Source organism: Tiliqua scincoides, chromosome 3, assembly GCF_035046505.1.
Source record: "Tiliqua scincoides isolate rTilSci1 chromosome 3, rTilSci1.hap2, whole genome shotgun sequence".
Taxonomy (NCBI): Eukaryota; Metazoa; Chordata; class Lepidosauria; order Squamata; family Scincidae; genus Tiliqua; species Tiliqua scincoides.
Window position 1 is genome coordinate 62472741 of NC_089823.1, and position 288358 is coordinate 62761098.

The following is a 288358-nucleotide window of genomic DNA, read 5'->3' on the forward strand; positions in this document are numbered from 1 at the left end:
ACACTAGAATGGAAAGCGTCCTGTGCATACCAAAACTTTCTTCTGCTGCAGCTGTAGCCTGCAGCTGTGTCCCTGAGCTCCTATACACTCCTTCATGGTAAGCAGATTCACAAGTCAAGGAGCTTCTGTAGCAGGCCAGTTTCCTCCCAGATTTGACAGTGTCATGCATGCATTCCTTGGTCCAACATATATAGGTTGTCAGTAGTTGCAGCTACATGCTTGTCCCCACATCTCATGCAGGCAATAAGTCTGAGTAGACAGGCAAATGTAAGATCCCAGGAAATTTCTTGCCCTCCTCCTTTGGCTCCTGGGCCCCCTTTTTGACCCTGGGCCTGGGTACAAATTACCTCCTTTACCCCCTCTTGTAGGCCCTGGCCTAGGGGCACCATGAACTGGGAATGTTTGGGAACCCTCAGCCCTAGAAAATTTCTCTTTAGCCCTGCACAATGCTATAACAAGGGAAATTAGCACCCAGGGCAAAGAAAAATGAGTGTCTTCCCCCTCCCATAATAGGTCAAATTAAATCACCTTTAAAATGTGATGCCATCTCTTCTTTTCATTTAAAATGGCACACATTTCTTTTTAATTTACAGCCCAATCCTATCCACACTTTCCTGGGAGTAAGCCCCATTGACTCTAATAGGACTTACTTCTGAGTCCTTCTTACTCCGCTAAAGCGGAAGTGGAGCGCAATCACTCAGCATTTACTTTCACTGCTGCCCCGTAAGGGGGCAGAGGCCAGGGCTCACAGGCTGGGGTGTCACAATGCCCCAGTTTGAAAAGCCCTGTCCTACTTGTTCATGCGATTTTAAATATTTAACATTCATCTTGTTGGTGAATTTTTACTGCTGAATTTTTTCAGTAATTAAACAGTGATTATTCTTCTATTTGACTAATGCAATCTAAATTATATGGGGTTCTTTCTCTCTTTAAGCCCTAGCTACTTTATTTAAGAAATTCTTTTCTCACTTTTCTTCTAATGGGCTTGGGTGGGTTACACAACTCCATCCTCACAACAACCCTGGGAGGTCTGTTAGACTGAGATAGTGACTGGCCCAAAGTTATCCAGTGAGCTTTGTGACTGAGCAGGTATAACTGGTGTACCTGAACCTGGTGTAACTTGGGCTGCGGTTAATGTAGACATAATTCTTGCTTGGACTTAATTCTTTAGGTTTAGGTCAGCTGATGCATTCAACTGATGCTCTCTTAAAAAATCTTGTAGCACCTTATAAACTAACTTGGGTTGCAATTCGATACAAACCTACCTGGGAGTAAATCCTCTTGAACAAAATAGGACTTACTTCTCAGTAGACATGCCTAGGATTAGGCTGTCATTTCATCAGCAGCTTTCACACAGTCCACTTCAACCAGATGCAAAATCTTTCAATACTCATAAGAAAATATGAGGAAGGAAGGTAGTATTACTTGATCTAAAATGGTTTCTAAGGTTTTGTCTATGCTGTTGTTAATAAATGAGTTTAACAGACCAACTTTCTTACATACTTGTACAATACTAACATTGCTCTGTAGAATATGCTCATCTTTCATAACACTGCTATGTACTATCATAATAGGCATTGTTGTTTGTAGCAGAACCCAACTGATTGAGAAGACTGTAAGCCCACACAGCTAACACCCCAAGCTTATGCAGGTTTCCTCAAAAGTAAGTTGTGCTGCATTCAACAAGGCTTGCAAAAGAGCAAATGTGTGTAGAACTGCAGTCTGACTGCCCAATCCTATGCCTGTCTACTCAGAAGTAAGCCCTATTATACTCAATGAGCTTACTCCCAGGAAAGTGTGGATAGGATTACAGCCTGAATCTGCTAATTTTTCTAAGACTGCAATCCTGGACATTTATTTATGTATTTAGGAGTTTTTTATCCTGCCTTTTGGCTTCCAAAGTTGCCCCTTCCCCAAGGTGGCTGACATCAAAACTCTACAAAGTCAATGACAAAATCAGAAATTCTTTTTCTTCCTCTCCTCCTCAAGCAGATGGAGTCTCTTGGCCACTGTGAATGGCACAGGTGAGGCTTTCCAAAGAGGCAACCATAGGTGGCACTGGTGACATTGGTTCTTTGCTTTCAGGCCAGTCTGCCTCACAAGACTGTATCCCATGACCACTATGAGGGTGGGCAGGGCATAGACTAAGCTTCCAAAGAGGCAGCAACAGGTGGACACAGCAGTGATACCTTTTTGCTTCCACTCAGTGGGACATTTTCACATAAACGTACACATCTTGCACTTCGCAAGGAATCCCATAATTTGCCTACATTCTAAAAAAATTTCCAATCTTGCATATCTGTGGATTGTTCATTGGACTGGTGTAAAAACAGTAGCCGGATCCTAAATGAGTTCCTTTGGAATTGCCCCATAGAGTTCCATGTGACTTGTTCCCACATGGGTGTGTACAGAGCTGCAGTATTAGCTAAATCAGTAACTTTTTAACATCTGTATGTATCAGAGACTTCTCTGCTACACTTTTGTCCCTTCAACTCCAGTAGTAGTGTCCTCCTCTCCAATGCCTAATTTTCTTTGTGCATGAAATGGCTAGAAGATGTATGTAACAGTATTGTACTGTGGATGACATGTATCTTAAAATCTGTACTAATTATGAGGCTACAATCCTGTCCACAGGTACCTGGAAGTAACCCCCACTGATATCTATCTATCATCTATCTACTGCATTTGTATACTGCCATTCCTCCTAGGAACTCAGGGTAATGTATATGGTTCTTCGTTTTGCCTTGCCATGTCATGGTTCCTTCCTTGTTTTGTCCTCACACCTACCCTGTGAGGTAGGTTAGGCCATCTCAAAGTCACATAGAATGCTTCACAGCTGAACAGGGATTTGAATCTGGATAATGAGATTTGCTTTTAAGTAGAGATGCATAGGATTGGGCTCTAAGGGCCAAATCCTATCCAACTTTCCAGCACTGATAAGCCGTGCACTGCATGCTGTGGGGAGGGGGAGTCACAGAGGCCTCCTCAAGATAAGGGAACATTTGTTCCTTAAGGCTGCATTGCAGCTGCATCTGCACTGGAAAGTTGGATAGGATTGGGCCCTAACACTCCTATTGCTAGCTTTCTGGCCCTTTAAGCAGTTTGGAAACTTTTGAAGCTCTTGTTCTTAGAATGCTTATAATCTTTATACTGAGTCTGAAACCCACAGAAACATAAGTACATGGTCACTGTAGCAATGAACGTATGCATACAGCCATTATTAATAATGTATTTTCCAGAGTACTGTATGTTATTAAAGAAGTCAATTGATAAACCTGAGCATCAGTATCTAATAAACCAGGTTGAAAATTATTTTAGAACTTCATTTTTCATTCTTCCTTTAATAGTTAAATGCTTGTATAGTTCATTATTTAAGTGGGGGTATGGGTGTAAAAGGCATAAAAAATATTCACAGAACTAGAAAGGATTTCATGGGTTATCAAGTTCACTCCTTGCCAGAAACATGATTTTTTGAAATAATTGCCAGATCCTTTGGGACAGAGAACCATCTATTTGCTGTGTAAATTGTTTTGACAGCTTTTTGCTGGAAAGTGATATATAAGTATTCTAAACAATATTAATGAATTCCACTGAACTGTATTTGATAAAGGACTATTCACACTTATTTCCACTTATGCACGAGTAGAAAGCTTACTGGAAATCAGACTAAAGAGGTTTTCCAGTTTATTACATTTATAACTCAGCTTCCCCCCCCCCCCCCCAATCACATTGGTCAAGGCCATACACATGGCATTCCCAGGAAGTCTCCCAATCAGCCACTGATCAAATCTAGGCTTGTTTAGCTTCAGCAAGATAGTTGCACTAAGGCTGCAATTGTATGCACGCTTTCCCTGAATGAACACAATGGAACTTCAAGTAAATATGTATAGGGTACTAACCATGGAATCCTCAGACCATACTCCAGTTCAGGGGTGGGCAAACTTTCAACTTTATCGCTCCTGGACCTTTAACAGTTGGGTAGAAGAGGGAATTTCAGCACATGCAGCTTGTCATCTCAGAGACCACAAGCAGCACCTGCTGAAATTCCCTTTTACTACACAATTGCTAAAGGTCCAGGAGCCCTAAAGTTGAAAGGTTGGCCACTCCTGAGCTAAACTAATCCATCTAAATTCTTGTCTAGTCTTCTATTAAATATCTCCAACAATGAAGATTCCACCAGATTTTCAGGTGAATTGTTTCTGTGCTCCACTTCTGTTAAAGTTTAAAAAACCCCTCTTCATTTTCAGACGTATAGCCCAATCCTATCCATACTTTCCTGGGAGTAAGCCCCATTGACTCTAATGGGACTTACTTTTGAGTAGGCATGCATAGGATTGGGCTGTAAGGCTACAATCCTACATAGGTAGGGCTGTAAGGCTACAATCCTATCCATGCTTACCTAGAATTAAGCCTCATTGACTATAATTGGTTGGACATGGCGGGAGGAGTCAGTCTCTCTGAGCTTTGTCCTCCAGGTTTCCAGGTGTTGCAGCAGCCAAGATTGCAGGGACGGGGAGGGGGAGTTGCAATGGTCTATCGTGAGTCCATCTCCCTTACCAGGTGCCCTGTCCAGCAGTCTGCTGGGTTTGAGTGCCTGCATGTTGTGTTGAGAGGGCCAGACAGGATTGGGATTCTGTTGGTGTACCGCCCGCCCTGCTGCCCAACAGTCTCCCTGCCTGAGCTGACTGGGGTGATCTCGGGGGTGGCATTGGAGGCCCCCGGCCTATTAGTGCTGGGGGACTTCAATGTGCATGCCGAGACCCCTGTGTCAGGTGCAGCTCAGGATTTCATGGCCGCCATGACAACCATGGGCCTGTCCCAGAAGATCTTGGCCCCAACACATATTGCAGGACACGTGCTGGACCTGGTGTTTACAGCTGGGCATGGGGGCAGTGATCTGGACATAGAGGAGATCAAGATCACTCCGTTGTCATGGACAGATCACTTCCTGGTAAGGTATAGGCTTGTTGCGACTTCCTACCTCCGCAGAGGCGGGGGACTGTTTTCTATGGTCCACCCCCGGAGGCTAATAGATTCTGAAGGTTTCCTGAGGGCTCTGGGGGATTTCCCCACTGCCAAGACTGGCGTCTCATCTGAGGCCCTGGTTGACCTCTGGAATGGGGAAATGACCAGGGCAGTGGATGAGATTGCTCCGGAGCAACCTCTGCCATGTCGCAGACTCGGAGCGGCTCCCTGGTTCACTGAGGAGCTGCGAATGATGAAGCGGCAGGGCAGGCATCTAGAGTGACGGTGGCAGAAAACTTGGGATGAATCGGATCGGACACGGAGTAGAGCCCATTACAGAGCCTATTCCGTGGCGGTGGTAGCAGCGAAGAGATCGTTCTTCTCTGCTACCATTGCGTCTGCTGACAACCGTCCGGCAGAGCTGTTCCGTGTGGTGTGGGGCCTCCTCGATCAGGCCCCCCCAGTAGACCAGGAGGAATACACGATCAGCCGCTGTGACGTGTTTGCGCAACATTTTGCAGATAAAATCGATCGTATTCGTCACAACTTGGATGCCACATTGACAGTGTCTGACGATGTCCCCTTGGCAACTGCTTGTCCTGTGTTGTGGGATTCTTTTCAGCTTGTACAGCCTGAGGATGTGGACAGACTCCTTTGGAGTGTGAGGCCATCTGCCTGCCTGCTCGACCCTTGGTTGATAAGAGCTGCCCGGGGTGGGCTGGTTGAGTGGACAGGGAGGGTGGTCAACTCTTCCTTGATGGAGGGGACGTTACCACTTGCTTTGAAACGGGCAGTGGTTCGCCCCCTCCTGAAGAAGCCCTCCCTGGATTCCACTGTGTTGGATAACTACCGGCCAAGTCTCCAACATCCCATTTCTGGGCAAGATAATTGAGCGGGTGGTGGCGTCCCAACTCCAGAGGGTCTTGGATGAAGCGGATTATCTGGATCCTTTTCAATCTGGCTTCAGGCCAGGCTTTGGGACGGAAACCGCCTTGGTCGCCTTGGTGGATGACCTACGCCGGGGACTGGACAGGGGGAGTGCGTCCCTGTTGGTCCTGCTGGACCTCTCAGCGGCTTTCGATACCATCGACCATGGTATCCTTCTGGGCCGATTGGCCGAGTTGGGAGCTGGAGGCACTGTTTTGCGGTGGTTCTGCTCCTACTTGGAGGGTCGGTCCCAGATGGTGGTGCTGGGGGATGCCTGTTCGACACCCTGGCCCTTGAGGTGCAGGGTGCCACAGGGCTCAATTCTGTCCCCCATGCTATTTAACATCTACATGAAACCGCTAGGAGAGGTCATCCGGGGCTTTGGAGTGGGGTGCCATCAATATGCCGATGACACCCAGCTCTATCTCTCCTTTTCTCCAGACTCCAGGGTGGCGGTTGAGGGCCTGGAGCGCTGTCTGGAGGCAGTGAGGATCTGGATGGGGGCTAACAAGCTGAAATTAAATCCGGATAAGACAGAGGCTCTCCTGGTTCGGAAATCCTCGATGCAGGTGCTGGACTATCGGCTTGCGCTGAATGGGGTTGCACTCCCTCTGAAGGAGCAGGTCCGCAGCTTGGGGGTCCACCTGGACTCGCAGCTGCTCCTGGATTCCCAGGTGGCGGCTGTGGCTAGGGGGGCCTTCGCTCAGCTTCGGCTGGTGCGCCAGCTGCGGCCGTACTTGGATCATGCTGACCTGGCCACGGTGATCCATGCCTCGGTGACATCGAGATTAGATTACTGTAACGCGCTCTATGTGGGGCTGCCCTTGAAGACGGTTCGGAAACTGCAACTAGTGCAGAATGTGGCGGCCAGTGTGGTTACTGGAGGTAGGCGGTTTGACTCTGTCAGTTCGCTTCTCCAGCGGCTGCATTGGCTGCCCATTCGTTTCCAGGCCCAATTCAAGGTGCTGGTATTGACCTTTAAAGCCCTATATTGCTCTGGGCCAGGGTATCTTAGAGATCGCCTACTCCCATACAATCCGGCTCGTCCTCTTAGGTCATCAGAGAAGGCCTTTTTACAAGTGCCGCCGCCTAGGGAGGTACGTGGGGCGGCTGCAAGAAATAGGGCCTTCTCAGTAGTGGCACCAATGCTATGGAACTGCCTTCCCCTTGACTTAAGAATGGCTCCCTCTCTTGAGACCTTTCGGCAAGGCCTGAAGACCCTTCTGTTTAAACAAGCCTTCTGAGTTCTCGGCCTTTTAACATCTTTTTAACATCTTTTAATATTTTTTACAGGCCTGATTCTTTTATGACTTGCTGCTGCTCTATGCTCTTTTTAGCTATTTTTACTCTGACTGCTGTTTTTTTTAAATGATGTGTTAATATGTTTTTATTTGTTTTTTAAATTATGTTTTTAATATGTTGTAAGCCGCCTTGAGTCCCTTCGGGGAGAAAGGCGGGGTAAAAATAAAGTTATTATTATTATTATTATTATTAATGGGACTTCTGAGTAGACAAGCATAGGATTGGGCTCTCAAACTTCTACAGTTTGAGGCTATCCTTGCCATGTCCTGTCCATGGCTGACAAAGAACACCTCATGTTCTTCAAAGCAAGCATTCAGGACCAGTTAGATCATGTGTCCATAAGACACATGAGAGATGTACAAAAAGGTGTGTACTCCAAGAATATGAGATAAAGAGCTTTAAAATCCCTTGAGCATTGACAATAAATAAAATCTAAAACAGTAAGTAGAAGAAGGAATTCTAAGTCAGATCTGTGTGAGGTATTTGTGTGGGATCATGTGGAATAGATCCAAATTTATCTATATCATTAATGTAATGTCAAAATTAAAAATCAAGGACAGATAATTCCATCTGGAGGAAGAGGCACCAGCTGAAATTAATTTTGAATTAATGTGCCATCTCTAGTGGTTCCTCCTAGTATCAGTCATGAGATGGTGGTGGAATAGCTGAAAGCCAGTTTCTGCCTTGACAGTCGTTGACTGGACGATTCCAGAGTTTTGCAGTGTGTTCCTTCCAATTATCCTCTTGCAGCCCAATCCTAAATCGGTCTACTCAAAAGTCAGTCCCATTGTGTTCAAGGGGGATTGCTTCCGGGAAAGGGTGCATGGGATTGTAGCCCTAAGCAGGTCTGAAACCTCATTTGAGAAATTATCACTGCATTATTACATGCAGGCAGTTCTGTGGACATCTCTCTTTGAGAGCCAGGCGAGTGCATGCATGGGGACAGGCAAGAGGCACCCTCAGAGCCCAATGCTGTGCAGGTCTACTCAGAAGTAAGTCCCCTAGTCAATCTGGGACTTACTCGCAGGAAAGTGCGGATCGGATGATTGCAGCCTGTCATTCCCAGCTTGTCCATTGCAGTGGGAGGCACTGATAGACGGCGTGGTCGCCCTGTGCATCCAGGGGCGGCTGCATGCATGCTTCTGCCCCGTGGTTTCTGGGTGGGGGGTGGGCTTCTGCCCCCGTGGTTGCCTGGGGCGGTGTGGAGATCACCACCTGCCACCCACCCAGTGCGGTCCAACTGCGAAAGGAGACGTGCTCATATGCACTGTTAGGTTGCGATCATGGAGTTGGGCAGGGCTGGAGCTTGCGGGCCTCCCCGTAACCTTGCAGCAGCAGCAGGCAGCCTGGAAAGATGATGAGCAAGGCTGCTCCCGTGTCTCCTGCAACCCAGTCGAGAGAGAGGAGCGCGCGCACAGAACCCGCTCCGAACAGCGCTAGCTACTAATGACAGCGAGAGCGGCGCGTGCCTCGGAATTTATAATATCCCACGACTGCGCGGGGGGAGAGCAAAGAGAATGCAGCAGCCATCCCCATGGTGACGAAGCCCCGCCTTCTTCTCGCCGTTCCGCTGGCCTCTCTTCCCTCCCCCTCCCTCCCATCAGGCGCGGATTCCCGCCTGGCATGGGCGGGGCTGTGGCTGTGGCGGCGTGATTGACAGTTGCCATAGTAACGGGCTCTTCCAGCCGCCATTTTGTCAGTTGGACTTTTTCAAAAAAATAATTCCCCTTCCCGCCCGAATCGTTCACTTCACGTAGATTCTTCTCCCTGGGGGTGTTCGGAGGGGTAGGGTGGAGCCCCCCTTCCACGGCGGGTGCGGGGGCGGGTGCGCGCGCAGAGCGGAGCGGAGCTCCAGAGAAGCCGGCTCTGTGGCGGCGCTCGGGAGGGGGAGGAGAGCGGGGGGCCGGCTGACTGGCTGGCTGGCAGGGAGGGGGCGCGAGCGAGCGAGGAGTTCCCGGGGGCTCGCTCAGCGCTGCGCTCCCCTCTCGCCCGCGCCGCTCTGCCTGGCCTGGGCTCCAGCAGCCTCCGCCGAAGCTCAGCCGCCGCCGCGCGCTCTGCCCAGGCCGCCGCCGCCGCCGCCGCTGCGCAGGTTTGGAACGCGCGCCATTTTGTGAGCGATAGAGAATCTGCCCGGCCGGGAATCGCGCGGATCCGCCCGCCGGGCCGGGCCAGGCTGCTCCTCCCGCAGGAGGGAGTCGGCGGGCAGGCGCGTTGTGGCTCGGCGCCGGAGCCCGGGCCCGCTCCGGCCTCCCCCGCGCGGGAGCCTGTGCGGCGGCGAAGCCGGTGAGGAGACTGCGGAGAGAGGGACGCTGCTCGGCTGGGCCGCTGGCTGAGGCGGGGAATGAGCTAAACCCACCGGCCGCCACCTCCCCTCCTGCATCCCAAGAAAGGAGGCCTCGGACAGGGCGCCTGCAGCCCCCGGGCGGGCCACCGCCCCGCACGCTGGTAAGTGTAGGGCCTCTGGCAGGGGCCGCCGGCTCCGCCGTGCAGGGAGAGGGAGCGAGAGGGCTGCTGCCATCTTGAAGAGGGAGCCTGGGCCGCCCGGGCGGCGAGCAGCAGCAGGCGCAGGCGCCCGCCCGTGCAGGCGAGCGGCAGGCAGGCAGGCAGGCAGGCGGGCGCCGGCTCCTTCCCTCCCCGTGACTCCCGGCTAGGCCCGGCAGGCGTGGAGAGGAGGGCTCTGCTCTGCGCTGCGAGGCCGAGGCCTGGGAGAGCCCCTTCCCGCCCGGCCCGGGGTCTCGGGCCCGGCACTGCCTGGAAGAAGTTGGGCTGCAGCCCTCCGGGCAGGTGGGCAGAGAAAGTCGAGGCTGAGCTCGCACCTGTTGGAGGAGGAGTGAGCGGTGCGAGAGGCTCCTCCGGGGTGGAAGAGCTCGAGTCGGCTCCCTGTCACTCTCCGCTGCAGCCTCCGGGCGATTCCACTCCGTTGTCCAAGAAACAGCAGCACAAAATGCGCCCGACCCACACTGTGCATATTGCTGTCAAGGGGGGGGGGAATGGGAGCGCTGTTAATAGGTCCCAAGAGCGACCTCACTGGCATCATTTGATCCAGCTTGACTCATAGCCCCATCCTATGCATGTCTACTCAGCAGTAAGTCCCATTAGAGTCAATGGGGTTTCCTCCCAGGAAAGTGTGGCTAGGACTGGAGCCTGGCAGCCCAACCCTATGCATGTCTACTCAGAAGTCAGTCCCATTAGAGTCAATGGGGCTTCCTCCCAGGAAAATGTGGAGAGGATTGGGCTGTCAGTCCCCAACTGCTTTTACTCAAAAGCAGGCTGAGTAAACCCCCACCCAGTGAGTTTGCTGAACCAAAGTATCAGTCTGATCCCATCGTTCCACATACAGCCCAATTCTATGCATGCCTACTCAGAAGTAAGTCCCATGATAGTCAATGGGGCTTACTCCCAGGTCAGTGTGGATAAGATTGTAACCTTAGTTGGGACTACTGAGTGAGAGAGAACTGACATAGGCCTTACCAGAAAGTCTGGTACCTTGACACCTGGTATTGGTGTATCTGCTTCCAGCATTAACCTGTCATAGGAAATGTTATTTTGGCACAGCAATCCATTTGCCATCAAATATAACTTAGTATGGGGTAAATTAAATGTTGAGGTTGGGTGTACTGTCCTGCTATGCAAGTCCATAAAGAAACCTGATGTGTGGTATTTGTAGGTAAGGGTAGTTCATATTCAAGAAATTTTGAGCTGTGCTTATAGAAAAATGTTGGCTGTGTTGTATGTAGTAGTTTTATGTTCCAAAAATGTTAAGTGCATTGCAGTATCCTGAATTCAGACAATGTTATGATTGTACTTCCAGTCTCTTTCTGAAAGTCCTATGTAAGTGACAAACTGCATTGATAACTACATTCTTTAGAACTATTACTTGAAGTATCAGTGTTATCACTCTGGAGAATGCACAGTCTTACAGTTTATACTTTTGTATGCATATTTAATAGGCATACAAATTTCAGAAATTTGTCATAGAAATTTCAGGCCATTACAACATAATTTACAAGTGCAGTTGAATTTTCATTTGCATTTAAAGTTTTTATTTAGTTTGCTAAAGCTTGGAAAGGATGAGAAAAAGTTAATGTACTGTAAAAAGCTTCTGTACTGGGATCTGAAATTAACAAATTGGGCTTTAGTCCCATGAACATTTACTTACCTGTGAGTAAGTCTCATTGAATGTGGTGGGACTTCTTAGTAAAAGCCTTCTATAGGTTTGTGCTGCTAGTTTGTGAAACTTAGGCTGCAATGCTAAACACACTTACTTGGAAGTAAACTCCATTGAACAAAATGGGATTTACTTCTGAGTAAACATGTGTAGGATTGGTCTGCTCAACAGTATTCTTTTGGAGTCTTACCCAGCAGAATAGAAATCTCTTCTGATCAGATATGCTTTAATATTGTTTCCCGAATCATGAAATTACTGAACCAAAGTTGGGTTGTCTTAGAAGAGAAGTGAGTGAACTGAAGGCAGTTCACAGGCAGTTTTGTCTTAGTTGATTTTCCTCTGTGTAGAACAAGACAATGAGATGAAAGTTAGGCAGTAGAATGACATGGTGATGCCTTAACTTAGACTGCCATCACCTTCAAACAAAACTTAATTACAGTGTAATGTGAAGCATACTTACTGAGAAGTCCCTCTGAATTTTGCAGGACTTCCTCCCTAGTAACAGTCCTTAGCCTCATTGAACAAGGTGAGATTTACTTCTGAGTAAGTAATGCATAGGATTTAATTTTTATGTGTAAAATGTGCAATTTTTCTAACTTTTGTATAGCAAGTATACAAATGAGGAATTCAAGTCTATGGTTGGCTCTTACAAAGTGATATTTGTAGCCCAGTCATATACATGTTGACTCAAAGGTAAATCTTGCTATGTTTAGTGGGGATTACTTCCCAAGTAAGAGTGTTCAGGATTGCAGTGTATAGTGCAGATTACTTATGATGAAGACTAAACATCCTTGACTTATTTCTTAATAATTATTGTTATATGTTCCACAAATAAAGTTTGAAACATTTCATAAATGGGTGGTTTATCAAATTTTTTATGTAGTAGTTTGATGTATGCTGACTATAGTTAAAAATGTGCATAAATACTTATCTATATATGTGGGTAATTTTGTGATTGAGACAGATAAATCTTGAGTGTTTTTTAATTTTAACATATAATGTCAAATTGTGTTACTATATATATGGCAGTGAAAAAGTTGGTTAGTTATACAGATATTTTAGTTTTGGACAAGAATTTTGATGTAGATTTATTTATTTGCTTTTGTATTAAACTTTCTGAAAACAGGTGGATTTCATGTGTTATATAAAATGATCCATACTACAGTTTGCTCACAAGTATGAAATAGTGCAGAATTATCACTACTGATGTCATTGTCAGTATTGTCTTTGACCTCAGAAGACTTAGGATGTCACTGAAAGCAGCTGGTGAACACACATTCCTCTTGGAGGTTTGAAAGGTTCTAATTTTGTAGCATTAAAGCTGATGGTGATAGGTGTAACATGAATAGATGTGCCGACCACAATGTCTTTAAGTGCATCTTTTGAGTAGTTCAGGAAAAAAAAGTTAGTTGAAGAAAGTACTGGTTACAAATATTAGCTGTAAATTGAGACCTTAACTTTTTATAATAAACTTTGGACACTATAATATAATCTGTGCTGATAGGAATCCTGAAAGATAAATCAACTTTACTGTATGGTTCATTTTACTTTCAGATCCAGTGGTACGGGATGTAACTTTCAAACCTAATAGGAATGAGTTTTTTACAACATTTGGTTAAAATCCTAAAGTCAATGACAGTACTTGACTTTGATTGTACAAATTCTGTACTTTATCATTGAACTTTGTAATTAGAAGTCCTAAAGACTTACTGGCCTTAATTCATTTTATAAATACTGTACATTCAACTAACTACTTTTCAATTAACCAGTAAAACAGTTGCAGAGCTTCAGTATCATGTGCCTGGGTTGAAAAAGGTACTTATAGCACAATCCTATGCATTATACTACTTCTTATTCAGAAATAATTCCCATTGTGTTCAGTGGGGTTTACTTCTGGGAAAGTGTATAGGATGGCAGCCTTAAATACAGTCTGTAATTTAAACTTAAAAGATCCTGGCAATTCACTCCTGATAATGTGGTGCTGAGTTTATGGCTTTGATTCTGTGCAAACTTAATCGAGACTGTACTCCATTGAACTTGGTGAGAGTTACTTCTGAATAAACATGTGTAGGATCACCTTCATCAAAAGGACTGTGTTGTACTGTTATGCAATTAATAATTAATTTACAGAATTTTAGTGCAGTAGGATGTGGTGATGTCTGTTGCCTTATGATTTTAAAGGGAGATCTTACACATTTGTCTAAAACTATGCACAACTATAATACAGGGAGGCCCTGTATCTGTGGATCCTATATCTACAGATTTATGTATTCACGGTTTGGGCGCGTGACCTCCTGGCATGTGTACCCTGTTGAGGCGAGGGGAGTCTGTTCCCTTGGCCTCTAGAGGGTCCTTTGAGTCCAGCAGAGGCTGCATACATCCATCTGCGGCCTCTGCCAGGCTCAGGCTGAGCCCTAGAAGGGAAAAAAAAAAAAACTTCTGGTTTTACAAAAAAGTGGAAGTGCCATTTTTTCATTCAAGGGCTAAGTCTGGGTCCGGTAGAGGCTGACTATAGATGTCCACAGCCTCTGCTGGGCTCAGAGGGCCCTCCAGAGGCTAGAGGAGCAGAGCTCCCCTTGCCTCTGGAGGGTGGGGGTATGTTCGACAGTATCTGCGGTTTCAGTCAACTGCGAGGGGGTTCTTGAACAGAACCCCTGCAGGTATCGGGGCACACCTGTATGCTATATTATAATACGTATAATAATATAATAATAATGACAGCTTAATGAAACTTTCAGGTTCAGATACATTATTTCACCTGTTGTGTAGGGAGAGTTGTTGACTTTATATTCTGCTGGTTAGGATGCTGGTAAATATCTGTTTGGCCTTTGTGAGAAACATGATGCTGGATTATATGGACAAGAAGAAGTACTTCTTTCCTCTGTTCATTATTTAATCTGTGGATTTTACTACTTCAGGTTGTGGTGATGGCTGCTAGTTTAGATGGCTTTAAAAAGGGCTTAGAGCAGTTCTTGGAGTTCAAGTATCTCTTCTCATCTTGATGGCTGTCTGTTACTTGAGGCTCAGAGGCAGTATGTCTCTGGATACTAGTTGCAAGGGAGCAATGGTGGGAGAAGACAGAAAATTATCGGTAATGTTTGTACATACTTACCAGACAGTTAGTGATACATTCCCTTGAGTTTCTTCCATGGCTCCTTCACAATCAACTGTTTTTAAAAAATCCTTACCTCAGGTCCTTACCAAGCTACTACTCTTTCTTTTCCCTCTGACTCCCTTGTAAACTGTTTCTCTTTTTGAATGTTGATTCTCAGTTTCAATCTGGTTAGACTGGGAAAACGGTTAAAGAATTATGAATGTTAAGTTGTTAATTGTTGCGAGTGGTAAGTGACATAAGGCAGTCATTCATACTTCCTTAGTTCTTGTCTAAATATAATTGAGTTATGATCAGCTATATTTTGTATAACTTGTATTACAGCATCTGTTAGCTACACAAAAAGCTAGATTTTATGTTTAACTGGTAAATGTAACCAACTTTGTGTTGAAGTGTCTCTTCAGATGCTTTTTAAAAAAAACATGTGCTACATTCTATTAGCATATTGGCTCTTCATTGGTTTATGTGACCTCTCACTGGGTGTTGAATATCCTAACTTGCAACTGACTAGATTAGTGATTTTCAATCTTTTTCACTGAGAAGATGCTAAAATTGTCAAGGCACACCATCAGTTATTTGACAATTGACAAGGCACACTGCACTGCCAGCATGGGGCTTACCTCCCTCAATGGCCCTTCTAATAAATAACCCCCCAACTCCTGCCGCACACCTGTGGACCATTTGCAGTGATGGCACACTTGTTGAAAATCGCTGTTCTTAACAACTTAACACTAGGGGCATCTCATGCTCCCTGAAGCGTCAGTTCCACTCAGTAGAAGTGGAGGGGGACCTGAATCTTTGTAAGGTTGGGTGATTTTTAGTTGGCTGGTTAGGCAAAGTGTCTGATAGGGGAGGGAACTATTTTATTGACTGCAGCTATAAGCTGGGAGCAGTTCTCGAAAAGCAATCCATGCAAGTATGGTGAGAGAAACAAGTATTGTGCCTGGTGGGGCCAGTGAACCTGGGAAGGCTTCCAAAGCTAAGATGCAAAGGAGGAACAGGCATGGACAGACTAAGGTGTCAAGTGTGAGCATAGTTGCTGTAAAGTACAGGCAAATATATTATTCCCACTGAGACTGCAAACTTGTCTCCGGGTTGTACCACTTCATATTTAATCAGAGCATCCATGGTCGAATGTTTCTCTATAAACCTTTGCATCTATACCCTCTGCATCTTTGCACATAGTGCAGTAGAAGAGAAGGAGGAAAAGGAGAAGAAGGCTGAGTTGGTCCTTCTGTTTGGCAACCAGTCTCTTGTGTGAAGGTTTTGATTTTTTTATTGTATGGAGGAGTTCTCAATTATGTGAGCTTCTTGTGAGCTGAAGTAGTACAGTTTTAACACCCCAATGAGAAAAAATGAAAAAGTCTGACAACTTGAAGAAGTTTATATGGGAACAGGAAGGCCAGTGAACACTCACAGAGGGTAGCAGTAAAGTAGGGTGAAGAGCTAGTAAAGCTGCTTGAGTTCAGGGAGCCTGTAGTCCACCACAACAATCCAGCTGTACAAGAAGTAGGACTCTAGCATAGCTCACAGAAGGTCTTTGGCTTGCACCTGCTCATAACTGACATAATGTCAGATATGTTTTATACACACTAGTTGTTGGTGATTAAAATTTACTTCTGTACATTTTTTTTTCCAGGGGCATTACATCTTGTTTTAAATTTTATATTCCACTTCAGCATCTTGGGTTGCTCTCACCTCCATTCTTGCATTATGAGTTGCAATTGTATGCATACTAATTTGAGTACCAGTTTCATTGCACTTGAGACTAAGTTCTTGGTGAGTATTAGTAGGATTAGGATTAGTATGTTGTACAAGTTGTTAAGTAAAATGTTGTAGGTACAAGTTCTGTTGGTTGCAGTGACTCCCCAAAAGATGATGAAAGTTAACAATTCCAAATTAATGTTTTGGGTCAGTGACTTCCATGACTTGAGTCAACCTGAGTCATCAAAAACAGCTGCTTAGTGCAACTCAAGTTGAATGCCCATCCCTGTTTCCTAGGCCATCCACACTGGCTTCAGGAAGTCAGGCAGATCAAGGGCAAAGATACTATCCCCGTGGTCAACAATGCCCCTGAGGTTGAGTATTGTCAGCGGATCACTAACCACTAACTGCTAATCAGAGATGGATGAGTGTTATCCAACAAGTAGGGAAATATGTATTTTAAGACATTGACAAAATTCAGCTGGGATTGTCAATACATTCTGGTAATTGTATTTATATAAGTTATATTGAGCATTTGAGTGAAACTTTATATGTAAGGAATGGTTGGATAAAGTTGGAGTGCTCTGATTCTGTATTCTGGTTATGTTTCTGTTTATTTTCCATGCTTGAATAGACGGTGCAGGGAAATATAGCAGTTCACCGTGCAGATTTGGCAGAAACCTGGTTTGCGCAAAGAATTTTGTTTTAAACAGAATTGCAACATTATTTACAAGGAAAACTGGATAATGTAGTATGACTATGAAACTGCAACAGTAGAAGCCTTGTATGTATTAGTAAACTGCCACAGTTGTTGCATACTTCCCACCCAGGCTCCTCAGCATCATCAGGTCTTTCCATGAGGAAAGTATGCAGCATAGCAAGGAAAGATTGGTTACTTTTGTTGTACATATCTACTATGGTAACATAAAGGACATTATTTAATATGAAAAAGAAAAATGGAATTGTGGCACAAACCAGATTATTCTATAAGGTGATTTGTTTGGCTGTGTCTTTCATATATTTCCCCATCTATCTGAAGTATTTTGAGATATTTAGTCAAGTAGAATTGGCAGTGGGAGAAACGTAAGAGAACATGGTGGGTACTGCACCCACCTGCATTAGTGTTCTTTCATTCTGTTGTTGATGGTGACTGAGAGCCCAATCCTATCCAGTTTTCCAGTGCTGGTGCAGCTGTGCCAGTGGGGCCTTCACTGCATCCTGTGCTGGGGAAGCAGTCACAGAGGCCTCCTCAAGGTATGGGAATATTCCTTCCCTTATCTCCCGGCTGCATTGAGGCTGCACCAGTGCTGGAAAGTTGCATAGGATTGGGCCCTGCGTTGGTGATGGCCAGAAGACCATGTCACTGACTTTCTCATGATCTCTGTTTATAATGCTGTTGAAGTTATTTGTAATAAGATGATATTAAAACTGAAGCAATAAAATAAAAACCAATGTTTAAAAATAGCACTAACATTTTAAAGTTAAAGCTTTGAGGCCACAAAAAGCTTGACAGAAAAGTTTTAACTAGCTGTCTAAAAATTCTAGTAGAATAGACCTAATTAATCTCAGTTGAGACAGTGCTTCATAACATTGGTGCAACTGTTGAAAAGGCCTAGCAGGAGTTAGTTGACCTAAAGCAGCAGTTTTTCTAGTGATCTTGATGCAAGATAAGGGGGGAGGGTGGGGAGCATATTCTTAGGAGCTCGTGTTCCCTAAGTCCTAAGATATTGTGGATCCAGGTGGTTTAGGGCTTTGACATTCAAAACCAGCACCTTTTAATTTATCTCAGAAATGAACTGGAGACTATTGTAGATCATATCCAGTCAGTGATGTGTGTGTCTTATGATTTATTCCAGTTTGGAGTCAGGCAGTGTAATTCTGAACCATTTGTTATTTCTGAACTGTTTCAAGGGCAGCCCTGTATACAGTGTATTACAGTAATCAAGATAAGAAATTATCTGAGCATGTAAGATAGTGGGTATGTCTTTTATCTCTTGAGAAAGGGCACAAAACATGTGCTGTGGAAATTACCTGGATGTCCAAAAAGCAATTCTGGATCTTGAAGCAGTACCAACTTGAATGTCTGTTCCATAATCAGCAGGCCTGCCCACCAGCATCTCTGCCTGGGCTGGATTAAGTTCCAGATTATTCATCCTTATCCTGTCCATTATGTTAGACATTCACTTATGGAGGGCTGTGCTACACTGTGATACAGAAGAAAAACAGAAATGAAGCACACCAGTCCAAACCCATGCAGGTCTTTATTCAGTGGCTGCATATGCATATAGAAATTTTAAAGGTATGGAAAATTTGCATGATACTTCCTGCAGGGAAGACCACCACACTTTTGGAATGGTTCCACAAGATAGGAGCCGAACCATTGCAAGCAGTTTCCCACTCATCCATGTAATCCAGAAGTATACCATGGTTGACAGCAGTAAAAACTGCAGAGACATATAGGAGAATCATAGCCCAATCCTAAGCTGCCTCGTGTGGGTCTTCTGTGATGCCAAAAATGGCTGCTGTGGTATCCTATGTGCAACCAGCAGCTGCCGCAGACTCCTCAGGAGAAGGAGAGATCCCTTGGGGAAGGGAAGTAGCTCCACAATGGGGCTACTCGATTCTGCAGAATCAAGAACCTTTCTGTTGGGCCACGAGGCCCAACACAGAACTCAGGATCTGGTCCTGCCCTCCCCAGTCACACCTCCTCCCCACCTCCCCCCGCCCCTACCTACCTCTCCACTTCCTGGTGGTTTGGCCAACCACCAAGTGGTGGAGCACTGACTTTCCACTGGCGCTAACCCAGTTCTAGCGGGTCTCCAATGAGCATCAGGCCCTTCAGAGACTTGCTAGAGCCCACACTGGCCTGATGCAATTGCTCTCAGCGTAACAGCCAACTGTTTGATCTCTCATGAGCTGTGGGATGAGGGCTCTGTCTACTGCTTGCTGTTTCACATCTGTGATGCAGCAGTGGCAGCAAAGGAAAGGCTGGCCTTGATCAAGTCCTTTTATAGGACTTGAGCTATTGCAAGATCTTCATTCATTAGCCAGGAGCCAGAGTCCCTGAGGCAGTTCGCAGCTGAACACAGTCACGCTCTGGCAACTCCTGCGACGCCGCTGGCACCAACCGTATTGGCTTCTGCCTTTCCATTGGACCATTCCAGCAACATGGCCAGGGGGGATTTGCTGCATGGGTAACACTCTATCTTCCATACCCACTTTACCCAGGCCTCGCGCACTGGAGAGGACACTCCAACTTCGCCATGCGGCGTCGGCACAACACAGGAAGCAGCAGTTTACCAGTTATAAGTCTTTGCTCGATTGGTGTACAGCGTGACGCCAGGGGCTGCTTCCGACGGTGGGAGAGATCATTGCATCTCAATGGGCAGCTGCCGCCCACCTTAAGCTGGGCAGTCCCTGGCCAGTAAGGTGCTGCCTCGCCACGATCCGTTAACCTCACGGGGTGCGTGGGGTTTAGGGTGAAAACCAACAAGTGGATCGACAACTCTGCACCAGGCAACAGAAAACAGAAAACTCCTGCCCTAAAGCCGGGCTCCTGGAACGTTAGGACAATGACACCTGGCTTCCCTGACGACCTGCAAGAAATAGACGACACCCGCATAACAGCTGTCATCGACATAGAACTGAGCAGACTGCAGATGGTCATTGTCGCCCTTCAAGAGACAAGGCTGCCAGATTCTGGATCTGTCAAGGAGAGAAATTTCTCATTTTTCTGGCAGGGAAAACCACTAAACGAAACCAGGGAACATGGTGTTGGCTTTGCAGTCAGAAATTCCCTGCTGAAGTCCATCATCCCACCTTCTGCAGGAAGTGAAAGAATTTTGTCCCTGCAGCTCCACTCATCAGCAGGACTTGTCACTCTCATCGGTGCATATGCACCGACTCTGTCATCTTCAGCAGAAGCTAAAGACAAATTCTATGATGACCTGGCCACCACTATCAAGAAAATCCCCCCAAAAGAGCCATTGTTCATCCTCGGCAATTTCAATGCTAGAGTTGGTGCTGATAACAGTTCGTGGCCCACTTGCTTAGGCCAGTTCGGCACTGGGAAGATGAACGAAAATGGCCAACGCCTGCTAGAGCTTTGCTGTAATCATGGTCTCTGCATCAGCAACACCTTCTTCAACACGAAGCCCCAACATAGAGTCTCTTGGAGACACCCAAGATCAAAGCACTGGCACCAGCTCGATCTGATTCTCACCAGACGCTCCAGCCTTCCCAGCATCAAGATCACACGCAGTTATCAGGGCGCTGCCTGCGACACTGACCACTCCCTGGTGTGCAGCAGAGTGAAACTGCTAACTGAGTGACTATAACACAAAAAAAGGAAGGAAGACCTCGCATTGACACCAGCAAGACCCGGGACCAGGGAAAAGAGGAATTTGCACGAGCGCTTGAGGAATCTCTTCCAGGCCCAGTTGATGCAGATGCATCCAACTGATGGGAACATTTCAAGAATGCCATTTACAACACCGCCTTGTCCATATTCGGCAAGAAGACCAACAAGACGGCAGACTGGTTTGAAGCCTACTCTGAGGAGTTGACAGCAGTCATTGAGGAAAAGAGGAGAGCTCTAGCAGCATACAAAGCCTGTCCCAGTGAGCACAACCTGCAGGTCCTCCGAGCTGCTTGCAGCAAAGTCCAGCAGACTGCCAGGAGATGTGCTAATGACTACTGGCTCCAACTCTGTTCCCAGATACAGATAGCAGCTGATGCAGGCAACATCAAGGGGATGTATGACTGTATCAAGCTGGCTCTAGATGCAACACAGAAGAAAATTGCCCCTCTGAAGTCTGCCACAGGCGAGGTCATCCAGGATTGGACGCAGCAGATGGGACGCTGGGTGCAGCACTACTCTGAGCTATATTCCCGAGAAAATACAGTAACCGAGGAAGCACTGAACATCGAGTGCCTGCATGTGTTGGAGGAGCTTGACAGTGAACCACCCCTAGCAGAACTTCATGTGGCCCTGGACTCCCTTGCCTCTGGCAAGGCACCTGGGAAAGTCAGCATCCCTGCTGAAGTCCTAAAGTGCTGCAAAGGGATCATCGCCACTGAGCTGCATGAAATCCTCTGCCTCTGCTGGAGAGAAGGTGGAATACTACAGGACATGAGGGATGCAAATATCGTCACGATGTACAAGAACAAAGGTGACAGGGGTGACTGCAATAACTACCGCTCCACCTCTCTCCTTAGCATTGTAGGAAAGCTGTTTGCACTGTTGCACTGAAGAGGCTCCAGGTATTTGCAGAGAGTATCTATCCAGAATCGCAGTGTGAATTCCGAGCCAGCAGGTCCACCACCGATATAGTATTCTCCCTTAGACAGCTGCAGGAGAAATGCAGGGAACAACAACAGCCAGTCTTTATAGCCTTCATAGATCTCACGAAGGCTTTCGACCTGGTCAGCAGGGACGGCCTCTTCAAGATTCTCCCCAAGATTGGATGTCCACCCAGGCTCCTCAGCATCCTCAGGTTTTTCCAGGAGGACATGAAGGGCACTGTAGTCTTTGATGGCTCCACATCAGACCCCTTTGACATCCGAAGCAGCGTGAAGAAGGGCTATGTTCTTGCGCCAACCTTGTTTGGGATTTTCTTCACTGTCCTGCTGAAGTAGGCCTTTGGAACTGCAACAGAAGGCATCTATCTCCGGACCAGATCAGATGGAAAGCTCTTCAACCTCTCCAGACTGAGAGCAAAGTCCAGAGTCCAGCTGAAATGTCTGCGTGACTTCCTCTTTGCCGATGATGCAGCTGTCACCACTCACGCTGCCAAAGATCTCCAGCAGCACATGAACTGTTTTAGCAAGGCCTGCCAAGATTTTGGACTGACAATCAGCCTGAAGAAAACACAGTTCATGGTTCAGGATGTGAACTCACCTCCCTACATTGCAATCTCTGCCCATGAGCTGGAGGTTGTCCATGACTTTGTGTACCTTGGCTCAATGATCTCCGACACTCTTTCTCTGGATACCGAGCTAAACAAGCGCATCGGTAAAGCAGCTACCACATTTTCCAGACTCACAAAGAGAGTCTGGTTCAACAAGAAGCTGACGGAACATACCAAGATCCAGGTCTACAGAGCTTGTGTCTTGAGTACACTTCTGTACTGCAGCAAGTCATGGACTCTTCACTCACAATAGGAGAAGAAGCTGAACGCTTTCCACATGCACTGCCTCCGACGCATCCTCGGGATCACCTGGCAGGACAAAGTTCCAAACAACACAGTCCTGGAATGAGCTGGAATCCCCAGCGTGTATGCACTGCTGAAACAGAGACGCCTGCGTTGGCTTGGTCATGTCGTGAGAATGGGCGATGGTCGAATCCCAAAGGATCTCCTATATGGGTAGACCACAGCTGCGCTGCAAGAATATCTGCAAGAGGGATCTGAAAGCCTTAGGAATGAACCTCAACAGATGGGAAACCTTGGCCTCTGAGCATTCTGCTTGGAGGCAGGCTGTGCAGCATGGCCTTTCCCAGTTTGAAGAGACATTTTGCTAACAGACTGAGGCAAAGAAGGAAGGCCCATAGCTAGGGAGACAGACCAGGGACACACTATACTTGCTCCCAGTGTGGAAGGGATTGTCACTCCCGAATTGGGCTTTTCAGCCACACTGGACGCTGTGCCAGAATCACCATTCAGAGCGCGATACCATAGTCTTTCTAGACTGAAGGTTGCCAACAAGTATATTCATGTATGTAAATTTATTCAAATTTGAAATGTAAATTAATTCTCCCCCCCCCCCCCGGCCCTTGTCACATTGTTAGAGAGATGATGTGGCCTTCCTGCCAAAAACTTTGGACACCCCTGTTCTAGAGTCTAGACTGAGTCTATAGTACTCAGTGGCTTTGGCTAGGAATGTATGCAGGCCTGTAATTCTCTACTGTTGTTTGATTAAGAGAAGGATTCTTTAAAAAAAATGCAATGCCTTCTCTAAAGACCGATTGTATTTCATCCTTTACACAAAAGTATGAGTTGCCAAAATGGAGTGTAATTGTCTTGAACAGGGAGATGGTTGAAGTCTGGCAAGAGAAAAACTGCTTCTGAGAACTGTGGTTTTAAATTTCAGAGTGAGGGCCAGAGTAGACATAGCTTTAATTGCTTCATTGGCCTTATCATGCTCCCCCCCCCCCCAAAAAAAAAAAAAAATAGTACATAGGAGATGATCTACACTGAGATTGTGATGTGTGAGACAGTGTGTGTGTTAATGATATCCATTTGATGGTAATGATCTGTGTAATCTAGTTATGGGGGGTGAGGCATGCATAACACGCTTTAGCTCTTCAGCCCCACTGCCAGTGCTGGGTGTTGTAAAAGTGCCATAAGGCACTTTCCTGCTGATGGGAGAGACCCAGTGTTGAGCCTCAGTGCTGGAAGGGTACCTCCATGAAGTGCTGGGCTGTGAGTATCCACACTACCCGATGGGGAGGCTTTTCACGGCCGAGAAAGGCAAAGTGGGATGGAACGGGGCAGATGGAGGGTGGGCGGGCAGGTGTATCAAACCTGGGAGGGGGTTGGGGATGGCAGAAGGGGCTGCTTGCCAGATCCTGTCCTCCCTCCAGAGCTGCAGAACTTGACATGGGTTTCCTTGGTACTGTGCCACCTCAAGGGCTGGCACAGATGCGAATAGATCCATGTGGGCTAGCCATGCATAACATGGGGTAAGGGAACCAAAGTTTCCTTACACTGAGGAGATGTCTGACATTTTCCCTGGCACCACAGGATAAAGTGGCAGCTATTTCGGCATTGTTGGGTGCTATGGAAACTTAAGATTGGGCTTTTAGAGATGGAGCAGAAAAATATGGCACTGCATTGAACCCTGGGAAAAGCAGTATATAAATCTTTTAAATAAAAGTTATGTTTTGTTTAAGCAGAGTTCCCTACTGTAAGAATCCACTAAGTCCATCCACCTGATCATGATTGAGGGAAGGTCCTTGTTGTTAGTCAGTGGGAAGGATAGGCTCTCGATTCCCCTCTTTTCCATGAAATATATGGCCTGAATGAGAGGTGATGCATTTTGATTCAGGTCTTGCAGAGAAACCTGCATATTGTTGTCACACCCCTCTGGACCTTGGAAATGAGCAAGGGAACAGGGGCTAATATAAGTCTAGGTAGCTTCCATTTGGATTTTGCTTCAATAACCCCATAATGTCAGTGCCTGATTTTGTTTAAATTTCAAGATCTGTGTTTAGTTTAGGTGCCTACTTTCAAAATATTTCAACTTTCCTAATTTTTTCCCCGTTTAATAAATTCTGTTTAATCTTAGAAAAATAAACGCAGGAGTACAGTCTTGTTTTAATCAGTCTAGAACCAAGAACTATTGTCCTTCATTCTTTTCTAGATTGCTTGTTATTAACACTGTAAAGTTTTGTATGTGTACATAGGTGCAGAGGAGTAGAGTTCAGCCAGGTCAGTTGATCTCTTGGCCACTTCTGTAGCAATTCCATACTGAGAAAATTCAGTCAATTGGACTTTCTCCAAAGTAGTTTGTAAATTTCCTCATACTGTAGTTTTCAGTTACCTATGAGTGCAAAATAGATTACATCTTTTTTAAGCATATTGTGAAGAATGACTATTTTAAAATGCAATATTGTACTAAAAATTTACTGCAGCAGCTGAATATCATGATATTGGTAACATTGCTCTAATGCAGGGGTGTCCAAAGTTTTTGGCAGGAGGGCCACATCATCTCTCTGAAACTGTGTTGGGGTCCAGGAAAAAAGAATTAATTTACATTTCAAATTTGAATAAATGTACATAAATGAATATATTAGAGATGGAACTTATATGAATGAAAGAAGGTCTTGCAATAGCACAAGACCTATAAATGCTTGCACAAAGCAAGGCTGGCCTTTCCTTGGCTCCTATTGCTACATCACAGACGTGAAACAGCAAGCAGTAGAGGGAACCCTTGTCCCACAGCTCATGCAAGAGATCAAACAGTTGTCCTCATGCTGAGAGCAGTTGCATCGGGCCAGCAAGGGCTCCATCAGGTCTTCGTAGGAGCAGAGGTCAATTGGAGACTGGGGTCTCCCTGCGGGTCAGACTGGGAGTTCCCGAGGGCTGCATGTGGCTGCATAAGAAGAAGTATGAGAACCATTACATTAGAGCAGGGGTGTCCAAACCGACACCCCTGCTCTAATGTAATGGTTCTCACACTTCTTAGCACGGGACCCATTTTTGAGAATGACAATCTCTCCAGCACCCATGGGAAATGATGTCATCAACCTTGAAATGATGTTGTGGTCGAAACCGACATCATCAAACAGGAAATGCTGTCATTGTGATGCCAGAGCTGGAAGTGATGTCATAAAGCTGGAAGTGAAATTTCTCTTTAATTCAGACAACACCACGTGGTTGAGGCACAAGTGTTGACTGTACTAAAAGGAGAATATCTCATGGCATTTTATTAGCTTTTATTAGGTTATTTCTCAGCCATTTTCCAGTAGCAAAGTGTAAGGGAAAAAGCCTATTTACAACCTTAACACAACAAAATAATATTCTGGACTATAGGGTGTCAGAGCCAATATTGTGCAAAGGTCAGCTTGGAAGATTGTCAGCATCTCAGCTTATCAGAGCCACAGAAAGCCACAATTTCATGAGCTGTAAATCCAGAACAATGAATGCAAATGCAAACAGCGTATCAGAGCCACACGAGCCAGCAGGGGCTTCCTACTGCACCAATCCCAAGTCAGGTGTACAAAACTGTGTCTTGCACACACACCAGTGAGGCTGCAAGAGAGCCCAAGGACAGGTTTCTGTCTTGCATTTCAGAGACCATTCCTTGCGTAAGATCAACAGATGCACCTTCCCATCTCTAGCTCTAAATGATTTCAAGTTGTTTCTAGGTAGAAGTAAGGCATTCCTTCTCTGCTTGTCTTGGGAAAGGAGGTGTGTAATGGTGCAAGCAAGGGGGGAAGCAGGATAAAAAATCAGAAGGTTACCCAGGGGAACTTGGGGTTGGAAAACTGGGGATTTGGCAGTAGTGAGATGGGAGAAGGAAAGAACTGGGGGAAAGAAGTAGAAAAAATTTTCCTCAAAATGCTCTCTGAGATCAGTGTAGCATTCTCACTGTCCTAAGAGGCATTTGCTGTGTTGTATGTGTTTTTTAAAGGGCAGCTGCCAGGACAACTACCATCATTGTCATCACTGCAATTCTTTCAACCCATTTTATATACCCCTGCAGATCACCAGAATGCTTAATTCACTAATCCCATTTCCCCCACCCCATTTCACACACTCCTGCAGATCATCAACTTGCTTAATTCACTCACCTCAATTCTCCCAGCCCAGTTCGCATACTTCTGCAGATCACCAACTTGCTTAATTCATTCATCCCAGTAGCAGTCCTGGAACTTCTGTAGGCTGACTTGAACCTTTCAAAATGGCAGCACCCAGGTTTGCTAGCTTCCAAGGTGGCATTGTCCACCTCATTTGCCATCTTCCAAGATGGTGGCCACCTGCCTATCGCGATTTACCAAAGATCAGGTTGCAAGCCACGGTTTGAGAAACAGCGCTTCAATGGGCATGTTGTCATAATTGAAATATAACAAACTGTCATTTCATGCTGTTTCTGACATTAGCATGAGTAGATTTTACTCATGGAGGTAATACTGGAGGTTGCTAAATGGCATCCCTATTAAAAATAGAACAAAATGAGAGTATTGCTTGAATTCTATACAGTAACTTCAGCTTCACCTTTGAGGTAAAATTAGGGCTTTTTATAAGAAGAAAGGAATAACGCAGTTTTTTGTGCTTGTCCAAACTTACCTATTGGCATTCAGAGATGCTCTGAGCATACAGCATAATGTGCGTGCTACTTACCTGTTAAAAAAAAAATGGTGAGATCCAGCTTTTTTTGTCTTTTGTTTTTCTTTGCATTGATGTGCGTATGAAATTGTTTGCTGTTTAAAAAGACTCACCTTCATTTTGCCAGCCCCCCTACCAGTGGAAGTGATTTGTATTATCACTTGGCCAGTATATCATTCAGTGTTGTAGATATGAACATATGAATCTGTGTTAAACAGAGTCAGACCATTGATCCATCTATCTTAAAAACATAAGAAGAGTCCTGCTGGATCAGACCAAAGACCCATCTAGTCCAGCTTCCTGTGTGCCACTCCTCTACACCTGGCCTGCTGAGGTAGCCTGTTTCTAAAACCAGAAGATTGCACATACCCATCATAGCTTGTAACCTCTGATAGACTTTTCTTCTAGAAATCTGTCCAATCCCATTTTGAAGGAATCAAGACCAGATGCCATTATCACATCCTGTGACAAGAATTTCCACAGATTAATTTACACACTGGGTAAAAAAAGTATTTTGTCTGTTCTAACTCCCCCGACACTCAATATTAGTGGATGCTCCCTGGTTCTGATGTTGTGTGAGAGAGAAAAGAATATCCATCTGCTCCATCCTTCCTCTGCATAGTTTTGTACATCTCAATCATGTCCCCTCAAGCACTTTTTTTCTAGACTGAAGAGCCCCAAACACTGTAACCTTTCGTCATAATTGAGTTGCCCCAGCCCAGTAATCATTTTGGTTGCTCTCTTCTGCACCTTTTCTGGCTCCATTATATCCTTTTTGAGATGTGGTGATTAAAACTGTATGCAGTGTTTCAGATGTGACCTTACCATCAATTTGTACAGTTGCATTATAATATTGGGTGCTTTATTCTTAATCCCCCTTTTAATTATCCTGAGCATAAAATTGGCTTTCACCACTGCCACACACTGGGTTGATACTTTCTTCAAGCTGTCCACTGGTACCCTAAGATCTCTCTCCTGATCTGTCACAGACAACTCAGAACCCATTAGCCTATATGTGAAGTTTTGATTTTTTTTGCCACGCTGTGCATTACTTTGCACTTACTTACATTGGATGGGCCATTTTGCTGCCCATTCTCCCAGTTTGGAGAGATCCTTCTGAAGCTCTTCACAATCCCTTCTGGTCCTTACCACCCAGAAAAGTTCATTGTCATTCGCAAACGTGACCACCTTGCTGCTTATCCCTGACTTCCAGATCATTTATGAACAAATGGAAAAGTATTAGTCACAGGACACATCCTTGGGCCACACCGCTATTCACCTCTCTATTGTGAAAATTGACAATGACACTACTCTCTGGTTCCTGGTCTTCAGCCAGTTCCTAATCTATAAGAGGACCTTCCTTCTCTAGATTCTGTCTGGCTACCATAAATATCCAGGATATCGGGCAGAGGTTTTTCCCATTGCCTATTACCTGACCCTTTACTTGGGGATTGCAGGGATTGAACCTTGAACCTTCTGCATGCAATGCATGTGCTTCCATGCTGAGTTACTACCTCCCTATCTAGATTAGGTAACAGTCCTTCTATTTTGGATGGGAACCATTCCTACTAAGAGAGTACTTTGCTTTGAACCAGTTCACTACAGAGGTACTTATGAACAGTTATTAAATTACCACATTTGCTGTTATTCACTTATTCTTAGTTGGTTGTTTGCTGAAATCTTGCTATTGAGTAATTTGTAGCCTGATCCTTGTATTTTTACTGAGGAGTGCCCTGCTTTCATTGGGGATTGCTTTCAAATAACTGTGCATAGGATTGCAGCCTTAAATGAGCTGTCCTCATGACCTACAGTTAAGATACTTTTCCTGCTACTGTTGTCTTGACTGTCATCAGGACTGAGTTCATCCTTTTTTCTTCAAGTGATATTTGATTCTGTTTTTGATGTGATGGTTTTGTTTCTGTATACTGCAATGACTATCCTATTTTCATTCTCTTGCATGTGCTGTGTGTCTGTATCTGTTGGATACAGCATTTGAAAATGAGAAATTTGGTTAAGGAAGGCAGAATTAGTTCTGTCTTTTTAGGAGGAGTGCTCACAGTCTCATCTAGTACCAGTAGGATGCTTGGAGCTACTACTGGATGCTTGGAGCTACTAATTTGTTCTAGCATAAATTGAACAAAACAAAATACTGGTGAGGAACTTTGAATTGATATAATAAGTGTTTCAGTAGTAGTTGCAGCAGAAAGTACTTGTGACATGTACCCTGTGATATATGCTGTAGAACAGTGTTTCTCAAACTGTGGGTCGGAACCCACTGAGTGGGTCGCGATCCAATTTCATGTGGGTCCCCATTCAATATTTTATTTTTAATATATTAGACTTGATGCTACCATAGCATGTGACTGCATTTGGGGAAATGTTACAGGCCTGTACTTTTAACAGACTACTATGTATATGCTTTTAACAATGATAGTAAATAGAACTTACTTCTGGGTAAGTAGGTTGGATTACAGCCTAGGATTGTTAAAAATTTCCCTGCTCAATGATGTCACTTCTGGTCATGACATCACTTCCAGTGGGTTCTGACAGGAATCTTTTTCTTAAAAGTGGGACCCAGTGCTAAGTGTGTGAGAACCACTGCTGTAGAAGACGAAACTGAAAGATTAGTTTTGACCTGAACAGTGAAAGTTGTGAAAGTGAAATGGCTTTAAGAATGCAAAAATTATTCAGGTTCTGAAGACTTCCTAGAACTTTAGCAAAATTAATAGTAGTTGGAAATCTGAAGCTTGGCCAGTGCCAAAACTAAGATTTAAAAAAATCTTAATTTGGACTTTTAAATACAAATTAGAATTGTTTTTAAATTGCTGGTGATTAGTTAGTGGGCTACTTTCTGTAAGGAGAATATGTTCTTTGTTATGTCTTTAAAGAAGACATCTATCTCAATCATATGTTACAGCCACTGAGCATCATTACAGTAACTAAGAGCATAAACCAGAAGTGCTTGTGTGATGGTGCTAAGCCGTGTTGAGCATTTTCCTCTTGGGAGTTCACCTAGAAAACCCCCTAAGTATGTATTAAATTTGTGGAAGAAAGTGGTGGTGGGGGGGTTGACATACCTATAAAGAAACAAGTATTGGATACATGTGTGTTCAGTTTCCTTATCTGATGCTACTGTTTCCGCATCCCATCTCCCCTAACCAGAGGGGGACAGTGTTTGCATGTGTCCATGTCAGGGGTGCCCAAACCCCGGCCCGGGGGCCACTTGCGGCCCTCGGGGGCTCCCAATCAGGCCCTCGGAGCCCCCAGTCTCCAATGAGTGTCTGGCCCCCCAGAGACTTGCTGGAGCCTGTGCTGGCCCAAAGCAACTGCTCTTAGTATGAGAACAACTGTTCGACTCTCGCCTGAGCTGTGGGAAGAGGGCTCCCTCCACTACTTGCTGTTTCACGTCTGTGATGCAGCAGTGGCAGCAAAGGAAAGGCCGGCCTTGCTTAGTGCAAGGCCTTTTATAGGCCTTGAGCTACTGCAAGACCTTCATTCATTCATATAAGTCCCATCTCTAATAAATTCATTTATGTAAATTTATTTAAATTTTTAATGCAAATTAATTCTTTTTTTCCCGACCCTCGACACAGTGTCAGAGAGATGATGTGGGCCTCCTGCCCAAAAGTTTGGACACTCCTGGTCCATGTGAACAAATAGTTTGCTGATATAAATGAATTGAATTGCTGATAAATGCTGCAAAATAATTCTGGTGTACTTATTGCTCCTCTGCATTGTGTCCCAAGTGTTGCATCAGGTAGAAGAGTCTAGAGTTGGCAGTATTTGTCTTTTTTTAGCTTTCAAAATTGATGAAAGAATCTTCAGTGAACTTGCCCTTTGCACTGCCTACTAATGCTGTTTTGATCTCTTAATAATAGGTTCTGGGGTCCGTAGTTAGCTTCTCTTTGTCCACTACCCTCTGTACCTTTTCCTCTGGCAAATGTAGAGTGCTACTAAAAAAAAAAGAGGGATACTTCTCATTTCTGCTGAAATATGGGGAAGTTAAGAACTATTAGGAGAGAAAAACTGACAAGTGTATAGGACTGGGAGGTGAGGTGGAGTCTTGTCTTGCTTACTTTGATGTTTGAATACAGGAAGATAATGAGAGAAATCCTTGCCATTTTTTTTTCTCCTAAGGTCAACATAATTGAGAGCCTGATAGCGACTGTTGGGAATTCTCCTCCTCAGAGAACCAGGAGTAGTTGCCCTGGCATATGGTTTTGTGCATCAGCTTGTTCTCTAAGATCTTCCTGAGAGGCTGCTCTGTATACAGTCATTGAGTGAGGCTTTACTGGCAAGCACATGGACAGTCTTCTCTTTGTTAGCCTCCTGGTTGTGGAACTCTCCATCTCAGGGAGTTCAAAACCCTCCCCTCTTTTATAAAAGTACTTATCTACCTGTTCTGCTAAGCTTTTGATTGGTGAGCTGCTGTTGAAAATATCATGTTTTGTTTGTTTTTAATCACTATTTTAAATCTGACTTTTGTTTTTAAATTGAATTTGTTAACCATCATGGAACTATTTGTGAAAGACAGGATAAAATTGAAATAAATTAACCATCATGAAACTATTTGTGAAAGATAGGATAAAATTGAAATAAATTTGTGAATTGCTAAGAATTGTGTGAAATATAAATAATGTACAGTTTCATTCTTAAAAAACAAGGAATTGTGCAAGCAGTCACTTGAAATTATGTTGAATTTCAAAAGTTAAGCAATGGTTTGTGTTATGCAATAATCTGGAACTGTGGCCAGAGGTTAATAGTAGTGTTTCATCTCCTAATTATGGAAACATTTCTACACTTTATTTTTGCGGATCAATAAAATCAGTGTGCCCTCCTTATCTGCAGGTTCAGTATTTGCCAACCTGTACTGAAGGGGTTCCAGTCATGGCCAGGAAGTCCTTTAAGGCAGTGTTTCTCAAATTGTGGGTCAGGACCCACTAGGTGGGTTGCGAGCCAGTTTCAGGTGGGCCCCCATTCATTTTAATATTTTATTTTTAATATATTAGACTTGGGCTACCATGGTATGTGACTGCATTTGGGGAAATGTTATACATCCGTACTTTTAACAAGCTACTATGTATATATATTTTTTAGCAATGATAGAAAATGGAATTTACTCCTGGGTACGTGTGGGTAGGATTGCAGCTTAGGATTTTTAAAATTTTTCCAGCTGGTGATGTCACCTCTGCTCATGACATCACTTCCAGTGGGTCCTGACAGTGTCTCATTCTAAAAAGTGGGTCCCTGTGCTAAAGAACCACTGCTTTAAGGACTTTCTAAGGACCCCACTACCTGTGGAAATTGAAATCTGTGGGATCCTGGAAACGGATCCCCTGCGGATACAGAGGGCCCACTGTATTTGTTATGTAGGTTCATAAGCAGTATAAAGTCTACAAAATTCCCGACATCTGATATGATGAATATGACATCTGACACTTTTACCTGTAAGTTTAAGTAGATGGTTCATCAAACGGTTGTAGTCAACATTCCCAATAGAAAGTGGGACTTCTCCTTTTTACTTATTTTTAGTCAATCACAGTGGACCATTCTTACCAGCAGGTCAGCACCTGTGGATTTTACTGAACATGGTTGCTGACCTGCAGTGGAGGGCCTCAGGTGGCCTCCTGGTTGTGACCAGAAGTGCCTTCCAGTCAAGTCAGACAGGTCCTCTGAGGGCTTTCCATGGATTTAATTATCCACAGAAATTGGTATCCTTGGAGGTGAGGGTCCTGGAACAGATCCCCCGCAGATACCCTGGCCCATTGTTTACACATTTCTAACTTTATATGTTTGGAATCTGTTCCTGAAAACAGCCCCCCTCCCTCGTCCTTGCCCTTATATTGAAAATCTTGGTACAGATAAAGAGAGGTGATCTTAATATAAGTAGTGTGAATAAGTGAAAATTTGCAAAGTGAAAGAATATTTTGAAGGTTATATTCCAGAGTTGGCGTTTGGTTGAAGTATTTGGTAAGCTTCTTCTTTTTGAAGCATCTTACCCTGGACTCTTAAATTGTTTTTAAGATCTCTTAAGTTCTTTGTAGATGTTCCAGCTACACTGAGCTAGTCAGCAAGTTTTCTGCCAAGATAAGTAACATTTTCACAGTCTCCAAAGACTTTCCCACAGAAACATTTTCACCAAAAGCTTTTGAGGGAAACCTAGAAGCCATAGACTAGAGCAGGACTCTCTAGACTTAGGCCAGATCTGGCACCCTGCTTTTTCCCTGACCCATGTGAACGGAGCTTACCATTCTGAGGGGAAACCTTCCTTCCCTGCTACCAATCTCCCCCAAACTGCGCTCTAGCCTGCTGCTTCCAGGTTCTGTTGGCCCAGCAGCCATTGTGCCCATATTTTTGGGCAGACATGGTGGGCTAGAGTGCAGTTTGGGGGAGAGTGGTGGCAGGGATGGACGGATCCAAAGTGGAACGGTAAGTGCTGGTTGTACTGGGATGTGTTTCCCAGCGTGCAGTGGTCTCCAGTTTGGAAACCGCTGGACTAGAGAGAGAAGGGTATGAGTAAGAATACAATGGCATTTATAGAGGAAAGAGGTAAATAGTGCATGCAGTGGTCTTTTTTTTTTTTTTTTAAACCATAATAAATTATCCTGGGTGAAGACTGAGATGACCAAGTTTGCCATTTCACCAAATGGTTAAAGGTATTAAAGTTCAGTGCAGACTGTGAAAGGCCCCACAAAGATCTCTCTAAATAGGACAAGTGAACAGACAAATGTCAGTTTAAATCTAAGGTTTAAATCTAAACACATACAGGGTAATGCACGTGAAGGGGAAAGTTTATCCAACTACTCTTATCGGAATGTGTTTTAATCTGGGGGTAACTATTCAGAAGAGAGGTCTTGAGACCATAGTAGTGAAAATGTGGGGTTTATTTTAATCCTAAAGGAAGTAGCACATGCAGAAACAACAAACAAATGTAAATGTACGTTTTCCTTTGGGGAGGGGGAATGCCAAATAGTTGGATTCTTTTTTAACTTGGAAAGGGTGACTGGTGTGATAGATATTTGTAAAACTGAGTGGTGTGGAGAAACTTAAAGAAAAAATAATTCTCTCTCCAAATACGAAGCTTGGGTTTAGTGTATTGAAACTGAAAGGTTATTGCTTTCAGTTACTGCTTCCCACAGTGTATAATTGACCTTTGGAACGCCATGCCACAAGTTTAATGATCCCGTGTATAATTTTTTTGTTTTGTAAATGTATTGATCCCAAAAGTGCAACCTCTTCCATACTATCAGAAGCTGGAAAATGACCCAGAATAGATGTCCCTGAATTGTGTCACATTCTGTGGCATCTGATTGGGAAGTAGAAGTGAAGTAGAAGCAGTGGTCTGATTTATAGAGCTTTTTCACTTCATTATGGGAGGTAAAACTTAGAGAAGTGGTTTTCAGACTTTTTAGCACTGGGACCCACTTTTTAGAGTGATGGTGGGACCCAGCAGAAGTGATGTCATTAACTTAGAAGTGATTTCTTGGCCGGAAGTGACATAATCAATTTAGGTTTCAAACCTAAGCCGCGATCAGCCAGAGGTCCCATTGCACAGTGCACTCATGCTGTTATTTTGCTCAGAATTCAAACTTTCCAGCTAGAAAGTCAAAGCAGAACATCGTCTTGGATCGTTCTCCAACCACACAGCCATCCTTCCTTCCCAGGTCCCATCTTCCCACAACTGCAGAGCAAAGGACCATGCCTCTCTTCCACCAAGAGTCTACCCTGCCCAGCTTCAGTGATGACAAAAATGACTGCCACTGCATCCAGCATGCGCCAGGCAACTGCTGCCTCCATCTCAGGAGAAGGGGACTTTTGTCCCCTTCCCTCAGGCAAGGCAGGTATCCCCACAATGGGGCTACTCGATTCTGCGGTCAGCGTAGAATGAAGAGCTGAAGGTCAGCGCAAAATGAAGAGCCTCCATGTCGGGCGGCTAGCCCGACATGGAGGGTCTGGATATGGTGGAGCGAAGCTGTACTGGTCCCACCTCCCTTCCGCTTACTCCTTTCTTCCTGCCCTCTCCTTGCTCTCCCTCTGCCTCCCCCCACCTTGGATTGCCTTCTGCTACGCCCCACCTACCTCTCTGCTGCCCAGCGGTCTGCGCAACTGCCGAGTGGCGGAGCTCCAGTGGTCCACCAGCACTAGCCCAGTGCAGGTTAGCACCAGTGTAGCACTAGTGCTAAGGCCCGCAAACGTGCCTTATGGCATGTTTGTGACAGTGCTTGCCAGTCGTGAGCCGACGTGCACTAACAGAATTGGGCCCTAAGTGTGCAAAAAGTTCTGATGAAAGGGTACTGGTGAAATTGCAGGTTGTCTCAAAAGCAAAAATGACTTTCCTCTGCTTTAGTTATTGAAAATATTTACTCTACTTCACAGTTTAAAAATGCTGAACGAAACTTTAATGAGCCATGATATTTTGCTATGCAGTTAATTTGGGAGAAGGTGTTATTTGTAAGACTTTTTTCATGTGAAAGGTGGCCAGTTTCCGAAACATAGCTGGATACCTTTCCTTCCCTCTTAGCTTACTGTCAGTACCTCTGCTGCTTATACCAAGAATATGAATTGGAGGAGAAAGTGGACAGACAGGCTGGCAGATATTTAGACACAACTATAGAGATACTAATTTGCTATATATGATGCATAAGCTTCACTTGACAAAAGTGGAGTACTGGATATTTTATCAATGGAATGAGTAATACAGGAGGACCCCCATATTTGCAGATTCACTTACCTGCAGATGTGGGAGTCCCCCCCACACCCCACCCTTCAGATAGAAAGGGAGCTGCACTCTCCTTGCCTCCAGAGGGTCTTCTGAGCCCACCAGAGGAAGTGCGCATCTGCCCATGCCCACGGCTTCAGTTGGGCTCAGAATGACTGAAAATAGTGAAAAAACACTACTTCCAGGTTTTCGTAAAAACTAGAAGTGATGTTTTTAATGCCTTTTAATAAGGCATAGGTAGACCTGGGGAAGCCCCGGAGGGCATAGAGTGTATGAGAAGGCATTAAAAACTTCATTTCCAGTTTTTACAAAAAACTGGAAGTAGTATTTTTTTTTTTGCTACTTTCAGCCTTCTGATCCATGCAGAGGCCAGGGTGGTCATGCACGGCATTCGCCGGGCTCAGAAGATACTCCAAAGATGAGGGGAACACAGCTCCCCTCACTTCTGGAGGGTGGGGGGCATCCTCCCGTACCTGCGGATACGGGGGTAAACCTGTAGTCTCTGACTGAAAACATGTATGTAACAAATACAGTTGTGCGTCACTTAATGATGGGGTTATGCTCTCCCATCCCTTTTGTTATGCGACTAGGTTGTTAAGTGAACATTTAACTCAATCCTGTTGCCTTTGTTGTATAAACAGACATTCCCTGCCAGAAATTAACTGGCTGCACAGGCTACTGGAGATGAATCACCTCTTCTTTGCATTAAGAGCCTCTTTGTTGTGTAAGCAGACACTCTGCTGCAGGCTATGGGAGACCTGACTGCCTCATTGAGCCTCTTTGTTGTGCTTTGACCACTGTCATATACTTGGTCTGTTGTTAAGCAGATGGTTGTTAAGCTACGCACCCCAGTACTTGAAATTCACACTCTAAATCTGGTGATAAGTGCAACATTATGAACCTCAATGGAGTGATACAGGAAAGGCTACAACAGCTATATTTAATTGTGGAAAAACAATATTATAATATTGGGGAAGATCTGAGGTGTCACAAGGGGATGTATATCTATATAAGTGTGTCATGTATGATGTTGCCTAGGCAACTGCTTGCTCCATTTTAATGGAAACATTTTACAGTTGGCCCTCCTTATCTGCAGGTTTGGCACTCATGGATTTCATTCACCGTGGATGCTAACCCCATACCTGGAGGGCCTCAAGGACCTCCTGGATGCACCTGGTAGGTCCTTCCCTGTGAATTCCATTAACTGCAGATATCAGTGGCTGCAAGGGGTCCAGGAACAGAACATCCGCTGTTACCGAGGGCCAACTGTAAAGTGTTCAACCTGAAGATATGGACAGGTTGCTTGGCAGTATGACACTGACTGCGTGCCAGCTGGTCCCTTGCCCATCTTACTGCTTAAGGCAGTAAGAAATAGCTTGACTGTTTGGATGGCAAAGATAATGAATGCCTCCTTTCGGAGGGCATTTGTTCAATTTGCTTTGAAGGAGGCAATTGTTAGACCATTATCGAAGAAGCTGTCTGGGTGCTGCCACCCTTGATAACAACTGGCTAGTTTCCAACATGACAATTTTGGGTAAGATGAGTGAGCAAGTAATAGAGACTCAGCCCTGGGCTTTCCGGAATGATACTGATTTATCTGATTCCCTCTGGTCTCATAGTGAAATCTACAGATCCCGAATCCGTGAATACAGACAGCCGATCTGTATATTGTGAGCTGTCTTGAGCTTGCACAAGTGTGGACATAAGTGTTATTAAAGGAATAAGCTAGACAGGGGAGTGCATTCCTATTGGTTCTGCTGGATCTCTGAGTGGTTTTTTTTGATACTATCAACCTTCTGGTGTGCTTGATAGAGATGGAATTGGGAAGCAACATTTTATAGAGGCACCTCTGGGGCAATTACAAAAGGTTGCTTTAGGGACAGATGCTTGTCCCATTGGCTCTTGCAGTTCTACAGGGTTCTGACTTGTCCTCAGTGCTTTTTAATATCTGCATAAAACAACTGGGAAAGATTTTCTGGACGGTTGGAGTTCAATTCCATCATTTTTGCTAATGATAGCTAACTTGAATTCTCTTTTTCATCTGAACCAGGGAGGACGTGGAGGTGCTGAACTAGGGTTGGGTGACAATGAAGGACTCCAGCTTTAGCAATCTGGGAGTGCTCCTGGATCTGGTTTTGCTCTTGGAGGGACAGGTGGTGGCAATTATCAGGAGCAGTTCTGCAGATGGCAGATCTAGCTACAGTAATCCACAATTTAGTTACTTTTCATTTAGACTACATGTGGATCCCACTTATCCATGGATTTGGCCTCTGGACCTCCATTGAACCAGTTTCAGTCCAACCTGAAGCCTCCAGAGGCTCTTCTGAGGCTCATGGAGGCCATGTGCAGCCTTTGCAGGCCTCAGAATAGCCTCTGGAGGTCCTTTTGGAGCCCGTGGACCTCTGGAGATCATTTGGAGCCTGTGGAGGCTGCATGTGGCCTCCATGGGTCTCAGAACGGTTTTGGACGCAACTGGAGCAAGGCTCTGGTCGCGTTTGGAGCTTGGTGGTGCCTGAAATTTGTGTGACAGTTGATGCGAAATTCTGTATCCATGAGCGTCCAGGAATGGAACCCATGCAGATAACTAGAGTCCACCTTTACTGCAGTGCATTCTGAGTGGGTTTGTCCTTGAAGATGGTTCAGAACCATGAACTAGTACAGATTTCAACAGCCAGCCAGGGTGCTTATGGGCACCTAGTGATTGGAGCACATTACACTGGTACTTTGTGGTCTGCTTTTGCTTCCAGTATGCATCCAAGCTTCTCAAGCTACTGGTTATTACCTATAAAACCTTATGTGGCTTTGTTCCAGGTTACTTGAAGGGCCATCTTATTCCGAATGAACTTTTGTGGTGTCTAAGTTCCGCTTTGCATCCCATCACCCCCAGAGGTCCATTTAGTGGGGACCTGGAACAGGGCTTTCTCAGTGGTAGCCCTCCAGCTTCAGAATTTTGTCCTCTAAAAGGCCCGATTGGGTCAAACACTATCTGTGTTTAGGTGGGCAGTGCAGTCATTTTCTGTTCAGCATGATCTTTTCTTGAGTTTTGAGTTGGTCATTTTAAAAAATCTGCTCGGGTTATTTTTTTATTTTTGTAATTTTATGTTTGTTGTTTTTTGTTGGCTTATACCAGTGTTATTCAAACTGTGCGGCGCGGCTCTTTAGGGAGGCGCCATGAACTGAAAGGGGAAGCGCGGGATGTCCTCCTGCAGCGATACAGTAACACCCCTGGGCAGAATACGAGCCCCTCTTCTGCCCGTTGTCTGTGCTTTCTTTAAAGCAGAAGAAATGGGAGTTGCTCATCTGCGAGAGTGGCTGCTGCCGCCCCGCCCTCTTCTCCCTCCACTCCGAGGCTGCCACCTTCTGTGTTCCCTACATGTTGTTTCCAAAGCTCTTCAACTCCAACCCCCATCTGGCAAGTACCGAGCATGCTCTGCTTGCAGTCCTTAACCCTTGCTGATCCTTGTCTGGTTGGTTCCTAGTTCCCAGCCTGGGATCACTTCTCATCAAAGTGAACTATCTCTTTTCAATCCCCTCCCTCTTCCACTCCCCCCTTTCAATCTCCAAACCTTCCCGCTTTCCTCCCCCTCCCCAAATAAAGCGCTTCCTATTTTACCGGTCACCAGGGGTCTTAAAGTTGTTTCCGTGCAGTTGGCAAAGGGGGAGGGGAGGAGAGAGAAGCACACACTTTACTTGGCCAGGAGCAGACAAAGGGTACTGTTTTTAAAGTGATTTATTAATCTTGTTGTTTGACTGAAGAGGAAAAGCAGTATTTTTAAAGTGATGAATCTTGCTATTTGAAAGGAATACTTATCAGCCATTAATGAAGTGATTGCCAGCCCAATCCTATCCATACTTTCCTGGAAGTAAGCCCCATTGACTCTAATGGGACTTACTTCTCAGTAGTCATGCATAGGCTTGAGCTGTGCATCTCCTAGTATAGGAGACAAATCAGCTTCCTAACCAAACCCTTATCAGCTCTGATATATTTTCATGATCTATTTTTGTTTTCCCCGCCAGCTGCTGGAAAAATTTAATTTCATTGAATTAATAAAGGGTTCAATCCTATCCAAGGAGAATGGGAGAAATGACTAGTTGGATTAGGGTCCACAGGGGTGTGTGTGTGTAATGTTGGTCAGACTGGTTGTTCACAAAGTTCATTTGATAAAACAATTATATTGGTATGCTTACAAAGTTTTTAAAAAGGACTAGACAAAATCTACCTGCTCCAGAATCCTGTCTCCAACAGTGATCAGCAGCTGATCATTTATAAAGCATGTATATTGCTGTGTATTAATAATATATTTTTAAAATCTGCATTTAATTAATGATATGATTAATTAATATTAATATAGTTAATATATAGTTAATATTTAATATTATATTATAATAAATATAATACTATATTTAATATATTCAATATAGTTAATATTTCTGGCCACTTCCTGTTTAATGATGTCACTTCCAGTCCTCAGGAACATGATGGGGAGTCATGGCCAACAGCCACGGGGTCAAGGGAGCCACTGGCCTGAAAAGTTTGAGTACCACTGGCTTATCCTGTTGATTTTATTTGTCACCTGCCTTGATAATCTCTTGAAAAGTGGCATGAAAATGTATTTTCTGCTATTTTGGTATTTATTTGAAACATGTTTTTTTTCCAGCAAGTATATCTGATTCTGATCAGAAACTAATACTTGAGGATTTCTGTGCTGCAAGGAGCTGAATAATGGGAGGCTTTGGTTCTGTTTACCCTTAATGGATGGGAATCTCAGGACTGGTCTGGAAGAAACCTCCCAAATGGTTACTGCTTGCATGAGGAGATGCATGACTTCCGCATGATCCTGTGGGACTGGAATGTCTAAACCTGGGATGTCAAACATAAGACCCGCAGACTGAGTGCAGCCCCCAGAAGCAATTTATCCACCCTGCATTTTAACTGGGTTCTCCCAGCATGATTGAGCTATCTCACATCTTGTAAATAAGAACTAGATTTGCACATTTTTCTTCTTCTGTCATTTGCAGCTAATGGGTTTCTGTGTGAGAACAAACTGCTTATTTCTGGTCACTTCCCACTTAATGATATCACATCCGGCCCTCAGCAGGCATCATGAATCCTAACTACCTTCTTTGTAGGTTCCCTTAATGGGCAGGTAGTCATGGGTTCAAAGAGATGATGGGTGAGGTCCTTGAAAACCAGACTAAGGTTCTAGGAGGGGACTTGGTAAACCAGTAGGGGATTCAGTAGGCTGCTACCTACAGAAACTTATGTACACCGGGGTGGGTGGGAAGACTGGTCCATCCTCCACAAGTGTTCCAGGATAGATCTGTCTTTTCCTTCTTTTGTTTTCCAAAGAACTTGTGATATTAGATGGAGGGGAGAAAGGCATACTGAAAGGGTATGGCGGATGAGGGGTATTGTTGCTGGATGACTGAAGTGCCCTGCTCTTGGACAAGAACCTCCTTACCTTATGGTTTGGAGGATAGTGATGCAAACAGATCCATCTCCATTGGTCCTAGGTGTTGGACAATCAGGATACTTCCAGATTCAAACTCCATTGTGATTGCTTGAGGGATTTCCTGCCAATCCAGTCTGCCATTGTATTAAATATTGTATTGATGTTCCTAGGAGTATGTTCTGCTCTGATGAACTGAAGGGGTGTCTCTGCCCAGAGGAAGTTCCTGCATGCCTCCTTGTGAAGATACATATGCCTTGGCCGAGGTGTTCATATAACATCAGGACATCTAGGTGCTCAGCCTGGGTCTGGAAGGGCTTGATCACCTTCCAGTTTCAAAGCTTGAGATAGTTGATGCTCCTTACTCCTTGGAGGTCTTCCAGAGGCCTTGGGCTGTGGAGTCTGACATGGGTTCCATCCTTGGTGACTAAGGGCGCAATCCTAACTTGCACTGGAACAGGCAAGCCAGGAGGCTTGCACTGTATCCAGTGCAGGATTGTGGGCAAGAGCGGCTTAGCCAGAAGCAAGAGGAAATATTTCCCCTTACCCCTGGGCTGCTGTAAGGGCTGCTGGCGCCTGTGGGTCTTCTCAGACTTGCGCCCACCTCCTGAGGTGGCACAAGTCCGAGGAGAGCGGAATGACTTGAAGCCACTTTGTTCTCCCCGGGAACGGGGGTTGGAATGGCATAACTGCCGGATCCCAGCTCCGCCTCCCACTTCCTTCCCCCCCCCGGGACTACCTGTCACCTCCCTACCCCCGCCCAGGAATGCCTCCCTCCCTTTTTCTCTCTGCCCCCCCCCCCACGCCTACCTTTTGTCCTTGCATTGGGTCATCCAAGCTGATGCAAGGAGCTGGGGGGAAGCTGGCGTGGAGATTTCCGTTTGTGACCCTCCCAGGCCAACCCAAGGGACCTGGGCCGGCATAGGGTGCAGTTTGGATTGCGCCATAAGGAAACCAAGATCTGCAGGGGCTAGGGCAATCAGGCAAGGTCAGTTTGGGGAAGCAAGGGAGGTCCTCCTCTTGGTATTCTTTGGATCATGTAACCAAGCCTGCTACCAAGAGGAGGAGCTTTCAACATAAAAGACTTAACTATCCTGGGACCATTGGAGAATGACTGTGACATAGACGCTGTGCTACAAATGGAGAAGCAGGCGTATTACTACCCTGCCTTGCTGGATGATAACAAGGTCAGAAGGAGGTGGGGCAGCAACTGCAAGAGAGTATTGTGGGTACCAAAAACCCAGGGGAACAATATGAAAGTTTAGATGAGAACTGAACTCTAACCAGTTCAAGGTTAGCATAGGGTGCAGCATATTTGTAATTATGCATGTACAAAACAAAGGCTTTTGTATTTTTAAATGTTACACATATGCCAAATAGTATAGTTTTATATGCTATCTGACATATGATGCATTTTCTGCTGATAAAATGGAAAAATAATTTTAGGCTTAATAATGAAAATGAATATTGCATATATTTCAGTTATTCCCAAAACTTCAATTGAAAAACAAAATACCTCCAGTTTTTTCCTATGACTTCAAAATTTCTGGTAATTATACATCTCAATGTATGTACAGGTTGAGACTAATTATTCACATGGGTTCCATTCCTCGCACTCAAAATGGATGGCAAAAAACACACTATAGCAAATCAATTTAAAAAAAAGGAAGTTTCTTTGCTCCGGTGATTTAAAAACAGCTTTGCTGACCTTTGTGATGTTAAGACAATCCAACAGTCAGTCTTTCTCAAGGTGCTTAGAAATACTTCACTCTGATCCCTCCCTTCACCAATGCAAAGTATCTTTCTTTCATGTGCTCAGGGGGAAGGGAGGGGGTGCCAGGAGGCTATTGCAGCTTAAGCAGGGTACTGGAGGTATTACAGCAGCTGCAGTTAGGATAGGATCAGGCTATAAGTATGTGAGTTTGTTTTTCTGCGTGTGAGTGGTGTATTCTGTTTTAATTGCAGGTTTTCTTTTAGTGGTTGTCTCAAGAGTTGGGTAGTATTTATACTATGTCAGCCTGCAGTCATTTTGTATTAATAGTGTTTTCAGAATAATATATTTTATTTCATGAAAGATTGCTTAAGCAAACATTAAAATTGTTGAGTAATTGTGATTGGTGGTTAAACTTTGTACAAAGGTTGTCTGTAAGTTCAGTTTTAAATTATGCACTTAATGTTGGTTCAAGCAGCCTTGTAGTTAGCCACTTGCAAAGTTTATGTAACAGTTCTTTCATGGTAATGGTCCTCTCAAGCAGGCATGTAAGCAATATGAAGATTCCCCCCCCTACATATTAAGAAGGTACACTGAGTCAAATCATTCCGTATGCATTCCCTGTTTTCCCCAAAATCAATCATGATATGTTAAAGTGAATAACAAGAACCAAAATTTTTTTTGACTGTAGTATAATGTAGTACGGTAAATTTCTGGTACATAAATGCAGAGCTGTATGGGTAGCAAAGGCAATTTTTTCGTTTGTGTGGTCCATCTCTAATACATAGTTTTATTGCACTTTCAGTACATATCAAAAAGTTATTTCAGGTATTATTTTGTTTTCTTTTCCATAAATATAGTAATAAATACCACTTGCTCTTAAGATTCTCAATATGAAAGCATAAGGGACTGTTTTGTTATAAAATAAGAAAAATTTTGATAGGTGGAAAAGCTGCTGATGCAGCCATTGCATATACTTACCATTCTTGGAAAAATTATGCATGATCTTTCTATTTTAGAATAGCAATTGATATAAGTAAGGGGTATGTCTAATAATGTGTTACTGTGTGTAAATTTTAATCTTTGTCAGAGGGTGGAGTAAAAGCCACTCTTCTGTCATTTACATGACATTTTAGTTTTGCCAACTGCTTTAATAATACTTGGCATTTATATAGCGGTTTTTGAGTGTTCAAAGCTCTTCACACACATATCTCAACCACCTTTACAAAAAAACCTGTATAGTGGATCTTTGTTTTGTTATGGTATCGATTTTGGACACACCATTTTATACTCTTCTCTCATTATCCATATCTAATCCATTCCTGGAAATGGTCCTTATAGCGAAAATCAGGTTAAGTGCAATCATTACATTAATATAATGGGAAAAATTTGAACACATTCCAAAACCATTTGAAGTTCACTCCCAAAATAACCCTAAATACTGTAAAAACTCTAAATATCGTAAGGCAGTTATTCCCAAACTGTGTGCCACAGTGCCCAAGGGCACTGCAGCAAACTCACAGGAGCACCAATGGGATGTCCCCAGCAGCCTCTTTCAGCTCTCCTGGATGCTGCCACCTTGGATCTTTTAAGATCTTGCGCGATTCTCGCATAATCCAAGATGGCAGCACCCAGGAGAGGCGGGAAGAAGAGGCCATGGTGAAAGAATGTTGTGGTGACTATGGTAAGTTTGGGAACTACTGCCATAAGGAAAAAGTTGTATGAACCAGTAAAATAGAATAAATAACACTGAAACAATGTTTTGGGAGTTCTAGTATCACTTAATGGGGTTTAGCAGTTGAAACTTTAGTTGCAAATGAGCAACTCTCTTACATTTCACCTGTTTTTCCTCTTTTTCACTTAGTTTTTTATCACCTTCTATTCTTTAGGACTCATTCACAGTAATTTGTAGAAACTCAGCACAAAACAGATACAGTGTAAAAGGGAGCATGTAATGCCTGTGTCTTGAAAATGTGGGCATGCACTACCCATCAGGCAGTGCATCTCACATGAACGATAAGTGCCCCTTCCTGAACCATGCTCTGTCCTCCGAGGGTCCTGAATTGTGCTGTCCTTAAAGCATGCATGAGCACACCTAAGAAAGGGGACTCTTTTGGAATCTCTGTCCTCCTAGGGGGGAGAAATACAAAATTTAGTACGACCACCTGGAACTCCTTTCTGGGCACGCAAGGCAAATTCATTCCCTTCTCTGTCTCCAGAGCTCAAAATGGAGGGAAGGTCTACCCACTGGGTAAAATGGGAGAAATACCTTACTTCCCCCACTTTTCCTGGCCCTTATTTAGAAATCTTGGTATGGATAAAGAGGGATAGTATTAATATGTGCTGTATGGACAATTGAAGATCCTTATAGTGAACACATTGGTAAAGAAGTAAGAGTGTATTGTGAAAATGTTGTAGCGAATAAGGCATTGTATTTTGGTAATTCACTGCAAGGGACAGAGTTGTAATGGGGGACTTCAATTATCCTCATATAGACTGGGTCAATTTGTGTTCTGGTCATGAAAAGGAGACCGGATTCCTTGACATGCTAAATGATGGTGCCTTAGAGCAGCTAGTCATGGAGCCCACCAGAGGACAGGTGACTCTGGATTTAATATTGTGCGGTACACAGGACCTGGTTAGAGATGTCAATGTTACGGAGCCGCTGGGGAACAGTGATCATGCTGTGATCCGTTTCGACGTGCATGTCGGGGGAAGAATACCGGGCAAATCTCTCACAAAAACCCTTGACTTCCGACGGGCGGACTTCCCTCAAAAGAGGAGGCTGGTTAGAAGGAGGTTGAAAGGGAAGGTAAAAAGAGTCCAATTTCTCTAGAGTGCATGGAGGCTGCTTAAAACAACAGTAATAGTGGCCCAGCAGAGGTGTATACCACAAAGAAAGAAGGGTTCCACTAAATCCAGGAGGGTGCCCACATGGCTAATGAGCCAAGTTAGAGAGGCTGTAAAGGGCAAGGAAGCTTCCTTCCGTAAATGGAAGTCTTGCCTTAATGAGGAGAATAAAAAGGAACATAAACTGTGGCAAAAGAAATGTAAGAAAGTGATATGGGAGGCCAAGCGAGACTATGAGGAACACATGGCCAGCAACATTAAGGGGAATAATAAAAGCTTCTTCAAATATGTTAGAAGCAGGAAACCCGCCAGAGAAGCGGTTGTCCCTCTGGATGGTGAGGGAGGGAAAGGGGAGATAACTTAGATATGGCAGAGAAATTAAATGAGTTCTTTGCATCTTCATGGCAGAAGACCTCGGGCAGATACCGCTGCCCAAACAGCCCCTCCTGACCGAGGAATTAAGTCAGATAGAGGTTAAAAGAGAAGATGTTTCAGACCTCATTGATAAATTAAAGATCAATAAGTCACCGGGCCCTGATGGCATCCACCCAAGAGTTATTAAGGAATTGAAAAATGAAGTTGCAGATCTCTTGCCTAAGATATGCAACTTGTCCCTCAAAACGGCCATGTTGCCAGAAGATTGAAGGATACCAAATGTCACGCCTATCTTTAAAAAGGGAAAGAGGGGGGACCCGGGAAACTATAGGCCAGTCAGCCTAACATCTATACAGGGTAAGATGGTGGAATGCCTCATCAAAGATAGAATCTCAAAACACATAGAAGAACAAGCCTTGCTGAGGGAGAATCAGCATGGCTTCTATAAGGGTAAGTCTTGCCTCACGAACCTTGTACAATTCTTTGAAAAGGTCAACAGGCATGTGGAGGCGGGAGAACCCGTAGACATTATATATCTGGACTTTCAGAAGGTGTTTGACACGGTCCCTCACCAAAGGCTACTGAAAATACTCCATACTCAGGGAATTAGAGGACAGGCCCTCTCATGGATTGAGGACTGGTTGAAGAGCAGGAAACAGAGAGAGGGTGTCAATGGGCAGTTTTTATAATGGAGAGAAGTGAAAAGCGGTGTGCCCCAAGGATCTGTCCTGGGACCGGTGCTTTTCAACCTCTTCATAAATGACCTTCTCAGACAGGGGTGAGAAGTGAGGTGGCAAAGTTTGCAGATGACACCAAACTTTTCTGAGTGGTGAAGACCAGAAGTGATTGTGAGGAGCTCCATAAGGATCTCTCCAAACTGGCAGAATGGGCAGCAAAATGGCAGATGAGCTTCAATGTCAGTAAGTGTAAAGTCATGCACATTGGGGCAAAAAATTAAAACTTCACATATAGGCTGATGGGTTCTGAGCTGTCTGTGACAGATCAGGAGAGAGATCTTGGGGTGGTCGAGGACAGGTCGATGAATGTGTTGACCCAATGTGCGGCGGCAGTAAAGAAGGCCAATTCTATGCTTGGGATCATTAGAAAAGGTATTGAGAACAAAACGGCTAATATTATAATGCCGTTGCACAAATCGATGGTAAGGCCACACCTGGAGTATTGTGTCCAGTTCTGGTCGCCGCATCTCAAAAAAGACATAGCAGAAATGGAAAAGGTGCAAAAGAGAGCGACTAAGATGATTACGGGGCTGGGGCACCTTCCTTTTGAGGAAAGGCTACGGCATTTGGGCCTCTTCAGCCTAGAAAAGAGAAGCCTGAGGGGGGACATGATTGAGACATACAAAATTATGCAGGGGATGGACAGAGTGGATAGAGAGATGCTCTTTACGCTCTCACATAACACCAGAACCAGGGGACATCCACTAAAATTGAGTGTTGGGAGAGTTAGAACAGACAAAAGAAAACATTTCTTTACTCAGAGTGTGGTTGGTCTGTGGAACTCCTTGCCACAGCATGTGGTGATGGCGTCTGGCCTGGACACCTTTAAAAGGGGATTGGACAAGTTTCTGGAGGAAAAATCCATTATGGGTTACAAGCCATGATGTGCATGTACAACCTCCTGATACAACCTCCTGGGCTATGTCAGAATACCAGATGCAAGGGAGGGCCCCAGAATGAGGTCTCTTGTTATCTGGTGTGCTCCTGGGGCATTTGGTGGGCCACAGATACAGGAAGCTGGACTAGATAGGCCTATGGCCTGATCCAGTGGGGCTGTTCTTATGTTCTTATAACCTCAGATGTGGATGTTTCTGCCACAGAACTAAGCTATTTCCCCTCTCTAAAAAGTGATTTAAAAGATGCCTACTGCACTCCCTAGGGGCCATGGTTATGTGTTTATGCGTTTCTGAAATTATAAACATACTGTATTCTTCCCTTTGTACACACAGCCAGAGTGTTAAAAAAACTGTTATTTGTTGACATCCTACCAAACATTTGAATTTGCATCTCAAATTGTCTTATCTATCACCCATGAAGTCCTGTTAGTGGCAATCGTAAGCCCACCATAGTCATTAACTTACTGTATAATGAAATTTGTTTTACTATAGTGATTGCATCATAAAATGGCTTGATTGTATGCTGAATCCATTGTAAAGCGGTGGTCCACTATATTTTTAGTCAGCATTATTATCTAACAGCCCAATCCTGAGCTGCCTGGTGCACAGGGCTGCAGTGGCGCAAAAAATGGCTGCCACTGCATCCAGCATGCCCTAGGCAGCTGCTGCTGCCGCCTCTTCAGGAGAAGGGGACTTTTTTCCCTTCTCTCAGGTAAGGTGAGTAGCCCTGCAATGGGGCTAGTTGATTCTATGACAACCCAAGTGTCAGCATAAAATTAAGAGCCTCTGTGTTGGGCGCGTGGCCTGACCGGAGGCTGAGGATCTGGTGAAACGAAGCTCCACTGTTCCTGCCCTCTCCCTCCCCCTGGCCTCCTCCCTGCCCCAGAACGCCTTTTCCCTGCCTCCCCCCACCTACCTCACTACTACCCAGTAGACCGCTGAGTGGCGGAGTTTTGGTGCTCCAGTGGTGCTAGCCCATGCTAGCGGTGAGCCATTGTGCACTGCATAGGATTGGGAACTAAGTCAGTGGTTCTCAAACATTTTAGCGCATGGACCCACTTTTTTTTAGAATGACAATCTGTCAGGTCCCACCGTAAATAATGGAATTAACCTAGAAATGATGTCATGGCCAGACGTGACATCATCAAGCAGGAAAAATTTAACACCCCATATAACAAAATCAACTTCCCAAACGTACAACAAAATCAAATCTAATCAGTTAAGTAAGTAAGTGTGCAATTTAAAGGGGATCAGGAGGGGGCGTGGGGAGGAGGCAGGAGGGAGGCATTCCAGTGCAGGGGATGGGCAGGCAGGGGGCGTTCCTGTGGGTGGGTAGGCAGGGAGCGGGAGACGCAAGCAGGACCTGACAGTTATGCTGGATCCTAGCCCCATTCCCAGACAGCCCAGGACAGTCCCGGGCTGCTTGGATTTGCACCCCCAATTGAGGTGGCGCTTATCCGAGTAGTCCCACTGAGACTGCAGTGGCTCTCCTTGGGGTAAGGGGTAAAGTTTCTCCTTGCCTCGGAGCGAGCCTCTGGCTGCCTGAAACTTGCGCTGGATACAGTGCCTGTGCCAGTGCAGGTTAGAATTGTGCTGCCTATAGATTAAAAGTTCCCAATAAATATAGGTTTAAAAATTTATTTAAAATAAAGAAGAACCCTCCTAACCCTCCCAAGCAGTTACTGATCTGTTTAGATTAACAATCTGTCAGGACCCACTGGAAGTGATGTCATTGACCTGGAATTGATGTCATGGCCAGAAATGACATCAACAAGCAAGAAAATGTTTTACAAAATCAAATATTCCTAACATCCCAAAGTCTGTAGTCCTAGCCACACTTACCCAGGAGTAAACCCCCTTGACTATCATTGTTAAAAGCATAATCATAATAGCCTGTTAAAAGTACAGATCTGTAACATTTCTCCAAATGCAGTCGCATACCATGATAGCATCAAGTTTAATATATTAAAAAATAAAATATTGAAATGAATGGGCACCCACCTGAAATTGGCTAGTGGGTCTCAACCCACAGTTTGAGAAACACTGATCTAAGTATTGCGGACTGAGAAATTATGACCTGATAAGGCCATTTGTTAGATGAGAGATTTAAACGGGGAACTTCCTTGGCTACAGCCTTGGTCTTTATACAGCTCCAGCACTCTGCAACTCTTTATACAGGTATAACCTAATTATCCACGTATTTTTCACCCACAGTTTTATCTTAATGTGATAAGAAGGGCCCTTTCAACTAAAGCAGGGGTGTCCAAACCCCGGCCCTGGGGCCATTTGTGGCCCTCGAGGACTCCCAATGCGGCCCTCAAGGAGTCCTCAGTCTCCAATGAGCCTCTGGCCCTCCGGAGATTTGTTGGAGCCCACACTGGCCCAATGCAACTGCTCTCAGCGTGATGGTCAACTGTTTGACCTCTCCCACAGAGATGATGTGGCCCTCCTGCCAAAAACTTTGGACACCCCTGAACTAAAGGAAAAAGTCTTGGTTACCAGAACCCTCGTGGACACCAAGATTCAACCTGTAGTTTGTGTTTGCAGTAGCAGCAGTCTGGTGGAGTCTGCCATTACTAGATCCATTTTGCAGATAGAGGATCTGATGCTCCAGCAGTATTAAAGCAGCTGTGAACTTGGTTACTGTGTGGTGAGACATAATTGGAGCTGTTATAAGCTTTAACATTATAATGGCTTATAACATTATAAGCTACTCTGTGTTTTTTGCTTGGGGGGGATAAAGACAGTAAAGTTAGAAAAAGAGAAAGTTGAGTTTCTAAAACTGCACAGTGATTCTGACCTATAAATTCTCAAGTTCCGGAAGAAGATTGTATGTGGGAATCCTCCTTTCAGAGAATAGCATTTATATTGTACTCAGATTCCATTTCAGGGACTGTATTCAAAGTTTTATAACTTCTAAGCATTATTCTCAATGCTTTAAGTTAAAATTAGTAATTAAACTTGGATCTATAACTCCTGATATTCATATTAATTTTTGTTTTATGAAATGATTAGAAGTGCATAGGCCAATATCCTAGGCACCATACTTTATACAAGTTGGGCTCAGCGGCACGTCAGAGCCACAGCCCCCTCTATCATCATCATCATCATCATCATCATCATCATCATCAGTAGAAGTAGAGGAAGCGGAAGAGGAGGGTGATGATGATGGGAGGTTGAGCGCCCCTTTGCTAGAGAAAGGATCTGGTGAGGCAGGATTTGACTTTTGAGAACACACCCTGGTTCTTTTTAACACACCCTGGTAACTTTTTAACTCTAAAACTTAAAATTCCTCCCTCTTAGATGTTTTTGGTTATGAAGTTGGGAACAGTCCAACTTGACAGGGAATTGGGTAAGGAAGGGGCTCTCTTTCTCCTCCCTTTGTGATTAGTTTGCTGGGGGACTGGCAGATGGGGTGAGTCATAGAAACTCATTCTGGCCACTCCTTGTGGTGACTGAGCAGGAAATATTTTGTCAGTCCATACAACTCCACCTGCTGTTCCAGGGTCAGTACATGCATGTTGTATCTGTTGCGTGGAATATTCCTCAGTGGCATGGGGGAATTGTGCATACACAGCACATGGATGTCATAGAAGAGTAATACTGTTTTCCTGTTAGTGAATTGCAGTGTGGACAAGATCAATAGCGTTGCAATGCTGAACATGGGATTTTGGTGCTCTTACGTTTGCATGTGCTTATATTGTGCGCTTAGAACTCAGAGTGTCAGTAGAACAACATCTGTAGTGATTCAGCAATTGCTACCTCCTCTGGGCAAGTTTACAAGTAGGTAAAAATGGCACTTTGCAAACATGTACTGGATTAGGATTTTGGATTTCTCTAAGAGAATTTAATTCTTTGCATGTCTAATGCTGTTTTTCACATAAATTATGTTTACACTTGAAAGAAACCTCTATATTAAAGATTTGTCTACTTGGTTCCATCCATTATTTTAAAGTCTGGCAATATTGAATATCCTTTTCCTTTGCTTAGTTTCCACGTGCTTGTAATTTCTTTCTGTCTCATATTAGAATTTAATTCTGCAAAGAGAATACACTCCCAGTGTGTGAACAAGGGTCAGTTTTGAAGAATTTTCACTTGCTGTTTATTATTTATTGCATCATCTATAATCTTCAAAGAAATGGTGTTGCTTAGCAGTGCATCTTTTTGATATGTGCCAGTAATAGAAAATGTTTTAATACAACTTATGTTTTAAATAGGCATTTATAAATTTGGTGCTCACTGTGTGTAGGTCTCCAAGCAACCACAGAGGGAAGCTTTGACAAAAAATGGAGATCTGAGTCAACTTTTTCACAATACTAATATAACATGTATGGACAAGAGGGCCAATGCTCTCTTTGTATCTCCTTGTTAACGGTGTAATACATTTTATAATAGAAACTGTAGCTTTGAAATAATCTGTTATTGTATTATAATATATACATATAATCTATAATAGTGACCATTGTAAGATGCTACATGACATTTACAAAATTGCAAACAGAAGGCCAATCCTAACCAACTTTCCAGCACTGATGCATCCACTATGCAGCTCCAGTGTAAGGGAACAAATTACCTTGAGTACACCTTGAGTGACCGGCCCCCACCACAGGATGAAACGCATGCCTCACTGGCACCTCTGCATCAGCAATGGAAAACTGGATTGTATTGGGCCCTCAGATTGGACCCCATATATCTTAGAACAAGTAACTTTGAAACTTTACTAGTGTATCATGCTTTTCTTCCTAATGTGGTCACTAATACTTGGGACTTCATGTGGAGACTCTTGTAGTAAATTTAAAACTATTCCAGTTAACAATTAAAATAGTGAATATTGTATAGCTTTCAAAAATATGGCAAGGGGGAGAGTTCAAGACCTTGATATGAGGAATTTTATTTTGAATTGAAACTTTCGAGCAGTACATTGGGTAAATCCTTGAATGGTTCTTTAAATGAAATCTGAGGAACTCTATCCATAAACTAACATAATTTAATCTGTGAATTTTTTGTGTTTTAGTTATGCCTTAGCAACTCTGGACATTTACACAGTATACAGGTATGCATCGCTTAATGAAGGGGATACGTTCTGCTAACCCTGTTGTTAAGTGATGTTGTTGTTGTGCAACCTCCTCTCCCCTTACCACCCCCAACTCCCAACCTGAAGTTAATTTTATACAATATTAAATATATTGAGACCTGCAAGGCGCAGTGCAGGCTGTTGGCTCCATGCTGAGTTTTCTTTCGTCCCCTGCCCATTCCTCCAACTGCAGCTTTGCACACAACCCTATTGCTGGCTGTGGCGCCCATTCAAAAGCATGAATGTCCAGGCATGCTTCACTCTTTCATTAGATGAAACAGTCATAAAACGGGGGAGGAGGGAGAGCAGGAGACTGGAAAGCAGAGCTTATCATGCAGCGTCCTCTGTGGGGGTTGAGGAAAAGGCAGATTTCCCTTGGAGAGTCAGCAGCATCACCTCAAGCCTGCTTGTTGCTGTGCAAGGAGAAGTTGAACAATTAGGAAACGTGGCTGCCCGCATGGCAGCCATTACTGCCACACTGATTCATTGGGGTTTGAAGTTTTTTTTCCAACGGGGGGGGGGGGGGGAGAGAAGTTGATGCCTCAGTTCCGGAAAGCGCTTCGTTGCTGCGTGTTGTCCAAAATCTTCCACTTGACAGAGCAGAGTGGCCCTAGTCAGCCAAGGAGTTGAGACCCCTTGGCTGCCTTGTCCTCCGCCAACTATAAGGCAAGGTTCTGACCTGGTGCTGCCCTCCATAATGCCCATTGTTGTTGGTGATTGGTGTGGCCCACCCTCACCCCTGGCTGGCTCAGATCATCACTGGAATCGCTAGTGATTGGCACAGCCCACTTTGGGACAGGCACGCTTGTGGATACTGCCCTAGCCTCCGGGCCAGCTTGAATCACCAACCAGGGCTGGAGAAATGGTAGGAAAACAACAGTAAAAAATAGGGGATGGCAGCGATGGAGGTGGGGGTGATGGATCACCATCGTATCCAGTGGTTCTCAAACTTTTAGCACTGGGACCACTTTTTAGAATGAGAATCAGCCAGGACCCACTGGAAATGATATCATGACTGGAATGACATAATCAAGCAGGAAAATTTTTGAAAATCCTAGGCTGCAATCCTACCCACACTTACCCAGGAATAAGACAGCATGTACTATCATTGTTAAAAGCCTATACATGGTAGCCTGTTAAAAGTGCAGGTGTGTAATATTTCCCCAAATGCAGTAACATACCATTGTAGCATCAAGTCTAACTGTAAACAAGGAGGGTAAGGAGTGCGGGAGGGCCCTGAATTCATGGATAAGTGAAACTGTGGGTAATGGATCCATGTATACAAGGAGGGGGGTACCTGTATATAGGGAATTTATTGTCCAGAAAATCCAGAAAATTGAGTGACAATCTCATTTTATGGTATTATACATATTAGAAATAAAAAGATGGTCCCTGTGACTGAGATCTTTGAAAAGCTGTTGGGAGTAGAAAGGTATTAAAGAATAGAGTCTATTTCTAATAAAGAAATATTTTCATTGTGTTGTATCTTTATATTTCTGTTCTATTCTTGGTCAATAAGCTCATGACTATTAGCGGAGGTGTGATTAAGGTTGCTTGAGATAAAATGATGACAGAGTTCAGTCATGATGACTCTTTAAGGAAAAGTCGGTTCTCATGAAGGACTGTGCCAAGTCCACATTCAGGAAACCTAGGAAATACAGAGCAGACTATGAAATAATGAGACAATTTATTTTATGACATGGCCTGTCTGAATGTATAGATGAGGTAACGTAAGTTTGATACAGGAAGCTAGAGGCTGAGAATTAATTGTTTCAAGGGAGAATTAATTGGATCATAGGTACTTGGGGCTAACTAAAGTGTTGAGGTCTATCAAGTGAAGGTAGCTGAGGCACTTCCATGCAATAGCAACTTCATATGGAGACCATAATCTTGGAAAGCCAGTCACTGCATGGATTGCCCCAATTGCACAGAGAAGAATGTGTGTTGCTGGCATGCAGGATCTCCACATGCTTGGGGAAATCTGCATGGTGGAATTCAAACGTTGAGAGACCGAGGTTTGGAGCTGTTGTACTTTTGCAGCATCTGTGTGGTGACAATAACATTTGAATTTGCCCTTAGTTCTCAGAAGATTGATAATTCAGTTGACTGTTGTACTAAGATAGCCAGTCGTTCTGAAGCATTGATGGCACAAATGCTACCTGGTTAAATACTTCTTGGGATTCAGTTTCAGGTGTCACTCTTTGACACAGTCTAATTACTTTTTTCCTTTATGTTCACAGTGTCTGCTGCTGGTCTCTCCCCTCCCCCCACAGGATGATATGAGATTTGAAAGAAGACGATGCATACAGGTAACTTGATGATGGAAAATTTTCTAAAAATAATTGTTCTTTTTCATATTACTATATACCTGCTTTTGTTAAGTCAAGCTGGTAAATAAATGCTCTCCTGTTAACCTGTGAGACATAAACCTCCAGATGATCAGGTAGGGAAAGTTGTTTAGTTTGAAGAAGATTTGGTCTTTGTTTTAAACACTGTTGATGTGCCAAAAATTATTATCATGGATTTGTGTGTGTTTGCTGATTAGTAACATTTTTGTACTTATTTTTAAGTTAGTTAAGAATCCAGAGTAGTGCAACATTGGATAGAAATGTGTTCAAGTGTCAACTTGGATTTGAAAATATCTGGAAAAGGTGATGAGAAATGATTCAACATCTTGTGAATTAACATTATTAGCTTGTGAGTTAAAATAGATTTTTTCCCCGAACATTATGGCCCAAATAATAGCTCATAGTAATGAAGGTTAATTTTTAGCCTGCTTTCTACTATAAATCTTTCCTCTTCCAGAATAGCAGTTTACTTATTTATAATGAACTGTTCAGTTAATTTTGATCAGATTTATTTTTCAGAGGTACTAAATAGTTACCAACTTTGTTTCTTAGCATGACAGTTACAGATTTGTGAATTTCAAAACCTTAATGTTCAAAGCTCCTATCTGAGGATCGCTTGATCCTTTCCAAGAACTTTCAGCATCATCACATAACTATAATCCCAAGGGTTCTGTGAGATAGTCATGACAATTAAGCACATTTCAACACAGGTTGATTATCCCTTAACTGGACATCCAAAATCCAGTCTGTTCTGAAATCCAGATACTTTTGGGACCATGATTTTTTTTTTTTAAACATAACTGTTTTTGTTTGTCTTCTGGGGCACAAGCCAGCGCTAAGTCAGCAGGACTACTTCTGCTTGTTCACATTTTTTTACATACTCAGCATAACCCAGTGAGGAGGCTGGCAGGGAGTTTTCACATGCCTGGCCATGGCATGGTGCTTTATGCGGTGCTACTCGGTACAAACGGAAGGTGGCTGCACTGTGTTCCTTGGAACACAGAACAAGCACTTGTGAACATGGAAGTGAAAACAAGGAGCACTTGTGAAGTGTTTTTTGAAGTGTGAACACATTTAGTGTCCCATTCCCTAAGACAGGGGTCTCCAAACACCGGCCCGGGGGCCAGATGCGGCCTGCAGCGAGCCTCTATCCGGCCCACGGTCAGCCTCTTGTCCCCTGAAAGCCTCTGGCCACTCAACAACATGACTAGAGCTGTGCTCTGATTGCATCTGGAGGGTGTTCTGACGGCCAGAGAGGCTGAGTGAATGAGCCCACTCATTCATTTATTCATTCATCTAAGTTCCATCTCTAATTTATTTATTTAAATTTTATATTTAAATTTTTTTCCGGCCCTCAGCACTGCGCCAGATATTTAATGTGGCCCACTGGCCAAAAAGTTTGGAGACCCCTTCCCTAAGACATCTAATTTATGCAAATATCATGAAATCCATTAAAAATCCAAACCATTTCCCGTCCCAAGCAGTCTGAATAAGGATAGCCTATATATGTAGTTGATTATATCTTTGTTTCATCATTTATTTGGCAACCTCTCTCCTCCCTATTTCCCCATAGTGTTTCTATGAAAAACTGCTACTTGTAGTTGAGAACCTTCAGGAATGGCTTGTGATGAAGCAAAGGAAGTTGCAGGAAGAAGAGGAAATTTCCCAAAGTCATATTTCATTTACAGAGCTCTGTTCATGGAACATACTTTCATCTGATTTGCAGGCTTTTCTCTTTGTAGCTTCCAATGTCCCTCTCCATTCCCTAGTGTCCTTGTTCCCAGTAACTCTTGTAACTGGGGTAACTGTAGGAATGAGGGAACAGTAATGTTTGCTTGGATGAACTTGCTTCTGCCAGCGGGGGTAGGACACAATACAGTGGGTTTTAACAACTGTTAACTATTGTAGCTATGTATCGTACAAACATTTCAGTCACCATACATTTTTTTTTCTTATTTAGTGCTCTGAGTAGTATATATTTTTATTTATTGCAAACTTTATCTTACCTTTCTACCTGTATCAGTCCAGACAACCAATATAATTTTTAAAAATCCATTTAAGAAACATTTTTAAAAGTAGAAACATTTATTTTTGTTTTAACTAAAATGCTGTTCCATAAAACTAAGTTTGTAATGAAAACGCAGGTGAAGCTTTTAAAAAATGAGTAACTATAAAATGGAAACTGAAATTGTTATGGGATTCGCCTCTAATCACAGTCTGCACCATGCACTTTTAAAAACAAAGCATGTTTGTCTTTTTCTCTGTTTTGTTTTTCTTCTCATTTTCTCTTGCTTATAAAGAGTTTAAGAATTAAAAAAATATGGCACTGGCACTGCAGGCGTGACACATTAAAGAGTAAAGTATAACACACAGGAACATGGAGACAGAGGAAACTGCCTAATAACAGAGCCATATCATTGGTCCATCTTGCTCAGTATTGTCTACATCAGTGGTTCTTAAACTTTTCGGGAGGTTGCTCCCGAGGTAAGTGTTTGCGGGGGAGGAGGTGAGGGCAGTGACGCAATTGTGTCATAGAGGATTGTGTCATAGAGGGACGTGCTTGTACTTACTCAAGGCTTCTGCAAGCAGCAGGGGCTGCGGTGAGTCCTGTGCGGTCTCCACAGGGCTCCCCAATGCTTAGAATGTTCAGAAATGATGAGAGCAAACCACTTCTGGGGATGGGGAAGTTTTACATGAGTTGGTGAGTCGCGACCCACCAGTTTGAGTACCACTGGTTTACACTGATTGACAGTAGTTCTGCAGGGTTTCTTTTCTCATTTCTATTTAGTAAATCCAGAAATTGAACCTGTGGGTTTTATGCATACAAAGCTTGTGCTCTTCCACTGAGTTGTAGCCCTGGATGTAGTTGATCCTGCAGGTAAAGGCTAGTGGTTTGCAATGTGTGACCATATTTTTGATGAGGCTTCTTAATTTGGAAGCATTTATTTTCATATTTTTATGCAGTGCTTCCTCCAAGGAGCTCATCGTCCTCCCCTCCTTTTGTCCTCACAACAACCCTGCAAGGTAGGTGAAACTTAGAGAGTGTCTGGCCCAAGGTCACCCAGGAAGCTTCATGACTGAGCAGGGATTTAAACCTGGATCTTCCAGGTCTAACGCCTGATATGACTTGCAACTTTAGTTATCTAAAAATGATTAACTTCCAAGGGCTTGCTGTTTGAAGTACATATATCCTCTTTGCCAAATAACGTAAGGTACTGAGTCTAAGCATCACCCTGATCATGACTAGTGAAAGCTTGGGAAAGGCCTATATTTTTTCTCTGAAGGCTGACTCCAAGGGGCAGCTGAATGTCAGAAGATGGTCTGTGAAGATCCACACGTTTTGATTACAGTTTCATTCACAGGAGCTGGGACCATGAATTTAACAATACCAGATGTGGAAAGGAAGAAATTTGAGGGCAAGGGATAGGAGGATTAGCAGAATAAATGTTGATATGAATGGTTGGACCAATGTATCTGTAATCCACAGAACTTTATGCTGAAACAATTTTTATATATTTATTTATTTACTTTATTTGTATCCCACCTTTCTCCCCGAAGGGACCCAAGGCAACTTACAACAATGATTAAAAAACACAAATTAAAAACATAATTTAAAAAACAAGATAAAACATATTAACTGATATCTTAAAAACAGCAATCATAAAATGTGTAAAAGAGCAAACAGCAGCAGTTTATAAAAGGACCCAAGCTTGTAACCAGGTGTTAAAAAGGTGTTAAAAGATGTTAGAAAATAATGTTTAAAAAGGCCAGGAACTCAGAAGCCTGGCCTGAAACCAGATTGAAAAGGATCCAGATAATCTGCTTCATCCAAGAGCCTCGAGTTGAGATGCCACCTTGCCCAGAAACGGGATGATGGAGACTGGCTGGTAGTTGTCTAATACAGTGGAATTCAGGGAGGGCTTATTCAGGAGGGACCAAACCACTGCCCGCTTCAAAGCAAGTGGTAGCATCCCCTCCATCAAAGAAGAGTTGACCACCCTCCCTGTCCACTCAGCCATCCTCACCCCCCCCCCCCGGGAAGCTCTTTAGCCAAGCTGGACAAGGGTCAAGCAGGCAGGCAGATGGCCTCACGCTCCAAAGGAGTCTGTCCACATCCTCAGGCTATACAAGCTGAAAAGAATCCCACAACACTGGACAAGAAGTTGCCAAGGGGACATCGCCAGACATTGTCACTGTGGCATCCAAGTTGTGACGAATATGATCGATTTTTATCTACGAAATGTCACAGCGTCTGACCGTGTGTTCTGCCTGGTCTGCTGGAGGGACATAAGAACGGCCCCACTGGATCAGGCCATAGGCCCATCTAGTCCAGCTTCTTGTATCTCACAGCGGCCCACCAAATGCCCCAGGGAGCACACCAGATAACAAGAGACCTCATCCTGGTGCCCTCCCTTGCATCTGGCATTCTGACATAACCCATTTCTACAATCAGGAGGTTGCGCATACACATCATGGCTTGTACCCCATAATGGATTTTTCCTCCAGAAACTTGTCCAATCCCCTTTTAAAGGCATCCAGGCTAGACGCCAGCACCACATCCTGTGGCAAGGAGTTCCACAGACCGACCACACGCTGAGTAAAGAAATATTTTCTTTTGTCTGTCCTAACCCGCCCAACACTCAATTTTAGTGGATGTCCCCTGGTTCTGGTATTATGTGAGAGTGTAAAGAGCATCTCCCTATCCACTCTGTCCATCCCCTGCATAATTTTGTATGTCTCAATCATGTCCCCCCTCAGGTGTCTCTTTTCTAGGCTGAAGAGGCCCAAACGCCATAGCCTTTCCTCATAAGGAAGGTGCCCCAGCCACGCAATCATCTTAGTCGCTCTCTTTTGCACCTTTTCCATTTCCACTATGTCTTTTTTGAGATGCGGCGACCAGAACTGGACACAATACTCCAGGTGTGGCCTTACCATAGATTTGTACAACAGCATTATAATACTAGCCGTTTTGTTCTCATACCCTTCCTAATGATCCCAAGCATAGAATTGGCCTTCTTTACTGCTGCCGCACATTGGGTCGACACTTTCATCGACCTGTCCACCCCCCCCCCCAAGATCTCTCTCCTGATCTGTCACTGACAGCTCAGAACCCATCAGCCTATATCTAAAGTTTTGATTTTTTGCCCCAATGTGCATGACTTTACACTTACTGACATTGAAGCGCATCTGCCATTTTGTTGCCCATTCTGCCAGTCTGGAGAGATCCTTCTGGAGCTCCTCACAATCACTTCTGGTCTTCACCACTCGGAAAAGTTTGGTGTCGTCTGCAAACTTAGCCACTTCTCTGCTCAACCCTGTCTCCAGGTCATTTATGAAGAGGTTGAAAAGCACCGGTCCCAGGACAGATCCTTGGGGCACACCGCTTTTCACCTCTCTCCATTGTGAAAATTGCCCATTGATACCCACTCTCTGCTTCCTGGTCTCCAACCAGTTCTCAATCCACGAGAGGACCTGTCCTCTAATTCCCTGACTGTGGAGTTTTTTCAGTAGCCTTTGGTGAGGGACCGTGTCAAACGCCTTCTGAAAGTCCAGATATATAATGTCCATGGGTTCTCCCACACCCACATACCTGTTGACCTTTTCAAAGAATTCTATAAGGTTCGTGAGGCAAGATGTGAGGCAAGAATTCCACCTGATGGAGGAGGCCTCATACCACAAGGAATAGTTCTGCTGGACGGTTTTCAGCAGACACATTGTAGCAGAGAAGGAAGATCTCTTCGCTGCTGTCATCGCCACAGAATAGGCTCTATAGTGAACTCTACTGTGTCTGATCAGATTCATCACAAGTTTTCTGCCACCGTTGCTCTAGACACCTACCCTGCCGCTTCATCATTCACCGTTCCTCAGTGAACCAAGCAGCCACTCTGAGTCTGCGACGTGGCAGACGTCGCTTCAGAGCAACCTCATCCACTGCCCTGGTCATTTCCCCATTCCAGAGGTCAACCAGGGCCTCAGATGAGACGCCAGTCTTGGCAGTGGGGAAATCCCCCAGAGCCCTCAGGAAACCTTCAGGATCCATTTGCCTCTGGGGGTCTTTTCCTCTGGGGCCTTTTGCCTCTGGGGGTCAATGTCACTCAAAGCTATACTCCCCCCTCATTTGTGAGGGGAGGAATGATTCCTCTTTTAGTTAAGGTTTGTAGCAAGCCAGGATTGACCATGATGTGCAAACTGGCTAATACTGGCTTGTCTTAACCACAGTTTTCAGTTATGGGTTCAGATTGTGGTGTTTCTTTGAAAGCTGTGATTAGAACAAACCAGGATCAGCTTGAAGTAGGAGAATGGCATCTGATAGTTTATTGCAACCCACAGCTACTACTTATAGGGGCATGCAACTGGGGATAGAGCCTGCTTGTCTCCTCTTCTATCAAATGAATACTTTTCTCCTTCATTACTACCTCAAAATTTTTGTCATTAATTTAAAAAAATAATCCATCCTCCTTGCAGTGTCTTCAGTGATTTAGGGAGAAGGAAATCTGCATAGTGCCAAAAGTCCTGCAGCCATGGATTTTGTAAGCAAAAGCCCCACCAGTGAAAGAGCTTGCAGATCTGCTTCTTAGTATTGAGTTTCCTTCATTCACTTTTCTTTCACTAATGTTTGGGTCACAAACTATAACTGCCTGTTGGTGCATTTTTCTGCACTGAAAATCATTCAGTAAAAATCATTGATTTTCATAGATACCAGAAAATCATTGAACTGAAAATCTTTTTGTAGACTTTCTTCTCAGATCTTGCTTTTGCTGCTTAATGTTTAGGACCTTAATTCCAAAATTAAGCCATATGAAAAACTGCTAATGTGTTGCAAGAAATAACTAAGTAATGACTCCTGTAAGCTAAAAGTATCCACCTAATAGATGAGATGTTCTGTATTTACCTCCTCTCAGTTGGAATGTATACCCAGATCAGTGAGTTACGTAGGGCTCAATCCTATCCAGCTTTCTAGTGAAGATTGAGCCATGCCAATGGGGCATGTGCTGCAACCAGTGGTAGTGGAGCAGTCATGGAGGTCTCCTCAAGGTAAGGAAATGTTTGTTTCCTTATGTTGGGGATGCATTTGTGTTGGAAAGTTGGTTTGAATTGAGTCCTCAGAAACCCAATGAGTGGGCTTTTCAAAGGGCAAGTAATCTTTATTGTAACATACTTTAAACCTTGGAGGAGGGTTAAGAGTGAAAAATGTTTTTCTGTTTAATTCAGAAAGGTACGCCTCAGTAATCAAAAGGACTAATACTGGTTTATAGAGAATTTATTTCCATATAGCACTACTGATAGAAAAGTCAATCTGATGATATTGCTCAAGCCAGATATCAAAATTAGTGAACGTGCCTCACTGTTTTGAAAGTTGCTGTCTTCCAGGGATGTGTGATTACTAGATACAGGCAAGGCAGTGCTTCAGTTCAGTTCAGTAAGACCTTTATTGGCCTAAAGCAGTGCCTCCTCTAACCCCAGAACCTCTTCAGATCCAGGCTGCCAAACTCTTGTTCTGAGAGCCAGAGAAGCCATGTGCAGCCTCTCCAGTCCTCAGAATGTCTTCTCTTAGAAGGTGTTTGGATGGCCAGAGGCTGCACATGGCCTTTCTGGCCCTCAGAATACTTCCAGATGTGACTGGAGCAGTTGTATCTGGAAGTGACGTCACTGCCAGCTCACAGGCCTCGGTAGCGGTTGTGCCTTACTGGCACAAACCATCATTGCATGTCTCTGCTGTCTTCAGTTGAAAATATGCTACTGTGAGATATTTGGAATTTATGTTCATTGAGAAGTAATATTCCCCAGAAGGAAACTAACTCCTTCTTAAGTAAAGTTTTGAATGGTGTTCGATAAATGACACTGGTGATACAATAAATTCAGCAGATGAAACCTTAATTCTGAGCATTTATAGCTAAATTCCCACAATTGTCGTGACAGTAATCTTTGTATAACTCATTTTAATATTTTATTTTGCAGTTTTACTGATATGCAATATGAAATACAGTGCAGTATGAATCTGCCAAGGCTGTAAATACCAATGTGTCTTATCCCATGGCAGATCTTCATTTCTGCTTGCTTGTGTTTAAAAAATATGCATATTTAATTAAGGGGAAGAGAAGGATAGAGGGATTTATGCATGCATGCAGATGATCTCTTGATTGACATTTCTTGGTTGCATCAGTCCTTCATGCATAAACAGCTTTACGGGATAAATTTAGATGAAGTAAGTGACACTGAATCCAATGCGAATACTTTCCTCTCAAATACATGCCATTTGTTGTTTCATTTGATTTTTTTGAGGAATCAAATGGTTAGACAATTCCTGTTTTAAATTATAAAACATGTAACAAACATTTTTTGTGAAGATAATGATTTAGTCACTTAGCTCATTTGTAGGAATATAATTTGAGGCCTCCTTCTCACAACTGGATTTTCTGTTCCCTATAATTAATATATTCCCATAGGATCAGGATAGGTTTGATTTAAATTGCTATTCAGACTGTATGTTTTTGTTTTGCTTTTAACAAAAAGTGCACTCTTTCTTGCAGTTACCTTAATACATTCTTTTCATAAGTCAGATATAGGATTCATATTTAGAAAACCAATACTATACATTTTGAAGAGTGATTTATTTTGAAAACCTTTCAGATTAGTTTTGCAATTACATCAGAAAATGAGGGATGATTGTGGTTCCCAAGCTGACTGAAACATATTTCTGAAGGCCCTGGAAGGTGAACAATCTGTAGTTAAACACTTTAATCATGAATATTTGGAGGGTATTCTTGAAGATTAGCCTCCAGCACCAGACAGATGTTTAAATTATTGTATTAAATGAAACAAATACAAATTTGAGGTGTGTATATGTGTGTGGGTAGCACCACAGTTACTCAGCAGGGGGCTGCACCTGGCCTCCCATCCTCCTCAGAAGCATCCCAGATGTGACTGGAAGGCACTTCTGGTTTAGGTCGACAAACTGGAAGTGCCTTCCAGAGGCATTCAGGAGGCAGAGCTTACTTGGCCCCTAAAGTCTCTAAAGGTCCCTTTTAAAATCCTAGGTTCCTAAAGTTCCTAAAAATTTTAAAAATGGTTTTCAGTACAATTTTTTAGACAGTTGGCAGCAATTCAGGCACAATGTTGCATTTCTCTTGGAGGTATTTCCTAGACACAATGAAGTGTTTCTGAACTTTTGACTTGAAGTTGAGGGCTTTCACTTCTTTAACTCTTTACACCAGGCACCCAACTCCAAATCTCCAACTGACCTCTCCCAGCGGTTTCATGTAGATATTAAATAACATTGGGGACAATATAGAACCCTTCAACACCCCACACTCCAAGGGCTAAGGCGCCAAACAGAACTTCTTCAGTACTGCCATCTGGGAACTGTTGGCCAAGAAGTGGAACCACTGGAAAATGGTGTCTCCAGTTCCCAAGTCGGCCAACCATCCTGAAAGGGCACCATGATTGATTGTGTTGAAAGCCGCTGAAAGATCCAGAAGGACCAGCAAGGATCCACTCCTTCCTTCCAGCCCTCAGTGTATTTCATCCACCAAAGCAACCAAGACTGTCTCTGTCCCAAAGCCCAAACTGAAAGGGATCCTGATAACTTGCTTTATCCAGAACATTCTAGAGCTGAGCTGCTACCACTTGCTTGACCACTTTGCCCAGGAATGGGAGGTCTGAGACTGGCTGATAATTATCTAACATAGTAGGATCCAGCGAGGGGTTCTTTTTAGGAAGGGGCAAACCACTACCCACTTCAATGTCATTGGCGGCACTCTCTCCCTCAGATATCACTAAAATAATCAAAGCTGCCTAAAAGCTAAAGTTAAAAGCAAGCTAAATATTGAATTTAAAGAGTTAATATGCATTGAAAAGAGTTTTTAAAAAGTGTTTTGGTTTGACCTTAACTGGCTTAGTGGTAGGGCTTTTTAAAAAATTCTTTTAAGTGACATTTTTGTTGTTCCCATAGTTTTTATGAGGTACCTATTTTGGTCCCCCCCTTTTTTTACCTGAAAGTACCCTGTAGTCCCTAAAATAAATTTCAGTATGGAGTACGAGCTCTGGGGAGGCCTTTTGAGGCACAGGGAGATCACGTGCGACCTCCCTGCTCCTTAGAATACCTCCAGCTGCAATTAGAATTCACTGACCAGTGAACAGGAAGTGTTTTCCAGTTGCATCTGGGACGTCCTCTGAGCAGGGCCTGCTTTTAGGCAGTTGGGGCAGTTTTGCCCAGTTGGGCCTGACACATGGTGGTGGCCCTGCACTGCCCTTCCACCCACTTCCAATTGGCCTGAAATTGGGTCACTTCGGAAGTAGCTCCCGCCCATCACTGCTTCCAGTTGGCCCAAAATTGGTGCCATGCAGGCGGCATCATGTGTGTCTCTTTCTTTCCCCGCCTTCAAGCTCCAAGCGCCATCTCTCCCCCGTCTTGCTCTGGAGCAGGCTGCTGAGGATGGGGTGTCAACAGGTGAGAGTCAGGGAGCGCTGCAGGCTGGGTGTGCACTGTACCCCTAAAGGTATGGAAGTATCAGATTTTTTTAATGGTCTGGCTCCATTCAAACTAAGACCTAAAAAAATTAGTAGAGGGGGCCCCCGCAAAAGTGTTTCCAATTGGGCCCTGCAGCTCCTAAGGCCTGCCCTGCCTCTGAGAACCCCCAGCCGCAGGCTTGGCATCCGTGTTATATTCAGATTCATTAATGCCAAGCCCACCGATAAGGAGGTCCCATTGTATCTTTATGTATCTTGTATGCTTGTTTCTTTATAAGCAAAACACAATATTTTAAATATTGTGAATAAAGTTTTTTAATTTTTGAAAGATTAAATAATTTTTTTAGACGTTCTAAAATCAAGTTCATTTTTAAAAAGCTGAAAATTAGATTGTCAACCAGATCAACATGAAGAACTTGACATTTTGGTTTATGTAGCCAGCCAAATCGTCTTCATCTTCTTGTTATTGTTCTTCATAATGAAAAGAAAAACAAAATGTCTTTCTTTCTTAGATCCCAAAGAATTTATCAGTTTAGAATGAGCTACTCCATAGGAAGAAAGTACACTTTCTAAGCTAGCAGAATCACCTGCTGTTAAAAGCTAGATTATCACTTTATCAGTCGCTAAATCTTAAGCTCATTGGTGTGATTTTTAAAGAATTTCATCAGCAAATATGATTTTTTTTTACTAGTTCACCCTTAACATTTTATTATAGTAGGCATTGTGGAAGGATGATTTATGGGTTCCTACATTATAGCCGAGTCCTCTTCCTTGGTGTTCCTCAATACTCAGTGACCTGGTTACTGGGCATTGGAAATATTTGCAAGAAAATGAGCTGGGGATAGTACTTGTTTTATTCATTTTTTTCCCCAGTGGCTGCAATTTTACTCTGTTGTGTATTTTTAGAATCTCACTCAACAATAAAAGTGATATTTCCCTGCACTTTGTTGAAGGCTATGGAAATAGGATTCAGGGTAGCAAGTATTCAGGTAGCCACATTTCTCTTAAGTTCTCTTAATTGAGAACTAGGCTGTGATAGTACCACCTATTTTTCATTTTCACAAACCATCATCAGATAACTTTGTGATATAGCCTTCAAAACATTCCACTACATTACTGAGTTCCATTGAGTGTCCTGGGGAGAGTCAGCTTGGTTTCTCTCTGTTTCTTCAAACCACCTGCTGCAAAACAGTTGTTACAGAAATATTTTGCAATTTCAGTATTGACCTTTATTTGTAGAGCACTGAGGTCTTTGTCTAAAAGGAGATGAAATGAGCATGGGAACCATATGTGATTAGGCAGAGATGCTGAGGTCCTTTGGATATTGGGGTTGTGGTGCAAGCCTGTTTTGAGCAGAGCCATACTTTTCTTATTGATCAGATTCACAGTTTGGTGTATTCTGTTTAGGTGGCTGTGTGGCAGGAAGTGGGTTTTTCCAGCTTAAACTATTCCAGGAGGCATAAGTTACAGAGGCCAGGTTGGTGATTACGGGAACAAAGGCTTTTCCATAGTGGCTCTCTCATTTTGTTACTTCTATAACTGCTTTTTATTTTTGGGAAATTTTGTTTCAAATGCTGCCAGTTCTCTTATCAAATTGTGTTCTTAAAAAATATAGTGTAGGAGTTAAGAGAATGAAATGAATTAAAAAATTGATAGTTCTTGTTTTATACCGTACATTTTAAGCTGTGTTTTTGTTTTATTGCTGTGAGATGCTTTGGAGGGGTTGCTTTTAAATTTAGATCCAAAAGCAGCCTAATCATTTAATAAATATTTCTAGATTTCCAAAATTGGATGCTAGATGTCATTGGAAAAAACCAGGTTTTGACTCTCACAATATTCTCTGTCCTTTAAAAAAAAAAAAAAAAGCTAAGGTTCCATGTGCAAGTGTCCTTGTCTGGAAGTGAAGCATCTTTTGGAGAAAAGTTGATAGAAAAATCAAAGTATTTGAAAATTTTATATTAAATTTCATTCACTCTGTGTCAGAGACAGTGTTTGAGTATAATTAGGGTTGACACACTATGGAATGATAGGTGTCTGGAATGTTGAGAGTTGGAAGATTCTGAGCAGCTGTATGTGAAGTCTTTAATGTATTTCTATTTTGAAACTCAGACAGCATAATAATAGTTTGTTATTTTGAAATTGTTGACTATAGTATTGCTACCAACAAGAATTACATTAGCTCTAGCAGTTTTACTTCTGATAGTGTGAAATAATGTTCAGTGTCTGCTACAGTATGGTTGGGGAGAATCTTGAAGAGGCCGTCCCTGCTGACCAGGTCGAAAGCCTTTGTGAGATCTATGAAGGCTATAAAGAGTGGCTGTCGTTGTTCCCTGCATTTCTCCTGCAGTTGTCTAAGGGAGAATACCATATCAGTGGTGGACCTGCTGGCTTGGAATCTACACTGCGATTCTGGATAGACGCTCTCTGCAAGTGCCTGGAGCCTCTTTAGTGCAACTCGGGCAAACAACTTTCCTACAACGCTAAGGAGAGAGATGCCACGGTAGTTGTTGCAGTCACCCCTGTCACCTTTGTTTTTGTACAGCGTGATGATGTTTGCATCCCTCATGTCTTGAGGTACTTCACCTTCTCTCCAGCAGAGACAGAAGATTTCATGCAGCTCAGCAGCGATGATCTCTTTGCAGCACTTTAGGACTTCAGCAGGGATGCTGTCTTTTCCAGGTGCCTTGCCAAAGGCAAGGGAGCAGGGCCACGTGAAGTTCTTCTAGGGTTGGTTCACTGTCAAGCTCCTCCAGCAAAGGAAGGCACTCAATGTTGTTCAGTGCTTCTTCGGTGACTACATTTTCTCTGGAATATAGAGTAGTGCTGCACCCAGCATTCCATCTGCTGCGCCTGATCCTGGATGACCTCGCCTGTGGCAGACTTCAGAGGGGCAATTTTCTTCTGTGTTGGACCTAGGGCCTGCTTGATACTGTCATACATCCCCTTGATGTTGCCTGTGTCAGCTGCTACCTGGAACTAGGAGCAGAGCTGAAGCCAGTAGTCGTTAGCACATCTCCTGGCAGTCTGCTGGACTTTGCTGCAAGCAGCTCGGAGGACCTGCAGGTTGCGCTCACTGGGACAGGCCTTGTGTGCTGCTTGAGCTCTCCTCTTTTCCTGAATGACTGGTGTCAACTCCTCAGAGTGGGCTTCAAACCAGTCTGCCGTCTTGTTGGTCTTCTTGCCAAATATGGACAAGGCGGTGTTGCAAACGGCATTCTTGAAATGTTCCCATCTGTTGGATGCGTTTGCATCGACAGGGCCTGAAAGAGATTCCTCAAGCGCTCGTGCAAATTCCTCCACTTTTCTCTGATCTCGGGTCTTGCTGGTATCGATGCGAGGTCTTCCTTCCTTTTTCGTGTGATACAGTCGCTTTGTTTGCAGTTTCACTCTGCTGCACACCAGGGAGTGGTCAGTGTCACAGGCAGCACTCTGATAACTGTGTGTGATCTTGATGCTGGGAAGGCTGGAGCGTCTGGTGAGAATCAGGTCAAGCTGGTGCCAGTGCTTTGATCTTGGGTGTCTCCAAGAGACTCTATGTTGGGGCTTCGTGTTGAAGAACGTATTGCTGGCTCCCAGCATCATCAGGCTCCTCAGCATCATCAGATCCTTCCACAAGGACATTAAGGGCACTGTTGTCTTCGATGGCTCCACATCAGACCCCTTTGACATCCGAAGCGGCGTGAAGCAGGGCTGTGTTCTTGCACCAACCTTGTTTGGGATTTTCTTCGCTGTCCTGTTGAAGCAGGCCTTTGGAACTGCAACAGAAGGCATCTATCTCCGGACCAGATCAGATGGAAAGCTCTTCAACCTCTCCAGACTGTGAGCAAAGTCCAAAGTCCAGCTGAAATGTCTTTGTGACTTCCTCTTTGCCGACGATGCAGCTGTCACTACCCACTCTGCCAAAGATCTCCAGCAGCTCATGGATCGTTTTAGCAAGGCCTGCCAAGATTTTGGACTGACAATCAGCCTAAAGAAAACACAGGTCATGGTTCAGGATGTGGGCTCACCTCCCTGCATTACAATCTCTGCGCATGAACTGGAGGTTGTCCATGACTTTGTGTACCTTGGCTCAACGATCTCCGACACTCTTTCTCTCGATACTGAGCTAAACAAATGCATCGGTAAAGCAGCTACCACGTTTTCCAGACTCACAAAGAGAGTCTAGTCCAACAAGAAGCTGACAGAACATACCAAGATCCAGGTCTACAGAGCTTGCGTCCTGAGTACACTTCTGTACTGCAGCGAGTCATGGACTCTCCGCTCACAACAGGAGAGGAAACTGAACGCTTTCCACATGCGCTCCCTCCGGCGCATTCTCGGCATCACCTGGCAGGACAAAGTTCCTAACAACACAGTCCTGGAACGTGCTGGAATCCCTAGCATGTATGCACTGCTGAAACAGAGACGCCTGCGTTGGCTGGGTCATGTTGTGAGAATGGATGATGGCCGGATCCCAAAGGATCTCCTCTATGGAGAACTCGTGCAAGGAAAGCGCCCTACAGGTAGACCACAGCTGCGATACAAGGACATCTGCAAGAAGGATCTGAAGGCCTTAGGGATGGACCTCAACAAGTGGGAAACCCTGGCCTCTGAGCGGTCCGCTTGGAGGCAGGCTGTGCAGCATGGCCTTTCCCAGTTTGAAGAGACACTTTGCCAGCAGTCTGAGGCAAAGAGGCAAAGAAGGAAGGCCCATAGCCAGGGAGACAGACCAGGGACAGTCTGCACTTGCTCCCAGTGTGGAAGGGATTGTCACTCCTGGATTGGCCTTTTCAGCCACACTAGACGCTGTGCCAGAACCACCTTTCAGAGCGCAATACCATAGTCTTTCGAGACTGAAGGTTGCCAATACCATACAGTATGGTTATAGTTTTTAACCTAGCAAAATACTTTTCAGTGTTTTTGCCTGTTCTATGAAACAGTGTCACCATGGAAAATGACCAGACTTCATTATTTGCCATCTTCTGCTTAGCTGAAACTTTATTTTCTAATTAATTTAATTTGACTGCTGTGGTTCTAGCAGTGCAATTGCAATGTCTATTCAGAAGTAAGCCCCATTGAATTCAATGGGGTTGACCCCTAAGTGCGTTTAGCAATACAGTCTATTTATGCTTTACTCATTATGATTGTTTTAGTGTTTCAATATTGTCATGATTTAAATTAACTGGTATGTCCCTTTGGGCAACTGTCATGGGAAAGGTGACTTATAAGTAAATTAAATGCTTCGGAAGAAAGATATGACATAGTAGTGAAACTGCTTTTATTAATTTATAGTTTTATTTGAAATGTGATAGTCTTTATTCTAAGTTACATACTAACTCAAGAGTGATTTGTTTCCAGATTTGAATATTCGACTTCGAAAGTTACTGTTTTTGAGCTGGTGTAGCTATGGATAGTACGACTTAACATACATCTCTAATTCTTCAGTGGTTCTGGGGTGACTCAGTTTTTGTAAGTGGGAATTCTTCCTCCTGACAGCAGGCAGGGTCACCTGATCTGAAGAATGTCTAGAGGAGGTGCTCCCACATCTCCAGACCAAACTTTCCTGGCTTAGCAGGCTACAAGGTCTCAGCGTGGCTCCAGCTAACCTTTACAGCAGCAATATTCCTTTTATTAATATTTTCCTTCTCACGCTTTGAATTTTTTCACCTTTTTGGAGTGGTCTGTAGCAGCTTTCATACCTTTCCTGGAGGCAAACCAAGGAAATGACAAAGAGGAATGTAATGCTGGACTTTGACTCATTTTGATTTGGCCTCTTCTGTCCAGGTTCACTGAGGTCTTGGAATTGTCTCAGGAATCTGATGGAGAGGGTACCATCAATTCAAAACCTAAAGGTGCCAAGGTTGCCTTCTCTAAAGACTGGAAAACCCAATGTGGTTTATTTTCCTGACTCTGGATATGACTTTAGAAAGCAAATAGGCTTTCCTTGTCGGGGGCAAGTTGGTTCTTAAACCAACCTCAGCTTTTTATGTGCTACCTCCTGAGTCTACCTTCGTACTGAAGACTCTCTTAGGATACCTCTGTGGTGGACTTGGGTTCCATCTTTATTTTTCTCATGGTTAGGGAGGAGTTCCCACTTGAAGTGTGTGACAGTCATATAGAGGCAGCACTCTGTTGTCCTAAGGATCTTGGTGTCTAACTCTTTTTTTCTAAGGATCTCTTTCTTCTCTTCTAGCCTTGGCTGAATGAGGCATTGTGACGTCACCTGAGGTGGCCCCCTCATCCCATGGTGCAGGATGGCCTTGAAGGGGTTACCTTGAGACAGTTACATGTCCCCGGGATTCTTGTCAAACCAGGCATGTTTCAATATTAGCTTAGTTCTGGGGCACAGACTGCATCTCCTCCCCTTCTCTTGGTGACCAGTGCTCCTCTCTCAGGCTGTCTTTCCTTCTTGGGGTCCAAGTGCTGCTGCTGGGCAGCTGGAATCTCTATGGGGGTCTTTGCCCAAGGGTCTTCCCGCGTTTTGTGGAGGCCTTCCCTGGCTCCTCTTTTCCAAGGCTTCATCCCCTCTTCCCGGGGGGCCTTGTGTTCCAGTCTCCCTCCTGCCGCTTCCTCCCTGCCTTCAGCCTCTCTTTTCTTGCCCTCCTGCCCCTTCACCTTTTCCCCATCTCTTTTTATCACTCATGGTCCTCTGTCTTTAAATTGTTTAAATTAATGTGCAATGGCATTTGGACTGGTAGAGAGAATGGAGAACTCTCTGCTCTTCTTCCTGCTTGTGCAGATGCCACTTTAGTCTGTCCTAAAAGAACAATATGTTTTTCATTCTGTTTCTCTTGGACTTGAAATCAGTTAATCGAGATAATCTTGTAAAGTATGACTTGTGGTTGGTGAAAACATGATAAAAACACATTACCCCACTTTCTGCACTTCTCATTTTTGTAAAATCGAATAAAATAAAATAAAACCCAAAATCTGCAAAAAATAAAACTGTTTTATTTGATTTTTGATTGATTGATTGATTGATTATGATTGTTTTAGTGTTTCAATATTGTCATGATTTAAATTAACTGGTATGATTTAAATTAACTGATAATAATAAAAAATTATTATTTAATGGGGAGGTGCATGGGACTGTGGCTGCATCTACTGACACCATATCACCTACCTAGTACACTTGTGAAATGATTATAATTGTAATGTCAATTTTGAATAAAAATACATAACATCACTTTTTGCACTTCTAACTTAAGAAAACACCAAATGTGAAAAAATAAAACTGTTTTCGCACACCATCAACCTTCATCTACCAGCTTTGGAGGACATCTATACATCTCACTGTCTGCAGAAGTCACATAGTATTCTGAGAGACCCCTTCCGTCTGGCTCGTAAGTTCTTTGAACTGTTGCCTTTGGGTAGATGATACAGAACTATTAGAGCACGCACCACACGATTCCTGAACAGTTTTTATCCCACAGCCATAATTATGTTGAATAAGGCGATATAGTTGTTACCATGCTCCTGGGCATTATGGTCTGTTATACTGTTTTTATATTATGATGCATGTTGTATAGAATGTGTGGGTGAGTGTGTAGAGTGTGATTGTTGGAATTGTAGTATGTATTTATGCTTATATCTCAAAGGTGCATAAATTTTGTTGTGCTGTAGCACAATGACAATAAAGTTACTACTACTACTACTACTACTACTACTACTACTACTACTACTACGACATATGATGATAGATTATTTTAAGAATGTAATTGAAAATATTTTTCTTATAGGCCATTGCCCTGACCTTAGTTGGTACTGCTAATTATATGTTGGTGCAGTGTAGTAGCCAGGAGCATGAATTGTGAACTGTACAGTGTTATAAAGTATGTACAGTGCTTTGGATACTTCCTTTGATGGAAGTGATTCACTTTTTGAAATGGATTAAAACAATTTAAGACCCATTTCTTATTTATTTTAGAGATGTTTGTTGCAACCTCTATCAAAAAAACTGCCTCAAATTATCAATTCACATCAAATTCACAATTATTGACACTACAGTTTGGTCCTTCTCATTCACAGTTTTGGCACCTATGGATTTGATCCAGTGTGGGTTGCTGACCCCTAATTGGAAGGACCTCAAGGATCTCCCTGACACGACCAATCTTTTGGTCATGTTTGGAAGGTCCTTTGAAAGCTTTCCACATCCACAGATATTGGTATCCATGGGGGGAGGGGGCCTGGGAATGAATCCCCAGTGGATATCGAGGGCCCACTGTACTGATATTTATCAACAAATACAGAAGCAGTTTGTCTTCACAGACTTTGCTGGCAGACTGAGCCAAGAGCAATAGTGTGGAGAGGAGGGTCAATGATTCTGTTGCACAATGTCCAACATGATCCTGCCTGTTCCCGATTGCATTTTTCTGGCTACTGATTGGTGTTACATCAGAGCAGCCTGAGAAAAGTAATACACATGGAAACAATAATAAACACTGCACAAGGATTATGTTGAGGATAAGAAAATGAAGTTCAATTTGAAAATTCAGATTCTACTATTTTCTCTTGATCATATGTATGTGTTACCTCTCATATCTTATGATCCCATCATTCTAACTATTCTAACTACAGTTTTTGAGAGACTGATTTTAAAATTTTAAACTGAATTAAAAAAATTATTAAATCAATTGCTTTGTATATCATATGAAAACTCCTTAAAAGGGCTTTAAAATTAGACTGCTCCCAGCTTTAGATCTCAACTGGTGTCTGATGTACCTACGAGATGTGTCCGGAAAGTAATGAGAATGAAGTTTCTACGCTTGAGAAGGGCTGTGTGAAGGGAGAAGCTGACCAAGGTCACTTGGGATGGGGTGCCAGGTATATGTTAGAACACTGATGAGTTGCTTTCCAACCCTGAGTCGAGACATTCTTTTTTGTGACACCCTGTTCAAATGCCTCATATTAGGAAAATGCAAGTGAGTTTGAAACAGTGGTACATGATAAAATTTTGTGTGAAATTGGGTTAAAGTACATCAGAAACTTTGGAAATGGTGAGGAAAGCTTATGGAGAAGCTGCACTATCATCTGCACAAGTTCTTGGTTTCTTGAGACGAAGAGTTTTTTGTGTACGCCCTGAGATCGGCTCAACCTGGATCCTTCATGACAACGTACCGAGTCACAGTGCAGAGTTTTTGTCTGAAAAACACATCACAGTGCTTCCCCATCCACCCTACAGCCCCGACTTGGCTCCTTATGACTTTTCATATTCCCAAAGATGATGATTGGTTTGAAAGGACAACATTTTGGTAGTGTGAATAATGACCAAAGAGCCACTATGCAGGCTCTAAATGCCATCCCACTTGAAGACTTCCAGGAATGTTATGAAGAATGGAAAAATCGCTGGAAGTGTTGTATACACTTACAAGGTGTATACTTCGAAGGAGACAATGTTCAGTTGTAAAATTTTTCAATAAAATAATTTTTAAAATCATTCTCATTACTTTCTGGACACACCTTGTAAGTACAGCTAGTTAAAGTATCACTAGCACATCATTTTTTGATAAAATTTTTAAAATTTATATAGCTATAAAATTTCATATAATGGTTGCTAAAATAGGTATTTTTCCATTACACCATAATGGACAAATAAGCACCCCAAATTTAATAAAAATCTAAAGAGGTCAGTCGGAAGTAATCTGATGATTTGATATGGAAGGACCCTGCCAGCTTCTGGACTCACTCAGTCCACATGCATACACGAACAATTACACATGCCCCCACCTGCATTTTCTGAGCTGCAGCGAGCAGGCACTACTGCCAACAGCCTTCGGCTGGGTTTGTGCCCTCTATCGATGCCTACCTGCCTCTTTTCCCAGTGCAAACTTTGAACCCTGCAGACTTGTAGACAACTTGTACATGAGTTGTCAATCTTGTAGATGACTTCTCTGTGAGGTAGACTAATGGGCAAGTATCTATAGTAGTGTATTCCTTGGATTGGGCCATGAAGTGGACAATGTGGTGAGATTATTTCTTCAGTGTTTAACTGCTGAGGTTCCCTCTCCCCCCCCCCCCCCGCATTGTCAGTACTTGTTGGGAAATTTGGCTAGACTTCAGAGGAAGGAGATTGTCTTTAGCCCAGCTTTATGTTACTTTGATATAAGCTGTGCAGGGAGAACAGTGGCTATTGAAAGTGAAGTCTTGTTTAGGAACCTGGTTTTCTGGATTATACTCGCTGATTTTTTTCTTTGTGTACAAAGATCTGGCTGTACTTGTTTAGAATTCTTGTTAGTAGAAGTTCGTATTCTTATTTAGAATTCTTGTTAGTAGAAGTTCGTATTCTTATAGGTATGTTATTATTATTATTAACAGTATTTATATACCGCTTTTCAACTAAAAGTTCACAAAGCGGTTTACTCACAAAGCGGTTTACTTTATGTGTGTTATGTCATATATGTTATGTATGTCTTTTTCCCCCAGTTTTTCAAAACCAAAGATAGTGCCATCGCTGTCATAGTATTTAGGCGCTAAATTTTACGGTGCTGTTATTCTTCTGTTTAATTTCCCTCTTTTTTTCCAAGCTCTGATTAAATGAGTTATTTTCCTTTAGATAAAGAATATTAAATTGTCCTTTTCATACTGATGTTTCCTTCAAGCAGACCAAAACAAATGTCTCCCCTTGAAAATAAAATTCTTGTAACATTGTGACAAACTAGCTAATGAGGTCTGTCCAAAAGCTTCACTGAGTTTATTTTGACAGGTTTCCCCCCCAAATTCTAGGTTTAGACTTGAGTGGGAATTAGAATGAGTAAGCACTCTTCAAAAAAGCCAGAAAGATGAATTGTTGTCTTTCTACAGGATTTGGATGAGATTCTAAGGCCAAGATATACCGTAGGCACTCGTCCATAAGTCGATCCCACAGACAAGTCGAGGGCAGGCTTTGAGCAAAAAAAATAAAAAATAAAAAAAAATAAAAATCATTGGATTTTATATGACCATTGGATAAGTCGGGGGTTAAACTTAGGAGGGTGTCTGAGTCTGACTAATTTTGTCTAATTTTACCCGAGCCAGATCCTGAAAAATAAGCTACCAGTAATTGTTACCTAAGAACTGTACAGTCACTAATTTATTAAAAACATAGTATTAAAAACACAGTATACATACATACATACATAGTATGTATACATACATACACATAGACTATTAAAAATAGTCTCTAATTTATTAAAAACTATGATCTATCTCATAGATCATAAGATACATTTTTATTCACTAATTTTTAAAATTGTACTTCAACAACCATTTGTAAAGACTATCAGAGTAAGGCCACAATCCCATCCACACTTTCCTGGGAGTAAGTCTCATTGACTTTAATGGGACTTACTTCTGAGTAGACAAGCCTAGTACTTGGACTCTAAGTACACTGGAAACAGCATCCCAGTAGAACCATTAATGAAATCCTCCTTTAAAGTGCCTGGTGCCTTAAGCCAAAGGCTCTATGTAGAACACACAACTGGGAGTGTGCAATGCAGTTCGCAGCAGACAGACAGGCAACAAGAAGTGACTGAGCAGGTGCAGCTGCACATAGTTGGACCTGATATACTTGGAAGTGGACCCTCTGTGGAGGAAGGGCAGTGGGGCCTCATGTGGAGTTCCTGGCAGCTACACCTCCTGCCAGCCTGCACCCAGCCGCTCCCTTCATCCTGGAGCCGGAGGAGCCAGGGCATGCGGGGCAGTCACCCAGGCAGGTGGAGGGGGCCATTTGCACCTGGGGGGGCTTAGGAGGAGGATGGGCAGCTGTGCCTCCCTCAGCCTGTACCCGGCCGGTTGCGACTGAAGCCTCGAAGGAGCCCTGGAGGGGGCAGGGCATGCGAGGGCAGCCTACCAGCGATGCTCCCTCGCCTGTCACAGCCCTCCATCTGCACTCCCTGCCACAGTCCCGCTGCCTGTGGGGGAAGGGAGCGGAGCGGGCGCGTCCTGGCTACTGCTGCTGCTCGCCGGACCAGCGGAGAGCAGGGAGCACTCAGGGAATGACCTGCGCTGCCCCGCGGCTCCGGCCAGCAGGGAGGGAGGGAGGCGCTGGGGAGCACCTGGCTGGGAGCAGCACAGGACGATCCCCGCGTGCTCCCTGCTCTCCGTTGGTCTGGTGGTGGCGGCGGCAGCCAGGACGCCCCCGCTCTGCTCCCTGCCCCTGCTGGTGGCAGGACTGTGGAGAGCTCTGAGAGGGTGTGGGGGAGCGCCAGCGGGCAGGCTGACCCCCGTGCCCTGCCTCCTCCCAGGTTCCAGGCGCAACAGGCAGGGTGGAGGCTGGGGAGAGGCGCAGCTTCCCATCCTCCTATCAAGCCCCCCCGTGCAAATGACCCCCCACTCCCTCCGCCCACTGGGTGACTGCAGAGATAAGACGAGGGGGCGAGTCTCTCGTGAGTTTGGGGCACAAATTTATTGCCGTATAGGAGTATCTACGGTAGTTTATCTCCTGCTAATGGCTGGCATCAAAAGTATACTTTGGATTTAATTCTTTTCTTTTCTTTTTTTTGCAGAATGTGTTTTTTGCCTTGTGTGTTTCAATAGTGCTATGCAAAATAGAGGATAATTTTTAGTTTTAAGATATTAAAACTTCTCTCTTTTGTTACAACACGAGTTCCCCTTTTTTGGAATTAATACAGTCATGCCACAACCATGCGTATGCCAAACTGATTTTAAATGAGTATTATGGTTGGCAACCTTCAGTTTTGAAAGACTATGGTATAAGCCTACAGCACCTGGTATTCCCAGGCGGTCTCCCATCCAAGTACTAACCAGGCCTGACCCTGCTTAGCTTCCAAGATCAGACAAGATCAGACATGTGCAGGGTAACAGTTGCTGTCTTAAAATGCAGGCCATTTTTATAGATGTATTGTAAGCTCTGTAAATCATTTTATTATCTAGGATTTATTTGCAGAGCTGTCTCGAGTGGGGTGTGGGACTTGGGACAGGGCTGGTCCAAATTAACCTGAGGTAATGGCCAAATATTGTGCTCTCCCCAGTTAAAAAAACATACATGTCAGTATGTGCAGTCTGAACTTTCCCCATTTCCCACCACTGCTGCCTCTTCCCCATGCTTGTCACTTCTTCAAAGCAGGCAGGCAGGAATCTGTTGGGAATGGAAGAATAAGTCTTCATCTACAACTAGCATCCTCCCACCCAACTTGTTTAAGCATTTGGGCAGTAGAAATGATAACACAAGAGGGAATATAAACTTGTTTCAGTTGCTCTTCTGGAGGGTAAGCAGTTGAAATAAGTTTGTAGTGGCCCCCTACTACCTCTTCCAGACCTGCTGCCATAATTGTTTGGTTGCCTCAGCAGCAGTGCTGGAGGGGAAAGGTGGGTCACTGCTGCTTCATTCCTTTTCTCTTTGGCTTTCCTTTCTCTTGGACATAAACCAGGAGATTTACCCATTGTCATTGCATTCTGAGGACAGTGTTTGTAATCATTTTAGTATTGAGAGGGTAGAAAGATGAAAGACAGCAAGAATTCAGGCAGCACTGTTTGGCAACTCTTAACGACAATCATGACTTAATACTGAAAGCAGTTGGCAGTTAAGAGACTGTTGCTAAGCAGTGTTTTTTATTTTTAATTAGCAGCCAAATCTATGTTGATTGCTAGATTACCATTTTCTAGTGGCATAAAACCATGTGTTTTTTTTTCCATGACTAACTTTCGTGTCAAAAGCATGTCATTACTCTTGTAAATTGTGGTCAGTAACTCGAAGCTTATTTCACCTATCTCAAGTCCTTGGCTCTAGACTTGGGTACTTGTTGATGCTTAATTTGTCACAGCACATTGGTTAATGACCATGAGAAATGGCTCCTTCCCCTTTATCTCCAAGCATATTGCTTGATTCACTTGCTAAATCATCTTGTGATATCTGTTCTGTAGTTATCTCAGTCTGGCTCATGTTGTTCACTGCTGCTTTTGCTTGGGATGCTCCAGGTTTATATAGATTTAAATAGTAGTGTGTTGATGGCAATGACGTGGGCAGAATTTCTTGAACTACTATTTTTTTGGCTGTGAAAATTTCACTTCTTAACATGGCATTGTTTAGTCAGTAATACAATTTAATACAATACTAGTTGAACTGAGCCGTTTCAGGATAGCACTTAGCCTTCTTTTAGGTGATGTTCCCTAAGATGGAGATGGATGTGTTGTATGTGAGAGAGTGTGTATACACAATCTGAATTTTGACAGTATAGGGAAAAAATTTGAGGAAACAGAGGAAAAGTTAACAAGGTATGAATGTGATCAAATTCAGTTCAACATTCTGAAGTACCTTTTCAAATGGACTAAGGCAGGAGTCTCCAAACCCTGACCCGGGGGTCAGATGCAGCCTATGGAGAGCCTCTATCTGGCCTGTGACCAGCCTCTGATCCCCTGAGGGCCTCAGACCCAATTGACCAAGCACAACCATAGTTGTACTTGTGGGGTGGGAGAATGGGGGTCCAGTTACATGTGTGTTTTGTATCTTGGGCTGTGTTGGTGCTTTGAGAAATCCTGGACATTTGAGCCCATTCATTCATTTAAGTTCTATATCTAATGTATTTATTTAAATTTTATGTTTAATTTTTTTTCTGGCCCTTGACACTGTGCCAGATATTTGATTTGGTCCTTTGGCTGAAAAGTTTAGAGACCCCTGGACTAAGGGTTAAACCAGCCGTTCTCAAACTCACAGGGAACTTGATAAATGCTGTAAGTGCCTGCAGGGGAGCAGGGAAGGGGGGGTGCAGGGACTGACATGTGCTTTCCAGTCCCTACAGCAGCCTCCTGGGGGTGCAGGTAGCCCTTTGCGACTCTCCGCAGGGCTCCCTATGCTTCAGAAAGTGAAAGTGGAGTGGTCACTCTCCGTGATTGCAAACCGGAAGTGGGGCGCAATCACTTCACTTTCACTTTGTAAGACTTTGGGAACCCTGCAGAATAAGCCCCATTAACTTACCTGGGAGTAAGCCCCATTGACTATAATGAGACTTACTTCTGAGTAGGCAGGCATAGGATTGGGCTCTGACAGACTGGGAATACTGCGGGCATATCTCTGTGGAGGAATCAGCTGATGAAAAAGCAGATAGCAAACTTGAGAAACTGGTCTAAAGTTTGGTGTAGCTGCCTTTGAGAGCTTGGAAAAGTGCAAGAAGTCAGCAGCCAGGATAACAACTGCATTATGAAGGGAAACATCTGGAGAAATGGAAGTTCAATGAGATTTTCTGTAAAAACCCCATTGAAAAATGGGGTTTATGTTCAGCCTGCCTATGTAAACTGCCTTGGGTCTATGAGAAAGGTGATATGGAAATCGCGTAATATCATATAGAAATTCCAAGAGGGTATTCAAGGCATAAAAGGATAGCAAAAGAGAATCAGCAACACTGCTTGTAAGAGCAGAAGAGTGTTGCATAACTGATGGTGGTGTTGAAGGTGAGAAGGTTATATCTGGAATTATAGGGGAGGGGAAGAGCAGAAAACATACGATTCTGCCATGCCTCGTCTTAAAGGCAAGACAAGGAGTTCTGTATGCAGAAGAGAGTAGAGAATCACTGAAATTTGATCACTGAGCTTTGTTCATTCTAAGAATTCCTTGTTCAGTAGAACCAAGAACTGGTTCAAAGCAAAAGTGATATTTTCATACAGTATTCAAACTTCAGGCAATTCTTTCCACATTTTTCTGTGATGCAAATTCAGTTCACGTGGGACATTAGCTGGACCCACTGAACCCCTTACTGTTGACCATGTAAGACAGAATGTGTGACTACAACATTCCTGTACGTAGAAGTTAATATTTGTAGTAATGGGCAAGCTGTCTATCTGTCAACTTGTCTGCCATTACTGATACAGGGCATTCTGTGTTATCTGTGGGGTTTCCATTCCAGGACACACACACACACACACACACACACACACACACACACACAAAAACCCGAGGATGATGAAATTCATGGGTTTTGGGGGCCCTGTAACCATCACCTGCAGAGGGTGTTCTGAGACCTGGAGCAGCTGTGCATGTCCTCCCCAGCTCTCAGAATGCCTTGTAAGGCCTTCAGGAGGCCTTAGAAGGTAACTTCTGGTTTTCGGGGGGCAAACTGGAAGTTACATTTTAGGCCCTGGAAAACCTCCCTGGGCTCAGAAGGTCTTATAAGGGCCTAAAATGTCACTTTTCCAACACTGGAAGTGACCTTCTGAGGCCTGAAGGCCTTGGAAGGCGTTCTGAGCCTCACAACACCATCCGGAGGCTACAGGTTGGACCCACTCATGGGTTTGGGAGTCGAGGCTGAACAAAACTGCAGATTTCCAATCTGCGGGCAATGCAGTCCACATGTACTTTTCTCATAAGAACCAATGTGACTGGTATAGGTTGGGGGAAAATCATTGAACACTCATGCTTATGACTGGTGACTTCATCCTGCCCAAGATGGCATAGAGCAGGGGTGCTCACACTTTTTTGACTCGAGAGCTACTTTGAAACCCAGCAAGGCCCGGAGATCTACCAGAGTTTTTTTACAGTGTTCGCGCCATCATAACATATAACATTTATGTGTACAGTGTATGTTGGTGTACCTTGAGCCCCACTGAGTATAACAGGACTTACTCCTGAGTAGACATGCCTAGGATTAGGCTGTGAGGCTGCAATCCTAACCACACTTACCTGGGAGTAAGCCCCATTGAGTACAGTGGGCCTTACACCTGAGTAGACATGCCTAGGATCGGGCTCGGGCTGCAGTCCACCCTTCCCTGGGAGCAAGCCCCACTGCCTACCAGGGCCCTGCCCAGGAGCAGCAGCTGCAGCAGGGAGCTGAGAGCGGCGGGCAGACGAGGAGGGGCCTGGGGGAGGAGGTCACAGGCAGGCAGGGCGGCCGCTCCTTACCTCCTGGAGCTCAGTGAGGAGGATCTCCCTCTCGGCCGCGTTGGACACCATTGCTGTGGGTCTGGGCTCCGCACCTGGGAGCCGCCACCGGTGGGGAGGCGGGCTGGGCCGAGGGCGCTTCTCCAAGACTCCCAGGCGGCGGGCGGGTGGGGGCGTCAACCCCCTCGCCTCATGCTCACATGGAGGAGGGGCTCGCGGATGGGCGTCATGCTCGCTCGCTCCCGTGCTGCGCCTTCCTCTCCCCCGCCGCCCTCCGCTGCGTCCCCGCCTCCTCTGTGCTGGAGCCGCTCCTAGTCGCACCCTTTGGCTGTCACCCTGTTGCGAAGGCTGCGCTGCTTTACGGCTCTGGCGGCATGTGACTGAGGGGTGTGGAGGGAGATTCCGGAGCCGTTTCCTCGCAGAGGCACTTGAAGGGGGGGTTGGCATTCCACGATCAACTCATTTTGCCTCGCGATCGACCGGTCGATCGCGATCGACATATTGAGCACCCCTGGCATAGAGGAAGGGTTGAGGAGGGAGGCTGCTACTGATGTTGGTGGCTGAAAAGCAGTAATGATAACAAAGCTACTGGTAAGTAAACTGAGAACATGGTAAGTGGCAGCTCTTTTCTTCCTTTTTTATCTTCTGCCTTTGGAGGTCCAACCTCTGGAGCCAAGACTGCAAGATCAAACTTGATCAGTGCAGTGCCAACTTGAATGGGAAGGGAAGAGAAGGGGGCAGTGGGGTCTGCTGGCACAGACCAGCAGACAGGAAAAGAGAAGGCAGAGAGATGTGAGGGAGAGAATGGAGATGGGGGGCATTTGGCTGCATGTCATGCCAAATCTTGGTGCTGTCACCGCGAATTGGGTAATCCATTCACCTGTGCAAACACACCTGTTATCACATCAAAATTGCTTAACTCTGCTTGGTTATGACTCTGCTCTAGATCAGTGGTTCCCAAACTGTTAGTGCAACCCACTAGCCCGGCTTGTACATGCCCCTTTAAGGGGCGGGAGGGGGAAGGCAGCAGTGCTATCCCTGGATTTACACTGCTGCGGGGGATGGGAGGGTTTTTAAAATTTACCTACAGCCAGTGATGGAGTCCTGGGGGTTCCAGAAGCTCCCCGCACTTTTAACATGTTAAAAATAGGGGAAAATAGGCACTTCTGGTTCTCATCATGAAACTGCAAGTGTGCATTTTTTCCCCTATTTTCAACATGTTCACAGGCAGCCCTACAGAAGGCTCCCCAGAACCTCCAGGACTCCAGTGCTGGTTGTAGGTAAGTAACGCCCCCCCCCATTCCCAGCAGCACCACGATCCTGGGGATTGTGTTGCTGCCATAGCCTCTTCCTTCAGTGGAATCTCCATGGCAGGGTCAATCCTTGACATCTGGGAAGCTCCTCCCTCTCAGGCAGGCAGGTCAAGTTACAAAGTCTTCTGGGGGGGGGGTGCGCCTCCCTCGAATCCCCAGACTGACGTTGCCTCTAGGCATGGTAGGTTGGGTTTTTTCTTGGTCAGCTTACCTGACTTTCAAAACTGTTTTTTTTTCAGGGGCTTTGGCCCCTTCTTTACTTTTAAACAAGTTGTGAGAAAAGGACTGCAGCCGTCCTGCCTGAGCTTCCCTGACTGCTGTCCTTGTTGGGGCAGAAAATGGGGTTGCTTCTCGCCCCTCAAACAACCGGACAACTGTAGGGCTCATGCTTCCCCCTGGTTTGGGGACAGCATAGGAACCTGGCTGCAGGGCGATGCTTGGCCATGCTCCCCTGACTGCCGTCCTTGTTGGGGCAGAAAATAGGGTTGCTTCTCACCCCTTAAGCAGCCAGACAACTATGACTCATGCTTCTCCCTGTTTTTGGGACAGCATAGGAGCCTGGGTGCACGGTGATTCTTGGCGGTGGATGACAGCTCAAGCCTTTTCCCGCCAAAACTGCACCACAGCAGTAGGCTGTATTTTTCCCGCCAAAACCGCACCACAGCAGTAGGCAGCTTCCATGAAGCTGTGTGGAGAAGGCAGATCTACTCTCCTGATTCCTGCTCAAACAGCGGTGCTGAGAAGAGTCTCTGTCTAGAACAGGGGTGTCCAAACCCCGGCCCTGGGGCCACTTGTGGCCCTCGAGGACTCCCAATGCGGCCCTCAAGGAGTCCTCAGTCTCCAATGAGCCTCTGGCCCTCCGGAGATTTGTTGGAGCCCACACTGGCCCAATGCAACTGCTCTCAGCGTGATGGTCAACTGTTTGACCTCTCCCGTGAGCTGTGGGATGAGGGCTCCCTCCACTGCTTGTTGTTTCATGTCTGTGATGCAGTAGCGGCAGCAAAGGAAAGGCCAGCCTTACTTTGTGCAAAGCCTTTTTATAGGCCTTGAGCTATTTCAAGACCTTCATTCATTCATATAAGTTCATCTTTAATATATTCATTTATGTAAACTTACGTACATTTATTCAAATTTTAAATGTAAATTAATTTTTTCCCCTCCCCCGGCCCCCGACACAGTGTCACAGAGATGATGTGGCCCTCCTGCCAAAAACTTTGGACACCCCTGGTCTAGAAGATAGACCAGGCTGAATGGCAAATTCAGCAGGTGTTCTCATTCCTGAACAGGAGGTTCAGGCCACTGCACTGCAACGAGCTGATGAGATTCTTTTCCAAGGGAGATGCCAAGGGGATGAACACTCTTCATCTCACTTGGCCCTGAGGTGTTCTGTATGCTTTCCTTCCTATCAGAGATCTTCCAAAGGTGTTACTAAAGATAATGCTAGATGGGGTTTCTAACCTCAAAGTCCCCTGGGTATACCAGCCTTTTCACCTTCCACTGAGGCTGAACCTGCTATCTCAGGGTCCCAGCATCCATCCTAAGATAGTGGTGCTGCAGCTAACTGCATGGAGCTTGAGCGACAAGCACTGTCCTATTAAGATATTGAGAGGTAGTTCTCAAGATCCTACTTGCTGATAGGAGGGCCATCTAGAGCAGAGGTTCTCAAACTGGGGGTTGTGACCCACCAAGTGGGTCGTGATTGAATTTCTGTTGGGTCGCGATAAGATGGCAGCCGCCATCTTGAAAAAGGGTAAAATGAAGTTGGTGGCGCCATTTTGAAAAAGGGCAGACCTGGGTGGCGCCATTTTGAAAAAGGGCAGAGTGACCCTGGCGGAGCCATTTTGAGGCAGGGCAAGTAGACCCAGGCGGAGCCATTTTGAGACAGGGCAGAAAAACCCTTGGGGAGCTATTTTAGGCTTCTAGGCACCGAGTAAACAAACACAAAGAGCGGCTTGCACATGTGCAGGGCAGGCAGCATGCTGCTTTTGTTCTGTGAGTATGCTGCTGCCTAGCCCCATTCAAAAGAGGGGAGAGGAGAGTGTGCTTGGAGATTTTCAGGTGAGTGCTGCCTCATTCTTGGGGGCATGCAGGACCTCTCTGTTTGGCTCCCTTTAACCTTAGGCAGGCAAGAGGGAGAGTGGAAAAGCGCCCTGGAGTGGGGACCATGGGTGGCAGTGGAGGAGGCTTCAGTGCCCACACTCTGCTGCCAGGACAAGCAAGTGCTCCCAATATAGCTACCCCACTGTTTGGCTCCTTTTAGCAGCTGAGAGGAGAACAGTAGGGCATCCCTATCTTTCCAGCTGTGAGGGGGATGCTTCATGGCCCCGCCCCACACTTCTCTGATGCACACCATTAAAAGTAGTAAAACAGATATGATACATCTCTCCAAGTGCCTTGGTCATCTCTTCTGCACTGAACATACGTCTGAGAAGCTAGAGGCAGGGGGTTGGACTAGATTACCTTTTAGGTCATTCCATGATTTTGGTGATCATCAGGGTTGTGTGTGAAATGGGCTGAAAGTAAGCACTGAGCATATGTCTGAGAAACTACAGACGGGGTGGACTAGATGACCTCTTATGTCCCTTCCAGTTCCATGATTTTGATTATCTTTAGGTTTGTATGTGAAATTAACTGAAAGTGAAGTCAGTGTATGTGACAGAGAAGCATTTGGAATCTTCACGGTAGTTTGTGAAATGGGGTGCATTACTGATGATGGGAATGGTGGTGGTTGTCCTGGCAGCTGAGTGATTTCAAAGCCCACAAGGCTCACTCCTTGCTTGTATCTCTGGTTCAGTCTTCAGAGAATTACAGCGCTGCCATGGTCTTTCACCAATTTTGCTTTATTGTTGCCAGCTGACAGTTCTGGCATATGTTTAAAACTTCCTACTTCTTGGTGGTGGTTTTACAGATGCAGGTTGTTAAACTTTCATATTTATTCCTGGAAGCAGTAAGATATTCAGTAGAAATGGATAATTGCTTTTTAAATATAAACACCAGACCTTTTCAGAGCACAGAATCATGTCATTAATTTTGCAAACTCAGGAGCCCTGACTTCCACATTGCCCTATGCCCGCCCAAACACTGTTTCACCTGTTAGCATCCTTGTCTCCAAAGCAAAATGACCCAGGCTAGTTCCAGGGAGTGAGTAATAAGATTTAAGAACCTTTCCTTTTGGAGAATATCACAAAGCTACATTAAATGATGTTCCCAACTTAACACAATGGGCAGTAAGAAGGGCTTACTTCTGGTATGGTACAATGGTAGTGGGGGAGGGGAGAAGAATTGGAAGAAGCTTCTGAGCTGGAATATTTTCTCTTGTTATTTACAGTTTGAGTTCCTAGGTAAGAACAGTGATGACACTTCCTGTTTGATGAAATCACTTCCGGCTCTGATATCACAATGTCACTTCCTGCCATGACATCACTTCCAGGTTGATGACCTCACTTCTGGTGGGTCCCAGACAGATTGTAATTCTCAGAAGTGGGTCCCGGGCTGAAAAGGGTGAGAACCACTGATCTAGAGGGTTTATATTCTACCCAGAGGGGGTTGGTGGACTGGTGTTTCCAAAACCAGGTCCATCCAGAGAAAATTAAGTGAGGGAGCTCTTAGAGTTCCTTTAGTCAGGTCTGGATAAGTGTCTGAGTACAACCACTCTGATAAGATAAGTCTCCACAATTTCATGTATTTTGGGGTATCCTGAGGGTTGACTCCTGTCTTCCTACTCTCATGTTAGAAAATGCATTAGCGGAGTGGCCTTGATCAACCCCCCTCCGGTGACCAGGGCCCCTTTGTGGGACTTAGGTCTAGTTCTCAAAGCATTAACACGGCCTCCCTTCAGGCCTATGGCTACTTGTCCTTTACATAAATTTTTCTCAGAAAAATGCCTTTTTTAGTGGGAATAACATCACCTAGATGAGTGTCTGAACTGACAGATTTTTCTGTAGCTGGGACTTGTGTCTGTTTCAGAAGAACAGGGTGGTTCTCCTCACCAACCCTACCCAAAGTTAATTCTGTGTTTTCCAGATCCTGTCTTTCTTCCAAACATTTCAACCTAGAGAGTGGGATTGGCCCATTTTGGATGTGTGCTGGACAGGGAGTATATCTCCAGAAACTCTACCTTCAGTCATATGAAAGCTGTTTTTGCTGCACAAGGCAAACTAACAGAGATTTAAGGTTTCTCCATCCACCATCTCCAAATGGGTAAGGGATGCAATAGTTAAGGCCTACAGGGCTCATGGAAGGGAGCCGCCTCAAGGCATAGTTGCTCATTCGCTAAGGGGTGCTGGTACCTCTAGCATTCAGGGTGTTTTTTTGGTCTTTGGAGATGGTTTGTAGAGCAACCACCTGCAGCTCCCCCCCATATGTTCATAAAGTGCTACTAGGCAGATGCAGCCTTTGCCAGGCGTGTGCTGCAGAGCATAGTTTCAGATGCTTCAGGCAGCTCCCACCCTTGAGGAGGCATGGCTTGGGTGTTTCCCAGATGTCAAGGACTGACCCTGCCATGGAGATTCCACCGGAGAAAGGGGAGATTTGAGCTTACCTGTGAATTTCTCTTCTCGGTGGTCTCCATGGCAGGGTCAGCCGGTCCAACCTCACAGCCTTGAAGCATATGAAAAAAAGACAGTAAACACAAAACAATGGGGTGGTAGAATTCACAAGTAACAAGGGGACTGAAGTACTATGGGGGGAAAAAACAGGACCAAAAAAGTCCTTTGCAATTTTTAATTATTGCTGGCTCTTAAGTTAAAAATATTAAACTAGACCAGGGGTGTCAAACAGAAGGTGAATACTTGCTGAATGTAGCCTGTGGAAGCAATTTATCTGACCTTCCCTGTTTACAATTGGGTTCTCCCAGTATGATAACTGGGCTCTCTTATGTCTTGAAAATATGAACAAGATTTGCACATTTTCTTTTCAGCCATTTGCAGCTAATGAGTTTCTGTGTGAGAACAAAATGCTTATTTCTGGCATCATCTGCTTAATGATGTCACTTCCAGCCCTGAGTAGGCACCATGAATGCTAACTTTGGTCCTATGAATGAAATAAGTGACCAGAGCTAGACATTTATTCTTGTCTGTTTTAACTGTTAAATCAACTGGTATCAACTATATAAAAACTTCCTTGGGAATTTTATATTTTTAAAATGTGGGATCATGAATGTGCAAAATACAGTAAAATGTTAAGACAGACCAAGAGAAAAGAATCAAATAACATTATTATAAATTCAGGTATTTTTTAGAAATTTATACTGCTACCAAGCATGAACCAATATGTACCTGAACAATATTATAGCAACAATTTGAAGTGGTATATTTCCTCTACAAGTACTGCCAGAACAAAGAAGAGATCTTAGAGCTGGACAAGAATAATGCAGCATTCAAAGCACCTACAACTCTTATTTTATTCAGAACTCAAGAGTCACAAAGACCCCACTGAAATTATTAAGCTAGTTGTTTAAAAACAAAAGTATCAAGCCGTGGCGTCTCCTTCCTTCACCTTGGATGGGGATCTGAGCTGGCTGAATCAAAACTGAGATGCTTCCCTCCCCCTTGTCAACGGTGACTGCAAGATCTAGGCTCAACCAGCATGCTGCCAACTCTGATGAGAAGGGAGGAGAAGGGGGTGACAGGAGGGAGGGAGAAAGAGACCAGCAAGCAGGGAAAGGGAAGGTGGAGAGACATGAGGAGGGTTGGGGTGTCCACCAAAAGTGCCCTAGGGGGACTCAAAGAGACCAACAACTGCTGGGCAGCCAACATTCATGCACTTCTGAGTCAACCACTGTTGTATATGCGGTTGGTTGTTACCTAGAAGATTGGTATGCAATGCATATCTTTAGATGCTTGTGGGTGAAGTGGAAATACACCAACAGATTGTGTTGTTGGTTGTAAGTATGGAAGTCATAGTTCATTAATTTACAGTACATAGAAGAGCGATAGACCAACAGATTAGCCCTAAAAGACTGAAGTATCTTGAAGGTGAAAATAATGAAGTAGTAAAGTACAGGGCAAAATATCCTTTCAACATTAGTTGAAAGGATATTTAATATTGCTGAAAGGTATGTCAGAAGAGTCTTAAATCAAAGTTTTTGGTTTCTATGTCAAGGAAGTAATAATAGTGACTTTATTCCACTGTGTGAGTGGGAGTATATTTAGTATCAGAATTCGTTAACTTCAGAAGTTGATATCTGGTATAAATCTGAACTGGTAGAAGAGTCTGGCAGATTGATATAACTGTATCACATTTATCTATCAAAATGAAACACCTCTGGTTTCAATGTACTAGTCTAGTGGTTCTCAAACTTTAACACTGAGACCCACTTTTTAGAATGACAGTCTGTTATGACCCACCAGAAGTGATGTCATTAACCTGGAAGTAATGTCATGGCCAGAAGTGACAATCAATTTAGACTTCAGACCTAAGTCACAATCTGCCAAAGGGCTCATTATAAAATGCACTTGTGCTATTATATGGTATAACTCGGAATTCAAACATCTCAGCTTGGAGGTCAAAGCAGAACGTAGACCCCTTCTTTAGCTTTCCCCCCCTTTCCAGTGTCCTATCTTCCCACCTATTCAGGGCAAAGCACCATGCTTCTCCTACCAGGAGTGCACCCTGCTCTGTGCACCCTGCTCAGCAGCTCTGTATCCCCTGCAGTCAGCCCAAGGGCTCTGTATGGCGTGTACTTACCCTGGACATTTGGTGGTTTGCAGAGCCTCTCTGACTGGTGGTATTCACTAGTGACCACCTATCTTGCAGCAGGACGGCCAGCATTGCTGAACCCAGCCAGGTTCACAGTTGCCAGGGCAACCGCCAACAGGAACTGTGCCAAGTGCTTGTGGTGTGGCAACCGCAGCTGCCAGAGCAGCTGGCTCAGGCACTCTGATTTCAGGGTTTCCCAGGGATGAGGGCTTCTCTTGCCCCGACAACAAACCACTTGGTCATCTGAAACACTGCAGCATTGGGTTCCTGTCAAGGACAACAGGAGTCAGGCTTTCCCAGGGAGGTATTGTATACTATGGTATCTGGGGGCTGGGTGGTGAATGGAGAAGCACCACGGATAGCCTGGAAGTGAATTTAGCTCGTGTGGCAGTTATGCTTGTGTTTTTAGTGGCGGCTGAGCTAGGTGCTGCGCAACCCACCTGAAATTGTATCACAACTCACAAAGTGGGTCCTGACCCAAAGTTTGAGAAATGCTATACTTGTCTTTACTCATAACCTTTAGTTGGCAACCTTCAGTCTCGAAAGTCTATGGTATCGCGCTCTGAAAGGTGGTTCTGGAACAGCGTCTAGTGTGGCTGAAAAGGCCGATTCGGGAGTGACATAACATAGCAGTGCAATATCCTATGTTCATCTACTTAGAAGTAAGTTCCATTGTGTTCAATGGGACTTACTCACAGGAAACAGTGTATAGAATTGCACCCTTAGCAACTCAGGTAATTGCTCCTTAATTAAAACAGGAGATGTATCAATAATTTTCATCATAAGATCTATCCTAAGTACTGAGGGCAGTAATGTAGCTTTAGGTGTTGTGATGAGAAGACCATAGTTCAGGGGTGACCAAACTTGGTTAACATTGGAGCCACATACAATAAGCTTCAGATGTTTGAGAACCATGATATTTAAGAAGCAGTTAAATTCTCACCATGAACATTAAACTTATGTTTTAATCTAGTAGACTCACAGTTTATACCCTGTAAAAAATAATAAAGCCTGAAAATATTTTATTTACCTTTTATATTAATTATGATGCAAAAAGGAGCTCAACCAACATTATTTCTGAGAGCTGCACATTATATGTCAAAGAGCCGCACCCCTGTCCACCCCTGTCATAGTCTCTTAGAAATCCAGAGGACAACCTTTACAGTCGGCAAAGAATCCTGGATACTTGCCAGAGGGAATTTTCTGATTTTACTGGGAAAGGGATTTCTTGCTATCTGGTGGTTAGGAAGCAGGGTTGTTTCAGAGCTTTGTCCTTTTTGGGGACGTCTTCTCTCATATTTTTTTCTTAGTATCCCCAAAGTGCTGCTGAAGTCAGGTTGCTGTGGGTCCTGGGGAAAGGCCCTGAATTGGGCTCACCATGATGCCCTCAACCTGCCTTCTTGGTATCGCTTTGGATGCTACCACTGTGATCAGTACTGATGGTTCAGGGGTTGGCCTGGCCTGGTAGGATACCTAATGAATGTGGGTCCTTTTCCAGTGGCCTACCTGGCCAACCTCTAATCTTACCCCTTCCCCCATGGGCTTTTTCCACGTTCCTAGTCAGGGATAGAACTGAGGAGATATGTGGGGCTAACCTATCAAGTACTTTAAGCCAAGAAGCAAAATTGATCGCTTTCTTTCCAGCTATGTGTTGATGCTTACATAGTTCTATAAGCAAAGTGGGTCCCTCTTCCCACTGCTTCCAGTTCTGGTCTAGAGAGGAACGAATTTGACAGACTGAGAGCCCAATCCTGACCACTTACTGCTGGTCCTCCGCCCACGCTGAGTGTTGCAAACATGCCTTAAGCCCTCAGCACGTATGCAGCCCTCAGCACTGGTGCTAGCTCAGCGCCAGTGGACCGCCGCTGCTCTGCGGCTACCCGAACTGCTGGGTGGTGGAGAGGTTGGTGGGGGAGGCAGGGAGGAGGTGTTCCAGGGCAGGGAGAGGGCAGGGTAGAGGCATACTGGGGAGGGAGCAGAGCAGGAGGGAGGCAGAACTGGAGGAGCTCTGCTTCTCCGCATCCAGAGCCTCCATTTCAGGCCATGGGCCTGACACAGAGGCTCTTGATTCTACAGCAGCCCAAGGGTTTCCGTAGAATTGAGTAGCCCCGTTGCGGGGCTACTTGCCTTACTCAGGGGAAGGGGACAAAAGTCTCCTTCCCCCAAGGAGCTGGCAGCAGCTGCCCTGTTGTGCACAGGATGCCGCGGCAGCCATCACGGCAGTCTTAGCACAACAGGGCAGCTCAGAATTGGGGGAGGTGGTGTTTTCCCAGGTGGTGCTTTCCCAGGGCTGCCCTCTTGACTTCTAGAAGTATGGGTTTTACAGAAACAGTAGTTGCCTCTTGCAGCATGAAAGGTATGAAGCAAAAGCAGCAAGTGGGTTTTTTTTCCTCAGGATAACTGACATAAGGTCCTGGGGCTAAGCTTTGCCACTTACCAATTTCTCAGATTCCATACCAGTATCTTTGTTTTCTGTCTTTGCTTTCATAGCCATCAATTTCAGTAGCCTCTCTCCTCAGTCCTCTTGCTGTATCATCTTGGGCAAGCAGAAGTCACATGAGTGGTCAATCACTTTTCCTCTAACCCAGGGGTAGGCAACCTTAAACACTCAAAGAGCCATTTGGACCCATTTTCCAGAGGGAAAAAACCTCAGGAGCCACAAAACCATTTTGACATCTAAAATGAAGATAACACTGCATATATAGTTTGTTTTTACCTTTATGCTCTTATAGGTCCCATTTTTATAATGTAGCCCCCTCTTGTAGCTTTTAGTTAGTTTTGTCATACATTTTTGTCCTGTGTTTTCAAATGCCTATGGTGTTTTGCCTGATCCCAAGGCCATTCTCTGCCTGGAGAATTATGCCCACTTTAAGCAAATTAGCTCCCCTTCTTTCCCCCCACAAATGACCCTGGTTCTGACCTGCAGTCCTGCTGGACCCCACCTCCAGGGTAGCTCACCTGTTCAACCTGCAGAGGTCCTCTCTCTTGCCAGCAGCCTCCCACCACTACAGCAGACCCTGGGTTGTCAGCAGGTCCTGGGCACAGCAGCCACACTTCAAACTCCAGTGTCTCCAGTAGTCCATTAGTCACAAAGTCAGTCAGAGTATCCAGGGCAGAGTCCAAGGTCAGATTCCAAAATCAGTCAGAGTATCCAAGTCAATAAGCCAAGTCACTCTCCTCTCCAACCTGCACTCCTTCTCCAACCCACACCCCCTTCCTGCCTCAGGTGCTCCTTATATCCCTGAGGGCCCTATTGCTTTCAAGTGGCTGCACCTCACCAGATCTTCCAGGATTCCAATACATATGTCGGTTATGACATCTGCTTATCTTACATGGATACTAAAGAACTCCCCCCTCCTTCCAGAGGCACCCTGCTGGAAGGAAAAAAGGACACAAACTCCAGAGGTGGGGAAGAGAAGAAGCCAGAGGTGGGGGGGGGCAGCCACAGGCCAGCTTCTGCCCTGCCTGCCTGCCTATCCTCCCACACTCAGGCTGCCTGTCCTCCCTCCCTCTCCATGCTATCCTGGGAGTAAGCCCCATTGACTACAATGGGACTTCTGAGCAGACAAGTTGGTTGGAGCTCTCAGGTTGCAGTCTTCACACTTTCCTGGGAGGAAGCCCCACTGACTGCAGCGGGGCTTACTTGTGAGTAGACCTGCATGGGAGGGGGCTGAGGTTACAGCCCTCCACACCTTCCTGGGAGTAGCCCAGGGACTACAGCAGGGCTTGCTCGTGAACAGACCTGCTGGTCGTGGGCTCCCACTCACCCGTCCTTGCACTTGGCCTTGAGCAGGCTCCAAAGCTGCAATCCCAGGCACCCTTTCCTGGGAGTAAGCCTCATCCACTGTAATGGGGCTTACAACTGAGTAGACACACACAGGAGCAGGCTCCAAGGCTGCAATCCCAGGCACCCTTTCCTGGGAGTAAGCCTCATCCACTGTAATGGGGCTTACTACTGAGAAGACACACAGGATGTCTTCTCTGCTGTGGAGGAAAAGCCTCTCCTTGCACTGAGTGGGGACCTGCTCAGGGAAAGGCAGGCTGCAAGGGTTCGAAATGGCTGAGGAGGAGAGCGTCTCAGGATTGGCTGGTGGTCAGCCAGTGAAGGGCCCTGAGCCATTCCAACAGAAAAAGCCAGGAGCCTGCTGGATGCTGATTGGCTGAGCCTGCTGGAGAGTTGGGGAAGGGAAAAAAGGGGACCTTAAGCCTGCAGAGTGGGCAAAATTGAAAAGGGAAACCAATGCGGGGGCAGGTGGGGGTGAAGGGAGAGGAAGGCAGTGAGCTCAGGGGGCGGAGGGAAGCAGCCTGCCCTCCCAACACAGGTGCCTCCTGTTACCCCCTTTGCCACTTTCACCCGGAGGAGCTGCAGCAGACGGCTGAAAGAGCCGCATGCAGCTCCAGAGCTGCGAGTTGCCGACCCCTGCTGTAACCTATACCACTCTCATTCTTTCCTATGGGAAAAGGAATTTCAATTAGTGGGTTTTTGATATACACATGATTTTCAAGGAAAGTAGCCTCCACATAAATTGAGCTGCCTGTATATTCATTTCTGGTTTCCAAATCTGGACATATAATTTAGGGTAAGATAACTCACCTGACAGTTTCTTTGACCACAGTTTATTGTAGTTTCTGCAGAGTAGACTGATTTGTCATCTGTATGTGACTGTGAATTCACGGGAAGTTTTTTCTCTTTTTCAGTGATCTTTCTAATCAAGCAACAAATTTTTCAGTTTAGGTTTGATGAGTTAGTCTAGGCTAGAGTTTAGATATTTGTTTTTATTACATCAGCTTATTAATGATTTTTTCAGTTACATCTGTCCTATGTTCAGAACATGCATGTAGGATGTTTTTGGTTGGTTTGTTTTTAATAATTTATGTTGCGTTCTCAGAGTTGGGAAAACTTGTAGAGCAACAGCAGTCATGATTAGATTACTTGGGAAAATATATTCTGACTCCAGTTTTATTTCTACTATAAAAACCAATTGTGTTTTATTGGTTTTAAAGTTATTGTTCGATCTAGATAATTAGTTGTTTGGACTCCATGGGATATAAGACTGTACCCAACAAATTGAATAATAACTAGGTCTGAGTTTTAGTGCCATCACTTATTTGAACTGCATTATTCATACATTTGCATGTGAAGATTAACAGAGTTCTAAATAACTCAAAAGATGAAGCAGCTGTTCAATGGCCAGGAAATTGCTTGAATAATCCATTCCATTCTGATTTTCTTTATAACGAAGCAGTGAGCATACTTCAATAATGGTGTATAGGAAATATGGTCAACATGGCCTATAAGGGACATGATGTTACAGAAATAAATCACCATCAGTTTCTGCTGTTAAAGTCCTGCATGCATAATAGTCTTTTCAACAAATATAAACATGACAGTAGGGAAGAAGAAATGGCATATACAGTGATACCTTGCAAGACGAATGCCTTACGCAACGAAAAACTCGCAAGATGAAAGCGTTTTTGCGATTTTTTTGGTGACTCGCAAGACAAATTTTTCTATGGCCGTGCTTCGCAAGACATTTTTTGGATTTTTTTTTGTTTTGGTTTGTTTTAAATCACGCTTCGCAAGACGAAATTTTTGCAATACAAAACGACTCGCGGAACAAATTAATTTCGTCTTGCGAGGCATCACTGTATTTGACCTCTCATGTTGGCATCCTTCAGTCTCAGAAGACTATGGTATCGCACTCTGAATGGTGGTTCTGGACAGAGTGTCCTCTACAGTGCGCGAAGCCTGGGTAAAGTAGGTATGGAGGATAGACTGTTACCCATGCAGCAAATCCCCCCTCTCCTCGTCACTGGAGTGATCCAATGGAAAGGCAGAAGCCAATACGGTTGGTTCCAGCGGCGTCGCAGGAGTTGCCAGTTTACTAAATGGCACTGTCATTGTGAGAAACATCTTCTAGTTTCCAAGAAACTGTATCCCTTGGTTTGTACCATTTAAATGGCTTTTAATCTCCTTTGACCAAGTTTAAATTTGACATCTTTTTCAAAGATTGTATGTAATATGGGCAGCCATAAAAGAATACTGTAGGAGTACATGCACTAACATGATCAGGAGTCCACAAAATATTGTTGCCATGGTGATCAAGAATTTAATTATAGTGACTAGAAATGGTGTCCAGTCTCTAGCCACTGTATTCACCCACTTTAGAACTATAATAGACATTTACTAAATTGCCTGAGCAGCTCTGCTGGTCCTGCTATGCCCTGCAGGCTTTTGACTAAATGACTGAGCAGGAGCTGGTACTGGCATATTTAAATGTCCTTTTTAACTTGCTTAGTCCTCTGCTGTCCCTTGCATCTCCACCTCAGCAAGGTCTCCTCCTAGTCCTTGCTTTTAGTTACTCTTTATCACCCACACTTCCCATGCCAGAAGGGAAAGGTTTTGTGCCAAATAACACTGTGTATCCTCCCAAGGCTGATTAAGAGATGGGGAAGGGGAGGGGAGTGGAGTGGAGCAGGGGAGGAGCTGTTAAAGGAAACAGAAATTGATACAAAAACCTGGTGGATTTCCTTTGGGCATGCAAAGGTGTTTTTTTGTTTTTTTAAAAAAAAATGGTCTTTTTAGCCCTTGTGTTGAAAACAGGTTTATGCTGGTCTATGCTCTGGCACAAATGAAGCCTAAAATCTGGATGAGTACAAAGAATGGTCTGTCTATGTTGGTAAGAAAGCTTGAGAATTGTTGTGTGACACCACATGTTAAAATTATGATGAGCTGTTCATTTGGAGTTGAGAAAAATACAGGTCTCGCTTTATGGTAGAGGAAGTCTGCTTTTTCTGGTTGTATGGTGTACTTGCCAGGGAGATGGGGCAGTGTTTCTTTTTAGAAATATGTACAGGGATTCAGGCTTGTGGAAGAACAATGTCTTCTGTTCTGTAAGCCCTTCTCCTTAATTTGGGTTGGGCAGACTCTTTGCATGTGCTTAGAGATGCTCTTTGTGTATCCTCCCTGGATGAAATAAATGAGAAATGTTTCCATGTATAAGAAAGTAGCTTTGCAACAGCAAATAATAATATATTAAAAAATAAAATACTTGTATTGTGACTGAGCATGGTTATAAAAGTTAGGAGACAAACTTTATCTGCTGGTGTACTATGTAATATAGGAAGGCAATAAGGGGGCAAGAAAACAAAAATCAATGGGAGATGAGATTGTGTCATATTGAACAGTAGAATTGTTTAATGTAGTTCAAACTTAGAAAGCAACTTTTTCAACTATATTTTCAAATGACAAAGCTATATTTAATCTACAACAGGCTTACCACAATTGTTTTACCTTATAAGGCCACCTATAGACTTTTCCATTCTCTAGATTGTTTTCTTGATAGTGTATTAAATGATCGATGTCATGTGGGTATTGCACATGATGGATTCATCCCCTTGTTTAGCTCTTACAGTAACGGCTTGGCATGTTTGTTGTACATTGATAGGGTAGATGCTTGCCATTTTTTCTTCACCAACTGTTTAAATATATCTTGTGTCTATATATCTACATGTGAGAAATGGTTTGAATTAATTTCTTAGGTCTTGTTGAGGTGTTACATGCATTGATAAAGTGTAATTTGCACTATGGACTAAGAAGACTTTGATTAGAAAGTCCAACTTTGATTAAAAGGTTCTAATATTGTAGTATGTAAAATAATACACTGTCCTTTGTTAGGGACAGTTTGATATTGTCTATTTACTTTTGAGTTTGAGTATTGTGCATTATTTGTTTATGATTTATTCTTCTCCAGACTTTCAAAAAGTTTGAGTTGTTTTGGTAGGCAAAATAACATTTGTAATTGTCAGGACCCTGCACCTTCTCCTTAGTGCAGTGGCTCCCAAACTGTGAGCTGTGACTCCCTGGGAAGCCACAGAAACCAGCCAGGGGAGCCACAAAATCCTCATGAAAACCCACCACCCTATACAATTTATAGGGCTGTAGCCCTAATGGGGAGCTGAGGCCAATGGCTCAGTAGGTTAAGGGAGTTACCAGTCAAAAATGTTTGGGAGCCACTGCCTTGGTGCAATCGTATGTAGGTTTCTTAGGAGTTAGCTCCCAGTTCAGCTGGACTTAACTTCTAAGTAAATGTGCATAGGATTGCAGCTTTAATTCCTGATCAGGAATCATTTTCTTTCCAAAATGCTGTTGCCACATGTTACCAGAATGTTCAGTTTTAACCTTCCTTACCAGCTTGGAGCTGGGGGATAGGGATATTCCCCATAACTGTGCTGCATGGCGATAACTTCATGTTCCCCTCCTCATTTCCAAGAGGAAGGAGAGGTTGAAGAGGAAGGTGAAGCTTTTCTTCTCATTCTCATCTGAGGATAATGGGGGTCTTGCAGTAGTGAAGAAAGTGTGGAACAAATGTTCAAAGGTATAAAATGCAATTCAAACAAACCAAAACCAGCTGTTTCCTGAAATGAGCCCAAAATGGATTAAGTTGCTACCTATCCACCAAATACCAGATAAAACTATATCTTAAATCGTTTTCTTGAATGGAAATAGAGTCGAGGCCAATCAAGTCTCCTGATAGGAAATTTCATAGAAGTGTAGCTGTCACGGAAAATGCTTTCCTCTGAGCCCTGAAAAACTCCTTTTAGGAGAGGGGGGAGAAGAAGACAGCCTTGTCAGTTATTCTCAAGGGATGGAGGTATAAAATTCAGGAGAAGGAAAAAATGTTTCAAGAATTCTGGGTTCAGTCTGCATAAGTCTTTTTACATCATTCCTAGATCACTTTGACTCATTCCTAAGGTGATACGGGCAAATATAGTAAGCTCACTGCTTTGAATGCCTAAAAAGAAACATGTTACTGCATTTCATATTTGTTGAAACTTCTAAATTTCTAAGGCAGTCTTGGATAGAAGGAATTACAGAAATCTATCCTATAATTTTCCAAACCGTGGATGACAGTTGCAAGGCTCTGATCCCCTTGGAAAGGGTCTCATCTGGTTCTGGATATAATTGGGGGACGGGACGGGACTGTTCTTGCTGCTGTCATTTAACCTTCCAAGTAACCAACCTGTTCTTCCAGGGAAGGATATGATCGCATTGACGTCAGGCAACTCAGTCTTTCCCAGAATGACTAACTGAAACAAAAATAATCAGTTAAGTCTTCCCTGGATTAAATAATGTAAAATCTAAGCCATATGTCCATATCCATATTACTTTGAATATAATGTAATTTATTAACTAATTGACAAGCAGCCCAATCCTGAGCTTTCCGTTGCGCTGGGCCTGCTGCAGTGCTGAAACGGCTGCTGAGGCATCCTATGCACAACAGGGCAGCCACCAGCAACTCCTTGGGGGAAGGAGACTTTCCTCCCCTTCCCTCGGGTAAGGCAAGTAGTCCTGCAGTGGGGCTACTCGATTCTGTGGCAACCCTTGGGCTGCTGTGGAATCAAGAACCTCCATGTAAGGCCCGTGGCCTGAAACAGAGGGTCTGCAACCAGAGGAACAGAGCTCTTCCGGTTCCGCCTGCACCTTCCTCCCAGCCTGCCCTCTCCTAGAACACCTCCTCCCTGTCTCCCCCCATGCTCCCACCTACCTCTTTGCTGCTTGGTGGTTCAGGGAGCTGCAGAGTGGCGGAGCAGCGGCGGTCCACTAGTGCTATGCTAGCACCTGTGCTGAGAGCTGCAGATGTGCCTTATGGCATGTTTGCAACACTCAGCGCCAGCAGAGGACCAGTGGTAAGAGCTCGGGATTGGGCTTTGAGTGAAGTTAAACCTTTGTTTTAACTCTTATATTTGCATTTGTAAGTTTGTAGAATACAGTAACTCCATACAACATTTGAGATACCAGAATGAACTCATGCATCCCATCAAAGATCCCATTGGGCATCTGACCCATCAAAAAAATCTTGGTCATTTGATCTGTCAAATAATAATAAAGTATCTTGAAAGCATTAACTTTATTAGAAAAACAGAAAAACGATACTTCAATGATCAACAGGTTTGATAGTTATACTAATTACAAAAGCAAATTGACTGTCTCTGTAAAAAAGCAGAATTTGCTTCTAGAAACTTTTCTAAATCAGAGTTCAGTCCCTCTCAAGAACTTGATAGAGGTGACAGCCAGATAACTGGCTGGGTGGTATTCAGGGGTTCTTGAAGCAAGCAAAATGGAGTCATGTACTGTACATACTCTTTTCCAGTGATGACTATTTGTGTTTCTGTTGGGGAGATGTCTGCATGTTGCTGTGCTGCTAGACTTGTCCCTGGTTGCTTGACTCCTTAATTTAAATGTTTAAAAGATAAGCTTCCATCTACACAATGGCATTCTTGACTTCATGGAATATTTGATTATGTTTAAATATTCCAATTTCAGTCAATAACAGGTGGTAAATTTACCATTAACAATTATTGCAATAATTGACTGGTCAGGTGATTGGCAGTTTCAAGAACAGTGCAATGAAATGTGACACCTGCCTTGCTGATTGAGATGTAGAGCTGAAAGTTGGGGTGTGCATTGCAGATGCAAAATTTCCAGAAATTTTGAAGCCATGTGGGTTTTTGTTGGGTTTTTCAGAAAACATTAGAATTTGGGGGAAAAATTGAAATACATGCAATAGTTATTTTCATATCAAGAATAAACTTATTTTACATGGACCAATTTCTTCCATGTGCTGCAGAAGATAGAAGAATCTGAAGCAAGCATGTAGTAAAAGAAACTGTACTGGATGAAGGCCTTGCCATGTTGCTGGAGGAATATGCTTAGCAGAGTCCTAGATTTTATCTGCTGGACCAAATTCTGTATTGTTGCAAAAGACCTTTCCAACATTATGTCTTCATTGTGTTGCATGCTTGCTAGTACAATCAAATGCAGCAACAATGCTATCGTCTCTGACATTAGGCCCTTAAATCTTGAATTGAAGAATTTTGCAGCTACATTAATTGGTTGTCAACAAACGTCTTTCTGTGTTTGAATAAAGTCTTTCCTCCTTCCTTATGTCTACATGGAGATATGCTTAGATTGTTGAACACAGTTGATTTTATATGAGGAATGTCTGACATCAGGGCTCTGTCCGATTCTGGTATAGTGATTGCTGAAGAAGTTGGCCGTAGAATCTTCAAGGAATTCTGCAGCTGCAGGGCCCAATCCTATCCAACTTTCCAAGTGCTGGTGCTACAGCAGTGCAACCCCCCCAAAAGGGAACAAACATTCCCTTAACCTGGAGGAGGCCTCTGTGATTGCACCCTTACTACAGGATGCAGTACATGCCGCATTGGCATGGCTGCACCAGCGTTGGAAAGTTGGATAGGATTTGGCCCTAACTCAGAAGATACGTTAACCAACAACAGTATTCCTCATATTTTTTACTACTTTAGAATCTTCAGTTATAAATTTCTTGAAGAGCTTTTTTGGTTAAGTTATTTTCAGATTACCACCCCATCCCATCTAATTTTATTACAAAGTTTGAATAATAGAGGTAATTCTTATGTTCCAGCAGCCCTAGAGGTACTTAGAGTTAAAATTATTCCCCAAGTTCTATATGGAGTTCCAATTTGGATGAGCGCTTGGGATTGCTCCCTGAAGCAGGTCCAGAGCATGTTTTTATGCAAAATCCTTGATATGCCGGGTTGCGTACCTTATGCAGTGCTCTGCCTTGAAGCAGGTCTATTTTGGCTGGAGTCAGTGGCCTGGTTGAGATTTCTTAAACATTGGCTTAAAATGTACTATAATTCTGGTCAGAATAACCTGCTTGTCTGTTTCTTACAAGAACTGGAGCCTTCCAGGGAGATGCTTCTTTGAAATTTAAAACTATGGGCCTTGATTTAGATCTTTTTGGCTCTCTTAAATTGGAGCAAACTTACCATCTGATTAAACGCTGATTACTAGATATTGAACAACAAGATTTACTGAGTGCTGCCAATAAGATTTGCTCACCCTTATAACCGCATCTCCCAGTTGTGGGCACATGGCTAAATACTTTTTAAAATGTCCTAATGAGTAGAACCTTCTCTCTTGCAAGAAGTAACACTATGTCCTCTTAAGTGCTATATGGTAGATTCAGAGCAATTCTTCTTTCGGCGAGAACTTGTGGTAGCTCTTTAGGTGTGGTAGAATCTTTACAACATATGATTCTATATTGTCCTCTTTACAAGGACCTCCGTTCAGCCTTTCTTGAGGGTCTTCTTGACAGGAGGTTGGGTTGGGCTGACTCGAAATAAATGCAGTTTATCCTTTCAGGGGTTAATGAAGACCTTTCTGGGAAAGTGTCATCTCTATTGAATTTAATAAGGAAAGGAAGAGGCAGTAAAATGCAAAGGAAGGTTAGGATGTTTTTTAAAAATTGTTTACTGATTTGTGTGTGTGTGTGTGTGCCTATTATGCCAATAAAAGTATGATGACAAAGTTTGAATGTCACTATTTTATTCTTCCCATTCTTTTTCCCCTTGTTGCTTTTTAAGAATTGCAGCTAAAATATGAGTAAACTTTACATATTTTATAACTTGTTTTTCACTTGTGTAGTTCTTTTCCAGTGTATCCAAATTCATGAAATCATTAAGAAACAGGTTTAGGCCATGGAAAGCACATCTTACTACAGTAATGTGTGGATATTTATTCATTATGATGCCCCATTCTACTATCATATTACTTGCATTGTCAGTCAGCAAAGGAAATACTTTACTACTCTCCATCTTTTCTAGGACTTCTCATGTTTTTTTACTACTACTCCACAGTGTGTTTATTCTCTCCTGTTTCAATATTTATGTTAAAAAAAAACTGGCTGAAGTATTATCACAAAGTTTATTTCTTCTCACCATACATTTGTCCACCCATCTATAAATACTGTTAGACACGGCACTTTGTTGATTTCTTTGTGCACAGACTGCATTACATGTTTATATTCAGACTTTGCTCAGAATAACTGTTGGGCAAATGATATGATGGTCTTAAATTTAAATACTTCTTGCCAATATGTGTTTTCAGTGATGGTTGATAATGTTCCAGAGGCCTATATTGCGAGACCTTGGTCGGTTTATTTTTCTTGATCATTATGTGTCATCTTGTCTACAAGTGTCTTTAATCCTGGGAGATTTTTTGATATAATTGGCAGAGATCAGTTTTAATCACCTGATGGTACTGATTGGACTATACTTTGTAATGCTGATGCTACTGAAGAAATAGGCCTCCTAGATCAAGGACATTTATTGTAAGCACTGACTTGATAGTTAGCCACCCAACTTTTACTTCTAAAATGTTTTTTAAAGTTTGCAGGACACTTAGTACATATAGGGATGTGTTTCATCATCCCTGGTAGCATTTGGTAATGCACATTTCATTTGATGCAACATGCACATCACAGGTTTTCCCCCCAGAAAGATTTGAAGTGTGAAAATGCTTCCATATGTTAGAAGATCGTCATACCATTTTGCTGAGGTGGAGGAGGGGGAAGGCAGTTGAATATTACCATATATTCACAGTATCATAGCAAAATAATATCAATGTAAACAATAAGAATAAAAGTAATCACATAATCTCACATGCATAAACACTACTAGAACTGATACAGATGTGGAAATTTGGAGCCTTCATCAGCCCTCCTCTTTGGAATAGCCTCTCTAAAACCGACTGTGGAACTCCTTCAGACCACCATGCTAAGGTTACAGAGTGCTTTGGTTAGAAAACACTAATGGTGGAATTAATCACATACAACATATTACAAACCTATGCCACTAGAATCCTGACAATTTTATATTGAACTAAATAAGCAGAAATTCTCACCTTTCTATGTATAATAAGTTCCCCACAGCTAGATGTAGTCCACTTCTTTCTGTGGGACTGGTTAGAACAGGGGTTTCAGACTCATTTTATACAGTGGGTGGCGCCTGGTGAGTGATGTCATTAAGCAGGAAGTGATGTCATTAAGCAGCTGATGCCTAGAAATTAGCACTTTGTTATCATGTATGATCTCATTAGTTGCAAATGACAGGAGAGAAAATATGCAAATCTTGATCATATTTTCAAGATATGAGAAAGCCCAATGATCACGTGGGCCTCTTTCAGCTATGCTGCTTCTGCTGAGGCATCACTTCACACCTCAGGTGCTGTGTGACGTGATGCTTGGCAGAAGTATTTTCAGTGTTACAATTGTTTTCAGTGTTCCCCAAATTGGAAAAACAAAAATTGTCTTAGGAGAAACCATTAAATACACCCCCCTCCCCCAAGTCTGGTTTGTTTCTAGGCCTTCACTTCATTAGTATATTCTGGTGAAATTTTGCATTTCAAGGATGAATCCCAGCTCAGTTCCTGTAGCTATGTTCAAGGGGAACAGGAAAAATAAAAAATACAGTACAATGCAGTGTCTCACTTGAAAATTGAGAGAGCATGATGAAATACATCATGTTTTCAGCATAATTTTCCATTTGAAGTTCAGTGTTTTCTCAGCTAACACACCTGTTTTCAAATGGTGTTGAGGAAGAAAAATAACTTGTAATTTTCTTTGAAGACTGAGATACTGGAATGAAAATTGGTATGCACATTCAGTGGACAACTTTAAATTTCCCATTTAAGCTAGAGTTCAACCCCTCACCTTTTTTCCCTAAAGATGGTTAGTAGAGAACACGACCTTTTAAGCACCATGTTTTACCAGTATATCCTTTATTTTTTTTTATAAAGTTATAACATTCATTAAGGAACTCTCAATGTTCATTAAGGAACTCTCAACTCTCAAAAGACATCTTGCTTAAGATAAGGGAGGCATGCACCAGGTATTTTTGTATGCATGTTCCCTTTATAATTAATAAGGAGTAATGTCTTTGGTGCTGGATAAAATGATTCAACAGAATCAAAACTATTGATGTCCTCATCCCAAGACTTATTGAACCATCACACAGATACTTGGGTTGGGGAAATGCCAGTTTAACAGTAGAGATTGGGTGAGCTCCTTGGAGATTGTCTTGGATCTAATAAAAGGTACCCAAGTTATTCTCCCCCCCCAACCTGGAAAAAACTTGAATAATTAACAGAACCATTGCAAGGATGACTTGGATAAATTTTCCCCTTTCGTTCCACCTTCTTCTTTTTCCGCTGGTGCCAGCAGAAGAAGAATGTCCCTGTGGGGAAGAGGGGAAGTTTCTTTTCCCCTCTTGCTTCCCCTCCCCCATTTCCATCGGAGTAGCAAAAGCAAAAAGGCTGCCATGCCCATTGTACCTACAGTAAATGAAGATTTTTACCTCATAATAATAATAATAATAATAATTTCTATACCGCCTTTCTTGGTCTTCAGATTTCTCCTTGGACTTTATTCAAGGCGGTTTACATAGGCAGGCAATTTTTAAATCCCTGTAGGGATTTTTACAATTTGAAAGGTTCTATCTTTCAAGAAACCACAACATTCAGATGTTTCTTTCATTGATCTGGTCGCACATTCTGGCCTCCATCCCCCCACGCTCAGAGCAGATGGAATAACTCAACTCAGCTTGTCAGCTGCTTCAAGGTCGAACGGTGCTGGTGGCCTCGAACTGGCGACCTTCGGGTGTTATCTTCAGGCAAATGGAGGCTCAACCCTCTAGACCAGGGGTGTCCAAAGTTTTTGGCAGGAGGGCCACATAATCTCTCTGACACTGTGTCGGGGGCCGGGGGAAAAAAAGAATTAATTAGCATTTGAAATTTGAATAAATTTACATAAAGGAATATATTAAAGATGAAGTTATATGAATGAATGAAGGTCTTGCAAAAGCTTAAGGCCTATAAAAGGTCTTGCACAAAGCAAGGCTGGCCTTTCCTTTGCTGCCGCTACTACATCACAGATGTGAAACAGCAAGCAGTGGAGGAAGCCCTCATCCCACAGTTCATACGAGAGGTCAAACAGTCGCCCTCATGCTGAGAGCAGTTCAGAAGAATGATTGGAGTTCAAGACATGATTGAGACATACAAAATTATGCAGGGGATGGACAGAGTGGATAGGGAGATGCTCTTTACACTCTCACATAATACCAGAACCAGGGGACATCCACTAAAATTGAGTGTTGGGCAGGTTAGGACAGACAAAAGAAAATATTTCTTTACTCAGCGCGTGGTCAGTCTGTGGAACTCCTTGCCACAGGACGTGGTGCTGGCGTCTAGCCTAGACGCCTTTAAAAGGGGATTGGACGAGTTTCTGGAGGAAAAATCCATTATGGGGTACAAGCCATGATGTGTATGCGCAACCTCCTGATTTTAGGAATGGGTTAAGTCAGAATGCCAGACGTAGGGGAGAGCACCAGGATGAGGTCTCTTGTTATCTGGTGTGCTCCCTGGGGCATTTGGTGGGCCGCTGTGAGATACAGGAAGCTGGACTAGATGGGCCTATGGCCTGATCCAGTGGGGCTGTTCTTATGTTCTTATGTTCTTATAAGAAATTCCCTTCTCTTTTGGGAGGTGGCGTGTGCTTTTCTGATCTCCAAGAACTGCTTTCTAAATCTGAGTCTGGCAAAATTCTGCAGCACCTTTAAAGTGTTTTGTTATCGAGGATCTTTTAAGCTTATTTAATGCCCATCCACTCACTGCAAGTGCTGTCTTTGTATGAAAAGTAAACATGTATAGACATAAATTACAATATCATAAAGTTACTTAAGCTTGCATAAAACTATGCTAAGCCAAACAAGAGCTTACCCACTTAGGTATCATGACATGACCACCTTCATTAGTTGAAAGGGTGCAGGAGATGTTTAAATGGACTGAAAGCAGGGATGGGCGACTCAACTCAGAATACTTGAATTTAAGTCGCCAAACATGCATTTTTGGTGACTTGAGCAGACTCGAGTCACATATGTTTTGAAACCAGCTTGGAACTCGGGAGTTTTTCTCTGGAACAAGTAGAGACACCACTCCACTTGGTGTCTCTCTCTGTATGTGCTTGCTTACTTTTTTTTTTTTTTGCCACTTCTGTGGGGTACTAAAGACCTTGAAGACAATCTGGAAGCCAATTTAATCAGCCTAAGTTTCCTTTGCATTGTGTCATGGTCCCTGCCTGATGCAACCCCCGTTCTTTAATTTAGTTATTTTATTTAATTTGTTGACACCAGCAGAGATTAGAAGCTCTGGCCCCATCACTAACCCAGAGCAGATACTGACTGCTTTACCCACTGGTCAATTCAAGGCCATAGTGTAGTACTTTCCAAACTTTTTAGCACTGGGACTCACTTTTAAAAACTACTGTTGTGACCTACTAGTGACAAAAAGAAATATAGGAAAAAATATTTTATTATTAATAGTTAATAAATAATTAATAATTGGGGAACTGTGCTGCCAAGGCTGCTAGAGACCTTACATATAGTATTTGTGTGTAGACATTTGCTAGGCTGTCCCTAGAAATGGAGTTCAAGGACTGTTCCCTCAAACCTTTACAGTCATTCTGGGATACCAAGGAAGCTCAACTGGAGAGTAAGCTATGCAACTGGAGACTTCTAGGCCAGACAAAATGCTAAAGCTGGGTTCATATGTGAACTGCAGCATGCAAATTATTAGAGAATATTGGAAAATGTGACTTAATTTGCAGCTGTGAAGATTACCTCGTACCATAGGTTAGCATTTCAGCTAATAATTTTCTTCTGCAAACTGTACAAAGGGTGCTTGCAAGGGGTTTTCTTTTTGTTTCAAAAACTTTTCGCAACTCACCAAAAATTGACTTGCAACCCACTGGTATTTTCTGACCCACAGTTTGGGAAATACTACCCTAGTGTCTACCTAAGCAGAGAGAGAGAGAGAGAGAGAGAGAGAGAGAGGCTCTCAGTGTTTCAGTGTTCCCTAACATTTTCAATTTTCCCATATCCTCCATACAAGCTAAATTTCTTGTTCCGGGTCTGTCTACCCCGGAGAGAGAGAGAGAAGCTGCCAAAAGGCAGATATTTCAACAGAAGCTATTCCTAGAGAGGCAGAAATTCAGTTACAATTTTTTTTAAAAAAGGCTTGATGTTGGGACATAATGGATTGTTGTTCCTATTTAGCAAAGCAAACCCCCTACTTTTGATCATCATCCACGCATCTCAGGCAGGACAACCTGGATATGCTTGAACCCTTCACTCCCTCCCTTGTTCCTCCCCCCCTGCTGCCCCCCACCACGACCCTAGAGAAGAGTTCTCAAAAAAGCCAGTGGTTAGAATGCTGGACCTGAATCATGAAGCGTCCCAGGTTCAAATCCTTTTCTCAGTGAATTCACCAGTAATTTATGAAGCTGCATTCAAAACGGCACAAGCTGCTTCACCTGATGCTTTTATTGAAAAGACTCAGAGTCGAGTCAGACAGAGTCCTGGAAAGGTTCTGGACAAGTCCCCACAACCACCCATTTAGATTTGAGCACAAATTGAATCAAAGGGAATGGGGACAAGGCTAGACTTGAGTCTAGCTGCAGTGGATTGGCACATCCCTGGTTGAAAGTAGTGAGAAATGAATGCTCCTCAACTCTGTTTTGAATTTGCTCAGTATTTATTTATTTTTAATAGATTAATTTATACCCTGCCTTTTTGCCCAACGGGCAAAAAAAAAGCTAATAAAAAAGCTTATTTGCAAGCTTTCTCCCAAGTTCTTGGGGGGGGGGGGGGAAGATTTGTTTTCAGAAAATAATAATTTTCTGAAATTATTCTGAAATTATTTCTGAACAAGAAATAATTGTTTCTAAACAATAAGGATAAAAACAATTATTACAGAACTGATCAATAAAATCTGGTCTAAATGTTACACTCACTACGAATGTGTTGGCAGGCATAATAATTTAACTGGATTTTAACTACAGTTGTTTCCAAAGTTGGTGATGACAGCATTACAATTGTTTGTGGTTAAGAGTAACATCTCTTAGAAGGGTTCTTTTTGGTAATAGAATCTGAATCCCCTATCATGCATCTGTGATAGATCAACCCATTTGAATTGGTCTCAGAAACAAATTGGCAGCCACTGTACCAGTCTTAAAATAGATAATATTGAGTCTCATGCATTCATCATCTCTGTCTAATCTAGATTGAATTTAAATTCATTCATCCTTGTCCAGTCCATTCCACAGGCACACATCCATATCTCTGCCGTACCTAGAGGTGGACACATGTGTGCAGATTGTGCCATGCATATATTCTTTTTTATATTTGCTCCTGGGAATTGTGGTTTTGTTTTTGCACCTTATCTATACTGACAGCTGCAGTGCTGAGACATCTGGAAATTCAACCACCCTTCTAGAGGGGTAGACAGACCCGGAACAAGAGATTTAGCTTGTATGGAGAACATGGGAAAATTGAAAATGTTAGGGAAACACTGAAAGCAATTCTGATAAAATACTTTTTTTTTTTTTGAACAATTGAAATGATTTTTAATAAGGTATTACTCAAAATGGCAGGTTATGTATGGTATGAAGATTTGTATGTAAGATAGTCTACAGAAGTAGAGTGTAATAATTACAGTGCATAACATAGACAAAAGGCAACTAAGATGTACTTCATCACTTAGAAGGTGCTGCCATCTTCATGAGAAGGGAGCATACAGTGCATTTGTTGCTTGTGGATTGCAGCTTGCCTTCTTCTGGTGACCTTTTTCTACTTTGGTGAAGAGTTTAATGCTTCTGCATCTGCCATACTTTTGACCTGACCCCAGTCAACCCTTCCACCTCTGCTTTTAAATGACTTTGACACAGACAGTCTACTACAAACTGGGAAACAGATGTTTTTATTGCCTTATTTTGTTGGGGGATAAAAAGGTCAGAAGGAGGTGGGGCATAACTATATATCTTCAGTTACACATCCATGAAGATAAAACTTTTGTACTTTTAAATGTCATATATATGCCAACAGAATATACTGTTATTCTATTTATTTCATAAAATAACTTGCATTTGATGCTACTAAATCAGTAACATAAGTTTAGGCTTGATAGGTGTGATCAGGAGGGTTGAACCCGGTGCCCTGCCTGAAGAAGCTAAGCAGGACCAGCGTGGGTTGTTGTCTTGGAAGGGAGACTGAGGAGCTGCTGATGGACCTCATGACAGCACTGAGAGAGAGTGTGGAATGTATGGAACGCGGGGGTGGCACCTAGAGACAGATAACATCTTGATGACGTTGACGATCTAGGGCGAACTGCAACTGCTGTGAATGTTTTGTCAGTGCAGAGCACAGCCAAGATGATGGCTACACTGGTACAGAAACATCTGGTGAAACAGGGTTCTCTGAGTTCCTCTCACAGAACAATACTTGGAAAAATCTCATTTGAAAAAAAGTGGTGGGTTATGATGAGCCTGCCCATGTAAACTGCCTTGAATCTGTGTAAAAGCAGAGAAAGGAGGTACAGGTGGAACCTGTTTATCCGCAGATTATACTTCACGGATCTGACTCAACGCGGGTCCCCTGGACCCGCATTGAACCAGACTTGACTCTGCCTGAGCCCTCTGAAGGGGACTGGAGCTGTGCTCCAGTCCCCTCTGGAGGGCTTTCTGAAGCCTGGAGAGGCAGCGTGCGTCCTCCCGTTGCCTCTCCAGGCTTCAGAATGACCCATAGGGGCAAAAAAAGCCACTTCCAGTTTCCTGAGGGAAACCGGAAGTGGCATTTTTTTTGCCACTCCAGGCTGTTCTGAAGCCCAGAGAGGCAGCAGGTGATGCGTGGAACATCACACATGGAAAGGAACAGAGTGCAGCTTCAGTCCTCTTCAGAGGGGTTAATGGAGTGAAGATTGCAGATTTGAGTATCCATGAAATTCTGTATTTGCGGGGGATCCAAGAACTCAGAAGAATCCCCCACAGAATCCGAGGCCCCATCTGTATATACCGTAGGTACTCGCCTTATAGTATGTAAAATTTTTGCCAAGTAATCAAGCTCCAATTATCACTTCACCTTATCTCCGGGTCAATCAGAGGGCAGAGCTTTTCAACTCTGAAAAGTTTCCTTTCTCACCCCAGAGATCATTTGTTTCTACAGCAACTGGGAAATTCCAGCCAAAGCTAACCTTTTATTCTCCTTCCTTCTGCTGCAGCCTGGTTCTGCTTTGCAAATGCTTCCAAAGCAGGTCTGTTTTTTTCAACACCAGGATGGGATCCTCCTTTCCATTTAAAGCAAAGTCCCTGGCTACAATTCAATGCCCCATTACTTAAGAATAACACCCATGGAAAGCAGTGGGTCTACTTGCAGCTGCATCTCTCTGCTGTGAATTGAATTGCACACTCCCAGTTATGTGTTATAAGTTGTATGTTATATGTAGAACTTCTGGCTTAACACACCAGACACCTTAAAGGTGGATTTGATTCCTGGTTCTCCTGCAGTGGTTCCCAACCCTTTTCACTTGCAAATCCCTTGGCAGCCTATTTCCATAAATTGTACCCTTCATATTAGCAAAATGTTCGTATAATACAAGCCCTCATCTCCACTCTGTGAAAACCCAGACTTCATGTATTCATCACATACTTTCTCTTTCCATCTGTTTGAAGAACAGAAGACTCTGCCTTTGCACTGTTTTGCACCAGAAGTGTGCTGAGAAATTCTGGGTGATTGATCACTTTCCATATTATGTTTCAGCTTTTTTACTGTGCTGGTTTTCAGTCACTGGTTCATACATGAATTGTTGACCAAAAACTAGCTATTGGTAGGGCTTTCATAGCCAACTAGCTAGCTACCTTCCTGCCTTGCTGGTCCTTGCAAGGCATTCCTATCTTGCAAGGCATTCTGAAGCATGACCTACCTTTTTCTGCCATTATTCCATTCTTTTTCAAGTACCCCTAAAAGTCCTGTTGAGTGTCTCTGGGAGTACATGAATACCAGGTTGGGAACCACTGTTTTACTGGTATGTTTTACCAGTACACTGGTATGTACACTGGTATGTTTTACAGTGCACTTACTTTGATAGTGTTTACAAAAAGGTGGTGAAGACCAGAATTTAAAAAGAATAAAAATGTATCTTTTGATATTTTACTTTGTTTTTAATAAATTAGAGACTACAGTTCTTAGGTAATGATTAGTGGTAGGTTATTTTTCAGGATCTGGCTGTGGGTAAAATCAGACAAAACTATAGTCAAACACCCTCCCCAGGTTTAACCCCTGACTTACCTGAGGGTAATAGAAAATTCCTTGATTGTTGGCTCAAAACCTGCCCTTGACTTATCTGTGGGATTGACTTGTGGGCGAGTATCCATGGTGAATATTTAAATAGATACAATACAAAAATAACTATTGCGTATAGTTCAGTTTTTCCCAAAATTCCTATTTTTTATGAAGGAAAAAAAGTACACTTTTTTCCCCATGGCTTCAAAATTTCCAGAAATTTTACATGTGTACTCACTTCACAGAAAGGACTTTAGTGCCTATGAAGCAAACTTGTTGATCTGAATATGAAATATATATGCAAGATTTTGTTTTACCTTCTGAACCATAGAAAAACTTTTGAAGAAAATGACGCTTGTTTTGTCATGTATCTGACTATTACAAGCAGGACAAATTTGCATCTTGATCCTTTAATCATGACCTTCCTCAGTATCTCGAGTTGATACTCCTAAGGAAAGGTTTCTTGACTTGTATTTTGCTCATCGCATAAAAGTAGCAGGCCTGTTTCTGGACTTCACAGTCCCCACAGAGAGAACCTTATGTGAATTATCCAAGACAAGGCAGTAAGGTAGATAAAAGGCTTTTGATCACAGGATAGCAATGGCGATGCACACATTTCAGAGTGTTGGCTTTATAAAGAATCCTGAGACTAGATGCTTTGTATATTAAATGAATAGAGGATGCTTGGATGACTTAGCAGTAAATCCTGTGCATTTCTACTCAAAAGTGAGCCCTGCTGAGTTCAATGGAACTTACATGGTAACAAGTCTGTATAGCAGGGTTTCTCAAACTGCAGGCCACGATCTGATTGTGAGTGGGTTGTGAAGCTCCAACTGAAAAGCTGAAAACAGATTAGCAAAATGCATTGAACCCTATGGAAATAGAAACTGAGCAATACCGCATGTTTATTTATTAGACTCTCACATAGACGAACAGGCCTTGCTGAGGGAGAATCAGCATGGCTTCTGTAAGGGTAAGTCTTGCCTCACGAACCTTATAGAATTCTTTGAAAAGGTCAACAGGTATGTGGATGCCGGAGAATCTGTAGACATTATATATCTGGACTTTCAGAAGGCGTTCGACACGGTCCCTCACCAAAGGCTACTAAGAAAACTCCACAGTCAGGGAATTAGAGGACAGGTCCTCTCCTGGATTGAGAACTGGTTGAAGACCAGGAAACAGAGAGTGGGTGTCAATGGGCAGTTTTCACAATGGAGAGAAGTGAAAAGCGGTGTGCCCCAAGTATGTCCTGGGACCGGTGCTTTTCAACCTCTTCATAAATGACCTGGAGACAGGGTTGAGCAGTGAGGTGGCTAAGTTTGCAGACGACACCAAACTTTTCCGAGTGGTGAAGACCAGAAGTGATTGTGAGGAGCTCCAGAAGGATCTCTCCAGACTGGCAGAATGGGCAGCAAAATGGCAGATGCGCTTCAATGTCAGTAAGTGTAAGGTCATGTACATTGGGGCAAAAAATCAAAACTTCACATATAGGGTGATGGGTTCTGAGCTGTCTGTGAGAGATCAGGAGAGAGATCATGGGGTGGTGGTGGACAGGTCGATGAAAGTGTCGACCCAATGTGCGGCAGCAGTAAAGAAGGCCAATTCTATGCTTGGAATCATTAGAAAAGGTATTGAGAACTTGTTGTTGGCAACCTTCAGTCTCAAAAGACTATGGTATCATGCTCTGAATGGTGGTTCTGGAACAGCATCCAGTGTGGCTGAAAAGGCCAATTCGGGAGTGACAATCCCTTGCACACTGGGAGCAAGTGCAGTCTGTCCCTGGTCTGTCTCCCTGGCTATGGGCCTTTCTTCTTTGCCTCTTTGCCTCAGTCTGTTGGCCAAGTGTCTCTTCAAACTGGGAAAGGCCATGCTGCACAGCCTGCCTCCAAGCGGGACGCTCAGAGGCCAGGGTTTCTCACTTGTTGAGGTCCACTCCTAAGGCCTTCAGATCCCTCTTGCAGATGTCCTTGTATCACAGCTGTGGCCTACCTGTAGGGTGCTTTCCTTGCACAAGTTCTCCATAGAGGAGATCCTTTGGGATCCGGCCATCATCCATTCTCACGACATGACCGAGCCAATGCAGGTGTCTCTGTTTCAGCAGTGCATACATGCTAGGGATTCCAGCACGTTCCAGGACTGTGTTGTTTGGAACTTTGTCCTGCCAGATGATGCCGAGAATGCGTCGGAGGCAGCACATTTGGAAAGCGTTCAGTTTCCTCTCCTGTTGTGAGTGAAGAGTCCATGACTCGCTGCAGTACAGAAGTGTACTCAGGACGCAAGCTCTGTAAACCTGGATCTTGGTATGTTCCGTCAGCTTCTTCTTGGACCAGACTCTTTGTGAGTCTGGAAAACGTGGTAGCTGCTTTACCGATGCGCTTGTTTAGCTCGGTATCGAGAGAAAGAGTGTCGGAGATCATTGAGCCAAGGTACACAAAGTCATGGACAACCTCCAGTTCATGCTCAGAGATTGTAATGCAGGGAGGTGAGTCCACATCCTGAACCATGACCTGTGTTTTCTTAAGGCTGATCGTCAGTCCAAAATCTTGGCAGGCCTTGCTAAAATGATCCATGAGCTGCTGGAGATCTTTGGTAGAGTGGGTAGTGACAGCTGCATCGTCGGCCATGAGGAAGTCACGCAGACATTTCAGCTGGATTTTGGACTTTGCTCTCAGTCTGGAGAGGTTGAAGAGCTTTCCGTCTGATCTGGTCTGGAGATAGATGCCTTCTGTTGCAGTTCCAAGGCATGCTTCAGCAGGACAGCGAAGAAAATCCCAAACAAGGTTGGTGCAAGAACACAGTCCTGCATCACTCTGCTTCGGATGTCAAAGGGGTCTGATGTGGAGCCATCGAAGACAACAGTGCCCTTCATGTCCTTGTGGAAGGATCTGATGATGCTGAGGAGCCTGGGTGGACATCTGATCTTGGGGAGAATCTTGAAGAGGCCGTCCCTGCTGACCAGGTCGAAAGCTTTCGTGAGATCTATGAAGGCTATAAAGAGTGGCTGTCATTGTTCTTTGCATTTCTCCTGCAGTTGTGTTAGGGAGAATACCATATCAGTGGTGGACCTGTTGGCTCGGAATCCGCACTCCGATTCTGGATAAACGCTCTCTGCAAGTACCTGGAGCCTCTTTAGTGCAACTCGGGCAAACAACTTTCCTAAGCTAAGGAGAGAGATTTCACGGTAGTTGTTGCAGTCACCCCTGTCGCCTTTGTTCTTGTACAGTGTGATGATGTTTGCATCCCTCATGTCTTGAGGTACTCCACCTTCTCTCCAGCAGAGACAGAGGATTTCATGCAGCTCAGTGACAATGATCTCTTTGCAGCACTTTAGGACTTCAGCAGGGATGCTGTCTTTTCCAGGTGCCTTGCCAAAGGCAAGGGAGTCCAGGGCCACGTGAAGTTCTTCTAGGGTTGGTTCACTTGGTATTGAGTTGGTATAGAGTTGGTATTGAGAACAAAATGGCTAGTATTATAATGCCATTGTACAAATCGATGGTAAGGCCACACCTGGAGTATTGTGTCCAGTTCTGGTCGCCACATCTCAAAAAAGACATAGTGGAAATGGAAAAGGTGGAAAAGAGAGCGACTAAGATGATTACTTGGCTGGGGCACCTTCCTTTTGAGGAAAGGCTATGGCGTTTGGGCCTCTTCAGCCTAGAAAAGAGGCGCCTCAGAGGGGACATGATTGAGACATACAAAATTATGCAGGGAATGGACAGAGTGGATAGAGAGATGCTCTTTACGCTCTCACATAACACCAGAACCAGGGGACATCCACTACAATTGAGTGTTGGGAGAGTTAGAACAGACAAAAGAAAATATTTCTTTACTCAGCGTTTGGTTGGTCTGTGGGACTCCTTGCCACAGGATGTGGCAATGGCGTCTGGCCTGGACGCCTTTAAAAGGGGATTGAACAAGTTTCTGGAGGAAAAATCCATTACGGGTTACAAGCCATGATGCGTATGTGCAACATCCTGATTTTAGAAATGGACTGTCAGAATGCCAGATACAAGGGAGGGCACCAGGATGCAGGTCTCTTGTCATCTGGTGTACTCCCTGGGGCATTTGGTGGGCCGCTGTGAGATACAGGAAGCTGGACTAGATGGGCCTGTGGCCTAATCCAGTGGGGCTGTTGTTATGTTCTTATGTTATTCGCAAGTAGATGAATGTGCCTTGGTCCATTGCGAAGGGCAGAACGAGAGGAATCCAGTGCCACTGGAAAGGTCCTGATCCAATGAATGCAGTCCCAAAAATACATCCCAGAAAGAACTCTCTCTCTCCAAGCTGATGAATGTATTGATTTCTATGGAAAGCAAAACTAAGCCACACGTTTGTGTTCACTCATGAGTAAGCAACGTGGAGCTCAACAAATGCTCCAAAAGGCAGCCCCCCCCATAGTAAAAAGAAAATAGAGGCTTGAGCTGGTAAGACCTTTTTTCCTTTTTAGTGTTTTAAAGCTATGTGAGTCCTGATGGTGTGTAATTTTTAAAAATGGTTTCAGTGCTAATAGGTTTGGAACCACTGCTTGATTGGAAAGAGTTGTCTTTTGCAGATTCCTCCCCCCCCCCCCCACAGTGGAATCTCATTTCCTCTCCTCATTCTGGGTTTTTAATGCTGTTTAGAGGGAAGCTTTGAATCTCAATCCAGCACAAACAAAAAACATATTGGATTTAAAATTAATTTTGTCCCAAATCACACCTAACTGACTTAAATATAAGAATTTAAATTGAACTGGGCATTGGGTAGGGCTGAAAATCTGTTTTGGTTTTTTTTTGGGGGGGGGTATTTGAGGTTTTTGCAGGTAGACTACAGAGAATTCAGTTGGTGGAACAGGGCTGGCTTCCCCATCTCATCTCCCTGTAATTATTTGTTTTACTTTATTTCTCATTATTCATTTTAATTATTTATAACCTGCCTATCTAGGAAAAATGGCACGATTTCATTGCTTTCCATGGACAATTTCAGTACTGCTGCATTCTCAGGAAAGCATTTCCTGGTTGATGATGTCACTTCCAGGTTAATGACATCACTTCCAGTGGGTCCCAAACAGATTGTCATTCTCATAAGTGGGTCCCAGTGCTAAAAGTTTGAGAACCACTGCTAGAATTACAGCTATGGTTATATTTTTCCAGACTTTTAAACAGCACAAAAAAGCTGGTTCTGGTTAGTGCTGTGGTTAGACCAGACCTGTGCAGGAGGTCTGGTCTAGAGGGTTGAGCCTCCATTTGCCTGAAGATAACATCCGAAGGTCGCCAGTTCGAGGCCACTGGCACTGTGCGACCTTGAAGCAGCTGACAAGCTGAGTCGAGCTATTCCATCTGCTCTGAGCGTGGGAGGATGGAGGCCAGAATGTGCGACCAGACCAAGAAAGAAACATCTGAATGTTGTGGTTTCTTGAAAGATAGAAACCTTCTTTCAAAATTGTAAAAATCCCTACAGGGATTTAAATAATAATAATAATAATAATAATAATAATAATAATAATAATAATAATATAATAATAATTTAAAAGTATTTTGTAAATAATTTTGGGATATGAAAAAAGCAGATTGTATCAGTCTCACACACAAATTTAAGAGTGATGCCTTTTCTTGAGACCTGGTAGAATGCTACAGAAAAGAAATTAAAACTGCTACACACATACACACAAAAATTATGCTACTTTGTTCTGTTAATTCTCAAGATATATGCTTAAAAAATGGTACATGTGCCACTTAAATTTGTCTGACATGGATAAATGTGGAAGGTAGCTGGTTGACACATTTCATGTAACTGCCTTCCCGTGGCAACAAAACTGCTGTGCTACAATTTCCTGTTGCACAAAATACTGGACAATGTTATGGTGACTGATTTTCAGTCTTCTGACTCTTTTAACACAAGAAGATTGAGTTCCAGGTACTACTGCTATAGTGCTTGCTGTTTTCTTCCTGGCTGTAAGAACTATAGGGACATAGGAAATTATCTTATACTGAGTTAGACCCTTTTGTCTATCCAGCTTGGTATCATTTTCAGTGCAGAGTTTTAGACTGGAATCTATCTTCCCTGCAGATGCTTGGGATTGAACTTGGATCTTCTGTATGCAAAGCATGTGTCCAGCCACTGAGCGATGGCCCCTCTCCCTGATGATATGATAGCACTATGGCAGCTACAGTCTCCAGTGTGCTCACCCAAACCTTAGCTGTTACAGCAGAGAAATGACAATTTGTGCTATGGTGCTCACAGATGTTACATGGAGTCTACCTTCTGTCTTGACCATAGAAATAAACCATTCACTTGTGATAACAAAGGAAAACATTAAGGAATGTTAAGGCAGGCTCAAAATGCATGTTTTTGAATTCTGAATTTTCAATTTGTTTTTCCTGTGATATTAAGATTTTCTGTAGGATGTGTAGGTATGCAAACCCAAGAATTACTGTCATGGTAAGAGGAGAAGCAGTTATAAGTAGTGGACTCTGAGGTATATGATTAGAGACAAGAGTCTGAAGGTCTTCAATGTGTGCATGCGAGCGTGCTATATTGTTACATACTGGGGTGAGAAATTTCTCTTTGAGCTAGTTTGGGAGAAGAAGCACATCTGAATTCCCTTTTTCTGCACATACTCCTTACCTACTGATTATCTTGCTTCCCTACAGTTGGCAGTGGGACAAGATAGCAACACCAAAATAAGTGGAGGTAGAACACACACCATTCCTACTGCCTTTTTTTTTTTTTTTTTTTTTTTTTTTTTTTTTGCAATTTTCTGTGCTTACAGTCTAAGGTGGAAGTTGAGTGGGCCAGGAATTTCACAATCCCCTTTCACCCCTTGTATCTGTATGCACTTTGTTGAAGGTGTGGCATGCATGTAGAAGAATGTTCGGATTAGACAAGTATGATGTCTCCTTGCCCCGATTGTCCTTTTGCTTGTTTGTTTGTTTGTTTCAGCTGGTGGGAAAAGTGGTTTGGACAGATTCTGAATCATGTATTCCTTCTTGCAGTTGTTTAAAAGCATCTTATAGACCAGTGATGGCTAACCTTTTAGAGACCGAGTGCCCAAAATGCAACCCAAAACCCACTTATTTATCACAAAGTGCCAACACAGCAATTTAACCTGAATATTGAGGTTTTCCTTTAGAAAAAAAACTCATACATTAACATCTTTTACCCACTATTATTCGTAACCCTTAATGAACTTTTCCTCTAGAAATTTGTCCAATCCCTTCTTAAAGGCATCTAGGCAAGTTGTCACTGCTTCCTGTGGCAAAGAGTTCCACAGACTAATTACATGCTGGGCAAAGAACTATTGTCAGGGAGGGGGTGACTCCAAGACCTTGCTACTGCTCATTTTCTCAAACAAGAAAATATATTTTTTTAAAAAGACCCACCCACAGAAGTGGGCTCTAAGGCTGCAATCCTAGCCACTCTTTCCTAGGATTAAGCCTCATAGACTCTAATGGGGCTTACTTCTGAGTAGATATGCACAGGAGTGGGCTCCAAGGCTGCAATCCCAGCCACTCTTTACTCAGAAGTAAGCCCCATTAGAGTGGATGAGGCTTACTCCCAGGAGACACGCACAGCAGCAGACTCCAATCCCAGGCACCCTTTCCTGGGAGTAAGCCTCATCCACTGTAATGGACTTACTTCTGAGTAGACATGCATAGGAGTGGGCTCTCAGGCTGCAATCCCAGCCATGCTTTCCTGGGAGCAAGTCCCAATGACTTTAATGAGACTGACTCCTGAGTAGACATGCATAGAAGTGGGCTCTCAGGCTGCAATCCAAGCCACACTTTCCTGGGAGCAAGCCCCAATGACTCTAATGGGACTTCCTTCTGAGTAGACATGCATGGGCTTGGGCTCTTAAACTACCAGCACACCCCCCCTTTTGACTAGGGCTGCAATCCTACCCTCACTTTCCTGGGAGTAAGCCCCACTGACTACAGTGAACTTACTTCTGAGTAGACATGCAATCCTACAGTAGGATTGGGCTCTGAGGCTGCAATCCCAGCCACGCTTTCCTTGGAACAAGCCCCAAGCAGCAGCAGCAGCTTTGCTGAGCCCGCCTGACAGGCTGGCTTCATGCGAGCCTTCCGCCTTACCCCAGACAGGGGAGGGAGGACGTGCTCCCATTGGGCTGCTGGGAGTGACTCCTCCCCGGGGGCCTGGCTCTTCCCCCTGCTGTCCGTTCCTCCCCCCCGTTGGCCTCACCCCTCCCTCCTTTGCCCCGGCTGCTGGTGCCTTCCAGGGGCAGCGAGCAGAGGCTTGCGCCTGGCAGTTGGGGGATGACTTCGAGTGCCCACCAACAACGTTCTGCATGCCCTCTGTGGCACACATGCCATAGGTTAGCCATCACTGTTATAGACCCTTGCACACAGAAGCTTTACATGTAGTCACTGCAGACTTTGCAAACTTGGTCTTCTTGATTACAAACTCAGTCTCCAATAATGAGGGCTAGAAACCTGATTTAAAACTGAAATAGAATATTCTGAGATTCTAGTTTGGTTGTTTAATGCAGTAAAAATCTTGTACCCATGTCACTCACTGAATGAGGTGTACCGTCTGGACCAGTGTTATGTAGAAATGCCCCAACTTCTGAGTTACATGGAATGTTTTGTTAAGGAGTTAAAGATGTTTGCATAGTCTGAAAACTATGCAGCATCTATTACTTGCTGTTACTGCCTGATGCTTTTTACAGGTCTTTAGGGTAGGGAGAATCATTAGACAAAAACATACATGGTGGGTTGAGTTGCAGTGGTTCAGTAACACTTTGCCCTCCCCCTCCAGAAACAGAATGCATACTACAACATGTGCAGATCCCTTTAGTTTGCAGTGTGATGTGAATGGACCTTTGCAGCCACTTTGCATGTAACAGATTTAACTTTAAAGTAGGAGTTGGTGTTTTACAAGACTTCTAAGGGCACTTTCTGAGGAGTTCTGCATCAGTTCTTTACAGATTTTGTAAAATCATGGGAAATACTGTTGATCACAGTTCTGTTTGGTGTCCATCTGTTTAGATTCACATTTGCATTTGTAGGCTGAATGCTTTTTTTTGCTTACTACACTACTTTGAGGTACAAGCTATTTTAAATATTTTATATATGAATATTTTTGCCACTTCATAGAGATGGAATAACCTAATTATTTTGAATATTTAGAACTGTAGCTTTGATTAATGTGTGAAATAAAAGTTACTTCCTGTAGTATTTTATATATTGTTGCCTCTCAGCAGTTTTGGTTTTCATGTAGCTGGGACAGGTGAGAAGGAAATACATTTTAAAGTTAGTGTGCATTGCAAGCAGTATAATAGCAGGTGTACCTTCTCAGGATGGATATTTTTCATCCTCCCCCTTTCTTTTAAATAAAAGAACAAGCTGCAGATAACTTCATTTCCCCTTTGCTCTTCTTAGACTTAGAAGTCTTCTATTCCTCTTCATCATCATTAAGAAGTATTTGGATATGCTGTGAAAGTAATTAAATGCTCTAAAATATCCAGAAGAATTTTAGCAAGGCTTTTATAATACAGCTGTATTGTGAAAAGAGAAATTTAACTTCTAATGCAGTACTTAGCTCAAAACCCTGTGTATCATTATTGCATTGCCCTGTCCTTTCTTTGCGGGTGAAATGTAGAACATTATTCTAATCCTGTGCAGTTGCGGCTTATTTTGCTTTAAACTTGAAAGTGTTAACAACAACTTGAAAATGTGACAAAGCTCAATTTCATTTCTTGTTTATTGCTTGTTTTCCTATTGGACAATAGGAAGCAGCTCTACCCTGGCAACTAAAGATAGCTATTTGCATATCCTGTTTTGATTGGCCAGCTCTCTGACTAACTCTTCCAATCATATGGTGTCGTTGTAGTGGTAGGCTATGCTAATTAGCTGCTGTTGCTGGGGTTCAGGGTGGTTTCTGTGTGCTGTTCTGCTGCATTGTGTTGCCTGGTGAGAGACGTTGATAAATGAGTATTTAATGATCTGCAGCAGTTTCCACTCACTGCAGGCAGACACAGATTTTAGAACAGAAGTGGAAATAAGGATTTAATTTCTCTTGCATATCTACAATGAAACCATAGATATTTTAAATCTTTTACGTTGGGATTTTTATGCAGGTGCAAAATATTTACCCTTAAATGTGCATTTTATAGGATTTGGTGTGTTTGTGTATGGTGCTTTCCAGGGAGAAGGTTATTCCAGTTTATCCTTGCTAGTACTTATAGATATTAGATTTAAAAAATCACTTCAGTAAGCATTATTGCATTTGGAAATTTTAAAGCAGTATTAAAATATACTGTAGTTAAAGAACAGAAGCCAGTGCTTAAGAATTCTGAATAAAGTAGCAGCAATAAATGATCTATTTGAATTGAGTTTTGACGGGTGAACTTTTAAAATATATAATTTTTTGGGTGTTCATAATGAATGCAATAGTACTATGTTTTAGGAGTAAAAGAAATGCAGGTTTCTTTCCATGCTACAAAAGTCACTCTCTGTTCTCTCTTGTCTCCTTTAACTACCACTTATAATGTACTAGCCAGCTTATGCATCACATTTTTAACGTGTCCTGTTTTCCTTTCACAGCTGTTTGTCAACAATTGCCATTCTGGTTGCCTTGTACTGTTGTCAGATGTTTGTGGAGCATATTTCTTCTTAATTTGTTGCTAAGAATGTTATAAATGTTGCCTTTTGTTCACAGTGAACTTGTAATTTGATTAAATGGGATAGAACAATCCAAAACTGGTGTTGCTGATTTCCCTTTTACATGACGACTACATACAAATTAATTTAAGAAGTAAATTGTGACAGTGCAGAACTGCCCACATTAGAAGCATTTAGTAGTACTTTTGTCATTTTAAGTGTTGACGTTGCTTGGGTTTTTGGGTGCATCACAAAAATATCAAATTGGGTATATTAATATTAATAGAAGGAAAGGAATTAAAGTTTGATTGTGTTTGTGGAAGTGCTGTTGCATAATACCACTTTATATAGGTTTTTAAAGCTCACAATTGGTTCAAGAAGATTCAGACTGAAATAATTGTGTGCTGCTAGTTGGCAGCACACACACATATATATCCACACAGTTTATGTGATAATCCAGGCTTGTAAGGGTCACTTGATTGCCTGTGGTGAATAAGAATCACCTCCAGGCAGCCATGCAGGGGCACTTTTGTCAGCTGGAAGAGTTTCTTTTTTTCTTTTTCTTTTTTTTTTGGACCCTCAAATATGTCATAAATGACTAGCATAGGCGGACTACTAATTTTTGTAAATTTACTTTCAAGGCTGTGATAACCTTCTTACTATTTTCATTTGGTGAGATCTTTTATGTGTAATGGACATCATAACGCAATGACAGAATACCAGGAATTGGGTACAACTCAGAAGAGCCTAAGCATGCTGAAGATTCTAGAATGCACACATGGGACAGTTACATTCAGATAGTCGAACCAAACCTGAACCCAGGCACTGATTCAGGTTTTTTTGGTGAACCAGTACTGAACATAAACCTAAAATCTCTTGTGAACCAGAACTGAACTCCTAAACACAAAAAGTGGTAATCAGTTCAAAACCAGCTCAATAAATAAAGAAGAGTAATTGGGTGCTTCTGAGTTCTTTGAGGGGTGGCAAGGGTTTCTCCCTGCACCAGCTTCATTTGGAGATGCTATATGTGCCAGTAAGCCTCCTCAAAAGATAGAGCAGTGGTTCTCAAACTTAACCTAGTTACTGCACCCTTAGTGTTGCAGGAATTCTTTCACATTTTCCTGTCGTAGCGGTGCCTTGCTCTGAGACGGTGAGATGGCTGCCAGCATTGCGCCCCCCCCCCCCATTAAGTGATTGTGTGTGATTTTGTGTTATCTTGGCCCAGCCGAGATGGAGGCACCAGGAGAGCTGGCACAGCATGCCTGCGAGCTCGTGTGGTGGCTCTGAGGCTCTACAACACAGGTTTGGGAGCCACAGAGATAGGGAGAAGGAGAAAGAGAAATTGGTAGCAAAGACCTAGGATTGCATGACCTCCTGGTGTTCTTGTAAAGTCTTGTCCACCCACAGCTGGTGGTGCAGAAACAAAGAATGTGGAGAATTCTTGAACTGAGACTGGAAATTTCCTGTGTTTCTTTGATACTGCAGTTCCTCTTTGCTGCTATTCTATTTCCAAGTGGTTCTGGGATAGCTCATTTGTTGCATATGGGAAGTTCCTCCTCTTGATAGCAGGCAGGATCACATGACTAAAGAACACTTAAAGAGAGGAGTTCTCTCTGATTCCCTGACTGAATTCTTATAGCAACAGGAACAAGGTAACTCCTTGCAGAACCTTCAATCATGTGACCCTGCCTGCCTTCAAGAGGAGGAGCTTACCACAGGAACTGATTGAGCTTCTCCAGAACCACTGAGAGGGGGAATTCACAGATAAGATAAATTTTCCCCATTTCATTCAAAACAGAGTAAGATCTTCTATTTTATTGCTAAGTTAGTGGAACTTTTTGGAATAAAAGATAGAGGGGTTGCAAGTGGGGGGGGGGATGTTTTGAAAGGTGCCATTTTAGTTCTTCCATTGTGTCCCAGACTTGAGTGTAGCATTCCTTCAGGACAGTACTTTGTGAAGAGTTTGAAATTGATAGCTTCAGTTGTTCCATCAAGGAGAGGACCCTTTCTACTGGCATCAACCCCCAGTAAGCCTGGCAAAGTCTTCCCACATTGGGGGGGAGGGTCCTCACTTGATGTTATTACCTGACATTGGTGTCCAACTGCAGGGGTATTCCTGCAAGTTCCACTGTGACTGGAGATAACCATTTTAATTTCTCGGACACTGCATTGCTATGAAGGGCCTAGTCGCTGTGTGTTGATAGGCCCTGCTGTCACAATGGAGTCTTGGTATCTGCTCACGGATACCATATGCTGCTCCTTGTAGGAGAAGGGTGCATAAAAACAGCAACAATATTTTCAGATTTAAATCAACTGTGGGTTTGGCTTTATTCTGCTTAAAATGCACCTAAACCAGTTCAAAACCAGAACAAAGTATCTGAACTGATTATTCAATCAGAAATGAGTCAGAGCCAAAAATTACTGATGAACCTTTAGTGGACTGAATCCAAATGTTTAATGGTTCTTGTTCTGTTGCTTTTGTATCCCACTAAAGCAGTGTTTCTCAAACTGCGGGTCGGGACCCACTAGGTGGGCCGCGAACCAATTTCAGGTGGGTCCACATTCATTTCAATATTTTTTTTAATATATCAGACTTGATGCTCCCATGGGATGCGACTATATTTGGGGAAATGTTACACTTCTGTCTTTTTAATAGGCTAAAATAATAAAATATTATTTTAATGATAGTCAATGGGGCTTTCTCCCGGGTAAGTGTGGATAGGATTGCAGCCTAGTACTGTTAATTTTTCTTCTTGACGATGTTGCTTCCAGTCATGACATCATTTCTGATGTCCTGACAGATTCTTAATCTAAAAAGTGGGTCTCTGTGCTAAATGTGTGAGAACCACTGTACTAAAGCAAACCTAAGTTCATTTGAACTGTACTTGCTCAGCTTTCTTCAGGTTCTGTAGATGCTTGAGTAGTACAGCATGATTCTGGTGCATGTGAATGTCTCTGTTCATTGCCTTTCATTAGGCAAGTTGTTCATAGGGTTGTTTATGCCTTCTGTGAATGATGTCTGGTGGTACTTGCGGGGCCCCTGGACACCTGCCACCCGTCAGTGAGACCAGGAACGTGACACAACAAAAAACGGTGGGAGGCTTGGCGAGTAGAGCTCCAAAGCATGATTTTCCACTCTCAAAAATGCCCTTCTGTCCACCCTGAGCCTCTTACTGGTGTTTGTTATGTTGCATCTGGCCTCACAACCCAGAAGTAACTGGCAATTATGTCATCACCAGTTCGGGTGGTACTTTGAATAGGTGGACCATGTGAAGCAGTACAGTGGAGGACAAACATTTGAGAAACACTGGTTTAGAGCACAATACAGAGTTTCAGTGGAGGCTTTGGGCTTCCTTGTTGCTGCCTCATTTTTGACTGTCACCAGTTAAAGCAGCATGGTTTCCTTCATTCTCCTTTTGAATAGGGAGAGTTTGTAGTTTTGCCTCCCACTTTATCTTGTGGTGTTCCCTTTATTAGCACTTCACAGTTCTGTTTTCCTACTTGGTTAATCTCATGCCCCTTCCCCCTTTTTGAAGGGGGGGGGAGTTTGCAGTTCCTTTTTGCTTTTTGTAGTTTATCCCTCTTCTTTTTCTGTGTTTTGTGTCTTCAGTCTTAAGAACATAAGAAGAGCCCCTTTGCATCAGACCAAAGGCCCATCTAGTCCAGCGTCTTATTGTTCCTGGCCTGAAGTCCTTTAGGAATTTTGAGGGGGATTAGTTTTCTATTTAGGTCCTGTTAGGGCATGCCTAAAGGAAGAGCAAAATCTTGGGTAGACATTTGGCAACCCAGACATAAGATGGCAATGACATTCTATACAACTTACAGCACAATCCTATGCATGTCTACACAAAAGTAAGTCCCATTGTGTCCAATAGGACTTCCTCTCAGGACAGTTGGTGTAGGTTTGCCGCCTTATGCCTAGGGGAATTACTCTAATGCACTATACATGGGGTTGCCCTTGAAGATAGTTTGGAAGCTGCAATTAGTTCAGAGTGCAGCAGCCGGGTAGTTACTGGAGCTAGGTAGTTTGACTCTATTGAACCACTGCTTCCATAACTGCCCTGGTTTCCCATTCATTTCCGGGCCTAATTCAAGGTGCTGGTAATGGCTAACACTGGGCTCCAGTGTTGGTCCCAATCCCAGTGTGGGTCCCAACATTGGGTATGTCTGGGTACACCCATCCTTACCCTACTGATGGCATATCTGATAGCTCCCTTGGATATGGAGGCCCCCTGTATATATTTAAATAAATATAAATTGTGTATGTTAAATAATATTAACTATATTGCAAACACTTTATGATGTGGAAATTTTTTTCAGTGCCTGTGCGTTCTGTGCCAAAGTACTCTTGCAGCCCCCTTGGTGTGAAAAGTTGGATCGACCTGATCTAGATTATTAGTTCCTAGATGAAAGTCCTACTTCAACTGTGGAAAATGCATGGACAAACTGCTGTTGTGCAAGCTTTCTGAACTGAAATGTGCAGTTCCGGAATTGCACATGCACAGCCCTTGTAACATAGTCTTGAAAAGGCCCCGTCAAGTGCTTGGGGAGTGAGGGAGATCCGCCTGCTCCACTAAACAGATTACACAGGCCAACACACATTTTGCTTCTTTAAACATTACACCAATTCCTGGGTATATTTGGGGTGTCGATTCCAAAAATGGCATCTGTTTTGCCCTATCACATCTAGTTTTGGAGATATAGTATAGCCTCTTTAGTGAATGGTTCAAGCAACTTCCTCATGAGGAAGCCTACACCATGGCTTCCTCATGAGGAAGCTGCTTGAACCATTCACTAAAGAGGCTATACTACAGGGTGACCCAAAAAAAAACAGAACCCATAAAAATTTTATTAAATCCTACAAAGGTCCAGTAATGTCCAAAATGTCTTTTCCTTGGTTGACCAAGACATATTGGGGAAGATTATTGTTCCAATATTTCATGCACAAAGTCGACTTGTATACCCGGAAAGAAAAAAGAAGAAAAATTAAAATTAACAGTTTTATTCAAAGATTTGTGGGTTCTGTTTTTTTTGGGCCACCCTGTATATCTCCAAAACTAGATGTGATAGGGCAAAACGGATGCCATTTTTGGAATCGGCACCCCAAATTCATATCAAACCACCATAAAGTTTTTCTGACTCCCAATTTTGTAGGCCTTTGTTATCAGTGGTCTTCATCTTAAGATGATTGTGGCTGTGTATCCTACTGTTCAGTGAGGGTGAAGGTCTTGCTAGGATCACTTCCATAAATTCTTTCATGGAACAGGTTTGTCAGCTGGTTATAATCATGGACTCTGAAGATTGACGTAATTTAGTTCGATTTGATGTGTCTTGTATAACTTAAAATGGAGAGTTCTTGAAAGCAGCACATTCTATAGTCTTCAGAATTGTTCAGCTATTCTGTAAGAATTGTTGGATGGAAAAATTGAAAGCATTGATGTTAACAGGGGGCAATATGAGGCATGTTAATACATGATCCCAATAGTAGTTGGTACAATATGCAGTTCATATTATGTTTTTAAGACACAGGTTGCAATCCTACCCTGCACTGGAACAGGCAAGCCAGGAGGCTTGTGCTGTATCCAGCGCAGGATAGGGGCCTAAAGCGACTCAGCCAGAGGCAAGGCACCCTTGTCCCTATGGGTCTCCTCAGACTTGCGCCACCTCTTGAGGTGGCACAAGTTCGAGGAGAGCAAAGCTGCTTCAGACTGCTCCAATCACCCCAGGAACAAGGGTGGGGATCCATAACTGCCGGATCCCAGCCCTGCCTGCTGCTCCCTCCCCAGAGCTGCCCACTGCCCGCCCTCCCCTCACCCAGGAACACCTCCCTCCTGTCTCCTCCCCACCTACCTCAGAGCCTTGCATTGGCCCAGCTGGGCCAACGCAAGGCTCAGTGCCTCTGTCTGCACAGAGACCTTGTTCCAGCCTCCGCAGGCCTGTGCACCTCTGTGTACTGACCAATTTGACTCCTGAGGAGGTGCAAACGTGCCTTATGACCTTCCTGGGACGGCATAAGGGGCTTGCACCGGTCCAAGTGAGAGGCAGGATTGCGCCCATAGAAGTTTAATTTTATAAAGGTAAGAGTTCTTAACTGTTAGGTGTTTAGAAGAATGAAGTATGCCTGTCAATGAAGAACTCCAAAACCAGAAAGCAAATGAAATAAAATCAAATGTAATGTCTTTTTTTTATAGAACTTATATTTTCAACACTTTTACCATTCTAGAATAGCCAGTATTGAAGACTAGAACTATCACAATATTTGAAACACCAGTATAGTTTCTTGAACAGCATGTCTAGTTTCAGAGGCAACATTCTGTGACTATAGTGAAGTTCAACATGGGTCCCATTTCATATCCTGACTTTGTATTTAGGCTGTCCAAATTGCATGACAAGAACAAACCATTTTCTACCATCTATATACTGTAATAAGTTTTCTTATTTTGCATAATTGTTCTTCAGTTTGCATAACCATTTTGCATAATTCTGGTTCATTCCATAATTCATGGTGGTTGGCAACCTTCAGTCTCGAAAGACTATGGTATAAGCCTACAGCACCCAGTATTCCCAGGTGGTCTCCCATCCAAGTACTGACCAGGCCTGACCCTGCTTAGCTTCCGAGATCAGACAAGATCGGGCATGTGCAGGGTAACAGTTGCTGTCATAATTCATAAATCAGAGAATTACCTATACTTCCTTTCTCTGATGGTAGTTTTGCTTAGAAAAATGTCTACAAAAACTCTTAAGTTCAGGATAGTGTGTGAAAATCAGTTCTACAAGACACCAAATATGTGTATTATGTATAGTTTTGCATAATTTATTTTGCATGTTATGTGTAAAAGTAATTTTACATGGTATGAGCTCTGCAAAGGCACTAAATGTTTCAGTTTCAGAAAAAATAAATCCTTAATGGGATGAAAGATATTTAACAGCATATGTCCAGTGGCATATGATGTAGAGGATGTTTTAATCAGGTTCTATAAACTGGAATAGTGTTATTAAAAGCAGAGCTAATCTCTCGCACCTCTGTGCTTTGCTCTCAGTATCAAACCATTCCCAGTAAATATTACAGGTGATGACAAATTGGGAATGGAATTTAATAAAAACCTGTTGAAGCCCTACAACTGTCAGTCAACATGTGGCATTTTGGGGGGAGATGGTCAGTAATGTAGATTATTCCAGTTTACTTTGGACTGTAAAATCAGTATGAAAAAATGAATATTAAAGTATTTGTATTCCTCCTTTCAGTTTGACATCTCTCATGATGGTTGTTAATTTAATAAAAGAATTTAAAACAATAATAAAAATACAGTAAGAATAGCAAATTGACTCAAATGTATTCTTGAAAACCAAGATTTTATAACTTGCTGAAATGTAAGTAGTGAAGTAAGGCGAGAATTCCATAACTTAGGTGCCACAATCAGGAAAGACTAACTGGTGTTCCCATTCCATGTACTTTGAATGGATGGTGGGGAGGGATATAATCAACTGGACTTCAGTTGTGGAATGGAGTGCATGAACATGGTCATATGTAAGGAGGCAGTATTTGAGATATCATGGGTTCCATTCATTTAGTACTTTAAACATGAAGAACAACACTTGAGTTGGACCCAAAAACAAATTGGTAACCAAGGTGAAATAATGCTGGAATATTATGATCTGAACATCATTCCCCAGACAATAGTCTGTTTCCTGGACCAGCTGAATTTTCCAACAACATTTCAAAGGCGGCCGCACACACAGCACTTTACAATAATCTAATTGGGATGTGATGAGGGCTTGAATGATTAAGTCATAAGAACATAAAAAGAGCCCTGCTTGATCAGGCCAAAGGCCCATCTAATCCAGCTTCCTGTATCTCAAGTGGCTCACCAGGTGCCTCAGGGAGCACACAAGATAGCAAAAGACTTGCATTCTGGTATCACTCTCTTCAACCTGGCCTTCTGAGGTAGCCTATTTCTAAAACCAGGAGGTTGCACAAACCCATCATGGCTTGTAACCTATGATGGGCTTCTGGAAATCTGTCCAATTCCCTTTTAAAGGCATCTAGGCCAGGTGCCATCACCTGTGTTTCATAGAGTTTCATAGACTAATTACACACAGGGTAAAGAAATATTTTCTTTTGCCTGTTCTGACTCTCCTGACACTCAATTTTATTGGATGTCCCCTGGTTCTGGTGTGTGTGAGAGAAAAGAACACACCTCTATTCACTCTATCCATCCCCTGCATAACCTTGTATATCTCAACATGCCCCCCCCTCTGGTGCCTTTTTTCTAGTCTTAAAAAGCCTCCAAACCACTATATTTTTCCCTCATAAGGGAGGTGCCCCAGCCCAATAGTCATTTTGGTCACTGTCTTCTGCACCTTTTGTAGTTCCACTATGTCCTTTTTTGAGATATTGTGTCCAGAACTGGACGCAATACTCCAGATGTGACCTTACCATCAATTTGTACAATGATGTAATAATATAGGCTCTTTTATTATCAATCCCCTTTTAAATGATCCTGAGCATGGAATTGGCATTTTTTACCTCCACTCCATACTGGGTTGTCACTTGTAGCAAGCTGTCCACCAGCACCGCAAGGTGTCTCTCCTGATCTGTCACAGACACCTCAGAACCCGTTAGCTCAGTGGTTCTCGAACTTTTTAACACTGCCAATCTGTTAAGACTCACTGGAAGTGATGTCATGGCTGGAAGTGACATCATCAAGCAGGAAAACACCACCTATATGACAAAATCAAATTAAGCAAATAAATTAAAAGCTTACCATAAGTTAAAAAATTTATTTAAAATAAAGAACCCTCCTAAGCAGTTGCTGATTTGTTTTTAAAAACAGTTCCCCAAGCATCCATATCCTATCCATAGTTCCCATGAGGGTTAGCCCCATTGACTATCATTGTTAGACATATATACATAGTAGGCCTTTAAAAGTACAGATCTGTAATATTTCTCCAAATGCGGTCACATACCACAATAGCATCAAGTCTAATATATTAACAATAAAATATTGAAATGAATGGGGACCCCCCTGAAACTGGCTCACAACTTACCTAGTGGGTCCCAACCCACAGTTTGAGAAGCACTGCATTAGCCTATATGTGAAGTTTGGTTTTTATGCCCCAATGCACATTACTTTACACTTTCTTACATTGAAATGCACCTGCCATTTTGCTGCCCATTCTCCAGTTTGGAGAGATCCTTCTGGAGTTCTTCACAATCTCTTCTGGTCTTCACTGCTCGGAAAAGTTTAGTGTTGTCCACAAACTTGACCACCGCAGTGCTTATCCCTGTTTCCAGGTCACTTATGAACATGTTGAAAAGCACAGTCCCATGACAGATTCTCAGGGCACACCTCTTTTGACCTCTTTCCATTGTGAAAATTGCCCATAGACACCTACTCTCTGTTTCCTGGTCCTCAACCAATTCTTAATCCATAAGAGGACCTGCCCTCTTACTTCCTGACTGTGGAGTTATCTCAGCAGCCTTTGAGGGACTGTGTCAAACGCCTTCTGAAAATTCAGATATATAATATCTGAAAATCCAGATAATATAATATCACCCACATGCCTGTTGACCTTTTCAAAGAATTCTAAGAGGTTTGTGACACAAAACTCACAGAAGCCAAGCTGATTCTCCCTCAGCAAGGCTTGTTTGTATGTGTTATAAGATTTTATGTTTGATGAGACTTTCCACCATCTTACCTGGAACAGAAGTTAGGCTGACCAGCCTATAGTTTCTTGAGTCCCCTCTCCTTCCTTTTTTAAAGATTGGAATGATGTTTCCAGTCCTCTGGCACCATGGAGGTTTTAAGGGACAAGTTGCATATTATAGTTAGGAGATCAGTAACTTCATTCTTCTGTTCCTTAAGAACTCTTGGATGTATGCTGTCTGGGCGCATTGACTTATTGATCTTTAATTTGTTTAGATCCAAAACATCTTCTCTTTTAACATCTTTCTGACTTAGGGGCCCAATCCTATGGGCCTTACCCCTGGTGGTATTCGTGTACTGCCAGCTCTAGGTGTCATGAACATGCTGTAAAGCGTGTTTGCAGCACCCGGGGAGCAAGAAGCTCTGGACCAGTGCCAGAAAAACGTTGCCATGGAGCAGCCAATGATGCATATTGAGTGGCGGAAAGATTTTCAGGGTGGGGGGTGGATTGGGCCCAGGAGGGGGCTGAAATGGCAGCAGCTTCTGCCTCCATAGTCTGTACTCCCTCCCTGCCTGGAAAGCCCAATATGGGCATCCTCGATTCTGTGCCCACTCAGTAGCTGGTGCAGCTCTGAATAGGCCCATTGGGGCTGCAGCCACATTACCTGGCATAAGTGAACATTTGTTTCCTTACCCGAAGGAGACACCAGCGGCTGTTCCTGCACCCATAAGATGCAGCGGCAGCCATTTCGGCACTGCTGCTCCTCTGGGCACTCTGGTAGCATAGATTGGGCTGCCCATTCCTTAGTCAGGAGGGGCTGTTCAAGCAGCAGTAACTAACATATTTGAAGAAGCTTTTATTATTCACCTTTATGTTGCTGGCCATGCATTTTTCTTTCTTGGCCTCTTATAATAATCTTTTAACACTTCTGCCAGAGTTTGTGTTCCTTTTTATTCTTCTCATTAGGGCAAGACTTCCATTTATGGAAAGAAGCTTCCTTGCCCTTTGCAGCCTCTCTAACTCTGCTTGTTAGCCATACTGGCACCCTCCTGAACTTAGTCAAATCCTTCTTTCTTTGCAGTATACACTTCTGCTGGACCTTTACTACTGTGGTTTTAAACAGTCTCCATGCACTCTTAAGAGTTTGGAATCTTTTTACCTTAACTTTCAACTTCTTTCAAGCTAGTCACCTCATTTGAGGGAAGTTTGTCCTTTGAACGTCAAGGGTTTTTGTGTCAGATTTGCTTGGCACTCCCTCCGACATGCATGGTGAAATAGACTGCAGCATGGTCACTGTTCCCCAACAACTTATTAACATTCACATCCCTAACCAGGTCCTGAGTATGGAGTCCAGTATCTCCAGAAAGAAATGCAACTGGTATACTAACTGAAGTTGCTAACAAGTGGTGTTGGTCGCAGCTGTCTACCAGAAAATTCATCAGCAATCCAGAAGCAGTACCAGACTGCACATGTGATTGTCAAGTGAAGAGTACAACCCTTTCCAAAACAGATCAAACATCTAAACATGCATCAACAAATCTACTCTTTCTTAATCGCTAGTAGCAACTGTAATAAATACAAACCTGGTGTTTGTTTTTTATAGAAGTTTGAAAGTTATTTGCACTGGCAAATGTGGTAGAAAAATGGTACCAAACATTTTAGCACGAGGACCCACTTTTTAAAATGACACTCTGTCAGGACTCACCTATTTTTACAAAATTTAAAAAAAGTTTCATCTTACCCAGCTGCTCAAGTCTCTGTATTCATCCTTCTTACTATGGTGGTGGTGGTGAGGGGGTCTGCCTTCTGGAGTATTTGTGGAGCTACATGTTCATTGGATCAGGACCATTCCTAGTGGCCTTGTGTTCCCTTTTGTCTGACCTTCCATAAGAGCTGAGGCATATTTGTGATGGTGTTCCATTTCCATAGGGCTCAATACATTTTCCTTGTCAGGGGACTTCCTTCTCAAGATATTTTTTGGGGTCCACATTGATCAGATTGGGACTTTTCTGGTGATGTTGTGTTCCTCTCAGCCTGCCCTTCTTTGTGGATTGAGACACAGTTGCCTACTGATGAGTAAACGTGTGTGCCTTTCACTTTCCATAGGGCTCAATACATTTTCCTAGTCAGCGAACAGTTTGTTAGTTTCAGTTTCACAACCCACTGGTGGGTCATGATCCACAGTTTGGGAAACACTTCTAGAATAAACAAATTTTAACAACTATTCAGAGTTACAGTAACACTGCACTGTAATCCAACTAATGAATGAATTGTGATAGATTATGGTTTATTATGGAGCAAGAATGTATTAAATATCCTACAGGGGAGGGAGCATTGTTTGAATTGGGGAATTTGTGTGATAAATTGGTCATTGGCAAATCTAGGCAGTAAGCAATGTGCCTTGGTAACTCAAAAAAGAAATGAGATAAATTATGATCTAAATTTAGTTTAGTTCTAAAACTAACCTCAGTTCCACTGTTTTGTTTGAACATTTTAAATAGCAGTTCCAGGAGTCTGACATTTTAGGATTTTTCTAGTCTTACTTGCTCCTAAGAATTACCTATTAGGATAATATAGGTCATAATTGTTTTCATATATCTCAAGTTAGATGTATGACAGGTGTGAAAACTTCCCACAGATGAATAAAGATAGTTGCATCATTCCCCAGTGTGATGAGTATTATATCCATTAATGATGATATTAATTTTAATTTTGCGAAACACTGTAGGTTAAATATGAACAATTTTCCATCATAGATAGCTTTCTGGCCTGCATCACTGAAGAACACAAGTAGATTACAGGTCAGACCTTGTGATCCACGGATTCAGCTCCATGCAGGTCCTGTGACCTGCATTGAAGTTGAATCTGTACCCTTCCAGATGCAACCAGATATGTCCTCCGTGTCTGGACGGTGTTTTGAGGCATGGTCAAAATGCTTATAGGAGTGTCTAAGACACACTTGTGATTTTAAAAAAAAAATGGAAGAGCATTTTAGAGGCCTCTGACAGGCCCTCAAAAGATGCGAGGTGCCTTGATTATCCAGGGTTTTTGGCATCTGCTGGGGTTCCAAGAATGCAACCCCCATGGATGCTGAAGTCTGACTGCACTTCTGAGTAGGAACTAAATATTGTTAGAGTAGTGTTGAGTGACCATTTACCAATGTCATTTTCTTTGTCGTGCATGTATAACACTGCATTTAATATTGCTTATGTTTAACTTTCTGCCTGGTGGTATTGGGTGAGAGTGCAGATGAAACTTGGTCTCTGGTGCTAAAATTTGAGGACTGTTTAGTCCGTGTGATCACTGTGAGAGAAAAATTTGAAGTCTTTCTGATTGTGGAATTTGACAAAAAATAACAGAGTTGTTCCAGACCGTTCGAAGAAAATTTTTTCAACCAACTATTGGGTAGTTTACTTATTATGGCTCTGAACCAGATTACTGGTAGTCCCAACTTATGTCTTGGTTCTGTTCTGGATGTTTGTCTTGATTAGAAGTCAGAACTGATGTAACTCAGAAAAGTGCTGTTGCTCCTGCAAAAGCGCAAGACCAGATGGACTTCACCTGTGTGAAAATACCAAGGTGGCCTTGCGACTAGCTCTTGCCGGCTCATTGCTGTTGCATCTACACGAAAGCACACGACTGGATGGTCTGGACTGTACCTGTGTAGAAAGCACTGATGCCGCTGTCCATAAGTTGGGAACTTCCTATATAGATATGATTCAGCTAGTATCATGCTCAGTGCTAGCACCAGTTTGCTGGGGATTCTGAAATGAAACACCGATCTGCTTCCTTCCAGTGCAGCTTGAATTAGGTGCTACCACTATTGCCAGTGGGGGATGTGGTGGCGTGGTGGGTTAAACCACTGAGCCGAAGTGCCTGTTGACTGCAAGGTTGGCAGTTTGAATCTGTGTGACAAGGTGAGCTCCCGTTGCTTGTCCCAGCTCCTGCCAACGTAGCAGTTCGAAAGCATGTAAAAATGTTAGTTTTATTAATAATAATAATAATAATGGTAATGGTAATGGTGTTCCATACGCTTAGGCGTCTAGTCATGCCAGCCAGATGACCTCGGAAACTGTCAACAGACAAACACTGGCTTTTCAGCTTAGAAATGGAGATGAGCACGGCCCCAAAAGTTGGACCTGACTAGGTTTATTGCCAGGGGGAACCTTTACCTTTACTTTCACTATTGCCAGTACTGAAAGTTCAGGGCCAGCTGGCCCTTCTGATGGGTTTGGGTCTGGCACCATTGCCCAACTCTTGTTACCACTCCTGCATATACCTAGCAAGGAGGAGTTTGGGTAGGTTATGATGTGAACTAAAAGACCAGTCAGTCTGCTGCTCGCGTAGATCTCCCTTCTAAGCTTTCAAAACATCAGCAGCATTTATTCAGTTCTACTGTCTTATGTTGTGAAAGTGCATTTTTCTTTCCACCTGTTGCCCTCCAGTGAAGACTCCATTTCTGTGTTTACTCTGTTTGAAGAGAGCAGTTATAAAGATTAGTGCTGACTCTAATCTTGCCCAAGAACTGTCATGTTCAGTGGGCATGGGATAGCATCTACTGAGTTTGCCAGCTATCTTTATTGAAGCTGCACACAGAAGGAACCACCAGGTACTGTTGCTGGATCCCTGTATGAGCCGCCTACATTGAGTTTTCACAGGTGATCCCCTGTGATTTTTCTGGCAAGAAGCTACTCGAAACTTAAATCTTAAAATTTCTTTGAGACAAGTTTTTGTTCTAATCCTGACTCAGTGGCCTACTTTTGTGGTCTGAGTTATTGCTTTGATGGCAATAACTCAGAATGAAATCTGTGGTTTAATGATTTTCAGTTAAGGGCTTCAACTTGATTGTCTCTAAATTCTTGTCTCCATAATCTGTGTCAGTTGTGGGCTCTTGAGTTTAGTCTGCTGTTAAACTAAGCATATTTATACAACTTGGTTTAGTTAATCGAAGCCAACCTGATATTCTGGAAGAGAGAGATCCAAGCCTTCCAACTCAAGAAAAAGTGTTGGTTGGAACTAAAGATTACAAAATTGGTGGATATTTTGAGCATCAAACTGGGTGAGGTGGCATAATGATTAGCATCTTAAAAACTGACCGCTCATGTGAATGAAATTTCTAGTGAATGCTTCAAATGGTTTCAACCCTTATTACTCTGATCAGAATATCACACAGGCATAACAGATCGGTGCATTTTAGCCTGCATGTGTGTACATGTTTGAAATGCCATCTGTCACATCTGACTTCTTTCGGCAGAGATTGAAATACCTGATAGAGTTTGGGAATCTGAAAGCAGAATTGCAACCAAGAGGGCGTGCAGGGGTAGAACACCAGTTAGAACTGCAGCTCTTTTCCTCTGTCCATGGTGCATTGTAATACACTTGTGTTTATGGTAGCAATATACTGTACTTATGGAGTTTGCTGGCATGTGTGTTGCCAGCAACGCACTTCAACACTCCAACTCCAACTTCAGTAGTAGCCAGCCATTATATAGCATTATTTGTATAATTTGTGCCAAAAAGAAACAAGTGCAAGTTTGCCTGTTTGAAAATAAACTTCAGCTGCACGCAATTACATTACATGTCATCATCAGTGGACCTACAATTGGGACTGCACTGTTGAGGCATATGTGAATTCATGGGTGGCTAGGGTTGAAGTTTTAGCTTTTCTGCCTTTGAATAAAATTACTAGTTGTCCATTTTAATTAAGTGTGGCACTGAGTTCACTGACCTGTAAGTTGCTTGGTGAGCTACACTAGTTGATATTCTTTTGCCTTTTAATGTTTTCAGTGCTTAAGGTTTTGCTTTTTGGTCCATAAAACTCATTAAGATTTTTTAAAATTACTTCTGTGAATGGGGAAATTTGGTCTTCTCTCTGAAATTCCCGTTCTCATTGGTTCCGTGGTTGCTCAGTCTTTACTTGTGTGAAGTTCCTCCTCTTGGCAGAAGGCAGAGTCACATGATACAAAAGGCTTCAAGGAGAAGGGCTCTCCCTTTGCTCCCTAGACATGACCAAACAACTGAAGCCCCTCTATGTGCCAGCATTAATAATTTCATTTAGGAAATCTGAAAGGATGCTACAAACAAACTGTCCCAGTAGTTCCCAAACTTTTTAGCACAGGGACCCACTTTTTAAAAATGTCACACTATTGGGATCTACCTAGCTTTATGAGACTAAAAAAAGTTTTATTTTACCAGCTGCTCATGCCTCTGTTTTTATCCTTTTTACTGTTGGTGGTGGGGGGATAGCTCTGCCCACTCCCTTGTCATGATTTTCTTGGTGGTCTGAGAATGGTATGATTGTGGGGTTCCCTGGCCCTAGTGGAAAGGCTGCTGTAGAACCTTGGTACTTTAACCCAGATATATTGGCATCTATGTTTGGAGAGCTTTGAGACTGAGCATGTTGGGCAGTCGCTTAGGAAAAAATTCAGGTGAGAAGAGGTGATTATCCTGATGGTTTGTCACCTCCTCTTCTTTCAAAACTTTGCTTTCCTTTGGGGGGAGGGAGGAGGATTCTGACCCTTTGACTGAAAGGAAATCTGGTTAGATTCAGAGCTAGCAATGCTAGGTGGCTTTGAGAAGGAGTGTGGGTCCCTTCCCTCTCATTGTGGCCATTAAACCACCAAGTGCCCTGTGGGGAAGAGAATAAGAACCCAGTGAAATAACCTCCTCCTCTATTCTTTTTATTACAATGATTTTCTTATTGATTGATTTTTCTGTAAGTCACTCTGGAAACCTTGTCAGCCAAAGAGTAGGGTACAAATATTTTAAATAAAGTCATTGCTAGTCAAAGACAAACTGAGAACTTCAAAGAAAAGATTGTTATTATTGGCTGTACCCTCCATTATAATTGCTCAAGGTGTTAGTAATAGTTCCGTGTATCCTTTTGACTAGAATACTGCTTTAGGATAGATGTAGTACATTCCAAACATGTGCTGCTTCTGGAAGAAGTTGGTTTTCCCATGTGTCTCTTGTCCTATTGATTAACAAGTGTTTTTCAGTATATTATTCATAATCAGGAGCTTTCATTAATTATGGTGAATTAACCCCTGTGTGAGCTTTGTGCATCTGTTTCACAGGGCAGTTTTCTAGATGAAATTGTGTAGGGCTTTGTAGTGTTGAATGTAATCTCACACCATTAAGTGACTGTGTTTCAAAATAACCAAGTCTTATATTAAGTGACTTAACAGGTTTTTAAACAATCTGTGTATCCTATCCCAGCTATGTATGTGCTTATAGCAAAATACTTTTTATGCAGAATGGGTATCTATTGTTGAGGAGATTACGTCTGAAGAAACCAATAGAAAGGTTTTTATTCTAAACAATCTGTCTAGTTATTGCTGTCGTTTGTGAGAGATACCAAAGTAGCTGGTCATGCTATGGAGCATTTTATTTGAATATTTAAATTACATTTTATATAGTTATTAATTTAAAATAATTCAGAGGGAAAAAACTGAGTGAAACCGAAAGCACGGTCTCTGGAAGGTAAAAATAGATGACAATTTTATCCAGATATTCTTTTACAATGATGTATTAGCTCATTGCGATGTGTGCTAATAGTGCTATATTAGGGCTGCAAGGTTTAATTGATTTATCAGTTAGATGAGGGGTTCCCAAAGTATGCATTGCAACACCTTAAGGTGTCATGGTACACTCACAGGAATGCCATAGGATGTTCCTGGTGGCCCCTCCTACCTGTTGTCCTGGCAGCTGCCATCTTGGATCTTGCAAGATCTTTCAAAACGTGGCTGCCGCCATCTTGGATATCACAAGATTTTGCGAGGTCCAAGATGAGAGGCTCTGCGGATATTGTGACCCAGTTGAGTTTAGGAACCACTGAGTTAGATTAATCAACTTAAACAACTTTTGATCAATTTTAAAAATATGACAAATAATTGAGCACTAGATGTTTTAAAAAGTTAATTATTTTTAATAGTTTAAATTTACGAAAACTTTAGATAACAGGAACCATCTTGGAAGAGGCATCCCCCTTGAGTGAGAAAGATGAATTTGTCTTCCAGGACATGCTGCATGCTGCAACATAGGTATACGTCATCCAAAAACAGAGAGAGGTTTAAGCAATTTAATGACTAATCAGTGAGTCAGTTAAAACCCACATGATTGTCTTAAGATGTCTTTAATTGGATAATAACCCTATCTGCGATAAACTGTGGTAATCATTTTTGAACTGGTTCCTACCATATGAACAAAAATAATCAGAAATATTATAATAGTTGAGTTGCATTTGCTGCTAGAGGTTTTTTGTGCATGTAAAGCTACACATATTATTGAAACACTTTGTGTTCTACAGCTTGATGGCTAAGGACTGATAGTCTGATTATGATAGAGAGGGGATAGTGTTTGCACTGTCTTATAAAGTTCACTAGAACAGCCCCTTTCCTTTGTGGTGGTATAATATACTGTTGAACAGCTGTAGCAAGGAGATTTTCCATAAGTGGACTAAAACTGGGCAGCAGTGTTCCACCAGCATAGAAATGGATGTTGCTTTGGTAATGGGAGAAGAATCTATATAGACTTGGGCCCCTAGAAGTTTTAAACTTATTCTACTCTCTGGGTCACAGCTTTGCTGATACTTTTCTAAATGAAACAATTTTATATGAGAGAGCCAAATTTTCTAGGAAATTTTAATTTCCTTTTGATGCACTTCATTTAAAGGAGTATCACACTGAAATATCATGACCATTTTACTTTTATTTGCTTAAAATTTGCATGTTTAATCAATAACATTCTTTGCTGATCATGTGGGCTAAGCCACCTTGTAATATTAATTAAATGTTAACTGCTCATTAAGACACACACGACAAAACACAACACATTTTAAAACATGGATTTCTTTTCATCTGTGTATATACATAGAAGAAAACACAGCAAGACCATTTATTTGCAGACCAAATACTCCAGATCTCCCTGAAGCAAGAGCTGCTACTGGGCAGAACAGCATTTTTCCATGAGATGAGAGGGAGGTGTTCATGGTTCATTTGCTAGCCCAAATAATGAGAAACCTGTATTGTGCGTTGAGGAGGGTTTGGATGGGGATTTGGAAGAAAAGGTATAAAATGGATAAAAAGAATTAAAAATATTTTTTATTTAAGTCCAATGTATGTTTTAAAATTCTGATTTTTAAACTGAACTAATGCAAGCATGTCGTATCCCTTCTGGAAACTGAATTTATGACCCTCTTAGGAAAGTCTGCTTTTCTTTCTGAAGAAATAAAACTATGAGGAAAACATAATAAACAATTGTCATACAGTTCAGTAGTTGATGTATTTATGACTTTGATATTGGGGGCTATGAACTGGCAAGTCAGCACACTGGCAACTGTCACACACAGGTCTATCTGAGTGACCTTTCATCTTCTGCTTTATGCCTTGTAGCTACCTGATTTCTGCAACTGGCTCAGACTTGGTACTGTGATTATAAATACATATGACTTTACCTACCAATCAAAAACATTTACCTTTCATCTCATGGAGAACCCGAATTTGTCCAGTAGCTTCTTGGTGCAAATCTTTTGGGGTTCAAAACTTCTTTAAATGCTGATTTAAATCAATCCATTTTGTGGCAGTTGTACCGCACAGTCTCTCTTTTCCCTGTTATCAGCGTGAACTCACAAAGTGCCTGTGGGGCAGGGGAAATTTAATCACTATAGAGCCTTCTGCTATGTGGCTGGACCCCATGCCCTTAGAAATTATATAGAGAGAACTGCAGAAAGGAAATGTTAATATAATAAAGAAGGATGGTAAGCTGAAAGGGGTGTGTTTGTGCATGCGTGTGCTTGTACAGGAACCTCTCGTTTTACATGTGTCTGATTCAGTCATTTTTGGAAGAACATGCTTACCAAAACGTATTTACACTCTCAAATTTTTGAAACAATATGGTCAAACTCTTGCATGTTCAGCCATGAAACTCTGTTTTCCCTATCAAGCATGTCTGGAAAACTTCCATCTCCTTTGCCTGGGGAGCCTAAAGCTAAAAAGTAACAAAAAGCCATCACAGATTATGTGAAATTAGATGGAATCCACCACCTTTAGAAAGGAGAGCCTGTACTGGATATTGGCCACGTGTTTGGTTTAAGTGGGAGCACTGTTCATACCATTCAAGACAGTGCGGAGAAGATAAAACAAAAACAAAACTGCTCAATCAGGGACATCTGCAAGTGCAAAGAAAATCTCTTATCCTTGGAGTTCTGTAATAGAACATATGGAACAGATCCCCTGAACTGTACCATTTAAATACGTGGTAAAAATATTTTTAATTTACACATTTTTGAGATAAATGTTGCTTTTCTAAAATATAACTCCTGTGTAAAATGAGAGGTGCCTATGCATACATGCATTTCAACTTGGTAGGAAACATTAGGCACATTAAAAGAAATAGCATGTCTCTGATGTTGAACATTGTGTGTACTGCAACTTTCAGATTTGTAAAATCTCAGATGGTGTTCTTTGACACACCTTTGTCCAGTTCAAGAAAATCTGTAAATGAAAACTGCCGCGTATTCATAACACATTTTTTTTCCATTTGTATATTTGAATGTAAAGGTACACAAGTGGGAAAGCTGTACTAAACTCTTATGCTGTCTTTTCTAGGAGGAGAGACTTCAGCATGCAAACCTTCATCTGTTCGGCTTGCACCGTCATTTTCATTCCATGCTGCTGGCCTTCAAATGGCTGGACAGATGTCCCATTCACATCAGCAGTACAGTGATCGTCGGCAGCAGAACATAAATGACCAACAAGTGTCTGCCTTATCATATGCTGACCAGATTCAGCAGCCTCTCACCAACCAGGTATGGGACATCTGGAAAATAAATGTGCTAGTTACTACTTCAGCATTCTAAAGCAGTTGCTCTCTTCAAATGTTAATACCTTATTGAGGTTCTAGATTCTCCTCTTCAAATGGCCATCTCCTTGCTCTGCTTCTGCATTACAAATTGACATGTGGGTGTTTGGAAACATGAGTTAGATAACAAATAATTCCAGTCTGAGGATGAGCTGGAAAGTTCGAGGTTTAAAATTTCACATAAGCCATTAACTCTTCAGAGCAGTTTGCACTTTCCATTGCTTAACCAGTTCTGTTAATTCTGCTTGGAACTGTTTCAGACCTTGACTTGGTGGGAATCCTGTTTAACCTTAACCATGGTGAATGTTATTCAACAACATAACAACTTGGGTTTAAAACTGGTAGTGACAATTCACACTCCAGAAAGGGTGGGAAGGGCAAGCAAGTGATCCTACAGCCACTGTTCCCTGTAAGCTGCACAGCTGTAATAGAAGCCCTGCACAGCTGAAAATGGTTGCTGTGCACCAACCTCCTTCCTTGGTTCTCTTAACTCCCTCCCTTGGGCTTCTGTCTTCTCCTTTTGTTATCTCCCTCCTTTGATGTGAGCCTACTGAGGGAGGGAGTTCAGGCATGTGTGCAGATCACTGATAGAAGTTATGCTTCTATCAGCTTCTGTCTCCTTTGCCTCCCTCAGTGGCATATCAAGCCACCAGAGGGGGGAAGCCAGAAGCCTCCCCACGAAGGGTGAACCCTCAGAACTGGTGCAGGGCTATTAGGTTTGCCAGTCACCTGTCCACCTCTGACAGTTAAAAATTGTGAATGCTCTGCAACGCACACGTTTTGGTTGTTTTGGGTGGTGTTATGTGACCCACCAGAAATCAGATCTCAGGCCACAGTTTCAGGAACGCTGCAGTAGAGATTTATGAAATTAGACATGGTTTGGAGGAAGCAGAAAGAACCTCAGAAATCCACAAGATAGTAATACCACCAAAAAGACATTTTCACAAGTTTAATCAGGATAAGGTCCCACTTCCAGCTTCAATCTTTGACTGAAATCTTTAGTTACACACCCTGATTTAGAGTCCAAGGCTGCAATCTGATACACGCTCTCCTGGGAGTAAGTCTCATTGAACACAGTTAGACTTCTGAGTAGACATGCATAGGATTGTGCTGGAAATCTGTGTTTTCCAAGGATCTTTTTTACCATTTTAGCAGAATACCTAGTATTCACTAGATCAGCTGTCTCCAAACTGGAGACCACTGCACAACAGAAAAGAAGTCCCCAGCGCGACCATCACTTACCGTTCTGCTGGGGAGCTATCCTTCTCCACCACAAATCTCTCCCAAAGTGAGTTCCAAATTGCTGCGCCTGCCCAGAAATCCAGGTGCAGTGGGTGCTGGGGCAACGGGACCTGGGAATGACTGGCTGGAGCTCAGTTTGGGGGAGATAGGCGGCAGGTAAGGACTGCTCCTCTGTGGAACAGTAAGTGCGATTCACACATGGGAGGGAAAAGGCAGGGTGCCATATCTGGCCTGTGGAATAGGGCCTGGAGAGCCCTTCACTAGATGGAGGATATTTTTAGTCTGTTTGTATTACACCCTCCCTCACTCACAGGTGTAGATTAAAAAATATAAGTAGTGGAGCAAAATGGTCATGAAATATTATATGACAATTCTGTGTAAATTTATTATTTTTCACATTTTTATACTGCCCTTCCTCCAAGGAGTTCAAGGTGGTGTACATGGTTCCTTCCCTCCCTTTGTCCTCACAATAACCCTTTGAGGTAGATTAGGCTGAGAGATATTGACTGACCCAAAGTCACCCAGAAAACGTCATTGCTGGGCACGGATTTGAACCTGAATGAGCACATTATCAACTCACAACAGCAAATATTGCTGCTAACAAAACCCTTCTAAATTATATTATTTTTTGTTATTAGTTTCTAAATTATCTTAACCCTGTAATGTGACAGGATTAGGTGTATGACATGACATAAAAAGGATTTTCTTGTAACAATCTATTATGTGGCATGCTTGAAGTACTAGATTTCTATATGGATTTCTCCAAATTTGAGTTCATCAGGTTGTACGACTTTCCTGTGTATCATAAGCACCTGCAAATTACAGGAGGTACTAGAAATAATAATAGTTTCTAGTGAATGCCTTCTTCATACATGGTTGAACATGATATATTGCACATATCTGTCATCTGTCTAGTCATAAAAATATTTATATCTTTAAAATGGCAGTTGCAGCGCCTTTGGCAGTTTAGATGGATTCAGTGAATGAAGAGAAGGGAAATTCTCCTTTGATTTGTTTTTGTGAACCGATTTCCAAAATCAGCTTCAGCTCTACAACCTTGAATACCATGTTTAGTCTTCACTGTACAGAAGTGCCTTTCAGGAGGGAATAATTTCAATGGTTAATCCTATACATTCTTAAGAGCAGCTACTACTCGAAGACCTTCTCTGCAATACGAAGCTTCATTACAGAGAATCAAATCAATGGCCATCTAGCCCAGGATTGTTGACACTGACTGGCAGCAACTCCTCAGGGTTTCAGATGGGAGTATTTTTCTATTCTACCCAAACATGAAATGAATGCAAGCAGGTGCTGTTCCACTGAGCTATGGTCCTTCACACAATCCCTCTTTGCACTGCTGGAATAGTCATAGGATGGAAATAAAGAGTGTTACACAGCCTATATTAGCTTGCATGATTTGTTTTCTTCCATTCTGTATCAAGACTTCTACAGCCAGGACTACTTTTGCATAGCAACATCCTCCCTCTTTTGCTTTGAAATAAATATTAAGAAGCTGATTCATTATTTTGTGACCTTTATAACAGATCCTAATAAAAGGCATTGCCCTATAGTTAGGGCAGTTAAGTGAGAAACACATAAGAGAACTGATGGATTAAAATGGTCCATCTAGTCCAGTATCTGTTACCACTGCAAAAACTATCCATCTATTCTTACCTTCTGATTCCTGTTTTTTAACCAGTTACTAGTCTAATAAAAAGTACATTCTCTTAAGCCATGACCACTAAGTTTAGTCAGGAGCTTTTGACTTTGTTAAAAACTTTTTGGGAAGTTCAGATACACTGTATTGCCATATAACTTTTGTCTACATGTTAACATCATTGAAGTTCTAAAACACTGGTAAGGCAGAACTTCACTTTGGAGAAGCAATATTGATTCTTTAGCAAGATCTGAATCTTCTAATATGTTCATTAATTTTGATTTAATAATGCTTTGTATTTACTTGTATAAATTGTCTACTATAAAACTAATTTTAGAAACAGCTTGCATTTTTCGGAACTTCCACATTTATATTGCCTGGGCCTTCAGGTATATTCATTTTTAGTTTGTCCGTTTACCAAAGGACTTAATCTTTTGGAACTTCAGTTTAAGTCTTCTAATGCCATCTATAAAAACTGGTTTAGGCATGGATATTTGTTCAATAGCTTCTACTGTGAAGACAGATGTAAAGAATTCATTCAGCTTTCCCTGCAGTATCCCTATGTTCCTTTTAGTGCTGGTTTTGCTCCATCATCTGGTAGTCTAACAGCTGCAAGTAAATTTTGTCGTTCTGTACCATTCTGGCCTAGATCAGTGTCATGTAGTAAATGACGTGCCTATTCAGAGAGCACTGAAGTTCTGGCCTGTCAACTTCTGTACAGGATGACTTGGTCCATTTTGCATGGAGAGGGGGCCAGTCATCCGAACTGCTGCTATTTTAGGTTTTACAGTGCCCTTAGAAGGGTGCTTCAGATGAACCACAACTCTTGCAATTACAGTAAAGAAAATGCCCCGAATTCTTCAGAAGGGTGGGCTAGAACTTTTTCATGTTTGGGGTACTTGGCAATTGGCAATCTGATATTACAGTTGTATGAGGAATGCAATAAGTATGATTGCTGCTGAAAAATGTTACCATGTTCCTCTGAGTGCCATTTTATTTTAAGGTGGCTTAGTAAAAACTATGTAAACTTTTCTCTTAGATTTCTTGTCCACAGTTGATAATCAGGTTGTTAAAATTGGAAGATAACTTGTTTTACAGGCTTTAGGCTCCATCTGCTGGCCAGATAATATCTTCTTGTAACCCTACACAGAATTCAGGTTCATTGCTGCTGCTCACAAGTGTAGTTTGCTCTTTGAGGAAAATTTTTTTGAGGGAGTAAAGACTTACTTACATTGAATTCAGATCACCCTGTATTTTATGCCATCACTGTCTCTTATGGCCCAGTGCATATGTGTAACATAAAGAGGAAAAGATTGTTTGAACAATAACTGGAGAATATTGCAATTTTAAGAAGTATTCTGTTTTTGATACATGAAACATGTATCCATTTCCGTCATCTTCTTGAATTGATTCAGCACACATCCAGATCCCTGGTGAACATGTTCATACATCTTTAAAAGGGGGGAAAAATTCTAGTTTCATGATTTTATGGCAGATGCTACATCCACTTTGCTGAAGCTAAGCAGGTCAGATCCTGTGCAGGTGACTGCCTTGTAACCCCATGTATGCCAACTTGAGTTCTACCATGGAAGAACGGCAGGATGAAGATGATTTTAAAAAAAATGTTATCACAGTTTTTGAGTGTCCAGAGTGTTTCTGATGTAATCCTAATAACCATCCTGTGCCATAAGTATTATTATCCCCATATGGTAGCTGAAGTTAAGAGGGAGTGCCAGCTTGTCTCCACATGTACTCTAGGATATGTGTGCCAATATGCATATACTTTCCCAGACATGCAGGTGAAGGATCTTTAATGTTGGCTTGTGGCACTCCCATGCCATATATTGACACTTAAAGGCTTAAAAGCAGAGACAGGAGTCAAGAATAACTAAAACTAGGTGTTTTGAGGAATTAATTACACTATTAGAGGTGATAAAAGTAACAGAAGCAAGCAGAGTCAATAAAACAGAATAGACTTTCAACTGAACAGGCAAAACACTGTGTTTTGAAACTGGCTACTGTTGAGAGAGGACACAACAGACTAAGTGAGGGGACCCACTGTTGCCACAAGGATGGTGGAAAGTATAAGGAAGAGAGAGGGAGAGTAGCCTATGGAGCGGGGATTGGTGAAACATGCTTCTGTAATCTTGTAGTGGGGGAGGCAGATGGCTAAGGGGAGAAAGCTTATGTATATAAAATAGCAAAGAAAGAGGTTGAAGACGTCTACTCTGCGCAAGTAAAAAACAGAAAGATACAGAAGCTCCTGTTTTCAGAGGGAGGGAGGGAGGGAGAGAGACAGACAGACAGACAGACATAAAAAGTGCAAAGTGAAGCAGATGTGTAGATCAGTGTGAGAAGGGAGAAGACAGTAGAAATAGAAATTCCCAGTAGGTTACTGTCACATAGGAGGCTGGACGAGTGGATGTGTGTTAACATTGCACATTGAGTGTCTCACATACACCAAAGTATGGAGTGAAGCAAGAATTTGAATTTCCAACCAGATCAGCTATACTTGCTCCAGATGGGCAAGTATTTAAACCAAGGATGGCCACGCCTAAGCTGTCCACTGCAACCTTCCCCTGATTTTTCATTAAGCATTCAGTGGCTTACCATACAAGAGAAGGAGAATAGCACCTGCAGCTGTCTGTCTGCCTTGGGCTTGCTGTCATTTTAATTTCCATATATCCTTGACCCTCTCATTGCATTGTGAGTGGGCATTGGTAATTTTTTTTATCAGTGCTGGGCTCAAGGAAGTTGAGCCATTGCTGCTTCCCTTCCTATTGCCTGTGGAAAATTTATCGAACAATAAGTTAAGAGGAGCAGGAGAGCAATGAAGGAGAGTTCACCTCCACGCCTGCAACCATAGCATGACAAATAAACTTTGCTCCCTTCCCTTTTCTGGGCCAGAGAAAGAGGAGAGATGTACTTTGTGCTTCTTCCTCTGACTTCTGGCTTCTTTACTGGAGCTGGGGAAAACTAATACATGCAGTTCTTAGAGGCCCACAAACATCTTGTGTCCTAGGCGTGTCCCTCCCAGCAGGTGTGTTAAAAATGATAATATTACAGGTAACACTAATAAAGTGTTTTAAATTGTTGATTCAAGCAATAAATCCTCTGTGCAACCCCTGAAGTGGTACTGTCCCATAAAAGGTTTGCTAGTACGATCTGTTGGTTGGATAAACTGGCCCACCCACATTGTTATGTGACAGTATTTAGGAATTAAGTCCCTTGTTTGATCGTATTTTTTTCACTAAACAATCTCTTCCTCATTTAAAGGCAGAATGTGAAGTATGGGCTATTTTATATGGAGTATAGTCCTTTGCAAAATCCTCTTGGGTGTAATGGAGCTGTTTAAATTACTTGATTGTTTGAATATAGGATGTGTGGATTTGAGAGAACCTCAACATAAGCATAAACGGGAGCTGGTGGGCCCTCATGGAGTGGGACTAGTAGGTGTTATGATGGCATCACTAGATGGCTTTTAAAATATTTTTTGTTGCTATCATAGGGGATATGGTGGAAGCAGAACCCAAAGAGGTTCCTGGCTACCAGCTTGCTTTCCTGAAAAAACTTTGACTCGGTGTCATTCCAGGTTTTTGTAGGGAAACCAAAATGGTGGCCAGAGCACAGCAAGAGCTCAGCTTCTTTCACCTCTGCTGTAGGGGCAGCAGAAAGTGTTCAGAAACTTTTTTGAAAGTTGCCTGCTGCTGAGAAGGAGCATAAGGAGAAAGGGGAATCCAGGGCGAGTGCCTAGGATCGTTCTGAGGTTGTTGAATGCTGACACTGACTCTGACCAGTGTTGTTAGTATTAAGGGTATAATTTTATCATTTTTAAATATTTGTCACCTTTATTTGTGCCATTTAAGGAGGGCATATAATTTGTCCTTTATATTTTGTAAATGTGTTAGTTCTCTCCTGTTTGCTTAAAGTAGTATCAAATATTGTCATTTTACAGAGGCGGATGCCCCAAACTTTTCGTGATCCAGCAACTGCTCCTTTGAGGAAACTCTCTGTGGATTTGATCAAAACATACAAACATATTAATGAGGTAAGATCTGCTAGGTTCTTCAGTTTTGTTTTCATTTACATACAGTTGATTTTGCACCACTTATGAGTGGCACTTTAAAATGTTTCGTGACTCCTAAGGATACACTTACTATCCTTTAAACTTTTAATAAAGATACAAAGTGGCAATGGGGAAAAAATTTTCTAGCTTTTATTGCCACAGACTATTGTATATGCTTATCAGAAACATATACTGTCTTCAAAGGAATACCTGCTGATTAATTTAGCATTTTGAAAAACGTAAACTGCTGCATAAGAAACATATTTATCTGGAAATTAGTTTTTGCTGGCCAACTGCAGTTGCATACAAATAAAATGCGTTGGCTTGGTCATGTTGTGAGAATGGATGATGGCTAGATCCCAAAGGATCTCCTCTATGGTGAACTCGTGCAAGGAAAGCGCCCTACAGGTAGACCACAGCTGCGATACAAGGACATCTTGCAAGAGGGATCTGAAGGCCTTAGGAGTGGACCTCAACAGGTGGGAAACCCTGGCCTCTGAGCGTCCCGCTTGGAGGCAGGCTGTGCAGCATGGCCTTTCCCAGTTTGAAGAGACACTTGGCCAACAGTCTGAGGCAAAGAGGCAAAGAAGGAAGGCCCATAGCCAGGGAGACAGACCAGGGACAGACTGCACTTGCTCCCAGTGTGGAAGGGACTGTCACTTCCGAATTGGCCTTTTCAGCCACACTAGATGCTGTTCCAGAACCACCTTTCAGAGCGCAATACCATAGTCTTTCGAGACTGAAGGTTGCCAACATGATGACATGACATGTATGAATTGTAATTGTTCATTGCTAAAGTTATTCTCTCAAATTATACTTCTCTGCAAATTGGATATCACAGCTACAAGTAAATCTTACAAGTTTCTTTGTCAAAACATACAAATTTGAACTTTTTTGTGAATTGGATAGTATTGTGTTACGTAGTTTCATTACTTTCCTACAGCAAGCATATAATATTCTACATTTTGGTCGTTGTGATTCAGGTTGGATTCATCTTATTATCGTTACCTCATTTCAGGTTTACTATGCAAAAAAGAAGCGGCGACACCAACAGGGCCAAGGAGATGATTCTAGCCACAAAAAGGAACGGAAAGTTTACAACGATGGCTATGATGATGATAACTATGACTACATAGTGAAAAATGGGGAAAAGTGGATGGATCGATATGAAATTGACTCTTTAATAGGCAAAGGTTCATTTGGGCAGGTAATGTACGCTAGCTTAAAAAATATTAAGTTGAGTTAGCAACATAATGAAGAGAAATGCCCGTTATCTAAGATTGCTATACTAGCCTCTTCACCGTTTCTATATGATCTTGACTGACAAATTGAAAACATTGTCAGAATTTGTCTCGTTTTCCCAACAATTTTTGTGTCCTAATTAAAACTATGAAGGCTCATTTGATTCGTTTTTGAAGTTGCATCTCTGAATTTTCAAAGAATAATTTTTATTTATTTTTTAGATTTGAGATCTCATACAAACATGAGATATACTTATTGTGTCTTTTTTGTCCTACAGGTTGTAAAGGCATATGACCGTGTGGAACAGGAGTGGGTGGCTATTAAAATTATAAAGAACAAGAAAGCTTTCCTAAATCAAGCCCAGATTGAAGTGCGACTTCTTGAGCTTATGAACAAACATGACACAGAAATGAAATATTATATAGGTATTAAAGCAATTATTCTTTCCAACTGGTCAAAACCCAGGTTTAGCTACCTGAGACCTTGCTGATAAAATTACCTAATTGCTCCATATTGCCTATTTATCATAATGTTGAGACATTATGTTTATAACAATGGTATTTAAATTCATGTTTTCAGTATGATGTACCCTATTGATGTTTACTAATGTACGCTTAACTGTCTGACCAAGGAAAGATAGGTTTAAGGAGCCCTTTCTATTCCTGCAATTTCCTGGACTCCAGCCATTTAGATCTATGCTTGTTATACCTAGAGGAATAGTCTATAACTATAGAATAGTTGTGATTCTTTTAAGAAGTAAAATTGATTCAAGGCTATAGCAACATCATTCAGAGTTAATGAATGATGTTAATCAACATCAACAGAAGTTAATCAACCTTTGATCCTGCATGCAGTCTGCCTGCACTTAATTAACTCTGAATGATGCAAGTGCAGGCAGACTGCATGCAGGATCCAAGGTTGATGCTAACTCTGTTGAGAACAGTAATAAATAATACAGTAGAAATTTTCTTATCCAGCACTTTAATATGGGAAAGAAAACTCGGTTAATGGCAGATATATAGGGCAATACAGTTCCTCCTTTGTTTAACTGGAGATTTCTAATAGCCATCAGGCATCATTTTTCGGTGTTTGTGGAGGTCAGCAGTAAAATTTGGGGTGTTTGTGTCATTTCATGTTTGTTTGTTTTGGATATTGTTCAGCTTGTCCTGCAACTTTGGCTAGTAATATACCATCAGCAAGCATAGGACAGAAAAGAAAAGTCTTGTCAATACCCCAGAAATTGGACCTAATTAGGTACTTTGAAGGAGGAGAAAAGATCAGATTGATCTTTTCAGATTGAACAATCTGAAGAGTGATGCAAGGTTTTGGTGTTCTTGTTGACAGTCATAAGGCACAGGGGCAGGTCTTATGAAATTTGTGTCAAGTTCTGAGACAAGCAAAGCATCTGAGAATGCTGTAATTGCACAAACCAAAAAATTTTAAATAATTTTTTAAAATTTTATTTTATGCTATGTTGACAAAAATTAAGAAGAGCATTACATAGATACATACATAATTATAGGTTACAAACTAAAAGGTGAATAGAAAAATATATGTATATTTAATACATAGCTTTTAATTGTTGACAGGCTGGCTGGCGTTCTTGCTTTTTATATGAAAATCCACGGGGTTTGTTTGTTTTTTGATTTTTTAATTATTGTAAATTGTTTTTAATGTTGTATTTTTAAAGTGTTTGTAAGCCGCCTTGTGTGCCCATTGGGCAAAAAGGCGGGGTATAAATTATTATTATTATTATTATTATTATTATTATTATTATTATTAATAATAATAATAATAATAATAATAATAATAATAATAATAATAATAATAATATACACGACAAAAGTTAATCTTCATATCGACACGCTTCATGCAGCTTATTATATCCAGGAATGGCCTCCAGATATCCTCAAATATCTTCATATGCAACTGACGCTTATATGTCATTCACTCGTATACTGATAAATGCAAAATATCATCCATCAATTGGGCATATGTAGGTGCACAAATCAAAATTGGAGCAGTTGGACAATGTATTCTATAAATGGTTTTCCTTGATGTTCTGAGGGTGGTCCAGTTTCTGGCCCAGTGTTGATCAAACAGGCCAAGGACTTCAGTGGATGGTAATGATTGAGTCCTGCATTTTTTCTGATGGTTGTTTAACACGTTTGAAGATATGACATGGTATCCAAAGACTTGATGTCTCCAGAGTCATACAATCCGTTGATCAGGGAGCTGCAGGAATATATTGTATGTTTTTAAAGACGTTGATTGGGAGGAATTGTGTAACTCTAGATAGTATTTGGAATGCTGATCAGACGGGACTGCTTTTGTGTTGCTTGTCGACTTCAACCTTTGCTGATGCACGTGGATTCAAGAGGAACAAGGACGCATCACTGTGCCTACAGGTGCAAATGTTGCTGGCATGCACAAAATCATATCGCTATTACTTTCAAAATTCGAGTGACCAAGAGCTGTCTGCCAGTGGAGTACAATGCACAGCCTAAAGTATGGATGATCAAGGAAATATTTTTATACTAGTTCCACATAACTTGTTCTTGATGCAAAAGACCATCTGAAGGAACTTAGAATGCCAGAAAACACAAAGCCTGATCAGATTTTAGATAATTGTCAAGCTCATCTTTTTGAAGCAAGGTTTGTATCTTGCCTGCTAAGCCTCTTCAGCCAATGGATTCAGGGAATTTGAAAACTAAAAGCCATCAATAAAATGGCTTTTATGAGGAAGCTGTTCAACTTCAAAGGCACAATCCAAAAGTTCCAGTCATGGTACAGCATTCAGGATGTAGTCTTGAATGTGACACATGCCTTTTCTGCTGTCAAGTCTACTACTTTAAAGGAAGTGTAGAAAAAATTGGGGGCAGAAGTGATATATGTGAAGGGGTCTTCTGATGAAAAATTTGAAGGCATTGGTGTTGGACCAAAAAATAGACCACTGCAGGAGATAATGGATGCCCTTCAAAACAGAGACTCCTCAAACCCATTCAGTACACTGAAGAATTATGAAGTTAAAAAGCAGCTTAACATCAGTCATGATGTAGATGTCTCAAATCCCCGACAGACACTGAAATTATAGAAATGGTTGTCCATTGGGAGAGAAGCAAATGAAATAGATTCTGAGGAAGATCATAGTGAAGAAACCAAAGTCTCTTGGGCTGCTGCTTTATACTGTGTGGAAACTTTGGTGAAGGTTGCTGAGTAGCAGTCATGTTATTCTGCTCAGGAAGTCATGAAGCTGCATAATATCCTCAATTTCTTTAAGAAAAAGCAACTGAATTGCAGTCTGGCAAATATCTGCAAAATGCTTCAAACAAACTTCTACAGCTTCTGCTACTGGTCAGAGCCATCTGCTGTCAGCAGTACAAGTTATTGATGACCCTGAGATGAGCAGTACTTTTCATTACAGTATTCAGTGATAAAAGGTGTTAAGAAGATTCATGTTTAGTGTTAACTTCCTTGCACATTTAATTCACTGGCAACCCTTTTTTCCTGTTAGTGCTAGGTAACAAAGCTCTTACTGTACGTAAGCATCAGCAGGCTAAAAACTTAATTGCTTCCCTGGATTAATTTCTCTCCCCCACCCACTCCCCAGCTCAAAGATGTGTATTGGTTCTTGCTTTCTTTTAATGTTTTACTGCTAGAATTAATGTTTTAATGCTTTGTTTTGATTTTTTTCTCTTTCTTAATTGTGATGCATTATACAACATACAGCAAACCTTTATTAGGCATATAGTTTTACAACTAATATCTCCAAACAGTCATGTATGAAGGTATATATTAAAAGAGAGATAGGAAATAAGAGTTAAAACACACCAGTTTGCTTGCATTGTACATTTATTATGAAACTTTGCGAGCCGCCTTCAGCATTTGTTTCAGCATGGGAAGGGAGGGAAACAAACAAACTGAGGTTCAGATGATTAAAAACAAAAAAAAGATCTGTGCAGATAAAATACCTAAAATCAATGCATGAAATCTTACGGGAATTGAGATCTTGCGCAATCTTGGCCCAACACGCCAGAAGAAGAGGCCACACAGAGAAGTTTGGGTATAGTATAAAAGCCATGAGGCTAAGTATTAGTCAGGTAGAACCATCTTCTAGAGTCAGCTTGAGAGATACAAATGGAATCACTCCAATTCGGTGCCCCCGTTCCCAGCTTGGACAGTTTATACAGAAAGAGACATTCCTGGTATTGAAAGTTACTGGGAGAATTAGCCAGATTGTACTTCATCTGTCCATCTTGCAGCATAGGACATTAAAGCCATTTCTGCCCAATGTTGCGTATACGCAACAGGAACCAAATGTTTACACCTGTGGGCCGGGCAAAAATGGGTTTCATCGTGGTTATCAAGGTGGTTTCCAAGCCAAAATGGGTTCTGAAGCTGCATTGAAATGAATTTGGATAATTTGTCTCCTACAAGAGTTCCCAGACCTGTACAGTAACCACTCACTTGAGTAGTTTGCTGAGGAAGGTTATATTTGTGACTAGTCAATAGTTGTTACACTCCTCTAGGTCTATTATTATTAACAGTATTTATATAATAATAATAATAATAATAATAATAATAATAATAAAAATAAAAATAAAAACAACTTTATTTTTATCCCGCCCTTCTCCCAAAAAGGGACCCAGGGCGGCTAACATATAAAACAGATTAAAACATAATTTCGCAAACAGATAAAAACGTATTAAAAAACACATTAGCAGAACCCATAAAAACAGTAGTCAGAAGAGTCAGAATAAAAGAGCATAAAACAGCAGTTCTTAGAGGAATCGGGCCTGTAAAAAAGCAACTAAAAGATATATAAAAGATGTTAAAAAGGCCATAACGTCAGAAGGCTTGGTTAAACAACAAGGTCTTCAGGCCTTGCCGAAAGGTCTCGAGGGAGGGAGCCATTCTCAAGTCAAGGGGAAGGGAGTTCCACAACGTTGGTGCCACTACTGAGAAGGCCCTATTTCTTGCCGCCGCCCCACGTACCTCCTTAGGCGGCGGCACTTGTAAAAAGGCCTTCTCTGATGACCTGAGAGGACGAGCCGGATTGTACGGGAGTAGGCGATCTCTAAGATAACCTGGCCCAGAGCAGTATAGGGCTTTAAAGGTCAAAACCAGCACCTTGAATTGGGCCCGGAAACGAATGGGCAGCCAATGTAGCCCCCGGAGAAGCTGTCAAACCGCCTAGCTCCAGTGACAGAGTCAAACCGCCTAGCTCCAGTGACCTGGACAGAGTCACTAGTAGGCGATCTCTAAGATAACCTGGCCCAGAGCAGTATAGGGCTTTAAAGGTCAAAACCAGCACCTTGAATTGGGCCCGGAAACGAATGGGCAGCCAATGTAGCCCCCGGAGAAGCTGTCAAACCGCCTAGCTCCAGTGACAGAGTCAAACCGCCTAGCTCCAGTGACCTAGGACAGAGTCAAACCGCCTAGCTCCAGTGACCACACAGGCTGCCGCATTCTGCACTAATTGCAGTTTCCGAACCGTCTTCAGGGGCAGCCCCACATAAAGCGCGTTACAATAATCTAACCTTGATGTCACCGTAGCATGGATCACCGTGGCCAGGTCTGCACGATCCAAGTACGGACGCAGCTGGCGCACCAGAACTAAGAGTTCACAAAGCGGTTTACAGAGAAAAATCAAATAACTAAATGGCTAGGAATGATTTCTTTCATAATCACTTTGTTTGCAGTGGTCAGGACCATTTCTTGTTGCAAAGAAGTCTTTTGGACCCAAATGGTCAGCCCCTTCTAACTAGATGTTGTAGGCTAAATGTTTTGTTTTTCATTTGCTATACATTTTTAATGGACTCAAAGCATTAAAAATTTACTTGGATTAGAATATGTAGATGAAAGCTGTGATGCATATTCTTTGGTCTCAATGTTTTTATCAATCTGTAATATCAATCTTACAGATTGAAATTGATCAATTTTATCAATCTGTAATAACAGAAATAACATTTTCTAAAGTACTAGTAGATGGTCAAGATTGTATAGCTACTTTTGTGTCTTGTACTCTGGAATGAATTGCTTTGCATTGTAAATATGGAATACAGAACCAGTTAGTGTATTAGCAAAACAGCTTCAAAACAGCACTGAGCTTGTTAAATTTGTCTTTAAATACTTATTTGATTTCAGACATCAAAATAGAGGGAAATTTTTTTCTAGAAATGGCAGCAATATAGTTCCCTTGTAATTGCTGCACTCGGTTTTACTAACTTTGAGCCTGATCTGAAGTCCATGTAAGAAGTCTCTGGATTAAATTTTGCTTGGTATTTTGAACTTATTGATAGTTTAATTGGGTAAGGAGAAAAAAACAAACCCAAAACTTCTCTCATCCATGTCCATGGTCAATATATGCTTTAAATCTCAATTGTTGATTTAAAATATTTTCACACTGCCTTCAGTTACATTGAATCAATACTCAAATTACATGGATGGAGCATTTTTGCTTTATCAGTAGATGTGAAGCAAAATGCATTGACCAAATTGACAGATAACACATCTGGATGAAACAGCACAGTGATAGTTTGCACAATAGGGAAGCAAGTTGCAGTCCCTGTTCTTCAAACGTCCAGAGTGGGTCAGATTTTTGTGAACACTTTGCTCTCTATGGGCTTGTCATTGATAGTCTCCCAAGTAGCACTGGATAATATGTATTCAACCTTGAAATGAACAGTACAGAATACACAATAAATGTAGTAAAACATACCTTTCTTTAAACCCATCTTTCCCCTTGGGTATGTACAGGTGAGTCCTGTTTATCTGCAGATTTGGCTCAACACTGGTCTCCTGGACCTGCATTGAGCCAAACTAGGCTCAGCCTGAAACTTCTGAAGGCCACTGGAGTGGAGGGCTTTCTGAAGCCTGCAGAGGCTGCCTGTGTCCACCTGTGGCCTCTGTGGGCTTCAGAATGGCCCTTATGGGCAAAAAAAGAATGAGGCCTGGGTCTTAAGCGCCTTAAAAGGCATAAAAACATCATTGGAAACTGAAAATAGCACTTTTTTGCCCATAGGGACCATTCTGAAGCCTGCAGAGGCTATGGGCAGACACGTGCAGCCTCTACAGGCTTCAGAAAGTCCTCCAGTGATGATGATCATGCAGCTCTGGTCGCCTTTGGGGAGAGTTTAAGGGGCCAAAACAACAGATGTAGTTCTGTGGTTTTCTGTATGGGGGGTGTGTGTCTGAGAATGGATCCCTTGTGGATACTGAGGCCCCACCTTTACACACAACATTTAGGTGCTACCTGTAGGGCATGTGTGCAGAAATGGCCTAAAAGCAACTTATTTTAGAAACTGACAGTTCTGTGATATATTCCAAGTACTACATGATGATTTTCATTTTTGAAACTGCACTTGTAGTTTTAATTTGTTTTCTTCTTTTTTTCCTTTTAGTGCATTTAAAGCGCCATTTTATGTTCCGAAACCATCTCTGTTTAGTTTTTGAAATGCTTTCTTACAACCTTTATGATCTATTGCGGAACACAAACTTCAGAGGGGTTTCACTGAACTTGACACGAAAATTTGCACAGCAGATGTGCACTGCACTGCTTTTTCTTGCAACTCCTGAACTTAGCATCATTCACTGTGACCTAAAACCTGAGAACATCCTGCTCTGTAACCCCAAACGAAGCGCTATCAAGATCGTTGATTTTGGCAGTTCTTGCCAACTTGGACAGAGGGTGAGTATTAAGAATTGATCCAAGGCAATTTGAAAATTAAAATCATTTTCTTATGCATACCTTGTAAATGTGGAGTACAGGTTTATTCAGTTTTAAGATTTCATGAGAATTAATCACTTATACTTTTAAAAAAATCTGCAGTTTAGAATATAGTTAAGCCTGTTGAACTCTGCTAGATCATGGCCAGTGTTTTAATACTTTCTGTTTCTAAAATGTCTAACGCTCTGAGACATCTACAGGACAGTCAAAAGATCTAATGGGCTGAATATCAGTCATCTCATTTTTCAGTGAAAACCACAATAATATAACATGTGAAGCATTAAGTTCCCAGTTGTAGCGAATCACCTTTTAAAAACTAATTCCAATACAAAAGTTCAGAACACAATAGCAAAATGTTCTTATAATTTTTACTAATTTTGTTGTACAAAACTGTATTGTAAATTAAGTTTGGCAATTTTATTCAGCTGTTATGACTACTTTTCTGAAGTTGTCTGCTGTTTTCAGTGATTAGAAAACTTTGTAACAAATATTTTATTACTTTATTACAAATGAGTTATAAGTTTATAATGCCTTTGTTTTAAAAACACAGATATACCAGTATATCCAGAGTCGTTTTTATCGCTCACCAGAGGTGCTATTGGGAATGCCTTATGATCTTGCAATTGACATGTGGTCCCTTGGTTGCATCTTAGTAGAAATGCACACTGGAGAACCCCTCTTCAGTGGAGCAAATGAGGTATGTAACACTGTAAAAGGCAGTGATGATCTAATTGACCTTTCTGTTGTCGTTAAAAAAAAAAAGTATGCTTAGCAGCATCTAAAATTACCAGCTAAAGTGATTGTGCAAGCTGACCTGCTTTTTTCACCTAGACTTTAAAAAATCCCCCTTTCCCCCTTTCTAAACAGGTGGATCAAATGAATAAAATAGTGGAAGTTTTGGGGATAGCGCCTGCTCACATTCTTGACCAAGCACCAAAAGCAAGAAAGTTCTTTGAGAAGTTGCCAGATGGCACTTGGAACTTAAAGAAGACCAAAGATGGAAAAAGGGTAAGCTAAGGCCTGTTACAAATGTTCCATTATTCTGTCAGATGTCCATGTGTTTCAACTCTCATGGGATATGCAGCCACACATTGACTCCAATCTGAGGGTTTCTTCATGGAAGAGCCATACTAGTCCATCCTCCAGCATTGCCATTCATCGACTGGCAGACTTTCAGTATCGGCATGTATTCTAGCAGCACTTGCCAGCTGAAAGGGTTAAGAGCTTGCTTCTCAGGGCTTCCCCCTTTTTGTGGCCATAAGCTTCCTGGTCCAGTCTTGCAGTTGACAGCAGGATTTGCCATGCTGTTTGCTTATTGAGCAAGTTGCACCAAGGACTAACTCAGTCACAGAACAGGAAGCCCCAGGGGCTTGCTTCTGAGCAAACGGGCATAGAATTTTGCCCCCAAACCTTGCTCTCATTCATGCCATGTCACTAAACTCATGGCTGGCCATTTACAATTACACAATTTGGACTGCCATCCTGGTGTGCTCCCTGGGGCATTCAGTGGGCCGCTGTGAGATACAGGAAGCTGGACTAGATGGGCCTATGGCCTGATCCAGTGGGGTTGTTCTTATGTACACACTTTCCTGGGAGTAAGCCCTACTGAACACAGCGGGACTCATTTTCTGAGTAGACATGCATAGGATTGTGTCAGAGGTAGCTTTCCTTAAGTGGGAGGAACAATGGGCCTCATGTGGGGTTCCCAGTAGCTGTGCCTCCCGCCCGCCTGCATCTGGCCAGTCTCCCCATCGCACTGGGAGCCAGAGGAGCCCCAAAGGAGGCAGGGTGTGCAGTGGCAGCCTGCTGACCTGGTGTTCCCCCATGCCCTCTTGGAACCCATCGCACTCACTCCCCACCACAGTCCTGCCGCCTGCAACAGCGAAGGTCTTCCTGACTGCTGCCACCCCCAGATCAACAAAGGGCAGGGGGCATGCAGGGAGTGTCATGCGCTGCCAACTCCCTGCCGGGTGCTCCCCAACATGGGGGCAGTGCACCTCCCTTCCTGCCTACCACAGCTGCAGCCGTGTGCTTGGGAGTGGGCCGTGCAAGATGCTCCCTGCCGTCCGTCGCTCCAGCAGTAGTGATGGCAGCAACCAGGATGCCCCTGCTCCACTACCTCCCCCCCACAGGTGGCGGGACTGTGGCAGGGAGTGCACACGGTGGGCTCTGAGAGGGCGCAGGGGAGCGCTAGGCTGGTAGTCTGCCCCTGCACGCCCTGCGTCTTCCAGGGCTCCTCAGGCTCCCAACAAAATGGGGGGATTGGTCAGGTACAGGCGGGCAGGAGGCACAGCTGCTAGGAACCTCACACAAGGTCCAGTGGAGATGCCACTGCCTGTCATCCTGCAGAGGGTCTACTTCTGAGTAAATAGGGTTGCAACTATGTGCAGCTGCACTTGGTCAGTGATTCTTTGTCTTTCTGCTGTGAATTGAATTTCATCTCCCAGTTATGTCATCTAAACTGTGTGTTGTGTGCCTCTGGCTTAACACACCAGGCACCTTAAGGAAGATTTGATAAATGGTTCTACTGGTATGCTGCTTACAGTGTCCAATTCTAGGCTTGCCTACTCAGAAGTAAGTCCCATTAAAGTCAGTGGTGCTTCCTCCCAGGAAAGTGTGGATAGAATTGTGGCCTTATTCTGATAATGTTTACAAAAAGGTTGTGAAGAATGCAATTTTAAAAGTTAATGAATTAAAATGTGTCTTATGATCTATGTGATAGGTCATAGTTTTTAATAAATTAGAGACTGTTTTTAATACTGTTTTTACTATGTATGTATATTGTGTTTTTAATACTTTCTATGTTTTTAATAAATTAGAGACTGTATGATTCTTAGGTAACAATTACTGGTAGGCTATTTTTCAGGATCTGGCCTTGGGTAAAATCAAACTAGTCAAACTCAGACACCCCCCTAAGTTTAACTCCCAACTTATTCGAGAGTAATAGAAAATTTTCATGATTTTTGGCTCAAAACCTGCCCTCAACTTATCCGTGAGATCAACTTATTGGCAAGTATCTACGGTATTTAATAGCGCAAAGGTGGAAAATTGGATTTCGGTGCTTTTTTCCTTATTACAAGGCATTTAAAGGTAGACCTCAGTATCAGTGGTGAGTCAAGTCAGTGGATACCAAGGTGCCACCTGTACTCACTTACTGGGAGTAAGCCCCATTGAACACAGTGAGACTGCCTAGTAGATACAGCACCCCCCTTCAGCAGGATGAAGATGGCTGCCCTTTAAAGCGCAAAGCAAGTGGAGGACAAGTACTGGCAAAGAAGAGTGCTGCTGTGAGACAATGTAGAAAGCCATCTCATCTCCCCAAAGGATTCAGAAAGTCATGGATATTGGCAGCCACATGAACTTTCCAACCATATGTTCAAAACCCATGTGAAAGATCTAGAATTCGTGGATTAAGAAGTGAAAAGAGTATGTGTCTAATTCTATGGGAAGCTAATGGATGAGGAAACCCATATAGTTTTTGCATCCAAGTTATGCAGTTATTCTTTGGGAAATGCTGATTTCCATGGGTGTTTTTGCACATCTGGGCCTAAGTATCTTGAATCTGAGCCATAAACTCAGTTATTTGTTGTTTCCATTGATTTAAATGAGAATTCTTTCCAAGTAAGATTAGACATGCATCATAAATTTATTTTTGATACTTGTGCATTTAAAATAAACATAACTATCTTTAACATTTAAAAAAAATTATATGTGCATTATTAGTCAACAATATTTTGATATGTGGTGATGTTCATTGTTTGTTACCAAACTGAGGCATGGTAGTAAGAAAACTAACTATATATTTTCAATAAGTTTATGTTTGCTTTGCCAACAGGAGTACAAACCACCTGGAACCCGTAAACTTCACAATATACTTGGAGTGGAAACAGGAGGACCAGGGGGTCGTCGTGCTGGGGAATCGGGTCATACTGTAGCAGACTACTTGAAGTTTAAAGACCTAATCCTAAGGATGCTTGATTATGACCCGAAAACCCGAATTCAACCTTATTATGCCCTGCAGCACAGTTTCTTTAAGAAAACAGCAGATGAAGGTACAAATACAAGCAACAGTGTGTCTACAAGTCCTGCTATGGAGCAGTCACAGTCTTCAGGAACCACTTCTAGCACATCTTCAAGCTCAGGTATGGTGTTACTTTTTGTTTGTTTTTATCTGAGGTCGCTAGGCTATGCACAATTTCTTGGGCATAAGCTCCACTGAATACAATAGAACAGTAGTTCTCAAACGCTTTTGCACTGGGACCCACTTTTTTAGAGGAACAACCTGTTGGAACCGACCGGAAATGATGTCATTAACCTGGAAGTTATATTATGGTCAGAAGTGACATCATCAAGCAGGAATATTTTTAACACTCCCCCATATGACAGAATCAAATCTAAGTAAAAGTTTACAATAAATATAAGTTTAAAATTGTATTTAAAATAAAGAACTCACCTAACCCTCCCAAGCAGTTGCTGATCTGTTTAAAAAACATTCCCCAAATGTCCCAGAGGCAGCAATCCTATCAACACTTACCCAGGAGTAAACCCCATTGATTATCATTTTTAAAAACATACATCATAGCCTGTTAAATGTACAGATCTGTTACATTTCCTCCAATTTCTGTCACAGACCCTGGTAGCATCAATCTAATACATCCAAAATAAAATACAGATTGGATTGACTGGGGACCCTCCTAAAATTGGCTCGCGAGCTACCTAGTGGGTCCCAACCCGCAGTTTGAGAAACACCTGCAATAGAACATGCTTCTAAGTAAACAGGCATAGGATTGCGCTATACATCTTTGTAAGAATAGTTACTGACTAGATAACGTATTTATTTTTGAAATCTTAATTCTGTTTGAAAAATGTTTCCAATTAGCTTCTTAGTTTTTCTTATTAATAGCAATCTCTTAACTTCTACCTTTTCAAAAAAACAATTTTTAGATATAGTCTTTGCTATCCTATCTTAAATGTGAAAATCCTTGTTCTTTTTTATTACTTGCATAATACCTTTTCTAATTTTGGTATGGTTATAATGTTTTGTAAAGTGTATTTTGTTATATTTTGAATAATATCCAACTTGATTGTTTCTTGGACTGGAAAGTAAGTATTTAACTATTTTTTAATTTCATTTGTGTTTGCTTACTTTTGAAAGGTGGCTCATCTGGGACAAGCAACAGTGGAAGGGCACGATCAGATCCTACTCATCAGCATCGACATAGTGGTGGACACTTCACTGCTGCTGTGCAAGCTATGGATTGTGAAACACATAGTCCACAGGTAAGGAACTTAAAAAGAACTCCTTGTTACTGTAAATCAAAGACCTGAAATGGCTGAGTGACCTGGTTCAAATATTGTGGCAAAGCTACCTGGACTGTACCTCAGACATGTCATTCTGTCCTCATCCTCTTATGCTCTACGGTTCTCTTTTCTGTTTTCGGCTGTAATGGATAATGACTTACTCATGCACGTTGCAGTCAAGGCAGTGTGAACTCTTAAGCTAATGTCCCTTATGTTGAAATCCAGCACTGTCTTTTCACTGTATAGCACTGTTAAAATTATCTCTTTGTTAAATTGTTGGCAACATTCTTCCTAAATTTTGCTACTCGGATGACAGCACAGTATCCTCTAAATATTTAGTACATCTTTCAGTACTTAATTTTTTGTCCTCATTTTAGGATTTGTTGTTTGTTTTAATGTCCAGTAAAGACTTTGACCACTTTTGCAATTTAATGTATTGTGTATCTCTGTTGACATCTAAATCATTGGCAAGACAGGTATCAGTTCCTTTCAGTGCAATTACTTGCCAAGGTTACCAGCACTCAAAACATCCTATGACACTGATCAATATAGTTCATTTGTGGCAAAGTGTATCACTTGTTGAATGTTCATGCTTAAATTACTTTTAGTAGGTTGCAGCCTAACATTTCACATGGAGACAGTCCGTGGACACACACCCTTTTATGTAAGGAGAATTGAACAGGACTTAAACAGGAGTCCTGTTTAAGAAAGAATCTCTTGCCATCACCATAGCTCTCCTTCCATGAACAGAAGGAGCTTGGTAGCTGCTGAGCCTCTTCGTGTGAGGTCAGATGCAAACCTATTTTATTTTTCTTGAAAAACTAGGAAGCTATTTTACATGCTCCAAAACATAGTCATCCCCCTATATCTGTGGATTCAGCATCCACTGTTTCAATTATCCACTGATTCGGGGTTCCCCCTGCACATCTCCTCCATGCCAGTTACAGTAACTTTGTATTTCATCCATAAAGATGGCAGTTTTTGTTTAAACCGAAGAGTTTGCTTGCTTGCTTACAATCAAGAATTCTTGCTTCAACTGAAGAATGTGACATTCAGGTACAGAGCCTGCATAGTAGGGGAAGACTAACAAATGTTAACAAGAAGCAGAACTGCTTCCTGTTAACATTAGTCTCCCACTAGCATGCAGAATCTGTGCCTGCATGTCACGTTCATCAGTTTTAAGCATGAATTCTTCTGTGTAAGCAAAATATCTGTGCTGTTATCACAACACATGAAAACCAAAGATACTATAGTGGGCATTCAATTCATGGAGGATTCAAGGTGTGTCTATTTATTGTATACAAGTGTCCACCATATCCATGTTTTCTGTATCCACACGGGGCAGGGGTAGCACGCTCGCAGATATGGGGGGATGCCTGTACTATTGTAAGTTGGTTTTTTCAGATTTAGCCTGGCATTTTTCAAAAAGCTGATTTCAGTGAATTTAGTTTGAAGTGTGTGGCATAAAATAACAGTAACCCTTTAATTACAGGTTCGACAGCAGTTTCCGCCTCCTCTTGGTTGGACAGGCACTGAAGCTCCTACGCAAGTCACTGTTGAAACTCATCCAGTTCAAGAAACTTCCTTTCATGTAACCCCTCAGCAACAGAATGCATTACACCATCACCATGGAAACCCCTCCCACCACCACCACCACCACCACCACCACCATCACCATCATCATGGACAGCAGGCCTTAGGTAGCCGGACCAGGCCAAGGGTCTACAATTCTCCAACAAACAGCTCCTCCACCCAGGATTCTATGGAGGTGGGTCATAGTCACCACTCCATGACATCCCTGTCTTCCTCAACTACTTCTTCCTCTACATCTTCCTCCTCAACTGGTAATCAAGGCAATCAAGCCTATCAGAACCGCCCAGTGGCTGCTAATACATTGGACTTTGGACAAAATGGAGCTATGGACGTCAATTTAACAGTCTACTCTAATCCCCGCCAAGAGACTGGCATAGCAGGACATCCAACATACCAATTTTCTGCTAATACAGGTCCTGCTCATTACATGACTGAAGGACACCTTGCAATGAGGCAGGGAATTGATAGAGAAGAGTCTCCCATGACAGGAGTTTGTGTTCAGCAAAGTCCTGTGGCTAGCTCGTGACTAAATTGAAACAAATTTGTTTCTTGTGTGTTTTTATAGAAGTGGTGTTTTTCCAAAAAAAAAAAAAGAAAAAAGAAAAAAAAAAGTGCAAAGCTGCTTGAATCAGAAGGAGATAGACTTATTGAACCGCTACAAGAGGGCAAAGCTGACTATTTTTTTAAACTTGAACAGATTGCAAAGGGACAGTGAAGTTTTTAGAGCCATGTCCAGACCTATCCTAGATAGCTTTGAGGTGATGTCTCACCTGGCTGCCCTTATTTTAATTACCACAACCAAGTCATAGATTTTTTTTCCCCTCATTCAAATGGGGTAAATGTTCAGATGTTGTTCTTAGTTGCAAACAGCTTTTTAAAGGCATTGCCTAGGATCATATAAATGGTTATTTTTAGTTTATTTTTAAAACTGGGGGGTGGGGTGAGTTTTAGTTTTCCAAACACATATGAGTACTGTAAGGAAGAGGGACCTTCAGATTGCAAAATATAATCTTCAGCTGCAAAAAGGGACGGTTGTAATGGCATTCATAAGGCACATTAAGCATGCTAAATGGCGGTGATCAGGACTCTCCTTATCTGAACCTACTGAGAATCAAAGCAGCAATTATAATGGGATTCTGTGTCTCTTGTATCTGAGACCACAATCAGCTAGTATTGGAATATGACTGGTCTTGTAACTAAGTTGCACTGAGAAGCAATCAACAGGTTGGTCTTGGCCAGTCCAGGGGAAGTCTAAGTGGTGGTCTTTGGGATAACCTTTGGCCTTATGGATTTGGACTCTAAGTTAGAAGAGCCTACCATTTCAGATGCAATCACTTTTGGACATGCAGATGGTCCTTAATGCTGAAAACACAGAGAATGGGTAATTCAAGAGGCCTTTCTTTTAAAATAGACTTTTGTGACCCACTTATTGTAAGGTATTGCAAGGTCACTTTGCGTGTGTCATAAAGTTGACTTCCTTATTGGTTGAAGGTCACAGGCGTAGTGGTTTGCTTTTGATGGAAATAGCTACAACTGTGTCCCTTCCTGCTTTTTACTTTTTTTTTCTTTTGCTTTTACTGGGCACGTGGTTTCTCCACCATTACTTCTGCACAAAGATGTCTTCTGTTCATCCTGAACATTTTTAAAAATGCAGAATTTTATGTGACTGCTTTTTTGCCTCACAATTATGCTGTGAATTTTACAAAAATTTATTTTCTTTTTTGATAATTTATTGTACCAAAGCTGTTTTTATAGCACATAGATGTCTGTAACCAATAATGTAGCAGTTCTGCACTTTGACACAAGGTGTAACTAGACCATTTTTAAATGTCAGTTGAAAATTATGGCTGTACTATTGCTTAAACAAAACTGGAACTGTTGTTGAATTCATAGCCAATACATTTACAGCAATCTGTGTACTGAACATGATAGATTGACATCTAATTCAAGACTATAATAACATCTGTTACATTATAAATGTGTTCAGGCTTCTGAAAGTAAAAGGGACACTAGATCCAGAAGCTATGAAATCAGCAGTTGATTCTTGTATTCCTTATTAGCATAAATGTAAACTTGAAGGTAAGACCTCGATTGCATGAACAGGTCCAAAACACTAGTATGAGTAAAGCAAAAAGGAAAAAAAAGGAAAAAAAAACTCATGTGAGACCTGAGGTTAGCAGGCTGTACAGGTGCCTAATTTTTGGGTTCTGCTGCCTTAATATAACACAGTCAGCTTGGCAGTTGCTAAATTTCTGGATCCATATAAAGATTCTTAAATTATGGATAAAAACACAGTGGATTAAATTGAGGAATAGGATAAGTGATTCTCTTTCCCAGTGTTTAACACTCTTTGCCCTTTATGTGTTAAAAAGCAGTAATCTACCTCTGCAAGTAAACCAGTTGAAAAAGGTCATTCAGTAGAAAACTGTGTACTTCATACTGGTCAGTTCCATGTGACCAACTAGGTCAGTTCTTCTGAACAAAAAGTGTTCTGTTCTTTCCTTTTTGTTTTTTGCAGTCCTTTCAGTGGAAGCAGAGAGGCTGCATCCAGTGCACATGTGGAGGAATTCTTGGGGGAATTATCAGTCTTTGTAAATCACCTTCTGTTTTTATCAAAGGATCCATACTGCTTTTGTACTGAAATTTAAACCTGTGAATTAAAGTATTTTTGAACTTTTGTAGTTCAAAAACATTTGGTGACTGAAAGGCTGTCATCTTAGAAATGGAACACTGAGTCTAGCAATATAAAAAGGAATCCAGTACTTACTGCTGTCTAGGAATATAAGGGTAAAAAATATGGGTAACTTGTTTTCCTCCTGTGCTGGTTGCCACACCTTAGCAAGCACCAAAAATTAATACTGTTTTTAAACCTACATAATGAAAAATCATAAACTCCAATGCTTCTGCATACTGTGTTATGTTACAGTCCAGTTTTGTGTGCTTTACTACACAGTTTGGTTACAGGACTTCTGTGCATTGTAAACATAAACAGCATGGAAAAGGTTAAATACCTGTGTTCAGATTGTAAGATCTAGTCCGGACTTGCTGTGTATATTGTAACGTTAAATGAAAAGACAAGCCCTTTGTATTATAGTCATGCAGTCTTATGTATGATAAACAGTTGAATAATTTGTTCTCAGACTCTTTACTGTGCTTTAAAAAATTAATTTAAGACAAAAATGTAAACATAGTAAAATCTTCCTATGCAATTAACCTATTCCAAGGCCTGGTCTGGTAGGTATGATTATAGTCAACATGTAAATATTAGGTACATTTAACATAGATTTTAAAATATTTTGGAAGTAAAGGTTGGGGGTGTTATACATTATATTGATGTTCAATAATATTTACCATTTATACAACACTTCCTAAGTGTGCAAAGTGCTTCGCATGTTTTTTTTCTTGAGGTCATCCTGTTGTAAGGATATAAGGCTGATATAAGGCAAACTATCTGATCTGGTGGACTGGCAAATTTTTTTCTAATAAGCCAAGGACCCGTACAATATTTGTGCCATTTATTATTGTATTTGCATAGGCATATGGCAATCAGATCAGGAAAACTAACATTTTTTACTTGTAGTAATTGGAATGAGAGTATGCATTCTAAGTAGAACATATTTGCGAAGAATTTCCTGTTTAAATACATTGAAATTGAAAGGCTGTGTGTCTGTGCGGATAGTATAAAATGCCTATTATTCATTTATGATCCATGAAAAAATTATTTGAACTTTTGTAGAAATATTAATTTGTACGGGAAACAATATAACATAGGAAGGGAAAAGCATCTCACTGTAGCCTGTCAAGAGATTTTAAAAAAACCTACTTTGCTCAGTTTTCACTATGCAAGCAAAAACACTTTAACACATGGGTTAAAAGCATTAGCCCATTTCTGCCCAGCCCACAAGTGTACACATTTGATCCCTGTTTTGTATAGGCTATGTTGGGCAGAAATGGCTTAATTACATTAATTTGGGATATTTTTCCCTCTTGAAACAGTTTGTGGAAGGAAACAAAAACTGATGAGTCACCGTCACTCCCACTAGCACTTCAAGGCAAAATTCAGCAATGCCAGAATAGGGTAGTGGGGTAGTGTGCCTGGAATGTTCATGTCCTCAATGAGCTGCTGTAGCCAAGCTTTAGTTTACTGCCTCCTGGACTGTCAGCTCCAATTGAACAGATTGAGTGACTCCAATCATAGTAGTAGTTGTTTCAACAAATCCTAGTGCTGAAAGACAATATCACTATCATCACTGATATGTTGGCAGCATGGAACCAGGTTGGGATTCCAGGACGTCCTGGAAATTTGCCATGGACCAGCAGCTAATGGCTTGTGAACTGGCTCAGATCTGTGGACCACCACTTTGAGTAGCACTACTGTAAGGTAAGTATTATCCCCGTACTGCATCTGAAACTGAGATGGGGTTGCTTGCATGACAGAGGTGAGATTTGAACAAGACAACTTCTGATTGGCAGGTCAGGCTCCTAGCCACAACCCTACATCAGCTCTTTAAAATTGAAGTAGGAAGTTCATAAATGTCCTTACCACCTTATCGTTGCTTGATTCTAATTGAAAGAATGGCAAATGGTATTCATTTTTTGCATTAAATCCTTTATCAGGTATTTATTTAAACACCCAATCCTAATGGCAGTACAAAATAAGACAGACCCTTTAAACAGGCTTGCAGTCTAAAAACATTATACAGCAGGGATGCTATTATGCTTCATAGCACTCATGCTAATTGAAACTCAGGTGAACATTTTTTTCAATAGCACCTTTAGTTTGAAGTAAGTGGATTCATCCCCTCAGAAGCCATCTAACACACAGGGCAGGAGATTGTCATCATTTAATAGAGCACGTAACTGCATGCAGAATCTCTGCTTCAGTTCCCAGGAACCCCAGGTAGAACTGGGAAAACCCTCGCACAGACCATGGAAATGATACCCCAGTGTTGGCAGTACTGACTTAGACCAGTGGTCTGATTTGGTAGAAGATAGCTCCGTATGTTCATATTTTATTTATTGCATTTGCATCCTCCCCTTCCTCCAAGGAGCTTAGGGCAGTATACAAGGTAATTCCAGGTTTAATTTCATTTGTAGTCCTTACTGCTGTTTTCCTACTTCCAGTAGGATGAGTTGATCTGCTGCTACCTCTGCTTGTCTTCTGTGCCTTTTTTTCAGTTCTTCACTTTTCCAACTCCCCCTGCTTTTTTCAAAATCTCCCCAAAACTCTATTCTCCACAGCTTCCTGTTGGTCTCAGCAATACCTTAAAATAGCCCATACATGGCATAGCATTGCATCATTCCTCATTCCTATCAACCTACAAGATCATATACAGTAGTCCCTGTCATACATTGGTTCTCCTAGGATTTGATCAGTTAGTTGTCACTGCACTGTCACTATTTAAAAGATTTATATCTCGCTTTTCAAAAAAAAAGCTCTGTACAATATTAAAATACATAATGTATTTTATATATATGTGTTTTTTATTATTTTATATATAGTGTAATGTTTTATGTACAGCAGAAAAACATTAATTACAAAACAAACACATTAAATACTTTACAGAAACTAAGAATACTCATGGGACACAAAGCAATGAGAAGTCTTCAGCAGTTCCAAAAACAATACAACCCAACCTAACCCTTCTCCACCCTCAAAGCCTTACAAAATAAAAATACCTTAAGTACTTGCCAAACTCCTTCAAAGATGGCATCATTCTTAATGCAAAAGAGAGGAAGTTCCACATTAAAGGTGCCACCACAGAAAAAGCCCTGCCTTTAACCACCATACCTCCCACATCTATCAAGGACAGCACATGAATTTGGGCTCTAGAAGATTTTAGAAGTTAAATCAGAATATACAAAAGAAGATGGTCCCTAAGGTATCTCTGTCCCTGGCTGTTAAAGGCTTCAAAGGTCAAAACTAGAACCTTGAATTGGGCTCAGAATTGAATGAGCAGCCAATGGAGCTGCCAGAACTATGGCCCAGCACTCAAACTGCTGAGCTCCAGTGTCCACACATGCCACAGCTTTCTACACCAACGACTACATTTTATTTTGCAACACTTGCCTACATTGTAATGTTCCTTTATATACACTGAATTTTCATGGTGAAAATCAGCTATTGGAATTTATTTAAAGTATTTGAACTCAAGACAGCTTACATAAGCCAAACTTAAACATTAAAAAAATAAGAACAACTTAACAGAGTGGGTGGAGACGTAAACTTTAATCCCCACTGCCTTGACAATAGTCTTGAACACTGATAAAGAGTGGGGCAAGCAGGCTTCCTAATGTAAAGATCCATACTCTGGGCCACATTCAAAAGCCTGTGCTTCCGATACCAGAGGGTCATGAAGGAGGTACTAAGTGAGCAAGCAGGCAAAGGCAGTATCCTGATCCCAGACTGCTTAGAACTAGAAACTAATTAGATACCTGTGTAGCTCACAGAGCGCAGGGATTATAATGCTCTTTTTGACCAAAAAAGCCACTTTCCAGGTTCAATGATAAAACTTTCTTATCTTTGCATGAATACAGTATGTGGTGATCATCAAGTATCTCCTTGAGGTGCCCTTCTAAAAAGTACATGAGTGCCTACAGAGGTAAGTAACTGCTTCGAATGCCCTTCCGAGAGATAAAGCGGGGTAGAAATTTAGTAAATAAATAAGTGCCCATCTTTTCATGTACCTAACAGAAATGTATTGGTGTCATGGATACTATGCAGTGAGTACTTACAGTTATAGCACCCAAAGGTGCTCGCGTTAGTAGTGCATTGGTTTCACTTCTGGAGTTTTGTCTTTTTCATGGCTTGGAGTTAAAAAGGAAAAGTTGGTATGACAAAGAGCATGCACACCATAGGCAATGATGACTCTAAAACACTGCCTCCAAGTCTGGAAAGCTGTCATCGGAACACAACTTCAGTAATTAACATTGGCATGCAACACCAACCATATACCTATAAATTTATCAGAGCTAGATTTTTCTTGCTATAGGTACTGCAAAATACAATAGTGCCTTTGGACCCTGGAGAACCACTGATCATTCTATAACTTTTGTTTTTACTCTGGGGTGAAAATCTTGCAGAAGGGCAATGAGGCTGGAAATTTATAGCATATACTGAATAATGTACCCTGGAAGTGAAAAGTGCTTCTGCTTGTCTAGAACAATTTGTTGTGTGTGGAAGCAAAAGTAAAGGCCAGCTCAACTTTGTTTAAAGGCTGCTACGACAAAGCCCTTAATGAACAACCATCAACCTATACAGTACCAACATCATCCAGAAAACCTCATTTTTCTATATGTGTCAATGATTATTGCAGCAAGCATGAAAAGCCTAGCTTATCCATAGCAAAGTTAAAATAGAGGGAGAAAAATATTCTGTTACCGTAATTCTCTGGTTTCTAGTCCTGTATATAATCTGGCCAGATTTTTACATTCAAATGTGTCAATGCCATGTTCTCTGGCTATGAGCAGAGGAGCATTCTGGAAGTGATGAGTCTTCATTGTTGGATGCTAGAGTTGGGAATTTGACCCTGTTGGGGGTGGGGGTGCTTTTTGCCTATTCCTGCCTGGTATAGGCTAGCGGTTGTGGCTTTATTGATATTTTAAAAATAGGGCGTTTTGTGTGGTTATTTTGTTGATTTTTAGAAATGGTTTTTAAAAAATTGTTTTTGTATGTTGGTCACAGTTTCAAGTGCCACCAGCATCAGAGAAGAAACGCTGGATAAAGAGGACTAGGAAGCTGGTTTAGGGTGCACCTCTGCTTGATCTACCAAGTCATTGATCCTTATTTAATTTTAGCCATTATCTGCCCAACGTTGCATATATGCAACAGGGATCAAATGTGTATGCCTGTGGGCTGGGAAGAAATGGGTTATTCTTCTCCCCCCTTTCATTTTCTATTGGTACTTCACCCCCCCTTTTTTTTTTAATAAGAAGGCAGCAGTGTGCTTGTCTTGTCATGGCACCAGATACTTGCTGAGGGAGACACTGCATGTTTTCACCCTCATGGGAATACCCTGTTCTGGTGTAGCTCTGGCTTCTCTTCAATGGAAAAGGAACATTGACTCAACCTGTTACAGAAGCATCATACTTCACTATGGCTGCTGCCTCTTCAAACTGGAAGTGGCTTGGATTGCAGTTAGGAAGGGGAAGAATATGTGGTAATCTTCCCATGTTTTCACACTTCCATGGCCACTACCTTGTCTTCAGCACCCATGCTCAAGTTAGGCCTGAATCTTTAGCTGGTCAGTCCTAGGATAGCCACGTGGAGGGAACCCTGGGGCTCACAAGACTAATTTCATGGGAAACATTTTAATATTGTCATCCTGAAACAGGATTAACTTCCTTCTGGAAGTCTTCAGGGTGCATCCACCCTGGGTCAACAGCCAAGCTGCCATCCATTCGGTGCCTGATTCTCTTCAGCCACCTTCCTTGTTTTCTCAGACCTAGAAGTTATTTCTACTTCTCCTGACAAGGAGGGACTCTTCATACTCCCTAGCTGTGCTACAGGCATAAAAAGACGTAGGCTGTTCCATGGAGCTCTGGACAGCTGGGGGAGGAGGAGAGAGGTAGAGCTTCTGTCTGGGAAGGTGTTTTCTTCCTTGGTTGGAGTGACATCATCTGTCTCTGATTGGAGGAGTGCCACCTCTCTGGTCACTCCATCCCACACCCTTGGAACTAGCTGAATTGTTTTGCTAAGCCCTAGCTTCTGTGAATCTGCATTCCACCACCACCACCACCACCATTTCGATGTCTGGCAAAGGCTTTATGTAATTTGCATCCCAGCTCCTGAGTGACACAGAAGAGCTGCATCAGGCCAAAAGTCCATGTAGTCCAGCTTCTTGTATCTCACAGCGCCCCACCAGATGCCTCAGGGCACAATCCTATCCAACTTTCCAGCACCAGTGCAGCTGCAGGGCAACCCCAAGGTAAAGGAATAAACATTCCCATACCTTGAGGAGGCCTCTGTGACTGTCTACCCAGCACAGGATGTAGCACGCACCCCATTAGCACAGCTCACTGGCACTGGAAAATTGGATAGGATTTGGCCCTCAGGGAGCACAAATGACAATAAGATACCTTTATCCTGTTGCCACTCCTTTGCATCTGGCATTCAGTCTCTTTCTTATGTCTTGTAACCTGTGATGGACTTTTCATCCATAAATCTTTTAAAGGCATCTGGGCCAGATGCCATCACCACATCCTGTGGCAAGGAGTTCCACAGATGAAAATAATAGAACATACAGGGCATTTATCACATTTCCCTCTGGAAATATATATTTCATTGCATTGTGCAAAGATTTGAGTTGCCAAGAGTAGATCTTTTTAACTCTCCAGAGAATTGTCAAGGCATCTCACAATGTGAGTAGAGATTCTGGTCTCATTCTCCTGAGATATCTTCTGATTCCTCTTCTAACAAAAGTGTTGCAATAGCTTTGGGAAGCTCTTGTGTCCTCTTCCTGTGCTGAACGGACTCAGATTATGGTAAATGTTTGGATTTGCAGCAGCATCACAAGGATATTGGTGCTCTTCAATCATTGCACTTTAACCAAACTCAGAATACCTGCTGTTTGTTTTTAGACAGTGTGTACACATCAGATCTTTGAAGAGGCATTCCTTTCTGTGTGAAAGTAAAAGAGGAACACCTCTTCTAAGCTGGGGCATGCAATCTGCAGTTTTTATTGTATTCATGAACATTGTTTGAAAAATGTGTTCTTCAATTAATTGGGTTGCTCTTTTAGTTTTTTGTTTTTTTTAATTTAACTGAGCCAGGTTGGAGTCCTAATTATTAATAGACAGGGAAAGATAGGAAGAATCTTAGTTCTGCCAGTCCAAAGAAGCTTTGCATTTGTTCTTCTTGAACAGCAGTCCTCCCTGCTCTCAAAAACACTTTGCAGCAGTTTGAGGTATAGCAGGAAGGCCACTTGGTCGAAGACAAGAAAAGTAAAAATTCTACTGGGCAATCACCAAGACCTTTTGGGAGTCTAAACAAAAATAAAATGTGTCTCTAGCATCGTCTGAGTGCTCATCATGGTGGCAGGTGGAATGATAGGCCTTTACTAATAACTAGGAGTATGAATGTATCTAATTCTCCTTCCTCATAAAAAGGAAGGAAGTTAGAAAAGTTACTGACAGCTGTTATGAGTACATGTCAAAATATATTCAGTTTCTGTTTGCCAGAGGAGGACTGAATCATTCTTATCACTGCAAAACCTCCGTCTTTGTTTCCATAATAAATTCACATAGAACCTCTTTTTTGTACACACTTATCAGATTTGCATACAATTAAAAAAAAACGTGGGATTACATATAGGCTACTGATTTGTATTGCTAGCCTTTCTTTTCCCCATTGCTTTTAAGACCAAATGGTTGTTGTTAGCAATTGAATGTCAATGCTCATTCTTTTTGTGTTTGTAATTGGTGATGAAGTCATTGCAGCCTGGACTTATCACTGAGTCATTTAGCATGAGAGAAGCAGAAACTCAGCAGGTTCTCCCATCAAAGGAAGCCGGGCACTGCGTCTTAGAGCTTAGCAGATGTAAATGGTGCCAGAGGACAACATTACAGCTACAATACTCAACTCACTATGGAAGATGTCCTATTAAATTCAGGACTTCTGATTGATTGTACACTGAAAAGTGGATCCTGACTAATCCAGAAAGTCTTAGTTTTCATCATTTATTCAGTAAAACAGTTTGGTCTGTAACAAATACGAAATAAAGAAATGTATGGTTATATGCTCATGCCCCATGAGCGGTGAGTACTTGCAGGTGTGCAGCAAATATTTGGATGGAGGTGGTTAATGACACTCCAGCAAGCAACATCAGATTATTTGTGGTTCCAGGGGTACCCCAAGGTTTTCCAGCTCTGAGACTGGGCCTGTCTTGGCTTCGGTTTCTAGTCTCTGTCTCTGATTTTCTCCCAGCACTCTTCCTCAAAACTTAAGGACATAGTAACATAAGAAAAGCCCTGCTGGATCAGAGCCAGGGCCCACCTAGTCCGGCTTCCTGTATCTCGCAGCGGCCCACCAGATGCCTCAGGGAGCACACACAAGACCACAAGATACTTGCATCCTGCTGCCACCTCCCTCCATCTAGTATTCTATTTACACTCACACCCTCCAGTGAAGACACCAGATTGCAATTGGGTTTAACTTGTGCTACTTTATTAAACACAGTGAGCAATTTTTAATGCATGAAACCTACTGAATATACCTTCCCTCCCTCACCAGTCTGGGGTAGGCAAAAAAACTGCAATTCATGGCCAATTTGGCTGACAGAAAAAAATTCCTACCCGGCCCTCATAATGAGCAACCAGCTAATCTCAGACTGTACATTCCAATCATGGCTCGTAACCTGTGATGCAGTTTTCCTCCAGAAATCTGTCCTGTTTTAAAGGCATCTAGGCTGGATGCCATCACCACATCCTGTGGCAAGGAGTTCCACAGACTAATTATGCGCTGGGTAAAGAAATATATTCTTTTGTCTGTCCTAACTTGCCCAACACTCAATTTTAGTGGATGTCCCCTGGTTCTGGTGTTGTGTGAGAGAGAGAAGAGCAGCCTGCTATCCATTCTATCGATCCCCTGCATAAACTTCCAGACAACAGCTCTTTTTTTGGTTCTCTTCATAGGTGGGTCATCTCACATGATCAGCATTTACCCCTCCTTTCAGGTTGAGTTTACATTGGATAATACAAAGCTTTCCATTGGAAACTCTCATTAAGGGACATTTTCTAACTAAGTGATAGTGGTTAATCTCCTATTGTTCAATTCTAGGCCAAACTTTGGCTGGCACATGTGCGCTTGTGTGTGTAACATTTACAACACTGTTGGGTACAATACATCTCCGTCAATGTTATGTTATATTTGTTGGGTTATGTATAGTGAGGAGCTGTGCCTTGATTTTATATGTTGTACTATGTTCATTTTATCGTTAATAACTAAATTAACAGTTTGACAATGCATGCTTTGAACTACACTGCAAGAGAAGCATGAATGAACACTGTATAAATCAGCATACCTTGATGGATTGCACAAATGTGCAACTAAACCCTTTTAAGGGCTAGATTAAATGTATTGTGGGAGACACATAAAGTGTCTTCTGGTGTTATCCTACTTTAATGCAGCTGTAGGGACCCCAGATTTGATCAGAGCAGAGTTAGAGGGAGAGGAACCCTTGACCTACAGGTCATTTGCAAATGGTACATAGACTCAGGCTGCAATCCTATACACTCTTACAAATCTCACTGGATTCAGTGAGACTTACTTCTGAGTAGACATACCTAAGATTGGGCTGTCAGTTACTTTTTCTTCATGGGCAGAAAAACACTTTTTCCCTATAAAAGAAAAACAGCCTAGAGGGAAGCTTGTAGTGGGCAGTTGGTCCATGAAGTTAAGCACACACTTGTCCTGCCACTGCTATAGTCAAATTCAGAGTTCTCTCCTCCCCCAGCCAAATTTAAGTACATGTAGTAGTAATGTATCCGTGATACATTGAACCCAGTAAGAATTCCTTCTGAGTTATTATGCATGGGCTTGCATCATAAGAGGAGACAGGAGAGGGTTCACCCAGGGTTTATTCATCTCTGAATAAATGACTATGCTAAACAAAACATGGTCATTATCCCTTGAATTCCCAGCTGGGTGGAATGAAGAATTCATGGCAAGCACAATGTGGTTTTGAGAGAATGAACAAGAGGCATGTCTGCTAAATGTGTGGACATTTCTGGCCCACATAAGCAAAGGTTGTGGATTTAAGATAACACCAAATCAAAACATCTCTACACTGAATACACTGAAGATAACACTGAATCAAGCAAGGATTGTGAATGTGAAGATAACACTGAATCGAACAGCTCTGGGTTTTCTTTGGTCACATAAATAAGCTCATCATGATTTTATTGTGTAAGGATTGAGACTAGTTTCCCCAAAGTACCCTGTCTGTAACAGAATCTTTTCAGATTTTGAATCTAAACTATGGGTTTAGTATAATGAGATCAGGACACTGAATGCCCCATGATTTGCTCCCCATCACGTTTTTGTGGTGATGCTTGATCCATAGCAGATTGAAGCAACCTATAGTTATCTGTGGTTAGGCCAGTTTCTAGAATGGAAAAAGATTTTAAAGAAAAATGGTTTGGTCGTGGCTAGAAACTATTGCCTTTGGGAAGTGCTAATTTGCATAGCTGCAGGAACAGTTATTTGAGAAGTGAGACTAGGAGGAGCAACATGCACAAAGCAACAATCAGTGGTGTAGCTAATGATCCTGTGGCCTGGTGCCAAGCTCAAAATGTTGCCTCAGAAATGATGTCACAACTGGAAGTGATGCCACGTCTGGGCTTTTTCAAAAGTGAAAAGGTATCTATCTGCTATCTGGGGTCAAAGAAGATTTGTAGCCCCCCCCCCCCAACAAAATCAAATTAATTAAGTAAATAAATAAAAAGTGTGCTCCTGATAGGTTCGAGACACTGTATTGGGGTGAAGAGGGATGGTTATTCTCTTGCTAAATATAAGAGGGGCACATCTTGAACAACAATCAGTCCCATAGGTCAGTTTTGAGTTAAGAAAATCCACTTTTTCTTCTATAAGGCTATTTGTGTTTTCATTTTCTGGTTAATTAGCCATAACTTTTGATAGACTACAGATATTCCAATGGGGTTTATTTCATTGCATTCTACATTAAAGTACCTTTCCAATGATATTTAACATGATGGTACTAATCATATATACCAAGATTTTCCATAATAATATATACCAAGATTTTCATAATTTTGGTCACTAGTGTAAAGCTCACCTTGTTACCCCCCCCTAAAGCTTGATGCTCAGTGCAGCTGCTACCCCTGCACACCCTTAGCTACACCACTGGCAACAATGGCGTGCATCAAGAAGAGACAGAAACTAGAGATGTGGAAGAAACTAGGTGACAACTTTGTTAATATCAACAAATAATAACTGCCATCCTTCTGAGCCTTGGTTAAACTCCTCCAAAAAACATTTTGAAGGCAACAGCCTCTTCTGATGACATAACTGCTCCTTCTGTAGGATAAGAGCCAGATCTCCGCTCTCCTCCACACACTGTCCTCACTCTTGTATATTTTTAGCCTGGTCTAAATTCCATTAAAACCAGTGGGACTTGCTCCCAAGTAAGCTATACATAAGAATTCCACTTTAGTCATTACTAGTTTTTAATAGATTGTGCCTATTTCTTGAAAGTAAGACCTATTTAAATAAACAAGTTTTACTTTCAAATAAAGTTTTAAGGACTGGATATTCCTTTTTTTAATCTATAGAGTTTAGTCAACAGAGGATCAAGTACAGGGTTAAGTATGGATTTTGCCTTTTGATTTCTTTTTCAAAGTATATTAGCTTATATTACGTATTTATTGAAACAATGTCGACTTGTGTTTTTGTTGTTACCTTGATTAAAAATGTTTAGCTTTGCATGGGTGAGGCTAAGAGGAAGTTTGCCTTCTCTTACTAATTTTAGTAATCCACTTCACAAAAATTTGAGTAATCCACATTATTTGACTGTAATTTTGCTTTGACTTTATTAAGAAATTTTGTTCTTTGCATTTCATGGGACAAATTCTAAAGTAAGAAATACTTATGTACTTCTACTTAATTTCAGTCACGGGACTGAAGCTAATAGAAAAAGATGTAATATTGCCATCTGAAGGGCAGCACAATTGTAAAAGAAAAAATTCCCATTGTTTGTGGTATGAGTACCCATGTTCTCCCATGCCCTCCAAAAATTAACCAAGAGTTTATTTATTTTACAAAGAAAGAAAGAAAGAAGGGATAATTTGTTCCCTTACCCCGTGTAGTGCCCATTCTGCTCAATGGGGCTACCTGGATCTGTGCCAGCTATTTAGTACGGGTTGCCCAGAAAGTAATGCACCACATTTTTTTTCTTCAACAATTATTTATTGAATACAATGAAACTTACACACAAGAAAGAATGATGTTTCTTCTACACTCCCTATTTTTCCACGTAATCTCCGTCCAGTTCTATGGCCTTCCTCCAGCGAGACACAAGGGCATGTATGCCCTGTCGGTACCACTCCTTGTTCTGGTCACGAAGCCATTTCTGCACTGTGCGAATCACCTCTTCGTCATCCTCAAAATGTCTTCCGTGAATGGCATCCTTTAATGGCCCAAACAAGTGGAAGTCTGAGGGAGCTAGGTCAGGGCTGTAGGGTGGATGGGGTAACACAGTCCAACCCTGTTTAGTGATTTGTTCCGAAGTCCTCAAACTTGTGTGAGGCTGAGCGTTATCATGTTGAATCAAACATTCACCTGGGTTGTTATGGCGCTGAAGTCGCTGGAAGCGCTTCTTGAGTTTGGTTAATGTCTTCACATAAGCTTCAGAATTAATGGTGCTGCCTCTTGGCATCACATCAATGAGTATGACGCCCTCACAGTCCCAAAACACAGTGATCATGACCTTACCGGCAGAAGCAGTTGCTTTGAATTTTTTCTTCTGTGGAGATTGTGGTCCACCATAAGACAGCGCGGAACCCATCGTGCACACACTTTTGAGTAATCAAGAGCACGGATGATTGCATCCACACTTCCTTTGCTGATTGACAGCTTCAGTGCCAACTGCCTAGTCGTTATGCATCGGTCCTCGTGAATGAGCACATCAGCAAGCTGTGTCTTGTCAGGTGTGACAGCCGTGGATGGCCGCCCCGAATGCTGCAAATCTTGGAGCTCTGCCGAACCGCCTTCTAATGGCCTCACCATCTGTGCCCAGCGACTAACCATACTTCTGTCGACTGCAGATTCTCCATAAACTGTACACAAACGTTTGTGAATGTTCCCAACAGTTTCTTTCTCCGCAGTGAGAAATTCAATGGTGACACGCTGCTTGTAACGTACATCACTTACAGACGCCATTTCGAAACACTGCTGCAGCTACACTATCTGTCTGAAGAAACCAAAAATTTGTGTGCACACTCCTGAAAATTCAAATAATGTATATCTAAAGTTTCGCATTCGTACCATTACTGTAGGCTGAGAAAAAAAATGTGGTGCATTACTTTCTGGGCGACCCTCGTATGTTCCAGCAATGAGTGCAGCAGACCAGAGAATTTCCGCGTGCACCACCGGACTGACAGAGATGCACTGGAGCAGGTAAGCCTGCCCATGGGATGGAACAGTGTGGGGTGGAATGGAGGAAGGGTGGGTAGAACAGGGGAGAAGAGGAGGGTGGATCAGGCCCGGGGGGAGTCTGGATCAGCAGCAGAGGCACATGCTGAATCCCAACCCCATTCCTGTGCCTGATCTACCTTCCTGGGTCAACACAGATGTGTCAGTAATAGAACTGGAGCATAGTGGCTGCTGGAGCCTATCCTGGGGCAAAGGGACAAATGACCCCTTACCTCAAGGAGACCTCCAGCTGCCAAAACGTCCCTGTGGGATGCAGCAGAAAATAAGATTTGGCATTAAAGTTTTATGGCCCAATCTTATGTCCCCCTTCTGTACCAGTGGAGCCATCCTGCCAGTGTAGCCTTTGACTGCACCAGAGCAGCCACCTCCTCTGTCTGTCCCCAAGAAGGCTCCTGGCAAATGTCATGTCAGATACACCAATGCTAAAAGGAGGAAGCAACTTAAAGATGTGTCAAGGAAATATGCACAGAGGAATTCTGTGGTGCACCATGCTGCAGTGGCCAAGTAACTATGAAATAACCCTGAAGTGCACGGAGCAGTGGTGGCCAGGTACCAGCAAGATCACCCCAGGTGCACACAGCAGCAGAGTCTTGATATGAGCAAAACAATCCTGGAAGACGAGTTTGAAGGCGAGCACATCCGTGGTAAGTCAAGGTTCACTCAGGAATGGCATATGATCTTGATGTGACTTACGAGGCAGACAGTACAATAGCTCTGGCTACTATGAGCCACAAGTGCCAATACTGCAGTGCCCTCGAGCAGTGGCGTAGCTAAGGAGGTGCAAGGGGTAGCAATTACACCAGGCAACAAGCTGAGTTTGACACTAGTGGCCAAAATTGTGAAAACCTTGGTATGTATGAATAATACCATCAGGTTACATATCATTGGAGACGTAATGCAGAATGTAGTAAAACAAACCATGCTGGGATATCTATATTCTATCAAAAGTTATGGCCAGTTAACCAGAAAATTAAAACACAACTGCCTTATGGAACAAAAAGTGGATTTTCTTAATTCAAACTGACCTATGAGACTGAGGGCACAATCCTAACCCCTTATGTCAGTGCTTTCCAGCACTGACATAAGGGCAATGCAGCTCTGAGGTAAGGGAACAAACATTCCCTTACTTTGAGGGGGCCTCCATTAGTGACACCCAACTGCAGGATGCAGCACATGCCCAACTGGCACCGCTCTGCCAGTGCTGGAAAGTACTGACCTAAGGGTTAGGATTGCGCCCTGATTGTTCTGAGAGCCAATTAGATGTTACTATGATACAGCATGGAACCAGTAAGATGTTAATATGAATCAGCTCTCATTTCCATGTATCATAATACAATTACCCTTGCTAACTGGGTAAAGAGGCACTTTTTCAAGTGGTGCTCCTCTTATATTTAGCAGGGAGAGCATAACCATTCATCTTCACCCCAGCACAGTGTCTCTAACCAATAAGGGGTACACTTTTTATTTATTTACATAATTAAATTTGATTTTGTTGTGGAGGGGGGGGCCACAAAATCTTCTTTGACCCCAGGTAACAGGTAGATATCTTAGCTATGCCACTTGCTAGGAGGATGCAGCAGAGCAAGCAGGTGGTGAGCTGCAGGTGGAAGAGACGGGTTTTCCCCCATTTTCACTTTTTAAAAAGCCCAGGTGTGTGATGTCATTTCTGGTTGTGACATCACTTCCAGGGCATCTTTTTGAGCTTGGCACTGGGCTGCATGATCATTAGCTACACCACTGCCCTCAAGTGGAAGGAGGAGGCATGTGCTGCAGTACTGGCAAGGTGCAGTTCTTGCCCTTCGAATTTTTGCCCTAGCCTCTTAACAGCCTGGTAATGGACAGTTGCCGCAGCATGTCCACTTCATTGAACCTTGTTTGGAAGAATAGTGACTGCCTCAACATGACATCATTTGGGGGGTAAGCAAGATGACTTCATCCTGACCTTCAAAGTTCAGATGTAGGTGTGTTACTTGGTAGGAAGTCTGCTGCCAGCACCTCAACAGAAAAGCCAATTCCTGCAAATCTGTTTCTTGGGTGACAACAAAAGGGAAGTGCACTTGAGGTGCAGCAACTTTCCTGACATTGAAAAGTGCTTCATTAGGGTGTTCTTTTGGAGCAAGCAAGCCCTCTTGTAATGGATGGGAGCTGCTCAAGACCACTGGGAGGACTTCCTAGTGGCCTGTGCTCAAATAATATAAGCATATAATTTGGTTCATCATATAGGAAAGCAATTCAAAAAGTGCCAGTGGATATATGTGAGTTTCTCTGAGTGAAATTTGGTCTTAAAAATATTAACTTTAATGAAATGAAGTTTCTTTAATTTTTCACCCAGCCACAGTGCAAGCCTGTGCAAGTTTACTCAGAATTAAGCCTCCTGGGGCTTACTCACAGGCAACTGTAAATAGTAAGACATGATTTCCAAGCAAGAACTTCACTTTGGTAAGCAATATGATATGTATCAAAATCAAACATTTACATCTCTTGTAGTACTGATTTTCATTTGTAGAGGGTGCCAGTGAACCTTTTAGATCTTCCATGTACATTTGAAGAATCCTGGACCTGCAAATGTTTCAGGTAGGCAGGACTTCACTTGCACAAGTTGTCACAAAATCCAGTAGAAAGATGAAAGTAGATGCATTTCTAACATGCTGAAATATCTGTAACACCGTTAACCCAGATAGCTGCAAGTCTTTGTCATTTAGGAACTGGCCAGAACCACACCACAGTGAATCACTTTTTTTTTTTTGCTCCCATTCCAAGATTTATTTAAATAATTACAGAAGATGAGATCCAGAATGGTTGTAAATGGACATGGTAGTTAGTGAATGAAATTCTGGTTCCACTAAATTCAACAGCAAATTTTCAGGGATTGTAGTTATTCTGCCTGGGATTGCCAAAATGGAAATCTGCACACATGCCAGAACCTTTGAGTGCTGAATACAGTAGGAATGTGTTCTCTATATGAGGCCTGTATAAAGCAACATAGAAATGGAAATTGCATAGCAGTGGTGCTTGATGGAGTGCACTGTGTGTACCCTGGTTGCGCTTTTGCTGATCACATGTACAATGTTTTCAGGCAGAACAACCAAAAAATTAATGAAATACAAATGCAAGTATATAGAACTTCCAATTTGAACTCTTTTCATAAATTAGCCAGTTGCACATTTATGTTTCTAAAATTTCACCCACTTGGAAGCCATACATTTCAGTGCAAACAATTTGCAAACTACTTACTTTGGTGTGGTCACCCCAATTACGTCTGTAATATTCCATCAGTGTCTGGAACATCCCAGCATGTTTTCTCAGAGCCCAACCCTATGCATGTCTACTTGGAATTAAGTAGCATTAGAGCCAATGGGGCTTACTCCAATGTAAATGCAGATAGGATTACAGCTTTAGTGTTAAATATAATAAACTGATGAAATAATGAAAAACGCTACTCAGTTGTGATCAGCTTTGAAAATCCATTGTTAATTAACAGCATTCCATTCTGATCTGATTTTCAACATTTCAGTGGAAATAATTGACACAAAATACATTGTCAAACTCCTTAAACAGTCATTGTAGAAAAATAGAAGTGTGTGGGACATTTTTAGTACAAAATTTGGCAAAGCTTCTCCAGTGAAAGCATTGGAAGCTTTGGGCTTTTTAAGCATATATTATAAAATGAGATTCCATAAACTTTACATTGAATGCTCCATTGAAAATAACAAAGACAATTCAAGAGAGGCTTTAGCTTGGTGCCCTCCTTGCAACATTACAACTTACACATGCATGTACCAGAATGATGCATTTTTTTTTAATTTTCCTGTGCTAAAGGGTAGTAAAAAGCTGAACAGGGCCTTCAAATCCACTTTTTACATGACAAGTTTTCACATTTTCTAAAATCTTAATATACCTGCCACAATTGATTATGGAAAGGTCCCCGAAATAACAAGAGCAAAAAGCTGATTAGCCCTAAAGAAAGCTTATTTGTATGGGTTTCTTTTGTTTTCTCATGCATTCTTATTCGGAGAGCAAGCTGACACAGCCGTGTTGGAGCACGCAACACTTTTTCCCTCTGTCTTTCTAGTTTGTCTTTCTTCTGAAGTTCTCTGTTACCTCTGATATATTCTAGCATACTACCATGACATTTTAGGGAGACACCTCCCTCTTCCCAACCCACAAAGCTGTAGTTGGATGGAGGGACAAAAAAACCAGATTTCCAATTAAGGAGTATTGCTCCTCATTCACTCTTGTCAGAAATATTCAAGACACACAGCCTTTGGCTTTTTCCTTCAGGTCTCAGGCTCCTCACTACATCAGTTAAAGCATGCCTGCGGTCACAGCCGTTTCCTTCATGTAAATGCTGTCGGTCTTTTCTGACATGTAAACTCCTTGTGCCCTCAAACAGGGTCAGTGCTACAGTTAAGCATCATTAGGCACCGGCTGAGGTCCACTGCCTATGCTGACCTTCTGCTGCTTCTCTTTGCTGCTACTGTATGTTAATCTGCCCTCTTTGAGAGTGTGGCAGCACAGGCCCACCTTTGAGGCTGACAGAGGGCCTGAGGGGCATCCACTGCTATTCCTTCTCCCACTTCCTGAATATGAAAAGCATCAGGGCAGTTATTCCCAAAGTGTGCGTCACTACACATGGGGCATCATGAAATGCTTGCCAGAGCATTGAGGGTTGCCTGCTGCCCTGGCAGGGAAACTGCATCACGAGTCTCCAAGCAGTGGCAGGAGGCTCAGCGCAGCCAGCAGAGCTAAAGTAAGCAAAAACTGTGAAAAGTCCTACCACCTGCCCTGACCCTCGTACTGCTCCTTGGAGGTTTGTGACAACCTCTGAACCTGGATGTGAGTGGCCAGTGACATCATCGCATGATGCATTGCCCATCACTGCCACTCACTTCCAGGTTCCAAGGGAGTAACAGCCCAAGAAACTTTGGGAACTGCTCCAATAGGGGCGTGGAGCAGACTAACACACCATTCTCTTCTCTACATTTCCTGTTCTGCTGGAGCACTGCCAAGTAAGGGGGCGGGCATTTGGCTCAGTAACATACTATGAAAGGGAGAGCAGAATATGGCCCACTGCCTTGGGTTCTGAGAGGTCTTGGGCCAGTCCTGGAATGTGGACAGTGACAAGAGCAAGGAAAGGGCAAGCAGCAACCTCTACTCAGCTAGACCTCTCCTTCTGAGTCATGGCGTGGATTCGTCCAAAGAGGAAGAGCACAAGGGATTCGCTAGTTGTTTGACAGTGGCAAGAAGAAGGAAGATTCAGTCAGGAAGGGGGGGCACTGAGGGCACTTCACTCAAGGGTCTCCCAATACAGTGGTGTCGCTAGAGGGTGCAGGGGGTGCGGGTCGCACCGGGTGATGTGCACTGGGGGGTGATGTGCTAAAATCGTGGTGGTTAGGAGTAACCCCATCATATTATATACCGTTGGATGTGGAATTTTGAGCGGAATGCAATGCAAAAAACCGGAGTGGAATATCTCTTTTCTATCAAAAGTTATGGCCAAAAAAGGATAACAAAAAATGCATGGAGCCCTATAGAAAGTGAAAGTGAGCCATATTGTACGTTTACTCACGAGTAGGCAAACTTGCCTTAGTCTGTCAGAAAGGGCAGGCTGAGAGGATTCCAACGACACTAGAATGGTCCTGTTCCAATGAATGCAGCCCCCAAAAACACCTGAGAAGGAAGTCCCTCCCTCCAAGCAGATGAATGTATTGAGCCCTATGGAAAGTAAAAAACAGCCTCATGGTCGTGTTTACTTGTGAGTAAGCAAACATGCCTTGGAAGATCAGGTGAAGGAGAGTGCAAGGCTACCAGAATGGTCCTGATCCTATGCACCTGGAGCTAAACAAGTGCTCCAGAAGGCACCCCCCCTCCACTAAAAAGGATCAAAACAGAGGCTTCAGCTGATAAGGTGAACTTCTTTGAGACTTGCAAAGCCAGGTGGATCCTGACAGTGATCTGGTTTAAACAAAAGTTCTTAAATTGAACTGTGCACTGGGTAGGGCTGAAAACCTTACTGGTTTTGGAGGGGGGTGTTATTGCAGGCAGGCTACAGAGGAAATTCACTTGGTGGAACAGGGCTGGCTTCTGCTTATTTATTTGTTTAACTTTAATTATTTATACTTATTTATTTTAATTTGCCTGATGATGTCACTTCCACCATGACATCACTTCTGGTGGGTCTTGGACAGATTATCATTCTAAAAAGAGGTCTCGGTGCTAAAAGTCTGAGAACTGCTACAATAAGGTGTTAGTAAGTTGACACCCTGGGGGTGCGCGTGATACCACTAGTGAGTAAAATCACTAAAATCACAGTTTGGAGGAATAATTTCATCATGTATTATATCAATCAATGTGTAATTTCATGCAAAATGTGTTCTATCTTTGTTCTATCAAAACATAGCCAAAAAACCAGTGGGGGCGGAGTGATGGTACATCACCACGCCCACCACCTGGGGTGTTGCCCTGCCCACTGCTTGGGGCGGTGACGCGCTGGCATCCCGCACTGGGTGACACGAACCCTAGTGATGCCACTGTCCCAATACCTAGAGCCATCATACCCTTATAGACAGGTTCCCCAATCTAGCCAGGAAGATCTGCATGTACATACAGATGCAATGGGGCTACTTATCCTATCCCCACAGAATCCAACACAGACATGTCAGATGAAGATATACACCCCCATCTAGGACTACTAGTTGCACATAGCAAAGTGCTTCTAGAACTGTACTGGGGTCAGGGAGAGCTCCATAAGCAAAAATAATCAACATGTTCAGACACCATGGCAACATACACAGGGCGTCCAATAACATATTAACTTTATGTACAATGAAACAAGCTGTATTTCACAAGTGGAAATGAATGGAAGTAGCAATTCTATCCCTTCCTGATGAAACTTGTGAACTTGGATGGTGAAGTCACTGAAACACCTCTTGGGGAACTGCCAAAGTAGTGAAAGCCATATGGAAATAACTTCCATCTGAAAATGACTGGGAAATATTTTTCCAAGTTCCCATACATATCAGAGTCACTGGTTTTGTCAGACCAGCATAACATCTTAGCCTAGGAATGAGTACCCTTTCTGGGCATTGCAAATCACAGATTAATAATCTCTCCATGAAAATTAACTGACTGGAAACTGTATTCAGTAAAAATCAGCACACAGATGTAAAATTAATGTGAAGAATCTATCACAGTGCAAAATTTCTACCTGTCCACTAGATTTATCCTGAGTTGTGTATTTTAAAACATGATTTTTTAAAAACTATTTCTATACAAAAAAATAATTTAAATTCTTTTCCATATAATTTTATTTCCAGATTAGGCAGGCATAAACACAAAATTAAGGCTGTTTCATGTTTGTTTTCATATTTGAGGGAAATGTCTCATTTTGTTTGAATGGGCATTTGCACTATGGACTTGGAACTACTGATCTTCTATGTACACACTTGGCTGTGTTCTGCCAACCTTACTCTGAATAGTAATTTACTCTGGCATTAGTTGCTACCAAATTTATTGAGATCGTTCAGGATTTTAATGGTTTCAGTGAGTAAGCCAGCTTTTCCGCAGGCACAAATAATGTAATATTGCCTTCCTTTGGGTGCTGTAATGTCCTTTACAAAAATATCTCCAAGCCTGATTCCAGGACTCATTGCCACAGCAAATAGGTTTGCACTGACACAGGCAATGTTACATCCCATTTCTTTTCCCTGATCCCATGTGTTGTGATAATGCAGCATATGAGGTCAATGCACCATTATGACATCAGCTGATGCAATGTTGTGCCATAGTGCAAAGATGTTAAACAGCTTAGAAATGATGGTGAATGTCTCACTATGGTGAGACAAAGTGGAAATGGCTAGAATGGAATTGATATTAATGCATATCGTAGGGTTGTAGACTCATCCCACATGAGATGATTCTGATGTGAAGAATTTGTCAAATGACATTTGAAGTAGCTCCTTGTGCTACATATAGGCATACTTGTGTTCTAGATAGGGCTGCACCATTTAGTGAATAAGCTGGTTAGATTTAGGGCACAATCCTAATCAGGTCTACTTAGAAGTAAGTCCTATTTTGTTCAATGGGGCTTACTCTCAAGAAACTGCAGTTAGGATTGCAGCCTCAATCAATAAAAATATGCTGATTTCCACCAAAAGTACCCTTTATTAATTGGTGTGCAGATTTTTTAAAAATTATTTTCAATATGTATTGAACAAGACACTTGCAGATGGCAAATGCTTTAAAAGAGGCATTCTCTCTGCTGTGTCAGAAAAAAAGGAAAGCATCTTTTAAAATAATGCCTGCTGTAACATATGGATATATCATCTAAAAAAAAAGTCTTCAGATTCAATTCATTAATCAATCAATTGATTAAGATTTCTTTAATAAGATGACAACTGTAGTGCTAAAGATGATTTTGTAAGCAAGATTCTAGCCTGATGACTTGGCCTGCTTACAGATTTGATCCTGGGAAAAGTATGTTCCTTGCCAATTTCAACATAATTCTTGTTTATTTCAACATAATCCTAATTTATTTAGGATTGGTGTATCAGGCTGGCTCTTGATAGATTCCTTAATGGAAGAATAATAGTAAAGAACCCTGGGGTACAGGCCTAGTGTTTTCATTAATGCCTATCTATGTGTTGGGTGAGGCCACAACTCAGTGTTACAGCCAATGCCTGGCATCTCCAGATACGACTGGGAAACATCCCTGTCTGAAGCTCTAGAGAGCCACTATTAGTCAATAATCCTGAACTAGATGGATCAATGAATAAACTCTGTAGAAAGTAGTTTCATATGTACATATGTTCACATGGACTTGAGCTGATCTTCTAATCTGATAATCTATTGATGCCTTGCCACAGAGTGTTTTCACTTCTACATGAATCCATGGATACAAAAGAGCTTTACTAAGTTTTTAAAAATGTCTACCCACTTTTCAGTAGGGAAACTTGCTTGATGGATTGGAAATCTGTAATGATCAAATCTTTGCAGGTATACATGACCTGGAATCAAAGGAAACAGGATAATGATCCAGATGTGCTTTCTGTGGTGTCTAAAATGAAGAGAAGTGTAGTGTAGGGGCGACAGGTGAAGCAGAATGCCCCATCGTAGTCCACAGCTGCCCTGCTTACTTACACCCAAGGAGGCTCTCCTTGCACTTGATTTCTCGGGTATAAGTAGATCCTCTTCAGGTGTAAGCAAGTGGAGCATTTCCATGGACTATGATAGGCAGTTCTGTCTCACCTGCCACCCCGCACTGCATGTCCCTTCTAAAATGTTGGTTCAGGCCACGCGCATGCAATGAAGAGCATTTGATCCTGCTTGATATTCCTTACCAGGGCCTGTACCTAGAACAATCGACCCATTTTTATACCACATTTACAAAAGATGGTTTGGCCTTAAATATATGCACAGGTGACAGAATGGATGGGATTTTTCACATAGACGTTGCTTCTGTCCATGGGTGGTAGTTGATCATTGGGAGAAACTGTGACACTGGAAAGCACTTAAGGCACTACTCATAAGTAAAGATGGCAGATTGAGGGCTACAAGTTGTGCTCACTGACATCACATTAAACTACAGATGTGAAAGGATGACACAGTGGTCATCCCAGGGGATGACTTTGGGGGAAGATTTAAGACATATGAAGTACCTCTTAATGATAAGGAATCTCACTGATAAATCTTCAGCTGAAATTCAGTTCTTTTTTTCCCCTCAGGAGGAACTTCAGCTGAAGGTGCCTTCTGCTGAATTATGTATAATAGTCAAAATTTTCCATGGCTTATATTGTTGTTCTGTATTTGTGTGTAATTTCTTTAACTGAATGTTTTTGAAAACCAAAGAGTTTCCCAAGGTATTGCACTTAAAGGGAAATAGACCAACACAAAATCTTTTATAGACCAATGTTATACAAAGAGTCCCTTGCCTTTGACAAGAATCTGCCACAATTAAAATTCTAACTGTACTGCCCAAATAACCACAAATGGTTTTTATCATACAATATTACAAAGGACAAGATAATTTTGTAAACAGTTTCACAGTATATCAGGATTCATGTTGCAATTTCTCTGCTCCCAACCCCCCTCCCCCAGACCTATGGCTTTTTAGAGTCAGCTAAATCATCGCTTAAGAAAAATAGTGAGGTACTCTAAATAGCTGCCAGTCTGGAACAATGAGGAAAATGGCATGCACTGTTGGGGCAGTTAAGTAAGGGTGCCAAACAAATTCCATAAACTTCCAGGATTAGAATAGAAATGCCTTCTCAGTGGTGGGTTTTCTTTTTTGCATCCTATTATTTTCTAGAATGAAACCTACTAAACTTAGGTTGATTACGCACATATGTACATTATTTAGAAGTTCCTTACTACAGTACTTTTGTACATGCTTGGTTTATTACTAAACTGAAAGAGAAAGAAATTACATAAGGCATTATGTACAGTATCTCATGGAACAGCAGATCCTTCTGCTCACCTTGGTTCTTAAAACTGCAATGCCCATTTTCTGCAGTCCTCTCATTCAGTTTAGGAAACTGTCGTGGGATACATAAAAAGTGGGAGTTAAAGAGTTAAAGCTCAGGACATGAATGAACATTACTTACAGTCACGCAATTTGTTTTTGGCCAAGGTTGACAACTTTTGCCCTTTATCAAAAAATAAATAAATCCAATGCCAAACCATACATCTGCATAAGAGAACATGGATTTCTCCAGTTGAAAAAGAAAACAATGATAGAAGATTACATTGAAAGTATAGAATATTGCAGTTTTAACCCAAATCTTTGCTTATCTTATGGGCAGGTAGGTATTTTACACCTTAAACATTCCTTCCTCTCGTCCTGTTTAAAAGGAGGTTTGTGGTTCTCTGTCCCATTGGAGGTTCTAAACTTTGGACTCATTCTCTAAGTTGGCCACATCACCGTTTCTTTCAGTTTGTTCTTCCTGGTTCTTGGCCTCTTCTTCAGTATCCAGGTCAGCACGCTGGTCTAGTTGGCTGGACACAGACCAAGTGAGGGGCAATTCTGCTCGACTGGCCATCTCTGCCAGTTCTTTGGCACTATAAGACGGTGTGTTTGTCTCATATGTTTCATGAAAGTTATTGTAATCAACTTCATAAAATCCATCTTCTAGAGTGAGTACGGGTGTGAAACGATAACCCCACAGGATCTCGCTGGCAACGTAAGAACTTCGGGCTTGGCATGTCATCCCTGTGTTGAGAAAGAGAGAGAGAAATTGAGAGAGAAATAAAGAGAACAAGTAGAAACAGTATACTATCAGTGATATTGAATAGAGTTACTGAACACACAAGATTCATAGGAAAGTTGTACTATGAAGTAAGTCAACATTTTGCTATGCCACAGTTCTATTAGCATGGACAAATGATCATCTTGTGAGGATTTAGTAGTTCAAAGTTGTGTCATCCTCCATCTTTTCTACTGTATACCGTCAACATTTTACTGTACACTGTCAACAGCCCTTTTCTGTTCAACACATAATTTACTTTTGGAAAATCACATTTGAGAATGGCTTGAGAATATTTGTAATTTAGAACTGTGTTAATTTGGTTATCTTTTTGATAGTTCTTAAGTGGATCATGTGGTATGTAATTCTTCAAATTTTCCCTATCCACCACCTACTTTCAACTTAGGATAAGAAAATGTTCTCTAGTACTCCACATTTGATTCCTATCCCAACCTGAGGTCTCATGGCAAGTAATTAGACTTTTTGTTCTGTTATTCTTGTTTTATATCACCGCCAAACTACACTGTGTTACAGAATGGTTTAAGGAATATTGATTGGGAAAAATAGTGTATCACACTTTCCTTATACTATAGGAATAGTGATGGTATGTTTATCAGTGAACAGAAAACCTAAATACTCACACTTGTACAAATTCAGAGACTACAAAGAACATCTCAAGAACATCACAAGTGAGCGGCAGCTTTTTAATTTTTTTAATTTAATTTTTTTAATTTAATTTTTAATCTTTTCAACATTAAAAATGGGATCTGTAATGGTCCCAAATCAACCATCCAGATCTCCTGGCCTTTGTACCAAGTTTCTGGGAATACTTGGATAAAGCTCTGCTCTAGCCCCCTCCCCCTTAACACTCCCTGTCCACTATCTGATGGTGCACTGGCCATTACCACTTCCACAGTACAGAGAATTCAGGGCATGGCTTAGTCAGGTGGGTCCTTGGTTGAATGTGGGCCCTCCTGGGTCCTGGACCACTCCTGAACCAAGCCTTCCAAAATAATTACCATGCAAGTAAAAATGGAGCTCAGATTGCCCTGGGAATAAAGTACTTCCTATCACATGTCTTGGCAGCTACTTTTGTGACATTGTTACAACACTGAAGACTTTTCTGCAAGGCTAATAAAAGCGATTTGCTTTTAAATTCTTTCTAACCATGTATCCAGTACCTTCATAGCAACTGCAACAGCAGGGGAACTTTTAATTCTTTAGCTATGTCTTTTCTAGGTCACAAGGAACACATCTGAATGACTATATTTCTCTGCTGCTTAATCTGTAACATCTAATTTTATCAAGTAATGGGACCTGAGCAGTGGAAGAAACAGGATGTGTGCTTGATGCCTGTAATCCTTGGAAACAGGCAGTGCAATTTTCTTCGACAAGAACAAGGCCAGGATTTTGCACTCTAACTAATACCTAATTAAGTGGGTTCATATATATTTTAGACACCAAATAAGTATGCATTTTATTGGTTTGTTTGATTCTGTCTCAGAAGTGACAAGATAAGGTGTTTGACAGGAAAATGCTTTGGGGAATTTTATATTTAACCATATCCTCAGGGGTGGATGGATAGAGGCTTCCTGTCGCAAATACTCACAGAAACTCACCCTAGGTAACATGGACAGGGAAAGGCAATTGACTGAATTGGAACAAAAAGCAGAGAATAGAAGGGTGGAAAAAAGGGTACAATTACCTGTGGATAATGACAGTACAGGTTGGCAACCTTCAGTCTTGAAAGACTATGGTATAAGCCTACAGCACCCAGTATTCCCAGGTGGTCTCCCATCCAAGTACTAACCAGGCCTGATGCTGCTTAGCTTCCAAGATCAGGCATGTGTAGGGTAACAGTTACTGCCTGATAGTCATAGAAAGACTAGGTGGAAGAAGTGAAATTTGAAACAGAATATAAAGAAAGCAGGATAGATGATACGTAATAATCTATGTTTGGATTACACTCACTCACTAGTGGGAGAATCGCAATTCAGAAACCAAGTCAGATAGATAGTTGATGTTTGGTATAAATGAACAAATGAAGCTGCCTTAGTGTGAGCCAGAGCATTGGTGCAACCAGTTCAGTACTGTCCACACGGACAAGCAGCTGATCTCCAAAGTTTTAGGTGATGGTCTTGCCCAGCCTTGTCTGAAAATGACAGAAACTGGCACCTTCTGCATGCACTACTGGGCTCCACTAGTGAGTTATGGTGCCAGCTTAACACACTCTGAAAACAAATACAGGACTGGATTGAGGGATCAATGCAGACTAAAAGCAGACCACAAGGAGATAAAAACAAAGCCTTGTTGAGGGAAAGAGGGAATGCTAACCAATGTTGAGGGAATGCTAACCAACTCAGTAACAACTAGCCAATGCTGTTTTCCAAGATGGGTAGAAAATAGAGTTGTTTCCATTTGTCATGGAGAGAGGTAGTAGCCACACATTCATTCATTTTTGCTACTATCTGATGATGAATGCAAAGATGCTTTGGGGATAGTCAATATGCAGAAAGATGCTCTGGAAAAAGTGCAGTATCTTGAGTCATACCTTGTCCAAAGTCTTTGTGTCCTAGAATCTGATAGGGTGGGGTGTGTGAAGATCACATTAACTACCTGTCTGACCTTTCTGCGACTAGTTAATAGTGATATATGGAATCCACCCTTGATCCAGCTGGTAGATCAGACCCTACTCTGAGATGCTGGGATACCAGTGGTAGCTTTCTTTGCAGTTGCTTGAATAGCAATGGGGATGAAGCAGGGAAGGGAAAATCTTACAGTTGAATTTCCTGTTTCTCTGGACATTTTCCCACTTCTGCATTCTAGACTACTCTCTCCAAGAAAGACTACTGAAAACAGTGGATTACAGGGGGCCAACCTGGCCTTTGTGGGATCTATGTTGGAATTCCTGTTTTCATTTCATCAGAGTGATTTGCAGGTTGCCCCTGAGTCACCACAGTGAAGACCTAAAAGGGTAAGTTACCAAATATAGCTCAGAAGTGTATCATTGTGCTACAGCGTGGAATTTTCACAGGCTTCACATGTTTTCTTGTTTTCCCATGCAGTGATACATCAGTGCCAATGTATTTATATTGGCAACCTTCAGTCTCGAAAGACTATGGTATCGCGCTCTGAAAGGTGGTTCTGGAACAGCGTCTAGTGTGGCTGAAAAGGCCAATCCGGGAGTGACAATCCCTTCCACACTGGGAGCAAGTGCAGTCTGTCCCTGGTCTGTCTCCCTGGCTATGGGCCTTCCTTCTTTGCCTCAGACTGCTGGCAAAGTGTCTCTTCAAACTGGGAAAGGCCATGCTGCACAGCCTGCCTCCAAGCGGACTGCTCAGAGGCCAGGGTTTCCCACTTGTTGAGGTCCATCCCTAAGGCCTTCAGATCCCTCTTGCAGATGTCCTTGTATCGCAGCTGTGGTCTACCTGTAGGGCGCTTTCCTTGCACGAGTTCTCCATAGAGGAGATCCTTTGGGATCCGGCCATCATCTATTCTCACAACATGACCCAGCCAACGCAGGCGTCTCTGTTTCAGCAGTGCATACATACTAGGGATTCCAGCACGTTCCAGGACTGTGTTGTTAGGAACTTTGTCCTGCCAGATGATGCCGAGAATGCGCTGGAGGCAGCGCATGTGGAAAGCATTCAGTTTCCTCTCCTGTTGTGAGCGGAGAGTCCATGACTCGCTGCAGTACAGAAGTGTACTCAGGACGCAAGCTCTGTAGACCTGGATCTTGGTATGTTCCGTCAGCTTCTTGTTGGACCAGACTCTCTTTGTGAGTCTGGAAAACGTGGTAGCTGCTTTACCGATGCATTTGTTTAGCTCAGTATCGAGAGAAAGAGTGTCGGAGATCGTTGAGCCAAGGTATACAAAGTCATGGACGACCTCCAGTTCATGCTCAGAGATTGTAATGCAGGGAGGTGAGTCCACATCCTGAACCATGAACTGTGTTTTCTTTAGGCTTATCGTCAGTCCAAAATCTTGGCAGGCCTTGCTAAAACGATCCATGAGCTGCTGGAGATCTTTGGCAGAGTGGGTAGTGACAGCTGCATCGTCGGCAAAGAGGAAGTCACGAAGACATTTCAGCTGGACTTTGGACTTTGCTCTCAGTCTGGAGAGGTTGAAGAGCTTTCCATCTGATCTGGTCCGGAGATAGATGCCTTCTGTTGCAGTTCCAAAGGCCTGCTTCAGCAGACAGTGAAGAAAATCCCAAACAAGGTTGGTGCAAGAACACAACCCTGCTTCACGCCGCTTCGGATGTCAAAGGGGTCTGATGTGGAGCCATCGAAGACAACAGTGCCCTTCATGTCCTTGTGGAAGGATCTGATGATGCTGAGGAGCCTGGGTGGACATCCGATCTTGGGGAGAATCTTGAAGAGGCCGTCCCTGCTGACCAGGTCGAAAGCCTTTGTGAGATCTGTGAAGGCTATAAAGAGTGGCTGTCGTTGTTCCCTGCATTTCTCCTGCAGTTGTCTAAGGGAGAATACCATATCAGTGGTGGACCTGCTGGCTCGGAATCCGCACTGTGATTCTGGATAAACGCTCTCTGCAAGTACCTGGAGCCTCTTTAGTGCAACTCGGGCAAACAACTTTCCTACAACGCTAAGGAGAGAGATGCCACGGTAGTTGTTGCAGTCACCCCTGTCACCTTTGTTCTTATACAGCGTGATGATGTTTGCATCCCTCATGTCTTGAGGTACTTCACCTTCTCTCCAGCAGAGACAGAGAATTTCATGCAGCTCAGTAGCGATGATCTCTTTGCAGCACTTTAGGACTTCAGCAGGGATGCTGTCTTTTCCAGGTGCCTTGCCAAAGGCAAGGGAGTCCAGGGCCACGTGAAGTTCTTCTAGGGTTGGTTCACTGTCAAGCTCCTCCAGCAAAGGCAGGCACTCAATGTTGTTCAGCGCTTCTTCGGTGACTACATTTTCTCTGGAATATAGCTCAGAGTAGTGCTGCACCCAGCATTCCATCTGCTGCGCCCGATCCTGGATGACCTCGCCTGTGGCAGACTTCAGAGGGGCAATTTTCTTCTGTGTTGGACCTAGGGCCTGCTTGATACCGTCATGCATCCCCTTGATGTTGCCTGTGTCAGCTGCTACCTGTATCTAGGAGCAGAGCTGAAGCCAGTAGTCGTTAGCACATCTCCTGGCAGTCTGTTGGACTTTGCTGCGAGCAGCTCGGAGGACCTGCAGGTTGTGCTCACTGGGACAGGCCTTGTGTGCTGCTTGAGCTCTCCTCTTTTCCTCAATGACTGGTGTCAACTCCTCAGAGTGGGCTTCAAACCAGTCTGCCGTCTTGTTGGTCTTCTTGCCAAATATGGACAAGGCGGTGTTGTAAACGGCATTCTTGAAATGTTCCCATCTGTTGGATGCGTTTGCATCGACCGGGCCTGGAAGAGATTCCTCAAGCGCTCGTGCAAATTCCTCCACTTTTCTCTGATCCTGGGTCTTGCTGGTATCAATGCGAGGTCTTCCTTCCTTTTTCGTGTGATACAGTCGCTTTGTTTGCAGTTTCACTCTGCTGCACACCAGGGAGTGGTCAGTGTCACAGGCAGCACTCTGATAGCTGCGTGTGATCTTGGTGCTGGGAAGGCTGGAGTGTCTGGTGAGAATCAGGTCGAGCTGGTGCCAGTGCTTTGATCTTGGGTGTCTCCAAGAGATTCTATGTTGGGGCTTCGTGTTGAAGAACGTATTGCTGACACAGAGACCATGATGACAGCAAAACTCTAGCAGGCGTTGGCCATTCTCGTTCATCTTCCCAATGCCAAACTGACCTAAGCAAGTGGGCCACGAACTGTTATCAGCACCAACTCTAGCACTGAAATCGCCAAGGATGAACAATGGCTCTTTTACGGGGATCTTCTTGATAGTGGTGGCCAGGTCATCATAGAATTTGTCTTTGGCTTCTGCTGGAGACGACAAAGTCAGTGCATAAGCACTGATGAGAGTGACAGGTCCTGCTGATGACTGAAGCTGCAGGGACAAAATTCTTTCACTTCCCACAGTAGGTGGGATGATGGACTTCAGCAGGGAATTTCTGACTGCAAAGCCAACACCATGTTCCCTGGTTTCGTTTGGTGGTTTTCCCTGCCAGAAAAATGAGAAATTTCTCTCCTTGACAGATCCAGAATCTGGAAGCTTCGTCTCTTGAAGGGCGACGATGTCCATCTGCAGTGTGTTCAGCTCCATGTCGATGACAGCTGTTTTGCGTGTGTCATCAATTTCTTGCAGGTCATCAGAGAAGCCAGGTGTCATTGTCCTAACGTTCCTGGTGCCCAGCTTTAGGGCAGGAGTTTTCTGTTTTCTGTTGCATGGTGCAGAGTTGTCGATCCGCTTGTTGGTTTTCACCCTAAACCCCACGCACCCCGTGAGGTTAACGGACCGTGGTGAGGCAGCACCTTACTGACTGGGGACTGCCCAGCTTAAGGCAGGCGGTAGCTGCCCAATGCGATGCAATGATCTCTCCCACTGTCGGAAGCAGCCCCTGGCATCACGCTCTATGCCAATCGAGCGAAGACTTATAACCGGTAAACTGCTGCTTCCTGTGTTGTGCCGACGCCGTATGGCGAAGTTGGAGTGTACTCTCCAGTGCGTGAAGCCTGGGTAAAGAAGGTATGGAGGATAGGCTGTTACCCATGCAGCAAATCCCCCCTCTCCACGTCACTGAAATGGTCCAATGGAAAGGCAGAGGCCAATACGGTTGGTTCCAGCGGCGTCGCAGGAGTTGCCAGAACATGACTGTGTTCAGCCATGAACTGCCTCAGGGACTCCGGCTCCTGATTTTGCCTCGAGGTTGACTCCTGAAGCCTTTTCCATAACTGGATATAGCCACAAGGCAGTGGAGGTTTGGGATCAGAGTTTTCCTTCTCCTAGATGAGCTGCCTTCCCCCCCTCCCACCCCGGATCCTCCGTTTCACTCACACATCACTCCCCCCAACCTCCAGGCACCCACAATGCTCCTCCCCCGCACCTTCCGCCTCACCCACACATCCCTCCCTTCAACTTTCAGGAACCCACAACGCCCCTCCACCCCGCACCCCCCGCCCCACCCACACACCACTCCCCCCAACCCCCAGGCACCCACAACGCCCCTAGTGGGTTGTGCCAACGCTACAAGTGCCAATGTAGCATCCACTGTATCCTGTGTGTGTGTGGGGGGGGGGGGGTTGGCATGTTGAGGAACATTTGTTTCCTTCCCCCAGGAAAAGTCCCTCTGCTGCCATGGGTCCATTCAGACCTGTGCTAGTGGGTTGGTGAGGGCTACTAGTGTATCAGATTTTATTATATTGTACAGTTGGCTTCTACATATCATCTGAAGCTGTACTTGAAGCAATTAAAATGTAAAAGATCACCTCAGATCAATAACTCATGACACTGCAACCTTGAGAAGCATCCACAGTTCACTGCTGCGCTGTTGTGGTTCTTTTTTATTTGTGGTTGAGGACATTGCTGGGCCTGGCTTTCATGAATCCTGTGTAGCAAAGCACTCTGTTCAACCAGACAGATGTTAATGAGGCATGATGTCGGGAAATGTAGCATAAAGCAAAGACATGCTCTTCTGTCCTAGATTGTTGAAATATATGGTGTGCTGTAAACTCTGCCATTTAGTGGAGCCAGTTAGTCAGTTCAGAGGAAATGGTGCAACTTTAAAATGAGGGAAATGAACCACAAATAGGTGTGTGCACTGAAATAATTGTACAGCAGTTAAAAAATAGGTGTTTGTGTGTCTGAAAGAAGTAATTGCATGTAGCCACAATTCTCAAAGTGGAAAGCAATTCTCCCTATTTGCAGTTTTCATGTGGAATCTTTTCAAAGTGTTCATTAATGTTCTGCTGTGTTTGAAATATTTTCCTTGTGAGAACTCTGAAGTGCTGTTTGTCAGTGTCAAGCATGGGGTGGGTAGTGTGGCCTGCCCTGGGTACCATAAGGGGGTGCCACATGCCCTCCTTCTTCTGAGAGAGGCAAGAGGCATGAACTCCTGTAGCTGCTGGCTGGCTCTTCTGGGTTCATCTGGCCACTATGCCAGGCTATGCAATGCTGCTTGGGCTCTGAGCACAGTCGTGGACACTGAGCGAGGCTGAACAGTCCAGTGTGACAGCTGGTGAAATCAGAGTCCCTCCCTGGCATGGTTTTGGAGAGCAAGAACACTTGGAAGGGGAAATTGTTACCCTAGTGCAGCCTGTGAGCAGCAAGAAGGTGAGTGTGTGGGAGAGCACATTGGCTTGCTTCTTCTGTTGCCCTAAGCTGGGCAACTTGGTTGCAGCTTGGAGAACTCCTGGCTGCACGTGCCCTTCTCCTGCATGGCAGCTGGCTCCATGGCTGGATGAACCTGGAAGAGCCAGCTTGCAGCTGAGTGCAAGAGTGCACACCTTTTACCTCCCTCAGCAAGCCAGGAAGTGTGCCAGCATGCCCTATACGCCTTCAACTGCTGGCCACCTCTTCTACACTGACCAAGATCCCATTTGCCTCCAGGCCATCCGAGATCAAGCAAGAGTTGGGCAACCCTGGCAGTGATTGGTACTCAGGAATGGCTCAAAGGGGACAGGGCTGGTCCATGGCTGTACTGGATGTCATCCCCCTCAGGATGCCTCTGATGTTTATGTGTTGTGTGAAGAGGGGGTACGCGTGACTGGTTGGGTGTGAATATACACAGAAGCACACACAATTGCTCTTGATTCTAATGGGTGAAATGACATTTCTGAGCGTTTTTCATTCCATTTTTGACAATGCTGTGGGAGTTTTGAACAAAGTGAATAATGCATTAAAAAAATAAAACAAGTAAATGCTTTTTTTAAAAAAAAGACTGCATACCTATTTAGAGCCCAAAGCAAATAAAATCATTATCAGCATGAGTTAACTTTGACGACTGTGGGAACAGAATAAACAATCTACTTCCACAAAGAAAGAACCAGGAAGTAGCAGTCAAATGCTGCAGCAATGCATGGGGGGAAAGGTACAATGAATGACTTTAAGCCATAGCAACAAAGCAAGTGTTTAAGGATGAAACAACAGTAACCATGGAATACTAGAAAGTCAGTCACCCTCTATATAACTACACATTTAAGAAATGAACAAAGTTCTCCACATTTCCTTTTTTTCAATTAATTTTTTAATTATTTTCCAAAATAAAAAAACAACAACAAATATAAACAAACACATAACAAACACAAACTCAATACACAACACAAAAACACACACACAAAAACATACTGTTGAAGGGTGCAGGCAATCATATATCAATATAATCAATCAATACCTATTTTCTAATCTTGTTCCTCTTCTAGTTTAACCTCTTAATAGCATTTATCTATCATATCATATCCTGTATAATATATCATGTATACAATATATTCATCTAAATGCCCTGTCTTATACATCTACAACTTCATTTTCAACCAAGCATAAAATGGTCTCCATTGCTCTATCTGTGTCGGTTTACGCTGTTGATACAAAATCCCTGTAAGCCTATCCATTTCCCAAAGTTCTCCACATTTCCAAGTGCTAAGTTCACTCTTTATGGCAAAGCCTGTGGAAGGTGGTTGCCAGGCAGAAAAGTAAAGCACGTTGCAGACACAATTACCAGTTTGGCAACACACCATTCCTTGCCGATATTGCATGGCTGCCAACCCTGGCAAGACAAGAAAAATCTGGTTCTGAGGCAGGGTCCAGCAATAAAGGGTGGGGGAAAGAGCATAGGGGCAGGAAAACAGGGAATTTTTTTTTTAAAATGTGTTACAGGTGGACATCAGTGGATACTGGAGTCCACCTTTACATGGCTTGTTACAAGGTATAGATCAGTGTTGGCGAACCTATGGCACGCGTGTCAGAGAGGGCACTCCGAGAGTGCCAGAGAGGGCACTTTTCTGTGGGCACGCGCGTGCGCTGAGCCAGGCAGCCTGGAGCGGGGCGCTGAAGCTGCTGTCTCCTCTCCCTTCACTCCGTTGCCCCCACCTGCCCCCCGTTTTTCCCTTCCCCAACTCTCCAGCAGGCTCAGCCAATCAGCATCCAGCAGACTCCTGGCTTTTTCTGTTAGAATGGCTCAGGGCCCTTCACTGGCTGAAGACCAGCCAATCCTGAGCTGCTCTCCAACTCAGCCATTTGAACCTTTGCAGCCCGCCTTTCCAACTGCCCACTCAGTGCCAGGAGAGGCTTTTCCTCCGCAGCACAGGCGCAGCTGGGGGTGAGCAGCACAGCCAGAGACAAATCCTGCGTGTCTACTGAGGAGTCAGTCTCATTAAAGTCATTGGGGCTTGCTCCCAGGAAAGTGTGGCTTGGGTTGCAGCCTGAGAGCCCACTCCTAGGCATGTCTACTCAGGAGTCAGTCACATTAAAGTCATTGGGGCTACTCCCAAGAATGTGAGGGAAGGATTGCAGCCTGAGGGTGCAGCGCGGACATTCCCGTGGTGGGGATGGAGAGGAGCTAGGCTGGAGGGGAGCATAGCTCACAGCGTGGCATAGCTGGAGGGGAGCAGAGCACTCGGGCCACAGCTTGGGCTTTGTGGCGCCAGCCCTGCACGTGCTGCTGGCCCTGCCTTATTGCCCGCTGGAGGCTTATCTGTAAGAACGTCACACAAAACTAATTTTTATATTATCTTAAAGGTAAACCACAGAATTGCTTCTCCAATCCTATTGGAAAAGAAGTGCATGCACAATTTCACATAGCTGTGAGCATGAAATACAGCATGATGCAGCCATCCAACCAGCCCCATTAGAGTTGATGAGACTTACTCCCAGGAAAGAGTGGCTGGGATTGCAGCCTTGTAGCCTGCTCCTGTGCATGCCTACTCAGAAGTAAGCCTCATTAGAGTCAATGAGGCTTACTCCTAGGAAAGAGTGGCTGGGATTGCAGCCTTAGAGCCCACTTCTGTGGGTGGGGCTTTAAAAGTTTTTTTTTCTTGTTTGAGAAAATGAGCAGCGGTAAGGTCTTGCAGCCACCCCTTCCCTGCCAATATTTCCTTACCCAGCATGTAATTAGTCTGTGGAACTCTTTGCCACAGGAAGCAGTGATGGCAACTTGCCTAGATGCCTTTAAGAAGGGATTGGACAAATTTCTAGAGGAAAAGTTCATTACGGGTTACAAGTAATAGTAGGTAAAAGATGTTAATGTATGAGTTGTTTTTTCTAAACTAAAACCTCAGTATTCAGGTTAAATTGCTGTGTTGGCACTTTGCGATAAATAAGTGGGTTTTGGGTTGCAGTTTGGGCAACACTTACCTCTGGCACACACTGTCGCAAACGTGCCATAAAGCACGTTTACGAGGGTTAGTGCCAGCCGAGCAGCAGAGCTGGCCCAGTGTGAGTCCACATTGGGCCAGTGCCAGTGGGAGGGCAGTAGTTGCCCAGACCACTGGGCAGTGGAGAGGTGAGTGAGGGTGTGGGGAGGAGGCGTTCTGGGGCAGGGGGAGGCAGAGTGAAGGTGGGGGAAGGCGTAGCAAGGGGAAGTAGTGGGACTGGTGGAGCTCAGCCTGACATGGGACTCTCTGATTCTGGGCTGGCTCAAGAGCCACTGCAGAATTGAGTAGCCCCATTGCGGGGCTACTTCCCATATGCAGAGGAAGGGGACAAAAGTCCCCTTTCCCCGAGGAGTTGCCATGGGCTGCCTGGTTGCGCTCAGGTTGCTGTGGTAGCCATTTTGTCACCATGGCAGCCCTGTGCTCCAGGCAGCTCAGGATTGGGCTGTAAGTCAAGGAGTCTTGTTTGAAACTCCAGGACTTTTGTTAGTAGTCACTTGGGAACATATACTAGTCTCTGGAGACTTCAGCCTAATCTTGGGGGGAGGGGCTGGCAAGCCTACTTCCCCACTCCTCCAGCTACCTGAGACATTCCCATAACTGCCCACAAACTTTCAAGCCTATCTTCACAGCCACAAGAGATAGACAATAGACTTTTTTTTGTTTTTGTCTTTCAAAAGAAAGATTGGAGGGAAACAATGGAACACCAGCAAGGGTAGCAGCAAACACTTCACCAACTAGAGCAAAGGCAAATAAAGGAAGGGGGGAGGGGTAGTATGATTTGCAAGCATTTTCTCTCTCTAAGAGAGCGAGAGAGAGAGAGACGCCACTTCAATTTGCTTTCTTCTTCAACGTAATCAGAAGATGTGTGATTACTTTATTCAGTTAATTAAGTTCCAGATATCAATTAACACAATAAATGGTGATGGCTAGAAAATCTCTTCCATTTTCATTTGTTTCATATGATTTTTCAGGTTATGAAGAAGCTGCTCTTAAATGCTTTGGAGGAAATCAAAGAGTTGATCCAGCCCATTGCAGGTCATCCACTTCCTGTGACTCCTTTTTACCATAGTACAAGCAGTTTGTGTCAACCAACCAAAATAGCTTTTGAGGGCTGAAACTGCCTCTATCATTGCTCTATCAAATGTTGGATTCTGTAGGAATTCACGTATACTGCATGGAATGGATGTCACATTGTCTTACCATTCCATTGGAGACAAGTGATTGTGGATGCTGCTTGTGATAAATGTCTGCCAGGATGTTTACTATTGTAGAAGCAGGTGCATTTGGGGCAGCTTTGCGCCTTGTAGAGATGCATCAGGCTGAGGTTCATGAGGTTCACTCTTGCAAGTGATGGAAAGCATCACCTGTTGAATTTCTAGCCCAATGTAAAACTAAAAAGAAAAGTGTGGATTCATGAAGCCTAATTTGTAAAGTGAGAATACAGGAGACTGTACAAAATCTTGGTGCAGAAATTAAGCCAACCTCTTTAACATTCAATTTCCCTTGCTTTTTGGATCATGAGGGGAAATTTAAAGCAGCTCAGCTCTCATCATGAACTGAAGGTTTTTAATATTTTAATTTTCTTGGTTTTTGGAATGGTAATTTTTTATTGTTGTAAACTGATTTTCAATTTAAAAAGTTATCTGACGCACACTTGTCTGTGTGTAGCGCTGGGGGCTAGAATGTGAAATTTTTACCTTTGTAATACTTACACATCAGATGCTCAAACAACTTCACCTGCAATATTTTGTCAAACATGTATAGGAGTGTGTTTTACTTCTTAAAACACTTTTTGTCCAAGAGTGTCAAAATTAAATACTGTAACTGGTTTTAGTATCCTGCTTCCAATGTTCAGGCGCCCCTGTAATGCTGAAGAGCAGAGTTTGATGCCTACAACAACTGATCATTATCACTGATGATTCTTCTTGTAGAAGTAATGCTGTGCATAAATAGCGTAGTGACTGGTCACAGCATCTCCCATCAGAATTGGAATTGCAAATCCCATTCCTGCTAGCATCAACCCACCACAGTTCTCATGTACCCCTCAAGCTTCTTCCCAATGCCCCTAATAATGACCAACAGGTATGTTTTAGGGAAAGAGAAGACAACATGGAGGCTTGTCTTTGTATGCAGATAGGATGGGGGAACACTGAATCCTCCAGGCCCTGTTCTACTCCTGATGACAGAAGCGCAATCAAGCTAAACTTCAGAATGGCCTCAGGACAAACATTATGTTCTGATTCTGGCAGAAAATAAACCATCCAAACTGCAGTGGGCGGGAGGAGTAGCCCTTGCCCATCACTCATTATATTTAATGCACAAGGCATAAGAATGCCATTGCCCTCTTTGTTGAAGCTAGGATTTATGTTTTTTTTTTTTTAATTCTCTGTAGAAATGGAGCACTTAATGACCCAGTTCCAGGCAGCATTGTTCTTAATGACAACACAAGCAAAACAATTTACGTAGTTCCTTTCTTCTTGCTTTTATTACAGTTGCCAAAGCAAGGCTAATTTGGGAAATGTTGATACATGGTTGGGATTCTCGACCTATGGCTGAACTTGTTCATCTTTCTTTATCCTGACATTATCCTGTCACTGCTATGTGAAAATAATAGAGCTGCAGGCTTTAATCAATTGATTGGTATGGTTAATTGATTAGAACATTGTTCTTTGATTAAGAATTCCTCCCTCTCTGTGGCATAGCTAGAGGGGGTGCAAAACACTAAGTCTTGCAGGGAACCCCACTGCCACGTGCAAGGGGCTGGCTCCTCCCCTTCAGAGCCATTCCAGGCCGTGGGAGCAAAACAGAGGCATACACTTCTGTTTTGCTCCCACCACCTAGAATGGCTTTGAAGGAGAGGGGGAGGGGTGCAGTGAGGTTCCCTGCAAGACTTAGGGAGAAATCCTAAGCAGCTTTCCAGCACTGACATAGCTGTGCCAATGTGGCAAGGGGGCCTCCTCACGGAAAAGCCATTTTTGCTACTTTACCTTGGGGCTGACTGCAGTTAGGCCAGTACTGAAAGGTGGTTAGGATTGTACCCTTAGTGCTTTGCACCCCCTCTAGCTATGCTCGGATTCCTTCAAAAAGGCAGATGCACACTTTATGAGGGGAAAGTGCTAATCTTGTTGTTTGGGGATTTTCTGTGAATATTCTACTGACAAAGGTTCCCTATTGAAATAATTATGAACATTTCACAATATCAGAGCAGTGGAATGAATGGCTAATAGGTTTTCACAAGCAGGCAGTTGGCTGAAGATTCTCTGCATGTGGCTCAGAATGCATCTCATTATGTTGGCATTAAATTTCATGGATGCTCTGCTTGCAGGACTTCAGGATTCCTCAATGACCAAAAAGTTATGACAAAATAATGACTGTTTGAATTGCCAGTTTGAGTTTGGCCCAAATAATTACTTCAAACTCTCTGAACTTCACCACAGAGATCATTCAATCTCTTCCAAGATTTAATGTGCTCCCTGGGGCATTTGGTGGGCCGCTGTGAGATACAGGAAGCTGGACTAGATGGGCCTATGGCCTGATCCAGTGGGGCTGTTCTTATGTTCTTATGTTCTTATAAAATGGGCTGATTATCATAACATGAGAATTACCTTTGTCATCTGAGGGAAGGAGAAGGGAATTTAACTGTCAGCAGTGGGTAGACAATTAACAGACTTCAGAGAGGCAGTGGGACAGTTAAGACATTGTTGCAAGAGAGTAAGTGGGAAATGATGGATGGATCAGGCAATAATAAGCATATGGTGAAACTGAACAACAAAGTATCACAAGAAGCTGAAGTGCAGTGTGCTGAGATAAAGTCAACAGAGCAACGAACATGGTTTAGTATCACCTCTGTAAGATACCCTTCTTAGGACTATGCCTAAATTTTTCCCCTGTTATCCTAGCAACCTGTTTTAAGGATTGTTCCTGGGGCTTACTGATAGTCATCATGGAATGGCAGGAATGGCAGACTTTTACATTTGAAAGGGTAGCCTGAATGGTTGGGACATGTGGAATAAATACAGTTTTACCTTCTGCACATCCTGTTAAAACTCTACCCTCTGTGACATTGTCCTTGGTGTGGAAGTTTTGGTAGATTCAAATTATGTCACAACATTGCAGATGCACCTTGGAAATAAGATGTTGAACTGGGATTCTAGGTGGATTCAGTGTGCTGATGAATTCAGTTCAACTGTATGATCTGCATCTATCACTGTATCAGCTGAACACTGCATGGGCAGTTTTACCTTCCATCTAAGTAAAATGCAATTGTCTCACAATGTAGTTTTTATTAGTGAACCATAAGCATGAACTATGTCAAATTTCAGATTTGTAGCTTAATGGAAAACAGGAGACCTGTTGATGAGTATACGGACAGATAAGTTTGGAGATAAAAAAGTGTTCAGGATGCCAATTTCATGATCATGGACTGACTCTGATGTTACTATCTGCTGGTCACACTCACTGCATGATTAATAATGAGAGTGTGCCCTCCACCCTCAGGGTTCCACTCTGTTTTGCATCCATGCCGGGTGGAAACTATCTGAACTGGCCCTACTCGTATGGTGTCAATGCTACTCCCCACATCGGTATGCAGATCCGAATGGCACACTGGGGACACACATACAAGCAAAAAATCACATTATGAGTATGGTCGGCAGACAGTATTATCGGAGTCAGCACATCTGATAATGGAATCTTGGTTTCTCTTTAATCTTTACAATGGATACTATTGAATATAACCAACCTTACCTGCTCTATGGTCCAGTTCATACCCTGCCTTCAATGCATGCTTGCTACTGTGATGTGTTTTCTCCCACATCACTGTTAGTAATGCTCATACAATAGTGCTCATGTGAATAAGGATGGCAATACTGGTATGGGCCATTAGCCCAACCCTTGTGAAGGTATGTTTGGGCTTTAGACACACCTGGATGTCTTTGCCCACAAATCGGTAGGGACAGCTGAATCCTGTTGAGACTTTTTATAGTCTTTGGAACCATTGACTGTGAAGTGTTGGTGTCATATGTGATTCCCTTTACTAAAGATTATTATGCAGCAAAAGCATTTATGCAAATCTGAGTAAACAAGTAACTTGTCCTCTGAAGGGCGTACATGTATTTGTGTGTGGGGGCGGGCAGTGGTAGAATGGTGAAGTCTTCTTCATTCCCATGTACTAATCTGTGTAACACCCACACACTGTTCCAAGTATGTGGAATTTAACAACTTGACTTGAAGATTGTTCATTTTCAGTTATCATAGAAATATAAAACAGTTTCTTCAGTTAACAGAGGAGACAGTGTCATTGACGTCGAGCCAGTTATGTGGGTGTAAGATGATTAAGGTGAATGTGATGTAGGAGGAAAAGGAATCCTATAATTTTTTTTTTAAGATTGTATTTGTAGCACAGTTAATGTTCTCTTCTAGAAAGACTGGGGTTCTTATTATAAAGATATCACCAATAATAAATCTAGGACATAATTCACTGTCACACCACAGTCTGGGAGCCTAGTTACAGCTAAGCAAAATAAAAATGGTGTCTGAAAGCTACCCAATCAGAATGAAAGTAGTTCATGCACTCAGTCAGCATTTGTTTTTCAAAAAGTGCAAATTTATGGATAGATGGCAAAGTGGCAGAGATTCCTGTGTGATGGATGATAACATATAGAAATAGCTCATATTATGTTTATTTAGATTCTACCCATCTTCCCACACATGCTAGGAAGATGAAGTAGTACAGTATATTTATAATTCACTGCAAGTAGTCATGGGAAACATTTGAAATCACAGAATGTTTAATTCTATGGGGAGGAAATGGTATGTCTAAACTTTAAAATTTTATGTTCTTCAATAGTTTTCACTTGGGAGAGCTGAATTTCAGTTAATACAAATCAATGAGATTCTATATTGTTAACATTTGGAGGTATATGCCTTAATTTTGTAGAAATGATCATTAGTGCTGGCACCCTTTGGGCAAAGTCCTCACTGCATGCCCTTTTCCGGCCCCGAGGGTTCATTGGATGCTACCGTTACCTCTGGTGTTGAGAAAGATCAACACAGGCAGGGGGCCCTTTGATAAGTGTGGGTCCTTGGCAAGTGCCCAACCTACCTGACCACTGATGGTTGCTACTGTTTGTTTGTTTTTTATGTAACCAACATTCACTTTCAGGGTATGAGTACCGCTGCTAAGGGGCAAGATGATTTTTGCTTTTCCAAAAACTCAGGGGCATTCTTAAAAAGATCCCAAACATAAAATAAGTTTTGAAAGGTCAGAAATAAAATTACAAGATTAATATAGCAATTAAACATGAAGGGCCAAACTGTAGTTAGGCAGGTGCTTGAAGTTGACATGCCCATTATATTTTTAATTAGCAGCTATAGGGATACCTGACCTGGTGTGGGACTACAGCATGGGGAGAGGGACTTAACCATTTTCCGTTGCCATGACCTTAATCTAGATAGTACCTGTAGCTGCTATGTGGCCAGGTAGGGAAATTCAATTGGCATCAGTCTGGATCAACTTGGATCAGGACAGTGAATGAGGCAAAATGGTTAAATCATTCAACCTATGCTACAACCTGCCCCCCCCAATGGTGGTTATTGAGAGTATAAAAACCAAGTGCATCAACTCCCAGTATGTGCTGAATGTAATGTATTGTTGGGCCCTATGGCTGAAGTCGAAAACAAAACATACTTTTCTGCACATAAGCCCCATTCATCAAGATGGAATATACTGTACTTCTGAGTCATCATAAATAGGTTTGCGCTCAATAGCAACAATCCTATGTATGTTCTTCTGAGAGTCAACCATACTGTCAGAATTATTTTCAAGTACATAAGTATAGGATTGTGCTGTGAATGAAAGTTATGTCGACATCTCTAAAACCTTCTCTAAAACCTGAAATGACAAACTTATTTTCTTGTCCAGTTTTGCATAATCTACATTAATTAATTTGCAATAATTTAGATAATTTGCAGTAATTCGAATTCTGGCAAATATCTGAGATTTAAATGATAAGAGAAAACACAGTAACATTTTTAATTTGTGAACACTTTAATAGACTCTTTCACACATATCATTGGGTATCCCCAAAAACTCAGAGCCAAGTTTGTATCACTATCAGCCAGAACTTGCTCTCTTGCTCTGTTGCTTAAATACCTCAGTTGTCTTTTACCAGCAATAAAATTGCTTGAAAGCAGTTGTCAAACAAAATTGGTTCTGCTCACCTTGGAGATGTGCTTGAAATAAATAGCTCAGCTTTATTTTGTGAAGGAGAAAATATTCCTATTGGCAACTTAGAATAACATCCAAGCACAATTTAATTAGGTTAGCTGAAACTTAATTCCTGACTGTCAGTAGCTATCTGTCCCAGTCTTTGTCCATCTTCAACTCAGGGAGAGAGAGAGAGAGAGAGAGAGAGAGAGAGAGAGAGACTTGGAAGTCCTGTTGAAACCACTAAACTGCTCATTTAGAATATGTAAGACCATTTTGAATTCATATTATTCCTCATAGGTAAAGGTGTTTGAAAATGGTGCTATTTACCTTACTCAGAAGTAAGCCATTGTGTTCAGTAATGCTGTAATCCTATCTAACTAACCGGAAACAAACACCTCTGCTCATAGGTTTATAAAGGTGTATTAAAGTGACCAATCTTTATACGCCCATGATCATTCATTCATTGGCATCCTTCAGTCTTGGGAGACTATGGTATCATGCCCATGATGCAGATTTCATATTCCTTAGGTATCCTCTAGGACTTGGCCTTGTAGATCCCTTTGACATTCAGGACCCTGGACAGGGCACTAGAGGAAGGCTATGGTGCATATATTGCCACCTAATGGCCCAATCCTACTAATGTTCTGCAAGCAGGGCACTCTTTATGGCCGTTGCAAATGGCTTTCTGAAAGTGAGTGGAGCTGCATGGTTCTGGAATGCCAGAGCAGCCAGATGCATGATGGTGAGACATGGAGCAGCTGCTGCCAAAGGTAGGTCGGTGGGGGAGATGGAACGAGGGCAGGAGGAGGGCAGAACAGGGTGGGAATGGAGGTGGGGAGGTGGGAAGATCAGGTCTGGGAAGGGGGCAGGTTTGGTGGCAGCAGTAGCAGCCTCTGAATCCAAATCCCCTTCTCGGACCCAATTCCACAGCCCAAGTCCATGCAGACCTGTGCCAGTGGTTTCTCTGGCACAGGTTCAAGTAGACTCCTCTGGGCCTCAGAGGCTTGCTCCTGGGGTACGGGAACATTTTTATGTTTTTATATTTCCCCACACTGTTGTAAGCCACCTTGGATCCCTTTGGAGAGAAAGTCAGGCTTGAAAGTAAGTAAGTAAAAGTAAATTGCCAGAGGATACCTCCAGAACTATCCCCTCTCTCAGGATGTGGCACAGCTGCATCAGTGGAGGGGGAAAAGGATAGGATTGGGCTGTAAGTTGCCTCCTTAAGGTAAAGACATAACATGTCCTTCAACTGTTATACTCCTATGGCACTATATGAAGTTTGCTTCATATAAACTAGAACATTTCTAAAGCTTGTTTTGTTTTTAGAAACATGGATAAATCATAGTTGATCCAGTGATGTGTGTCTTCCCTACATACACAGCTGTGAAATATGAGAAAGGAAAATTAACAGTTGTGGTTGAATATTTGTGAGTGTGTGTGTGTGTGTGTGTGTGTGTGTGTGTGTGTGTGTGTGTGTGAGAGAGAGAGAGAGAGAGAGAGAGAATGTACAAACACAAAATGTAGCCTGCAGCTTTCAAGTGTACATACATTCATGACTGCCCCTGCAGAACTACTCTCATCTACTCAGAGGCTGATTCAAATACTGTATCTGAAGGAGAAGTGGCTTGGCCTGCTTTCTGCTCCTGGCTGGTTTTATAAGATTCATTTTATGCCTTGTGTTCAAGCCAATGCTGGAAAAATGTTCCTTTATCCACTGATACATTGAGACTATAAGCCTTTTGTTTCTTTGTGCTACTCTTCATTCAAGTATTACTTCCTGGGAAAAACTTATCTACGTATACTAGAGGCCTGCACTGTAGCCAACACTATGACAATTTCCAATACACCCAGTCTTTTCATGCATTATCTAGCTAACCAAATCTCTCTTCCATATATTTATCATGTGTTCCACTTCTTCTACTTTTTCTACTTATCTTGTTCTCCCCTCACTCCAGGTTCTCTCTCTCTCTCTCTCTCTCTCTCTCGAGTCCCGCCTTCTCCATCTCTTTCACTATTTATGATGAGCAGAATATAATATGAGACTGCAAGTTAACTTCACCTGTCATGAAGTTTTATTCCTGGTGTGTTCATTATTGAATTTGGGATGGCTTATGTAGAAAGTAAGGAATTCAAGTAGTTCAAATTCTCAGAATTATAGCAGTTTATTACCAAAACTGCATGGGAAGTCACACAGACAGTTTCCCATGTGGTGCTGTGCATGTTCAAATGGCAGTGCTATTAGTGAAGGCTTTGCTTGAGATATCTTTGCTTTGAGTCACACCAGCAGTGTCTTTTCTCACACCAGCAGTGTCTTTTCTAGTGGCTGTCTGCTGGTATTCTTTTGCATCTTTTTAGATTGTGAGCCCTTTTGGGACAGGGAACCATTAGTTGTTTGATTTTTCTTTGTAAACCACTTTGTGGACTTTTAGTTGAAAAGCGGTATATAAATACTGTTAATAATAATAATAATAATAATAATAATAATAATAATAATAATAATAATAATAATAATAATAATAATAATAATATGGAATTTTTTCCTCAAAGAGTTGGAGGCAGTTTGAAACAGGGTGATGTGCAGACCCAAACTACCTTCTGCTCTTTTGTAAAAAATAGTTTGGCCTTTGGCCAAATCCCTCTTTTGAACATGCCTCATGTGGGGGCAATGCAACGCTGCTCCATGTCATGCGTATATGGCTGTTCAGGCAGAACACTCAGCTGTTGTAACTAGAGGTGTTTGAAAATGATGTTATTTACTTTACTCATAATTAAGCCCATTGTGTTCAATAAGACTTGGGCTATAATCCTGCCTTACTCACTGGAGACAAACACCTATAGTTAGAACATGCACCAGAAGGTACACATTCCAATTTGTGCCACATCTTGTTATAACCTCTCTTCCACTGTGCTCTGTTTAATTCTACCTCTTGTCAGAGATCAGAGTTATTTCACCTTCCTTTCAAATGACAGATTTGTGTTTGTCCTTTTGCTTGTATCGGTTTATACTTCTCTGAAAAAGTGACCTAAATCTTTTTGCATCAATTCACTCCAATTGTGGTGGTTGGTTTTCAGATGTACAAAGTGTCCTAATACCCCAGTACTTAAGTTAGGGGAAAGTTCTACATCTCTACATACTGTACATTGTTGTAAGACATTTCACTCCTTCCTGTTCAGTTTCAAATATTGTCACAAAAATATCTGCATTTTAAAACCTTGGATTTGGGATAGCAAATTAAGCTGTGTCCAAGCATCTTGGAAGAAGGGAGGTCTAAAAATGTAAAATGCAATGATATTTAGTCATAGGTAGCAGAGCAGTAATTCTGAAGGCTGAAGTGCAAATGCACAAAAGGATAGTCCACATGTGCTGAAGGTTCAAGATCAGGTTTGAAACATGAGGATCCTAGCCTTAAGCATTGCTAGCGCCATTAAATTTTCCACCAGGTGGTGCTAATTTATGACCATAGCACAGTGTATATATGAACAGATGAAGCTGCCATATGCCAGGTCAGACCATTGGTCCATTGAACTCAGTGATGTCTGCTACACTGATTGGCAATGGCGCTTCAGAGATTTAGACAGAGGTATTTCTCAGCCCCTCCTGGAAATTTCAGGGATTGAACCTAGAACCTTCTATATGCAAAGCGTGTGCTATATTGTTCAGTAAGGGTCACATCGGGGCAGACCATCTGTTAGGCAAAGTGAGGTGGATTGCATCAGTGGCAGATTGGGGGGGCAAGGGGGCAATGGATTTAGAGTGCCCTTCATCCCAAGTCTGTTGCATGCCTCCACCTGCCTGCAGCCTGATGTGGATGCAATCTGTACTGATACGCTTTCCACTCACTAAAAGCAAGTGGTAACTGGATCACTACCTCCTCCCTACCTTGCTCCAAGCTCAATTTTTTTTCAGACAAGAAAGTGCAGAACTTCTGGTTTGATTTGTAGGGTTAGCGTGAATGAAGGAGGTCAAACTAGAAGTTCTGCACTTTTGCAAATGAAAAAACCACACAAAGGGTGTGATAATAAGCTGCTTTTTTGGGTAACTGCATAGAGGTGGTAGACCTGAGATGGTATTGGATGGCATTCTGGGTTCTGGTTCCAACGTTCAGTGAAAAATGCAGCACGAGAAGAGGCTCAGTGTACACACAGCTCTGAATATGGTCATACATTAGCACAGCGTCAAAGGGATAATAATAAATCAGTCAACAACGGGTAATAGTTAAGAGTTGGGCCTGCTTTGTAAGGTGGTAAACTAGTTGATAACCTTATTTAGTATCTAAACAACATTCTGTGCACACAGTTTGCTACTTTTCAAACACATTTTCCACAGCTGGTGAGCATGCTTTTTATGTAACCATAAACCTTTCTACAAACATTTTTTCAAGCTTGTCTGTCAGAGACATTAATGACACTGCAAACTAATTTGGATGATCTGCTATAAAGAGGTGAACATATCCATACACTTTTTGTACAAGATTAATTTTTGGGTCCTTCCCCATAACCTTATTTGTAAATATCTTGTTTTCATTAAACAAAACTGTTTGCCCTTTGTACTATTTTTTGTTTAAGGGAGAAATGTTGGGCCTGTGATGGAACAAATGGTGGGCTGGGCACACAGGATTCGTATTGGCAGCTTTGGAGCTACAAGGAGGAGGATTTGCTTTCAAAATCAAATTAGTGGGTCGCACACAAGTCTTTCCAATTACATGACTGATAACGAAAACTCAAATGAAAATTGCCAGATTCCTAGATTGGGGCCAGTATGATTCCATGTGCTTTAGGAATGGTTAGGTTCACTTTCATTTAGGTCAGTGGTTCCCAAACTGGTGGGTTGTGACCCACCATGTAGGGAAGCACATCTCCCTTCAGCTTTAAGTTGTGGGGAAGGGGAAAGGCAGCAATGAGATCCGTCATGATTTTCGTCATGAAAACCAGAAGTGCCCAGTATTTTCTTTTTTTTAAAACACTTTTGCAGGCACTGGGAGCCCTACAGAGGGCACCTCAGAACCCCAGTACTGCAGCGCTGGCTGCAGGTAAGTAGAAAACTCCCCTCCCATTCCCTGCAGCAACGCAACCCTGGGGATCGTGTTGCTGCCTTCCCCCCTCCCCTGCAACAGCTTACAGTGCTCCCAACTCACTTGTAGGAATTTGGGAAGCACTGATTTAGGGAATTAAGCTCCACCTTCTACATACTGCACCTGAGTACTATGGTGTATACTGGGCTGCCCAGTGAGGGGGAGGAGAGGAAGAGCCTCATTGGGTGATGGTGCAGAAACTAGCAGGGATGTGTCATGTATGCAACTGTTAAGATTGCAACAGGTCTATAAAGAGTTATGGTTCAGGGTTCCTCATAATCTGAGTTACAAGCCCACTGAAACTGTTGAAAGGTAGAAGAGCAGATTATGAGCTCAGAACTTATATAATTACATCAGGCTGCTTGGCACACACTTTGGGAAACATGCACAACTAATGTTGTGAAAGGTGTGCAAGTGTGTGGCCCAGAAGCAACTTCAGGATCATCCACCATGACCCACTGTGGATGATGCAGTGGGTCACCAAGGTAAGGAATTTGGGAATCATTGTTCTAATGGTTACTTTGCTAGAGTTTCTTCAGCATCGCTCGTTAGATGGTGAGCTCTTTTGGGACAGGGAACCATTTATTTTGTTTGCTATGCTATGTTGAAAACAGCACAGAAATATTTTTAATAACAGTAATGATATAATCACTAGACTAGGGAGATGAGAATGTTGCTCCTTGTACATGGGACTGTTCTACTTCACTCTCCAATAAATCCCTTGACTGTGTACATTATTCACAATAATTAATTATGTGAAGAAACCTATGAGAATGTGAATGTGGTCCACACTGCACATTCATTTGTTCAGGTGTACACACTGAAAACTCATGCTTTATCCAGTACATTCATCCAGGAGCTGGTTGTGGTTGCATCTACCTGTTGAGTCTACACTTGATGACATTCCTGTTCTTGCCACTGTGTTAGGCCAGTGATCCTCCTTGGCACATTCTATGTTCGTGGCAATTTTACAGTACAATCATCTATGTAAAACCCAAGCCCCAAGTACTCTTATACATACAGGACGAAGCCTGACCGAACTCCAAATCTGACAATGAGGACAGAGTGTCCAGTTGTACAATTATATTTCCCTTCGTGGGCTCCATGTCTGCAACATAAATGTGTTCTATTCAATGTTCCAGTATTTTTCTATAGAACAGAAATGTCAGTAAGTAGTGCCTGAGGGGGCTGGGAAAGTGTCTTCCTTCATCAAGAGTTACCAATATTAAGACATTATCATCCCACTTGACATGACACCCTAAAACTGGAGTTGGGCTGATAACACAGGCCAACACACATTTTGCTTCCTTAAACGTTACACCAATTGCTGGGTATATTTGGGGTGCCGATTCCAAAAATGGCACCCGTTTTGCCCTATCACGTCTAGTTTTGGAGATATAGTATAGCCTCATTAGTGAATGGTTCAAGCAGCTTTCTCATGAGGAAGCCTACACCATGGCTTCCTCATGAGGAAGCTGCTTGAACCATTCACTAATGAGGCTATACTATATCTCCAAAACTAGACGTGATAGGGCAAAACGGGTGCCATTTTTGGAATCGGCACCCCAAATTCATATCTAACCAGCATAAAGTTTAGGGAAAACCTTTCTGACCCTCCATTTTGTAGGCCTGTGTAATCACTTTATGACGCAATTTGGAAATGCCAGCCTGAGTGGTATAAGTCAGGGCATACACCAGTTGAATGCTGGTTCAATGACAGCCCTGCCATCCTAACCCCAGTTCTGCCAATGAATGTGCTATGGACACTAACACAATGTTGCACTGATGTACATCTGGCGCCAATGCAGCTGTCACTGTGCTTTTGAAGGTTGCCCGCAGGCACGTATGTAGACAAGCACTTCAGAAAGGAACAAATACAGATGTAACTAAGCACAAGTAGAAAGGGATGTGCACAGCCACAGCAAACTGTACTTTCTGCATAAAAACATGTTCAAGCACTGGGTAGATAAAAGTGCATTTCATTAAAAATTCATATAGGCAGAGTACAGGATAACAATGGCAACATCCAGGCACAATCACAGTAAAAGGAGAGGGAATCACAAAGCACTGTAAAAATGTCAAGGCAAGGCATAGATGGCCTATAAAGCAAGCCACATTGCAAATGTGTATTGCTTTCAGCATGAGGGAAGGAAATAAAAACAGTAAAATACACTTGTAAATCTACAATGTGGAGATGGTAGTGATGACCCACAATGATGCTTTGGAAAGGGTTCGCTGATGGTTGTCTTGCCAATTAAAGTCCACAACAAACTAATTTATAGTACTGGAAAAACCTGAATAAAAATCAAGTTCACCACTAGATCCCCTATGCTCTATTTAAACCCTGCACACTGAACGCTCTGTCAAAGTCAAGATTTATGTGTCAATCCAGTACTGGGGTCTGATGTATTCGAAGAAAGTTAAAAAAAAATCTGGGGAATTGTATTAGGCATGAGACCACTTGCAAGCACAAACACACAGGCAACGAAATCCTAACTTGTGCTGGAACAGGCAGGTCAATGGGCCTGTATCCAGTGCAAGTTTGGGGCTGACTGAGGCTCAGCCCGAGGCAAGGGGAAACTTTTCTCCTTACCCCCAGGAGAGCCGCAGTGGCCCCAATGGGTCTACTCAGATCTGCGCCACCTGGCCAGAAGCCGCTCCACGCCACCCAGGAATGGGAACTAGGGGAGCTCCACCTCCCGCTCCCTCCCTGCCTGCCTACCCATGGGCCCACCTGCTGCCCTCCCTCCCCCACCCTGAAAAACACACCCTCCCCACCTCCTCTCTGCCCTCTGCCCGCCTCCTCAGACCCCCACTCCGACCAAGCTTGGCCTATCTTCTCTTGCTGCTGCAGAGGCTGGATTTGGCATCTGTGGGCCAGGGCACCTGTGCACTTGCCAGTGCGGCTTACTTCCACAGAGGTGGAAAATGCTTTATGGCACATTTGCGACCCTCCCAGGCCAGCACAAGGGACATGTGCCAGCCCAGGGCGCAGTTAGGATTGAGCTCACACACACGCACGCATGCACTTTATTGAGAACTTTCCTTATTTATTTAAACAATATAGTTGCACAGGGATCAATAACACCCCACAATGTAAAGTACGTAACACCTACAAGAATGTAGTGTGGGGTCTTAACCTGAGAATTTAGATGGCTCTTTCAGTAATACCATGACATTTTCTGCCATGCAATTCTGTTTGGCCATTTTCTTGCCTCTTCTGCTAGTCAGAAGCTGCAGGAAATAAAACTGGCTTTCTTCTCTTGTTCCTTTGCAGAAGGAAAAGGAAATAGTGACTCACAGCTAACAAACCAACTAGACGTCACAGTATAGCAAAGGATATCTCTTGGGTCGCCTTGGGCAGCCAGGTCATTGGGGGAATGGTGCAGTAAAAATACATCCAGTTATGATCTCTTAGTTCTACAAAAAGCACATATAAGACCAGTAGCACAAGCCTATTGGGCTTTTATAGTAGCAGATCTCACCATCTGCTGCTGTAAGTCCTGGTGCAGCACCACTAAAGCTGGTGCAAACAGCCAGAGGCTCTGTGTATGTGCCAGTAGCTCCTGGATGCCCCACTATACCAGGTATGTTGGTGGCAAGGACGGATTGTGGGTAGTTTAGGGTTTAGGGCTGGGGAGCGGGCTCAACTAGGGTTGTTCAGGGTCTTCAGGAGGATCTCAGCAACAGCAGCACACACCAAGATCCTATCTCCACATCTGGCCCTGAACCATCACTCCCCAGGAGACTTCTCAGACTTATGCCAGCAAAAGAGCTGGGACGGGTCCAAGGAGACCCACTGGAGACCAGTAGGCCTTCAGAGAGACCTACTTTGTGATTCCCTCTCCTTTTACTGTGATTGTGCCTGGATGTTGCCATTGTTATCCTGTACTCTGCCTATATGAATTTTTAATGAAATGCACTTTTATCTACCCAGTGCTTGAACATGTTTTTATGCAGAAAGTACAGTTTGCTGTGGCTGTGCACATCCCTTTCTACTTGTGCGTTGTCCAATCCATCATTATCTCTAAATGAGTACACCTTGGGAGGACTTTGGTTGTTTGGTTTTATATTTTGCTAACCAGTGCATGTATTTCTCTGACATAATCAGCAGGCTGCATGCGAATCAAACCAAACTGGTTGGGAGTGTTGTTAGCACATGTCTTCCTGTTGGCAACAGCTGGGAATCTCAGAAAATGTTCTCTCTTGCTCTGCTTTTATTATTTGGCATCAGTGTTCTCGTGCCACTAATGGCATGTGTTTAAGGAGGACAGTCAGCATCCACTTCATGGTTTTGGTTGCAAGAGAAGTCCAAGGTGTGGAGTCTGTCATGGGCTTGAGGTCATCACCACTCAGCCCACTGGACTCTGTTGTTACAGGGTGAGAAGGAACCAGAAGACCATTGAGTCCACCTCCCTTGTCCAAGAGCAGGATCATCTGGCTCCAGCCCCAAATATGTGTAGAACACTTACAGATGCATTGAAAAAGGTCATACAAAGCTTATAGCACTAGAAATATCTAAAGCTACTGAGTTGGTCTATCATGTCCAATACCATCTAGTCTGGCAGCATCTAACGTTTTGGGCAGTGCTCTTTCCCAGCATTGCTATCGAAGAACCTTCAACTAAGAAACTGAAGTGCAAATCAGGAAGTTTCTGGTTTGAATCTCACCTCTGTCGTGAGCTATAAGTTTAACTCCCCCGTTGTTGTTGGTTGGCAACCTTCAGTCTCGAAAGACTATGGTATAAGCCTACAGCACCCAGTATTCCCAGGTGGTCTCCCATCCAAGTACTAACCAGGCCTGACCCTGCTTAGCTTCCAAGATCAGACAAGATCGGGCATGTGCAGGGTAACAGTTGCTGAGAATAATAATACTTCCATACCTTGCCGGACTGTTATAAGCACAACATCAAGATAACACGTGTCAAAAAGTGCAATGCAGACGCCAAATATCCTCATTGAAGCTAGGATTGAGTATTCATGGATTTGTCTAGCTGACTGGGAAGTAACTGGCTCAAAGTGAATATTTCAGATAATATGAGACCCAAGGCCAGGCCAAGACCTCCTGACTTATGAACCAGCCTGCCAAATGCTACCCTTACACCTGATGATGTGCCAGTCTCTGCTCCTCCCACTCTCCAATGTTCTAGCTCAGAACTTTTCTCCCCTCCTCTTCCTCTTTGTCCCCCTCTTCCTTTTTCAATCCAGAGAATGGAAGGAGGAGGAGAAGCAGTGGAGGCAGGTAGGCAGACAGAGATGGGCACTCCCCCACCAACCTGCTGCTGGAGGCAACCACTTCAGTTGGCCTCATGGAAGGGCCAGCCCTGGTGATACCTTCTTTGAAAGTGGCTTAAAATCTAAAGTACGTAAGTATTGAATTGACCTAAGCAGGCAATTAAACAGAGGATGCTCTGGATGCTAAATGGAATAACACTGAGTGCTTATGCTTGTAGCAAACATTACCAGATTGCTACAACTAAGTGGGGTTAAAATAATGGCTCTTCATGGCACAGTGAACACCAGGGAGCTATAAGCACCAGCAATAACTCAGCACAGCAGTTCGTAAGGTGTGAGATAGATTTCCCTGGGAGATGCTATCAGCCTTGGAGGCTCCTTCACAGTTCTGACTCTCTCCTTCTGTGTTTCCTCAAAGGAAAATGAATCAGAGCATCAGACCATGAAGGCTGCAATTCTTGGGAAGAACCCAGTATCCTGTTATCCTCCACCTTAAGTCATTTTGCTTTGGCACTTTAAAATGTTGCATTGCCCTCTTACTTCTGCTTCCTCTTGTTTCGAAGTGCTCTGTTTGCACTCCAAATCAAATGGCAAGAAAAAGGCTGCAATCCTATAAACCTGAACTTGAAGTGAGTCCTGTTGAAGAAAATGGAACATACTTCCGAGTAAACATATGTAGGATTGTACTATAAATATTCTGTGTCATATTTTTGGAGGCATGGGCTCTGTGGGCACAATCCTAACCAGGTCTACTTAGAAGTAAGTCTTATTTGTTCAGTGGAGCTTACTCTCATGAAAGTGTGGCTAGGATTGCAGCTTGTGTCTTGCATTTCTCCTCTGATTATATTTCATCTCTTTCACAATGCAGCAGATTTTAAACATTAACATGTTTAGGATTATAGAAAATGAGCATGATAAACATTACCTGTTGCTTCCACCATTCCTTCTAGGATTACAACGATTTCTAATTCCTCTTTGGACAATTTGGCTTTGGAAATCTCCCAGAAAGGACTTTGTTGGTTTATTTCATGGCTGATGATCAGCGGTGACACCAAAAAGAGACGATCGTCCCCCGTGTAATAGCCTACGTTAATATCTGTTTGGTTGAGTGGTATAAATTCCCCCTCCTTTGTCTGTTTAGACTTGATCAACTTGGCTCGTATCGATGCCTCCACAATGTGCGAATTCCTAAGGTCCCCAACTCGGAACATTAGACATAGCTTTCCATCTCGCATGGAAATTACAGCATTGGTAGAAAATACTAGGGTTTCTGCTCTCTTCTTGGGCTGCGATATTTTCACAAACATACAGCCAACCATGAAAGCATTAACAATAGATCCTAAAACAGACTGAACTAAAAGCAGAATAATTCCTTCTGGACATTTGTCTGTGATGACTCGATAACCATATCCAATGGTGGTTTCAGTCTCTATGGAGAATAAAAAGGCTGAGACAAACCCATTGAGGTTACTGACACATGGGGTCCATTTCTTGTCCCCTATATGTTCCATATCTCCTCGGATATAAGCAATTAGCCACCAGATGAATCCAAAGAAAAGCCAGGTCACTGTGTAAACCATGACAAAAATCAAAAGGTTGAATCGCCATTTGAGGTCAACCAAGGTTGTGAAGATATCAGTCAGGTAACGATAAGTCTCTCTGACATTTCCATGGTGGACGTTGCATTTTCCATCTTTTCTGACATACCTCTGGATTTTCCTCTTGGTACATTCTTTGCTTAAGTGCTTTGGCAGATCTTCTCTGGCTTGCTTGGGCAACTTAAGTGGGTGAATTGGCACAGGGCTCTCCACGTCCTGCTCCATTGAGTCCTCCTGCAACACATTAGCTGTCATTAAAGAAAAGGAGAACATCAATGTAAGTGTGATGACTGATTAAATCAGCACATTATTAAAATCTACTATGTCAGTTTTGTGAAACAACCAACTTAATTCATGAATGATGATGAGCTGCTTCTTCCCATAGAAGGAACTGGTGCTGGCTACAATGAAGAGTTAAATTTTGTAGAACATTTTCAAATAAATGCAGCCTTTTCTATTTTCATTTTTATCAGTCAGATGTACTGCTATTACTTATAAGCCTTTGGGGAAATAGTAGTTATATAAATAAGCGAGAAGATTGGGTTTGGGGCTGAAAACTCTAAGAGCTGTGGGAAAGAGCTGCTAACAGTCATTTTATTAATTCCACGTTAATTAAAAATATACATATACTTATAATTAAAAATAAACATTTTAGTGGCTAAGCCATCACTCTGCTATGGGTATAGAATAGACAAGGCTGCAGTCCTATAGACATGTATCAGGGAGGAAGTTCCATGAAACTCAATGGGACCTACTCCTGAGCAGACGTGCAAAGAAATGCACTGCAGTACTGTAAACTAATAGTAATGTATATTATATATTCCTGATTATATTGATACTTACTAATTACACAGGCCTACAAAATTGAGGGTCAGAAAAGTTTTTTCCAAACTTTATGGTGGTTTGATATGAATTTGGGGTGCTGATTCCAAAAATGGCATCCGTTTTGCGCTATCATGTTTAGTATTGGAGATATAGTATAGCCTCTTTAGTGAATGGTTCAAGCAGCTTCCTCATGAGGAAGCCTACACCATGGCTTCCCCATGAGGAAGCTGCTTGAACCATTCACTAAAGAGGCTATGCTATTGGCACCCCAAATATACCCAGGAATTGGTGTAATGTTTAAGGAAGCAACATGTGTGTTGGCCTGTGTTACTAATGTAAAATTCACAATGCTTTACACCAGGGGTGTCCAAACCCCAGCCCTGGGGCCATTTGTAGCCCTCAAGGCCTCTCAATGCAGCCCTCAGGGAGCCCCCAGTCTCCAATGAGCCTCTGGCCCTCTGGAGACTTTTTGGAGCCCACACTGGTCCAACACAACCGCTCTCAGTGTGAGGGCAAATGTTTGACCTCTCGCATGAGATGTGGGACTAGGGCTCCCTCCACTGCTTGCTGTTTCATGTCTGTGATGCAGTAGTGGCAGCAAAGGAAAGGCCAGCCTTGCTTTGTACAAGGCTTTTTATAGGCCTCAAGCTATTGCAGGACCGTCATTCATTCAAGTTCATCTTTAATATATTCATCTATGTAAACTTATGTAAATTTATTCAAATTTTAAATGTAAATTAATTATTTTGTTCCCCAGCCCCTGACACAGTTTCAGAGAGACGATGTGGCCCTCCTGCCAAAAACTGCTTTACACAATTGTGCATTGTTAGAAACTAGTACCACTTCCAGGTATTATTTTACCAATAGGATTTGAGGATGGCATTGGAAATCTGTTTCATTGTGAACGCATCCAACATGGATAAGGAGATGACTGTTTTTTCCCTTTTTTCATAACTTGGCACTATATTGTCAATAATAAAGTGTCAGGTGAGTTGTACCAAAGGAGCCATGTGCATTCTCTTCCACGTGTATGCACTCACAGAAGTGTGCTCATCTACATAATCAGGAATTATTTTTGTTTCTCTTACTTTCCCACTCTGCTTTCCGTATGCATGCATGTGTACTCTCTGTTCCTTCATGAATACATATACAGATAGGCATTTTAATTTCTCTCTCTCTCTCTCTCTCTCTCTCTCAACCACACACACATTTCTATGTACTGCTTTGGGGCCCAATCCTATCCAACTTTCCAACACCAATGCAGCTGTGCCAAGAGGTTGCACACTGCATCCTACAGTCATGGAGTCCTCCTAAGGTAAGGGAACATATTGTGCTGCAAGCACAGACACGCAAGCTCTCAAGTCTGCACCAGCAAAATAGCTGGCGCAGACTTGAGAACTCCCATTGCAGGGCCTGGGGCTTTCCCCAGGGGAAGGAGAGACCTGGCGGTCTCCGTGATGCTGCTGGATGCAGCGGTAACCATTTTGGCTCCACTGCACCTGGCAGAGCTAGGACTGGGCTGCCCATCATTCTCTCTACAAAAAAAATTTCTCTGCATAGAAAATTAACTTGTCAGAAAGAAGGATCAGCTAGAACCCTTCTTCCTGATATCTAGCCACCCTGGGTCCCTTTGGGGAGAAGGGCGGTGTATAAATAAAGTTATTGTTATTATTATTATTAGTTTTCTGCATGCAGATTTGATAGGAAGGAGCATTGAATCGTGTCATATCTCCCTACAGTCTGAGAAGTTACAACCCAGAAACAGGCTTAGCTACCCATCTGCTGTTTGTGAAAACCTCATCACACTGTCTCAGTTACTCAGACAGAAAGCAATACAGATCCATAGTTCTGCAGCTTATTCAGACATGCGCATTATCTCCCTACTGTACGAGGGATGAGTCTGCCTTTAGCAGGCAGTGATGGAACAGAGACAAAGAGATACCAGTGGCATATCCAGCGCATTTGAGAGCTGGGGTGGATCATTTTTTAACACCCTCTCTTCCATCATGCTCAAATTTGTCTTCTTCTCTGTGCCTTCCATTCTAGTTTTCTTAAAAAGCAGCTCAAAAGAACTTAAATATTTACAGCCGAATCCTATTCTTTTCCCCCTCTCCTGCTGGTACAGTGATGCCAAAATGACTACTGCTGCATTGTCTTGGGGGGCACTTGTGAAGATCTCCTCTGGACAATAAGCTAGATTTCAACTAGTTTTCTATTGGCAGAAATTTGATACAGAGGGTAATTCAGGCATGTGACCTGCATCCACAATTTGAAGTGACGCAGCTACAAGTGGACCTTTTCTAAAGGAGTATTATTGTCCCCTCCTATTTCTAATCAAGAAATGTATCTGAAAGTGAAGGAATGCTTCTTGTTTATGTAGAGAGTCACACAGTGTTCAGTAGGGCTTACTCTCAGGAAATTGTACATAAGATTGCAGCCTTGTGGTCATATCCTGCTCTTGTGGACAGACGTTTTAAAAGATGCGCATTATTTGTTGCTGATTACCATCTGGAACATCAGGGCATGCATAACATGAGCTGGTGTTGCATCATGTAAGCCAGTGATTCTCAGCCTGTGGGTTGCGACCTGATTGTTGGTGGGTCATGAAACTGAAACTGACAAGCTGATAGCTAATAATGAAAATGTATTGAGCCCTATAAAAAGTGAAATGGAGCTCTGTGTGTGCATTTACTCATGAGTAGGCCAACATGCCTGAGTCCACTTTGAAGGGCAGACTGAGAGGAGCACATCACCACCAGAATGGTCCCAGTCTCATGAATGCAGACCCCACAAAACACTCAAGAAGGAAGTCCTCCTCCTTAACCTGTACATATGAAAGCTGTACTGAGTCCTATGGAAAGCAAAACTGAGGCATACGTGCGCATTTACTCCTGAGAAGGCAATTGTGCCTTGGCTCTTATCGAAGGCCAGGTGAAGGGGAAAACAAGACCACCAGTATGATCCCAATCTGATGAACATGGAGCTCAACATATGCCTCAGAAGGCTGCCCTCCCAACTTAGGAAAAAGAACAAAAACAGAGGCTTGAAGCAACTGGTGAAGTAAAACTGTGTTTTGTTTTTTTAAGTCTTGTGAAGCTAGGTGGGTTCCAATAGAGTGTCATTTTAAAAAATGGGTCCTGGTGCTAAAACATTTGGGAACTGCTGATGAAAGGCAGCCCAGGACCACATCAAACAGCTATAACAAGTGTCCAAGAGACACTAAAAGGTAACTTGCCTGTGTTTTTCTAACCATAACCCCCTTTCCCCATACTGATTTTACTGTGCCACATATTCTCTCTAATAGAAGAAGCGAGTGAACAAATGTATTTTAAAATAATCCTCATTGCATATTGATGCATGATCTTTCCACCTGGGTGGCCTATACATCTTAAAACATGTCTAGCACAGCTCAGCAGGCACACAAATAATTCAAAGCTTCCATGGCTTTATGAATTCTAGACAGGCAGAAAAATCTAGTTTGATTTTTGAAAGTGTCTCTGTACTTTACTTAGGATGGAGCAACCTGTAAAAAAAAGTATGGGCCCAGTTTTGAGGAAGACTGTGTCTTTGGCTCCCTATGGCTAGTTGAAGGGGCATAAATGCAGACACCATGCAGTAGGGGTAATCTTGCTGTCAGGCTCACGCAGTAAAACCCAAGTTATGTAGTCAGAATCACTCCATTTCTTTTCACCTTTGTCCCTTGCCTGTCCCAGTAGTGGCCAATCTCCAAGATTAAGGTAGCAGGAAGGTTGAAATCATAGTTGTAATGTTTTGGGCCAGTATACATGTTCAGAAAAAGCATATGGTACTGCCTTCCTATGAGGGTACTATTTTTGAAGGAAGGATCCCATTTAACAGCTTCTACGTACCCATGCCCATCAGAAGCTAGAAAGTCAGGGAGTGAGGTTCTAGCATAGTCCTTCCTGATGTACAGATGTGTCCCCTTATCCACAGGAGTTCCATTCTGAAACCCCCCCCCCCCCCGCAGATAGCTGAAACTGCAGATCCCGGCAAATGTCTGTCCCCACAGTGTGGGAGGCCCCCCCCTCCCGGAGGCAAGGAAGCATCCCTGGAGGGCTTCCCTGGGCTTCCCAATACTTTATAGGCAGTGGTTCTCAAACTTTTAGCATGGGGACTCACTTTTTAGAATGAGAATCTTTCGGGACCCACCGGAAGTGATGTCTTGACTGGAAGTGACACCATTGACTATTACTGTTAAAAGCATATACAAAGTACTCTGTTAAAAGTACAGCTCTGTAACATTTCCCCAAATGCAGCCACATACCGTGGTAGCGTCAAATCTAACATAATAAAAATAAATTATTGAAATGAACGTGGACCCACCTGAAGGTTCATGACGCACCTAGTGGGTCCTGACCCACAGTTTGAGAAACGCTGTATAAGGCATTAAAACACCACTTCCAGTTTCTCTGTGAAACTGGAAATTGCATTATTACGACTGCAGAGTTCAGTGTGAGCTCGGTAGAGGCTGGGGATGGATGCCCTTGGGCTCTGCTGAGCTCAGAAGCCCCTCCAGAGGTGAGGGGAGCAGAACTCCCCTCACCTCCAAAAGGGGTTCATATGGGGAGTGTGCATCAGGGGGCCTGGACCTGCTCTGAGAATAACTGAATCCGTGGATATGGATCTGCGAATAGTTTTGTATGTGTAGGAGGATGTATCTTTAAAAAAAATGGGGAAGCATTAAAAATGCAATCTGAGTACCAAATAAGGACAACGGGTGCCAGATCATGGGATGTGGTGCGGATACTACCACCTGCTTGCATAATAGCCTATTAGTAGATCACGAAGAAAATCAGTCAGTCTGGATGCAACCTTAAATGAGTGCTTACTACAGCGATAGCTTAAGACACTAATTGAAAATGGAAATAATGAATGGTACGTAATGAGAATTCTGTGGAAGATATTAATGCATACTTGATCATGCCTGTTATGCATATCAGTTAGTTGAACTGTAAGAAAATGCACAACCTTAAATAAAAATAAGAGGAAGAAGTAGTCCTGTACCCTTAATGGAGGATCTCCTGGTGTACTTTCATGTTATCTGTTGTTACTCCCGAAGCTGATGCAATGAGAATGATTTCTTTCTCATGCTAATCTCTGGTGCTGGAATACCTAGCAAAAGCAACCTGTCATTAGACTGTGCTTTTCCAAAGATGCAGAAAGAGGCCGTGAAGATGGAGCAGATGGTGTTCTCCACAAAATGACATTTGGCACACCTTGGTTACTTCAATATATTTACCCTCGTCTGCTGTTCATACATATGTGCCCAACTTCAGGTTCTGCAAACAACATCTGGCAAGCCATTAACGTAACAGCTGACTGTGATAAATTTCTATTAGCTGCAACTGACGGTAGCATTACACGGTTGACCTGATATTGGGCAATCAAAAGCTCCGTCTCTTCACATAGAAATTGCAGACAAGTTCCTGTTGTAGTAGCTTCAGAGTTCAATCAACAGCCTTTTGCTGTTAATGGGCGTGATCAATTGTAACGATAGTGCTGTGCTTAATTAATATTTGATCGTACATCTAAGGGTGCCGGTATTCTCCTGCCATGAGTCTTCTGCCTTTAGCAGCAGCACAACACAAAATTCAGCAAGTCTATTGCTGTTTTTGTGTGCCGTGCCAAGGTTTGCCTTGTTATTCTCTGCTTGACAGGTAGTGAAGGCAAATACATATTTGAAACGGCACAGTGTGGGAGGAAGCCATGCAATCTGGAGCAGAGACGTGGTGGGTGAGGAAGATGTTAAGTGACACCCCCCTTCTCTCTCTTCTGGGTCACCCCCTTCTGAAGCCACTTTCCTTACACAAAAGGGCCATGGGGCCACCATTTCCAATTTTTGTGTATAATCTATATTTTGGCCCTTGCCAAAAAAGCTGACAACACTATATTTTTCACATTTTAATACTGTCCTTCCTCTAAAGAGCTCAGGGTGGTATACATGGTTCCTTCTTTTGTCTTCACAACAGCCCTGTGAGGTAGGTGAGGAAGAAAGATAATGACTGGCCCAAGGTCAGTCAGGAATCTTCATGGCTGAGCACGGAATTGAGCCTGGATCTTCCAGGCCTAAGTCCAACTCCTGAACCACGACACTATCCTGGCTGTCTATCTAAGGGCGCAATCGTAGGTTGCCCTTGGGCCAGCTCAAGTCCCTTGCCGTAAAGCACGTTTGCGCCTCCTTGAGAGTCGGCTGAGCCAGCGGAGGGATGTGCACTGACCTGCAGAGGCTTAATCCAGGTAGGGAGGTTTGCATCAGCTGAGCTCGGCTGATGCAAGGGTCTAGGGTGGGTGGGGAGGAGGCGGGAGGGAGGTGTTCCAAGGCGGGGAGAGGATAAGGGAGGGTGGTCCCAGGAGTGGGAGGGCAGGGAGTGGGAGGTGGGACTGGAAACTGGCAGATATGCCAGATCCTAGCCCCCGTTTCCAAGTAGCGAATTGCGGCTGCAAGCCGCTCTGCTCTCCTTGGACTTATGGCACCTCCTGCCCTCCTGACCCATTAGGGCTGCGGTGGCTTACCTGGGGGTGAGGTGGTGAGTTTCCCCTTGCTTCTGACTTAGCCACTTCTGGGCCCAATCTTGTGCTGCATACAGTGTAGGCCTCCTGTCCTGCCTGTTCCAGCGCAAGAGAGGATTGTGCTATAATTGTCTTTGACTTCCCAAGTGCAGTGGATATAAGGAAGAACTTTTACAACTGGTAAATTGACACAGCCAAAGTTTCTTGGAGGGGGGGGGTGTCTAGGATTGAAATCAAATTAGGATTACCAATTATGAACCTATAGATTATGCCTGCAGCATTATGCTCCTTTAATAACTTCAGCGCTGCCAGAGCATGCATACATATCTGTGGCATCTCCCATCCCACTCCTACACCAACCCTCTCATCGTTCCTCCTGCTGCAAAGGCAGGCTGGAGTTCTGCTTGTTACTTGAACGAAGGGAGCAGCAAAGCAGCAGCATCCCCCTGATGGCTTTGGAACTTTTAAAAGGACAGGCTTTAACCCAGGTTTGCTACGCCAAATGCCCTGACCGCCAAATGGCCAGTCTTCATGGGAATGGGCTTTAGCTCAGTGAAAAAGTAAAATGATTGGCATGCAAAAAGTTCTAAATTCAATCCTTAGATCCTGAGAGTTAAATCCTTAGATGCTGATTGTCCAGTCTTGTCTCTTTTTCCAGCTGATTGTATTTTTATAGTGTGACTAGGTCTATTTCAAGCGCTAGGAATGGATGGTGTTCATTTCTCAGTTTGAAAGAGAGACAGAAATACAAAGTCACTGTTATAAATTAAAGGACACCCAGGGAAAAAAAAAGTATAAATGAGGATTTCTAAATGAGGGAGATAATAATGTGCTTATTCACAATGGAATGAAGTATGAAAGGAATGTTGAAGAGGTGCTCTGTAGAGGTTTTTCATTGCTTTTTTATTAGCCTTCCAGACTCCAATAATTCTGTCTGGTGAAAAAAGAATGGTAATTAATTTCTTTGCTCTATTGTAGTGCTTACTATCCCTTAAATTTTGGACAATCAAGATGGTTTCTCTTTAGTAAAGATGTTTGTAACCTCTACTAACAATTAGAACATCTTGGATCCTCTTGTCCACCTCTTAGGGTCATTTCATAAACAAATGTGTCCAGTTTGTCTGACTGCTACTTTATTCTTTGGAAAGACTCTCTACATTTCCAACAACAGCAGCATTAGATTTCTGCATGCCAGTTCCCCAATATATTTTTTTCCTGCTGCTAAAGACTTAATCTGTTCTCTGCTGCACTGCTAAATAACCCAGCAACCACCGGTAACCAGCTTTGTGCTTTAAAAGATAAGCAAAACTTTGAAAGGTTCTTAAATCTCTGTTATACATGCTGTTAATAACAGAGGAGAACAGCTTGCAGGAGAAAATGAGCAACAGCAAAGGGAATCTTAGCCAAGGTGAAAACTGGGATTCCATTTTTTTTGACAAGAACTGGCACAGGATCTCCCAGCACTTGAGGTGCTGCATCAAATGCTATCTCCTGGGGGGGGGTATGCTGGCCACTGCTGTCACCTCCTGCTCAGCAGATTAAAATGGAAGAGGGAAATGGAGCAGCAGAATTGAGAGGTGGGCTAATGTCAGAGAACATTTGGCCTTAGGGTTCCCAGTTCCAGCGAGCAGCTTTACATGCATGAAGACCTGTCCACGCAAATGCTGAATGTGTGGGAGTGGTTGGCAGGCATGATCCCACTCTCATTTCACATATTCACTGAATACCTGGTATGTACCATGTCTATTATACCCTGTCTATTCTAGAGGAGTCCTGGGCCAGCAGCTTACTGTTGAGAACGTTGCTTGTTCTGTTCCATCATTGCTTCTGTTTGGCTCCTGCAAATCTCATGATTCAAACACCAAATATCTACTATAGATACAGGGAAATAAATTGGCACAAACATTTAGAGGTAAAATCTATAATTTAACTTTCACTTTCCCCCTGTATTAATGGGCTGGGTCTCTGTAGATGGGTTTATCCCAGTGGTGTCACTAGGAGGGTACGGGTGTGTGTGGACAATACCGGGTGACATGCACGAGGGGGTGTGACACCACCAGTGACCAAAATAGCTAAAATTGCTATTTTATTGTAGGAATAATACCATCATGTTATAAACCATTCAAAGTGTAATTTACAGCAGAATACAATGAAAAAACCAGAGTGAAATATCTCCATTCTATCAAAAGTTTTGGTCAAAAAAACCAGAAAACAAAAATATAACTGTCTTACGTAACAAAAAAGTACATTTCTTTAATTCAAAATGGACCAATGAAACTCAGGGCAAAGTTCTGTGATAGCGCCCCCCACAGGCTGTTGCCACCCCCCGTGCAGAAATCTGCCCCCCCCCCACTCACCTGAGGCTCATGGAGCCTCGCGCAACCTCCACCCATGCCAGAGAAACCTCTGTGAGGTTCCCTGATGCTATAAACTGTGTTTCTGGCAAACCAGAAGCACAGTTTCCGCCCCCGTCAGGAGCTTCTGTGGGATCCTAGCAGCCGGCGCCTGGGGCTTTTGCCCCATCTCACTCTACGGTAGGCGTGCAGCTGATGAAACTGATTGTTTGAAGAGCCAATGAGATGTTATTATGACAAAGCATGGAACCAATAAGTAACTCCTCCCCTTGGGAGGGGGGAGTGGTGGTGACACAACTAGTGACCAAAAATGCTAAAATTGTAGTTTGTAGGAATAATACCATCATGTTATATATCATTTGATGTGTGATTTCATGCAGAATGCAATACAACTGCATCAAAATGAGTGTTCCATCAAAAAACCACTAGGGGCAGGGCAATGGTGCATCACCACACTCACCACCCAGGTCATTGTCCCACCCACTGCATAGGAGGAGGTCCATCATGGGGGTGACACACTTGACTCCTGTGCCGGATGACTCAAGCCCCAGTGACGCCACTGGTTTACCCTTTAAGCTGGTAAAGCGTACCTGTTTTTCCTCTGTGGTTGGGTCCTATTAGGGTGTCTGTTCAATAAAACGTGTAAGTGTTTCACTAACAGATCTATGGCTCTTGTGCTTTCCCTCAATAATTTCTGTTTTCACTGGACTGCTGAGTATTGATAGATACAACCTAAAGGGCTATACACACATTTTTTTGGGTGCATGGGCCAGTAATATGCCTGCCAGTAGTTATTTGCCAATGAATATTTGCTTGCTAACGTAAACTCTAGTGTGAATGAGGAATATTAACCATTTTAGCCGTGAAATGTTAGGCATGCTTACTCAGAAGTAAGTCCGTTTGCATTCAGTGGGGTTACTCCAAGGTGAGTATGTACAGGATTGGAGCATGAACTGCCTAATACGTTGCATAACATTGATCTACACATGTTCAAGCATTTCCTTTGAAGTTATTTTAAAACAAGACAAACACTATTCTTCTATGTAGCCTTCAGAGTTCTCCCCCCCGCCCCCAAGACCACCTGCCAGCCTTCACTAGAAGGGCAATGTTCTTAAAGCTGTATTAACAAATCTCAAACCCAAATTGAAATCAAAACACCAAGACAATTCTAGGACCATAGATATACCTTTCGCCTGTTGACTATGCCTTGATCATCAATTGGATTAGGGATTCATGGTGACACCTTCGAGATTGTGCAGGCTTGTAATGGGAGACTGTTGATACTATAAATCTGAGCTCAAGAGATGTAACTTGACACAGAAAAATTCCACTTCTTTCAAAAGTATTATCTGGCTCTCTCAGCTCTTCTCCGATATTGTTCAACCCTGCAAAAATGTTTCCTGATCGTGACTGCAGTATTAATAATCTTACAAACTGCTCATCTCCTGCCTAGTGGTGCATGGGGGAACTGAACTGCTAAATAAATGGCTTTTGCTAAGCACTTTTTTTTCCTGCAAACCTTCCTGTTTGCAGCTCCAAACAGATTGAATGTGGGCTGTGTGCTCCCAGGACTTGAGAAATCAGATATTTGATAAGAATGCAATACCTCTTTGGCTCTGGAGGGGATTTTACACTTCATCCCTAGCATGCACGTAGTGTTCACCTGCTCCTACAAAGATTGTCAAATTGCAGTGGAATCTGGATACCTGCTTTTCACTTTCATATCTCTGAGGTCACAGAGGTGGAGCTAGGAGAGCTGTGTACTTTCCTTTGATCTGTTTCCAGTACAATCCTGGATGCATCCTGGCAACTGAGGGGAGTATACCTGATGCATAAAGTGCTGAGCCACTGAACTCCAGCTCATGTGTGCTCCATTTTGAGATCTCACTTTCAAAATAGATGCCTTTTTTGTATTTCCCTGCTGTACAACCACAGGATAGGGTCTTACTCCAGGCATGTAGCAAGGCTACACATCACCCTATTCCCTGCCATTTTGTGAACTGTCAAATAAATAAATAAATCTGGAGATGCTACAATGTGCATACTGTTGTTGTTGTTGTTGTTGTTGTTGTTTTGTATTAAAAAAGGAGAGGAAAACAGCAGCATGTAACTTCCTGAAAGCAATGCTAAAATTGATGTCTCCCAACCACACTCTATGGACAGGTCATTGAAATATTGATGCAGAATAAAGACTTGCAGAAACATTGTGCAAAGGATGAAGAAACCAGGATGGTGTAGTGGTTCAGGTGTTAGTTTCGGAAAATCCAGATTCAAGTTCCTGCTCAGCCATGACACTTCCTGGGTGATCCTGGGCTAGTCATTATCTCTCAGCCTTATCTACCTCATAGGGTTGTTGTGAGGACAAAAAGGAGGGAAGGACCTATGTATACCACCCTGAGCTCCTTGGAGGAAGAGCGGTATAAAAATGTGATAAATAAGTAAAATAAGGATAAGATATGATTGTGACATGCTTTGTCTGTTCACATGGAAAGATGCTGAATAAATCCCATAAGCAGGGCTTATTTTTATGAAGTGCAAAGGTGTCAGAATAAACACTTGGAAAATCTGGAATTTTCTCCTTTCCAATGCATGCCTTTTGCATACTTAGCTGTTGGAGTGTGTGTTTTTTACAGCAATATTGATTTTTAATCGATGCTTCATGCTTTTAAATTAGGGTGATTTGCTGGAGAAACTAGAACAGCAAGATGCTTATGGTTTAGCTTTTGAAATGAAAGCGCAGTATTTTATTTTTATTGCTTGTACCGCAGTGACTCAACATACATTATTAAGGCAAACCAGTATTTAGAATAATAAATTGAATGGACAGTTTGGTGACAACTCTGATTTTAATCTTATAGAGATTAATACCTAGCGCTGACACATTGCCACAGAACCAAATGAGATTTTCACTCATTCCCAGAGAAAAATGATTAAAATGTAACACTCTGCAAATGTATTGTATGATAATGCAGCTATGATTCTGTGTATGCTGCTCAGAATCGTTCAGGAAGAACACAGTCTTCTGCCTTCTTTCCATTACTTAAACTGATATTTTCTAGTCAATAGGACTGAAAAACCAAATCAGAGTTTTTCAAAAGCAAATTGAACCAGGCAGTTTTTTAAGTATCTGTCAGGTCACACTATGGGCGCAATCCTGAGGTGCCCATGGGCTGGTGCAAGTCCTGCTTCCTCCAGAGGAAGCCAGGCCGGCACTCAGAGGTGCACAGGCCTACAGAGGCTGACACAAGCCTCCACACCGGCTTCCTTGGTGAGGATTGCATTGGCCCAGCTGGGCCGACGCAAGCCTCTGGGGGCGTGGGGAGTAGGCAGGAGGGAGGCTTTCCTGGGCAGGGGAAGGGCTGGCAGTGGGCAGCCCTGGAAGTGAGCGGGGGCAGCGGGAGGTGGGGCTGGAATCCAGCAGTTATGCTGGATCCCAACCCTCATTCCCGGGGTGTTTGGAGCGGCATGAAGCCACTCCACTCTCCTTGGACTTATGCCACCTCAGGAGGTGGCGCAAGTCCGAGGAGACCCATTGGGGCAAAGGTGCCTTACCCGGAGGTAAGGGGAAAAGTTTCCCCTTGCCTCTGGTTGAGACGCCTTGGGCCCCTATCCTGTGCTAGATACAGCACAAGCCTCTTGTCTTGCCTGTTCCAACACAGGGTAGGATTGTGCCCTATGTGTGTGAATTGCCACCTATGGCCCAGTGAGTATTTAGCCATGCAGGCACATTTGGTATCAGTGCATCTTGTCTTGATTTCTGATAAGATAAAATTTGACTCAGATGTAGGCTAGATAATATGTACTGATCCCTGCCATGTGGGCATAACAGCTTTTGGCATTTTGGCCCGGACTGGTCTACTGCTCTAGGTTACGAGCTGTTCTTTGGAAAGGACTGCAGTGGGCCCCCCCAAGTGTCCCCCTAAGTGCACATTGGGTGTTACCATTGCCACAGGCTCTGGGGGTTCAGGGATCAGCTTGGCCAGGGAGGTCCTTTGATAGGTGAGAGAGGGCCGTCAGCCAGTGTCTGGTGGGGCCTCACCTGTGTGTATGTAAATAAGACTTCAGCAGATTTATTTGGGTAATTTCTTGCTTTGCAGTTTTGCTTTTTTTACCCTTGACTAAGCCACAGAACACATTGTTGCAGCTATTCTGAGTTGCTTTGCATTAGATGAAGGGAAGCTGTTCCAAGCTCTATACCTACTGAGTGGCAGAAAGATAGAAGTTAGCTAGAACTTATGAAAATCTCAGTCTTGCTGGAGACAATGTGAGCAAGAGTCTAGCACCTCAGCTGAATTCTTGTGGAATACATCAACTTTGATCTTGGGGATTGACTGAAACACCTTTGAACAAAAGGTGTTGGCAAAGGATAAACATGCTAGTTTTTCTGTGCTATTTTGTGATAACATGCCAATGCAAGTTTTTTTGATAAAGTTACAGCACAATCCAATGCTTGTCCTGTGCCAGCGAAGAAGTGCACACTCTGCTGTTGCAGGCTGTCTTAAAAGTGCCGTAAAGCGCTTTGTAACAGTGTAGGAATTCACGGTACTGGTGGGAAGACCTGTGGTGAAAGGAACATTGCATGTTGGAGCAGGTAAGGCCTGTGCGAGGTAGCGGGTGTGCAGGGGGAGGGTGGGGAGGGGTTGTAATGGGGCAGCGAGAGGGAGGCAACGGGGTGGAATGGGAATGAAAGGGGGCAGGGTTAGCAGTGCTGGCACACACTGTATCCTATCCCCCTTCCTGGGCAAGATCTGGCAATACGGGTTGACTCAGACTTGTGCCAGAGAATTAGCAGGCACAAGTCCAAGTAGGCTCATTGTCACAGTGGGGGCTTTCCCTGGGGCAATAGAACAAATGTCCCCTTACCGTGAGGAGATCTCCATACTATGCAGTTCCCCTAAAGCAGGGGTGTCAAAATTTTTTGGCAGGAGGGCCACATCATCTCTCTTACACTGTGTCAGGGGCCAGGAAAAAAAGAATTAATTTACATTACAAATTTGAATAAATTTACATAAATGAATATATTAGAGATGGAACTTATATGAATGAATGAAGGTCTTGCAATAACTCAAGGCCGATAAAAGGCCTTACACAAAGCAAGGCCAGCCTTTCCTTTGCTGTCGCTGCTGCACCAAAGTCGTAAAACAGCAAACAACAGAGAGAACCCTTGTCCCACAGTTCGCGCAAGAGATCGAACAGTTGGTAATCATGCTGAGAGCAGTTGTGTTGGGCCAGCACAGGCTCCAGCAAGTCTCTGGAGGGCCAGAGGTTCATTGGAGACTGGGAGCTCCCCGCAGGCCGGATTGGGAGTCCTCAAGGGCCACAAGTGGCCCCAGGGCCGGGGTATGGGCATCCTTGCCCTAAAGGGTTGCAGCACAAGCCACAGTGGTGCCACTGGATTGGTGTGGGGGAATTTAGATAGAATTGGGATGGCCGTCTCATAAAGAAGAAACAAGGCTGCTCTATAAGAAAAGAAAAAAACAAACAGTGGGCCATACATATCTGTAGACTAGATTTGTGAGTTCCTTGGACAGGCGGTAAAATGAAGGAAGGATAGAAGACAGCAGTAAGATCCTAGGACGTTTTGTGAAGACAGATTTAACATAAGCATAAATTACAGTTTTTATTTAAGTAAGACGAAAGCATCTGTATACTTTCTATTATTCTGAATTACTTTAAACCAAGAGATCTCTTTCTTTTATATGTTCACAAAGAATGATTGGGTGTATCATAGGTGGATTTGGTACTCCGCAGTAACTCAGACAAGGTTGCAAAGTGGAATGTTGGGAGGAGGATTAGTAGTTCAGGAGTACAGGTGTCCCCTGTGTCTGCAGGGGATACATTCCAAGCCCCCTGTGGATACAGAAACCATAGATAAGAACAAATCCTATCTCTGCAGCCCCCTGTGCTCTCCCCTGTCCATAACCTATGTTTGTCTTCTGTGGCTCCAAGCAAGCATGTCTCTTCCTTTAATGGAATGGTATAAGCAGGCGAACTTATAGAAAGACAAGCAGGCAGGCAGCCTGAATGCTAGAGAGATGTAGCCAGAACATTAACAGAAAGCAGGAAGCAAGGCCAAAAGGGAAGGAGAAGTAGTAAGAGTCTTGTTCTCATTCAGGGGTCTGCCCATCTACACATTATTCCTGAATTCACAATGGGTAGTTCACATGACATTAGTATTCCAGGTGAACTAACTGCGCTAGCACAAAATTGAGTGGATTTAAGTATTCTTCTAGGCAGGCTTGTTCATGCAGATTAAGTTGGCAATTAATCTGGATCAGAACTTGATTTTAAAAATAATCAGGGTCATGCACCTGATTGTGAAACAAGCTTTCGGTATGAACTCAATCCTATGAACAAGAAAAAAGGTCAACCTTCTCCACAGAATCTATTCGATGCACTTGTAATTGGGAATATGCAAAACAGATGTTTTCATTCTCTAAAGCATGGATGTGGCTGGCCTTCACGTCCATACTATTTCTTATTCATTTATACCTTGCCTTTTCCCCATTACCCATCCTGGGCACAGATCAGGCTTAGTCTTGTTTAACTTTAACAGGTGTCACTCCAGGCTCTTTTCATTTTCATGAGCCACTTATTTATGTAAACATTCTGTTTACATTTTACAAGAAGCTGTCTAGGCTCGCTTGCAGCCAGCACTTCCAAGATGGCAAGCAAGCAATGCAATTAGAACATCCTGAAATTAACACCAAGCACATACAATTCAAACAACAATTTTAAAAAGCACCTAAAAATAAAAACAAAGAGCAACAACAAAACAAGAAATAGAAGACATAAAATAATCCATTGAAAGCCCAGGATAATACAGCAGCCTTCACCTGGTGCAGAAAATACAACAAAGTCAACAGTGATAGCGTGTCCCTGCAAAAGTCCATCTCCCCTCACAAATGTGAGGTCTGATCCCATCACCAATAAAGCAAAGGAAAATAAGGTGGTAAAGTAGAGTCAAATGCAGATTGTTCAAAGGCCAGGCTATGGTCTTAGAAGGAACAACAATAATATGAATGATAGAGAAGAGAAGAGAAGAGAAGAAGCAACAAATCTTCTGCAGGAGGTCTGGTCTAGAGGGGAGAGCCTCCATTTGCCTGAAGATAACATCCACAAGGTCGCCAGTTCGAGGCCACCGGCACCGTGCGACCTTGAAGCAGCTGACAAGCTGAAGCTGAGCTATTCCATCTGCTCTGAGCGTGGATGGAGGCCAGAATGTGAAACCAGATCAGAATGAAACACCTGAATGTTGTGGTTCTTGAAAGAAAGAACCTTCTTTCAATTGTAAAAATCCCTATGGGGATTTAAATAAGCCTGCCTATGTAAACCGCCTTGAATAAAGTCTTGAATAAAGACCAAGCTAGGTGCCACCTGAGACAACTAGAATGAATGAATAACTTTTGTCAATCAGTCCTGTGGATGAGCTGTTCTTCCCCTGCTCTTCGGATTTACCTGCCCTATTTTCTGCTCACCCTTTTGAAAAGCTGTGCCTAAGAACTTAAAATGTATTGTTCTCCTGGATTTTCCAAACAACATAGTGATGAGAAACAGCTGCTTCTCATGGCAATTTTATAGTTACCGTCAGTGGAGATTAACCACAAAAGCCAAATGTTTTGTCCAATACTAAAAAGAAAAAAAAATCCTCTGGACATGTTTACATACCAAGCTGCCAATAATAATGGTACTACATGAAATGTATGAGTGCTAAATATTTACTATTTACTAGCACTCGTATTTACTAGCAACTAAGATTGCACCTGGCTGGAAATCTCAGTTATGCATGTTATTCATAGAATAACATGCTTGTCACTTATCCGACACACAGAGCTTTACCCTTAATACCTATCACAGTACACTAGAGTTAAATGCTAGAGTAATAGATGTTGCAAATGGTTGAGACCCCAATCCTATTCACTTTTTCAGTGCTGGTGCAGCCATGCCAATGCTGTCTGCCAGCAGGCAAGAGCAACCACTGGGCTGGGAGCAAAATTGGGTGTCAGGCATCACAGCCTACTTTCCCCAAGGCATTCATTCCTTGATTCATCCCATGATTTCCCCCAAGGGGAAATCTACTCGGTCTAGATTGCCTGAGTGGATTTGCCTACATAGCAAGTGCATGTGAATCTTCAAAGTGTGCCACTTGGATAATTGTGTCCAAATGACTCAATCAAATTAGCTACATTTTGCTGGTATGCTTGACTATTAAAGATAAGATAAGCTGGAAATTGCATTTCTTAGTTTTGTATCATTCAGTTTTAAGCAGTGGCGTCGCTAAGGGGGTGCGAGGGGTGCGGGCCGCACCAGGTGACACGCTGGGGCGGTGACGCGCTCTGGGGGGCCGACACGCTAAAATCGCGGCTTTAGGAGCTGCTCCGTCATGCCATACACCATTGGATGCTGAATGTCCAGTGGAATGCAATGCACAACGCAGAATTGAAATAGCTCCTTTCCTTCAATAGTTATGGCCAAAACACAGGAAAGAAAAAATGAATGGATCCCTATGGAAAGTGAACCATATCGCACATTTACTTGCGAGTAGGTCCCTCCCTCCCAGCTGCAAGTCTATTGAGTCCAAAACAAAGGCACGTGGCCACGTTGACTCGCGAGTTGGCGAACTGGCCTTAGTCTGTTGGAAAGGGCAGGCTGAGAGGAATCCAAGGACATCAGAATGGTCCTAATCCAATGAATGCAGTCCCCAAAAACACCTGAGAAGGAGGTCCCTCCCTCCCATCTGCAAGTCTATTGAACCCTATGGAGTCTCACGGTTGCATTTACTCATGAGTAGGCAGATGTGCCTTGGCTGGTGATCAAGCCAGGCAAAGGGGAATGTGAGGACACCAGATTGGTCCCAATCCGATGGAGCTGGAGTGCAACAAATGCTCCAGAAGGCAGCCTCCTCCCCATAAAAAGGACAAAAAAGAGGCTTCAATTGGTAAGGGGAATGTTTTCTATTTTGCACATGCAAAGCCAGGAGGGTCTTTATCTTGATATGCCTGAAATAGAAGAACTTTAAACTGTACACTGGGAGGGCTGGAAATCTCACTGATTCTTTTGGGGGGGGGCGTTATTGAAGGCAGACTACAGAGTAAGCTCCATTGACTACTATGGGACTTACTTCTGAGTAGACATGCATAGGCTTGAGCTCACAGGCTGTAATCCTACCCACACTTTCCTGAGAGTAAGCCCCATTGACCACTATGGGACTTACTTCAGAGTAGACATGCATTGGATTGGGCTCACAGGCTGCAATCCTACCAACACTTTCCTGAGAGTAAGCCCCATTGACTACAATAGGACTTACTTCAGAGTAGATTCACTTGGTGGAACAGGACTGGCTCCCCCTTATTTAATTATTTCTTTTATTTTAATTTAATTATTTATAATTATTTATTTTAATTTGCTTGATATTGTCACTTCTGGCCGTGACATCACTTCCAATGGGTCCTGGACAGATTGTCAATCTAAAAAGTGGGCCCCAGTGCTAAAAGTTTGAGATCTGCAGCAATAAGGTGTTAGTAAGTTGACAGGGGTGTGTGTGTGTGTGTGTGTGTGTGTGTGTGTGTGTGTGTGTGTGTGTGTGTGTGTGTGTGTGTGTGTGACTCTACAAGTTTTCAAAATCACTAAAATCAGAATTTGGAAGAATAATACCATCACGTTATATATCAATCAATGTGTGATTTCATGCAGAATGCAATGAAACAAACCACATTGAAATATCTGTGTTCTATCAAAAGGTACAGCCAAAAAACTAGTGGGGGCGGGGCGATGGTACATCACCACGCCCACCACCTGGGGCGTTGCCCCACCCACTGCATGGGGTGACATGCAGGCCTCCCGCACCGGGTGATGCAAATCGTAGTGACGCTACTGGTTTTAAGTAAACCTTCACCTTAGTGATGTGTGAATGAGATCTGTCTCACATTTTGTTACATTAAAACAAAAGCTGTTAACGTGTCAAAGAAAGTGCTGTAATGCACATTTTCAAATGCTACTGTTCTAAGCGGGGCCAGCCTAAGATCTCCTGATTCCTGAGGAAGCATGCCCAATGCTGCTCCCCTTCTTGATTAAGTGCCGGCCTCTGCTCCTCCCACTCTTAAATATTATAACTCAGCACTCAATTTCCTTCCACTTTTTTCTTCCTTTCTGTCCCATATCCCTCCCATATCCGTGGGAGGAGGAGGAGAAGCAATAAAGGCAAGTAGATATTGCGTACTGCCTATTAATATGTTACCTGAGGTGACAGCTTTTATGACCTCCATTTTTATGATCTGTTATGACCTCCATTCTACAGAAAAGGAGCTGAGGTCAAGACTTTGTGACTTTCTCTCTTAGTTCTTGGTTGTATAGCATTTCAATCCAGGTCTAATCTGAACTTTTTGTCTTTGGCTAATCAATACTTCATTTAAGGGCCGTAGCCTGAAGGTCCTAATGAGTACACATTTTTGTAATAATTTACATTGTGCCTAAGATAAGGGGTCTCCAGTTGCGTTTTGACTTATGCCTTCACAAGATCTACAATCTGTATCCTACTGAGAAAAAGTCCATTAAATCACTTTATGTTAGCAATTCTTTACAAAAAGTCTATGCTATTCATCAAGTCCTCACTAAAGTTAAACCTGTATTCAAGGATCTCTTTGCACGGTCATATGTTCACTAACAAAGCAGCCAGCACAGTGTGGGAACTGTAAGGAAGTAGGCAAGTTCAGTAGCCTGCTGGTAAGAAAATATGAATATAAAACTTACTGCAGGTTTTGTAGACTGCTGGATCGTTAGGCAATTGAAATCGCCTAATCGCCTGGTAATAGAGAGATGAAGAATTGAGCTGAATAATGTAATGAACTTAGTACTTTCTTCTCTTGGAGTTGACCTCTCCCGTCGTTATTTTATATTGCTGCTTAGCAGAGTAATAATCAAAATATAAATTAATTGTTTCCTTTGTACAGTCTGCATTATTTATTTAGCTCTCTATAAAATATGCATTGTTTGAGAGACAGAGTATGTTTACTCCTAGAGACCTTCTGATTTGTTAATGAGAGCAATAGCTGGACTAGATGTTGCAGCTGCCATGGGGACCAGCATCCCTGGGTGAGTTTCCCACCCCCAGCTGCACAGTTTTGGAAAACTCAGCACATGAGTCCTGCTTCACATCTACCAAGTTTATCTGCTACAAGCTGATGTTACTACAATTCTGAGGTCTATGAACCAGTGCCAGGTAACTGGGGCTTCCATGGCACCCCCATGTACCCCTAGTTGTGGATCAGACTGTCACCAGATCTGAGGGTTTGGGGTCAGCCTGGCAAGGAGGGCCTTCTGATGGGCTTGCCCCGCCTGGCTGACCCCACCTCTGCCTCACCAGAGCCAGGTACAAATGGTGGTGGAGGGGATGGAACAAATTATTTACTGCATCCCATCAGCCATGCACTGGGAAAATCTGTGTCCGAGTTACTACAGATCAAGGATTCTAACATACAACTCTAAAAATGTTTTGCCAAGCTGTAGAAAGACCTACTCAAGGGCAACCACATAATACTCATATTTTATAAGCAAGGGATACCAAGACTGAAAGAGATATGATTAGCACAAGGGCAACCATTGCAGAGAGATTCTGCTTTTTTTCTTGCTATTGTTAAAATATCCGGAGTCATAAACACTTGCTGATCAACTGCAAATCATGCACAGATCTACAAGTAGGGCCATATTTATCTTCTGCCAGCTTTTTGTGGATTACTGTGTCTCTGCGGACAAAATGAAATCTGAACATTCTGTGACTCTGTCCTTGTATACACTTTTTGAAAGCATAATTCAAATTATTTTTCACAATTAAAAAAAAAAGTTACAGCAAAAACTTGGTTTATTTATTATTTGTCAATGATCTGTCTTGAATTGCACTGCAGAAGCCCACAATATGAAGTTCCAGTGCTTAACTAAGAATGCTAGTACCTTTCGAGTCAGGATATTTGTGGCCCCACTCTATAATCCACTGCCAATAAAATTAGCAAGTCATCGGTCCCCAGGAGGAATATAATGAGGGAAGTGAGGAAGGAAGGAAGGGTAGCAATTTGTTCAAATAAAGCCATTCTACTAATGCCTTGTGTTTCAAACCCAGTAATGCAGCATGATATATACGTTTAATTTCAAAGGATACACAGAACGGAGTCTGCAACAAAGGACAGCGATTCATTTGCCTCCCAACAGCAGGCTTCTCAGGGTTAACCCTGTGCTGTACGGAGCTTTGCAAGGGTACAGTGAAAGTCTAAGGGCTAACTTGCCAGCATATATAACAACTGTTCAATGACACCTTCAAACAAACAAACAAACAAACAAACAAACAAACAAACAAACTAACTAACTAACTAACTAACTAACTAACTAACTAACTAACTAACTAACTAACACACACACACACACACACACACACACACACACACACAACACTGAGATGAAATGATTGGGAGCAAAAAAGCAAGGGGCAGGTGGAATCAAGGCTACTGAACCCTTTATGCTACACAGAAAAGACAAAAAAACCCAAATGACAGGTCTGGTATGTCTTTAATTGAGGTTCTCAATGCATTTTAAGAAAATCCTGTTTCTAAAGGGATATCTACATTTACGGGCATAAGAAACACAAAAATTACTCCATGAAACAGAAGTGGCACCAGGGAGTCAGCCAAGTCATGCACTGATTGTGAGCATACTCCCACCAGAGGGCTCATCTCATCAGGCTGACCCTGAACCCTCAGTACTGGTGACCACAAAAACAGCCAGTGCATCTTGGGTGTGTGTACTATGGAAGGCCGGCACAAGATTTTACCCCAGGGCACTCATTAGCCTTGCACTGCCATCAAAGAAACTAAATGAAAATAAAACTCACATTTTATATCTTTAAAATATATTAATTCATTGATTATAAGATTCATAACAGAGCAAAAGGAGAGATTCTACTATCAAGAATAGACTATATACGAAATGAGAATAACTAAAACAATACAATAATAGAAACGGAGGCTATTTACTTATCTTCCTTACAGGGCTGCTCACTGGCAAGCTTCTAACAAACTGAAACACAATCATCCTTCCACATGATATAGATTTAGAAAAAATTAGCCTCCTGCAGGGATGGGAACTCGAGTTGGGTGACTCAAGTCTGAGTCGCAAAAATCAGCGTTTTTCGCTGACTTGTGTACACTGGAGTCAGCTGTGCCGATGACTCAGGAATTGGCTCAAGTCTGAGGCCACTGATTCAGCACTCAGTCCCCATGCAGGCAGACTCGAGCCTGTCTGTGTCTGGGTGTGCTTGCTTACTTTTTTTCATGGCGTGAAAGACCTTGTGGTGCCATCATTCAGACCAGGTGAGCAGCAGGGAGGTTCCAGCCAGAGTTAATGGTTGCTTTTGCATCTGAGCAGGATGCATCTGAGCAGGGAGGCAGGAGCAGGCTCTCTTGCCTGATAGGAAGGAACCAATGATCATATGATAAAAGATGGGCAGTCTGTTTTTTTTCTTTGGATGAGGGAGGGCAGGAGGAAGAGCCCAAGGGGATTCTTGCTTTGGAATTGGCTGGAGAAGCCCAGGGAAAAAGGAGGTGGGGAAGTACGTAGTAATCATGCTTTCCAAACACATGGCTGCTGTGAGGCACCCAGTGCCTCTGGGAACTAAGTGCCAGGTAAGGCACCACGAGTTTAGCATCTGGGCGAGTTCAGCAGCAGGGCGAGGAGGCCAGGGACCCAGGCACCGCCCTTCTCTTCCCTTGAGAAGAGGGCTGCTAACCAGTGTAGGGTTTATTAGGTACCCCTCAATAAAAACAACAACAAAAAGCTATGCAGTCAGCCAGCCAGCAGCAGGGTGGGGGCTATCCAGTGTTTCAGTGTCGATTCAGTTGTGCTAACTACTCTGATGTATGCCAGTGAGACTTGAACTGTATACAGGAGGCACGCCGGGCAACTGAACCACTTCCACGTGACGTGTCTCCGCAGACTTCTGAGGATCCAGTGGCAGAACAGGGTGCCAGATACAGAAGTCCTCTCCAGAGCAGGACTGCTGTCAGTTCACACCCTGCTGATGAAAGCCCAGACACGCTGGGCAGGTCATGTTGTAAGGATGCCAGAGCACCGCATCCCTAAACAGCTCTTATGTGGTGAGCTGTCTCAAGGAAAGCGATTGCATGGGGGACAAAAGAAGTGATATAAAGACATACTGAAAGCATCTCTCAAGTCCCTGAATATTGACACTACCACCTGGGAAATACTGGCACAAGACCGATCAACATGGTGTATGCTGATTCACCAAGGCTGTCAGACATCTGAAGCCAGAAGGACAACCATAGCACAAGAGAAGTTTGCACTCCATAAAGCCAGAGCTGCAAATGCTGCAACAGTGGTGCCTACACATGTCTGCCCACATGTGGCAGAACATTCTGTGCTCGTATTGGCCTTTTCAGTCACCTGCAGACACACCGTGGACAGTCCACAACCTGTTAGATGTCAAGGTCTTCTTCGAAAATGATGGACGAACATCATCATCAAAGCATTTGTCTCTTGTTATGATGCAGGCCTGCACACTCTTACATGGAAATATGTGCCACTGAATCAAAGGAACATACCTGAGCCAGGCTGCGTTCATATTGTTTAGAGACTGGCTGGGAAGTTCAACTGCAGAGAGGGGCACAGGGCTGGCTCCAGTGGCGTCGCTGGGGGGTGCAGGCCACACTGGGTGATGCGCCGGGGGGTGACGTGCTAAAATTGTGGCATTAGGAGCTGCCCCATCATGCCATACACTGTTGGATGTGGAATGTCCAGCGGAATACAATGCACAAAACGGAATCAAAATAGCTGCTTTCTTTCAAAAGTTATGGCCAAAAAACCAGAAAGAAAAAATGAATGGGTCCCTATGGAAAGTGAAAGTGAGCTGTATCGCAAGTTTACTCATGAGTAGGAGAACATGCCTTAGTCCATTGGAAAGGGCAGGCTGAGTGGAATCCAACAACACCAGAATGGTCCTGATCCAATGAATGCAGCCCCAAAAAACACCCAAGAAGGAGGTCCCTCCGAGTCTATTGAGCCCCAAATGAAGCCATGTGGCCGCGTTTCCTTGTGAGTAGGCGAACTTGCCTTAGTTCGTAGAAAAGGGTAGGCTGAGAGAACTCCAACAATGTCAGAATGGTCCTGATCCAATGAATGCAGCCCCCAAAAACACCAGAGAAGGAGGTCCCTCCCTCCCAGCTGCGAGTCTACTGAGCCCTATGGAAAGCGAAGCAGCCTCACGGTCACATTTACTTGCGAGTAGGCAGATGTGTGCCTTGGCTTGTGATCGGGCCAGGCAAAGGGGAATGTGATGACACCAGAATGGTCCCGATCTGATGGAACTGGAGCGCAACAGATGCTCCAGAAGGCAGCCTCTCCTCCCCCCCCCTCACTAAAAAGGACCAAAAAAGAGGCTTGAACTGGTAAGGGGAAAGTTTTCTATTTTGCACTTGCAAAGCCAGGAGGGTCTTTGTATTGACATGCCTGAAACAGAAGAACTTTAAACTGGGCACTGGGAGGGATGGAAATCTCACTGATTCTTTTTGGGGGGTTGTTTTTGCAGGCAGACTACAGAGTAAGCTCCATCGACCACTATGGGACTTACTTCTGAGTAGACATGCATAAGATTGGGTTCACAGGCTGCAATTCTACCCACACTTTCCTGAGAAAAGGCCCATTGACCACTATGGGACTTACTTCAGAGTAGACATGCATTGGATTGGGCTCACAGGCTGCAATCCTACCCACACTTTCTTGAGAGTAAGCTCCATTGACCACAATAGGACTTCAGAGTGGATTCACTTGGTGGAACAGGACTGGCTCCCCCTTATTTAATTATTTCTTTATTTTAATTTAATTATTTATAATTATTTATTTTAATTTGCTTGATGATGTCACTTCTGTGGTTCGCCCCCTCCTGAAGGCGGTGGTTCGCCCCCTCCTGAAGAAGCCCTCCCTGGATTCCACTGTGTTGGATAACTACCGGCCAGTCTCCAACATCCCGTTTCTGGGCAAGGTAATTGAGCGGGTGGTGGCGTCCCAACTCCAGAGGGTCTTAGATGAAGCGGATTATCTGGATCCTTTTCAATCTGGCTTCAGGCCGGGCTTTGGGACGGAAACCGCCTTGGTCGCCTTGGTGGATGACCTACGCCGGGGACTGGACAGGGGGAGTGCGTCCCTGTTGGTCCTGCTGGACCTCTCAGCGGCTTTCGATACCATCGACCATGGTATCCTTCTGGGCCGATTGGCCGAGTTGGGAGCTGGAGGCACTGTTTTGCGGTGGTTCCGCTCCTACTTGGAGGGTCGGTCCCAGATGGTGGTGCTGGGGGATGCCTGTTTGACACCCTGGCCCTTGAGATGCGGGGTGCCACAGGGCTCAATTCTGTCCCCCATGCTATTTAACATCTACATGAAACCGCTGGGAGAGGTCATCCGGGGGTTTGGAGTGGGGTGCCATCAATATGCTGATGACACCCAACTCTATCTCTCCTTTCCTCCAGACTCCAGGGTGGCGGTTGAGGACCTGGAGCGCTGTCTAGAGGCAGTGAGGATCTGGATGGGGGCTAACAAGCTGAAATTAAATCCGGATAAGACAGAGGCTCTCCTGGTTCGGAAATCCTCGATGCAGGTGCTGGACTATCGGCTTGCGCTGAATGGGGTTGCACTCCCTCTGAAGGAGCAGGTCCGCAGCTTAGGGGTCCACCTGGACTCGCAGCTGCTCCTGGATTCCCAGGTGGCGGCTGTGGCAAGGGGGGCCTTCGCTCAGCTTCGGCTGGTGCGCCAGCTGCGGCCGTACTTGGATCGTGCAGACCTGGCCACGGTGATCCATGCCTTGGTGACATCGAGATTAGATTACTGTAACGCGCTCTATGTGGGGCTGCCCTTGAAGACGGTTCGGAAACTGCAACTAGTGCAGAATGCGGCGGCCCGTGTGGTTACTGGAGGTAGGCGGTTCGACTCTGTCAGTCCGCTTCTCCAGCGGCTGCACTGGCTGCCCATTCGTTTCCGGGCCCAATTCAAGGTGCTGGTATTGACCTTTAAAGCCCTATACTGCTCTGGACCAGGGTATCTTAGAGATCGCCTGCTCCTGTACAATCCGGCTCGCCCTCTCAGGTCATCAGAGAAGGCCTTTTTACAAGTGCCGCCGCCTAGGGAGGTACGTGGGGCGGCTGCAAGAAATAGGGCCTTCTCAGTAGTGGCACCAATGCTATGGAACTCCCTTCCCCTTGACTTAAGAATGGCTCCCTCTCTTGAGACCTTTCGGCGAGGCCTGAAGACCCTTCTGTTTAAACAGGCCTTCTGAGTTCTTGGCCTTTTAACATCTTTTTAACATCTTTTAATATTTTTTACAGGCCTGATTCTTTTATGACTTGCTGCTGCTCTATGCTCTTTTTACCTATTTTTTTTTTACTCTGACTGCTGTTTTTAGTATGTGTTAATGTTTTTATTTGTTTTTAAATTGTTTTTAATATGTTGTAAGCTGCCTTGAGTCCCTTCGGGGAGAAAGGCGGGATAGAAATAAAGTTATTATTATTATTATTATTATTATTATTATTATTATTATTATTATTATTATTATTATTATTATTATTATTATTATTATTATTATTCTGGTCATCACTTCCAATGGGTCCTGGACAGATTGTCATTCTAAAAAGTGGGTCCTGGTGCTAAAAGTTTGAGAACTGCTGCAATAAGGTGTTAGTAAGTTGACACGGGGTGTGCATGTGTGAGACTCTACAAGTTTTCAAAATCACTAAAATCAGAATTTGGAGGAAAAATACCATCATGTTATATATCAATCAATGTGTAATTTCATGCAGAATGTAATGAAACAAACCACATTGAAATATCTGTGTTCTATCAAAAGGTACAGCCAAAAAACCAGTGGGGGTGGGACGATGGTACATCACCATGCCCACCTCCTGGGGCATTGCCCCACCCACTGCATGGGGTGACGTGCAGGCCTCCCGCACCAAGTGACGCGAATCCTAGTGACACCACTGGCTGGCTTGCTAATGAGCTTGGAAACCAAAAAGTAGTCACCACCTCCCCAGTTGCTCCACATTTACTAGGTGATAGCAAGAGCCGCCGCCGCTGCTTCTACTACACCGCTACTGGTTTATTTGCCTGCCTTCCTGCCCCCCCTTCCTTCTGCTGGCTGCCCCCTGCCTGCTTTGCTGGTGGAAACGAAGAGGGAAAAGTTGGTTTGGGGAGCTTGGGTGTTGCAGGGACAGTAGAGTTTATTATTTATTTATTTATTTATTTATTTTTATTAACAGTATTTAAAAGTTCACAAAGCGGTTTACAGAGAAAAATCAAATAACTAATGGCTCCCTGTCCCAAAAGGGCCCACAATCTAAAAAGATGCAGAAGAACACCAGCAGACAGCCACTAGAAAAGACACTGCTGGGGTGAGGTGGGCCAGTTACTCTCCCCCTGCTAAAAAGAGAAGCACCCACTTCAAAAAGTGCCTCTTATTAACAGTATTTATATACCGCTTTTCAACTAAAAGTTCAACTAAAAGTGCCTCTTCCTCAGTTAGCAGTTGTTACTATTTATTATTAATATTTATATGCCTCTTTTCAACGAAAAAGTTCACAACACAGTTTATTTCAAACATTCAGAGCTGGACAGAGATGTGTGAGTGGGTATCTCTCCATATCTTCCTTGTTGTCTTGCCACTGAGTGTCCTCATGACAACCACTTATGGACTGTCCTGAGCCAGTGTCAGTCTCCTACGCACTGCCTGGGAGATGGCCATTGCAAATGTGCCGTCAGGCCAGCAACTGACCCAAAGGGGCTGCCAGAGTCTGACATAGGGTAAGGAAACTGATGTTCCCCTACCCTGAGGTGTCCTCTGGTTACCTCCCTGGTCCTGTGGGATACAATGGCGGCCATTTTGGTGCGATTGTACTGTGGGACAGGTAGCCTGGTTAGGATTGGTCTGCCTATCTTTTAGAATAAACATAGAGCAACCAGATTTGCGGAGTAAAAGGCGAAATGAGTCATAACCTCATGCCTTTATCCAACAGGTGGAGCAAATCCACCCTCTCCCTACGTGATAATGTTTGGGAAAGAGCAACAATCTTGTATGTAAAGCATCTAAGAACATGTCTGTGCCTAATCAGACAATGTGAATGCTTTTAGGAGCAGGCTATTTCTGAAGGAAATCAGTGTTCCTTCTAAGCATATGAATTAGCAATCTGTTCACACGCAGCCCACTGTGGAACTGGGGCATTGCTTCCACCGCCCTCTCCCTTCCAGATACAAAATACTTAACTTTCCATTACAGGAGAGAAGGATCAATTCTAAATATCAAAACCCAGCAGGCAAGCCACCCTAGAGAACAGCTTCTCGCTCTCTGACTCTGTACGTTCTCCAGCCTAATTAAACAAACACTCCTGCAGGCTTGGACGTCAGTTGCGCCAAATTATTTTTAATGGTCTTGAGCACCTGTACAGTTGAAAGGAATCCTTTTCCTCCGATGGAGTACATTTAACTTCAAGTGCTTTTGCCGCCAGCATGGTAACATTCTGTTATCTATTCTAGATAGCAGAATACTAGCCCTTCCCTGCATCTTAGATTTGGAATGAACCAGCTGTCCGAACAGCCCAAAAGCAGTTCCTTTAATTACCAGGTCAAAGGGGCAGTGTGTATAAGACAAATGCAGTTGATTGCAAGATATATCCCATCAAATTGCACGGTAATGAACTGGAGAGGGCTGGCCTCTCAGTCATGCATCACATCCCTGTGGTACTGTGGTCTTCTCTTCTGCTTGCGACATAGCCTGTGTTTATTAAAACACTCTCCCCTCTTATATGGGCTGTGACAGCAATGTCTTGGTGCAATAAACGTTATGCAAGGGATGTCGTGTTAGATTCTTTTCTCAAGGATGGCTTCAGCCACTAAGATTCTGTGACAAGTATTTCTCTGAACGTAAGCAGCCAAGCCTAACGGCTCATGATGGACTCAGGAAGTATATTCGAACGCCCTTAAAATAATTTAGCAGCTTCTTAAAGAGACTCTATGGAAAGTTATGTACGTGGCATGGTCTTAAGAGCAAAAGTGCCTGTCTTTGGTGATCACTAACACCATGCTTCTGTCTGAGCAGCTTCTCATATATTTTTTCCCCCCTGTTACAGCAATCAAATGTTGTACAGAGTGATCTATAGCTTGGCCTCCGGAGGAGGAAAAGTATGTATAATTAAGGCTACAATCCTACATGTGCCTACTTGGGAACAAGCTCTATTGAACCCCGTGGGATTTGCTTATAAATAAAGCAGGTATTACATTGGACTGTAAATATACCTAATGGCACAATCATATGGTCACTCTGTGCCAGCAGAGCGCATGCTCCACTGGCGCAGGCTGTTGCAAAAGTGCTAGGAGATACTGGCACGGGTGGGAAGGCCTGCACCATCCCACCAGTGCAGGCCTTCATGTGTTGTGGAGCAGGTAAGCTCTGCACCAAGTAGTGAGGGTCTGGGGAAGGACAACAGAGGGTGAGGGAAGGGTGGGGGGAAGGTAGGGAGGGGTTGTAACATGACGGGGGAGAACAAGGAGGGCATGGAGAATGGGCAGATTAGGTCGCAGGCGGGGGTGGAATCAGCAGGACTGGCATACACTATTTCCTATCCCACTTCCTAGGCAAGATCTGCTGACACAGATCCACTTAGACTTGTGCCAGACATTTAGCAGGGTATAATCTGTTGCTGCAGCTAGGGCATTCCCCAGGGCAGGGGAACAGGTGTCCCCTTACCTCGAGGAGACCTCCAGACTGCAGAATTCTCCTGTGGGATACAGTGCAGGTTGCATGGGCCCCACCTGGCATGTCCAGGATGGGAGCTGGGTAAATTGCAGTGATGCGCTAGTCATGTCACCAGGCTTTTCTTCAGATGAACATTCTCTTGCTTTCGTTTTCCTAGGCTATCAAAGCTGCTGAAGTACCAAAATGTCATCATATTAAAAACATTGGCTTTGAAGTCTTTTCAAAATAAAAATAAAAAATAAAAAAATAGAAGTGATTAGAACTAGACTCACTCCTGCAAACATGACGTGAAAGATTATGTCGGCACATCCAGCTTTCATCGCCACTGCTTTTGAAATCTCTGGTCAAATAAAAAGAGTGAACACTTGGCATACTATCATTAACGAATTAAGAAACACGGTGTGCAGTTTAAATGTGGTCTATAACACCATCCATAGTGTAGGATTTTCATGAGCAATCTACAATCCAACTCAAACATTTCCTTTACATGCTCTGAGATTGCCTGGAGTTAAAGGGGCTCACGGTGGGTGGGGACTGGTGAGTCCCCTGCCAAACGTTGAGCTGTAATTGTGGGAAATCAAAAGCCCAAAGCAAGTATGATTCTGCAAGCTGTGTCAGGAAGTAAATAAAGCAATGTATAAATCCACTCTGCCTTCCTTTCCAGGGGTGATTAATTTAAAAACGGGAGAAAATGACAGCAATTTTGTGCTATGCATTAAGGATGAAAGAGCATGTTGCACAAAACAGCCCACATGGCTAATGGATCAATATGTTGCCTTACTTTAAAAAAAACCTCTTTCTCTACACTTTTCTCTCTTGGCAGACTTGTGAAAAGGTAGATTAGCACTTTCTTCTAACAGCTGTGAAGCTGCTCACCTCTAAGGTCTCTATCAGTGCAAGCCCAATCTTTCGGAGTGTGATTGATGCTGGTGGAAAACTCAGTGACTTGGGCTGATCATCCTGATCTGATAAATTGGAACTGGGTTAGTGCTGTTACACCAGGGGGAAAGGTGGGTTAATCCTCCCCCTAATATTTTTTTCAATATGAATTGCCCGCTTCTATTTGCTTGGAAAAAAATATACTGATGCTGCTTATCCCAGGAGGTATGTAACAACTGGGGGGGGGGGAGAGGAGGAAAGGGGGAAATGAAGAGGTTGAAACAGTTATGTATATATAGGTAGAGATGGGAGAAAACAGTTGTATTTTTTTTTCCACGAATCTTGGTATTTTCCAAAAGTTAGAGGTGCAGAAAGCAGTGTTAAGTGTTTTTATTTCATTATCACTATTTTCTTCCACCTCTCTATATAGGTCACAACCACAGCCTGATTTGACACTCCATTCCCCCACCCCCCAGTGGCTGCTTTTAAACTTTAAAAACTTTGGCCCTCCGCTTCTTTTACATTGCAATCCTAAGCATAATAACTGGTTGGCAACCTTCAGTCTCGAAAGACTATGGTATAAGCCTACAGCACCCGGTATTCCCAGGTGGTCTCCTATCCAAGTACTAACCAGGCCTGACCCTGCTTAGCTTCTAAGATCAGATGAGATCCGGTATGTGCAGGGTACGTGTTTTATGCCAATAAAGGTCTTACTGAACTGAACTGAACTGGGTACGTGACTCCTCCTGAAATCCATAGGACAGTACTGAATAAGCAGGTATAAGGCAGCAGTGTAAGGTTGTATCCAGACACCAATTGCCACAGTGATTTCGCTCTTGCTGCTGTAGTGGATATACTGAATGTCCCAATCCTGCTTTGAAGAGTGGCTAGCCATACATACAAAGGAGACATAACTTAGGTGAGGGGATAAACAGGCTAGAGGGGAAAAGCTGCTTTTTAACCTTTTAAAAACAAATTTGAAAACTAAAAACAAATTTGAAAACTAAATTAGTTCTAGTGTTGGGGGAGGGAACACTTGCTGTGTTCAGAGAACATCTTGAGAGGGCAGTCAGTGCTATAAAGGAGAATAGATACACACATGGAAACGACAACATATGCATTGCTTTATACTAAGTTAGACCATTAGTCAATTTAGTACAGTATTGTCTATCAGTGGCATAGCTAAGGGAGTGCAGGGGGTAGCAGTTGCACCGGGCATCAAGCTTTAGGGGGGCAACAAGCTGAGCTTGACACTAGTGACCAAAATTGTGAAAATCTTGGTATGTATGAATAATACCATCATGTTATATATCATTAGAAAGGTAATTTAATGCTGGATGCATTTAAACAAACTGCATTGGAATACCTGTATTCTATCAAAAGTCACGGCCAATTAACCAGAAAATGAAAACAAAACTGCCTTATGGAACAAAAAGTGGATTTTCATAAAACTGACCTATGAGACTGATTGTTCTGAGAGCCAATATGTTGTTATGTTATTGACATGTTGCAATGACATATTATCATGATACAGCATGAAACCAATAAATATTAATATGAGTCAGCTCTCATTTCCATGTATATCATAAAACAGTTACCCCTGCTAACTGGGAAAACAGGCACTTTATCAAGTAGTGCCCCTCTTATATTTAGAAGGGGGAGAGTAACCATCTCTCTTCATCCCAGCACAGTGTTTCAAACCAATCAGGGGCACACTTTTTATTTATTTACTTAATTAAATTTGATTTTGTCTGGCAGGGGCTACAAATCTTCTTTGACCCCAGGTAGAAGATATATGCCTTAGCTATGCCACTGACTGGGGGGAGGCAACAGAGCAAGTGGGTGGTGAGCTGCTGGGAGGAGGAAGTGGGTTCCTCCCAATTTTCACATTTTTAGAAGCCCGGGCATGATGTCACTTCTGGTTGTGACATCACTTCGGGGGCAACATTTTGAGTTTGGCACTGGGCTACATGATCATTAGCTACGCCACTGTTGTCTAAACTGACTGGCAGTGGCTTTCCAGAGTTTTAGAGAGGGATCTTTTCCAGACCTACCTGTTGATGCCAGGACTGATCCTCTCTGCACACAAAGCGGTTATGGTCCTCATATCTTTTGTCCTCATTCTCCTAAAGGTATGGCCACTGTACACCCCTGGACAGGGCTTGACCAGGATTTGAATCTGGGACCCCTTGTACTCTAAGTGAACATCATACCTGAGACCAAGCCAGAACAAAAGGCAGACCAGAATGAAGTGCACTGATACACACAATTCCCTGGCTACAAATTTGACTTCGGAAGGCCCAGGAATCCATTAGGGCTCTGTCAAAAAGATTAATTTCGAAGAAAATCTAAAGCAGTACTGCCATAAATTGGTTTACTTAGAAGAAATTCAAAGCTGGAACTGAAATGGGCAGAGAAATTTTATCTGAGAAGCTCAGCTTGTTTTCAGGAGTCCCTTCCTGTGACTAAAACGACTGATAAATCACTGCAGGGCTTTAACAAAAAAAACAGTTTTGTGATGTGGAGAACACCAGCATGCTTAGAAGGGACTGAACCAGGTTCCTCATAAATTCTGAATGAAAATCTGTGATATTGAAATAATTCAATGCTTCCTTTTCTGCAAAAGGAACATACGGATGCTCGTTTGCAGCGAAGAACACAATCTCCTTTATGACAAAATTAATTGGTCAAATGTAGAATCAGACTTACAGAACTTTCTATATGAAGAAGAAGCCAGGTATAGGGTTGGAGGAGCGTGCAAACTTTGAATTATTTGAGAGAGTCCTAGATAAGAAACTGTTCCATCCCATTGCAGAGTTACGGCCCAATCCTATCCAACTTTCCAGCTCCAGTGTAGCCACAATGCAGCCTTGTGGTAAGGGAACACAAGTAGGCCCCAGTGACTGCCCCTTCACCACAGGATGCAATGCAAACGCTACTTGCACAACTGCACCAGCACTGGAAAATTGGATAGGTTTGGGCCCTTAGTTGGGAAAAATGAAGCCTTGACACAGACCACTGGTGAAAGTGTAGGCTGCAACCAAACGTTTCCTGTTGGAGCGAGCATCACATAGGGTAGCAGAATGCTATCACCTATCCTCTTTCCTTGTTCTGTGAATCATAAATACTTGGGGTTAAGGTCTTGGTTGACCTTGGGTAATGATTCGTCAGTGGCCACCTGCCCTTTCCAACAACTGCAGATGAACAATGGAAAGCAAAGGAAATCAGGACCAAAATTTGTTGTTAACTCCAGGTGCAAAAGCTTACATAACTCAATCCTTTACACACCCTAACATGCCCTGCAATTAATATGGGTTATTCAGCAATCCTTTGCTTACCCTTTCGTGCCATGCAATTAATATGGCTTGTTCAGTTAGAAATCTCATTCTTTGGCAATTTTTTCCCCCAATGGAATAGCATGAATGGAAATAAACTGCAGTTCAAGCCAGCCAAATAGCGTTTTTCTCCTTTTCCCATTTTCTTTCCTCGAGCTAGCTCACTCTGGACCTCCCTGGCACCAAATTAGAGTTGGATACTGTGAGCTTGTCCCATCTCGTTCCTTTAGTTATCAAACGATGGGCACAGAACCATTAAATGTGAATTGGCTCTTTTTCATATGAATGACTTGCTTACACAAGGGAGGTAATGATTCATATAGTTGAGAACAAATGGAGCCTATATTAATGCCTTTTCCCTCCTCCTCTTATTCTCTGCAATAAATGAATTTAAAAAAAACACACATCATACCCCATAATTGCATTTTGAGGCATATATACACAGAAGAACCACACACACAACAGGTGCTTTATGTGTGACTCCTTCCCCTACATAAAACAAACATGTGAATCCTGCTGTTGCTGGCAAGAACAGGATGTTTGCTGCCCTCAAAGGGCAAACCTGCAGGGGGAAGCCCCCACCCCTTTTGACTGGCAAGTGCTGCTTACACACAGACAGAGGAAGTCTGCTGGAGGATGATTGGCAAGAATAGGAGGGGGAACTAGTGTGGCTTTTGCCTAATTTTTATGATCATGCTATGCCGTTGCAGTTCTGGTTGCAATGGTCGCATTCACTACTGGCCATCTTTCAATATACTGGTTTTGACCTTTAAAGTCCTAAATACCTTGGAGTCAAGGGAACCTGAAGAGTCTACCGTGTCCCCGAAGATGTTTGGGGCAGGCTCACTTGTGGCTATCACTGTTGTCTGAGGCATGTTTTGTAGGGAAGAGGGCCTTCTCAGTTGTGGCCCCCCTAGTGAATTTCTTCCTGTGTGAGGTGTGGCTGGCCCCACCCTACTAATGTTTCAGAGGAGACTGAATACTTTTTGTTCCACCAAGCCTTGCTTATTCCCTCATAAGAACATAAGAACAGCCCCACTGGATCAGGCCATAGGCCCATCTAGTCCAGCTTCCTGTATCTCACAGTGGCCCACCAAATGCCCCAGGGAGCACACCAGATAACAAGAGACCTGCATCCTGGTGCCCTCCCTTGCATCTGGTATTCTGACATAGCCCCGTTCAAAAATCAGGAGGTTGCACGTACACATCATGGCTTGTAACCCGTAATGGATTTTTCCTCCAGAAACTTGTCCAATCCCCTTTTAAAGGCATCCAGGCCAGACGCCATCACCACATCCCGTGGCAAGGAGTTCCACAAACCAACCACACGCTGAGTAAAGAAATATTTTCTTTTGTCTGTTCTAACTCTCCCAACACTCAATTTCAGTGGATGTCCCCTGGTTCTGGTGTTATGTGAGAGTGTAAAGAGCATCTCTCTATCCACTCTGTCCATCCCCTACATAATTTTGTATGTCTCAATCACATCCCCCCTCAGGCACCTCTTTTCTAGGCTGAAGAGGCCCAAACGCTGTAGCCTTTTCTCATAAGGAAGGTGCCCCAGCCCCGTAATCATCTTAGTTGCTCTCTTTTGCACCTTTTCCATTTCCCTCTGATCTGCTGTCTGCTACCCAGTGTATTTTTCAGTGCCCATTTCATTGCTTGTAGAGTGTTTTGCTGCAAACTTGCTTAAAACTTTAGTTTGATATTGTTGGATGTTTTTAATTTTATTGTGAACCGCCTTGGGTCCAATAGCAGAAAGGGAGGACATAAATTTTTTAAACAGTAATACTAATGATACTGCATGTGTAGACAAGGACTTACAGAACAACCCTACACATGCCTACAGAGAAGTAAATTCCATTGTGTCCAATAGGACTTACTTCCAGGAAAGCATATGTACGATTGCAGTGTTATAGACCAAACCCAACCAGCTTTCAGCACCAATGCAGCCACAGTGCTGCCTTGAGGTAAGGCTGTGGTTTTCAAACTCTCCAGGAGTTTGAAAAGCGCAGTAAGAGGGAGGCAGCGGGGGAGGGGGGAAGGCAGCAACATCATCCCCAGGGCTCAGGGGGACTGCAGGGACTGGGATGTATTCACCAGTCCCTGCAGCAGCCTTCCCGGGGTGCAGGAAGCTCTGCGCGAGCATCTGCAGGGCTCCTCAGCTCATCCGAAGTGAAAGTGATCGCGCTCCTGTTTTGCAGAAGTGGAGCGTGATCACTCCACTTTCACTTTCTGCATGCTGGGAGCCCTGTAGATGCTTGCGCAGGGCTCCCTGCACCCCCGACAGGCTGCTGGAGGGACTGGTGAGTACATTCCAGTTCCTGCAGCCCCCCTGAGCCTTCCCCCCTGCCCCCGCCCCTTAAGGGGGCAGAGGCCAGGCCTTCTGGCTGGGGCATCACGACACCCCAGTTTGAATACCACTGAGGTAAGGAAACCAACATTCCCTTACCTTGAGGAGGCCTCCATTGCTGCCTACCACCAAGATGCAACCATACGCATGGCTTCAGCCTGCATTGGTGCTGAAAAGTTAGGATGCGACTGCCAGATTCTGTAAATGGTGGTAGAAGAAGGAATTCGGGCCCAATCCTATCCAATATGCCAGTGCCGGTGCAGCCTTGCCAGAGGGGTGTGCACTTCACCCTGTGGTGGGGAGGCAGTCACAGAGGCCTCCTCAAGGTAAGGGAATATTTGTTCACTTATATTGGGGCTGCATTGCAGCTGCAGTGGTGCTGGAAAGTTGGATAGGATTGGGCCCTAGATCTCCCATGCACTGCCCCTGCTCTTTCTATTGTGTGCTGTAGTTATGTTTGACCTCTCTTACCATTTCTGCAGAGAGACTGATAAGAGCTGATTTATGCAATTATTTGGCTTATAAATAATAATTAGTTTATTTATAAGCTTCACTGGTAGCAGTGTGAAATTTTACATTTTCAAAGCCTTCTGATTATTATTATTATTTTTAGGTTGACACTTCTTTTTTGGTTACTTTCATAGCAGTATATCTCCACTTGTGAAGATGTTTGCTGTGGCATTCCCTGGACTGTTGATTGACAGATGTGTCCTGTTGATAGGTTTATATCAACAGGATAGGTTTATATCTATCGTCGATAGAACGAATGGGTCAGCACTTGGGTCCAACAAGCAAGAGTGCTTGCTCAGACAAGCCCTGCCATCTTAAAGATATGTCACCAGTGCAAAATGCAATTAATAGTAGATGAACCATGCAACGGTCTTATATTGAGTCAGACCACTTGTACATTTAAATCATTATTAACTGTGCTGACTGGCAGAAGCTCTCAGATGAGTGACTTTCCCAGTCCTACTTGGAGATGCCAGAGATTGACCTCACAGAATAGACTGGGAAGTGTGTGTTCCTTGCAGAGATAATCATGGCTGTAGAGACACAAACCTATTGAATTCAGGCTGTAGGACAAACTACATGTTGTGTTAAATGTGTAAATTGACACTGTTTTTACCTCAGAGTTAAATAGCAGATGCTAAGGGGATCAGGACTAGGACCATTGCATGAGAGAATGGAGTCTTGACAAAATTGCATCCTGGTGCTGCTATTGCCCTGGAACTTCTATTTCTACCAACTTTTGGCTAATAGCAGTTTTGGGGGGCATGGTTATCATTGGACAATGGTGGGACAGGAAAGAAAAAAATGCACTCTATGTGGGGCTGTCCTTGAAGATGGTCTGGAAGCTGCAGGTAGTGCAGAATGAGGCAGACTGCCTAGTCACGAGGTTGAGTCTACTATGCTGGTGATCTGGTGGCTATACTAGCTGCACATTCAGTTCAACGTGTTGGTGATGACCTTTAAAACCCTATATGGCATGGGACTGGGATATCTTTAAAACCATCTGCTTTCTCCCACATTATCTTGCACATCCCCTACAACCTTCAGGTAGGGCCCTGTTTAGGATATTGCCACCATCTGAAGCCAAGAGTATAACTTTTATTTTTTTTTTGTCCATTGTTTTTCCTGCTCCTTATCATTTTTTAATTGTTCTTATTTGATTGTGGTTTTAATGTTTTCAAATATTTTATTGTTGCATTATACACATCTTTGAGCTTCAGGAAAAGCTGAACTCTTTTAAACAAGCAAGCAAACAAACCCCCTCTCCCTGGTGCTGTGATCTTGATTCTGATCATCATCACCCCTACAATTGCTATTTAATATTAAATAATGCAGGGCCAAACTCCACACTTATAGTTTGGCCCCGAGTGATGGGGCAGCACAAGAGGCTGAACAGAAACGGATGGCAGCAAGCTGTAAATGTTTGAACTCCTGCCACGTTCTTTAAAAACTGTGCATAGAATGTCATCTGGTGGTAACATGAGACGTAGGCGAGGCTGTTCTGCCAGGAAGAGGACCATGAGGAAGAGCTGACAGGTGAGAAGATATGAGAAATTGACCTCATTTTCTTAGGAGACCAAGCAGATTTTGGGACATTTTTCAAAATGACAAAAAACTACAAGAGATTTAAATTAGAACCATGAAAACCTGAAAAGATCTGTTCATTGCTTTTAAGAGTTCATCACTTCTCAGCCTTTTCATGTTATGGCAAAACAGGTTTAAATTTACAGAGAATAAAGTTAATTGCAACATACAGGGCTGTTTTTGCATCACCGCTTCTAGAACATAGAAATCCGTTTCCTTATCTAAAAATAGTACTGAAAGAAGGGAGGCATTATACCTGAATTTACTTGTGAGAAAGGTACAGGCGGGATTATACACAATGCATGCAAGCTTGTGACCAGTGCGGGAGGGGGGCTTACTATGAGGTAGAACAATGACTTAGCATTTTTTCTTTGGATAGGAAACAGTTTCGAGTAAATGCAGAGTAATGCAGAGTGAACACAGAGTAAATGCAGACCTTTTCATGTGATTTCTGCATTTTAGTTTTATGTTTACCCGATTTACTAATAGCACAATCCTATGCATATGTACTTGGAAATAAGTTCCAAAATGTTCAGTGGGATTTATTCCAACCTAAGTATGTATAGGACTGCAACCTAAATAATGAATTGTTAGAACTTCTTTTGTATAGGTTACATCCTGTATAGACATACACTGAAGCTATATTGGCATTACTTTTCTTTTTGATATTATTTATGCAAGACAGAACAACAAAAGACTGTGGAGTCATCACAATTTCCTGCATTCCAGTATTATTAGATTAACTATTATAGTGATGGAATGTTTGTTTTGCTTTGTCCTACTGAAGGTGCTCGAGAGCTGCAAGCGTTCTTCAGTTGTTTGCATCTGCTAAACTACTGAGATTTAAAACTGAAAATATCATGCACAAGTGAAATGCTAATTCTTTACTCGCAGAACTATGCTCATCCTTTTGGATGCTGTACTAAGCTAATTAAATTACTGGACTAATAGATCTGCACTTTTGTTATGCTATCCGTACAAAACAGTATGTAGAAAAAAATGTACAGTTTGGGATTTGGTGTGCAGAACCCACAGTGTGTTTATGACAAATACATATTATTGTGAAGCCTTGCCTTCTAAAGAGATTTAAAGCTCAGTCTTCTGCAAACTGTAATGCTGGTACCCTGACTAAGGCTATGATCCTATACATACTTACCTGGGAATAATGGCCCATCATACTGGGCCTTGCCACCAGTGGAACCTATGCACTCCATAAAGCACTTTCTGGCATTGCGGTGAACAGCATGTTGCCAGGACACCGGTGTGAAGGCTGGAGGCTTCCCCGCATGCAGCTGGCTCTCCTGCTGGCCACTGGAGCAGGCAAGCCAGTAGGAATGACTGAAGAGGGCAGAGGAGCATGGAACAGGGACAGGAACGCTGTGGGAGGGGGGATCAGGCGGTAATAGCACCATCTTATCCCCTCCAGGAGCAGCCTCCCCACTCCCTTCCTCTCCTTGAACTTGTGCTAGCAAAATTGCTAGGTACTTGCCTTGCTGGGCAAGGTACTTTTTCCTTTTACTTGTTGGGTCTTGTGAGGTTCTGCTTCCCGGGACTGCACATCCCTGTCTCTGACCATCTATTCTTGGGACAGCCTTTCTTCTCTTTGTCCCAGTGCATTTGCTGCTTTGGTGGGAGGCTATTGATGGAGAGATTCTTCCAAATGGTAAGGCTTCATTGTTCAGGGGTAAGTCCAATTACGTGAGTACTCCCCATGCCTTTGCTGCCTGTCATTCATTGAGGCCACTGGTAGGGAAAGTAACCAGCCAACACAGGCAGGCCTGTGATTGGTGCTTCCATGGTTTATCACAACAATGTGAAACTTTGCTACTGAGAAGCATTTCCTTTTTCCCAGTGGCAGGCACACTCCAGAGGTAATGCAGATGAATGTACTGCTATTTTTCCTCTAAGTTGCCCTTGAGACCCTTCACTCTTAAAGACTCACTTCAAGTCCTTTCTTGATCTACTTCACCTTACCTATTTTTCTATCACCATCTAACTCTCCTCTTATCCACCCCTGCTAACTGGTCAGCTTCTGACTCCACTCTTATTCCTGTTTCGTCTTTCTCATGTAGTAGCCCATGTGCCTACTAAATAGCATCACCCTTCATAGCACCAAGCATTCAACTCTCTCTAAACAAATGTTAAATTGTAATACTACAAAAACACTAAAAAACCCCCACTAATATTAAACCAGTAATAATTTGTGATTTTATGGTACACCCTCATCCTAAATAGTGCAATCATTGAATATGGAAAGTGTAATATAGTCTCTAGGTCTGAGCCAAGATCGCCTGATGCCTGAGGAGGCATACCAAATGCTGACTCCCCTACTCGGTGATGTGCCAGCCTCTGTCCTTCACACTCCGCAGATTAGAAAAGAAAAAGGGGAACAGAGCTGAAATACAAATGAGAAAATCATGGTGGGCCAGAGCATCTCCACACTTTCTCTTCTGCTCTGTCTGCCTGTTCCTTTTCCTGTTCTAATTCAGGAAGTGGGGGAAGAGGGGTGGAGGAGGAGTGGAGGTAAGTGGATGGAAGTGGATATGCTTCCTGAAATGACCATGTCAATTGGCCTCAGAGGTTGGTCAGCCCTGATAATCTCTATGGCGAGGAGAGACAGCAAGTGGTCTTAAAAGTAAGAAGCTATTAACATTGTGATTCAGTGTGTCAAATGAGTTTCTGTTCTGCCTGAGAGACTGCGTCCTTCTCTGTATCTGACGACTTTACTCAGTCCTTTAATGTACATTCACATTTCCAAGAAAACCTATAATCTTTACAGCAAATCTTAGAATCACTCCCATAAAGTTTTACTTTTTGTCTCCAGAAAGATTTACAGAGGAAAGAAGTGTTTCATGCTGCTTTATAAGCTCTATCAAAAGTTAGCTTTCTGCATATTTTAAGGAAGATAAATCAAGCCACTGTATTATTTGCTAAAGTAGCTGTTGGATCTGACCAAACACTTCAGTTGGAATCCCATACACTTCTGTCTGTTCTATCTAGGCAGTCAATACTTCACAGCCGAAGAACAATTTACATGACACATTGCAGATGATAATGCTCCCAAATAGACAAGGACTCTATATTGATTCCCAATCATGTGAGTTCAACAAAGGTCACCCTTCTAACCACTTTCCCTGGGCTTATTGTGGAGCAAAGCTACACATGGTATTCATTAACCCAGTTCTACAGTGTGTACAGTACAAGCTTCTGTTATGATCCTGAGTTGTGGAAGAAGTTGGCAGATAACAAGTTTGTATATATTCCATAATGCTCACAATTATGATGGACACCCAATTAATGAGACGTATATTAAGATGATATCCTGTTTCATCCGATCAGGCAAGAGAGAGGCCAGTAATCATGATTGGTGCATGTTCAATCATGTTCAAACATGATTGGTGCATGATTAATTTAACCCCTTGCTCCATCTTGATGGCAAACACCCTTCCTTTCCAATTGATGCATGACAAACAGGAGCACCATGTCATCAGTTGTGCAGAGGTGGGCATGGAGACTACGTTACAGTTTCCAAGCGGCTTTGAAAATAAAACTGATTTACTCAATGGTGCCTTACAGTATAGTATTAGCTTGATGTGTTCATGGCAGAGCTAAAAACTCTGAAATATTTTCTTACTGGAAACTAGTTAGATCCACGTCCCTCAGCTTTCCCCAGTCTCCCTCTTTATTACTGCAAAACCTTACTTTCAGTCACTTGACACTGAGAAACAGCTCTCAGTCAAATAACTGACAATGACACCTTTGATCAAGTATTTGTCCAATTCAGACCTCGTAATTTCCAGCTGTACAACTTGATAACTAGAGGTGTTTGAAAATGGTGTTTTTACTTTACTCAGAAGTAAGTGCATTCTGATCTTAGGGCTTGATCCTATTGGACCTAGCACTGGCTGTACACTTGCACTGCCAGAGCTGAGTGTCACAAAAGTGCCATAAGGTGCACCAGTACTGTAAGGTACTTTTGTTCCAGTGCTAAACATTCAGCGCTGGTGCAGAGGCCAGCCACAGCTGGAGCTGGGCCTCCGCAACTTGAAGAAGCATCATGGGAGTGGCTGTTGGTGAGTTCCCCAGCCAGCCGGCGGAGAGGTTTTTTGGGGTGGGAAAGGTAGGGAGGGGGCAGAACAGGGTGAGGGGAGGGGAGGCCGGAGGGAGGATTGGACCTGGAAGGGGTCTGGGACAGCAGCAGATTCTGTCACCAAATTCTGTGCCCCCTCCCAAGCTGGAAAGTTTGGCACGGGACTCCTTGGTTCTGCGCCCACTAAATAGCAGGTCCAGATCTGAGGAGACCCATTGCTGGCCACAGAGCTCAACACATGGTAAGGAAAGGTTTGTTCCCTTATCCGGAGGAGACTCCGGTGCTTGCCCCGGCCCCACAGGATACAGCAGCAGCCATTTTGGCAGCTGTTCCTTGAGGTGGCCCCTGGACATAGGATTGGGCTGCCCAGGTGTAATTCTGTTTTACTCATTGAAAACAAACACCTCTACCAATAACAGAGAAAACTAAATTCAATGCCGAGACAGTGCTAACACAACACAAAGCAAGTGTTGCTATTTTTAAGCAGATGTAGGTTATTCTCCCTTTTTTTGTACATTGTAATGCTGCTTTGTTGAACTCTTTAGAAATAGGAGAGTAAATGCATGTACAGTCTGGACCTGGCTATTAATCTTGTTTTGGACATCAAGGAGATACCAACTTAACAAAGGATGATCACCTGTCATTTGTGACATCATCATCATGTTTATTTGGAATGAACAGAGAACTTTGTATTGCCAGGAAGCCCAAGTTTTTCCCTAAGATAGCTAAACTGTTTCTTGCCATGGGTTTACTCTAGGGCAGAATAATGCTCTTTAAATTGATTAGAGAACTGTATAACACTAATAAGCACTGTTTTAAAAGAACATTAACACCACTGAAAGTGCTATCAATGTAATGTAATGCAGTAGTTCTCAACCGTTTTCAAGGCCCTAGAGGCTGCTGCCTGATTTATAAATGCCAAGGGGTGTGGCTATAATGGTGATTGGGCAGCGGTGCTCCACACCCCAAGTAGCAGCTTGTTTAATTAACCCTTGATGCACATAATCGGCCCTGTCAATTCTGCAAACCACAAAAAATTGGGTCACAACCCACTGGTGGGTCCTGAACCCACAGTTTGAGAACCACTGATAATAATTAAAAATGATTATGAATATGATTTTTTTAAAAATCTAATGACCAGCCATCTAGCCCTGTCCTGAAACAACATAGTCTTTCCTGGCTGCTCCAGAGAAATAAGAAGCCGTGATCTTGCAGTGATGCTTTCTGTAGTCACCTGTCAGTTTGTGTTCCCTGTACACTGGGAACACTTTTTAAAAATTACTATAAAAAGCTTTAAGGGCCCAATTTATTCAGCACAGGAGCAATGGCATTAAACACCCACCACTGTGGATGTGTACTGCTGTGGGTGTTCCTGTGCATGCTGCAAGCAGGCTGGAAGTCTCTTTGGAGAAAGGGGGACATTCATCCCCTTACTTCGAGTAAAGCCCATCCTGCTCAGTGGGGCTTCTTGAGTCTGCGCCAGCTAAATTGGAACAGACTCAGGAAGCCCCATGTTGGGCTTCTGAGCCTGACATGGGGAGATGGGATTCGGTGGAGGACTCCACTTGTTCCACCCCCTCCTGGGCCAGTCTCTCCCCTGTTCCACCTTCTGTCCACCCTCCCTCTGCCCACGAACACCTCCCCCATGCCTTCCCTCCACCCTTCCCACTCCCTCATGCCTTCTTTCTGCCAGAGGCCAGGGCTCTTGCAGTGGCATTGACGGGGCAGTGCAAGAAAAGCACTGCTTACTTGTTGAGTGGTGCATGCATGTTTATGGCATGTCTGCAACACCCACTGCTTCCACTGTGGTTGCAGCACCAGTTAGGGCAGTATTGGATGGGATATCCATCATTTTAACTGCCACAATTTAAAATACCAAGCCTAGTGTGCAACTTTGGATACATTTTTGACACTGCCATCTAAGCCTATTGGTCTGTGGTTTTCCTGCCATCCCCATTTATCTTCAGACATACTCTTTGTGACTGACTGAACTCTCTATGCCAGTGTTTCTCAAACTGTGGGTCAGGACCCACTAGGTGGGTCCCCATTCATTTCAATATTTTATTTTTAATATATTAGACTTGATGCTACCATGGCATGTGACTGCATATGGGGAAATGTTATAGACCTGTACTTTTAATAAACTACTATGTATATTCTTTTAACAATGACAGTAAAGGAAACTTACTCCTGGGTAAGTGTGGGAAGGATTGCAGCCTAGGATAGTTAAAAATTTTCCTGCTGGATGATGTCACTTCTGGTCATGACATCACCTCCGGTGGGTCCCGACAGATTCTCATTCTGTCCCGGTGGGTCCTGGTGCTAAATGTGTGAGAACCACTGCTCTATACTATCTTCATAGGTATGGTACTACTCTAAAGTCCTTTCTTTCTTCCACTATCCAGACTATTTTTTACAGGAGACAGTTGCCTCAACCACTATTGTTCTACCCATCTAGTCAAAGACCCTCATTGCTGTTATTTGCCCTGGGGAAAACAAGCTCCAATTGGCACCAAATGGGATTTTTTTTTCTTAGATCAAAGAGCAGTTGGAGGGTTCAACAGGGATTGTGATGGGGAGAGAGGATGAGTCACTTTCTCCCACACCACAATCCTGTTCTGTGAGAGGCTCCAATCCAGCAGCTCTCCACTGAATAACAAACAAGCACATTAGCTCCAGTCACATGCTACAAGTACAGAATAAAGTCCGTCCCTTTATCTTTCCTTATTTTTTTGAGCCAATCCAACATCAACTGTGGAGAATTCACCCAGCACTGCATTTAATTCTTTAAGAGGCCTGCAGGGCGAGCAAGTCAGTAGAGACATAAAGTCACAGGCTTCATTTTGACATTGCCCAGTAAGCCACTTTGGAACACTTTGGATGAAAACATCATAGCGCAACCAAACTATGGTGGAAAATGAGATCCCAAAGTGAAGGGAAGTAGACTAAAGAAGAACCCATTGCAGAAACATCAGTTCCCTTAAAGAAACCAATTTGGCTTTGCTTGAAAATTCTCAGGCGTTTTGCCTTGCGATGAACCACAACGTTCCCTTCAGATTTTACCCTTTGACATTTTGGTGCCTAAAGTCCAAAACGATAGTGGTGGCAAGTCTAATATGCAGGTTTCATATGTGTGAAATGCCAAAGCAAATCCATCTCCTTCCTGTCCTCTGAACATATTATTGGATGCTTCAGATGGGTGCATAAGACCAAAACCACCCTGCGCCACAGAGGCGGAGAGATATGGGATGCATTGTTTTCTGTCGTCATCTGTGTTCCCTTTACTTCTGTTCTGGCAACCGCTGGGCGAAAGTATCCAAATAATTGTTTTGAGAATGCTGTAGCAAAAATTGATGGGTCTGGGTGGGTGAGGAGAGTTTGTATTTGGAACTGCAACTGTGATTTATACAGACAATTTTGGTGGTAGGCATGTCTATTGTTTCGTTGCCCACTCGAGAGATGTTTAGCTCTTGGCTTTGCCTCTAGCTATAAACTAGCTCGTGCAGAATAAACCAAGGGCAGCTGCAACTCCCTCTTAGGCCATGTTGCCTTTTCTAAACTGCTATCCTTCCTCATTCAAGACGGGAGAAATACTTATATAAGCATCTTTCCTTACTTCATTCCCTGGAGCAGCTCTGTTGCACGGGGCTTCTCTAAACTCCTAAATGCTAGACTTTCGCTCATCCCCCCAACCCCCTTCCTGCTGTTTGCAGTTTTCTAACATCTCTTGCTATATATAGCTAATTTGTCTAACTGAGAAGGGGGCAAAGAAACCCTCTACTTTCTGTAGGGAATACCAGCAAAGCAGCATAGATCGCCATGGAAACATGCTTCTTAATCCATCAGCATCCTGCAGTACCCAATACATAATCTGTAAGGTGAGGACGACTATTTAAAATTAACAGAACATATGTCATTCCAGAATTTTATGTCCATTTTGCAGGACTCTTAATTAGCTCTCCTTTCCAAGATCATTAAGGCACTCTTTTTTTTAATCTCTAAAGAAGCTGATATTATCCCTCATTAAAATGCATCGTTTGACTTTTTGCCTGCAAACATGTCACAAATGGGGGTTTCTATAGTAACATGGAATACTGGCTTAATTTGAAATTGTAATCTTTACACACAGATGAGGGTTTTTTGCCATCAAAATGTGGCTTTAAGAGAGAGAGAGAGAGAGAGAGAGAGATGATGATGTGACCATGATGCTAAACTTTGCCCTATTATAGTGACATGCTGACCTCCTAAAAATCTAATAAGTGATGCAGTAATTTGAGCAAAGCTCTTCTCTTCAAGTAAAAAAAAAAAATTGGGGCAAGTTTTGTATTTGCTTGTGTATCACACTGATCATTTGAAAAGCCATTTCCTTGAAATTTGGTTTGTATAAATTCTGCATATATCACCTGCTGGCACCCATCTTTCAGTTCAAATTAATAATGCCACCACTATCATTAGACTTGCCACCACTTTCCACACTTTCCTGGAAGTAAGCCCCATTGACTCTAATGGGACTTACTTCTGAGCAGGCATGCAGAGGCTTGGGCTGTAAGTCCTCACATTTCATCACCCAAAGAAAGCAAATGTAAAGAAATCACTCACTTGTGTGTGTGACCCACTTGAAATTGGCTTGCAACCCACCTAGACTCATAGTTTGAGAAACATTGATCTAGTAAGTGTTGTTAGAATTGCAGCCTAGGGCTGCAGACCTATGCACACTTGTTTGAAATTAACACATTAAGGGCACAATCCTAACCAGGTCTACTCCAAAGTCCTATTTTGTTCAATGGGGCTTACTCTCAGGAAATTGTGGTTAGGATTGCAGCCTCAGGGCGCAATCCTAATCAACTTTCCAGTACTGACATAGCTGTGCCAGTGGGACGTGTGCTGCATTTTATTGTTGGAGGGCAGTCATGGAGGCCTCCTCAAGGTAAGGGAATGTTTGTTCCCTTACTTCGGAGCTGCACTGTCCTTATGTTAGTGCTGGAAAGTGGGTTAGGATTGTGGCCTAAATTAAGTAGAACTTCTGGGGGCAAAGTCAGATGTGTCATTAGTTATTTCTTCTGTACCTTTTCTTCTTTCTTTAAACCCCCTGATCTTTTTTTGTCTTCCATCAGATGCTAGATATTTCAGCCACACCGCATTCAGTATCAGGCTCCTTGCTGACTCTGCAGTAGTTGACTGGCTCTCACCTAAGTGCATTACAGAGATGCTTATGGATGTAATGAAGCAAAGCAGTGGAGAGTGATTTGGTCAGTCAGGTGGCAGGAGAGAGAGAGATCATGCATAAGAATACAGAAAAGTAAAGCCAAATGTGAAAAGAGAACCTGATTGTTCACTCAAGCAGGATCCCTAAAGCAGAGATGCAATTAATGGCGTGTCTTTTTTGATCCTAAGTAAACATGCATAGGATTGTGCTGCATGCTTCTTCCTTTTCTTGCTAAGGTGTGTATAAATAGATATACAATGCAAGGGTGGGGAAATGTCCCTTTGCAAAATCACTCAAAACAGATCAGTACTACCAGAGTAATTCATGAACATGAGATGGAACTTGTTCCTTCAGAAACTGCTTTGTCCTCCTTTGTGATGTCACAAGTGAGTACAAGCTCATTCCAGCCATAGCAACAGTGCTTTGTAATGTCTTGTAGAGTTTTGACCAGATTCACTCATTCCCCCCCAGCGGCATTTTGCAGATGGTAATAGGAGAAAAGCAGGAACAGCATTTACAGTCTGAGAAGTTTTGGGAACAGGGCTCTATATTCCTGCCCCCTCACCTGATATAACTCCCATCACTCAACAATGGTAAGTGAGTGATTTAACTATTTTATTTCAAACATGAGTTATCCTGCCTGAATGCTTTTGCCTTCACTCGGAATGAAGATTGGCATGGGCTGCCATGCCAATGAACACTTTTCATTCTTGTTCACAGCCCCCTGATAAATCATCATGGGGGGGGGGGAACTTCTCACAGGAAATGGAAACAATGGCAAAAATCACTCCTTGTTCAGTCCTAAAGAGAAAGTAACAGCTTGAATATAACATGCTGAAAGCAAACCCAAGAGCTCCACTTGTTCAGGCAAAAGCGAACATTTCAACTGCATTACCTTCTAAGTGCCACAATGTTAGACTAGAGTTCTATGATTGCTTGCATCAGTGGAGCTGTATTAACATCTGAACAGCTTCGCTGGCTTAAGAGGTTTTAGGATGCTCTGTCTGGCAAAGAAAAAAATGGTTAGAACCTACTGCTGGGATCTCACTTGCTCATTTCAAACTTGTTGTTATCTTTACAGCAGAATGTTGCTGATGCAGATGGGAGCCTAGCTACAGTAATTGCACTGTTCTATCAAAGTTCTCCTATTATTGTAAGCTGTCCTTAATTTCATCAAGCTGTATTTCAGAATAATTTAATTCACTTCTTATCTGGCATTTTTTCCCCCTTGGCTCATACAAAAGAGAGATGAATCTTTATTAGATCTACCGCAGTCATCTTCATTTTTCCAGGATACAAAGAGGCTCCTGCTCAGGTATCATCAATCATCCTTTTGGCTTCTTTGATCCTTGTGAAGCTGGGAGCTCAGCTTTTCCCATCAGCGAAAAGAGAATGGATTATGTGACACATCCATAAAAGTAATACAGTATAACATTAACATAAAACAAGGGTTATTTAAAGTAGTGGTGGTGAATTGTCCTTGCACTGAACGAAGTGATAAACAAGGAAGCCCTATCAGGATCTTGAGTCACAAGCTAAGCTTAAATTGAGCCAGCACAACATCTGTTCCTGTAAATTAAAGTGGAAACCCTGTTCTTCTGGGTTTCATGGCGGTGTGCAAGGAGCACAGTAAGCAGGGGAACAATCTGCTTCTCGCTAGAGCAAGCTGGAAGCAAATCACTGCAGCTTGTATTGGGGGCAGTTTGGAGGAAGTGAAAGGCACCCTGAAGCTTCTGATCCCTCACAATCTGCCACTGATGTAACCTGTATTAGGTGGCCTCATGGATGAGCCAGCAATGGAAGGAAGGAAAAAGCAACCACATAACATTTCTACCCTGTTTCAGATTCTGCCTATGCAACAGCCCTGAAAGGAAAGTGGAGAGAGAGAGAGCAGGTGGGAAAATGACAGTGTAAAGCCACTGGGGGGGAAAAGTGAAAACAAATGTGAAAAAGGTCCTTTACAGCAATTACAAATGGCAACACACCATTCAGCATGGCCGGGCCACTGGCACAAGCAGTGAGCTGCCACGGCCATGTACCAGAAGCACGCCAACGACCCCTGGTGCCAGTAAGTCAGCACAAGAGGTGGAAAAGAGGCAGGGTGGTTGGGTGGAATGGGGTGGGGGGAGGAATGAGGCAGTGATGAGGACAGGGGTGGGGGGGTCAAGGCTCAGAAGAGGATAGTATCGGGAACAACAGTGCCACCAATATCCTATCCTCCCTGGCTTGTTCTGCTTTCCAGAATATACTCAGACTTGTGCCAGCAAAATAGCTAGCACAGATCCAAGTAGACCCAGTGGGGCAGAGAAGGCTTACCCCCAGGCATGGGAACAAATGTTCCCTTACCTGGAGGAGACATTCAGGATTCCCCCTCTCCTGGGTGCAGCGTGCACTCCTGTGGTGTGGGTATATCGGAAGTGGGGGATTTAGGAAGGATTGAGCAGTCCGTTAGCGGTTTGGCTCTGTCTGTCTTTTCCCTGTAAACTGGGTACCTCGGGGGCTATATGAAACCAGATAAATGAGATTCCTTATTATGGGGTCCAGTGAGTGTCTGCAAATTTCCTGCAGATTGGTTGAAAAACTAGGTCAATGGGGTTTCTCATTCGTTTGTAGAAGAATGGATTCTCCCATTGACACCCATGGATTACCAAATGGGACCAACTGGCGAATGGAATGGACAATTTTCATGGTGTCACAAATATGATTCCCCAAAAGATATCTGCAAACAAGATCTTTCCACAGGAAAAAAACAAAACACACAGACAGGAAATAATATATTTTTTTTCCAACCTACTCCTAATAATTTTCTGGGTCCTGCAGAACAAATGGCAATTATTACATCTTTAAAAACAGGAACATCTTCTAGAAGCTTCTAGAAGAATGTTCTTTTCTGTTAACCATCCCTACCTTTGGGATTGTGCTCTCAAATTGATTTGTTATTTAAAGCAGAAGACATGTAGATAGTAGTTTAGCCGCTGTTCTGTGAAATTTGCAGTGCGGGAGGAAGTCTCTTTTTCAAACATACTCTCCATGACAGTGCTTTGTCTTAAAGGGCAATTCAATTAATATGGCAGCTTGAGTGGGTGGCTTATTATTGGAAAACATAACCGAAGAACTGGAAGTAACCAAAGAACAGTAATCCTTAAAAAAAAAAAATGTCTGTGGAACACAACAATGCATACTTTGCAGGTCACCCTTTTCTCTCTTTTATCATTTTTTTGTTGCATTAAAAATATGGTTCAAACTTGAGAGAAAAACACACATAAATATGCAGACCCCAATCCTGGGTTCATTATTTTCATGTTTCATTGCTCTTATGTAAATAATTGTACGTGGCGAACAGCACTGAGGGGTGTTCGGTGTCCCTGTTCTGATGTTCATTGGGATATGGGGAGGCCAAAATTCTATAAGAAGATGTACAGGAAACCAAAATCAAGCAACCAACTATCCTGGAAGCAAAGCCATGTGTATTTATATGGCTTAAACATGCTGGTTTTGACCCATCTCCATTTAGACAGCAAACAACTGGTGTTCTCTCTCTCTCCCTTACTGCCACCCTATTAAACTTTTTGTCAATAAGCCTCTTGGTTTTATAATCATTTTTTCCCTAGGTGAAATATACTAGGCACTCCCAGCTTTTCATCCTACATCTTCTCGACATCTCTATCATTCTTTTTCGCCTCTGAAATCTAGGATACATAATTTCCATGTATTTTCTGTTGGCAAATACACACTATGTGATTAGCTTAGAGACTATTTTTATGCATATAGTTGAGACAGCAGCAGCAATTTTACGGTTTATAAGCAGGATATAATATTACTGATGTGCTTGAATGAAAATTAATATGGGCTGTGGAATTTTTTTTAAGGTTCTGATTCATAGTAGAACATAAAGAAAAATGGCATACCAGTTTAAAGTGGCAATATCTTGGAATTCCTATTTTAGCATGATATGTCACAATATGTAAGCTGCACAAGCATGGAAGGATAAAAGAAAAATTGCCTCTTTTCCTAATTAGAAACCATTTGTATTTGTTAGTTCTTTGGCTATTAGACAAATGAACAGTGAAAAAGAGAAGCTGATTTTTTTTCCCCCCATATACTGGTAGTCCCAGTTTTACACCCAAATTAACACTGATTAGTCATATCTTTCCACTTGTGAAATTTGGATCATGGCATTCGCTTCAATCTCAGTCATCTGGATTTATTAGCTTATGATGTATCTGAATGGCATCTGGTCTTGATCTGATGCTGGCAAGGGATGAAGGGAATACTCAACAATAAAGAATCAATTTCACTCTTAATATTATGTAACAGATTTCTAATTGATTTTTGCCAGCTTTAATTTTCAACCAGTGGGTCTTCTTATACCTTGCCTGTTAAATGAAATAGCCTTTTAACTCAATGAATCATAATGGTATATCTCTTACAATCCAATCCTATGCATGTATATTCAAATGTAAATCCCACTGAATTCAGTGGAATTTACTCCCTGTACGTGTACATAGGATTGCAGCCCTAATGACCATGACATCACCAACTGCATGGCTTGGAGGATTTTTTCCTCTAAGCCATGCAAATTGCAAGCTTCTCTACTGCAAAAAATTCTTCCAAATAATAACATAATAAAATAGTTTTAAAGAACTATATAAAAACTTATTATATTATTATAATATAATAATACACTCTAAAGGAGTACTCAGGGTACTTCAATTATCTTATTGTTGTTACAGCAGTCTTGTATAGCAGGTCCCCACATTGCACTGAAGCTGGTTTGCCCAGAGTCATCTAGTGACTTTGTGGCTGAGGTGGGATGTGAACCAGGGACTTCCTGACTTTCAGCTCAGCCATGAGAACCAAGTCCAAGGAGCGGAAGAAGAAGGAGGAGGAGGCTAGTAGGTAGACAGAGATGAGCGTCCCCCACCAATTTGGTGCCTGAGACAACTACTACATTTGGCCTCATGGATGGGCTGGCCCAGCTGGCAGAGCAGACATGCCTTGCTGTAGCATGAAGAACAAGGCTTCCCAAGGTCCATGTAATTACAAGTAGACAGAGTGCAATGTAGTGTAGTTGATGCGGGAAGAGTGCAAAGTTGGTTTTACTTCCCACTACTGTGGTCTTACAATGATCAGAGTTAAATTACATATTACATATTCAGCAGAAAGCATGGAATTTCCGAGCCCTCTTTGCAGCTCCTTTGCAAACAAAGGAAGGGGGAATTTGCAGGGGAGTAGCAAGCAGGTGCTTAACTTTCCTTTGCCTACTGCATTTCTTCTGCAATCCTTCTTTCTGAGTGTTTTCCCTCCTGCAGTGGTATTTTGAGACATGTATGTTTGACAGTCAAGTGCAGGGTATCTGTGATGGTGGTGGAGTTGTGGATGAAAAGTAGCAAATGGGAAAAGGGTTAATCACCCTCCCACCCATCTCCTCTGAAAATGCCTTGCATATTGTGGTGGCGGTACATAGAATGGAGAATCACATGGCTGACATCAAAGGTGTAGGTTTGTCCTCAGAGTCCTAGTCTACAGTGTAACCGATATACGCTCTGTACCACATTTCTAATAATCCAAAAAAATTACTGAACTCCTTAATTCTCTCAGTGCAAAGCTTTCTTACTGGACTCATTTTTATGCATGCTGGGCTTTTCCTTTCTCAGTCCAGCCTTCTGTATTCTTTTAAAAATGTACTCACTAAAATAAAATGAGTTATTCCAGTAACAGTTCCACCAGTGCAATGTAGAGATAGCATATCTTTTTTCTTGCCATCCATTCGATACTCTGCTGTTTATACTTGCAAAGCCCCTTTTCCTATCATGGCAGTACTGCAAAGCATGAGTACATAAAGCAGGAATATTCTTTTCAAGAGTAAACCTTTTCTTTGGAAAGAATTCAGAACACAGATTCATCACAGTTCCATTGATTTAAATGAGATACACACTTGTGTGGACTGCATGGTAGATAATAGCTTGCATTTGTTAGGCAATGAGGGCCCAATCCTATCCAACTTAGGTGATTTAGGTGGGGAGGGGGTGGGGGGGAGGCATGCCTGGGGAGGGAGCACAGAGGGAGGGAGGTGGGACTGGTGGGGCAATGCTCCACTGGATCCTGAGCCTGCTTGTTGGGCTTGCCGCCCGACACAAAGGCTTTTATTGTGGGGATACTCCCTTTACCTTGGGGAAGGGGACGGAATTCTCCTTCTTCTGAGGTGCCACCCACGGCTGCCTTGGGCACGCAGGATGTGGTGGCAGCCATTTTTGGCGCCACCACAGCCGTGCGCCCTGGGCAGCTCAGGATTGGGCTCTTAGCCATGCCAGTGGGTCATGTGCTGCATCCTGCAGTGGAGAGGCAGTCAAGGAGACCTCCTCAAAGTTAAGGAATGTTTGTTTCCTTATCTCAGAACTGCATTGCAGCTGCATCAGCACTGGAAAGTTGGACAGGATTGGGCCCCGAGTCCCTTCAAAGAATACCTCTGTAGCAGGAGGATTTTTTTGAGCATCTAGTAATGTTTTAAGCTGCTGGAAGTTCCCTAGTATATCTAAAACTGCGTTAAGCTTCTGAATAACATTCCTTCAAGTGGGTACTCTTCTGGAATTTCATGGTCTGGATTTACGTACCGTATTCCATTTTTGATCAGTATGTAGTTTGGTTATTTTTAAAAGTAATTAGATAGTGAATGTCTTGTAATTTCATTCATGTCCTCTCTGGCAGTAGGAATTCATCCCACTAAAGCACATTTGGTATGGTTGCAGCAAGAGGAAATTTTATCTCTCAGAACACTGTCTTGGGATTCTTCAATTGTGTCTCAAATTGTACAGCAGGACCATTTTTAACAATCCTAGGCTGCAATCTTACCCACACTTACCCAGGAGTAAGTCCCATTTACTATCATTATTAAAAGAATATACAAAGTAGCTTGTTAAAAGTACAGGCCTGTAACATTCCCCAAGATGCAGTCACATACCATGGGATCAAGTCTAATATATTAAAAATAAAATATTGAAATGAATCCCCATTCATTTCAATATTTTATTGAAATACCTGAAATCGGTATTTAATACCTGAAATTGAAATACCTGAAATTGGTTCGCAACCCACCTAGTGGATCCTGATCCACAGTTTCTCAAACACTGTCATAGGATATCTCTCTTCTGCTATGACCATAAGGGAAAACAGAGCACCATACTTTTGTATAATCATCATGTCTACTATAAAATAATAACTAACTACTACGGACTACTGGACATCCATACAGCACTCACAGTTAGGACTCAGAGGACTAGTTCCAAGATATTGCAGTGACATATCCATGTGTCCAATAACTGAGGAAGTTATTCTAGGTGGTGACTTGGTGGGGGTTCTGTCTATCAATTTGCCCACATCCTTTGCTCCTCCTGCTTTCTTGGTTTCAAAAAAGAAGAGGGAAACAAAGTGGAAGAGGAAGTGTGGAAGAGAGGTAAGCGGCATGTCTTTAATTCTCCAACTATCGACTCCTTTACACTTCCTGTTCCATTCCATTTCCCTCTTCCTTTTCTAATCCAGGAAACAGGAGAAGTTGGGGTGGCAGTTGGTGTGTGTGTGTGTGTGTGGGGGGGATGTTGGGCCAGCCCTCCTTCTCACAGCTGTATAATATGAACAATCATCTAACTTCAGTCTATTTAATCCTGTGGCTTCATTTATTCACCCATCTGAAGCAGTTTTGTTTGCTGAACTGCCTGAAATAACCATATATCAGGGATGAGTATGGCTCAATGTGTAGTGATGCTAGAAAGCTTTGTAAATATCCTTGTCTAAATAGGTCTCACAGTGAAATAATTTGTTTTGGAAGAGAAATACTCAGTGTGTTTCATCTGTAAAATAATTGTTTCATTGATTCTAGTAAAAAAAGGCAATTCAACTGGTAAATATGCCACTTAAACAGTTGAAAAGGAGTGGAGTGAATACACCCTATGGTCCAAGTGACAAATGCTAATACGATTTATGTGTCAGATATTAGTAATTCTCAGTTGGTATTAATTTATCAGCTACTTCCAGAACAAGATGAAAACACAGCACTTCTTGAAAAGGAAATAAGAGACAATACTAGCCATTTTTGCAATTTATGGCCTGACAGCCCAATCCTGCGCTGCCCAGTGCACGGGGTTGCCGCAGCGTCAAAATGGCTACCACATCATCCTGAGTGCACTGGGCAGCTAACGCCAGCTCCCTGGGAGAAAGGGACACTCATCCATCCTGGTAAGGGAAGTAGCCCCGCAACGGGGCTACTCGATTCTGTGGCAGCTCTTTATCCGGTGCAGAATCAAGGAGTCCCATGTCCCACCCCTCTCCTGCCCTGCTCCCTCCGCTGTCATGCCTTCCCCTGCTGCCTGCCCACACTGAAAAGCCTCCTTCCCGTCTCTCCTGCCCCATCATACCTCTCTTCCCCTGGCGCTTTGCAAGGAGCACCTGGTGGCGGACTGCGGGTACAGTGCTGGAAATTGGCCCAGTGTGGGCTTGTGCTGGGTTAGCTCTGGTGCTGGGTCGGTGGTAAGGCTTGCAAATGTGCCTTACGTTGAGCCAGTGTGCACTCCGTACACTGGAGTATTTATGAATTAGGAAGTCATTTCTGTATTTATGAATTAGGAAGTCATTACATCTTTGATATAGCTATATGCCTTTAAATATAATCTTTTAATACAAGGGTGGCCAACCCATGGCATGCTTGCAACTAGTGGCACATGGACACTTTCAAAATGATATGCACAGCAGAACTGATCCCCCATTGGCGACCTGGGCAAAGCTTCTGTGCCTGACCATACAAACTGGCTTGGCACAAAGGCCACTGCTGAGCTGGACTAGTGCAAGCTGGTCAGCCGCCAGTCACCTGTGCACAAGGCATGCTGGGGCACTTTATCCCTGGCCCAGCATTTGGCATGGTGGGGTAGGACAAAGGATGGCAGGTCCAGATGCTGCAGGAGGCAAGCTGTGCCAGACCCTACCCCCTAGCAACACAGCAAGGCATCCTGGCCAGGCTGGACCCAGCAGTGACACCGCTGGAGGCAGATAGAATGGCGTATTCAAGATTTGGTACATAAAAAGCGTGCTGTGGGTTAGTCACCCCTAAATCCACAGAAGGTGGATTTCAGTGTGTGTTTTCCGGACCAAAACTTGTGATGAATGGTAGGGTACTCTATGTTTACACAAAAGTGCAGATTTTGGATCAGTGAATGCATGTCTGAAGCCACCAATGGAGCAACTTAAAAAAAACTGGAAAGAAAATAATCCAGATTTGCTCTCGGGAGAAAAAGGAGCCAGAACAGGGAGAAAAACAAAGGGTTAAAAGATGTATAGTTATGTTATTATAAAGGCAGATGTTTTTAATTTTATCTTTGCAGTGCAAGTTTATGTTCTGCTATTGCCAAGTGTCTACAGCACACCTGTAGGTTTAGTTTGGAGCCCTCGGGCCCTTGTAAAGTTGTTTCTATGAACAGATCTGCTTTTGAAGTCCCAGTACAAAAAGCCACCGATTCTCCACTTGAAAACACATGTGTACGTTTTCTTCTGCCCACTGAAGAACCAGGTCTCTGATTTCTGTATACAGTATCTCTACTGAGGTTCCCACACTAAGGATTTCAGGCAGTTTCCTGCCCAAAACAATAAGCATCTAGCAGAATGATTGATTTTTATTGGGCCTCCTCATGAAAGAAAAGGGTTAAACCACCTTCCTGTACGTTGAAGCCTGATGTCCATTCCCATAATTTTAATACAGACACAGGCATACACACACAGGACCAGACTGTGTGTCACATACTGTATAACTTGGCCTATTATGTGAAGGTCATTAATGTGGGGGGAAAAAATCAAATGAAACTGAAAGAATTTAATTTTAGCTATTTTTTTTTCCAACTTTTTATGTATGTAAACTCTTCCATGAGGGAGGGCATATGTATATGTATGTGTAGAAATACAAGTGTGCTTCAATTAGAAGCAATATAGCCAGCCTGGGGAAAAAATAGCAGAAAAATCCAGATAATATTCAGTTTGGTATTATATATTGATTAGCTGGACAAGTACCAAAATTCTGCGTCAGGCTGTTGGAATATGAAGGTTGAATGTTGACCAACAAGCCTGGCCGTTGTGATGTTACATGATGGTAGGGGTTGGTAGGAGCAAATTAACCTGGACCTGTAAAGCTCATTGACTATCAAAATGAACAGCATTTTAAGACACATCTCTCCATTCCAACACCAATTATTCTTTAGTGTCTGTTCCATTATAATTTAACCTTTTTCAGCACACAAATGTTATTTTAGCTGTTTCAGAAACATGACATGGAAACTTGTCTCTGCCTACTTGCAGCTTCAGTGCAGACCAATTCTGCTGTCAAAACTTAAGAAATAACAATGAAACATCTTCATACAATCAACATTCCTGGATTTTTGCTGCTCATGAATTGTTGGCAGGTCATGAATGAACTCTGGGCAGGTCTGCCTCCTAGATTTTAATCCCAGAGCAATTCATATTGCAAAGAACAAACCATCACCACAGAGAACCCCACACTGTAATGCAGCGAAAGGAATTTGGTGGTTGTATGAGGCTCGTGGTGTTGTGACTAGTTTAGAAAATGATTCAAGAGATAACAAACATACTTCACTGCACTTCTGTTTGTAAGTGGTACGTGGAGCCTCCCTATTCTTACCTGTGGAAACAAAATAGTAAATATATCTCTTTCCCTACTGTTTACCTGTTCTTCCTTATTTGTTGATGGAGGTTTGCTCTGAGCCAATATTACCTGGGGTTAAAATAGGCAGTAGATATGCACTGCATTGTCAGTCAGACACATTTCATTCAGTGGCAATAAAGGGGTGGCTTTATGGCACTACCAAAGTAGATTTTCAGACAGAACACTGGAGAGTGAAAACCAACCCATGTGAATCAAAACAGAGGATTTGCACAGTTCCTCCACTCAAAACGAAATGTTCCATCCTGTACTGAAGGCTTCAGGTTGTGTTCTTCATAAAGGAGGCCAAAGATGTTTTCAGTATTTTGTGCAGCCTCTCAAATTAATTAGATGAATGGTGCTGGCTTCCATCTCTGAAATACTACATTTAATGGTCAGAGGAGTGGCCAGTGCACAAAGCCAGTCGCTTCTGTCACTTTTAATCCAATGAAATGCCAAAGTAGTAATATATTGATAGTTAATTGCTCATTAAAAAAAACAAAACTCGGTTGCTGATGGATTTGGATGGAAAACGGAGCATTTTATTCCAGCCCCAGCTCATCAAATGTCAATGACACCAGCTGCAGCTTTCAGTTTTTCTGAATGGCTTCAGATCAGCCTAACATAATGGGCCATGCAAGGGTGGTTTCAGGATGTACACATTTGTTAAACAGGAGGACGAGGGCAGGGCAGTTGGTCTGGTCTAGAGGGTAGAGCCTCCGTTTGCCTGAAGATAACATCCGAAGGTCGCCAGTTCGAGGCCACCGGCACCGTGAATGGCGAGACCTTGAAGCGACTGACAAGCCGAGCGGAGTTATTCCACCTGCTCTTTGGCCACCCTTCAAGTGAGAGATGAAGGAGGCCTGTGTCAGGAGGAAACTGGAGGCCAGAATGTGATACCAGATCATAAAAGATCCATCTGAAATGTTGTGGTTCTTGAAAGATAGAACCTTTCTTCAGTTGTAAAAAACCCTATGGAGATTTAGAACAGCCTGCCTATGTAAACCACCTTGAATTAAAGTCTGAGGAGAAATCTGACGACCAAGAAAGGTGGTAATAAATACCTGTATTATTATTATTATTTATTATTATTATTATTAAACGCGTGGCAGTGTAATAGGTGAAAACCTTGTATGAAATTCTAGAGTGAGTTGCACCTCCCATCCAGTATTGGATTGCTATACTGTTGCACATGCTACATATGCAATTCCTTTGTTTGTCCATGAAGTCTTCAATATAAGGATGCGTGGCCAACTTATAGGTGCGTTAATTTGGCAAATCGCATCACGCATGAATCAAACTGAAATTTCCTTGGAAAGGTTATTGCATGGATTCAATCCAGGAAAAAGGGTGTTCCTTGAGTGTTAGTTTTTGTACAGAATGGTGCAAAAAAAATGTCCATATATATAGACCTATAAAGGTTGGTATATAGACCTTTGCATATGGCTCTGTTAGGTGTTTTCAAACTGCTTTCTTAATTTTCCTCTTGGTGGAGAATGTCTGTTTAATGTCTGTAAATATTTCTGCTGTGGGTTATGATGCAAAATATCACAATAGATTTGTTTTTAACCTACAACAGTAATTAGTCATCTGATTATTGTAGCATGGGAGCATTATTCTCTGTTTGAATCATCTCACACTGATGTGAAAATCACACCACTTATTTATTTAGACATCTGTACTTTTATTTGTACCACTTTAAGACAGAACTATGGTTCTATTTTGAGGCAGAACAAAAGCACTCTGGCAGAAAAATAGGATGATTAACAGCCCAATCCTATCTAAAACCCTGTGCTGTGATGCAGTGGCACTGGCGCGGCTACCACTTTATCCCATGAGAGTTTTTAGCTACTGGAGGTTTCCCTGGGGTAAGGGGACCCCTTGCCCCGGATAAGCCCTGGCAGCTACAGTGAGTCAATTCTGACCTGAACCAGTGATATCACTGGTGCAAGTTTGTGTTAATCCATACAGGCAGATCAGACCAGGGAAGGGGGTTTGGATATGGCGCACATTTGCACCAACAGTCCTGCTTCCTCCTCCACCCCATCTCTGTTGTTGCCCCATTCCACCCTCCCCCTGCCCTGTTCAACTCCCTCCCTGCCCTTCCCCACTGCTGCACCAGACTTACTTGCTCTGGGAGGCCTTGGGACAACCACTGACACATGGGGAAAGACTTTGGCCTTCCTGCAGGTGCGCTGGCTACTGGCACTGTCACAAAATGCTTTATGGTGCTTTTGTGACAGTGCTCGCTGTTGGGCGGAACTCACGTTCTGTCAGCGTGGACCTTGAATAGAATTGAGCCATAAAAGATTTATAATCTGCTTTTCCATTATAACAAATTGCTCAAGTTAGACTTACAAGAATAATGCAAAACAGAAGCACAATGATAGGGCAGCAAATCATACTACAAACACCAAGGATAACTCTTCTCGATAATATCTTAGGCCAAAGTTTGAAAGCCAGTTGGCAGAAAGTCAAGACCAATTCTGCATGGGTAGAGGTGCTCTTAAACATTTATTTATTTATTTATTTAGGCAGATTTTGTTTTTCTCCAGGAAAAAGTGCAGAAAGTGGTGTTATGCGTTTTTATTCTAAGGACATATTTATATAAATTATAGTTATAATAGCTTTAAAAATGTACTAGGTTGGTGATATAGTTGGTGTACTGTCAGCAGATGCAGCCACAGTCATTCCACAGTTAATTAGGTATTAGAAAATGGTTTTATTTTTTCACAGATTTTGGGTGTTTTTTTGTTTTTTTTAAGAAAATGAAAAAGAGGTGGCACGAGTGGATGAGAAAAATGGCTGGGAGTGTTTGGGGTGCACAGAGCTAACATGTCTTCTCACATTCTTCTTTGTGCCACTCCCACACTCCCCTTGGTGCAGGGATGCTGGTTGGCTCTGAAATGATACATGATTTTCCTGGCTGGTGCTGCTGCTGCACTACCCAAAGGAAGATTTTATTTCAGGATTAAGGGTCCAATCCTGAACAGTGCATGCCGGCTTACCACCAGTGATCACTGTTGCAAACATGCCATAAGGCACATTTGTGGGTCCTAGTGCTGGGCGAGCACCAGTGGTAGCCCACTGCTGACTGGCATTGGGCTACCGCCGGACTGCCAAGCAGCAGAGAGGTAAGCCTTTTTAAATGCGGGCTGGAGTAACAGACCCACAGCCCAATCCTGAGCTGCCCGGCGCACAGGGCTGCAGCAGCGCTGAAAATGGCTGCTGCGGCATCCTATGTGCTCCAGGCAGCTGCCGGCTTTATCCCCATGTAAAGCAAGTAGCCCCACAATGGGGCTACTCAATTCTACATTGACCCAAAGGTTGGCATAAAATCAAAAGCCTCCATGTTGGGTGATCTGGTGGAGCAAATCTCCCCTGGTTCTCACCTCCCTCCCACCCTGCTCCCTCCCCCTGGAACGGCTCCTCCCCACCCTCCCTCTGCCTTTCCCTGCTCCAGAATGCCTCCTCCCTGCCTGCCCCCATGTACCCACCTACTTCTCCCCTGCTTGGTGGTCTGTGTGACTGCTGAGCAGTGGAGCTCTGGCGCTCATCCGGCACTCGCCCGGTGCTGGCCAGCACTGGACTAGCACCTGTGGAGCACCAGCACTAGGGCACTCAAATGTGCCTTAAGGCACGTATGTGACAGTGTGCACTGGTGATGAGCTGGAACGCTGACCTCAGGATTGGGCTCTCAGTCCTTCTCAGACTAAACAAAACAGAATTTGATGAGAATAACCTCTGTCTCCAGTATGCTCCCCTCCAAAGGGAGTGATCTATGCAGGGCCTCAGAGAGGAATTTTATCAGGGGGTACAGAGTTTCTTTTGGGTCCCTTCCCAAAGAGGGAGGGGAGAAACTGACTGGGGGGGTGGCAATGGGGGGCAAAACAGGCAGGGGGAAAGTGGCACCAGATGGAATAGTCTTTGGAGTCCAGCTCCACAAACCAAAGAGCTACTGTAGCAGGTCAGTTTCCTCCCAGATGTGACACTGTTAAGCAGTGGTACTCAAACTTTTCCAACTAGTTGCTCCCTTGACCCCCATGGCTGTTGGCCATGACTCCCCATCATGTTCCTGAGGGCTGGAAGTGACATCATTAAACAGGAAGTGGCCAGAAATATTAACTATATTAAATACATATGATATTATAATATTATATTTATTATAATATTAAATATTAAATATATATTAACTATATTAATATTAATTATATTAATCATATCATTAATTAAATGCAGATCTTAAAAATATATTATTAATACACAGCAATATACATGCTTTATAAATGATCAGCTGCTGATCACTGTTGGAGACAGGATGCTAGAGTAGATAGATTTTGTCTGGTCCAGGAGGACTCATTTTTTTAAACTTTGTAAGCATACCAACAGAATTGTTTTATCAAATGAACTTTGTGAACAACCAGTCTGACCAACATCTCACACACACACACACCCTGTGGACCCCAATCCAACTAGTCATTTCTCCCATTCTCCTTGGATAGGATTGAACCCTTTATTAATTTAATGAAATTAAATTTTTCCAGCAGCTGGTGGGGAAAACAAAAATAGACCATGAAAATATATCAGAGCTGATAAGGGTTTGGTTAGGAAGCTGATTTGTCTCCTATACTAGGAGATGCACAGCTCAAGCCTATGCATGTCTACTCAGAAGTAAGTCCCATTAGAGTCAACGGGGCTTACTCCCAGGAAAGTGTGGATAGGTTTGGGCTGGCAATCACTTCATCAATGGCTGATAAGCAAATAGCAAGATTCATCACTTTAAAAATACAGCCTTTCCTCTTCAGTCAAACAAGATTAATACATCACTTTAAAAACAGTACCCTTTGTCTGCTCCTGGCCAAGTAAAGTATGCACTTCTCTCTCTCCCCCCCCCCTTTGCTAACTGCATGGAAACAACTTTAAGAGTCCTGATGACTGGTAAAATAGGAAGCGTTTTATTTGGGGAGGGGGAGGAAAGCGGGAAGGTTTGGAGATCGAAAGGGGGGAGTGGAAGAGGGAGGGGGTTGAAAAGAGAGATGTCACTTTGATGAGAAGCGATCCCAGGCTGGGAACTAGGAA

The 288358-nt window shown here is 43.0% G+C and overlaps 2 protein-coding genes and 1 pseudogene across 2 annotated transcripts; 1 reads left to right on the forward strand and 2 right to left on the reverse strand.

Annotated features, from left to right (window-relative positions):
- Positions 1 to 9143: 9143 nt before the first annotated feature.
- On the forward strand, positions 9144 to 169498 carry DYRK1A (dual specificity tyrosine phosphorylation regulated kinase 1A). Its single transcript, XM_066620672.1, has 12 exons — positions 9144 to 9639; positions 55060 to 55128; positions 143285 to 143484; positions 150392 to 150484; positions 151521 to 151709; positions 152022 to 152169; positions 159148 to 159434; positions 160024 to 160170; positions 160341 to 160481; positions 163309 to 163615; positions 164629 to 164753; positions 166267 to 169498. Exons 2-12 carry the CDS (start codon positions 55119 to 55121, stop codon positions 166891 to 166893), a joined length of 2274 nt encoding a protein of 757 aa, XP_066476769.1. The 5' UTR covers positions 9144 to 9639; positions 55060 to 55118; the 3' UTR covers positions 166894 to 169498.
- Positions 129573 to 129689, reverse strand: LOC136646337 (5S ribosomal RNA; annotated as a pseudogene).
- Positions 169499 to 193415: 23917 nt separating the features above from the next.
- On the reverse strand, positions 193416 to 224380 carry KCNJ6 (potassium inwardly rectifying channel subfamily J member 6). Its single transcript, XM_066619915.1, has 2 exons — positions 223453 to 224380; positions 193416 to 193741 (listed from the first exon to the last, which is right to left on the reverse strand). The coding sequence occupies exons 1-2, from the start codon at positions 224378 to 224380 to the stop codon at positions 193416 to 193418; spliced, it is 1254 nt and encodes a 417-aa protein (XP_066476012.1).
- Positions 224381 to 288358: the final 63978 nt, after the last annotated feature.

What these genes read in the sequence shown, in the direction of transcription:
- DYRK1A (XM_066620672.1), top strand. An exon ending in TCTTCAGTGGAGCAAATGAG is followed by an intron (nt 160,171 to 160,340) that starts GTATGTAACACT and finishes CTTTCTAAACAG; the next exon opens with GTGGATCAAATGAATAAAAT. An exon ending in TAGCACATCTTCAAGCTCAG is followed by an intron (nt 163,616 to 164,628) that starts GTATGGTGTTAC and finishes TACTTTTGAAAG; the next exon opens with GTGGCTCATCTGGGACAAGC.
- KCNJ6 (XM_066619915.1), bottom strand. Translation starts at nt 224,380, where the DNA reads ATGACAGCTAATGTGTTGCAGGAGGACTCAATGGAGCAGGACGTGGAG. An exon ending in AGGAATGGTGGAAGCAACAG is followed by an intron (nt 193,742 to 223,452) that starts GTAATGTTTATC and finishes TTCTCAACACAG; the next exon opens with GGATGACATGCCAAGCCCGA.